Genomic DNA, 234,254 nt, shown 5'->3' with positions numbered 1-234,254 from the left:
ACAGGACCTGTCAGTATCTGCCCAGGTGTAGGAGACATCCGACCTCTGATCCCTGGGATAAGACGGGCAAAGAAGCCGTTCAAGGGACTTCCCTGGTGTCACAGAGGTTAAGAATCTGCCTGCCAATGCAGGGGACAGGTGTTCAAGCCCTGGTCCGGGAAGATCCCACATGCCGCGGAGCAACTATGCCAGTGCGCCACAACTACTGAGCCCACATGCCACAACTACTGAGCCCGCTCGCCTAGAGCCCGTGCCCGCAACAAGAGAAGCCACCGCAATGAGAAGCCCGCACACTGCAACGAAGGGTAGCGCCCGCTCGCAGCAACTAAAGAAAGCCCATGTGCAGCAACAAAGACCCAACACAGCCAAAACTTAATTAATTAATTAATAATAATTTTTAAAAAGAAGCTGTTCAGTATTTTGCAACTTTGTAAGTACAGTAATCAACTAGGGGGGATAATGGAGCTCGTAAGATTACACCTCCGGTCTTCTGATGCCAAAGCCACACACTACATATCTCATGGAAACTGGATTTGCTCCAAAAATTGCCTTTTAAAACTATGATAAACAGTAGCTGAAGTCAAAGTTTTAAATTACACAACCCTATAGTTTGCAGTATGCACATTTCATATAATGATTTATAACCATCACCCAGGATTTATCTAGATCAGGGGTCACTTTTTCTGTAAAGGGCCAGAGTGTAAATAAATAGCTGAAGTTTTGTGGGCCATACCTTCTTTGTCTTAAATACTCAGCTCTGCTGTTGTAGCATGCAAAAGCTAAAGAAATGGGGTGGCTGTGTTCCAATAAAATTTTACTTATGGGCCCTGAAATTTGAATTTTATATAATTGTGGCATGTCACAAAATTGCACTGTTTTTTAAATTTTTCTCACAGGCCATACAGAAACAGGCAGCAGGCCAGATCTGGACCACGAGCTGTAGTTTGCCATCCCTGCTCTACCCTGTCATAAAACATCCTTACTTTTCCAATGAAGTCACCCTGAGGACAGAGGAACACGAACAGGTATGTTCTGGGGGGCTGCAGGATATCCTTGAAGCAGTCACTGCAAGCTAGACATTTTATGAAGGTCTGTTTATCACAATGTCAACTAATTTTAATAAGATTATTTTAATACATATTTATGTCAGCATTAATGAAAATATTCAATTACTACTTAAATTACATAACCTTTCTGACTCAAATTTTTGAATAAACTAACACTGCTTGTTGTATCCCAAGCACAACACAGGGTAATGCTCAATGCTCCCAGTGACACAAACCTGTTTGAGAAAGGGAAATGATGATCCATTATAGTATGAGGCAGGACTGAAATCAGCAGTCTTCCTATAGCAGGTACTATCTTCTTTTGGTTCTGTGACACAGAAGATGGCTTGATCGCAGTAAAACCTATTACCTATCCAACTTCCTAGCAATTGCTTCTTTCTCTCTGGAGTCCAGTAATTCTCCCTTAATGATGCCCAAGCCTCCAGCATGAACTGTTTGCATGTTTTTCTGTTTATGGCACATCACAGTGGAGTCCCAAGTCACAGTCAACAGCCAAGGTGAGACCGCCTAGTGCTGGGCTCATTGACTCAGCCTTTAATTTTCATGTTCTGCTCTGACTCAAATGACACAAACCCATGTAAGCATAAAACCCATGGCATCATTCCACCGTATTAGTTTCAGTCTTGATGCCTCCAGTAATTTAATACTCAGTCAAAAAGAACCTGTTGCATTTTGCTTCCCATTCTATTTTATTCCAGTACTTTAGTTTTAGAACCTCATTTGGGTTTTTTAAAAGCAAAGCTTCCTACAAGTCTAGTAAATGCACAAGCACAGGTTTCATTACTTCTGTTTTGCCAAATGTAGCATTCAATGGATTCTCTCCAATTTTGTATCAAATGATGAAACACAGCTAAACTGGACCCAGTCCTTGCTAGCATGTTAACAGATTTTGTTCAAAAGTCCGCCATGTCCTTCCTGTTGCAGAAATGACAACCAATTCCTGGGACCACTGCATGTTCCAAGGCTCTCAAACGGTACTAAATTTATTACTTCCAGTGGAATGTGTAAATTGGCCTGGCCTTTCCACCCATACCCCACGCGCCCCCCGTAGCAGTCTGTCTCTTACACCCTTTGTAAACATTTCTTCCCGTAAGTATGGAAGAACTTTTGCACCCCCCCTGCCCGCCAACAAACGTCATGCTATGTTCATACTCAGAACAAATCAATGCCAAAAAAAGGAGCAAGATAGCAAATGTTTTAACTTTTTATTAAAATGCTTAGGATACAGATTGACTTTCTTTTGTAAATGACTGTTTTACTTTTCCTGAAATAGGACACATATGCACTCTGATAAAACAGAATGAAAAGTCTCAATTCATGGGAGTTCCAGTACAAAGCTCTGATCCTGTCAGGAGCCAAGTTCCTCACAGCGGCTTCTTTCCTTTATATTATTTCTGTGGGACAAGAAATAGACCATTGCCACTTGATTTTTCAATCCCGACTCTTTCTCCAGTGGCCAAAATAAACCACCTTCACAAAGAGCTGCCCTGTGTAGAATCCACAGTATTCTAGCTTGCTAAAAAGTGATTAGGGACAAATATAAAGAAAAAAAAATCAGAAAACTAACACTGAAGCAATCACCTCTTGTATCTCTGGATAGAGAAGTATGGGTCACCTTTAGCCAAAGAAAATTAAAAGTATGCAAGTTAACTACCTAGTTCATTCACTGTTAGCTAGATTTGTTCACGTAAGGCTTTAACCCCTTTCCAAACCAGCTATGCTTGCTAATAAATGAAAGGCATGCTCTTCCCAGCTTTATACTTCACTGAGCCTCTGAATTTGGTACCTAGCAGTGAAAAAGTATGCTTTCCCAACAGGTGAGAACTGAACACTAACAATGGGAAATCCAACTAAAGAACGATACTCTCTCACCCCAGGAATACATTATCCACACCTTCCCCACCCTCACATTAGAAGCAACAATCCACTGAATTTAGTTCAGGCCTCTGCAAATACGCCACGGCATTGCAATTTTTAGTTTTGAGGAAAATACCTCTTATCTTTCATTAAAGGAGAAATGAATGAAGATATCCTCCCACATGAAGACCATCTCCTATCCCTTCATCCTTTACTACAAGGGTAAAATATTGGTTAAGATCATGAAAATCCAATTTCACATGTGCCATTAGGAAAATGGAATGCTATAAAAATAATCCTCATCACACTACTGGGGATGCTGAGGCTTTTATACCAGGTGCTTACAAGTGATGCTGGCCCAAAAGAACAGCTCAACACAAACTTCTTGGCTTAGAGTTTCCCCAGATTATTTCTGGACTGGAGAAAGGCAATTTCCTAACACCCCCCACTCCACCCCAAAAACTCTGGAAAAGCTACAGATGTTATAATCTTTAACACCAAAAATAAGTTGGTAACCAATAAAAAAAAAAGAGCTCATGAAGAGTCCAATAAAGAAACCAGATTCTGCAAGTGGAAATTTTAAAGCCCAATGAGTGAATCTTTCCTAGATTCAAACAAATGCTACAATACCAGATTTTTAAGTTCTCAACTCACAGAATTAAGAGCCCTTAAGCTGTTAACTTCATCCTGTGTGACTCTCCTATTCAGAAAAATTTCCCCTAGAATCTAGACACACCTGCAATGTGTGACAACAAGGGATGTGTTCTCAAGTCTTTCATGAGGCAAAAGTCACCTTTTTACAACTGAAAATGAAAAAGGTGCTATGGAGGGAAATGAAATTTCACGACTACATAAAAGACTGGCTGAAATTTGTAACTTTATGAGTAAAAATAATAACAATAACCCACTCTACAATTAACTCCTCCGCAGTGAACAATCTGCTATGCATGCTGGGATGAGGAATGATGGTAGCCCGAGACTGTGGGAACTGGCCTCAGCTGCAAGGTCGGGGTTCTGCCCTTTCCTAGTGCTCTGTGCACAAGGTGGTGCCACCTACTACAAGGCAGTTAGTGAGATGGGAGCCTCGCTCACCAGCCTGCTGTTCATTTGACTGAGCTCTGGCCTCCAACGTGTATCTGTGCATAATTTTATGAAGTATCTAAATGCCATTCACTAGTTAAAAAAAAAAAAAGCAAACTCTGGACCAAGTAAATTGTGAACTCAAAAAGTTATTAGGAGGGTCACCAATTACACTAATAACACTTTCTTTAAAAAATAGAATCACTTTCTTTTGAAATCAACCACAGTGGTGAGACGTGTTTTTCTTTCCAGGTGCTCCATGATGGCACACAGCTCTACCCGGCAAATCCTGCCACTTCCAAGTCCCGGGGTGCTGATCTGCACCAGCACGTGGGGCAGCGTTACCTCCCAACAGTGTGGAGAAGAGCACATGTCACCACTGGGCGATGAGAGAGCTGACAGAGACTCTTGGCTTCTCAACGCCAGACATGGTCGGAGAGCTTTCCTTGTTCTATTAGAAAAGTTCATGAGGAAGCTGTGAATAGGATCAGTCCAGAGAAGTAAAACTCTTTTATTTTCACTGTCCAAACATCAGTCAATATACTGGGAGAGCCAACGGAAGCCCTCGCCATAGCCTTGCCTCTTGAGCACACTGCACATGAACACTTCCATGGGGCGGGCATTCAGCTCCTTCAGGGTCACATTCCCCTAGGGGAGGCAAAATCAAGAAAGGTCCATTAGCGTCTCCATGTGGAAAAGCTTGAAAGGGTGACAACAAAAATCACTTCCTCTGTCCCTCAAAAGCAAATCTGAGTAGGGATTAATTACAGAAATGTGGTCAAGGGCATTTGGGTTTGTGCTTTCAGGACAGATAAGCAGCCCAGTCCTATTACCAGATTCTCCCTTTCATTGTGAAGAGGCTTTGCTTTGAACACACCAACATGCATCTGGAAAGCTATGGAAGCAAACCAAGAAAAAGGCCACTGGGACCCACAGAACCAGCAGGCTCTTTCATGGACAAAAGAAGTCCAGGACTTCTTAGAAATAAGGACGTCCTCATTAACACAAGCATTCAGAAATATACACTAATGACAGGTTATATTAAGAAAATTAAAAATTCATGTGCGTGTAAGAGGGAAAACTTAACTAATTAAAGGAAGCATTTCTAGAAAGAACTAGATAACCAAGAAGAGGCAAGACTAAGGAGCCATGCAAAAACGTCAGGAAGTTAAAGATCCCAGAAAAGGACATTTAAAAAAATTAAATATGCCAAAACCTAAAGCTCAAAAAACCAGGATTCCTGTAATTATGGCTGATCTAGATTTTTCTCTCCCAAGCACACTTTTCTGCAACAGGGTTCTCCTTCCTACTGGAAACAGCAAAACCTACTGACCTGGAAGACTTGGGTTCTATTCCTGATTTCATCACTGACTTGCTGTGTAGACCTGAGCCAATAACTCTCAGAGTCTCCTCATCTTCAAAATAGGAGTACCAGTCCTACCTCTTTCAGCAAGGAGCACTGAGGATAACCCAGTGCTCTGATTTCAATGCTTGGAAAGTGATATAAATGATCACTCTTCATAACCTGAAATTTCCAGTGGAAAAAAGTTTCTGGCTAAGGAGGCTTTCAAAATTGATTTCTCAGAACTGGATTTGAAAGACAGTCAGAAAATTCTTAAAATGACAAGTTTGCTTTTTCTACCATTTCCTTCATCCTTATATACCCGAGGAATCTCTCATTAGAAAACAGTTAAAAAAAGAAGACATGGGCTTCCCTGGTGGCGCAGTGGTTGAGAATCCGCCTGCCGATGCAGGGGACACGGGTTCGTGCCCCGGTCTGGGAAGATCCCACATGCCGCGGAGCGGCTGGGCCCGTGAGCCATGGCCGCTGAGCCTGCGCGTCCGGAGCCTGTGCTCCGCAACGGGAGAGGCCACAACAGTGAGGCCCGCATACCACAAAAAAAAAAAAAAAAGAAGACACTCCTGCCTTCAGAGAGTCTACAAATCACCTCTAGTTAAACAAATACTAAGCCCAGTTACTTTTGAAAGACAAGTAAAATCTAGATAGCACAACATGAATGTTTCACAAGCTGTGAATTTCCTTTATAATATGTCCCCTGAAGATTTTTCTCTTGCCTTTCCTGTGGTCTGTCCATAAAGCCCAAATATCTCACGGAGTTTTTCTTCACTGATTGCATCTGTTCTGTCAATTTTGTTACCCAAGATAAGGATTGGCACGTTGGATATTGTTTCATCAGTCATTAAAGCCTAAAGACAAGATAAAAAATGAGTTGAGTGAGGAATCTATAAAAGCCCACCAAATAATGAAAACAACTTTGACTTTCACTTGTCTATAAGGTATCAAATGTAAAGTGAAAATCTGACCATATTTATACCTGAGTGATTAACTAAAAGTTAATCTTGACATTATAGCCCCTAAAAATTACCTTGACGTTAGTTAGAAATCCCCTAACAGCTTCAAAACAATTATAATATAAAGCGGTGTCTATTTGCAAGGCAGCAAAACTGCCCAACCTTAACTCTGACGTAAATCACTCAGCCACAGGCCATCCTCAGCTCTCCCCTGAGCACTGTCCTAGAAGAACAAAGCTCTGGCTACTGAGCCTCAAAGATGACTACCGGAGTTCCCAGATATCCACTAGATGCCCCATGTGTGCAAAGCACTACAAAGCACTATCTCCGACACTGAGAGGAAGACAAAAGAAAAGACATATCCCTGGCTCAAGAAATCCTCAGTCTATATTCATCTGTCAGCAAAGCAAGGCAAGTGGATGATTAAGTGTCGCAATGAATAGGAAGAGAATGTAAATACTAAAAGACGTTCAGGAAAATAAAATGGCAATGTGGGCTTGAGGAAAGTGTTAGCAAAGATGTGGAAACTAAACTGGACTCTGAAGGAAGGGCAGGGTGTGGATAGGCAGAATCCAAAGAAGGAAGAATACAAGCAATGGCTTTACGGCAGGAAAAGAATTCAGGAAGCCACATGGAGTATCACCTGGCTGGATTAAAGCATTTATGGTGACATGTGTTGACAGAGTAAATGGGTTGGGAAGGAATGACAAGCATTAAAGCATTTATGGTGACATGTGTTGACAGAGTAAATGGGTTGGGAAGGGATGACAAGCATTATGGTGCCAGTCTGAGAAGTCAGCTACAATAAATCCCAAAGACCCTAAATCCAGAAATTATTAGATAGAATCTACACTTTTAGTACAATGAATCTGCAAATAGTATCTACCTGTGGTGCTCAGGTAAGGGATGATGATCTAGCCTAAGCTAGCAGCATGTAATGAATACTGCAGCAAGCATTCTGGAGAAAGAAGTGAAGAGACTGATATCTAAATGATAAGACAGACAACATAGGAGTCGAAGCTGGCAGAAATTTCAAGCCTGGGAATCTATTGCACTGACAGGAAAAGCTAGGAAAGAAGAGCAGAGTTGAAGAGAAACCTACTTTGAACATCTCAAGTTCCAGGAAATGTTATACAAAATCAGAGTAAGTGTCATTCATTCATTAAATACTAAAAAAGTGCGTATTATGTGCCCTAGGCTTTACTAGATACAGGGGTTTCACAAAGAAATAAGACAACGTCCCTACCATCTAAGTTCACAATCCGATGGAAGAGACCTAAAAGAAAATCAGCAAAGACAACAGACACTGATAAGACGGAGAGTTTAACAGTCTGAGAGGTCAGAGAAGGCTTCCCAGAAGCAGTCATACCTAAACTGTGAAATCTCTTAAAAGGATATTTAGCAATTTACCAGCAAAAGGGGGTAAGGGTCAGGTGAGAAAACCAGGCAGAGACAGTTACTTCTGCATACACAAGGGAGAACAAGTTGTCATCTATGTTTGGAATGTAGTTCCAGGTAGGCAATAGAGAGAAAAGCTGAAGAAATAAACAAGGAAAGATCTTATGTGCTAAGCAAAAGACCTGTGGATTTTATCCCCAAAGTGGTAAGAGATCTATTCAAGAATATTAAGTAGGGCAAAGACAGTCTGAGTAAGTTCCTTCCAGCATTATAGTATATGGCAGGGTGGTGGTGGAATCTACAGTAATTCACTGCATGTCCACATAGATGAGGGAAAATGAACAGTTCCATTCTGGGAAAACAGAAATGGTAAGTAGGGCTTCCCTGGTGGCGCAGTGGTTGAGAGTCCACCTGCTGATGCAGGGGACGTGGGTTCGTGCCCCGGTCCGGGAGGATCCCACATGCTGCAGAGCAGCTGGGCCCGTGAGCCATGGCCGCTAAGCCTGCGCGTCCGGAGCCCGTGCTCCGCAACAGGAGAGGCCACGACAGTGAGAGGCCCGTGTACCACACACACACACACACAAAAAAAGAAATGGTAGGTAGAGTTTCTAATAAGTACCATTATGTATGAGGCTGGAACACAGGAGAGGTTTAAACAAGAGAAATCCATCTGGGGGTCACTGGCATGTGGGTTGCAGATGAAGGAATGGGAGAAGCCTGGACCAGCCTGGGAAAGCACCAAGATTTAAGGGCTAAGCAGGGGAACGGGTGCTTGTGAAAGAGTGTGAGAAGTATCAGCCAGAGAGAAAGCACCAAAACTCTAAGGGGAGTTTAGAGGGAGAATGACCAGTGCCTAGGGGTCAAGTAAGGGAAGGACTGCCCTGTAGGTGATTCTCCATGAGACTAGAGCTTCAGATTCAACAAACATACTTAAACCTGGGAGGTTCAAATTGTCAGGAACAAAAATGCAGAGAGACAGCTATAAATCAAAGAGAAAGAAGAGGCACAGGGTAACACAGTAGGCATTACAAAGGCAACATTACAGAAATTATCAAGCCAAGAAAATGCAATGGTGAGAAAGGAAATAACTTGAGGTGAGTGCTAGTTAGTATCAAACACTGCATGTGACTGAAACTGAAGACAGAACAGACTATTAAGGTCTGACAAGTCACTCAGTGCAAGAGTGGGCAGGCACAACCTGAGAACACAGATTCAAAAACACAAAGAACACTAATATCTCCTTTAAGGTTTCACTATGCCAACACTTCATAAACAGTGAACATATGTGATATGTGAAAGGGAAAGACATTAATTATGCTGGGAAAACAGGCATTAACTGAGGAGTGTCCTGAGCAAACTGCACGAAGAGTCACCCTATGATAGATATAAGCAAAGTTAATTACTCATGTTCGAGCATAGTTTCCTCAGAACATTGAAGAGCAATGTCTTAGATTTTAAAACACTTTCTGCCTGTAACTAGGACTTTTACCAAATGTTAACTGGAATGATCTAAGTATTAGCACTACTGAGCTGTATTTCTTAAACAGAGGCCAAGAAAGGAAAGAAAAAATAAACATACATTAAGCTCAACTTTGGATTCCATGAGTCGAGGATGATCTGCACAGTCCACCAGAAAGACAATCCCATTAATTGCGGGGAGATAATTTTTCCAAACTCGACGGGCTAAAAGACAAAGTTTGCAGTTGCATCAATTTAAAAACATATATACTGAAAATGAATAACCTAATGGTCTATAAAGTAGACAAATCCTGGCCAGGTTTCAATAGCATTAGACTCTGTATAGATTCTCCAAGTCCTAGCCAGTATTAAGTCAGAACAGAGGATATAAACTGATGGTCCATGAACTGAATCTGATGTTTTAAAATCTGAAAATCAGGGTTTTCTGCCTGACTTTCTGAAAAAGTGCAACATCTGGCAATCCCATGTCTATCTATCCACATGCTGGATGGATAATAATCAGCTGGAACTGAGTGGTGGCTAACCCTTTAGATGAGGTCTCAGTTCTTCAGTCTGAAAAAGTTACCACCACTCCCTACTTACTCCCAATTTCACTCACTTAAATGACCTACCTCACCCCTGGAGCCATTTTAGTTTGCAACCTCTGAGTTAAAATGTCAGGATGCAAATTACTTTTCAATATAACTTTCGTCCCAAGTAACCAACGTGTTCCTAAGTAACCAATGCGTAAGTGTACTGACACATTCCTCCACACAGCCCATAGGGAGACTAGGCTTGACAGGTGGTTGAAGTTCCCAGGCCAATTACCTCAGTTTCCTTATTTAACCCAGTGTGCCCTATAAATTTTATTTTTTTTTTATGACATGAAGTGATAATGGTCTGGGAAGTAATGCTTTAATTGTATTATAATTTCTAAGCCATTCGTTTCTGGTCCTTTCAATGGGATGATTAAAGAAGCATCTCTAGGTGTCTAAAATCATCAAACATTTTAACAATGGTTACCTCTGAAGAGTGGGACTAAGAAAGGGAGGTCGGGGAATTTCACTTTTACCTCCCATATTTGAATACTGATTGTATACTGAATTTGTGACATTGAGCCTGGACTACTTGCATAAGTTAAAATTTTTAAGTTATACCAAAAAAAAAAAAAAAAAAAAAAAAAAAAGGAAACCTCCAAATGTATAGCACTTTAGTAATTTGTGTAAAATGGCAGCTAGGTTATCATGAAAGTGTTTCTGTTAAGTAAATTTTCCTCAAACAAAACAAAACTATGTACAGATTTTTCTTGACTAACAATGAGGTTATGTCCCGATAAATCAATAGTAAATTGAAAATCTCATAAGTCGAAAATGCATTTAATACACCTACCAAACAGAGCTTAGCCTAGCCTACCTTAAAAGTGCTCAGAACACTTACATCAGCCTACAGTTGGGCAAAATCATCTAACACAAAACCTATTTTATAATGTGTTGAATCTCTCATGTAATTTATTGAACATTGTACTGAAAGTGGAAAAGAGAATGGTTGCAATGGTGCAGAATGGTTGTAAGTATATCAGTTGTTTACCCTTGGGATCACATGGCTGACTGGGAGCTGCCCAGCATGATGAGAGACTATGGTACAATACCATACGTGGCTAGCCTGGGAAAAGATCAAAATTCAAAATCTGAAGTACAGTTTCTATTGAATATGTATCACTTTTGCATCACCATAAAGTCAAAAAATCTTAAGTCGAACCATCATTAAGTTGGGGACCATCTGTACATAAACGCATTTCCCTTCTCTATCAAAACCTGAGAGCTAAATTTATCACACCAAATAATACACAATTCCCAGTTCAGGTGTCTAAAAACACCTACTCCTTCTGCATTCTCCAGATGGTCTCAGTTCAGCTTATAACCACGTTATCTCTGAATTTAAATTTGTAAGCAGTTACAAATACTTTTGAAAGAAGCAGAAAAGAGACCATACATCCATCCCTACCCAAATGGAAATAATACAAGCTCATTACAGAAAAAAAGGAAACAAGATAATGTATAATTCTCCATCAATACATGGCCACTGCTAATGTTTCAGTATATTTTCTTTCAATCTTTCTTCTGTATAGGTATTTTATGTGATGGTGATCATACTACATAAATGATTTTGTAGGATGTAAATAATAAATGAATAAAATAAATGTAATTATATGTTAATGAAATCACTGACTATAAAATTATTTGGATCTCTTCTCAGCCTTCTAGCTAAAATTATCTGACTTTACATTTACAATTACCAATATTCTATTTTTTTAAACTATACTTTTAAAAAAACTGTATTAGATTCAACCTAATAACATAATGCTCCAAAAGGAGACATCTCAACTCAATTTAATAACAAATGAGTAAACCTGACAGAATCTCAGTAGGTTCTTTCTTCTACCTTCCCAGAATATTTATTCCCACATCTTAAATGTTTTACTCCTAAGCCTACAGTCTTGCCAAATGTAAAGTGGGCATTGATTGGATAAAGATGCCCCATTCTGCATATCTCCAAAACACCTTACAAGAACTGGGAACCAAATGGAGTGCAAGAAGGCAGAAGAAAATGTTCTACCAACTGCCCCAAATGGGGAGAGTATACAAAAAAATCAATTCAGATCACGGTGGTCACAAATAGTCACTGTATTATTTCTGCAACTTTTGACAAATTTAAAATTACTTACAAATAACTTAATTTCCTACATACTTTAACTCCATTGAATAACGGATACAAGAAAGACATGATTAAATTCAATGTGATATTGTAATGGATCTTGCATAAGAGGAAAAATGCTATAAAGGAGATTATTAGAACAAATGACAAAAAAAGGGAATATACACTATAGAGTAGACAAATAAAGCTTCCTGGGTCTGATAATTATTATGATTATATAAGGGAATATTCTAGTTATTAGGAAACATGCATTAAAGTATTTAAGGAGTAAAAGAACATGATGAACTCACAAAAGGGTCAAGAAAAATAAATATTAATGTGTATTACACAGAGAGGGAGACTAATAAATTTGGGCAAAAGTTATAAAGGAGGGGAGTTCTCTGTATTATTTATGCAACTTTTGGCAAGTTTGAAATTACTTAAAAATAATAAGTGAATAAAACAACTTCATTAAGTTAGATCTCAAGCAATTTAAAAGGTAAACAGAAATGACACACTGCTTTAAAAAAGAAGGGGAACAAAATGAACCAGAAGTCAACCACCCTTCCACTGAATCATCTCTTACCTTGCTCATGCCCACCAAGATCAAAAGTTGTAAAAGTCATTCCAGCAATTGTCAGCTCTTCTGATGCTGAAAAATAAAGGAAGGAAATAAACTTCTCTATTCAACAAGGCCCAACTACCAGTATTCTAATCCAATACAAATGCAAAACCTAATGAAGCTTTCACTATGTAAAGAAAAGGATACAAGGGTGAAAACACTCTTAAATAATTCTAAAAAGCCAAGTCTCTTTTCCTCCAAGGTGTTTGCTGCTCCTTAGAAGTAGATATGGGAGATGTGTCCCATTGCAGGACTAGTGAGAACAGATAGTGACAAAGTTCCAGAGGTTTAGATTTATGGGTGTTTGACCTGAGCGTGTCCTATAAGGAATTTTTTTCAAGTAAGTTGTCTTTTGGGGCTTCAGTTAACAGAACTGAATCAACTTGGGATTCATCCTACAGCCCTGACACTGACCCTCAAATATCAAAAGGTCACCGGTATTTTCAAACCTACTCGGATGTAATGTTGGAACATGTTGGCCCAATCTGTCATCTTTGAGCATGTGTAGAAGAGTGGTTTTGCCTGCATTGTCCAAACCCAAGAATACAAGTTTTCCAGATTTCTTGTAGAGTCCTAAAAAAGAAAAAAAAAAAGTTAACATAATTTGTTCTCTACACACCAAAGCCTACTTGTATCAACATTTAAATGGTTACAGGAAATACATATAGTTTGAAACCTATGATATATTTCAAGGAAATGGCTTTACCTAGGAACTGGAGCACACTGCTGAAGCCATTGTAGAGCCACTCAAAGATGAAAGACATTATTAATGCTTACTACCTGTATAAAATAGGAAAGCAGCAGACATTAGCTTTCTGAATGCTAGTATATTTCTGGAGAAGTTAACTCATTCGCTGGCCCTGATGCATGTTTACAGCCCCATGTTTTGGGGCATAAGAAAACAAAGGATTGTGCACTCTGGAAGGAAGTCTCTGGGGTCCTCAGATCTGCACAAACTTCTGGTTTTCTAAGTTTTCAATCTATGATACTCAGAGAAGACTAGGAGTTAAAGATATACTTTCCTCTTTTACTGTGTGATTCACTCCTCCAGGCAGCTGCTCATTCGCATTCCCTAGATACACCACTTCTGTCTACCAGTTAGCAAAACTTCTAGGAAATCAGCCCCATCAATAATCTGGATCAAAATGTCACACTGATGCACTAAGTAGAAAATAAGAATAAAGGCATATTAACCTGAATGAAAAGCATATTAACCCATACTTGCAAACAACTCTAAAAAACAAGGTCACCAAAATCCTACTGGCTGGCACAATTTGCACTGCTCCATTTACCAACGCTACCTCTTCTTACTTAGTATTTGTTTAACCCCTCTTATAATATGTATCTCAACTTTAAAAAAGATGATATCACTATAATGGAGAGCCATGAAGAGATAAGAGAATCCAATCATAATGTGAATAATCAAGATCTACTAACCCATTTTACAAATATGGACTTTCTTAAAATAAGAATACTCATTCAGGGCATAGAGGTAGGTTCCTAGCCAAGTACATACCTCAATACTGATATTAACACCACTTTTTCTACTGTTTCCCATAAGCCTAGACAAAACAGAAGATGACCCGAAGCTCCTAAAAGGTCTACATACACTGGGGAATAAGCAAGAGGACCTCTGAATGTTAAGAAGGTAGGATCTAGAGCCAATGGTGGGTGTTAAGGTTTCTCAGAGTCAGCATGTCCTGATTACACTGAACTTCTGCCTCAATATCTCAAATTTGGTGCAGAAAAAAGAATGATCCCTCATTTTCACTCCTCTCCATCAGCAAGAATGCCTGAACACAAGGTGGCCAACTGCTATCAAACAAATTTGCTGAAGTTTTGTTTTTTTCAAAAAAGTAAACAGAAGTTTACTATAAAAGGGTTAGCCACAAAAACCCACCTATATTCTTCATTCAAAGAATGCTAGATGAAGAAGAAATTGAAAAATGAAGACAGTATGTGTTAATTTTCTTTTTCACCCAATTACTGCGTTTTTTAAAAACAGGCCTGTGGCCTGACATGTAAACCTTAGGGACTGCTTTAGTGCTTATCTTCTATGGCTCTTACCATAGAAGGGCCAAATGAAGCTTTGGAGTTTGGGTGGGGTGGAGACTAAGAAAAAGCTTTTATAGAAAAATCCTAGGACTTCCCTGGTGGTCCAGTGGTTAAGACTCCGTACTTCCACTGCAGGGGCACGGGTTCAATCCCTGTTCAGGGAAATTCTGCATGCCACGCAGTGCGGCCAAAAAAAAAGGATACTAAATAAGGTTTTTTTCCCTTCTTCAGTAACATCAAAATATATTCTGGCAGAAAAACCAAATTTAGTATGTTAAATAATAGTTTTGTCCGGAAACTTTGTCTCTACTTTAAGAAGTGCAATGAATTAAATATACTTACAAAGTTCCTGTGCTTAAGTTTCCACTGTAGGTTAAGTAAAAGAACAATGTGCCTCTCCTCTGCAATCCCACCAAACCAGTCATCCTTCCCTATTTTCTCCATCTACCATTTGGAGAAACAGGGCTCACCTTTAGAGAGCACCTCTCATTAAGGTCACTCCCAATGATTACGACTTTTTTTTTTTTTTTTTTTTTTTTTTTTTTTTTTTTTTGTGGTACGCGGGCCTCTCACTGTTGTGGCCTCTCCCGTTGCGGAGCACAGGCTCCGGACGCGCAGGCTCAGTGACCATGGCTCACGGGCCCAGCCGCTCCGCGGCATGTGGGATCTTCCCGGACCGGGGCACGAACCCGTGTCCCCTGCATCGGCAGGCAGATTCTCAACCACTGCGCCACCAGGGAAGCCCATGATTACGACTTTAAAACCCAACACGTATATATTCATTTATACCACACTGGTTTGCAGTCATTACTTTCTAGACAGTTTGTAGTTTTACTACATCATTTTATAAGTATTCCCAACTAGATAAATTCTCCCAAGGTGACAAGGGGAAAAGCACATTTTAGGGAATTTTTCACGGCTAACTGAACTACTCTGACTTCCCAATTTATTTTCGCTTGACATCCCTGCTTTAAAAGTCCCATAATTCTTCCCTCCAAAATGATCTATGGAAAGTACTTGAAGAAACTCTTCAGGTGATGTTAAAAAATAATAAAACCCCTGATTGGACCCAAAGAGTTGCACAGTATTGTTACCCAAAGTTAAGGAAATGTCTCTGATGGCTCCTCCATCCTTGAGATCTTAGGCTTTGTACCCCCTCATGAGTAGTTTTTCAGTTTATACAGTGCCTGCACATATATCTCATTTCAGCCTCACGCCAACCCTATGAGGTAGGAATCCTTAGCCTCATTTAACAAGATGAGGATGCTGATGGTCCTAGATTAGCTAGCTTAACCAAGACTGCTCAGCTGAAAAAGTAACAATGCCAGGACTTAAACCCTCCTCTTTTAATGCCAAAGCCAAAGCTCTTCCTGTTAATATCACATAAAATTCCAACGCAAATCACAAAACTGCTTTAAAAAAACAAAGCTTCCTTAAACCACCAACTACACAGATGATAACCTGCTGTTTTCTTCCTTACACTGTCATCACAACTTCTGAACGATATATTAATAACTAGCATTTTATTCCTTTTCTATCCTTGATCCACTTTACCACCTTATGGCACCTTATGGCAAATTAGACTACAATCTAAGGGCTCTAACTACCAACAAAAGCACTGCCAACATACCTAAAACTAACACTTGCAAATTTCAGGACTGACTGATTCAAATAAATAAAAAGGAGGAGCACCAGACTGACAATTAACCAACAAAAAAAATCTATGCATCACTTCTTATACATACTCATTACTTCTTATTCATGCTCAGGGCAACTTGAAGACACCATTTCAGACAGATCTGGGAGTAGCAAGCCGCTGGTATTTAGCTAAAAAACTTTGCTTGGCTGCAGGGTAAACGTCAAAGGTCAGCCCCATTGCAAAACTGTGTAAAGCCCCCTGTCAAAACCTAAGCAGATGCACCGCGGTAAAGGAGAAAAGACGAGAACAAGGGAGAATACTAACAGATTTTTTTCCATGCACTGAAGAGAGGGGAAAAAGGGGGAAGTGGAGGAAGAAAACACGGGGTTTGACCCAGGACAGCAGCAGATGATAACACACAGCTGAAGTGGGGGTGGGGAGAGCCCTGGACTAGGAGCCAGGAGATCTGGTTCGAACGCTCACACTTGCTATCTGCGGGGCCTTGGGCAATTCACTGTGCCTCAACGAGCCTTAGTCCCCGAATCTGTAAAAAAAAAAAAAAAAGGATAATCATCAAGGACTTCAATCCACCCCACCGAGGGCTGAAGCTCATCCGAGACGGAGGATGTGAAACCGATTCGTAAACCGGAGCGCACGGTACCGACAGGAAAACTGTTATCCTGTCCAGCAGATGCAAGACCCCCGAGCGGAATGCTGATGGACCCGATACCCGAGAGGCCGGCAGGGGACCGAGCAGACCCGGCCAAGCCGGCCCGTCCCCGCCCAGAACGAGTCCCGCCGCCCCACAGAACCGCCTGCGTGTCACTTCCCCCCCACAATCCCGCCTGCGCCGGCCTCCGCCCCGACCCTCTCCGCCGGACACCCCAGCGCCTCCGGCCCCGGCTCCCTCCTTCGCCGCGGCCCCCGACTCACGGCCTAAGGGGCTCCTCCGGCGGCAGCAGACGGCTTGGACCCTCCCTCAGAGCACAGAGCCCATAAGCACCCGGGACCGCCACCTACACGCCGGATATACGTAACACCGCCTCCCCCGGGACTTCCGGGCGCGTGCTCGCCCCCGCCCCTTCGTAGCGTCACGGCGCTCTGACACCTGGCGCCGCCCTACCAGCGACTGGGACCGCGGAGGGGCGGGCCTCAGGAGGGACGAAGGCTCTCGGGGGCGGGCCCGACTTGGCCTCGCCTCCTCCCGTAGAGAGTGCGGGATCCGCGAGACGTGGCAGCGCCACGGCCCGGCGGGTGGGGGCATTATCCTGGAGTCTCGCGGGCGACCTAGACGGCTTCACATCCGACCCAGTCGCTGGGGGAAAATCAGAAGTGGCGACCACCAGGTGGGTAGGTTGTCGGAAGGAAGAGTTGACCTCAGAGCGCTCGACCTAAGATGGATCCCAGCGAGCTTCTGCGTTAAATCGCAGTTCCCTGGGATAGCCTGTTTTCTAGAAGAACAGCTAATATTCATTGAGTACTTATGTTCCAGTGCATTGAGTACTTTGCAGGCCTCATTTCATTTGACCCTTTAATTACGGCCCTGTGAAGCAGATACTATTGTCATCCCCAGTTTACAAATGAGAGAACCGAAGTTCAGAATCCTGTGGTAACCAATCCCGAGTTCATACCCTACGAAGTGGCAAATCACTTCCACCAAATCATTGGTTCCTTCACCTGCAATTTCTCCTTTAATTCAGAGGACAGCCCTATGAGATTGGTATTATTACTCCGATTTTACAGATAAGGAAACAGTCAAATGGAAAGATAAATGATGCTTTTGGATGGGAAGACTCAGTATCATAAAGATCTCAATTTTCTGTAAGTAAAATTACAAATTTAACATGATTCCTATAAAAGAACTAATAGGATTAATTATTATGTGTGTGTTTTTATTACAATTTGTTTCCTCTGACAGGTTATGAGACAAACACCCTGTTTACTTGAGTTTTAAAAGGCTATTTCCTTTGCCCCACTTGAATGACCAATAAAGATATAAGTCCAGTTGGCAAAGTGAAAGGGGAGTGTTATGTGTGTTTTTTTAAACTACCCTGTTTGTTCCTAAAATTCAAATGGAAAAATAAACAAGAATAGTCAGAAAACAGGCTCTGAAGGAGAAGAACGAGAGGGATCTAGCACTATCAGATATTAAAACATTATAGATCCTCAGTAATTAAAACAGTTTGGTACTAGTGCACAAAAAGGCACACAAACCAGTGGAACGAAGTACAGATATAAACTCAAATACATGCAGAAATAAAATTAAAGTGGCACCTGGGTAGGGGGAGGGATAAACTGGGAGATTAGTATTGACATATACACACTACTATATATAAAATAGATAACTAATATGGACCTACTGTATAGCACAGGGAACTCTACTCAGTACTCTGTAATGGCCTATATGGGAATAGAATCTAAAAAAGAGAGGATACATGTGTATATATATATATATAACTGATTCACTTTGCTGTACAGCATAAACTAACACAGCATTGTAAATCAACTATATTCCAATAAAAGTTAATTTTATTTATTTTTTGCCCACGCTGCGTGGCACGTGGGATCTTAGTTCCCCAGCCAGGGATCGAAGCTGAGACCCCTGCATCAGAAGCAAGGAGTCTTAACCACTGGACCACCAGGGAAGTCCCCAAAAGTTAATTTTAAACAATAAAATTTTAAAAAGATAAAATGGCACCTGGCAACTCCAACAATACTCAGAGGGGGCTGGATAGGCAAGCTCACCACCTTCCCCCTCCTTTCATCCTGTGGGTCTTCTGCATTGAGTGTGAATCCCGCCCAGACACATTTGAAAGGGGTTGGGCTATGTTCTGAGGCCTCTGACCATCTTTGACTAAACCAGGAGAACTATGTCCAGAGGGCTTGGAACCCCAGTGTGCACACCTGGAGGCACAAGTTGGCCCTGGTGCAAGTTAATGGTGCAAGTTAAGGCATTGGACTACCGGGCCTTGTTAGAAGCCTGGCTGTAAGGTTAGAGGCTTACAAACCACAAGGATGACTTGGGGGACTCAGGAGGAAGGAGGGAGCACACAGGCAGATTCTCAGGAGAGCTGCAAAGTTCACTTACCAGCTGGGCAGCCTTGGTCAAGTTGACAAATGCCCCAAACCACAGTGTACACACCTCTAAAATGGGTGAAGGAAGCATTGTGCACGTAAGCAATTTTTTCAGAGTACGTTTTCAAGAAGTGTTTCAATATATGTGCTTAAAATAAATAATAAAAGGGTTGGGACAGTTGGGTTGTCAAGAAAACCTAAAAGTTGAATTTATAAGTCACATGCCACATCAAGTAAGTTCCAAATGATTCAAAGATATATATGTTTAAAAATGACACCATAGGGCTTCCCTGGTGGCGCAGTGGTTGAGAGTCCGCCTGCCGACGCAGGTGACACGGGTTCATGCCCCGGTCCAGGAAGATCCCACATGCTGCGGAGCGGCTGGGCCCGTGAGCCATGGCCGCTGAGCCTGCGTGTCCGGAGCCTGTGCTCCGCAATGGGAGAGGCCACAACACTGAGAGGCCCGTGTACAGCCAAAAAAAAAAAAAAAAAGACACCATAAAAGTACTAGAAAAATAGAAAAAAAGCATGGATGAATTCCTTATAATCCTGGAATAGAGAAGGCCTTTCTGGCTATGATTGAAAATCCAGAAGCCAGAAGCCATAAAAGAAAAGATTGATAAATTTAACCACAGAAAAATAAAAGTATTTTATATGGCAAAACAGCAATAGTGATGACACCGTAAACTCAAGACAGATGATGAGAAAAAATATGTGTAATCACATCATAGGCAAGTGAAAAATTAATATGAAAAAGACTTGTTGGGCTTCCCTGGTGGCGCAGTGGTTGAGAATCCGCCTGCCGATGCAGGGGACACGGGTTCGTGCCCCGGTCCGGGAAGATCCCACGTGCCGCGGAGCGGCTGGGCCCGTGAGCCATGGCCGCTGAGCCTGCGTGTCCAGAGCCTGTGCTCCGCAACGGGAGAGGCCACGACAGTGAGAGGCCCGCGTATCACAAAAAAAAAAAAAAAAAAAAAAAAAAAAAAAGACTTGTTAAAAAAATAGACAAGGAATCAGACGACTATCAGGAGAGGAAATACACATGGCTCTTAATCATAACAAACTCAGAAATATAATAGATACAGAAAATAACAAAAGTTAATAAATTTAAAACTCACTGAGATACCATTTTCACCCATCAGGTTGTCAAAAGTCGACCTGTTTATTGGTGGCGAGGCTGTTGTAGAAAGTAGTCAAGGAAGGCCCCACCAAGGTGCCATTTGGACAGGACCTGAAGGACACCTGGGGGTAAAATGTTCCAGGCTGACAGCACAGCATGTGCAGAGGCCTCAAGGAGGAGTGTTCATGGCAGGTTCCAGGAGCAGCTGGGAGGCCAGCATAGCCAGGGAGGGTGAAAAGGGAAGTAGTAGCAGGAGGTGAGGTGAGAAAGGTGTGGGGTAGGTGGTTAAGAATAGGGAAGGTTCTGAGACTTTACCTAATGAGTTAGCCAGGCACACTTCCAAGGATACTGGCAAACACGAGACTCCTGGGGCAGAGACAAATGATTTTATTACCTCAAGCAAAGCATGAGCTTCATGTTTGTGTATTTTGCACTTGCCCCCCAACAAGTCCTCTGGGGGTGATGCAGAGCAGCCCCGGTGGATGCTGCCCATAGAGTGGATTTGCATCACAGCTGAAGAACCCAGAGCTTAGGGAACCCCAGTCTTTCATAATGGACTGCAGGCAAACCTGGCTGACTTTTGACCCAGATGGAGACAGTATTACACTGGACAGCGGACAAAACTATCCCCTGCCTCAGATGGAGAGTCTCTTCCAAGGCTGTTCTTTATATAAACGTCCTTGAAAAGATAGTTGAAATAAAGGCCTCCAGTACCTCTGCTCCAAGAAGTGCAGAAATATAAGCGATTCATAGAGAATTGTCTCCCAACGGGAGCAAATCTTCAGTGCCTTGTAGGCCACTGTGAGGACTTTAGACTTTATTGTGAGTGATCTGGAGATGGAGGGTTTGAGCAGAGGAGTTTTATGTAATTCTTCTCCCCACTCTATTCTTATTCCCCTATGCATGCTCAACATTAGGTCGACAGGCACTCAGAAACTGAAATGGAGACTGAAAAGCAACTGTGTTAGGGTTCTCCAGAGAAAGAAAACCAATAGGATACATAGATTTGTATAAGAGGAGATACATTAACGAATTGGCTCACTCAGTGATGGAGGCCGAGAAGTCTGACGAGCTTCCATCTGCAAGCTAAGGAGCCAAAAAAGTCGGTGGAATAGTTCAGTCTGACTCTGAAGGCCTGAGAATCAGGGGGCTGGTGGTGTAAGTTTTGGAGTCTGAAGCTCCTAGAGCAAGGAATTCTGATGTCCAAAGGCAGGAAGGTGGATATCCCAGCTCAAGAAGAGAGAATTTGCCCTTCCTTTGCGTTTTTTTTGTTCCATTTGGGCCTTCAATGGATTGGATGATGCCCGTCGACGTTGGTGAGGGCACATCTCTTTACTCAGTGTACTGAAGCAAATGCTAACCTCTTCCAGAAACACAAGACACACCCAGAAATAATGTTTCACCAGCTATCTGGGTGTTTTTTATTCCAGTCAAGTTGACCCATAAAATTAACCACCTATTGAAATTGTCAACATGGGGGCCCTGGGGACCCCCATGCAGTTTCAGGGGAGTAATGGGGATGGATGCTGGACTGGAGTGACCTAAGGAGAGACCGTGAGAGGAGGAAAGGGGGCAGTGACCCTGGCCACTGTCATTAGAAATGTGGCTGTGAAGGAGAGGAGAGACCAGGGAGCCGAAAGTGCATGGATGCTGAAAATTAATGATCCCTTGCTGCATTGAGCATGGTAAAAACTGGAATACCATCTGTGTTAATATATAAAAATTCATTCAATTCTTGAGAAGAATGTAAATGTTTAGCCTTTTATCAGCTAGAGGATTTCATAAAATGTTGATTAGAAAAATCATTCTGAAAAGCAATCCATCTAAAATTTGAAGAGGTAAAAGTCTTAAGATTTCTAAATGTTTTCCCTTTGACATAATCTAGAGTGCAATTAGGAAAAAAACCTTAATTCTTCTTAAACTAATTGTATGTTTCCTAGTTTGTGCACTGTTGGTGGGAATGTAAAATGGTACAGCCCCTATGGAAATCAATACGGGGGTTGCTCAAAAATAGGAAATAGAATTATCATATGATCCAGCAATTCTACTTCTGGGTATATAACCCACAGAATTGAAAACAGGTTCTCAAAGAGATACTTGTATACTGATGTTCACAGCAGCGATGTTCACAGCAGCCAAGAGGTGGAAGCAACCCATGTGTCCATCAATGGATAAATGGATAAACAAAATGTGATATATACATACAATGGATATTATCCAGCCTTAAAAAGGAAGGAAATTCTGATGCATGCTACAACATGAATGAGCTTGGGGGACATGCTAAGTGAAATAAGCCAGTCACAAAAAGACAAATACTATATGATTCCACTTATACTAGGTACCTAGAGTTCTCAACTTCCTAGAGACAGAAAGTAGAATTGTGCTTGCCATGGCCTGGGAGGGGGCAGAAATGGGGAATTGTTTAACGGTTATAAAGTTTCAGTTCTGCAAGATGAAAAGAATTTTGGAGATCTGTTGCACAACATTGTGAATGTACTTAACACTACTAAACTATACAGTACACTTAAAAATGGTTAAGATGGTATTTATGTTATGTGTATTTTACGACAATTAAAAAAAACGGGGGACTTCCCTGGCGGTCCAGTGGTTAAGAATCCGCCTTCCAATGCAGGAGACACGGGTTCCATCCCTGGTCAGGGAACTAAGATCCCACGTGCCGCAGGGCAACTAAGCCCACGTGCCGCAACTACTGAGCCTGCACACCACAACAGAAGAGCCCGTGTGCCGCAACAAAGATCCCAAGTGTCACAACTAAGACCCGATGCAGCCAAATAAATAAAAATAAATATTAAAAAAAATTAAAAAAAAAAACAAACAGTTTTTGGTTTCACTTGGCACCTCCAGCACCTTCATCTTTCTGTGCCTGGTGTGTTTGGCATTTCCATTTTCTGCAGGGTTATTCCCATCCTTGCCAACATCGACTTTTCCTCTTTTTTCTCTCTCTTTTTTAAAAAAGTATTTATTTATTTATTTATTTATTTATTTATTTATTAGGGTGCGCCAGGTCTTAGTTGCAGCACGCAGGATCTTCATTGCCACGTGTGGGATCTTCGTTGCGGCATGCGGGATCTTCAGTTGAGGCATGCATGTGGGATCTAGTTTCCTGACCAGGGATCGAACATGGGCCCCCTGCATTGGGAGCGTGGAGTCTTAGCCACTCTGCCACCAGGGAAGTCCCTCCACTTTTCTCTTTGGGTTCCTGCTCTCCCTTCTTTACAGGGGTCTTTTCAGGCTTGGGCTCTGGCTTTGGAGGCACAGGTTTAGCAGCTACTCTTGTATCTGTTCATATTACAGGGTTAACCCAGCACCCACAACATACTCCCTTAATATTAGTAGAATAATTAATAATAGTTCTTAATTTAAAAACATTGGTCGAGGTCCCCAAGAAGCATTAAGGATGCAACAAAATATTCTTTCCTTACATTGCAGAAATTCCAGCCCCCTCCATATGTGCAAAAAAGGAAAAGAAAAGAAAAAAGCCTGAGTGTGGAAGCTTTACAAAATTTTTGACTATTTTGAATATTGAATTAGAGTTCTCAGGGAAGTCCAAAAATATACATTTTAGTTTGTGAATACCCAATTATAGTCATATTTTGCTACATATTTATTTCCCTTTAGGAAGCAATGAAAGAATTTGTATTTTTTAGATTAATTAATTCAATATTTATGAAGTACATGCTATATGTGAGGACATACGCTAGGTGCTGAGAATACAGAGGGGAACAGAAGAGATAGGGTCCCTGCCCTCATGAGTCTTGCAGTCTAGTGGTACTTGGAAATCATCTCCAAGATTTTTAATGGCCCCACTGGAGGGCGCTCTAGCACCTCCAGAGAGCCCTGGACCCTGCTTTGGAAGCCACTACACCACTTTGTACTCCCCTCCACTGCCTCCTATAGGGCTACCCAGCAAATGCTTGTGGAACATGTTCAAATGGCATATCACACCATGACCATTCCAGTATTTATAGAGGAGTCATGCATTCAATAAATATGCTTGGATATTTCCTAATGAGAAGGGTATGGCAGGGAGGGGGATATATTATCAAACAGCATTGCACATCACCAGGATTCCTTGAATACTTCTGTACCCATTACGGAAATAAGATAGTAGTTCTTTCCAGTTTTAAAAACTGTTGGTGCCTCTCGAGGGCCTCCTAAAGTCCAGGGTCTCCTTAGCAAGGCTTTTCATTATCTGATCCTTGCCTACCTTTCTTGCCTGGCCCCGTTCTATTCTCCAACTTGTAATCAGCATCCCAGCTACCTACAACACATTAGATTTCAGGAACATGTCTCATGGAGTGGATTAAGAATATGTGTTCAACAATACATCTGTATTATCTTTACACCAGTTTAAAAGAATTAGGTAGCATCTATAAAAACATGAAATTTCAAAATGTATATAACTATGATCCCATACATACTTTAAAAATACTAAATTGTATATTTATATTCAGATATATGTGTGTAAAAGCATAGAGAAAAATCAAGAAAGATTCATACCGAACTGATAGTGGTTAATCTCTAAGAAGGGAGTAGGATTGACAGCAAGCAAGGAGGACTTTATCTGTAATTTTTGAATTTTTAACATATTAAAATTTGTGTATCTTCTTTGGAGAAATGTCTATTTAAGTCTTCCACCCATTTTTTGATTGGGTTATTTGTGGTTTTTTTATATTGAGCTGCTTGCATATTTTGGAGATTAATCCTTTGTCAGTTGCTTCGTGTGCAAATATTTTCTCCTCATGCACTGTTGGTGGGAATGTAAATTGATACAGCCACTGTGGAAAACAGTATAGAGGTTCCTTAAAAAACTAAAAACAGAACTACCATATGACCCAGCAATCCCACTAGTGGGCATATACCCAGAGAAAATCATAATTCAAAAAGACACATGCACCCCAATGTTCATAGCAGCATTACTTACAATAACCAGGACATGGAAGCAACCTAAATGTCCACCAACAGAGGAATCAATAAAGATGTGGTACATATAACAATGGAATATTAGTCAGCCATAAAAAGGAACGAAATTGGGTCATGTGTAGAGACATGGATGGACCTAGAGAGTGTCATACAGAGTGAAGTAAGTCAGAAAGAGAAAAACAAATATCGTATATTAATGCATATATGTGGAATCTAGAAAAATGGTATAGATGATCTTATTTGCAAAGCAGAAATACAGAGATGTAGAGAACAAATGTATGGATACCAAGGCGGAAGAGGGAATGGAAGGAATTGGGAGATTAGGATTGACACATATACACTATTGATACTATGTATAAAATAGATAACTAATGAGACCATACTGTATAGCACAGGGAACTCTACTTAATGCACTGTGGTGACCTAAAGGGAAGGAAATCCAAGAAAGAGGGGATATATATATATATATATATGTATAGCTGATTCATTTTGCTGTATGGTAGAAAGTAACACATTGTAAAGTAATTATACTCCATAAAATTAATTTTTAAAATTTTGTGTAATTTTAAAAATAAATAAAATACATTAAATCAACAATACATTAAAAGGATCATACACCATGATCAAGTGGGATTTATCCCTGGGAAGCAAGATGGTTCAGCATCCACAAATCAGTCAGTGTGATGTACCACATTAACAAATTACAGAATGAAAATCATATGATCGTCTCAATAGATGCAGAAAAAGCTTTTGACAAAATTCAACATCCTTTTTTTTTTTTTTTTTTTTTTTTTTTTTTTTTGTGGTACGTGGGCCTCTCACTGTTGTGGCCTCTCCCGTTGCGGAGCACAGGCTCCGGACGCACAGGTTCAGCGGCCATGGCGCACGGGCCTAGCTGCTCCACAGCATGTGGGATCCTCCCAGACTGGGGCACGAACCCGTGTCCCCTGCATCGGCAGGCGGACTCTCAACCATTGCGCCACTAGGGAAGCCCTCAACATCCATTTTTGATAAAAATTCTCAACAAAGTCGGTATACAGTGAACATAATAAAAGCCATATATGGTAATAAAGGCCATGATAAAGGCCATATATGATAAACCTATGGCCAACATCTGTAGGTTTACCTGAACATAATAAAGGCCATATATGATAAACCTACAACCAACATTAAACTCAATGGTGAAAATCTCAAAGCATTTCCTCTAAGGTGAGGAACAGGACAAGGATACCCACGAGATGAAGCACATAGAGCCTATAGCATAGGGCCTGACACTTAGGAAGTGTTCACAAATGGGAGCTATTATCATTTGCTGCTGTTGCTGTGATAGATGTTTTCTGGATTATCTCATGCAGATCATAACTACAACCCCATGAGAAATTTTTCCTGATCTCTGAAATTTATGACTAGAGCAGTCAAACATAGGGGTATGTTAGAATCACCTGGGGAGCTGGTTAAAAATTAAATTCCAGGGCTCAGTCCTTCCCAGTCCTTATTCTGTATGTCTAAAGTATATATATTATATATATATATATACGTATATATAATATATATACACATGTGTATATCCATATATAAGTATATATATTATATATATCATATATGTTACATATAATATATATCATATATGTAACATGATATATAATATATTACATATATACACATATGTATACATAGAGAGAGAGAGAGAAAGAGAAGCCCCTTGCCACTAGCTGTGCTGAGCACTGTTCACTGGTGTCCTTCTCCTACTTCATTGGATTTTCTTAAAAAAATTTTAAAATTTTATACATGCTTTTAGAAAAACAATTCAAAGAGCATAGAAGCTTACGGGCTTCCCTGGTGGCGCAGTGGTTAAGAATCCGCCTGCCTGTGCAGGGGACATGGGTTTGAGCCCTGGTCCGGGAAGATCCCACATGCTGTGGAGCAACTAAGCCCATGCGCCACAACTACTGAGCCTGTGCTCTACAGCCTGCGAGCCACAACCACTGAGCCCGTGTGCCACAACTACTGAGCCCGCGCGCCTAGAGCCCATGCTCCACAACAAGAGAAGCCACCGCAATGAGAAGCCTGGGCACTGCAGCGAAGAGTAGCCCCCGCTCGCCTCAACTAGAGAAAGCCCGCACACAGCAACGAAGGCTCAACACAGCCAAAAAGAAAAAAAAAAAAAGAAAAAGAAAGAAGAGCATAGGAGCTTACAAAGTGGAAGGAAACTCCATGGGCCTGACTTCTGCATGTAACTCATTCCCACTCCCTGAGATAACCATTGTTGGCTGTGGTTTATTTTTGTTTGTTTGTCCCCAGAAATTGTCTATACCCATACAAGCATATCCATTAATGTGTCTCTTTCCCCACAGTGCTCCCTTTGTAAAAACACAAATAGGATCATAGGAAAGAGCAGGGATTGGCAAATGGTTTTGGTAAAGGGTCAAATAGTAAATATTTTTGACTTTGCAGGTCATGTGGTCTCTATCCCAACTACTAAATTCTCTCTTCATTGTAGCTGGAAGGCAGTCACAGCAATTCATAAATGAAAGGGTGTGACTGTGTTCCAATAAAGTGTTTTTACCAAACCTCTGGCAGGCTGGATTTGGCCCACAGGCCATAGCTGGCAGCTATAGAGTACTACAACTTTTTCTCTTTTCACTTAGGTATTTTGAACATCTTTTCCATATCCGCCCATGCAGTGACTTCATTGACTGCTACATGTACGAATATTTAGCTATTCCTCAACTGGACTGCTAGATATTTTTCCAGGTTTTGCTATACTTAACAAAGCTGCCATAGGCTGTGTGCCCGGTTGACTATTCTTAGTCAACTAGAATGAATTTTTTTTTTTTTTTTTTTTTTTTTTGCAGCACGCGGGCCGCTCACCGCCGTGGCCCCTCCCGTTGCGGAGCACAGGCTCCGGACGCGCAGGCTCCGCGGCGTGTGGGATCTTCCCGAACCCGCGTCCCCTGCATCGGCAGGTGGACTCTCAACCACTGCGCCACCAGGGAAGCCCTAGAATGAATTCTTAGAGCAGAATTGCTGACCCAAAAGTATAAAGACAAATTTAAAATTTTCATAGAGATTGCCAGATTGCTCTCAGGCTTTTTTTAAAATTCAGATTGCCACATACCCTTGTGGTGTTCATTGCTTAATCTTATTTCTGGCGAATATTTTCTGTTAAAGGTTTTGTAATAACTAAGGGAAAGATCCCAAAGAGAGACTGAGGGAGCAATAAACTCTGTGGCAATCGACTCGAGTTAATAACTCTTCAACACATACTTGCCATCATGAAGCAATTCACACAGCATTCTTGTCAGTGTAAAGGCAAATTCCCTTTGGCCTAGACTCCCAGAAAGCAGTAAGGGCAGCTGTTCTAAATGTAAAGAACATTCTGTGCAAAAGCACAATATAAGCTCTTGCGTAGCCAATACACTGATTAGATAGGACATAATTGCCATTACAGCTGCAGCACATGCAGGCCTGGGCTCAGGGATGGTGAAAATGAATTTTGAATTTCTAATCAGAGTTCTCATTCGGACCCTTTATACAACTGGGCCAATGCTTCAGATTCCCTTACCTGAAAAACTGCATTGATCATGCAGTGTTGCTGAGATTACATTAAAAAAATTTTTTTAATTTAATTTTTATTTTATTTTGGAGTGTAGTTGATTTACAATGTTGTTAGTTTCAGGTTACAGCAAAGTGATTCAGTTGTACATATACATATATCCATTCTTTTTCAGATTTTCCCATATAGGTTATTACAGAATACTGAGTGGTTTCCTGTGCTGTACAGTAGGTTGTTGTTGATTATGTTTTATATACAATAGTGTGTTTATGTTAATCCCAAACCCCTAATTTATCCCTTCCCTTTACCTTTCCCCTTTGGTAACCGTAAGTTTGTTTTCCAAGTCTGTGAGTCTGTTTCTGTTTTGTAAATAAGTTCATTTGTATCATGTTTTTAGATTCCACCTATAAGTGATAACGTATGATGTTTGTCTTTCTCTGTCTGACTTACTTCACTTAGTATGATAATCTCTAGGTCCATCCATGTTGTTGCAAATGTCATTATTTCATTGTTTTTTTAATGGCTGAGTAATATTCCATTGTATAAATGTACCACATCTTCTTTATCCATTCCTCTGTCAATGGACATTGCTTCCATATGTTGGCTATTGTAAATAGTGTTGCAGTGAACACTGGGGTGCATGTATCTTTTTTTTTAATAGGAAGAACCATTGTGTCGTATACTTTATTTTTTTATTTTTCAATTTATTTTATTTTTAAAAATTTTTGGCTGCGTTGGGTCTTCATTGCTGAGCACGGGCTTTCTCTAGCTGTGGTGAGCAGGGGCTACTCTTTGTTGCAGTGAGCAGGCTTCTTGTTGCGGAGCACAGGCTCTAGGCACATGGGCTTCAGTAGTTGCAGCACACGCACTCAGTAGTTGTGGCTTGCGGGCTCTAGAGCGCAGGCTCAGTAGTTGTGGTGCATGGGCTCAGTTGCTCCGTGGCATGTGGGATCTCCCCGGACCAGGGCTCGAACCCATGTCCCCTGCATTTGCAGGCGGATCCTTAACCACTGCACTACCAGGGAAGCCCTGACTGATGTTCGTATTTTTTTCTTTTTGGCCGTGCCACACAGCCTGTGGTTCCCAGACTAGGGATTGAATCTGGGCCCATGGCAGTGAAAGCACAGTCCTAACCACTAGACCCCAGGGAATTCTTTCCCCTGATGTCCTTATAAGGGGAAATTTGGAAACAAGCACACAGGAAGAACACCTTGTATACATTAGGGTTATGCTGCCACAAGCCAGGAACTATCAAAAGCAGGGAGAGGCCTGGAATAGATCCTTCCCAATAGCCTTCAGAGGGAGCATGGGCCTGCTGATACCTGGACCTCGGACTTCTAGCTTCCAGAACAGTGAGGCAATACATTTCTCTTGTTTAGCCCATCCAGTTTGTGGTACTTGGTTATGGTAGCCTAGCAAGTGAATACAAGAGTATTTTACATTCCTTACCTGAACAGAGGAGCGGAAGCTTACTACAGAAGATCTCATACAGGAAACTATTGCTGACATTTCTTCTGACTAGTGTTCTATCCCCTTTCCTTTCCATAAATTTGGGCAGATGATTCTTATTTATTGGACCAATACTTGTGAAGTCCCCCACTTTGTACAGTCTTTCATTAGAAAACATTTCTTATCCTAACACATCACTTCAGAAATCACATATTACAATGACTGAGGCAGCATTTAAAACAGAACTTATAAAAGGAATGAGAAATATTACTAAAATCTGAATGTTGATGTTTCTGGTCCAGGACCAGACAAGAAGGCATAGACGTTTTTCTCTACTTCTCCTGCTAAGCACAGCTATAAACTCTGGAGATGACAAGACACAACCAAGAACTCTGAAAGGTGCTAAGAAGGTGAGCTGGTTTGGGCCCCCAGGACCAGAGAACAGTAGTGACAGGGCACATGCATCCTACCACCACCAGGAGGAGGAGAAGAGTCCTTCCCAACCCCTCACCTAGCAACAGAAGGCAGTCCAGATGGGCTCATTCCTCCACCTCCCTCGTAGGGAGGTCATGCCCTCTGGTGGGCATGACACTACCTGGCAAGGGGGCTCATTGGGAGCCCAGGCAGAAATAAACAACCAGGGAGGCACTCTCCTTCCCCACAAGGCCTGAGACTCCCCTTTTCCACCAAGTGTTACCTAGGTAGGTGAGTGAGCTGAGCCTGAGGGAGAAATCCAGCTATAATGGGTAGACCAGCTCAGGAAGCTTCTTTATCCCTGTAGCCTAAGACTCTCCTCCTCCACCAAGAGATACTCAGCCCCCTCAGGCAGCACCAGCAGGAGCCAACAGAAGCCCCAGTGGCACCAGATAAACCAAGCTGACCAAAATAACACTGCAAAGTTGCTGAAAATTAAACTGCCATTGAAACCAGAGTCCACAAAAGCAGGCCAAGACCCATGTGCTAACCCTAAATAGGGTGATGCCTGCTAAAAGATTTAGATGGATTCTAGTGTCTCCTAACATAACAGACAAAATGTCTAGGATATTATTAACAATCACCCATCATACCAACAACCAAGAAAAATCACAACTTGATTGAGAAAACACAGTCAGTGGATGCCAACACTGACCTGAGATTATAGAGCTAAATAAGTAGACAGGCTAGGATTAAAAACTCAGGTCTGCACAGCTCCAAAGCCACGAATTTAATCACAAAACTATCTTGGCTGATGGCTCACAATGAGATGATAGGAATTAGGTAAGAGTATAGTATAAATACTGCTGTAAATATAAGGGATTTCATTTTCAGGTGCCTACAAATAAAGTCAGTTTTAGTCTAATAAATAAAAGTGAATTATAAGATCATTCACAGAAAACAAATACCAAACAGCACCCAAGACTGCTTGGTAGTGTTAGGCTTCAGATTAAAATAAAAATATCATAAACTAAGTTTCAATAAAATAATTTTATTTCCTAACACATGGCAAACATATACATCCAATACATACTTATCTTGGACATTTATTCACAGATGATTTCCAAACTACAACTGTCTTGATATTTAAGCAGGAACTAAAAGTTATCTTAGTTGATATGAAAGATGCTTTTAGATGGATAACAGTTTGGATATATTGGATTGGTCACAGCAGAATTTGATTGATTAGTTCTATAAACTTAAAGCTTGGAAAAGTTACTACTTTTGCATCTAATGCTTTCAGACGAAAAGGATGCAGCAGTATCAGCTTGTATTCCAGAGAAATTTCCTTAGTTTTTCTGGTGATGGAACCACTTATCCACTGTAGTCAGGGAAAAGAAAAAATTAGAATCCCTGTTAGGAATCAAAATTACACCCAACATATAACAATGAATAATATATTTGCTTTAATGTATCCTCCTATGGATTACATTAAAACAAACCTACACACATGCAAAGCTTCACTACAGCAAAAACAGGGAATTTACCAGTGTTTTCTTTTGGGCTTCTTTACTATTGATGCTGATACTATGGACATGCAATTCTCACCAGAAGAACCTTACAGAGAATTCTAACATCTAAAGGTGGAAAGAACTGTTTCCTGGGTGAAGCAGCCTGGGGCCAAATGGGGACGAAGAGCCCAGCCTGCTCCAACCTCCACAAGGCATCTACCAGGAACTCCGAGAACAGTGGGTCATGGTCATGCTGTCACAGGGGTGGCACTAAAGGTGGTATGTACAGCCATCTTTCTTCCCACATATGCTACAGAACTCTAAAAATGCTTCTTCTCCCCGTCCTTCTCTTTCTCTGTATGTATGTGGTATGTAAGATGTATCTATAGATATAGATGTAATTTTCCCACACATATGCATAATGTTTAATGTAATTTTACTAGATGTAGATCTTACCATCTGTTGGTATTGTGCAGGCAGATTCACATGGTGGTGGTAACTAAAATAAAATGTTAAAATGTATTAGTCTAATCCCAGAAAAAGAATAAGCTAAAAAAGTATACTGATACAAAAATTAAAAGGAATCTAAACAGAAGACAACTATCCCAATTTTTAGGTCCTAAAAATAATTTACAATAGATAGTAACAATGCAGAGCTTGCTCTACTGGCTAAGAAATGCTAACAAATTCAAACCTCTTAGCTTTTAATGACATACAGGAGAATAAATAATAAAAATAAATTTGTTACAGCAGAAACTAACACAACATTGTAAAGCAACTATACTCCAATAAAAAAAAAAACTGCTGGTCTTCCCTGGTGGCACAGTGGTTGAGAGTCCGCCTGCCGATGCAGGGGATACAGGTTCAAGCCCCGGTCTGGGAAGATCCCACATGCCGCAGAGCGGCTGGGCCCATGAGCCATGGTCACTGAGCCTGCACGTCCAGAGCCTGTGCTCCGCAACGGGAGAGGTCACAACAGTGAGAGGCCCGTGTAACACAAAAAAACCCCAAAACAAAACAAAAACTGCTTTTTGAAATAAAAAATTAAAAAACCAACATATGTATATATAAAGGATTTATATATATACACATATATATAAAATGTAGGCAGAATGTTCTCATTGAAAAGTTATGATTGCTAACCAATGGCTTTCCCCTTCCAATTTATCTTATTCATCTCAACTTTGTCAAAATTCATATATAAATAAAAATAAATCTAAATGTATTGGCTTCATCATTAAATTGTCCTTTTCCCTTGTATTACCCTGTTTACAAGGCTGTAAAGTCAGACCTCATTTTCATTTGTTTTCCTTATTTAATATTGTAAATGAGAATAATTTTAGACAATCTTCAGTCTTTAGGTTAATACAAATCAGATCATTAAAAATAACACAAAAACAAAATTATTTCTTTGATAGACAGTTTACTTCCTCACATGAAATTCTCCTCTAGGACTATGAACCACTCCTGCAATGGTACCTGAAATTTGGTAACTTTCTCATTCCTTGCTATGACCAAGTCAAATAAGTTCCCCTTGGTACTTCTGTGAAAAATGGCTTATGATAAGTACCCAGGCACTTGGGTTACTTAGAACATTCTGGAGTCATTTTGATTTTTACAAATTGTCCTACTTTGTTATCTGCCCAATATAGTGTTGGCTAGGACCCTCCTCAGGTTTTCCCTCAGTCAAATGTCTACGTGTATTTATGGTTTGTAATTTCAAGATCTCACATTGTAATGTGTGTACAGGACATTCTCAAATATTTATTGAAGGTACTTTCCCTCCCCATTCAACACCATATTTTTTGGCCACCAGGCGTGTTCTTTTTCAAGGAAACCTTTACTTACAGCATCCACAATGGCTTTGGCAGCATCAGGATCACACTGGAAGGGGCTCTCAAATACTGTGGTATTCATGCTGTTGAACAAAGGAAAGTTGTCATGAGTCACAGTAACAAAAACTTCTCTCTTATTAAAACTCTCTCTTGTTAAAAATAACAAGTTGAAGGTGGTAGGCCAGATGAGATTCAAGTCTGGCTTAGTTGAAAGCTTTCTCACCTATATTAAATATTCTAATTATTTAATATATGGCTATTCTTGTGGTCAATTTTACTCAAATCCCTTAACAAGTTCAGATTTTAAAGTATGTGACTGAATGCAGTGTAATTCTCAATGAAAGAGCTAAGATGCAAATGAAAATTACAAACATTTTTCCTAATTAGATAAAATGAAGAAAACAAAAAACAAAAAAATCTGGTTTCTATCAGTGTTGACATCTGAGATAGACACTCCTGGAAGGAGTAACACCTGGTTCAATATTCCTGAAAAATAATCTGGTAAAATGTGTCCACAACAAAATAATAGAAGAAAAAGTATGAGAAAAAATTTTTTTAAAAAAAACAAAAAAGGTGTCTAAAACCTTTTAAAAAGCACATAATCTTTTTTTTTTTTTTCAGTATGCAGGCCTCTCACTGTTGTGGTCTCTCCCGTTGCGGAGCACAGGCTTCAGAGGTGCAGGCTCAGCAGCCATGGCTCACGGGCCCAGCCGCTCTGCGGCATGTGGGATCTTCTTGGACTGGGGCACGAACCCGTGTCCCCTGCATCGGCAGGTGGACTCTCAACCACTGTGCCACCAGGGAAGCCCAAAAAGCACATAATCTTTGATAGATAAATTCCACATCTCAGAACTCAGAGATTTAAACTATGATGTACAAAGATGTTCAACATACATGATTTCACTATTGGTAAGAGTGAAAACTTGGAAGTAACCAAAATGTCCAACAACAGGGATGACTAAAAATGATTTATCCATGAGATGGAATATTATACAGATGGAATGTTATATAGTATAAAAGTATTATATTCTTAATGACATGAGAAATGCTTATAGTGTTAACTTTTTTAACCATAAAACAAATTGTATATATAATATGATCCTAATTATTTTTGAAAATATTATACACAAAGGACTGTAAAAAGAAAAAACTCTAAATGTTAATAAGAGTATCTATGGAAAATCTGTGATTAAAATAATTTTTTAAAAACTTTTTTTGGTTAACTATAGTTCAAAATTTCCTATCTATTAAATTATTGTATATTATTATAACATGGGTATGATCAGAAATATTATATTAAAATGAAAAAGAAATACCTTCAGTTACCTGCCACTTAACATGCATTAAGCCCATTTCCATAGAAATAATAGGACACCACAAAACAGAGAAGTTATTAAAAGCAAAGTCTCATGATTGTACGTTTTCACACAAATGTGTGTAAGTGTGCTCAGTTTTTCTTATGTTTGTGGAGAGACAATGTTTGCATTTTACAGGACATTATCCTGACTTACAGAAGATTCCTGAGAATTATTTTTACATTAGGATTTTCTCATAATCAGAAAAAAATCTTACTACCCAGATAAACTGACATTTATTTTAAAAAGTATTACACATATATAGTTAGAAAATTCAGAAAGTCACAAATTGAAAGCCTCTCTCCCTCCCATCTCCAAATGGTTGTCTCCAAAGGCAATCATTATCTATAGCTCTTGTTTCCCTCCAGAAAAAAAAATTTAAATATAAACAGATGCTGCTGGGGTGTGTGTGTGTGTGTGTGTGTGTGTGTGTGTGTGTGTGTGTGTGTGTGTGTGTGTGTGTGTGTGTGTGTGTGTGTGTGTGTGTATCTCACACCTTGCATAAATGGGATCATACTAAATATACTACTATGGACTTTGCTTTTCTCACTTAATATATTTTGGTTGTCTTTCCTTATCAACATAGAGATAACTTTTTTTTTTTACTGTGACATATACTGTTCTATTATATGGATGTGCTTAACCATTACATTTTGGTTGTTTCTAACTTTTTGCTAGTATAAATGACACTGCAATGAACATCCTTATACATAAATCTTTAGGGACTATATCTATAGGATACATTCCTAGTAGTGGTTCTACAAAGAAATACATGCATTTAAAATTTTGGGCTGAATATTGTCAAATTGCCCTTCACAAAGGTTGTACCCATTTAAACTCTCACCAACCATATAGATAGATAGATAGATAGATATAGATATAGATATTCTTGCCATCCCGGCTATCATTTAATTTTTAAAAATTTTGCAAATCTACTGGGGAATAACACTATCTTTCTGAGCTGCATTTTAAATTATAAAATGAGGACTTCCCTGGTGGGACAATGGTTAAGAATCCGCCTGCCAATGCAGCAGACACAGGTTCAATCTCTGGTCTGGGAAGCTCCCACAAGCTGCAGGGCAACTAAGCACATGTGCCACAACTACTGAGCCTACACTCTAGAGCCCACGTGCTGCACCTATTGAGCCCGCGTGCTGCAACTACTGAAGCCCGCATGCCTAGAGCCCATGCTCTGCAACAAGAGAAGCCACCGCAATGAGAAATCTGCACACCGCAATGAACAGTAGCCCCTGCTCACCACAACTAGAGAAAGCCCACGCACAGCAACAAAGACCCAACGCGGCAAAAAAAAAAAAAAAAAAAAAAAGAAGAAACTAATTCCACTACTAATGAAATAAATCCTGAAAGAATTTATTAAAAAAAATTATAAAATGAGACTGTACATCTTCTTATATGTAAATTTTCTTTTTTTATCTGTTTCTCTCCTATTGAATTATTCTTTTTCTTATCAATTTGAATAAGCTATTTATAAAGTAAGGAATTTAGCCCTCTGTCATGTATTGTTTAAGCAGAAACTGGGAAAAATTGTCTCCTGATACATAAAAAAAAAAATACCACAAGTAAATCTTTCTTTTATGGATTTTGAGTTTGTCTTCTGTTTGGAAAGGTCTTCCCTACTACAAGTTAATGAATAAATTCACCTATGCTTTTTCTAGAATTTTCTCACATTACAGTTTATCTGTCTGGAATTAAATACTGATGTAAGACTAGGGTTACAAACCCTAGTTTGCAGCCAGCACCCAGTTAACATGTGGATATAAAGTAGCTGGAGGTAAGAACACTGGTGCTGGGTTGCGTGCACAGGGCACTCGTGGAGCACCTGCCTGGTTACAGCACCTTTCCAAACTGAAACGGCCACAGCCATGAGGGTGGTTGCCAGTGTGTATATCTGGCGTAAGGAATGCAAGGAGCAAGATAGAGATCTAGTCTTATTTCCTAAACAGACAGTTGGTCCAAACCACTCATTTAAAATACCTTCTTTATTATAAAGTGAATTCCCATACATCTTTAGATCTACTTTAGGTCCATCAAACTCTAACAGAACTGAATAATTTGACTTTCTTCTTCAGTACCAAATTCTTAGTAAAACAATATTACTATACAGTACCAAAATAATTAACACTCTTCCTCACCACCACTACCCTTACTTCTTTCAGAATTTCCCTCGTTATTCTGAGATGCAGATTTTTTCTAGATGAAACTGAATGTTATTCATGAATATATATTATACCTTTCTATTTAACATCTTTTATATTTCTCAGGAGTCAAACTTTTCTTCTTCTGGGTCCTTCAGGTTTCTTATTTATACTGTGTTTTGTTTTTAAATACTATTCTACATGAGATCTTTTCCTCCATTATAGTTTCTGTTACACTTCATATAGAAAGCTAGCAATGTACATATATACTCATTTTGTAATCATTCACCTTGCTGAGTTCTTTTTTCTAGGGTTTTCTGGGTACACAATCATATCATCCGCAACAAATTGCTCCCGCCTTTCCAATATTCCTGCATCTTCTTTCTCTTATTTACTTCATCAACTAGTATTTCCAGAACAACACTAGTTAAGTGGTAATGGTGGGCATTCTCTTATAATCTTTAAAAGAGGAAGTACTGTACTAAAAATGATCTGGGGCCAGACAGACTTGGATGCGAGTCCTAACTCCAAAACACTTAACTGTGGTATGACTTTGGTTAAGTTTAATCTCCCTGCATCTGTGTTGCAGGCTTGGCAAATATTAACTGCTCAATTATATTAGCTATTATTAGTAGTAGTAGTTAATTCAGTGTGCATAGTAGATCCTGGTTTCGTTGTAATGAACCTTACATATTCACATCAGAGAATACCAACCCTTGAACTCAACCTGATTATACCCATCCCATTCTGAGCACCCTGATGCTAGGTAGGTTTTCCCGATTAGCCTTACAAAGCTCTGATCTCACTGTGCCCTTTATAGTTTTAGTTTGTACTTATTCAGAGAGTATCTTGTGGCATTTTTCAGTTGTTTATATAGTTATCTTCTGTAAAGAAAAAAAATATTGCCTGCCATTCCAGTTCTACAAGGATCAAGCCATTAGCAACTACAGTCACCCACGACGGTGAGCCCTGAGGGGAATTCAGGATGGAGAAAACCAGGAGACATTTTGGGTATATTTGCCCCTAGATAGTTAACATGCATTTCTAAGAAAAAGTTTCACATGACCCCAGATTCTTGCCTCTTCCCATATATAGAAAAACACTAAAATCATTAACTTGAGAGGTCTCTTCTTTATGTATAGCAGTAATCTTTTTATGCTTGACTGCATGCTTTCCCGGCAAAAAAGTTCATATATATCCTGGCTCCTCCCTTATCTCTCCGGCGCAGTTCTTCAGAGCTATCTGAGAGGCTGTCTTCCGGGCTGCAGTCCTCGAATAAAACTTAACTCACGGGCTTCCCTGGTGGCGCAGTGGTTGAGAATCCACCTGCCGATGCAGGGGACACGGGTTCGTGCCCCGGTCCGGGAAGATCCCACATGCCGCAGAGCGTTAGGCCCGTGAGCCATGGCCGCTGAGCCTGCGCTTCCGGAGCCTGTGCTCCGCAATGGGAGAGGCCACAACAGTGAGAGGCCCGCGTACCGCAGGAAAAAAAAAGAAAAAAAGAAAAAACTTAACTCACAACCTTTCCGTTGTGTGGTTGTTCTTTCAGTCTACACTTCCTACTGACTTAAGCACTGACAAAACCAGTCTCTTTCCCTAAGTGAATGTAACGGTGGAGTAGGTTAAGGTAATTAAAACCTCTGGAGTGAGCTAGTCTGCTTTGTGTGTTAAACATGCAGAAAAGAGTTAATGCTTACCAACTGATTCCTTTTCCATCAGTTTTCTTAGTCACTAATGCTCTCCAATAGTCATGAGTGCTTTTAATAATATCAATTGCAAAGTCCTATAATTTGAAGAGATATGCATTAGAATAATAGAAACGTGTTCTTTTCTTATTCTCAATATTTTCCCAAAGCCTGATAACTTTGTCTCTTTTGAATCACTTCTTTGTATCAAAAATGGAAGAAAACATTTAAATGAATAAATCAACATCAAGCCTGTCCTGTGTCTTTAGACATCTGTTTTAGGATCATATTGTCTTTAGATGGTAACAATATGGTTAAATTATAAGTCTCAATACAAATAGGCCTAAAGCTACAGTTCTGAGTGACACATTACCTTATCTTTAAATTCTGCATTGAAAGCAAACTGGTTCTCAGGTTTTCCATCAGGAACCTTGTACCTTCTAAACCAGTCCACAGTAGCTTCCAGGTAGCCAGGTTTCAGCCGCTTGACATCATTAATATCTAAGAAGAGAATAAGATTCTCTTCTCAGATTGCAAGATATGTATGTAATTATTTATGCATTCAATAAAAATATCAAGTGCTTACTTTGAAAGAGCTACGGGATGGATTATCAAAAACTTTCAAGACAATGTTAGAGCTAACACCTTGTTGAGAAGAGAACACATACACACATTAAAAGGAAATCATCGGGGCTTCCCTGATGGCGCAGTGGTTAAGAATCCACCTGTCAATGCAGAGGACACACGTTTGAGCCCTGATCTGGGAAGATCCCACATGCCGCAGAGCAACTAAGCCCATGTGCCACAACTACTGAGCCTGCGCCCTAGAGCCCTTGGCTACAACTACTGAGCCCTTGCACCACAACTACTGAAGCCTGCGCGCCTAGAGCCCATGCTCCACAACAAGAGAAGCCACCACAGTGAGCAGCCTGCGCACTGCAGTGAAGAGTAGCCCCCGCTCGCCTCAACTAGAGAAAGCCCGCAAAGCAACTAAGACCCAACGCAGCCAAAAATAAATTAAATAAATAAATAAAAGGAAATCATCTAGTATCTTAAAATAGCTCTGACATTAAGTATACTAAGAGAACAATCAGTATCAGTACCACAGTGACTCCTATTAGATAAGAGAAGGGAGAAATAACTGGCAGTTACATAATGAGAATAGTTTGGCAGGTGTATAGGCTTTTCTCACTCTACAGTATAGGCATTCAGTATCACAATACTTTAGTTCTCACCAACAAAAAAAAGTGTCCTGTGTAAAAAACTTTTTAAAGTTTCTGTATAGCCATTAACAGTGCCTAGCCTCAATGTCATCAAACTCAAGTTTAAATGACTGAACTGCTTCTCCATGCAAATATTAGATACATGTGCAAAAAAAAAAAAAAATCCATCAGGAAAATTGTAATTGGAAGGAGGAATACATCCAACAACAGCTTATTTATATTTCTATAAAATAACTTTGCTTAAGCCCAGTTTATAATCTACATAGTTAAAGAATACCATGCATTTTATTATCGGGGTACCACTAAAAGTATGGAAAGGTTACAAAGTGAACTGGGAAATGTTTAAACACAGATAAATTTCAAGGAACTTAGAATTCATATAAAACATCACCTGATACAGAAATAGTTTGAAAATCCAGAAATCCAAAATACAAGTGTAGGGTATCTTCCAACAAATTTCCCATCCAGTTCTATTCCTTAGGAATACCAACTGGGTGTCCGACAATTCAATTCAATAATGACACTATCTAACTGGAGTTACATCAGGTCCCACAGTCAGAGGGTTCAGTCCCACAAGACTGATTCCACTTCAGACGCTGGTCTCAAGTCCCAGGTCACCCATACTTCTGACCAACAGCTATAAATCAGAGTTCCCTACAACTTTCTCCTCAGGTTTGATAATTTGCTAGAAAGACTCACAAAAACTCAAGAAAACACTGTGCTATGTTTACTGGTTTAGTATAAAGGATACAACTCAGGAACAGTCCAATGGAGGAGATGCATAGGGCACGGTATGCGGGGTGCATAGTTTCCATGCCCTCTGGTGGGGAGGCGTGCCACCCTCGCAGCAATTCAGTGTGTTCACCAACTTACAAGTGCTCTACATCTCGTGACTCCAGACTTTTTATGGAGCCTCCCCTCCGGATCCCAGAGGTCAGTGGTTGGGGCTGGAGGTTCCCACCCTCTAATCATTCAGTTTTTCTGTTGGCTGAACTGGTCTGAGGCTAGCTAGGGGCCCCACCATAAGTCACCTTATTAGCATAAACTCAGGGGTGATGAAAGGGGCTCATTAGGAATAAAAAAGACACTCGTCACTCAGGAAAGTCCAAGTGTTTTAGGAGTTCCTTGCCAGGAACTGGAGACAAAGATCAAACATATTTTTGTATTACATTGCAGCAAGGAAAAATATAACAGTTGATTAACTCACTGACTGTGAACCAGGTATTGAAAGGTATGCTGGATCCTGACTAGGGAACCATGAACACCAGACCCAGAGGAAAAAAGTAGGAAAAAAGAACTCAGTCAATTTTTGTTCCTCCAGTTGTACATTATACACGTACAGACAAAGCCAGCGGTCTGCAGAGCTCCCTGAACTGCCTCCTGATGCCACATCAAGATGCTACCAAAGACAAGGACTTCCCTGGCAGTCCAGTGGTTAGGACTCCGTGCTTTCATTGCCAAGGGCCCAGGTTCACCTCCTGGTCAGGGAACTAAGATCCCACAAACCACATGGCAAAAAAAAAAAAAAAAAAAACCCTAGGATTAAAATATAAAAATAGCCCATCCAGGGCTTCCCTGGTGGCGCAGTGGTTGAGAATCCGCCTGCCAATGCAGGGGACACGGGTTCGTGCCCCGGCCCGGGAAGATCCCACATGCTGCGGAGCGGCTGGGCCCGTGAGCCATGGCCGCTGAGCCGGTGCGTCCGGAGCCTGTGCTCCGCAACGGGAGAGGCCACAACAGTGAGAGGCCCGCCTAGCACACACACACACACACAAAATAGCCCATCCAAAAGTCACTGAATTTCAGAATAAAATAAATTTAAAAAAAAAAAAAAGATCCTACCAAAGACAGCACCAATTCTGTGTTGTTCCCTGGGTTCAGCCTCCAACCAGCCCGCAACCATGAGCATAAAATGCTCAATTTCCTGATGCCCACAACTGAGGCAGAAGGGTTACTGGCCGTCGTGGGCCCACAATAACAAAGGGGATCAACATGGCCAACTTGGTTGCTTTACTGGGTGGGCCATTCTCTTCCATGGCTCTGTGTGTATCCCTCCCAAAGTTGTGGCTTGTCAAGAGTTCTACTCTTAGTTAGTTCTACCTAATACTCTTCCAGTTATAACTGATGATGGACATTGCCTTAGGTTGACATTTAAGGAAAGCTGCATAGTGCTTGCATCATGGGGCCAGCCCCCCAGAGAAAATTTTAGGGTCCTAATAACCTCTACTGCAGGGAAATGACACCCAGAAAATTGTGCTGATGTAATGATGGCGTGGCTTCATTAACTGTAGCCAAAGCACGCTATTTAGCATGTGCACTCGTGTAATTAGCACATCTGAAAATGGACACACATTCCTACATTTAGAATCAGAGCTAAATGTAGGAATGCATTCTCATTGTACAAAATTTAGTCAATACAGAAGTATCTGAAACAAAAAGTCAGACTCTTTTCATCTTTCTTCCCATTGTACTATTAAAGGTTGGTGTTGAGTCCTTTTTAAATGAGTTTACATATAAATTTGCATATATTTAAATATATATGAGATCATACTCTGTAAAACAGCAGAAAGAAATAAGAGCTATATTTATAAAATTCTTAGAAGGAAACATAACTAAATCTTTGTGACCCTGGATTAGGCAATGGTTTCTTAATGATACCAAAAGCACAAGCAATAAAAAAATAGACTGCATCAAAACGAAAAACTTGAGTGCTTCAAAGGATTCCATTAAGAAAATGAAAGGACAAATCCACAAAATGGAAGAAAATACAGACAAATCATATATGTGATAAAGGTTTAGTATCCAAAACATATAAGTACTCTTATATCTCAAAAATAAAAAGACACACCCCACTAGAAGGGTTATAATTTAAAAAGATAAATAACAACTAGTGCTGGCAAAGAAGTAGAAAAATCAGAACCTTATGCACTGCTGGCAGGACTGTAAGATGGTGAAGCCGCTTTGGAAGAAAGTTTGGCAGTTCCTCAAGAGGCTAAACATAAGAGTTACCGTATGACTCAGGAACTCCACTCCTAGGTATATACACCTAAGAGGATTAAAAACACACGTCCACACAAAAACTTGTACCAGAATGTTCATAGCAGCTGCATTATTCCTAATAGCCAAAAACAACCCAAATGTCCATCAACAGATGAATGGATAAACAAAATGTGATATATATCTATATAATAGACTATAACTTAGCCATTAAAAAAATGAGTACAAATACATGCTACAACATGGATGAACCTAGAAAACCTTATGCTAAGTAAAAGAAACCTGACACAAAAAGGCCACATATTTTACAATCTCAGGTATATGAAATATCCAGAATAGGCAAATTCATAGACACAGAAAGCAGATTAGTGGTTGTGGGGTCCTGGGAGGAGGAGGGAACAGGGAATGACTACTTAAAGGTACAGAGTTTCTCTTTGGGGTGATGTAAATGTTCTAGAATGAGATAAGTGGTGAGTTGCACAACACTGTGAATGTACTAAATGCCACTGAATTTGTACACTTTAAAATAGTTCAAATGGTGAATTTTATGTTATCTTAATTTTACCACCAAAAATAAGGGAATGAAGTACTGATACACGTTACAATGTGGATGAACCTTGAAACCAGTATGCTAACTGAAAGAAGCCGGATATCATGTGACCCCATTTATGTGAAATTTTCAGAATAGGCAAATCCATAAAGACAGACAATAGACTGGTAGTTGTCAGGGACTGAGCGATGCAGGGATAGGGGGTGACTGCTAATGGATATGGGGCTTCCTGTCAGAGTGGTGAAAATGTTCTGGAATTAGATAGTGGTGATGGTTAACAGACTAGTGTATATATCAAAAACCATAGAACTGCACACTTTAAAATGGTGACTTTTATGGCATATGGATTATATCTCAGTTTTCAAATTTTTAAAAATAAATAAATAGAGCAACTAAGTGTTAGCATGTGGAGAAGGAAAGAAGAAAACAGGAAATACAAACTACCAGAAATTTTCTTTCCTGGAATGAAGGAGAAAGTTTACTTAGTTAACCACAGAAGTTCAGTAGTAGAAATAACAATGCTTTGTCAAATGTTTTGCTCCTCCATTCTTTAACAGTTTGAAGGCATGGGCTTAACAACTGTCATTACAGGTTAAGTTTGGTGCTGGGTAAGATTTAGGTATAAAGACTTCAGACCCTACAAATATTTCTTACCATTATAATTGGCTGCATCAGGATCATCCACATTAATGGCAATGACTTTCCAGTCGGTTTCCCCTTCATCGATCATAGCCAGTATGCCCAGAACTTTCACCCTGATTATTTCCCCTCTTGTACATACCTGAAAGTCAAAATCCACAGCCAGGTCAATACTACAGAATGAAACTTTGGAAGAAAAGTTTTACTTGGTGGATAATAGGAAATGAGGAAGATGCCAAATTTCTGCAAACTTAAGATTGTTCCTTTAAGCAATTTTTAAAAAGCTAGGAGGGACCTTCAAGATGGAGGAGGAGTAAGATGTGGAGATCCACCTTCCACTCCACAAATACATCAAAAATACATCTACATGTGGAACAACTCCTACAGAACACCGACTGAATGCTGGCAGAAGACCTCAGACTTCCCAAAAGGGTCTTGGTGCTCCAGCCAGGTGTCAGGCCTGAGCCTCTGAGGTGGGAGAGCCGAGTTCAGGACATTGGACCACCAGAGACCTCCTGGCCCCACGTAATATCAATCAACGAGAGCTCTCCCAGAGATCTCTGTCTGAAAGCTAAGACCCAGCTCCACTCAATGACCACAAGCTCCAGTGCTGAACACACCATGACAAACAACCAGCAAGACAGGAACACAACCCCACCCATTAGCAGAGAGGCTGTCTAAAATCATACTAAGTTCACAGACATCCCAAAACACACCACCAGATGCATTCCTGCCCACCAGAAAGACAAGATCCAGCCTCATCCACCAGAACACAGGCACCAGTCCCCCCAACCAGGAAGCCTACACAAGCCACTGAACCAACCTTACCCACTGGGCACAGACACCAAAAATAATGGGAACTATGAACCTGCAGCCTGTGAAAAGGAGACCCCAAACACCATAAGTTAAGCAAAATGAGAAGACAGAGAAATATGCAGCAGATGAAGGAGCAAGGTAAAAACCCACCAGACCAACAAATAAAGAGGAAATAGGCAGTCTACCTTAAAAAGAATTCAGAGTAATGATAGTAAAGATGATCCAAAATCTTGGAAATAGAATGGAGAAAATACAAGAAATGTTTAACAAGAACCTAGAAGAACTAAAGAGCAAACAAACAATAACAAACAACACAATAAATGAAATTTAAAATTCTCTAGAAGGAGTCAATAGCAGAATAACGGAGGCAGAAGAACGAATAAGTGAAGTGGAAGATAAAATAGTGGAAATAACTACCACAGAGCAGAATAAAGAAAAAAAGAATGAAAATAATTGAGGACAGTTTCAGAGACCTCTGGGACAACATTAAATGCACCAACATTTGAATTATAGGGGTCCCAGAAGAAGAAGAGAAAAAGAAAGGGACTGAGAAGAGATTATAGTTGAAAATTTCCCTAGTATGGGAAAGGAGATAGTCAATAAAGTCCAGGAAGCACAGAGAGTCCCATACAGGATAAATCCAAGGAGAAACACACCAAGACACATATTAATCAAACTATCAAAAATTAAAAACAAAGAAAAAATATTAAAAGCAGCAAGGGAGGGCTTCTCTGGTGGTGTAGTGGTTAAGAATCCACCTGCCAATGCAGGAGACACAGGTTCGAGCCCTGGTCTGGGAGGATCTCACATGCTGCAGAGCAACTAAGCCCATGCACCAGAACTACTGAGCCTGTGCTCTACAGCCTTCGAGCCAAGCTACTGAAGTCCGCGCGCCTACAGCCCACGCTCCACAACAACAGAAGCCACCACAATGAGAAGCCCGCGCACCGCAACAGAGTAGCCCCCGCTCACAGCAACTAGAGAAAGCCCGCACACAGCAACAAAGGCCCAACGCAGCCCAAAATAAATAAATTTATTTTTTAAAAAGCAGCAAGGGAAAAGCAACAAATAACATACAAAGAAATTCCCATAAGGTTAACAGCTGATCTTTCAGCAGAAACTCTGCAAGCCAGAAGGGAGTGGCAGGACACATTTAAAGTGATGAAAGGGAAAAACCTACAATCAAGATTACTCTAACCATCAAGGATCTCAACCAGATTCGACGGAGAAATTAAAACCTTTACAGACAAGCAAAAGCTAAGAGAATTCAGCACTACCAAACCAGCTTTAGAACAAATGCTAAAGGAACTTCTCAAGGCAGGAAACACAAGAGATGGAAAAGACCTACAATAACAAACCCAAAAGAATTAAGAAAATGGAAATAGGAACATACATATGGATAATTACCTTAAATGTAAATGGATTAAATGCTCCAACCAAAAGACATAGACTGGCTGAATGGATACAAAAACAAGACCTGTATATATGCTGTCTGCAAGAGACCCATTTCAGACCTAGGGACACACACAGACTGAAAGTGAGGGGATGGAAAAAGATATTCCATGCAAATGGAAATCAGAAGAAAGCTGGAGTAGCAATTCTCATATCAGACAAAACAGACTTTAAAATAAAGACTATTACAAGACACGAAGAAGGATACTACATAATGATCAAGGGATCACACCAAGAATATATAACAATTGTAAATATTTATGCACCCAACATAGAAGCACCTCAATACATAAGGCAAATGCTAACAGCCATAAAAGGGGAAATCGACAGTAACACAATAATAGTAGGGGACTTTAACACCCCACTTTCACCAATGGACAGATCAACCAAAATGAAAATAAATAAGGAAACACAAACTTTTAATGATACATTAAACAAGATGGACTTAACTGATATTTATAGGACATTCCATCCAAAAACAACAGAATACACTTTCTTCTCAAGTGTTCATGGAAGATTCTCCAGGACAGATCATATCTTGTGTTACAAATGAAGCCTTTAAATTTAAGAAAATTGAAAATGTATCAAGTACCTTTTCCGACCACAATGCTATGAGACTAGATATCAGTTACAGGAAAAAAACTGTAAAAAATACAAACACATGGAGGGTAAACAATATGCTACTAAATAACCAAGAAATCACTGAAGAAATCAAAGAGGAAATAAAAAAACACCTAGAAACAAATGACAATGAAAACATGATGACCCAAAACCTATGTGATGCAGCAAAAGCAGTTCTAAGAGGAAAGTTTAGAGCAATACAATCCTACCTCAAGAAACAAGAAAAATCTCAAATAAACAACCTAACCTTACACCTAAAGCAATTAGAGAAAGAAGAACAAAAAAAAACCCAAAGTTAGTAGAAGGAAAGAAATCCTAAAGATCAGATCAGAAATAAATGAAAAAGAAATGAAGGAAATGATAGCAAAGATCAATAAAACTAAAAGCTAGTTCTTTGAGAAGATAAACAAAATTGAAAAACCATTAGCCAGACTCATCAAGAAAAAAAGGGAGAAGACTCAAATCAACAGAATTAGAAATGAAAAAGGAGAAGTAACAACTGACACTGCAGAAATACAAAGGATCATGAGAGATTACTATAAGCAACTATATACCAATAAAATGGACAACCTGGAAGAAATGGACACATTCTTAGAAAAGCACAACCTTCCAAGACTGAACTAGGAAGAAAAAGAAAATACTAACAGACCAATCACAAGCACTGAAATTGAAACTGTGATTAAAAATCTTTCAACAAACAAAAGCCCAGGACCAGATGGCTTCACAGGCGAATTCTATCAAACATCTAGAGAAGAGCTAACACCTATACTTCTCAAACTCTTCCAAAATACAGCAGAGGATGGAATACTCCCAAACTCATTCTATGAGGCCACCATCACTCTGATACCAAAACCAGACAAAGATGTTACAAAAATAGAAAACTACAGGCCAGTATCACTGATGAATATAGATGCAAAAATCCTCAACAAAATACTAGCAAAAAGAATCCAGCAGCACATTAAAAGGATCATACACCATGATCAAGTAGGGTTTATCCCAGGAATGCAAGGATGCTTCAATATACGCAAATCAGTCAACGTGATACACCATATTAACAAACTGAAGGATAAAAACCATATGATAATCTCAATAGATGCAGAAAAACCTTTTGACAAAATTCAACACCCATTTATGATAAAAACCCTCCAGAAAGTAGGCATAGAGGGAACTTACCTCAACATAATAAAGGCCATATATGACAAACCCACAGCCAACATCGTTCTCAATGGTGAAAAACTGAAACCATTTCCACTAAGATCAGGAAGATCAAGGATGTCCATTCTCACCACTATTATTCAACATAGTTTTGGAAGTTTTAGCCACAGCAATCAGAGAAGAAAAAGAAATAAAAGGAATCCAAATCAGAAAAGAAGAAGTAAAGCTGTCACTGCTTGCAGATGACATGATACTATACATAGAGAATCCTAAAGATGCTACCAGAAAACTACTAGAGCTAATCAATGTATTTGGTAAAATAGCAGGATACAAAATTAATGCACAGAAATCTCTGGCATTCCTGTACACTAATGATGAAAAATCTGAGAGTGAAATTAAGGAAACACTCCCATTTACCATTGCAACAAAAAGGATAAAATACCTAGGAATAAACCTACCTAAGGAGACAAACGACCTGTATGCAGAAAACTATAAGACACTGATGAAAGAAATGAAAGATGATACAAACAGATGGAGAGATAGACCATGTTCTTGGATTGGAAGAATCAACATTGTGAAAATGACTATACTACCCAAAGCAATCTACAGATTCAATGCAATCCCTATCAAACTACCACTGGCATTTTTCACAGAACTAGAACAAAAAATTTCACAATTCATATGGAAACACAAAAGACCCTGAATAGCCAAAGCAATCTTGAGAACGAAAAATGGAGCTGGGGGAATCAGGCTCCCTGACTTCAGACTATACTACAAGGCTACAGTAATCAAGACAGTATGGTACTGGCACAAAAACAGAAATATAGATCAATGGAACAGGAGAGAAAGCCCTGAGAAAAACCCATGCACATATGGTCACCTTATCTTTGATAAAGGAGGCAAGAATACACAATAGAGAAAAGACAGCCTCTTCAATAAGTGGTGCTGGGAAAACTGGGCAGCTACATGTAAAAGAATGAAATTAGAACATGCCCTAACACCATACACAAAAATAAACTCAAAATGGATTAAAGACCTAAATGTAAGGCCAGATACTATAAAACTCTTAGACAAAAACACAGGCAGAACACTCTATGACATAAATCACAGCAAGATCCTTTTTGACCCACCTCCTAGAGAAATGGAAATAAAAACAAAAATAAATGGGACCTAATGAAACTTAAAAGCTTTTGCACAGCAAAGGAAACCATAAACAAGATGAAAAGACAACCCTCAGAGTGGGAGAAAGTATTTGCAAATGAAGCAGCTGACAAAGGATTAACCTCCAAAATATACAAGCATCTCATGCAGCTCAATATCAAAAAAACAAACAACCCAATCCAAAAATGGGCAGAAGACCTAAATAGACATTTCTCCAAAGACATGCAGATTGCCAACAAACACATGAAAGGATGCTCAACGTCACTAATCATTAGAGAAATGCAAATCAAAACTAAGATGAGGTATCATGCCACACTGCTCAGAATGGCCACCATAAAAAACTCTACAAACAATAAATGCTGGAAACGGTGTGGAGAAAAGGGAACCCTCTTGCACTGTTGCTGGGAAGGTAAATTGATACAGCCACTACAGAGAACAGTATGTAGGTTCCTTAAAAAACTAAAAATAGAACTACCATATGACCCAGCAATCCCACTACTGGGCATATATCCTGAGAAGATCATAATTCAAAAAGAGTCATGTACCACAATGTTCACTGCAGCACTATTTACAATAGCCAGGACATGGAACCAACGTAAGTGTCCATTGACAGATGAATGGATAAAGAAGATGTGGCACATATATACAATGGAATATTACTCAGCCATAAAACGAAACAAAATTGAGTTATTTGTAGTGAGGTGGATGGACCTAGAGATTGTCATACAGAGTGAAGTAAGTTAGAAAGAGAAAAACAAATACCGTATGCTAACACATATATATGGAATCTAAAAAAAAAACAAATGGTTATGAAGAACCTAGGGGCAGGACAGGAATAAAGATGCAGACGTAGAGAATGGACTTGAGGACACGGGGAAGGGTAAGGGTAAGCTGGGACAAAGTGAGAGAGTGGCATTGACATATATACACTACCGAATGTAAAACAGATAGCTAGTGGGAACCAGCTGCATAGAACAGGGAGATCAGCTTGGTGCTTTGTGACCACCTAGAGGGGTGGGATAGGGAGGGAGGGAGGGAGGGGATATGGGGATATAAGTATACATATAGCTGATTCACTTTGTTATACAGCAGAAACTAACACAACAATGTAAAGCAATTATACTCCAATAAAGATGTGAAAAAAAAAGCTAAACAAGTGTCCATTAGTCCCATCAGAGTTGAGGGTAATTAATGTTTTTAAACTGTCATCGATTGTGCTGAAGAATAAGTCCTCCATAATTTATTTCAAATACCTATTTTAATGTACTTTCTTTACCTTTTATTTTATAGAAGTCACTGAGTTAGGCAAGTCATACAATATGCCTGAACTTGATGAGTTAAGCAACTGAATGACAACTTTCTTTTCAGTCACTTAATATTTTCTTGAGCCTGGGAAAGATCATAAAGAAAACAACTATAGTCAGAATCTTAGAGCAACCCTACTTGAGAGAGGAATCCCTACCTTAAATCTCCAACTCATGAGGTTACCTGGTTTGGGCCAATTCACTGGTCACTCCAAATCCTTAGGCAAGGTTTGCATTGTTGCCTTCTGGTAGCCTTTATCTATTGACTACTCATCTGCCTTCTAAAGCAATGCAGAACATGTCCAGTTCTTCTACACACATGCATACAATACACATTTTTTTCTAGGCTAGGTTTAAATGTACAAATTATAATGTAGAAATGCTTAGAATAGAATGGAAGCTTTTGTCACCCAAAGAGACCCATCATAACTTCACTAATATTCATATATTTTATTTACAGTATTTTAAAAAGTATGAAGTTTGTATATTTCATTGATATCGTCTCAACTCTACAGAAAAATATTTCAGATTCCGTTACCTTGCTTCCAATTTCACACACATCAATTGGGTCATTGTCACCACAGCAGCCGGTGTGTTCATCATTGTGTCTTGGGTCTTCCCAAGTCTAAAAAAAAAAAATAAATAAGATACAGTATATCATTCCTGTATATGCTAATGACAAAGTGGATCATGTTGGCATTAAAAGATAACATCCCGGGCTTCCCTGGTGGCGCAGTGGTTGAGAATCCGCCTGCCGATGCAGGGGTCACGGGTTCGTGCCCTGGTCCGGGAAGATCCCACATGCCGCGGAGCAACTAAGCCCGTGAGCCATGGCCGCTAGGCCTGCGCGTCCGGAGCCTGTGCTCCGCAACGGGAGAGGCCACAGCAGTGAGAGGCCCGCATACCACAAAAAAAAATAATAATAAATAACATCCCACTATCTTTCTGCAAAAATATGAATCTTCAGCTATTTATTCTCATTTAAAAGAATTTTTTTTAATTCACGTCTAAGAATCTTTTTTTTTTTTTGGCGGTACGCGGGCCTCTCACTGTTGTGGTCTCTCCCGTTGCGGAGCACAGGCTCCAGACGCGCAGGCCCAGCGGCCATGGCTCACGGGTCTAGCAGCTCCGCGGCATGTGGGATCCTCCCGGACCAGGGCATGAACCCGCGTCCCCTGCATCGGCAAGTGGACTCTCAACCACTGCACCACCAGGGAAGCCCCACGTCTAAGAATCTTAACTACACACAATAATCTTAACTAAACGCTGGGCTGGGCTCCTTTAGCTCCTGCGGAACTAAATTTAATCTTTTTTAAAAAATTATTTTATTTATTTTATTTATTTATTTTTGGCTGCGTTGGGTCTTCGTTGCTGCGCATGGGCTTTCTCTAGTTGCGGCAAGCGAGGGCTACTCTTTGTTGCAGTGCACGGGCTTCTCATTGCTGTGGCTTCTCTTGTTGCAGAGCACGGGCTCTAGGTGCACGGACTTCGGCAGTTGTGGCACGCAGGCTCAGTAGTTGTGGCTCACGGGCTCTAGAGTGCAGGCTCAGTAGTTGTGGCGCAGGAGCCAGTTGCTCCGCGGTATGTGGGATCTTCCTGGACCAGGGCTTGAACCCGTGTCCCCCGCACCGGCAGGCGGATTCTTAACCACTGTGCCACCAAGGAAGCCCAAATTTAATCTTTAAAATGGATAATGATGCTATTTTAAACAAACAAAACCCAACTATCTAATAGCTGAGACAATATGCAAACACAAATGTAGACCCAGATGTTCACTTAAAAAATATAGTAAAAGAATACTACTTTGATGAACTTTTAGTACTTACTACCTTCTACTAACCAGATTTTCTTTAAAATAAATCTCCAAGCAGAGATGGGTAGGTGGTAATATTAAGATGGAAATGATGTGTGCTAGTGGCAAAAATGTCTTCGCTGACCAGGAGCCAAGAATAAAAAGTTTAATCAGGATTTGCTGAAGCTTTAAATTGCTGGGTTTCTTCCCTGCTAAACTGGGAGACAGAGTCCTTGCAGAGCAGCTCACAGAAGAAGTGATGGCCTGTGCCTGCCAGGAAGTTCAGTTTAAAGTGTAGCTGTTGTTTTGGTTCTTTTCCCTCCCATTCCAGAACATATTTCTTGGATTTGTTTGCTTACTCAGCTGGAGCAAAGGCAGAGAGATAAAAGTAAAGGGGGAAAAGGAAGACTGGACCCAACAAAGCCAAATCCAACCTACAGAAGAGTAAGTATTTCAGCAATGTGCTCCCAGAGGGATGATATTTCAAGGCTAAATGGTGAATCAATTGAAGCACAAGTGCTATAACGAAAGCAAACGACTTTGTGACTACCTAGCAAGCTAGATGGGTTTGACCTATGTTTTAGTAACTTACAGATTGTTTCACAGTAGATTCCACTTAATAGACTTAATGGTTAATAAAAACAAACCATTTATCAACAGGAAGAAAATAAATAGAATATTTCATTTAAAGATCCTAAGTGCCACAGCATTAGCTTAACCAAACCAGAATTAAATATATGTTATTTACTCATAGTAGGCATGATTCTAGTGATTCTTCATTCAAATATTAAATAAGAGTCTACTACACACTGGTATTGTGCTGGGGATAAATTGGTAAACAATGCAGACATCCCCTCTCCTCAAAGCTTTGACTGTTTAGGAAACAGAATCCCATTATTACTTTACCACAAAGAGCTTGGCACAAAGAAAGTAATCAGGATTATAGAGATACAAGTCAGCAGCTGTGAGAACTTACATGTGCCAGGTACTAAGTGCTTTATTCCTCAAATAGCCACACAAGTTATGTACTAGGAATATCCCAGGAGAAAATATTAACATCTCAGGGAGGAAGAAGCAGAGGCAAGTTAGATAAGCTTTCGTAGACAGTGTAGATTTATTTCCAGTTTTAGTGAGGTCCACTGGTAGGTTTAAAGCAGGGACGTGATAATGAATCTGATTTAAGCTTTAGAAGTTTGCAACTGGGACTTCCCTGGCAGTCCAGTGGTTAAGACTTTGCCTCCCAAAGTAGGGGGTACGGGTTCAATGGGGGAGTTAAGATCCCACATGCCTCCCGGCCAAAAAACCAAAACATAAAACAGAAGAAATATTGTAACAAATTCAATAAAGACTTTTAAAATGGTCCACATCAAAAAAAATCTAAAAAAAAAAAAAAGAAAATGGCAGACTTGGGATTTGCACCCTCATCTGTGTGGTGCCATATCAGTGCTTTTAAGCACTAGTCTACACGGCCTCGCTCAATAGATACGCCACTCGTTCTGTAAAGAAAGAATGTGTGTAGTTTATAACCAGCCCATATAAAAAAAAATTTCAGAAAAGAACAAACTTTCAAATGTGAATTCAAACATTGTAAATATTTACCTTTTAGTTCATCTTGAAAATAAGTTATTTAAGGAAGTATTAAAATGAGTTAATTACCCCTTATGTTTTTATAATCTACTATAGCAAAAACTTTTTGACAGTGTTTAAAACTTTTTTACTAACAGTAGTAAGTTAAATTTTTGTAAGTTAAAAGTACATTTCTAGCAATTGCACAGAGACATACCTGAGGGATGGCACCATAGTTCCAGATATATCCTTTATAAGGGAACAAATTTGCAACATAACGGAGTTTTCCTTTTTTCACATCTTGTTTAATTGGGTTTAAAGGATCCTTTGTAGCAATCTGAAATAAAAAATTTCAAATCATTGTATATTTGTATGTGAAATACTATTCAAATAGGGATTTAAGGAAATGAATTATGAAATGCACTAGTTCCACTTTAATGATATATTTTTACCCCTAACACTTTTATAATTTGAAGTAAGTTTCTCCATAATCAGTCTTTAAGTGGAAAACATTTGTGGTATACAGGAACTATCAAGAAGGGAAAAAGAACATTTACTAATTCCAGAAAGCAAAAATTAGCTGGAATAAATCCTAACATTTGAGAAAATATCTAACTTCAGCTTTCCTTTAAAACATTTTAAATTATTCAAATATTTGACTATTACATGTGAAGTGTTGTTACTGTCAGAAAGCATTATTAAGTGACAGAAAATGTTACAAATATCCATAACGAAAAGTCAAATCTAGTAGGTATCATCAGAAAATAATTAAAAGGGACTTCCCTGGTGGCGCAGTGGTTAAGAATCCGCCTGCCAATGCAGGGGACACGGGTTTGAGACCTGGTCCGAGAAGATCCCACATGCCACAGAGCAAATAAGCCTGTGCTCCACAGCTACTGAGCCCTCGTGCCACAACTACTGAAGCCCACGCGCCTAGAGCCTGTGCTCTGGAACAGGAGAGGCCACTGCAATGAGAAGCCTGTACACTGCAACGAAGACCCAACGCAGCCAAAAATAAATAAATAAATAAAATTTTTTTAAAAGAAATAAATTAACAAAATGTGACAAAAATTCCAATAAAATCATTTATGGCTGGAGTGACTGAAGCAAGCCTGTTGACTACATGGAGGAGTCAACGATGGAATTAAAGAGAAGAAGACAGACGAGAAAAAGGTAATTCTAGGCTTTGGGAATGGCGGAAGGAAAGTCTGTAGCATATTTGTAAATAGTAAATGGTTGAGTTTAGTTGGAGCACAGAGGGAAGACTGGCAGGCAGTGGGAGATACAGCTGGAAAATAGATTGGGACTAGAAAGAGGACAGCCTTGGACATTAGTTGTATAACCCTTGAGCAAATCGGTGCAACTAGATCAAAACTAATATCCTACATCTGACTAGCAAAGGTGAAACATACCTCCATTTTTGCATTCGACCAGCGTGGTACTTCAACCACCATGTGGAACACATCCTGAAAAACACAGAGAAGGTGAGATGGTCACAGGAGTTCATTTATTCTATTACTTCAATGAGTATGCCCCAGTCCTTCCAGAGTTAAACTGTTCATTGTATCAAATCTTTGAAGTCACGGACTTTCAACAAAATGCATAAAAAAATAAGGCAGACTGATGGGTGAAGAGGTAAAGCAAATACAGCAAAATAATTGTAGAATCAAAGTAGTGGGTGTATGATTGTTCACTGTATTTTTCTTTAAAGTTTTTGTTTGTTTTAATAAACATAGTAAATTTTTCATGATAAAATGTTGAGAGGGTGGGGTGGAAAGAATTTTCCTATAAAGAATGGAAACAGTTTTAAACATAGCAGAACTTGCATCTCTGAGGAGGGCCATCTTCAAAGCAACTGTCTCCAAAGGCTATGCATATCCTCCAGTGATAGTGCAATTAATTACTCAAAATGTTTTTGGAACTTCTATTTCAGAGGTGGTTTGTAAGACAAACCCCAAATCAGAAAATTTATTTGTCATACTTTAGTTTTAGTCTCAAACAAAATCGATCAGCTTGATTACCCACATTATTCTCCCAATTAGGCTGTTTTTAAAAATCAGGTACTCCTCAAAAAGATAAGAAGTTTGATACTGAAGATAAAATATTATGTTCCAAAAATATTTTAACCAATGGCAGTTCTATTGTAATTAGTTTACAGCCTTAAATTGACTACTTGAAACTGGATGACATATTAAAAAAATTCTCAGATGCTTAAAAACCCAATTAATGAAAAATCACACGTTGTCATCTCCTTTGCACACCAGAGTCAAATACCAAGTTGAAATACATTTTGTAATTAAAACTGAGCTTTAAATAGTCAGAAAATTATTTTTGCCAAGGAATAAAACTAAGTTCAGTTTTTCAATTTAAAACCTCTACAAAGGGCACACATGAAGCCAACTCTGCCATTACTTTTATAAAATGCATATTTTAAACAGTTGATTTAAAATGAAAATCACTTAGTTACACACTTGTTAGAATTACTTCTTTGCTACTTTGCATCAAAAAACAGGGACTGATAAGCTATTGAATACAAGGGAATAAGTCAAAGATTTCCAGACAATAATTAGCTTGTTGCTATTTTAGCCAAGCAGAAAGCTCCACAGATTTGCATTCAAGAGGCTAAAACTTCTGTCACTTACTGAGGGAGACTAAAGTATTCCATAGTTTCTGCTCCAAGCCTCCTGACATCTGCCTACTCCATACAACATAAAAACCACAATGAATGGAGACATTGTTTAAATACAGGACTGAATAAACTGCTCTATCCCTGTAAAGTCATAACTGGGTGGTTTTAGAAAAAGTAACACATTGTTCATGGGTAGGAAACCTCAGACCCAATCTTCGATTACATTTCATTCTGCTCATTGTAAGGGAGACCTGTGTCTATCTAGCACCACCCCCTACGCCTCAGGTGTTAAAATGAAAGATCTGCACCTCCACCACCAAGTCAAACTTAAACGTGTACAGCAGTCATACCCTAAAGGTCCACAAGATAGAGCTGTTACTACATGAAAGATCACCTGAGAAGGGAAAACCAAGGAAACTGGCTAGTTTTTTAAAAGAAAATACTACCAAATGAATAAATTGCCTCAAGAAAAAAAGTAGCAAATAAAGCTAAAATCACTGATTCAAAGTTTGGAAAGTATACTGAACATTTAATGGAATTAAATAGAGATCTTCAAAAACCACATTACCTAATATTACAAACCTACATAACTAATAGGAAAGCAGGAGAAAAGAAAAGAAAGAGAAGGAGAAAGAACCAACATTACAGGAAATAAAACATCTTTCAGGAAAAGACTACTGCAAACAGAAGAACTCCGAAAGCCTGAGGGTTTGGTACTTTTTAGAAATTAGCTGGGCCAAAAATAGCAAGGAGTATCCTGCAAGAAGCCTCAGAGACAATTCATTCATTTTTGCCAACATATATTTATTGAGTACCACTGTTTTGTGCCAGATACTAGCAGTGAACAGAATTAAAGCTCTTTTAACGCCCTAAGAGTTGGATCGCCAAACCAGGTCATTTCAGCTTGCAGGCCTCAGGCTGTAGCCTGGGGTCCACAAATCTAGGTGAGGGACTAGTCTGTAAAATGAATGTTTAGCATATTTTCAAGTGTATGTAGATACCGTAGTGATTACTGGATCTTTAAAAAAAATAATTAATTATTTTTGGCTGGTTGGGTCTTCGTTGCTGCGTGCGGGCTTTCTCTAGGTGTGGCGAGTGGGGGCTACTCTTCATTGTGGTGCGCGGGCTTCTCATGGAGGTGGCTTATCTTGTTGTGGAGCACGGGCTCTAGAGCGCAGGCTCATTAGTTGTGGCGCGCGGGCTTAGTTGCTCTGCAGCATGTGGGATCTTCCCAGACCAGGGATGGAACCCATGTCCCCTGCATTGGCAGGCAGATTCTTAACCACTGTGCACCGGGGAAATCCCTGTATCTTTTTTTTTAAAGCAATGAATGTGTAGTAATTTTGTCACTACTTTCTCCATCAATCATTATCAAAACAGAGGGTTTTTTAAAAATTATTTTGATATTAAAAAGGGAAGACATTCTTATTCTTTAGAAGGAACTACTAGTAAAGAACAGTTTATTTCTCCTAGACACCATGGCTACAATTCAGGGAGTTGCCACTAGGTACACAATGATACTTAGGATTTTCAGGGCAACTGACATGAGAATTTCAATCACTCCACTGCTACTAGAAAAAAACACTTTTACTGTTAAAACATTATGCATTCTATTTGGAACTCTTGTGCACTGTTGGTAGGAATGTAAAATGGTATAGCCACTGTGGAAAACAGTACGGTGGTTCCTCAAAAAATTAAAAATAGTATTACCATATGACCCAGCAATTCCACTTCTGGGTATATACCCCCCAAAATTGAAAGCAGGGTCTTGAAGAGATATCTGTACACCCATGTTCATGGCAGCATTATTCAAAACAGCTAAAATGCAGAAGAAACCCAAGTGTCCATCAAAGGATGAATGGATAAGCAAAATGTGGTATGTACATACAATGGAATATTATTCAGCCTTAAAAAGGAAATTCTGACAGGATGTATCACAGTAGTACAGTGATCATAGGTCTCATCTCCAAACTGGTTAGTTTTGTTGTGGATCAAGTCAGTAGTCTGACAAGTCATTTACTAATGAATAGGCTATGGCTACTTGGTAGGCTATTATTTCTAATATCATTAAGTATATATACAGGGAACATACTCTTAATTACATCCCATCTCTGAATCTTAGTAGTAAAGTTAAATGTGTCTTTATTGGGAGACTTATGAACACCTCATGACTTACGATCTTTTCCCAACAGTGGATCTGAAGCCTAGTGAACATGACCTACTGTATTGCAAAACTGCATAAGTGACTTAAATTAGCATTTAAGTTGACTCTTCATGTGTTTCTCTAGATAACTTCAGAAACCAAGTACAAAAATACCAGACTTACGAAGAAATACAAAATTATCCTGATTTCACCATCCTTTCTTTTATTTTTCCATTCTGCAATAAAATTTGGAGAAAAACAATGGTGGTAGAGAGGATCTTCTTCCAAATTTATGTAGAGATTAGATATAAAGCAAGAGGCTAATAGAAAACAAGAGCAGCTTGCCTTTTTTTGTTTATCTCTAGAGTATTTTTGGAGAATAAAATTCCTATCAGAAGAGCTCATGTAGTTAGTAAGGAAATGCTCTACTCCCGTAAAGGTGCTTTTGTAAAAGGTTAGCAGATTTCATCATTTCCAAGAGTATTTTTATCCTATTAAGTTCTCACCAAGTAACACTTGGTTTTAAGTTTTGGCTTCAAAGCCAGTTCTGTGATTACAGGATATATTCTAAGTTGTTAAAAGTAAATGGGTTCCTCCTGTGCAGTGTCAATGGGATTGTAAATTGGTGCACCATTATGGAAAACAGCATGGCAGTTCCTCAAAACACAAAATAAGAACTACCATATGATCCAGCAATCCTACTTCTGGGTATTTATCCAAAAGAAATTAAATCAGAATCTCAAAGAAATATATGCACTGCCATGTGCACTGCAGCATTATTCACAATAGCCAAGATACAGAAACAACCTAAGTGTCCATCAATGGATGAGTGGATAAAGAAGATGTGATACATACATACACACACACACACGCACGCACACACACACTGGAATATTCAGCCTTTTTTTTTTTTTTAAAAAAGGAAACCCTGCCATTTGTGACAACACGGATGAATGTGGAAGATATTATGCTAAGTGAAATAAGTCAGACAGAGAAAGACAAATACTACATAATCTCACTTGTATGTGGAATCTAAAACAGTTGAACGTATAGAAACAGAAAGTAGAAAAATGGTTGCCAAAGGCTGGACGGCTGGGAGAAATGAGGGGATGTTGATCAAAGGGTACAAACTTTCAGTTATAAGTGATAAGTTCTGGAAACCTAATGTACAGTATGGCTCTATGAAAGTTGCTAAGAGAGTAGATCTTAAGTGTTCTCACCATACACAACCAAAATAAATATGTGAGGTGATAGAGGTTAACTAACGTGATTAGTGGGATCATTTCACAATGTATACATATATCAAAGCATCACACTGAACACCTTAAATACAATGACTATTTGTCAATCATACCTTAATAAAGCTGAAAAATAAATTTTTTAAAAAATTTTAAAGAAAAAGTAAATGGGCTCCCAACTTCTTTCAGTGACAAGTGACAAATGTCTACTGGAGAAGCTGACACAGAAGAAATATGATGACCGAAGTTCACACTGTGTGCTTATTCATTTAGAATTATAACTTCACAAAGGAAAACATGATTTATACCAACCCCCCCAAAAATTACTCAACAAATTGTTGAGCAGGGGAGATAGTTAAAAAACAAACACCTTTCAGTAATGCTCATTTGTTTTCCAATCACACAGATGTTCTACTCATAGCAGTTTCAACAAACTATTGTATTTGGTAATGCATACTGCCATATGCCACATACACAGAAAGTAATAAAACTTAATTGACACGTCATAACTAAGAATAAGCTCCTCTTTTTTCCCCTCATATGAGCTTTAAGATGACTCAATTTTGAAAACAGATATTCTAACCATAATCTGTTTACTTTCTTATCTTTATAAAATCAAGCAAGAGTCTGCATTTCCAGCTGTCAACATCGTCTATGATCTGCAATGACTAAGAATTTTCACCATAGAACCTTTTCCAAGAAAAATGCACATTTACACCAAATTGCAATTTCAGACAGAACTCGGAACCTCAGAAACCCATCGATGAGTATTCCAGGGTCTCGGGGCCACCAAGAATTCCTGGACTAGAGGACTTTATAGCTTTCCTGAATGAAGGAAGTTCTTACTCATTTCCCTTGAATTCTAAGCATAAAAAAAAAAAAAAAAAATTAAGCAAGCCTTTTTTTTCTGCTTTTTTTCTTTGTAAATATCACAGAGATAGTTACTGTAGAAAATTTGGAAAATACCAAAAAGCGCAAAGTAAAATCCACCACCCTTTATCACTCAAGGCAGTGTGGCTCAGTGGCTAACACCACAGGTTCTGAACAAGAATGCCTGGGTCTGGGCTTCCCTGGTGGTGCAGTGGTTGAGAGTCCGCCTGCCGATGCAGGGGACACGGGTTCGTGCCCCGGTCTGGGAAGATCCCACATGCCGCGGAGTGGCTGGGCCCGTGAGCCATGGCCGCTGACGCTGCGCGTCCGGAGCCTGTGCTCCGCAACGGGAGAGACCACAACAGTGAGAGGCCCGCATACCGCAAAAAAAAAAAAAAAAAAAAAGCCTGGGTCTGAATCCTGCCACTACCGCTTATGAATTCTAGCTGGTAATCCGGGACAATTAAGTTACTGAAAGAACCCAGCTCACAGACTGGAATGATGGCTAAAGGAGAAAATCCACATAAGGGCTTTAGCATAATGCTAAATGTAATTAATCTAAAACACCCACTAAGACCAATAGTGCTCAGAGGTAAAGCAACTTGCTCAATATGGCAAAGCCAGTTAGTGGTAAAACCAGGACTAAAACCAAGGTTTCTTACTCCCGGTTCAGTGATCTTTACTCTATACAATAGAGCTCTGAAAGGCTTCAGACATAACCAGTCATTGTGGTTAACACCATCATCCTATTGTAGGGTTTGGGGTTTTTTTTGGTTTTTGTATATTGAGACTTTATAAGCCAGGCACTGTGACTGCACATTACATGCATATTTAATCAACACAACTTTTTTTTTAGTCAAAATTATCCAAAAAACTTTTGTCTTTTTACTTATTTTTTGATTGAAGTATAATTGACTTAAAATATTATACAAGTTTCAGCTGTACCACATGGTGATTTGATATTTCTATACATTACAGAATCATCACTACAGTAAGTCTAGTTACCATCTGTCACCATACAAAGTTACTACAATATTGACTATATTCCCCACGCTGTACATTACATCCTCATGACTTATTTTATAACTGGAAGATTTACCTCTTAATCTCCCACACCTATTTCCCTCATCCCCACCTCTGGCAACCACCAGTTTGTTCTCTTTACATATGAGTCTGTTTCTGTTTTGTTAAGTTTGTTTTACAACTTTATCTTTTTGACAAAATTGTTAAACCACAGATATTATGGTTAGAATATCTGTTTTCAAAATTTAGTCACCTTAAAGCTCATCTGAGGGGAAAACATAGGAGTTTATTCTTAGTTATGATATGCCAATTAACTTTGTTATCAGTTTTCATCTATGCTGCCAGTTCTAACTTCGGTTTGGAAAACATAAAACAAAAACCCAACCATTCTATATACATATAAAGTTGGAGAAGACCAACAGTATTTAAATATTAATTTGGTGACATTTTTTTAAGTTCCATTTATAGAACTGTCTGCAAAAAGAAGTAGAAAATTCAAAACAAAGCAAACCCTATAGGGAAGTGAGTACCGCTGACCCTTGAACAACACAGGTATGAACTGTGTGGGTCCACATATACGTGGATTTTTTTCAATACTAAATACTACAGAACTACATGATCTGTCGGTTGAATCTCCAGATACGGAGGAATCTCAGATACAGGAGGCCAACTATAAATTATACGCTAGTCATGGGCCCTAACCCCTGCATTGTTCAAGGTTCAACTATAATTTAAAAAGCATCCACTTGGGTGGCATATCTCTTCTAAAAGTTTCAGGTACAGTAAAATAGTATCTTTAAAATTTTAAGAATGATACACAACTGCAAAAGATATCCTATTCAGTTTCTGAAGCACCCACCTATTTGACTAGTAGCTTGATTTTTCTTTAGAGGAGAAAAGTTCCATATTTATATATTCTCCCAACAGTCAGCTGAAAAACATTATAGAAGCCTATATTGTTAGAACTAGTATTTAACATGGAAGTTTAAGATACAGAATAGAAAATACCAAACTTCTAAAATTAGAACATCAAGTCATGATACTTGAGTACTCTAAGATTTAGATAAAGCTTTTAATCTACCCAGTGTTTCACACTGTTTAGGCTGATTATGTTCTGGATTCTTAAATTTTCTGTTATCTCAGGAGTTTTATGTCAGAAGACACTTTGAGCTACAGGTGTTTTTATATTTGATTCCAAAATAGACCCAAAGCAAAGAACAGCACTACAGTATATATACATCCAGTGAGTCCTTGCCTTTGCCTTCTTTCACCCAGTGGATTTGGAAATAACCCAAGTAGGGTATCTGAGTCACAAGGATTTCCAGAACTGGCTGGATGGATTACCTAATGACACATATACTAAATCAAATGCTGTCCACATTGAAAGGTCCTGATGTGGAGTAGAATATAAGCCTTTGGGCATTTTTTCCTTATAGAGCTGAGTTGTGTTAAAGGCAATTCCCTCATCATCACCCCTCAAATGACTGACCATATTAGGGATAAAGTCGATGGCTACCCACACAAAAATGTATTTAAACTTAATCACATTGAAATTTTTTTTTTCAAAAATCATACTCTTCTGTAACCAACGAAATTAATCAGATCTTTTATTTAGGCTAGAATCCAAAACAGATTATGTGTACCACACCCTTATTTGTGCTTTGAATAAACTAAACTTCCTTAAAAACAAAACAAAAAGAACTCTTTCCTGCCTCTGATGCAGGAATCTGTAGTGCTGAAGTTCACTGAGGTCTGGACTACTGGTGAAATCCAGAGTCATTGCAAGAGCTTATACTTTTGAGCCAGCCCAATGTGGTACAAAAGGCAGATTCTTCATTTGAGTAATCCCAGATTACAGATACAACCAGTCCTGTAAAAGACTTGAAGGAGTTGCAGAGTAACCTGAGTGAAGACGTTTTACACGACACCAAAATGTAGTCTCAGCTTCCTATTTTGAGGTAACTTGCAACAGCAACAAGATTAGGCACCATAACTGCTATGATTCTTCTGGTCCTTGGCTAGAATATTGTCCAATAACTTAAGGCTATGGTCTGAATGTTTGTGTCCCTCCAAAACTCATATGTTGGAATCCTAACCCTCAAAGGTGATGGTATAGTAGGTGGGACTTTTAGGAAATGCTTAAGACATGAGGGTGGAACCCTCATAAATGGGATGAGTGCCTTATAAAGAGGCTCCAGGGAGATCGCTAGCCCCTTCCACCACATAAGGAAACAGCTAGAAGTCTGTGACCAGAAGACGGCCCTTACCCAACCATGCTGGCACCCTAATCTCAGAGTTCCAGCCTCCAGAACTGTAAGCAGTAAATTTCTGCTGTTTATAAGCTACCCAGTCTATAGTATTTTGTTATAGCAGCCCAAACAGGCTAAGACACTTATGAATGCAAAGAAACCCAGCTACAGGTCAAGAAAATGTTTCCCTTCCTTAGTACATCTGTATGCCAAGGTACCATCAGTAAACTTAGGGTCATCATTTTATACCTCTTCATTATTCAAAATGGTCTGAGATGTTACTGCAAAGTTCTTTGATATACATACTAATTATACAACAGCTAATTTAAGCCAACCAAATGATGCCATTTCAAGAGGAAGGAAGGATTCTGCAGTTCTTGTCAACTCCCAGGGAATCAGATGTAACAAATTAAAAGTTTCTGAATAAATACAGCTTTGGGAATCCCACAGGAGAACACATGCCAATTAGAGGTCCCTCCTGTAACTGTGGCACATAACTGCCCTCAGGCTGTTTGCTCCACTGTCTCCAGCGAGAGCCCAGCTCAGGCAGGCTGCTCAGAAGCAACACTCAGGTTAGATTTTCTGCCAGTGTCCAAGTGTCAGCACAAAACTGTAGCAATCTTTCTGGTAGAAATACATGAATTTACCTATTTCTGATAGTCAAGCACAGAAAGAAAGTAAGACTCAGCACACACAAGGATAAGATTTCATCTTTATTATTCTAGACATGCACTGGAATGTGATACTCATATGTATTATGTATTGACATCTAGCTAAGGAAGATCAATAACCTATGAAGCTTTTATGACTCAAAAAGATTTGTACTCAGTGTGGATCCTTCCTGGTTGAATAAAAAAAATTTTAAGGTATAAAAAAAAGCCAGACATTTGTCCTTGTGTCATTTCCTAAATATAGCACAAAATTCTCTTATTGGGAGGGAGGCTAAAACAAGCAATGGCTTTAAAAAAAAAATAACTATTTGGGCTTCCCTGGTGGCACAGTGGTTGAGAGTCTGCCTGCCAATGCAGGGGACACGGGTTCGTGCCCCAGTCCGGGAAGATTCCACATGCTGCGGAGCGGCTGGGCCCATGAGCCATGGCCGCTGGGCCTGCACATCTGGACAAGAGGCCACAATAGTGAGAGGCCCGCGCGCGTACCACAAAAAAAAAAAAAAAAAAAAAAAAAAAAAAAAAAAAAAAAAAAAAAAAAAACTATTTAAATTTGCACAAACAATGCATGCTCTTTGTAAAAAAAAAAAAAAAAAAAAAGGAAATATAAAAAGGCAAAAATGAAAATAAAAACAAAAAGAGTTTCCAGCAATTCTGGTAATTTTTTTTTTAACCAAGGTAGTTTTAAAACATTTGTTTCTGTTACTCTACTCCTTCTCCAAATTATAGTTGCTTCTTCTAACCAAATAATCTGGATTTAAGACTGTCTCCTTATTTAGTCAATGCACCTTTAACTCACAGCACAATGAGGCATTTTAAGCACTTGTTAAGACATATAAGAAAATCCATATGTGGAACTAACTTATCTGAGCAATGAGACTATGGTCAGAGAAGGATGTCTTACCTTATCTGCATAAATTGGAATATCATGAAATGGAGATATATATTGTCCTTTTTCATTTTCTGCAAAATTAATTAGAAAAAGTTATTGCTTTTATTGGTTAATTATATTTCCAGATGCATGAAGTACACATTTTTTAAGACTTTTTTTTAAAGAGAATTTTTAGGCTTACAGTAAAATTGAGAAGAAGGTACCAAGATTTTCCACATACCCTCTCTCCTCCCATTATCAACACCACTCACCAGATTTTATTCTCACCCCAGAAGAACTGGCTATATACTTCACCTTCCTGACTGCTCCAAGATCAGGTTAGGTTTTCATCCTACATGTTCCTTAGGGGTCTAAAAGGTACTAACCTCTATGGTGAGGGTGAGGACTGCTTTACAAGCCTTTGGATCACAGAGCCTAGCAGTGCCTGGTATACAAAAGGCAATCAAATTGTTTGATTTTATACCGGTTAACAGTTAACAGAGCTAAAGAAATACTTGGGCTCTGGGAGAAGGCCAGGGACCAATTTGCCAAATTATAAACCGTGTTGCTTTAAGTGGTGTTCCAGGGAGACAGAGCCATATTAGATTAGGATTTTTCTTAAGGATAATCTAGCTGTAACAGCACTTTCACAGGTAATTTCTGTATTCTAGAGACCTAACTACCATATCCAAAAGGTAATTTTAAAACTTCCTTACTATTCTTTAGGAAACCTTAAGGGTCAGTCCACATTGCAACCCTTCATGATTAAAAATCAAAGTGGAGGGAATTCCCTGGCAGTCCAGTGGTTAGGACTCTGTGCTCTCACTGTGAAGGGGCCGAGTTCGATTCCTGGTTGGGGAACTAAGATCCTGCACGTCGCATGGCTTGGCAAAAAAAAAAAAAAAAGGACAAAAAAACTCAGAGTGCGGGGCTTCCATGGTGGCACAGTGGTTGAGAATCCGCCTGTCGATGCAGGGGATGCGGGTTCGTGCCCCGGTCTGAGAAGATCCCACATGCCGTGGAGCGGCTAGGCCCATGAGCCACGGCCGCTGAGCCTGCGCGTCCGGAGCCTGTGCTCCGCAACGGGAGAGGCCACAACAGTGAGAGGCCCGCGTACCGCAGAAAAACAAAAACAAAAAAACTCAAAGTGGAATAGGCAAAATTGATCTGTGACCATCCCCAATGGCATACTGGTCCCTTCAGGGTCAATAGTGACTTGCGATCCAACCCACTATCAGTTTTAAAGAGACTGACAAATGTAACATTATAGAGGTAAAAATCTTCTCCTATTAAGGAAGGATATTAAGAAATCTGATTTTTTAAATTAAAATTATATAGTACTCACTACCAATACATAATCTAAGTAAAAACGGTATTTGTTCTGCAAATATAGCTTGAAAACAATTACCCTAATCATCCCCCCCACCTACAAACTAGAGAGTCACCTCTCTAAATCCCTCCTACAGAGAAATTCTGGAGCCAACACCAACCCCAGAAAAACAGTTCAGGGAACTATTTGTCAAAAGTTCCTGCACTGCCCTTGTTGCTAAATTCTGAAATTAAATAAAATGGGTGGAGGAGGTCCCACACGTCACTGGATTTTAAATGGCAATGTAAACTTTAGTTGTGTAACTTTATAGTTCACTTTCCTTTTCCTCTCACACCAGGCTATTTTTTGCTAGGAGCTTTGTCCTTTCAGTATTACCGTTCACCCCCTCCTCCTCTCTCTTTACTGCCCTTCATACACCGGAACTCAGAATTCAAGGCACCTGACTATTTCCTTGGGAACAAAACTGTAAAGAAGTTAAAATAGAAACGCCTCCGTTATCTCTAATTATCTTCAGGGGGCGGGTTATCTCTAATTATCTTCAGGGGGCGGGGGGCGGGGGGTGGGGAGGCGGTAAGAGGATAAAGATAAACCCAAGGTAGCTTTCCCCCATCTACAAGGCTAAAGGTGGTGCACCAAGGAAAGCGGAGCCTGCGGCCTCCTCAGCTCTAAACGCAGACGTAGGGGAGGTACCCCTTAGACGCGATCTGCTGCACAGAGGCCAAAATTTGGCACTTTCTTACTCATGCTTCCCAGATTGACGTCACCTGTTTGACTGGAGGGGGAACAGATTTCTGTTTCACAAGGCGTTTTCCCAGCATCAGTGCTACTGGAAAGCACGCGTCAGGGAGGCAGGAGAGCTACTGGGGCCCCAGAGGGATGGGTCCAGTCCTCCACTGATCGCTCCAGATCTGGGCCTCAGTTTCCCCGTCTGTCGGACGAGGGCCTGTACTTGACCCCGCTACGTGCCCACAGTCTGAGCTATAGTGGAAGAATTAAGGTCTTAGGGAGTCACCACCATCACCTCCTCCCCCTCGCCACTCCGTTCCTCCAAACTGAATAATCCTCTTACGGGGATTAGTTTACACCCAGACACCTTTTCTAGGGTGACTCAGTGGTTTCCTTTTCCCATCAGACACTGCCCGAGCCGGACACCTGCAAAACTAGCCTCTCCCAGGTTCAGGTCCAATCAAGCACGTGAAAGAGGAACGCCGACCCACGCCGTCCTGGCCGCGAGCGGGACGTGTGAAATGAGAGGGCCAGGCCCGCCCAGGCCCCCGGGACCGGCCCGAGGAGCCCAGCTCGAGGGGCCCGGCCGGCGCCCGGGACAAGGTGCCGAGCGCGGGCCGCAGCCGCCGGGGCAGGAGGGGAGGCGAGCCCTAGGAATGAATGGGCGGGCGGGCAGGGAGGGGCCGCGGGCCTCCGACACTCACTGAGGAAGACTCGGTACTCGAGGGTGAAGGGCGCGGCGCGCTCCTCGCTGCTGAAGCCGCTCATGATGCCGGAGACCAGCCGCCGCTGCCGCCGCTGCTACAAAGCCACTAGCCAGCACGCGACGCCGACTGACAAGGAGTAAGCTCTACGCCTGCGCACTGCGATGACTGGACCGGCCCGCAGGGCGGGGAGCAGCCTTTAACGCTGCTGGCGCTCGCGAGCCCACGCCGCGCGCAGGCGCACTCCGTAGAGCCCGCGAGTCCCAGCGCCCCCGCCCCGCCCCCTCGGGCCGCGCCTCCGCGGACCTCCCCTCAGCTCCCAGGCTGGGCCACGTGGCTAGCGGCCGGCTCTGGCTGAGTGATCCGTCTGGGCTGACGGGCTTTGGGTCTCTGACGGAGGTGGGTAACACGTTCATAGCTTCCACCGGCTAAGAATTGACCGTCGACCTTTCGCCTCTCACGCACACTGGGAATTCACCTTTGACTCACACACCCTTCTCCGCAGAGTAATTCCTTATGTCAAAAGACGTTTAGGAGTCAGCTGCTTTACCTGGCAATCCCTGCCAAGCAGTCTTAAAGGTGAGCGGTTTTCTGATCCGTTTAAGCAAAGTTAAGACATATTACTGACACCTGTAATGGCTACCAGCTAGGTAGCAGCTCCACCACTTTCTAGTGTATGACATCGAGCAAATTGCTGTTAACCTCTGTGACTCAGTTTCTCACCTGAGAAATGAGATGTTAATAGTAACAGTTTCGGGCTTCTCTGTGGCACAGTGGTTGAGAGTCCGCCTGCCGATGCAGGGGACACGGGTTGTGCCCCCTGTCCGGGAAGATCCCACACGCCGCGGAGCGGCTGGGCCTGTGAGCCATGGCCGCTGAGCTTGTGCGTCCGGAGCCTGTGCTCCACAAAGGGAGAGGCCACAGCAGTAAGAGGCCTGCGTACCGCAAAAAAAAAATTTTTTTTTAAATAGTAAGGATTTCAAGAGTTGCTGGGATGAAGAACTGAGTTGATACACGTCAAGAGCTGGAGGAAGAACCTGGCTTGTTGTAAGCGCTAGGGAAGTGTAAATTGTTATTCCCACTCTCCCCAGTGGAGGATTCAGTCTGCTCCCCCGGCTTGCCCAACCCTCCCCACATCCCCTAGGACTTAAGATGGAAGCATTGGGAAAGTCTAGGCATGAGCTCAGAGTCCCCTGAGGACATTTCCTCAGGTGCAAGCTCCTTGTATACCACTGTTTCATGGTGTCAGGCCAGACCCCAAAAGCTAAAGTCAGTTGAGGTTGTGGGCAGATATTTGCATCACTTACTTCCCCAGTTGTATGTGGTGGGTTTTTTTTACTGTATATTTCAGAATCCTCAAATTAGGCAATTATTATTCACTAATTTGGTTACAAAATTATTTTGAAGAATGCCTAGTTTCATTTAAAATTTTTGATGGGCTGGTCTTCTTTAAATGATCTTGATTTTCTAGAGCATTAAAGATAATGTGCCTCTATGACATTTTGACTTAAACTCTTTTTTAAAAAAAAATCAATATGTATTATATAAAATGAGGTGCTCCCTGTAGTAAATGAAAACGTAGTAAGATAATTTTCCAGTTAGTGTTCCTCCCTTATCTCCAACCAGACTCCCATTAATCTTCAGAAGGTCATGACTCACTGACCTTTTGAACACTACACCACACATCTTTACTGTAGTTAGAACACGAGGGCAGGAAAAAAAAAAAAAAATAGTAGGGCTTCCCTGGTGGCTCAGTGGTTGAGAGTCCACCTGCCAATGCGGGGGACACAGGTTCATGCCCCGGTCCGGGAAGATCCCACATGCCGCGGAGTGGCTGGGCCCGTGAGCCATGGCCACTGAGCCTGCGCGTCCGGAGCCTGTGCTCCACAACAGTAGAGGCCACAACAGTGAGAGGCCCGCGTACTGAAAAAAAAAATAGTAGAGCAGTAGTTTAGTCAGTAATGCAATGCATTACTGAACACTAAGGGAATCTCTGCAGAGTGAACACTAAGTAGGCTCACGTTCAGAGAGTTTCTTAAAAGGATTCTCTTCCGACTGAACTGTGCCGTCAGTTTTCTGCCTTTAAGCAGATGGAGCTAGTTTTCTTGGAAAACTCCAGAATCTCATCTGTGACTGACTAGTGAACAGACAGAAATGATGCAATCGTGTGCCACACGCACTTTCCCTTTTGCTTCCTGCCAGCTCAGAGCAAGCAAATAAAGTCTTGCTGAACTCTGGACTTGCATGCTAGCTCCTGTATTGAATGTATTCAGAGAGCCAATCAGTACCAACTCCAGTAAAAAACCAAGCCCTGCCTTAAGCTGGGGTAGAAGTCAGTGCTTTGTAACTTTCCCTTGCAGACAAGGTTGGTGAACCCCACAGGCCCTTTGGACCTTGTTCTCTTTCTCATGTCTCCCTGGGGCCTAGCACAGTACCTGGCCTAGAGTAGGTGTTTAATGACTCTTTGCTGGACTAATAGATAGAGGAATTAATGAAAAAGAGGGCAAAAATACCTTCTTAAGTATAACAGTTTGACAGAGGATGAACCCAACTGTTCTCAAATGTTGTCTTTCTTGCTCTGTAACCAAACCAGTGGCCCTTTTCAGTCCACATCCTTTTTACTGTGGTTGACCCTGTTAGGCACTTCCAATTTCCTGACGCACTCTCTCTTCCTTGGCTTGTGACTACATGTCCTCCTGACATCCCTCCTACTTCTCCAGCCACTTATTTCTCATTTTCCCCTTTAGCCTCCTCTGCATCCCTTCATCTTTTTTTTTCTTCTTTTTTTTTGGCCACACCACACTGGTATGTGGGATCTAAGTTCCCCGACCAGGGATCAAACCCGCACCCCCTGCAGTGGAAGCTTGGAGTCCTAACCACTGGACCGCCAAGGAAGTCCCATTCATCACTTCAACTTGATCATCACTGTCTTTCTGGTGTTTGTTTGTTTGTTTGTTTTTGTGGTACGTGGGCCTCTCACTGTTGTGGCCTCTCCCGTTGCGGAGCACAGGCTCCAGACGCGCAGGCTCAGTGACCATGGCTCACGGGCCCAGCCACTCCGCGGCATGTGGGATCTTCCCGGACCGGGGCACGAACCCGCATCCCTTGCATCGACAGGAGGATTCTCAACCACTGCGCCACCAGGGAAGCCCCATCACTGTCTTTCTAACGTCTCATGTTCTCTCTCTCTAGAGATACCCTCTCCCTAGGTTACCTTATGTATATATTTGGTGTCAACTACCACCTCTAGGTCCTATAACAGGAAAACTTTCAAATGTGTAACTGTGTTTTATTTAACACTTGTGACTATTGTCTGTGCTAGGTGGTAGGGATGTAGTACTTCGAAAGACATGGTTTGGGCCCTCACAGAACTTATAGTTTGAAGGAAAGACAGTCTTCAGCAAATACGTCCAAAAAGTTTGGATAAGTAGAGGGAGTTCCCTCAAATACGTCCAAAAAGTTTGGATAAGTAGAGGGAGTTCCCTGGTGGCCTAGTGGTTGGGATTCCAGGCTTTCACTGCCATGGCCTGGGTTCAATCCCTGGTCGAGGAACTGAGATCCCACAAGCTGTGGGGTGCTGCCCCCAAAATGGTTTGGATACGTAGAGTGATAAAGGAAGTACAAGGCATTGCCTTGTGGGAACAGAGAACCTCTCCAAGGAAGTGACCCTTAATCTGTGACTTGAAAGATGACAAGGGGTTAATAAAGCAAAAGGGACAAGGTAGAAGCCAGAAAGAGATTATGAAGAGATGTGGTTAGAGTTAAATGGTGGAGGGCCTTGGAAGGCATGACATGGGGGTTGAACTTTTTCCAAAAGAGAAATGAAAAACCTAGAAGGGGTTTTTAGCAGGAAAGTGACATGTCAGAATTGCTTTTACAAGTGGCTCTGTTAGCAGCTTGAAGCCTGGATTGAATTTTAGCAAGAACAGAGGCAGGGAGAACAATGAGAAGGCTGCTGCAGTGGCCCAGGTAAAAGATGATGGTGGTGCCCTGGACTTGGGTGGCAAAAGAGATGAGTGATTACAGAGCTATGTTCAAGGTAGAATCAATGGAATTGATCATTGGTTGGACAGAGTGGAAGATGAGGAAGATGGATTTGAGGATGACTTCTAGGTTTCTGGCTACGACAACTGGTTGAATGGTGTGTCATTTACTGAGATAGTTTGGTTAGGATGGAGGGTAAGCAAAATGATGGCTTTAGTTTTGAATATTATAGCAAACACTGCTAGTTGCCTGCCCAGTAACCATATTACCTCCTCCTTTCTAAGAGAATCCTAAATTTGTTCAGGAATCTACTCCTCTATACATACCTTTGCTTCAGGGCAGCCAGCCCCTCCACTGTCTTCAAGGAATGCATTTCATTTTATTATTCTTTTTATTGAAATATAGTTGATTTACAATGTTGTATTAGTTTCAGGTGTACAGCAAAGTGATTCGGTTATACATATATATCTGTCTATTCTTTTTCAGCTTCTTTCGCCTTATAGATTATTACAAAATATTGAGTATAGTTCCTCGTGCTATACAGTAAGTCCTTGCTGGTTATCTATTTTATATATAGTAGTGTGTATATGTTAATCCCAAACTCCTAATTTATCCCTCCACCCTCCCCCTGCAAAGGAATGCATTTTAAATAAGCTAAAACAATCATGGTTGTCAGTATTTGTTTCAGGCATGCAAATGTGATACAATTCTGTCCAGTGGGATGAAGGGAAGGCTGCCCAGTGTTTCCAGAAAAGGTTTTATCTTAAAAGGAGAGTATACTCCTGAATGCTTGTTGTTTGAAGCCACAGAAATTTTAGAGGTTGTTATAGCAGCATAATCTAGCCAAAGCTCGGCTAACACAAATAAGTGAAACTGCTGCAGCCCGCTTATGAGGCACTAACCACCAAGAGAGTTTGCCTGAGAGAGAACCAAGCTGACATGCAGAGATTAGCAAAGCAAATGATGGAAAGAACTTGAATTCTTAAGATATCTTTGAGCTATTGGCTTAACCGAGCCTGGAGTTACTTTTCCTCTGAATCTCTTATTGCATTAGATAACAAATTTCATAGAGTTTAAAGCAGTTAAATTGGGTATTTCTGTTACTTGAAGTCAAAATATCTTGGCTAAAATAGACTAATAGCCTGAAAAAGGAATGAAATCCTAACACATGCTACAGCAGAGAGGAAGACAGAGGGCAGTGGGGAGTGATTATTCCTCAAACAGAGAGTGATTTAACACCCCCACTGGCTATGTGACAGATAAGCTAATTTGCCCAAATCACCAAGCTTGGGTTTTTCCACCCACATTCATTTGGTTGCTTACACATGACAACAGCAGCATTTGTTGGTTATGGGATTCAAAGGCCTGGGCATTGCAGTTACTAAGAGAACACAAACAACTCAAGGTGGGACCTGACAGCCAGTTCAGCAGCTTTCACCTCATCAGTGACCACAAGGCAGAGGAGTCCAAAGGATGATTTCTTTCAGCCCATGGCTGCCATGAAGGCTTGATGTGGTATTGGATCAGACTAAATGCACATCGTTTACTTAAACTGCTGGTATTCCTTCCATCTCAGATCTGTGGAAGCCACTGAATGTGATGGAACTGTGGTCTTATGGCTAAAACAGCAGTCTGGAGCCTGTGGCTGGCTGGTTTTATTTTTAGGATTAAAGGGGATCCCCATCAAGCCTCTTTCTTTTATTCTGAACCTCAGTTTCCCAAATATAGGAAGGAGAATTCACAGCACCTTGAGGGAGTGGCAAAAATCTGGGCTTCCTGGTCAGACACGCCAAGATTTGAGTCAGCTTCAGCACCATCTAGTTATATGACCTTCGGTAAGTTACTTAACTCTTTGAGACTTGGTTTTTCCATCTATAATATGGGAATAATAAGAAATACCTGTTTATGTAATTACTTCATTCATTCAACAGACATTTATTGGGTGTCTCCTACGTATGAGGCAGTGCCCTAGATCTGAGTCCACAAAAGTGAGTGAAATAGACATAGCTCCTGTTCTCATGGAGCTTATGCTCTGTTGTGAGAAATAAATAACAGACACAAAGCACTTAGTACTGTTCCTGGCTTTTTTTTTGTTTGTTTGTTTTGTTTTTTTTTTTTTTGCGGTATGCGGGCCTCTCACTGTTGTGGCCTCTCCCGTTGCGGAGCACAGGCTCCGGACGCACAGGCTCAGCGGCCATGGCTCACGGGCTTAGTTGCTCCACAGCATGTGGGATCTTCCCGGACCAGGGCACGAACCCGTGTCTCCTGCATCGGCAGGCGGATTCTCAACCACTGCGCCACCAGGGAAGCCCCTGTGCCTGGCTTTTAACAAGCACTCAGTAAATGTTTTGAGTTGACCAGAAATGTGATTATTGAAATTCAGTACCATTTTGATGTGCATGACCTCCTTTCTCATGCTCCCTCTCCTATCTCAGGGCCTTTGCACATGATATTCTCTGTCTGGGTTGTTCTTTCCTCAGCTATTCACATGCTCCCTCTCTCACTTCATTCATACCTATATTCAAATCTCGCCTCCTCAGAGAGGCCATTCCTAATCACTTATTAAAATAGCCCTCCACCCCTACCACATTCTATCCACAGGATCCTTTGAAAGGATCTATCTTGCTTTAAACCCATTCTTGATGGATTTAAAAATCCTCTGTTCGTGATAAATTCCTCTTAGATTCAGGGCAAATTTTTGTACTGAAGTCTCTACAATGTAATCATATCATATAATTACATTTCAATATAATCATATTTCAAAAGATAGGTTACAAAACACTTTAAATAAAATGAGAATGACCAATAAGCATATGAAAAGATGCCTGGCATCCCTAGTCATCAGGAAAGTTTTTTATTTTTTTAAATTTTTATTTATTTTTGGCTGCATTGGGTCTTCATTGCTACGCGCGGGCTTTTCTCTAGTTGCAGCGAGCAGGGGCTACTCTTCATTGCGGTTGCTCGGGCTTCTCATTGTAGTGGCTTCTCTTGTTGCGGAGCAGAGGCTCTAGGCATGGGCTTCAGTAGTTGTGGCGCATGGGCTCAGTAGTTGTGGCTCGTGGGTTCTAGAGTACAGGCTCAGTAGCTGTGGCTCACGGGCTTAGCTGCTCTGCGGCATGTGGGATCTTCCTGGACCAGGGCTCAAACCCATGTCCCCTGCATTGGCAGGTGGATTCTTAACCACTGCACCACCAGGGAAGTCCCAGGAAAGTTTTTCAAACACTGATTCTATTAAGTGTTGGCAAGAACAGCTAGAATTCTCATACACTGCTGATGGGAATGCAAAATGGCACAGCAACTTTGGAAAACAGTTCGGCAGTTTCTTGCATAGTTAAACTATACACTTATAACCCAGCCAACCCACTCCTAGGTATTTACTCAAGAGAACTGAAAACATATATACATATAAAGACATATATGAATGTTCATAGCAGCATTATTCATAATTCATAAATTCATAAAAACTGGTAACAACCTAAATGTCTATCAACTGATGAATGGACAAATAAAATATCATATAGCCATACAATGGAATACTACTCAGCAATAAAAAGGAACAAACTACTGATTCATGCTGCAACATGGATGAAACTCAAAAGCATTATTCTGAGTGAAAGAAGCCAGACTCAAAAAGCTACACACCATATTGTTCCAAGTATATGACCTTCCAAAATTAGATGAGTAGTTATCTGGGGCAGGGAGGAGGGGAGAGGGTTGACTACAAATTGGCACAAGGGAATTTTGCGGGGGATGCTGGAAGTATCTTGATTGTAGTGGTGATTACACAACTGTATACAATAGCTAAAACTCATCAAAACGTACAAATAAGATGGGTGAATTTTATTGTATGCAAATTATGCCTTAATAAAGCTGTTATAAAATTTTAAAACATATATATGCATAGAAAATGATTCCGTACTTATCTCTTGTGGTGGGATTTGGGTGCTTTTTATTTTCTTCTCTTTCCTTATCTAAATTTTGTAAAATTTCCACAATGGAGTATTTGTGTAGAGAGAGAAAAACACCAACAATAAAATGCCAGAAACATAAATAATTGGCTTGTTCAACAAGAAGTCTGTTGCTGATTCCACATTGTTTGCTTGCAGTGAAGCCCATTTGGGTCACCTCCTTCTCATCTATTTTTCCTCAGTGGCACTTCTGAGGGGTGAGCTGAGGAAACGGATGCAAAAAGGTACAGAGCTTAATAGCAATGCTTTGTCCATCCAGCTCTCAGTTTGGCTGTCACCTGGAGTTTTGGACGAATACACAGTAGACTAATGATAGGGGGGCTCTCATCCTAGTTGCCAACTCTGCCCTCCATTCCAACCTAAGTCAACTCATGTGTCCTCCAGGCCCCAAGAGAAAGTCCTCGGCAGAGGGCTGGGCAGATTGCGGTTTTCGGGGTCCAGGCCGGGCATCTGCCTCCAGCTCATGTTGGTCTGTTGAGTGCTGCATGGTGTTGGTCAAGTCAAGAGGCCATTCCTCAGTGGAGACCCGTGATTAGAATGATCGCTCATGCTGCAAATGGCAGGACAGGACACGGAGTCCCTTCAAGAGCTTCGCTGGGTTGGGGATGCTCAGGGTCATCAGGCCTCTGGCCATTTTCCCCTATCACACATCCAATTCATTTCCAAACTTGCTGCCTATGAAAGGGCAGTCAGTCACCTTAGACAACCCAACCAGCTTGTAGGCAAAGGATGGCACATGGGGTGAAGTCCATATTGCTTGCCCTTGTGTGCCTTGGGGTAACTGGACAAGGCCCCTGACAGGGCCCTGGTGTTTGTTGGGTCACAGGATTCCAGCCAGGATAATAAACCTACACTTATAAAAATACCTTCATAAAATATGACCTCATGGAGGGAACATACAATTTTCTAGCTACTCTAGTCAAGAAGTAAAGCCCAACAGAAGCTCAGAGCAGATGGGGTGGGCACAGGGGAATGAGACAAATCATAGCTTTCCTTGAGCCTCTGCTTCATCACCCATAAATGCCAAGATGGGAAAGATCCTGGGTCCCAACCTGTGGCATCTGTCCTCAGGGCTCACACACACCCTATTTTCAGGAGCTACTTCCAATATCTTAAAACTCCACACATTATTCAAAATAGTCAAAATGAGGAAGCAACCCAAATGTCCATCGATGGATGAGTGGATAAGGACTGGCATATACATATAATGGAATATTACCCAGCCTTTGAAATGAAGGAAATTAGGTACCTACTACAATATGGATGAACCTTGAAGACATTACGCTAAGTGAAATAAGCCGATCACAAAAGAACAAATCCTGTATGATTTCACCTGCATGAGGTACCTAGAGTAATCAAATTCACTGAGACAGAAAGTAGAATGGTGGTTACCAGGGGCAGGGAGGAATGGGGAGTTATTGTTTAATGGGTACAGAATTGTAGTTTGGGATGTTAAAAAAATTCTGGAAACGGATAGTGATGATGGTTACACAGCAATGCAAAGGCACTTAATGCCACTGAACTGTACACTTAAAAATGGTTACATGGTAACTTTTATGCTGTATATATTTTGCCACATACACAAAACACCAGACATTCCACAGGTACCCACAAGGCCTCACCCCTCCTGAAAGCATCAAGTCATGCGTGATTCAAATCAAATCTGAACCAGCAGGCATAGCCTTTGACAGATTTTTTTAAAGAAATAAAAATAACAGCAAATATATGAATTATGGCCTAGTGCAGGGGTTTTTTTGTTTTTTGTTTTGGCAGGCCTAATCTTTCAAAGCATGGCATCTTTGTGGGGAAGTAAAACAAAGGGGCCTTAATAGAAGTTTGGCTTGGGTGAGTGCCCTGGTCTCCCCGCAGCTGTAAAGGCTGTGATTTTGTGGTTGGGGAGACCATGCTAAGGGAGAAACACACACCAGAGGAGAGACCAGACAGTGTCTCCCAACAGATTCCCCCCTGCCACAGGGACAAGCACTTGGGTTTAAGAGGGCCCTTTCTCTGGTCTATTTTTAGAGGCTGGAGTCAGAGTTCTTTACAGCAAGCAGCCAGGAATCCTCTGGCCCATGTGACACAGAACACTGATACAGCACCAGAAATGGGGCCCACACATACACTACCTAATGAGGGACAGGATGGCACACCCTTTCCTCATCTATCACTCCCAGACACCTTAACCAGGGTGGGGTCATGATGGATCTTGGCAGCCTGCTCAATACTTAGATCATAGATAGCATACACAGAACAGGTCAGGCCAGATATTACAAGAGTAAATACAATAGACTCTCATTTCCCAGACCAAGAGCTTGAGGGTGGGGATTCTGGTTCTGTGAGCATTCTGGTTCACCATCAGGCAAAAAGTCTTTGTGGGAATTTCCAGCTCTCCTCCCCAATCTACCTTCCTTGGAAGGAAGGAAGGGGCCTGGGAAGAAACCAGAAGACAAATTCTAACCCAAACCCTGCCGCTCTGTGGCTCGTGACCTTGGTCCCTTTGAGCCTCAGTTACTTTGTAAAACAGCAACATCTCCTTCAGCCTCATTTGTATGGATCAAATGAGACAGTGTCTGGCGACATGCTTGGAGAACACACTGTACAGTGGCTTAGGAATTTTCTTCTGCCCCTACATCTAGTACTTAGAATGGAGTAAACAGGGTTAAGTCTTAAGTCATCGTGTGTCGATTAAGGAGACTCCTGGAGCCTCAGAGTCACATTCTCTGCCCTGGAAATGTTTCTTTTTTATTCACTAAAATTCTGGGGGCAGTGTGTTTTCTATAGAGACGAGGGGGAAATATCCAGTTAACTGCAGATTACTGAAGCCGTGCAAGGATCACAAGGTGATCCCAATTCCTCCCACCTCCTGGAGAGAAGCCTCTCTCTTCAAGGTGATGCAGATATGCTGGGTGAGAGCCAGAGTAAACAAGGGATGGTCCCCATCCCTTTTTAGGGCACACAAGTTATCCATGCCAGGGAGAGGTTTAGTGTTTGTCATCCCAGAGGCCCCAGAGGACACCATAGCTTTGGTTGGCCAACTTCTTCCCTGCAATCCCCTGGAGGGAGCAGGGGAAAAGGCCTTGGGGAAGGCTTATACTTGCAGCTCCAGTGAGCAGATGTGTTTCAGAAGGCTGAAAGTGGGTGCTATGCCCTCCTTTCCTCCTGTCCATGAATAAATAAACTGATGCCTCTTGTGGCGTTGCAGCTGCCTGTCACACTGTGAGCTCTCACCTGGGCCGCTGTGATGGTGGTGGGCCCTATGAGGAGAGGAGGGAGGACAGAGACCCACCCTTCTCTGGGCTCAGACCCAGAGTGCCTGAAACTGATGCAGGCTCCCCAGGGCTAGTTCCACAGCTGCTCAGGCATGACGTCCTTGTAAATGGTACTTTGGGGAGAAGAGAATGGCCCTGGACACTTCCTGGAACAAACAAGACAAACCTACACAGAACACACTATGTTCTCCTGGGAAGGGATCAGGGGAGTGGCTTCAATCATGCATACAGGACACGGGGAAGTGGACACCAAGCATCCGATGGACAGGCCAGCCTTGCTTTTCGCTTCTTCCCAGCTGCCTAATTAGGATTTACACTTTTCACTGTGTTCACCTTTCCGGGGCTCCTTCTGGAGACAGCTGGAGATGGTCAAAACCATCAGTCACTGGAGGCACACAGACTCCTTTAGGGTTTCCAGCTGAGACTGGGATAGCCTCATCTCTTCTAGCCTCAGTTTCACGTCTTTAGAAGGGATTAAAAATCCCTATTCTGAAAGCGTTTTGAGAATTCAGTGAGATGATGTCGGTGGCTTCTACCATACAGAAGGGTTTTGGGGGAACAAGGCTCCTCTCCCCTTACCCTCCTTTGCCTCTGTCTAAGGGGGGAAGTGGCAGAGAAGATTCCACTAGCAACTAACTGCTCACTGCCTTGTATTTGAGAGGGAGGCACATGGCACCCTCTCCTAACACCACACCAGGCCGCTAGCATGCCTGGGTGTCCAGCCGGAGCCCTTGGGCTCAGGGGCCGGCCCTCCATGTCCCACTCAAACGTCCCAGGCTGGTATGGTGAGGGGCGTATGGGAAAAGCTGGGACCCTCAGCGGCCAAGCCAGGGGGGGCCACAAAGCCACTGTGCAGTGGGAGGAGGCCGGGCCTGGGGGACCCGCTGCTCGGGCCCGACTCGGAGGCTAGGCCCGAGTCGCTGGGCTGCACCTCCACGAAGACCCGTGTGCACAGGAGCCCTCCGGGACGCCTCCCGGTTGTGTTGCTCCACTGTGCCATATAAACCTGCAGCTGTAAACCCTCACTGTGCATTAGAATCTCCTGAAGCATTTTAAAAAATACCTGTGCCCAGTTCTCCTGGTCGAAGATGCCAATCTAATTAGTCTAAGAAAGTCATGGGGCAGTTTAGGAGCTGAACCTAGACTAGAACACAGGCCTAGAGCTGACTCCCAGCCATGTTTTGCTCTTTCTACTTCAGCAAACTGTGTCCTGCTCTCCCGACTCCCCACCCTTTCCCCGGCCTGACAACACTTTCTACTTTTCCCACAGCCAGTCTCAAGCCTTGTTTTCTCAACCTACCTGACTCTGGCCTACTGGTCTCATAGAAGCACATACTTAAGGAATTGCCAGAGAACAAGTAATTCTTAAAGCACATAGTACTGGCTGTAAGTGCAATAACACTTAATGGATGGAGGGGAATCCTGGGGCAGACCAGGAAGGCTTCCTGGAGGAGACAGGAACTTGAAGAATACTCCAAACGCTACTGGGAGACACTGCACACTCACCCATTGTTAACGATGACAACAAAATGAAGCTCGGTGAAGGAGGACTTCCCCTACCATCAGTGGCCTTGCAGACAGGAACCCAGTTCTATCTCCCCAGCTGCCTACTTCACTGGGTCACAAAAGACTGGGTTTGATGAGGGCCAACGTGGAGAGAGGATGAAGACACTAGATTCTAGAAAGGATGGAGCCAGTAGGTGCCCATGTTGGGAAGAGGACAAGGAGGAGGGTGTGGGTGTAAGGAAGAAATAGAATAATATTAACAGCTGACATTTGGTCTCTATGCCAGGTGGTGTGTATCAGCTTTACAAACAGAAGTTCACTGAAGCCCCCCAGCCACCCTGTAGGATAGTTACCATTTTACAGATGAGAAAACTGAGACTCAGAGCAGTTAAGTGACTTAACCAAGGTCATGCAGCTAGGCAGCCCTCCAGCTTACCTGCCTGCCTCCCTTGCCCTGGGGAAAGTGCCTGGAGTGAACCCTTATTGAAAGAGCTCACTGAGAGGGAAGATGGAGAGGAGGACCTACTGCAGTTGGGTCAGATGTGTTGCCTGCAAAGAAAGCCTCCTTGGTCCCTGGCTCCATTCCATTAGCAGACCCATGCTTATCAGAGAATCTGATGGAATCTGATGTGGAAAGACCAGAAGTAGCTGGACACGGTGGAGATGGGGAATCAGGGACCAGCAAGGAGGCCTGCTGCTCAGGAAACAAGGACTTCCCCCAAGCTCCTCTTAGGGCCCAGGAATCCCTCTTAAACCTCCTCAGGAGCTGCCTCCGGGCCTTCCAGAAGGAGGTGGCAGTGTCCTCTGCAGTCCCCCAAGTCTAGAAGGCAGCCAGCCCCACAGCCATTCCCTCTGTGGCTCAGGATTCAGCCCCACCGACCACAGAGCAGCCCCGGCCTCCTGGCAGGCCCAGCAGTGGAGATAGCAGCTTGTCCTAGTGCCAGGCCCAGGATAACCAGACAGGAACCTTCTCACCTTTCCACGGCAATGGCCACCAGTGTGAAAACAGAAGCTGACACGGACATGCCCTGCACCAAGCCGCTCATCTTGCATGTGGCGTTGTCGAAGGGCCACCCTGCAATGACAGAAGCCACCAGAGTGAGAGATGCCTCATTCGCAGAGAGCCAGAGACCTCCAGCCATCGGGGCCGGTCCCCTCTGGCTTGCATCTTTCCTCCATGTCCTGCCAGGTCGTCATCCTGCCTCTGCTTACACACTTCCAGGAGAGAGGAACTGAGCAGCCAGTACCACCGTGGACAGTCCTATTAAAGACAGTCTATACTGACCAGTGATTTCTCTCCATGAACTTTAGATCCATCCAGCCCTGCCTGGCTCTCTGCTCCCATAGCCCTGTTCCAGGTTCTAAGCCAGTGGTCCTCAACACTGGCTGCTCACTAGAATCAACGGAGAACTTGGAAAAGGACCAGTGCCCAGGCTCACACCAGACAACCATATTTTCCAAATCTACCCAGGAGATTTGAGTGGCAGCCAAAGTTGAGAACTACTGGGACAGATCAATCCTGACTGTCAGGTAGGGGGAGGTATAAGCAGCTCTAGCCCCTCCTACCTGATGTCCTCACTCTGATCCCCAAGCTTCTGCTTTCTCATGAGACCTGGGTCCCACCTGCTCTCAGGACTAGTAGCCAGGTCCACATCTTGGCTACCTGAGGCCGTGTGTTGGTAACTGCCTAGTGTTTCTGCCCCTCTAGGTCTGGGGGCAGTGCGGGGGGCCCCACCTTGTTCTTGTCTGTTGTGCCTGCAGACAGGAGTCATCTTCCAAGGCTGGGGTCTTCTTCCACCAACGGCCTCCCCCATGTTGATTTTCTGCCTGCGCACTTACTGGATGCCAGGCACTGGCTCACTCAATCCTCACAGCAGGCCCATTATTCTCTCCTTTTTACAGATGTGAAACTGAGGGGGAGACTAATTGATTTACAGTCTCTTTGTCCCTAAATCACTATGGATTAGTGGTGAGAGTTTGGTCTGGGTGCCAGGGAGTTTAAATGTCGTGGAAAGTCAATATCGCTGTAGAGAGCAGACTGATAATACATATGAAAAAAATGTTCAAACCTCATTCATAATTTTTAAAATGCAAATGGTATTTGCTGTGGAGAAATAGGAGCTCTCAGACATCAGTGGTGGGAATGAAAACCAATACAGTCCTTCTGGAGGGGAACTAGGCGATGCCTAACCTCTGCACTTATCTTTTGATCTGAGAATCTCACTCTATCCTGAATATACACCTCTGATGACACAAAATACATACGCACAGAGTTATTCATTGTAGCATTGTTGTAATTGCAAAATATCGGAAACAATCTAAATGCCCATATAAAGAAGTTGTTGAATAAACTATGGTACATCTACACAGAAGAGTATTATACAGCTGTAAAAAAGAATAAGGAAGACATCTATGAACTGATATGAAGAGGTTTTCAAAATATACTGCTAAATGCAAAAAGCACAGTGCAAAGAGTATCTATAGTATATTACCCTTCATGTAAGAAAGAAGGGGATATAGGAAAATATACACTTATCTGCTTATTTGTACAAAGGAAGTATAGGAAGGTAAATCAGAAAATAATGAGATTGGCTACCTATACAGGGAGGCGGTAAGAATAAGGAAGAATGGGGTAGTAGAGATGACAGAGGAGTGACCCTTCTCTGAGTATATCTTTTTGTACGTATCTGACTCTTTAGAATTATGGCAATGTTTCACATCTTCAAAAAATAAGTTAACATCAGGATGTGGGGGAAACCCAAAGTGGGACACAAACAATAACAAATGAACCTAAATGCATTACAAATGAATAAAATAACCACACTGAAGGGGAATGGGGAAGCAAGAAACTAACCTCAGTAACTTTGGAAAACAGTATTTTGACCGTATACTATAAGATTACAAAAAGAACTATACACATACACTATACTCTCATTAATAAATGTGTTTCTCATAAGGGTATGGGTTAGCAATACTGAATCTACCTTATGTGTATACCAAGATTGAACAAATAAGTAAATATATTGTGGATAAATAGAGTTAGATTTCTCACTGTTAGAGAAAGAAGTTACAGATGAGGAAAAGAGGAAAGTTAAAATGATCCTGTAATATTAGATTGGAATCAGAGGCATAATAGTTTTCAATACACATACAGATGGATAGACATAGAAATAAAGATGCACATGTTAAGTATGTGTGTGTTAGCACCATATATTTCCTAGCTCTGTCCCTCGAGAGGGCCTAGAAGCAATGAAACCCCAGTGCCAACGATCACATCTAGTGCCAAGGTCTTGGTTTCTAAATGCCATTCTCCAATATAAGGAACCAGACCTTTTTAGAGAAATTGTTGATTGATTCCAGGGCTGGAGCAGGGAATATACAAGGTGAGCCTGGAACACTTTATGGTGCCAGAAAGTAAGGAGATACTAAAAAAAATCCATGGTGGCATGTTGAAAGGACACGGGAGCCAAATTGAAAGAGCTCCCAACAGTCAAAACTGGGGGTAATTTAAGCAACAAAATAATGGTAAAACTGGGTTATAACCCATAGAGTAAAATAAATGTAGGAGGAATGATGTTAAGTAGAAGATCAACACTGAGGAAATATAACAGTATAATAACTGTTGCAGGCAGGAACCATCCAATGGATGCTTTTAGTGAGTAAAAGTATTGTGAGAAGCAAGGCATTTGCATAGTCTCAAAGTATCTCCCTATGAGATACTTATTCATTATAAAGGGGAAAATGGTAGCTTTATAATGGAAAAATCTGGCAGACACCCCATTAACCAAGTGCTCAACATTAACACCACCATTAATACATATTGATAGTGTGTGGCTTATCAATATGTCTTCTGTAGTAGTCTCATCAAATATGCATAAAGTAAATCTAATTGTAAGAAAACATAAGGCAGACCTAAGTTTCTGGGGTTTCCGTGGAATAACTGATCAGTATTCTTCAAACATGTCAAGGTCAGGAAAGTCCAGAACCAAGGAACAGTCACAGGTTGGAGAAAACAAACAAAAAAAGATACAGTGTATGGCCCTCGGTTGGATCCTGGACTAGAAAAGGACTCCAGGGGACTCCTTTGCGGGGAAAGGAGTGAAATTCAAATAAAGTATGCAGATTAGTTAATAGTATTATATCAATGCTAATTTCCAGGTTTCAATCATTATACTATGGTTATTTAGGATATTAACATTAAGGGCAGTTAGAATGGGCATCATCAGAAAATCTAACAAACAACAAATGCTGGAGAGGGTTTGGAGAAAAGGGAAGCCTCTTGCACTATTGGTGGGAATGTAAATTGATACAGCCACTATGGAGAACAGTATGGTGGTTCCTTAAAAAACTAAAAATAGAACTACCATATGACCCAGCAATCCCACTACTGGGCATATACCCAGAGAAAGCCATAATTCAAAATGACACATGCACCCCAGGGCTTCCCTTGTGGAGCAGTAGTTAAGAATCCACCTGCTAATGCAGGGGACACGGGTTTGAGCCCTGGTTCGGGAGATCCCACATGTCGCGGAGTAACTAAGCCCGTGCTCCACAACTACTGAGCCTGTCCTCTAGAGCCTGCGAGCCACAACTACTGAGCCTGCCCTCTAGAGCCCACGAGCCACAACTACTGAAGTCTTCGTGCCTAGAGCCCATGCTCCTCAACAAGAGAAGCCACTGCAATGAGAAGCCCGCGCACCACAATGAAGAGTAGCCCCTGCTCGCCACAACTAGAGAAAGCCGGGGCGAAGCAACGAAGACCCAACACAGCCAAAAATTAATTAATTAATTAATTATTTTTAAAAATACACATGCACCCCAATGTTCATTGCAGCACTATTTACAATAGCCAGGTCCTGGAAGCAACCTAAGTGTCCATCAACAGAGGAATGGATAAAGAAGATGTAGTACATTTATACAATGGAATATTACTCAGCCATAAAAAGGAATGAAACTGAGTCATTTGTACAAATGTGGATGGACCTAGAGACTGTTATACAGAGTGAAGTAAGTCAGAAAGAGAAAAAAAATATCGTATATTAGTGCATATATGTGGAATCTAGAAAAATGGTACAGATGAACCGGTTTGCAGGGCAGAAATAGAGACAGAGATGTAGAGAACAAATGTATGGATACCAAGGCAGAAGAGGGAATGGAAGGAATTGGGAGATTAGGACTGACACATATACACTATTGATACTATGAGGCCTGTGTTTCTGTAGGTTCCAGGACCCAGAAAGTGGAGCCAGGGCTGCCAGCTTCCCCTCGGCTGTACTGGCTGTGCCTGGTGGGATCTTTAATCACAGCTGAATCCCAGGTTCTTTCAGGCTGCTGAACAGAAACGGCATCCTTCTTCTCAAAACACATAGGCAAACATATGCATGCATGCACACACGTGCAGAGGTGCACACACATACAGGCACACGCACGCATGCACACACCAGTTAACAGTGATATGTTGAGGTCACTAGTGGGTTAAGGTGGTGTCTGCCGGTCCTTTTCACGTGTAAATTTTAAAAATTGTTTAAATTGACAACACATTCACATAGTTCAATGGTCAAATGGGACCATTATGCCTGGGATCCCTATCCCTTACAGTCCTGGAGGTCAGGTCCATAGTTCCCTCTCCTTTCTCCCAGGGAGGGAAATTCTGCATTGAGGAGATCTTGTGTAGAATTCCACCTCTGTGACTTTGCCTGCTGGAAGGGATGGCAATTACTCTAAAGCTAATAGGTAAGCTGTCCTCAGCTGGTTTCAAAGGATGCCCTGCCCAGGCAGGAGGGAGCATCCTATTGCACACAGGGACAGAGGCTTCCAGGTCTCTTCCCCCCTCCCTCTCTCTCTGTTTCTCACACATACATATTCATTCACACACACTACAGAGCACTCTAGGTCTTTCTCTCTCTCCCTCTCTCAGTGTGTGTCTGTGTGTCACACACACACATACACACAGTGTCACAGTGTCGGACTCTGGACAGCCCCTGATCAGACCCCCAGTCCCTTTCCTCTCTCTCGGCTCACTGCTCCTTAGTCGGTACCCACCCACCCGCAGCCCCAGCCCCAGCCCCGGGGTCACTCACCCTCCACGCTGCCCACTCCGGCCCGCTCTGGGACAGGCACCGACGGAGGGAGGCAGCGGGCCCGGCCCCTGTGAGCCGTCAGGGGACCGCGGGTCTCCGGCGCTGGGCTGCTGGCGCGCGCCCCAGCCTCTGCGCTTGGCGGTTCTGGTCTAGGGCCCGGCGGAAGCGGGTGGAGGGGCGTGCGCTCGCGGGCCCAGCCCTGCGCGGGGTCTCACTCCCCTTGCCGCCCGGAGGCGGCCGGGCAGCGGCCGGGGCTGAAGGCTCCCGAGCGGCGCAGCTACCCTCCCGGCTCTGCTGCCCGCTGCCGGCGGGCCTCGCGCCGCGCCGTCGCCATGGCGCCCGGCACACATTGGCCTGCGCAGCGCCCCCTGCCCGCAGCATCCGTCCGAGCCTGGGCGCCCCGGGTCGCCTCCCAGATGTGACTCCCTCCGCAGACACGGAGCACCCCCTCAAAGTAGAGGACAGCCCAACTGACCACTGCAGGGCTGGCCGCGACATCCGATAACTCTGTGTCCCTCTCCTCGTGACTCCCAAACCCAGCGCCACTCCTCGTCCTCGTCTCACCCCAACCTGACCCCCGGCCACCCAGCCCGGTGTCCAGGACCCTGAGGCCCTCCTGAGAAGGGCATGGAGGCAGCTGTGATACACAGGAGGGCAAGGAGAGCAGGGACAATGTGTCAGTAGATGACCACTGACTCTGGAATTAACTGGCCAGGTGCTCACCAGATGTCTACCCTTGGGCAAGTGTCTTACCTGCACCTGAGCCTCAGTTTCTGCATTTGTGAAATGGCTTCGAGGGAAGTAAATGAGATGACGTCAAAGTTTCTGCCCAGCATGTAGTAGATGCCCAACAAATGGTCCGTTGAGCTGGGTAGGAGGCCATCTCCCTCTCACCATTCCAGCCCCTGTCAGACACCACCATAGACTTTTGTCATATGAATGATGATCCGAGGTTCCAGGCAGATGGAAGAGAGTGAATGTCCCATTCTTCCCGTTATTGGGGATTAAGGGTTTATTCTGGGGGGACTCTGGGGAAACGGTTCCCACCAGGCTTCTTCCTAGTCTCCCTTCTCCCTCTAGTCTGTCCTCTGCCCCAAATGGCTGGCAGAGTCTCAGGACTGGAAGGGCCTTAGAGGTCACTGAGTGTAACCCTGACCTGGGCAGGTGTCCCCATCCTAATGCCCAGCAGTGGGTTCTTCTGCCTTCAGGTCACTCTCTTTTCCCCAGGACAGCCCTTCAGAGAGCTGGAGGTAGGGAGGGCACCCTCTCAAGCCTGCCCTTCTGCAGGTGAAACACCTGAGTTTCTTTGGGCTTTTTGCTTCCTGTGCTTTGCCTCAGTTTCATCTGTAAAATGGAGATAATGCCTATCCCCGAGAGTTATTGTGAAGATGCAAGGAGTTCCTCTGTGTAAAGCTCTTGGAATAGTGCCTGGCTCAGAGTAAGAGCTCAATAAAAGTTAGTTATCATATTATTGCTATCTTGAGTCCACCCTCCTGTGGAAGTGCTCACAGGAAGTGCTCACTGATAGGACCCAGAACTGCGACAAGTCATATCAAGCCTCCTTGACCGATGCAGAGTACAGTGAAGAAGGAGGAAGTAGTGAAGACCAGAGAAGTAATGGAGGGAAGGCCATGCCAGGCCTTAAAGTCCATTGTAAGGACTTGGCTTTTCCACTGAAGTGCCATGGAGAGCCCCTGTGGGACATGGGCAGACAGTGACTTAGGATTTAAAAGGATCCTCTGGGGAATTCCCTGGCGGTCCAGTGGTTAGGACTCCGCACTTTTGCTGCCCAGGGCCTGGGTTCAATCCCTGGTTGGGGAACTAAGATCCCACAAGCCACACAGCATAGCCAAAATAAATAAATAAAAATAAAAGGATACTCTGGGTGCTGTGTGAGGGAGAAACAGAGACTCATTAAGGTGCAGAGGTGTGGGCCCTGCTTTGAGTCTGGTTTACCAGGGCTCAGGTGGGCCTGGAATCTGCATCTAAAAAGATCCTAGTGACTGAATCTCTTATATAGTCCAGACATCCCTTGTACAACTCCCAGAGCCCATGCATGTTATTTTCTAGGTAAGTGGCATCGATAAGCTAGAATGCATTTTTTTTTGTGTGTGTGTGTGTGTTACGCGGGCCTCTCACTGTTGTGGCCTCTCCCGTTGCGGGGCACAGGCTCCGGACGCGCAGGCTCAGCGGCCATGGCTCACGGGCCTAGCCGCTCCGCGGCATGTGGGATCTTCCCGTACCGGGGCACGAACCCGTATCCCCTGCATCGGCAGGCGGATTCTCAACCACTGCGCCACCAGGGAAGCCCTAGAATGCATTTTGACTGGCACCACTGGAGTTGTGTGGTATGGCGGTCCTGCAGGGTCCACCTCTGAAGACACCCTAATTTAAGTGCTTCCCATCTACAGGAGAGAGGGTGCCAGGGTGCTCTTGGCTGGTTAAGAATCTGGATGTACACAGAGTAGCATGAACCCCAGCTGGCTCCTGGCCAAGGCCTTGAATGCCTCATTGTCCTGAGTTATTAGTTGTCCTTGGCAGCCCGAGGCAGAACTTCATACCTCCCTGAACTGTGAAGATGGGGGGAGCGGTGGGCTGTCAGTCTTCTCATTCCCTGTGGGAATCAGCATCCAGATGTGCCCCAGGGATGTGTGACAAACAGCTCTGTGCTCGCCTGAGAGAGGCAAGGCTCTTGTCAGGGCACTAAAGCTGTCCACACAAGGGCAGGTGTAAGCAGATGGGTGAGGAAGCTCTCGGGTGTGTGAAATGGGCATAATGCTGATCACCAAGGGCTACTTACCTACACCACCTGTGTGGTATTATAGGAGGCAGTCTTTGCACCCATTTTACAGATGAGGAAAGCAAGGCTCAGAGGCTCTTCACAGGAATGTGATGGGAGAAGGAACATGTGAGTTGGAAAAAGCAATCGCTTCTCCCACCCGAGCCAGCCTCCCAGTTCAAACCCTAGCTCTGCTGCTCCTTCCGAGCCACACACCAACCCCCAAGCCCTATGCCTATCCTCATCTGCAGAGTGAGCACAAAGAGGCTGTTGCTGATAGTAAACGAGAAAACATACAAGTGCTGGCCCAGTGCTGATAAACAGTAGATGCTCAGTGAGTGCTCCTGCTCGGACCTAAAGTATCTGGGCTTGTGTGCCTTTTCTGAGGGATGGGTCCAGCCCACCTGGCCCTGAGGCACATGTCCACAGCATGATCCAGCTGCCCCTGGGCCCGACCCAGCCCATGACCTGACCAGCGATCCAGTGACGTGGTCTCTCAGGCCTGCCCTCCCTGGCTTTGGCAACTCTCCCAGCACTCTGGCCAGGCCTTCTGGGCCCCTGCTAAGGCTCACCCTTCCAGGAACTGGTCCCCGCTCAGGGCCAGCTTTCTGAGAAGGGACAGGCATGTTTCATGTACATGGCAGCTCCAAAGTAAGGCCCTTTCGTCCAACATTGAATTTGGGAAAGCCTGAGGACCAAAACCCTTTATGTGTGGTGATGGATGTTGACTAGACTTATTGTGATGGTCACTTTGCAGTATATACACATACTGAATCATTGTTATACCTGAAGCTAATATAATGTCAGCTGTATTCTCAGACAAAACAAAACGACCCTCTAGTCCCATACAGCTTACTGTCGACATTAATAAGTCTTTGTATCCCATCCTCCTCAACATAACAATACTATTCCAGGAAACTCTTTCCCAGGAAGTAAAAGTTGTAAATCATTGTATTGTTCATTCTAGGAAATTCCAGAAAGAATCATTTAAATGAACATCAAACTGCCGACTCTTCCTTAAATAGCATCAAAAGAGAGCTTAAGACTTAAGCTTAAGACTCTTTGAACTCCTCGCCTTAAAACGTTTCTTTGTTGTGTCCACCGATCCTAAATTATATCACAATCTTTATGCAATCCTAGTCAAGGCGTCCTCCCCAGCACTGAAAGCCCCACCTGAAACCAGACTCCGAAATCTCACTACCGTGACTTTGCCCTCCCCATGCTGACACGCTGGGAAGAAGTGGTAAAGCTGTCCCTTATTGGGAGAAGAGTCGGCTCAGCTTTGTCTGACCAACAGGTCAATTTGTGATATTTCTGGTGAGCCAGCATTCAGCAAGAAGAAACGGAGCCAGGGGGAGTCTTCTGCTTGACTTTTGGGCTGGGGATGGGCAGCAGCCTGAGTCCAGGCTAGTCCACTGAAGACAGCTATAGCAGAGCCCCCAGAATCAGAGAGACAGTGACCAGGTGAGTTCTGGAAAGGCGCTCAGGGATCTCCTAGTACAGCCCCTTCCCTTTACAGACAGCAATCGGGGTCCAGAGAGGGGAAAAGGATTTGTCCAACTCACAGAGCTCACTGTGGTTTTTCGATGGATTAAATGAGTTAATATCTGTAACGTGCTTGGACACTGCCAGGTATGCACTAAGCTCTATACGTGTTTGTTAAATTAAAATGATGGAGAGTCTAGCCTAAAACTCAAGGCAAACTCAGGCTGACCTCCCAGATTTAGAAAACAAAAACTGACTTAGACCTTGAACCCAGAAGCAGTTTCTAACTTGCATCAGAACACGTGGAGGGCTTGTTAAAGCCAAGTGCTGGGCCCCACCTCCAGAGCATCTGATTCTGTAGATATGGTGGTGGGGGGGGAGCTATCTAACCCGCCCCCTGGATGCTGCTGCTGGTCCAGAGACACTTCCTTCAGAGCTTTGGACCCTGAGAAATCAATCGCTAAAGGTAGAATTTCTGGCATCAGTCAGGGAGAAATGGGGGCACAGCAGGTCCCTTCATACTTCCGCAGGTCCCTTCACGCTTCCGCAGGTCCCGGGTCTCCCCCAGCTGATATTTAGCGCTCTGCAGCAGCACAGCGTCAGGGCAGGCGTCAACTCTGCCTGGCCGTGCCTCCACCCACTGTGAATGTTCCAAGCCTCACCCCAGCCGAGCTGCTTTACCTCATGCTTCCAGCAAGAGGGGCAGCCCCTCCTCTTCGCTGGTGGTGGGATCAACACTCTGGCCATGAGAGATGTGTGCCGTGAGAACAAATCAAACACCAAGAGGCAGATGAAACCAACGTGTTCTTTATTGCAGACTGAAACTAAGGGCTCACTCACACAGTGGGCTTTGATTTGGAGCCGTCTCTGACGCCCAAGCTTTCCCAGCAGGCAAGGGCAAACTCTCCAAGCAGAGTAGAAAACAGCTTCCAGAAGCATCCCCTTCAAAGGGCTTGAGGTGAGGACCTGGGGAAGCAGCAGCTTAGCATGCAGAGGTTACCCAGAAAGGCAGGGTTCCAGAGGGCCAGGCAAACCCAGCCCTCCTCTCCTGGTGGCTTTGGGTCAGTCCCTTCACTGGGAGTGCCACACAGACTCTGAAAAGATCTAAGAGGCCCAAGGTCTCTGGGGACTGCTTTAAGGAGGGGATGAGCACAGACTCGGACCCCTGACAGGGCAGGGGGAGAGCTGAGAACCTTCACCCTCCACTCTGAGGACATCCCGAGGGTCACCCCAGGCCCCTGCTTTTCAAACAGTAAAGTGCTCGTAGGAATCACCTGGGGATCTTTTGAAATGCAGGTTCTGATTCCGGAGGTCTGGAGTGAGGCCTGGGATTCTGCGTTTCTAACGAGCTCCCGTGGACACCCATGCTGCTGGCCCACGGACCATACTTGAGTTGCAAAGCTCTGGCCATACAACGCCTTGTGCATGTCGGAAAAGTACCCCCCTTCTTTGACAAGGAGAAACCCCACTCCAAGACACAGGCTGGGGGATAGGGGGGACCAGGACAGCCTAGGCTGGACTGCAAACTCACTTGTCCCCAGCGTCCATGGCTGAACTCGGAAGCCCTAGAAGATCCCGTTTCAGCCTCCTCACCCTGAAAACCCTTTTTTCCAGAGCTTCACCAACCAGGCCTTGGGAGATGAGCAGAGAGAACATGAACACCGAGCGCTCAGCAACGGGCCAACAACGGCCCAACCTGTCAGCCTCTTGCCGAGAGCCAGAAGTCCTGAGCAGGGGCAGGCCCCGGAGCTGGAGACGGGAACGGGACTGGGAACATTCTGATAAAGGGTTAGTGCTCTGAGCGGTGGTCTGAGCTCTGAACAGCCTAACCTTGGGAGTGGAAGACTGGCCCCTGGTCCACAAATGTAGGATCCGGGTAGCCTGGCTTGCTCCGAGTCCTGGGGCCTCAGGTGTCTCCCACAGACCAGGCAAGGTGGGCTCTGAGTCTGCTTGCTCCACAGATGAGAAGGTGGGAGGTAGATACCTGGGGATCAAGGGGTCAGAGGTTCTCCAAACCACAGGTGTTGTCAGGAAGCAAGAGCCCCACGCTCTCTCCTGGTAGAGGGACCAGTTGCCCCTGTTTGCCGGGTGTCATCCCAGGGTTAGCACTGAAAGTCCCACGTCCCAGGAAACCCCTCAGTCCCGGGCAAACAGAGATGGTTGGTCATGCAATAACCTGGCCACACTCTAGACTCCAGGTTGAAGGCCTAGAGATGACTAGGTCATCGGGGCTGTGGGTGGGAGCTCGCTGGCCACGAGTCCAATGGTCCACAGTGCCTCTGCCCCTGTGTGGACCAGTGGCAAGGCAGCCAGACTCCTGCCAGAGGGAGACTGTTGAGGGTGGCACAGATGTAAATGGCTTTGCTTCCCTCTGGGCCACGTCTCCTGCAGCAGAAGGGCTGATGCCAGGCACCCCCGCTCACACCCAGGGGAGGGATGGGGCACTCCTGACCTCCTACCCCACCGACTTCTTAGTCATGAGGAAGGACAGAGCCTACTTGATTTGCTCTCCACTTGCCAGCCTGCTGGTTCTTGGGCTCCTATACAAATGTTCTCAACCCTGCTACAGTGTCGGGCCACACTGTCTCCACAGCTTTCCCATGACTCCTGGTTCAGGTTCCTGCCAATCCAGGGACCCACAGGGCTGAGGACGGGGCACTGTGGAAGGCCTCATCCTGGTCGGTTCTCAGGAATCAATAAATAGATGGAGATTGTCTTCTGTCCCTCTTATGGCAGCCACTAGCTTTCAGCACTAGAAACAAGGCCTCGAACCCACAAGGGCCTGGAAAATGCTCAGCGATGCTCATCCGTGGCCCCAGAAGGTACCAATGATTTGAAGGTAACTTGGAGGCATGTGTTCCCCCAAAAGCCTTTAGGGAGCCCAAAGGAGGCAAAAGCCCCTGCCATTGCCCCTTTCCTCAAATTGTAAGGCTCAGAGGATCTGCCCAGCTTTGCACAGAAGCTGTGAGTGCCCAGAGTCTGGGCTCCAGCCCCCTCCTCGCCTCCTCCCTCCGGGCATTCCAGGGCCCACTACTGCTCTACGCTATCTATCCTCGACTGCCACACCCCTCCCGCCACACGCTATTCAGCCCGCCCGCCCCCAGCCCCCCAAACTTGGCCTCCCATGGGCTCGTGGGACTCCCTCCCCTCAGGGCACCAGGCCAGGTGGCCTCTGTCCCTTGCTGGGTGGGCATGAGGAGGGAGGCCTAGGGTGGGGAGGCCCGCGCGTCCTCCGGAGACATGAGCATGTCGAACTTGATGAGCGGCGGGGCGATGACGCGCACCTCGGCATTCAGCGGGTTGAAGCGCAGGTTGATGCTGCGCAAGGCGGGCATGGCAGCCAGCTTCTCCACGGGCACGTCTGTCAGGGAGAGAGGGACAGATTAGGCGGCTGGAGCCAAGTGGGCAGAGAAGAAGCAGGATGCGTCGTCACCCAATGCACATGGGCTCAGTGCCCAGCATCCGGCCCTGTGTGAGGGGCCATTGGGGCCCACCAGGGCACTACAGCCACATGCAGAAAAGCATCCTAAACAATAGTTACTGTGCTCCGCAACAAGAGAAGCCACCGCAATGAGTAGCCCACGCACTGCAAAGAAGAGTAGCCCCCGCTCACCGCAACTAGAGAAAGCCCGCGCGCGGCAACGAAGACCCAATGCAGACAAAAAAAAAAAAAAAAAGTTAAACACAGATTACCACGTATCCCAGCCATGCCACTCTTGAGTGGGACTCGCAGAACTGCAAACAGGTATTCAAATACGTGCACACATGTTTACAGCAGCACTATTCACAAGAGCCAATGTCCACCAACGAATGGATAAACAAAAAGTGGTATAGCCAAACAATGGAATATTAGTCAGCCTGACACATGCTACAACATAGATGAACCTGGAAAACGTTATGCTGAATGAAAGAAGTCAGACACAAAAGGTCACAGAGTATATGATTCTATTCATATGAAGTGTCCAGAATAGGCAAAGCCATAGGGACAGAAAGTAGATTAGTGGCTGCCAGAGGCTGGGGTGAGGGGATTGGAGAGTGACTGCTTAACGGGTGCAGGGTCTCCTTTGGGGTGATGAAAGTATTTGGAACTAGAGTTGACAGGTGCAGAACCTTGTGAATGCACTAAATGCCACTGAATTGTACACTTTTAAATGGTTAGTTTTGTCTCAATTAAAAAAAAAAAAAAAGGACCAGAACAAGGCAGCAGCTATACTAATACTTGATAACATTTACAGTTCCTCACACCTAATCTTTAGGATCACTCAGTCTCTGGTTCAAGTCCCAGGTCAGCCACATAACAACTGTGTACCTGAAGCAAATTATTAAACTTCATATCATATATCTGGAAAAGATGAAAACTCTAATTTGAAAAGACACATGCACCATAATGTTCATAGCAGCACTATTTACAACAGCCAAGACATGGAAGCAACCTAAGCGTCCATCAACAGATGAATGGATAAAGAAGATGTGGTACATATGTACAATGGAATATTACTCAGCCATAAAAAAGAGTGAAATAATGCCATTTGCAGCAACATGGATGGACCTAGAGATTATCATACTGAGTGAAGTCAGACAGAGAAAGACAAATACCATATGATATCAATTCTAAGTGGAATCTAAAATATGATACAAATGAACTTATTTACAAAACAGAAACAGGCTCACAGACATAGAAAACAAACTCATGGTTACCAAACGGGAAAGGTGGGGTCGGGGAGGGACAAATTAGGAGTATGGGATTAACAGATACACACCACTATATATAAAATAGATAACAAGGATTTACTGTAAAGCACAGGGAACTATATTCAACCTATATAGGAAAGAATGTAATAGCCTATATGGCAAAGAATCTGAAAAATATATATATGTATAGCTGAATCACTTTGCTATATACCTACAACTAACACAATATTGTAAATCAACTATCCTTCAATTAAAAAAATAATAAGATAAACTTCATATCAGGGTAACAATAGTATATACCTCACAGGGTTGTTTAAGGATGAACGAGAGAATATCTGTGCAGTGATTCCTCGGAGATATTGAGGGTTTGGTTCCAGACCACAGCAATAAAGTGAATATCACAACAAAGCGAGTCACATGACTTTTTTTGGTTTCCCAGTGCATGTAAAAGTTATGTTACCCTACATTGTAGTTTATTAAGTATGCAATAGCACTACGTTTTAAAAAACAACGTACATACCTTAATTTTAAAATACTTTATTGCTAAAAAAGTGTTCACCATCATGTGAGCCTTCAGCAAGTCAGTCTTTTTGCAATAGTAACATCAAAGATCACTGATCACAGATCACGGGAGTTTGCCCTCCCTTAGCACCTTGGGGTGAGTGGCTCTGAGCTCCCTGGGGGCTGGCTCTGTTCGATAGACCAAGGGTCCAGTGCTGGAGGCAGGGGCAACTCTTAACCTCCTGAGAGCAGAGTCTTTCTTTGTCCTTGAATCCCCAGGGCCAAACACTATACCTGGCACATAGACATGGTGGGCACAAAAACACGTTCTGGGCAGCCGGCAGGGAGTTACTAGGGTGGGTCGTGGTTGGGAGCTGGGTCCCAAGTGAGACTGGCTATAGTGCGGCGAGTGGGGCTCTTGTTTGACAGGCAGGAACCTGCATGATGGATGAGAGGACAGGAGCCTTGAAGGAGGCGATGGGGAGGGACCCAGAGCCAGAGCCCAAGGCAAATGTGGAGGCTCAGGTAGGGAAAGAAGCAGAGATAAGGCGTTTCTGGAATGCAAGGTTATGACCAGATGCTACTCCTGGTAGGGGAGGAAAAGCAAGATCAACTGCTCTCAGTTCCTGCTCACCTTCTGCTTCCTCTGGAGCTCATCCGCATGCTAATGTCACATTACACAGCTGCCAGCAGCCTGCTCCTCTATGCCCCTTACTGGGTGGGGCGGCTGCTGGAGTGGGGGCTGAAGGAAGGGGTTGCCTGTGGCATTTCTTGTCTTTATTCATGGAAAGTGGGCCCCCAATTTCCCTACTAGTTAGTCGCTGGGCAGAGAAGAGCTAATGACTTGGAAGCTTCCCCTTCTCCACATTAGCACATTAGCTTTGTAATGGCCAACAGCACAGCCAGCAGCTGGGCAGGCGGGACAGACACACCATCCCCTCTGCCCCTGATCCGCCCAGATAAGAAAATCCTCTTGCCTTGGGCTCTTAAGAAGTCAGGTCATTTCACAGGGTATTATACCCCCATGTGGCACAGAAGGAAATCAAAGCCCAGGGAGGTTAACACCTTGTTAAAATGGGCCCAAGGGACTTCCCTGGCAGTCCAGTTGTTAAGACTCCATATTTCCGATGCAGGGGACGCAGGTTCTATCCCTGGTCGGGGAACTAACATCCCACATCCGTGGGGCACAGCCAATTAAAAAAAAAAAAAAGGGCCCAAAAAAGGAGGCTGCTTCTAGGAACTGATATTTGAGGCCCTGTGCCAGGTGGTTCTTCATAATGACCCATTTGGCAGATAAGGAAACTGGGCCTCGGATTCTCCATGCTGACAATGATCCTCTAACTCTGCTCCAGCTCCCCTGGATTTTTCAACTAGGCCTGACTTTTGTGCTTCAGTGTTCATCTCTCATTGTCCAATTTTAGCAAGAATTCTGCTAAGTTGGTTTAGCCAGAATCCTCCACCCTCAATACCTAATCAGGTTCCTCACCGTCCACTATCTGCTAGGTGACGTCAGTTCACCCTGGCCTGCCTTCTAGCAAGAACTCGGGGTTGCTAAGGACTTCCTCTCTCTGGACACCGTGACTCCTCCACCCCTCAGCTAGGGAGGCCTGTGGGCTGCAGAGTGGCCGGTGCTCCTGAGATGGGGAGGAGGGTCTCCCTGTGATGCCCCTGTTGAGGTCTGCTGGACGTGGCACGAAGACCAGCTGCAGCCCAGGCTTGGAGCAAATCCCCGTGACTCCAGGCCTAGAGACAGCAGCGCTGCCTGAGTTCTCAGCCTGTCTCTTCCAAGTACCACTCACTGAGCTGGCCTCTTCACGGTCTGCAGCATTCCCCAAACCACTCTGCCGAAGGACAGTGATGGCGGGGATTAAGTGTATCTCTTTCCCCTGATTTAACTGCTAAAGGTGCTTGAGCTGCTTAGAGGAAGGAGCAATGGGGCCACCAGACTGTGTCAAAGCTGGCAGAATCAACAAACTGGAGCAGCCAAGCTAGCAAGCAACAAGCCCAAGAGGCCAATCGGGAGTTTCTGGATAAAGCTTAAAAGAGAACATTTACGCTCAGAGCATCCTGACAAGAGCGGGAGATGGCTGGAGGGTAGAGAGGAGGCTATGAAATGATCTGCGTTTTGTGGGTGGGGAAACTGAAGCTTGAAGAGGTTACATAAGCTTCCTAGGGCTACAAGACACATTGGCGTCATGGTGGTAATGGAAGCCAGGTCCCTGAACTTTGGCACACCTGGAGAGGAAGAGGAGCCCAGCTCTGCCCTCTCCCCTGGGCCACGCCTTCACCCCCATTCGCCCATGTCCTGTGGATCCTCAAAGGCCCCCTCCTCTGTCACTCCCTCCGGTCCACATCCAAAGTCCCATAACCCTTTATACAAGGCTCATATCACGCATCACACTCTGGGACTATGTTCACCCTATAAGTGCCATAACTGGCACAGGTGCTTACTAGCCATTTGTTGGATGAATGAGTGAACGAACAAATGAAAGGATATTTTACCTCCTGAACTAGATCGTAAGTTCCTTCAGGCTCAGGACCATGCTGGGCTGGGCACACAGTGGACCCACAACCAACACCACTTGATTAAGCGACTCTGACCTCAGTACATTCAAGAGTTGGGGCCCTTCCCCTGACCTGACCCATTCTGGGCACTTTTGCCAGTCAGGGCCAGGCCTCTGTGGGCCAAGGCTGTGATAGGTTACTGGCCCTTTAGGGCAATAATCCAATTTAGAAAATGAGAAAATATTGATGAGCAGAAATAAAATCACCCGTGTCTCACCACGCAGAACCAATCACTGTTAATGTGAGGTACATGGCCTTACAAACTTGTAAACATGCGTGCGTATGTGTGTGTGCATACACAACTATGTTTCAGAAATGGCCTCCTAGATACTATGCCATAACATGCTTTTCTTGATGACACACTGTGAACATCTTTTCAGGTTACAAGTCTGTGACATTATTATGGCCACGTGGTAGTCCATGGAATGGAGGGATCACACTTTGGCTCATGTTTCTACTGTTAGACATTCAGTTTGTTTCTAGTTTTCACTATTACAGACAATGAGAGATGGATCCAACCCTCTTCCCACCTCAAACAGCCCCTCCAGACTCCTGCCTATGTCTGTGGAAGCTTAAAATAATCAATAAAAGCAGAATCAGAGTGGGCAGTATTTAGAGAAAATTACTTCTCCAAGGTCAGCTTGATCTCCCTTCACTAATCATTGGCACTATTGACTGGCAAACTTGTTTCATGCCAGTGGGACCAGCTAGAGGCAAGATGATAAAAATGATTGCTTCAAGTATGATTCATCATATGTGTGGTACACATGGTCTGAGAGGAGGCTGAGAGGAGGAGGGGTCTGCGCCCAGGGAAGTGGTGAGGGGTACTGAGTGAGCTTCCCGGCACAGAGGTAACCCAGCAGAGACCAGTGACTTCTGATTCCCGCTTTGGGTGGAGCTGAGTCCCACATCTAAGGTCCCATCTGGAATTGGGATGAGAGGCTCCCCAACCTGGTGGCCTAGGGCCCCAGTTCCCCGGCTTCCTTGGCATCTTAGAAACAAATCATGGCGCCCTGTTGGCCGCCCAGGCTGGAACAACACTGGACAGTTTACACATGGCTGGCTGTTTCACTTCTGATCTAGGTGATCTCCTTCCAGCCAGAATGCCTGATTTTTCAGGATTTTTCAGCTTCTCTGCCTCCAATCCCCAAAGGATCCCAACCAGTGAGCGTGGAGCCTGAGGCCTCCTTACAATGGGACCTGGGGCGCTGGGTAAAGATGCAGAGGCAGCGCCCCAGCCCTTGTGCCTCAGGCCTGTGGGCAGCACGTGGGAGGCTGCCTTAGCCTCCCCAGGGGGCTGTGGGCACATTCGTGCTCGAGAATTCAGGCTGGCCTGACATCAGCCTCGACACAGCTTTTGGTGCCTGGTGCCTCAACAACAAAGATCAAGGATGCTGAGCTGAGCTGAGCTTCACGCCCCACTCGAAATGCCACAAGACACAAGCAGGCAAACTATGGTAACCTGGCGGGACAGAGAATTGTGCCTGTAACAAGGAGGCTCCCGGGCCACACTCACGGCTGGGTCTGTCCCTTCAGAAGCCTGGGGAGGGCAGTGACCGAGCTCCCCCACAGCACAGAGCCCTGGCCCAAGTCCTGGTTGTCGGGGGGGATGTGTGCGGGAAGAAAGCAGCAGCAGCCCTTGCGCTCAGGAAGCACAGCCCTTGACAGGCCTGCAGGCTGAGTCCCTCAAGGAAGTCTGCTTGGCTTGGGGAGTTCTAAGTCCTCTGGTGAAAGAGAGGCCAGCTGGGGGAGTGGATGGGGCAGAGACCCAGGCCCTGACCTCGGATCTGCCATTTGGAGTCGTGCAACCTCAGGCAGGCCCCTCAACCTCCCATCTTTGAATGGTCCTCTGCTTCATGGGGCCACAGGGGCTGGCAGAAGGGACCATGCGGCACTCCCCAAGGATGTGTAGAGAGTGTGGCAGGCGACCGGCAAGAGGATGGGGAGCACAGAGTGTTTTAGGGAATGCATTAATGAACCTTAAGTGCAGGCTGTGGGGAAAGAAAAACAAAGGGGGGGAAAAGCCCCCACTGTGATTTCCTCCTCCTCCGCATCTCAGACTAGCCAGCAAGGTGGGCCCACGGGCTCCCAGTGCGGCCACCTGCCAGCACCACCCCCTCCTGCACACTGCCCCGCCCGGATCCGACGTGCAGTCAAAGCCGGGTCAGAACACGGTCCCCTTACTGGCTGCTCTGGAGACAGCCAAGTAAGTAACTCGGACTGCCTGGCCCAAGCCTGGCATTTGTCTTCCCCGTCAGATTTCCCATGTTGCTCCCCTGTGCCCACCGCCCCTCCCCCCTGAAGTCCCCCCACCCCTCTGCTCTGTTCCTCCAGCTGCTTCAGTTAGATACTCTGGGAGGGGCTCGGGAAAGAATGGTAGTCTTGCCACGGCCTCCCAATAAGTGTCTGCTGGTCCCTCCCTCACAGCTGGAGGTATGTGTGTCTATAACACTCACGCAGAGGACTAGAGCCGCCTCAGCTGCTGTGTGTACACCAAGAGTCTGGAAGTGAGGGGTGAAGGACGCATGGGATGGAAAAGTAATCGCCTCCCCTACAGGCTCTTCTCCTGGGTGGGGAGGACATGTGAATAGTTCCTTTGTAAATCTTCTCCGCGCTTGGAACCTAAGGTCGCTGCCACCAAGTTTACAACTCTTTCCACTCGGGCTTAAGATCATTGTCAGAGAAATAAGACCTCCGTTATAATTGGAAAAATAAGAAGAAAAGCTCCTAGGATAAGCACCAGATGGGAGTGAATTAGGTAGGGCCTCACCAGGGAAACCAGCTTCTGAGAAACAAAATGAGTGCAAGGTGGTGGTGGAGGGGAAGTGGGTGGAGTGGCCAGGACACCAGCAAGGAAGTGGTGTGCTGGCTAATGTTTAATAATCCACTTCCTGGAGGGAAATATCCCTGATGTGTGGCATTTGCCGATTTTTTGTGGTGTAAACATTCCTCCCATGGCCGATTTCAAGCTACCAAGGTGAGGTCACTGAACTTGAGCAAGCACCTCCAGTAATGGTGAGCCAGGTCAAGTAGCCTATCCAGGTAGGACCACAGGCTCCTGAGCACAAGGTGTCAGAGCTCAGGCCAACTCCTGTCCACCTACACTAGGATTCTTTGGAATAAACTTGAACTTTGGGAACTGGCCCACTGTTTTGCTGCCTGCATGTTCTCAGTTGCCTCTGGCTCACTGATAAAGTTCCTTCTGAAAATGCCAGGTGAGCGGGCCGTGTTACAGGGAAATCACAAGTGGGGGTTTGTGGGCACTGCGGCAGCAGAGTCATCGTGCCCAGGGTCCAGGGGACAGTAGGGTCCGTGGGAAAGAGGAACCCTGAGCAAAGAGGCAAGTCCACAGAGCTCACCTCTGCCACCCTCCCAGCAGACCGTCAGCTCTCCCGGCTGGGCTGACTGCTCTTCTCATCCTGATGTAGCTACAAACACACGCAACAGACACTGAGAGAAGGAAGAAAGAGGCTATAGCTTCTTCAGGGATGGAATGTGCCTGTTGATGGAAGGTTCTGGTTTAGCTCCATGGTTCTATCTTGCCTGCACATTGGAATCATCTGGGGAGCTTTAAAAAATCGTCAAGCCCCAAACCCACCATCAGAGATTCTGACTTAATTGGCATGGGGTATGGCCTGGACACAGGTGTTTTTAAAATCTCCCGGATGATTTGAATGCACAGCTACTTTGAGTACCACTGGTCCTCCCAGTGAGGCTTAATGAGAAAATCTGGTGAAAACACTCATATAGCACTTCCATCCTAGGATGTTGCCCACCTGCTTCACTGTGTGGGGCAGAGCTGTCAAGAGCTAGGCTGATTGCCTGCATTTGTGGCATAGGGAATCCTGCCTCATCACCTTACACTGTTCTCTCCACCCCAAGGAAGCTTCCCTCCAACCAAAGTTACGTGCTCTAGCCATAACTTTCCTGTGGCTTTCAATCTCCCTCCAGCTATATGCAAAAATTATCTCTCCTTATGCAAAGCACTGTCCTCAACAGCTGGGTTTCTGGAGCAAGACTGCCTGGGTTGGAACCCTGGTTTTGTCCAGGAAGCCTGACCTTGGCCAAGTTACTTAACTTCCCTGAGCCTCAGTTTCCTCACCTGGGGAGAATAATAGTGCCTGCCTCAGAAGGTTGTTGTGAGCGTTAAATAAGAGCACACTTGAAAATGGTTAGAGAAGATCCAGATATGAAATAAATGGCCACTAAGTATCAGCTAGTATAACTGACCATGACATGAGCCCCATGAGAACAGGGAACGGGCTTTGTCCATCTCCATCTCCAGCACAGCGCCCAGCACACAGCAAGCTGCTCAATCAAAAAACGACAACTGGGCTTCCCTGGTGGCTCAGTGGTTGAGAATCCGTCTGCCGATGCAGGGGACACGGGTTCGTGCCCCGGTCCGGGAAGATCCCACATGCCGTGGAGCGGCTGGGCCCGTGAGCCGTGGCCACGGAGCCTGTGCTCCGCAATGGGAGAGGCCACAACAGTGAGAGGCCCGCGTACCAGAAAAAAAAACAAAAAACAAAAAACAAAAAAAAAAAAACGACAACTGTCAAATGAACATTTCCCAAATGCCTAAATCCATGTTCGTGACCCTGCAAGCCTCTTACTCCCTGAATAAAGCCCTTGCAAGGCTGAGCTTTGAGAGTCAGAGTATCTGGGCTGCTCTCCAGCACTCTGGACAGAGAGAGAGAGACAGACAGTCCCTTAGACTGGCTTGTCTAAGGGAGCAAGAAAGTACTTTGTTTTAAGCAAATGCCAAAGAACTTTTCTTGCTGTTCACCTCTGTGCTACCAGCAGAGTGCTACCAGCACCCTGGAGAACTGGAGGTTCTGTGGGTAATCAAAGTTTTACCACTCAGTGGCTGGCACAGAGAATGCCACTTGGACAGAGACTAAGTGTGTGAAATGTCTTCTGCCCAGAGATCCGGCTTGCTAGTTCCCTTCAGGCAGACACATGTGGGCAGGAGCTGCAACAGGAGCTTCCCACCCCTCCATGTCTGGGGACCATGTCTAATTTGTACTAATTGCTGTTGAAGACTGTTTGCTTACTCCTAACCTCTCCCTCAAGCGGCTCCACAGCCAGCAAGCGGCTCCACAGCCGGCAAGCAGCTCCACAGCCAGCAGGCGCTCCTACACTGTGCCTAGTGACGGCTTCATGATAGATGCCTGTACTGACTGCTCACTGCCCGTGGGTACAGGGCAGTACTCTGCTGGTGCTGGACAAGGGCGTTCTGGGCACACGGCATGAGTCCGCTGTGCCAAGCAGGCAGCTGCCACCTTGAAGGGTGAATCATCTTCCCCTGGGCACTGTGACACTCAGCGCTTGGAGGGCAGGGCAAGGCTCAGACTGTCGCCAGCTGACTGTGCTCGGGATGGGGGGTGGGGGGGGTAATTCAAACCCAGTGTCCAGGGATCTATCCATTTCCCCCTAGATGGGCTTGGAGCCCAAGATCCAGGGGCAGGAGGAATGTGTCAGGGGTTTGACACAGTCTTCCCAGACCTCCTCTGCTTTGACCTGTCTTAGGGGCTAACAGCCTTCTCTGGCAGGCAGGGAGCTACAGGAAGTGTGCTTGCCAATCAGCCCCTTGTAAATACCAGCTAAAAGGCCGCTCACAGGGAGAGCTCCTCTCTCTGCAACCACAGGTCACCTGCCAGGGCTGAGCGAGGCCAGTATAAGAAAACTCTGCCCTTGTGACCTGGCCAATAGCTTACCGGTGCTACCGGACGTGTGGCACCCGACCTGCTACCCCAGGCACCATCCACACCCTCCTCTCCCATCACATGAAGACGTGGCAGGCTCCGGAACACCAAAGACACGTAGGCCCAGGCGCGCCAAAGACCTGGGTTCAAATCCTACCTCCACCAGGCCCCTGTGCAGTCTGCTTAATCTCTCTGAGCCTCTCTCTTAGCCGTCAAGTGGAGGTAACGCCCCCTATCCAGAAGAGAGGCCTGAGCAGATTAAATGAGACGATTACAGAGGAGCAGTGTCAAGCAGCCATAGCTGTTAGGTTTTGAAGTCGGTGCGATTTTATCGTTTCAGATCAAATAGAGCATTATTTCCACTTCTGCTTTTCTAGGGTTTCCTCTGTTTAAAAACTATTTTCTGGGGCTTCCCTGGTGGCGCAGTGGTTGGGGGTCTGCCTGCCGATGCAGGGGACACAGGTTCGTGCCCTGGCCCAGGAGGATCCCACATGCCGCGGAGCGGCTGGGCCCGTGGGCCGTGGCCGCTGGGCCTGCGCGTCCGGAGCCTCTCCTCCGCAACGGGAGAGGCCACAGCAGTGAGAGGCCCGCGTACCACAAAACAAAAACAAAAACAAAAACAACCAAAAAAACTATTTTCTGGGCTCCAGTGAAAGAACTCCCCTCCTGTCCCCCCAGAGGCACAGAGGGGGTATGATGCGGAACAATAGGACCAGGTTCCCACTCACTCCCACTCCCCGGGAAGCCCTCCCCAGCCCAGCTTCCTCGTGTACCACTCACTCAGCACTTGGTACTCAGTGCTTGTGGCTCATGCCCCAAGCCACGGGAGAGTTCCAAGAGCAAGGAGAGCCTGCAGAACCTCTCACTAAGGGGCAGCTTGGTAGAGCCCCAAAGTGAAATAAAGCCACATCTCTCTGCCCCTGTGATGCTGATCAATTTAGTCCGTGAAACAGGGTGGAACAGTGATGTCAGTGTCAGGTAAGGGCGATCCTGAGGTCCTAGTGGGCATTTGTGCCCCACACTAAGGGAGGATATCCTGGAGAATCTCTTCTATTGATGGAGACCAGAGTGAAGCTGCGGCTCCCTGGAGGGATCTGCCCCTCCCCCACCTGCCCAGAGAAGGAAAAAGTTGCTGTGATACAGGGTCTGGGCTCCCAGTGATACACTGGGCTGTGGCAGGGGTGCAGGTGCCCCCTTGGGCCAGGTGTACTCCCTGTAAGTCTCCACAGTGCCCCCAAACCATCCTTGTAGCCCAAGGGACAAGGGTCCTGTACTTTGTGGAAACCTTGGGTACCCTGAGGAATTTGTGAGGCTTAAGGAGCAGTTGTGCTTGGGAGGACGGTGCGGCCATTAGCACAGTCAGCTGCCCGGAGGTGGCACCTGGTGCTTTAGGAAAAGGCCCTGCGCTTCTCAGGCCCTGCTGTGCATAGAAAGCACTTGGGGGTCTTGCTCGGTATACATTCTGATTTTCAGGAGGTTGGACGTGGAGCCTGAGGTTCTGAATTTCTAGCAGGTTCCCAGGTGATGCCCACACTATTGCTGGTCTGTGGATGACACTTTGAGAAGCCAGAGCCTCGACAGGGATTCTCAAACTTCAGCATGCATCCACATCACCTGGGGGGGAACTTATTAAAACAAACTGCTAGGGAATTCCCTGGTGGCCCAGTGGTTAGGTCTCAGCGCTTTCACTGCCGTGGCCCGGGTTCAGTCCCTGATCCAGAACTGAGATCCCATAAGCCAAGTGGCACGGCCAAAAAAAAAAAAAAGATGCACAAATTGCTGTCTGTCCCCACTCCCCCAGTTTCTGATTGAGAAGGTCTGGGGAGGAGCCTAAGAATATGTATTTCTAGCAAGTTCTCAGATGATGATGCTGGCCCTGGGACCCCCCCCCCACTCTGAGAACTATTGGCCTTGACGATAAGAAGTGAAACTGTGTGAACACAGAAATAAGTAAATGCAGCCCAAAGCATCCCTACATGATATAGGTATAGATGTACCCCGCTATCTCAAAGTAGAGCATTCCTATAAAAGCTTTCGTAGGCAGAAATGGCATAAAGTGAAGAAGCAACTACCTTAGGACACATCTTATTAACGGACACACAGAATAAACTGAGATAAAGCACATGGTGGCTTGATGCTGAGATGTGGTTCTGGGGAAGGAGCTTGGCAGGGCCACTCTCTCTGCTCAGGGCACAAACTTCCTCTGTTAACACTTGCTGCAAAATAAACACTGAACGCGACTTGCGCTTTTCCTATTTTTTCATAAAAGTGTAAATCCTCTTCGGATTTCCTTGATTAGAGAAAACAGGTACCAGTGTAGGTCTTTTCGTAAAAGTGAAGTGGTGTAAAGCAAACTTTCGAAAAGCAGGGGATATCTGTACTTTTCCTTTTAAAAGTGCTATTGCTCTATTTGTTAAATTCTTAACAAGCTTTTGTTTCCTTATGATCTCTCGCTCTTTCTGGAACAGTGGATGCATAGGGTAAAAAACCCAGCAAATTGAGGGTGATGGAAAGCTAAATTCTAGCTTAACCAAAATAGTCTCCTGCTTAAGCAAAATGAAGTCTCCGAAATATCAGTACTTGGTCTCCCCTTCATGCCACATGTTCCAGGAATGTGTTGAATTGCTCTGCAGCATCAAGTAATTATGAGTTCTTAGGAGTGAACGCTGCTCCCGCACCCACCTTCAAGGCCTGTGTGATGGCTGCTGGGGTAAAGAACTGACTCCCTGGTTTTAACAGGATGGGTGACCCATCTTCTGCCCACGTCATCACTCACGGACTAAATGCTTCTACCTCCTCCAAAGCCTTTCCAGGGCTCTCTGGGGAACCCCACCTCACAAGGACACGTGGACAGCCCCCTCTGCCTGGGAGCCTCCCCCTGGCACCTCAGCACTTCTGACCATGTTTTATCTTGTAGTTTACTCTCCGCTCCCACTCAGACTTTCCCTACAGCCTGTAAGCAGCTTAAGGTCAGGACCTGCATCTCATTCATCTCTGTCGCCCCTATTTCTGCAGAGACTCTCTCTCCCCAAGCAGTCTTCTTTATACACACTCAGAAGCTTCCATATACCAGAGGCTCCTTCTGGTTTGGAAAATATTAGGACCATCCCATATCCCAGAAACTTGTAGGTCACTGTTGTCAGAATAAACACTCTAAGCTACAAACCCTTTTCTCCCTCTCAGAAGTGCCTGGCAGGCTTGTCCCCAAGGACCCAGGAAGCCTCCCATCTGGATGGGGGCACTTGCTATGTGTGTGTGCCAGGGCCCAGCTTGGGGGGGTGGAGGAGAGGCCTGTGACCTGCACCACTTCCTGTTCATCTGTACCAGGCCCAGACCTACAGACTCAAGGGGTTAGGACAAAGGCAGAGAAAATGGTAAGACATGAGGCAGGACTTCTGGACTGAGAGCTTGGCCGTGCAGGGTGGCTGAGATGGAATGGGGTGGAAATAAAGAGTCAGATGGCATTGAACCTGTTATCTACCTGGCTCCACACTCGGGTGAGAGGAGAGCTTATCCCCTTAGCCGAGGCATCACTGCCCATCCTCACGACACCCGCACCATCCAGTCACCCTGAGGATGCAGTGCTGGCGACCATGATGGACAGAGACGCGGGTGGAGATGAGAGGAGGGAAGCATGTAGCATAGTTGAGGGGTGAGAGCTGAAGGACAGGGAGCTGGCTGGCTGAGCACAGACCCCAAATCTCTGTGGGACAACTCATGGAAGCGGCTTTCAATATTTTTTCATCATGACTCACTGTAAGAAATTCATTTTAGGAATTCCCTGGCGGTCCAGTGATTAGGACTCCGCACTTCCACTGCCGAGGGTGTGGGTTTGATCCCTGATCAGGGAACTAAGATCCCACAAGCTGCGTGGCGAGGCCAAAAAAAAAAAAAAAGAAAAAAATATACATTTTACAGCATGACCCAGTACCTATATCTGTGCGGGTACATAGCAAAACTAAAATAAAAAGTCACAGGGCTTCCCTGGTGGCGCAGTGGTTGAGAATCTGCCTGCAGATGCAGGGGACACGGGTTCGTGCCCCGGTCCGGGAAGATCCCATGTGCCGCGGAGCAGCTGGGCCCGTGAGCCATGGCCGCTGAGCCTGCGCGTCCGGAGCCTGTGCTCCGCAACGGGAGAGGCCACAGCAGTGAGAGGCTCACGTACCGAAAAAAAAAAAAAAAAAGTCACAAAGCAGTATGTACCATGTACTCCAGCACATGCTGGTTTCACAACTTATTAGTGGGTCATAGCTGGCAACTCGAAACAATCTGCTCTATTATGTGTCAGTCATTTCGGAGAGCCTTGGAGCCTTTGGAATTCCTGCTCTGTACTGTGCTCCCAACCAACTGCGCGCCCGCTGTATGCGGACACCACGCATACATACATGTTGGGTGGGGGTAGGGAGCAGGGTGGCTCCAGAGATGAGAGCACAGGGAGGCCACATCACACACATGGACTGGAGGACTGTCCGTACAAGGCGGCAGCAACGAGGCCACCACATGCTAACCCAGATCCTCGACCTAAGGGCATTCAGCTACTGGTGAGCACCAAGGATGGGCACCCTCCCCGCCCTGCCCACCGGCTGTTGGACCAGATAACAGAGGGCAGTGTCCCTGCATCTCTCCCAGCCTGCATACCCTGATAAGGTCCTGTGCCTTCTCTGGTCCATGGACCCGAGCCCTCTCTCCTCTCCCTGCATCATGGTCCAGAGAGTAAAGGAAGACTGGGCAGCGGCACTGTTAAGAAACAAGATGCTGCTGCTGCCCTAGGCAACTTCCAGGCCTTCCTGAGGCCTTGCTGAAGACATCTTTTTTTTTTTTTTTTTTTTTTTGCGTTACGCGGGCCTCTCACTGTTGTGGCCTCTCCCGCTGCGGAGCACAGGCTCTGGAATCACAGGCTCAGTGGCCATGGCTCACGGGCCCAGCCGCTCTGCGGCATGTGGGATCTTCCTGGACAGGGGCACGAACCCGCATCCCCTGCATCGGCAGGCGGACTCTCAACCACTGCGCCACCAGGGAAGCCCCTGGAGGCATCTTTTGAGGAAGTCCCTTCAGAGGCTCCTTCGGATGCACATGGGGGCTTGCTTCACAGCTGCTTGTTCTCTACTTACTGAACTAAAGCTTTAAGGCAACTCATGCATCTCCAATTTATTTCTTTAAAAACGATTTATTTTTAAATTTTCCAATCCTCTCTGAGGGCTTTAAAGGGGAAAAATAAGCCATTCTTAAGGCATCCTGAGCTCCAGCTACAATTATCCCAATGAGCTCCTGCAGGAGATCGGCTACAACTGGTGAAGAGTGCAAAGCTATTTCCATAATGTAGGACTTTTCAGCCCTCACCTTCTTCACTGTGATTACGGCTCTCTTCCCTCCAATTGGGCTGTGAAGGCTGTGGCCTGGCCTTCCACTGGTTTGGGAGTTAGAAAGCCATCCAAGTAACTAGGATGGATTGGAGACAGGTAGAAAATAAAAGTGAGGACCCTCCTGCAAGGGAACCATAGCTGCCGCCATGTGCCCCTCTTTCCACCTGGTTGGGGGAGAACACCCAGGCATCCTGCAATGGAGCAGGCCCTGGGATCAGCCAAGCACCTCGAGGAGCCGCTGGACACTTGGGGAAAACTAGAAGGAAGGGGCAGTACCCGACATCTCCATGTCCCCCAGGCCTGACCCAGGCTGGGCAGCAGGGGGCTCTGTCACAGACTGAACTGACTGGGACACACAGCCGAGGGGCTGATATCTCTTTTACCTGGCCAGGTGTGCAACAGACACTTGACCATAAAGGCTGGGGGAATGTCTTAGTGCCTCAATCTCTACATCTGTCAAATGGGATGGTCACCCTGTTGCCTTGGGCCTGCACACAAGCACACTTGGTAAAGCTGTAAGATGCTTCCATGTGTAGAGTTATTACTGTCACTCTGCAGAAAGTTAGAGATACATGTACAAAAGAAGTCAAAACAGCCGATCTTTGCTCTGGGAGCTGTTGCTGCTAAGGAATGTTGTCAGCCTTGTGGGAGGGGAAAGATTAGGGAATCCGTGCCATCCTGTACGTCCCACTTTTTCTTGTACTGCAGCCAGCACAGACCACTCACCCAGTTCTCCGGCTGGGGGCGTGGGGAAGCCACCTTCTGGGGTGGGGGGGTGGGGAGGGTGGGGAGAAACTCCATTTGAAAGCTGAGAAGAGCTGAAGCTCAGAGAGGAGATGTGAGTCTTTCAAAGCTGTAGTTAGGAAGTAGGGAAGCCAATGGCCAATACTTGTCCTGACCTGCCTGCCTGCAGCTACCCACCCAGCTCTGGTCTTGGTATCAGCCTGGAGTAGCCCCTGCTTGGTTGCTGCCCCATTTAGGTAAGCAGCAGGAGGAGGTGGAGGCATCAGGAATGGCCTCAAAGAACAAGAGGAGGAGGAGGAAGGGCCCGGCAAGGAGAGCCTGGCTGAGAATGAAGAGCTCAGGGCAAGACCCCGCGTGGTCAGGACAGCACAGGAGGAAGAACTGTGCAGTGAAAAGGCACTTCTGGGCATGCTCCTTCCACTTAAAGACAGAACAAGGGCCCAAGTGACCAGGGGGCCCAACGCACGGGCCAGCCATTCAGTGATCCTGGTCTTGGGAGGCAAGACTGACCCAGAGCCCACCCCCAGGGTCTTCCCAGAGGCCAGGCAAGGGAACCCCACTCCAGGCACAGGGCTGAGTTTAAGAATCATGTATTCTTATCCTGGCACTTCTGTGGTCTCACTGTGCCACCCGATGCTCTCTCATAACCTCTCTGAGCCTCAGTTTACTCATCTCTCAAAGGATGGACCCAGAAGTTCAGAGCTTAACTGGTCCCACCTCCCACTCAGCCAGGGCCAGGGCCCTGCAGGCAGCATCCCTGAGAGAAGGGGCACTCACCAGCGCACAAGGCAGGCTGCTCTTCATTGAGCAGCTCCAAACCACTAGAGACCCCTTCCTTTTAATCAATGGCATAATGGCTGTGAAAGAGCTTACGAAAATAAAAGCATAACTGAAGGGGGTTACTATTACCCATCAGCATTAGAGGCAACATGAGAGAGGATGAAATGGGGCTGGAGGTGGGCTTCCAGAGCCCACCGAGGCAGCTGCAGGAGGGGCCAAGGAGGAGGAGAGCAAAAGGACCCTGTGAGTGCGGGGCTTTCTCTGGGGAGGTTAGACAGCAGCTGGAGAGGTGCTCAGGTCCTGATGAGACCGGAAGGTATGTAACTGCTACAAAAGGAAGAGAGGGACCCCTCCTCCACCTCAGAGGAACCCAGCTCGCTGGGATCTGCTGTTTGCAGGAGGTACATCTCCAACCCAGACGGGAAGACCCTCTGGTTCCCTGAGGGGAGCATATCTGTACTGGAAGGCAAAGAGACCCTGTTCTGAACACCTCTGCCTAGTGGCTCCTGCTTAATAATGGCAAAGAGCTCACTGTGATGCCAGGGAGGGCGAGCCGGGGACTGTGTCAGGAGTCAATGCATAGAGGGTCCCAGCTGAAGGGTCGCAGAGGCACCTGAGGCCAGCAGATGGAGACGCGAGAGGGAGCGACTGTGGCCAAAGGTGGCCCAGCCAGTTCAGGGATCGCTGTGGGGGAAAGCCAAGACCTTCTACCTGCCAGGTGAAAGCAAGTGTCTGACCTGGCCCCTGGCAGGTGGCAGGGCCTCCTAATGGTTACCCTCCTAGGCTCAGTGCCCTGTACTCGGGAATCTCAGACCAGAAAGCCCAACCTTGTGCTCTTGTCTATGAAACTCTGAGTCCAGAGGCCCATGCCTTGCGCCCTGTGAGGCCCTGTGAACCTCACTCGGGGAAGGGAGCTCAGGGGAGGCTCTGCAGACAGAGGGAGGTGAGGGGCCTGGTGGGCTGGGTCCACTCACCCACGATCTCGTTCTCCTCCAGATTGATGGTCTCCAGCGCAGGCAGGGTGGTGAGCTGCTCAGGGAAGTCATGGAACTGGTTCCGGGACAGGTCGATGGCCTTGAGGTGCTGCAGGGTGCTGACCTCGTTGGGGAGGCCGTGCAGGAAGTTCCCTTCCAGGTGGAGCTCTGCCAGGTGGGGAAGAAGAGTGAGGAGGTGGGGGAAGGGGAGCAACCCAGAGACCACAGTGACTGCTGGCCTCCTGGGCCAGCAAGGCGGCAAGGAAGGAAGCCCCCCAAGGGACGAACTCCATATTAATGCCACCCTGCTCAGGGTGGCACATCTGGGGTCATTCCTAAGGCTGGTTTAGGGACCATCACATCCTTGAACTGAGGCATCCAGAATGACCAGAGGGGCTTTCCTTACTGCAGCTCAATCAGGTTTGCCCCTCAATTTTGTTCCCCCCAAACACATCCTTAGGACAGGAGCAGTCTCTCTGACCTGGACCACTCTGGCAGCCTCCTCCCTGGCTTCCTGCCTCCAGTCCCTCTCCAATCAACGCTGCACAGTGGGACCTATTTAACCTCATGAGCGCAGCCCTGAGCTCACAAACCTTCAGTGGCTCCCCAAGGCCTCCTCCCTAGGCAATCAAGGCCCTTTGTGATCAGGCCCCTGCAGCTCTCTGCTCCTGCAGGTCCAGCACTCACACCTGGGTCTGTGCCCTGGCAGCCCTGGAACGTCCTCTGGGATGATCTCGAGCAAAGAGACACATCGCAGGAGAAGTCATAAAACATCATCTTGCTGGACTCCTGCACGGTTCTGCATCCCATAAAGAAGTAGTAACAAGAGCTCTCTTTTTCTTTTTTGTGGGGGGCCTACTCTGAGTCCCACACACTGCCAGGAGCTGATGCTAAGTGTCTCATCTGATCCTCAGAACAGCTCTGCAAGATTTATCATATTCTGCTCCATTTGACAGAACCAGAAATGGTGGCTCAGAGAGGTTAAGCAATTTGCCCAAGATCACACCACCAGGTGGCAGGGAAGCCAGGATTGGATGACCTGGATGACTCGATACTGGTCACAAAACATGGGACGTAGGGGCTGGTGACAGAGGCAACAGGAGAGGCAGGTGTGAATATTTAACGAGTGATGCTATGTCCCAGGCAATGTATTCGTCGTTCATGAAATCTCATATAATCCTCCCAACAAATTTCTCTCCCAATTTATGGATGAGAGCGCTGAGGCTCACAGAGGTCAAGTAACCTGCCCCAGGGCACACGCACCTAGCAGTTCCCCATGCTCCCTGAGATTCACAGATAAGGGGGGGAAGTGGGGAATGGAATGACAGTCCCATTTCCTCAGGAAAGTGGGGGTGGGGAGGGGTCCATCCAGACACCGACATCAGGGCAGGGCTGGGTGGAACCTTCAGGAAGCAGAGTCTCTGGGGGAGGCTGAAAACACTTCCATGTGAAGCCCAGTCTGCACATCCTGCTGGGGAGATATGCCTGGAATTAGCCGGGGGGCATCTCCACAGTTGGGAAACTGAAAAGCTTTTCATCCAACTGCTATCATTTTAATGAAAGCTCAGTGTGGCCTCCCAGATCTCTTTCCCTGCTGTTCAATAGCCTTCCTATATGTCTCTGTCTTGCTGCATTCATGACTCAAAGGCTCTGCAAATCTCCTGCCCTTGTGTGCGGCCACAATGAACATTATCCCGAGGCTTTTGTATGATCACATCCACTCCTCTCAGGGCTGAGGGAGAAGCAGGAGGGCAGGGACCCTTTCTGCCCAGGCTCAGAGCCTGACGGACCCATGGGAGACTTACTCTTCCAAGCTTTACAAACCGGCGTCAACTCACTACCTTCTGACACCCCAGGTGTCAGAAAGCCAAGACTGCTCCCTCGCCCAGTGAGGTTAATTAAAAGTCCAAGCCAAACAAGGCATTCCTGCTCCAGAAGTATTTGCTCAAGAACCACTCTGAACAGCAGACTCTTCTCCCGGAGCTCTTTTGCCCCTCATGACTTACCAGCTTGATTCCATCTGGTTGGACCCCATTCTAGAAAACAGCAACTTTCACTCGTATCAAATTACAGACTATTTGCTCACTAGGTGGTCCATCCCAAAAGTACAACGGATCCTCCTGACAAGCTCTGTCTGGATTCCTCCGGTCAGTGTTCTTGGGAGGAGCAGGCAGGGTCTGGACACGACTACACGGAGGTCCTGCTACAGTGTGACAGAGAGAGCGAACCGTCTTGAGCACTCACCACACGCTAGTACCCTCTTTTCAGTGTTTACCATGTTTTACCTCAACTTAATCCTTATGATGACCCACTGAAGTTGCGTAGAATGGATCCCATTTTACAGATCAGGACATTAGGAATGGCAGAGCCAGGTTCTGACCTCAGGCCAGTGTGGCTCCCGGGTCCGCAATTTTATCCATGCCACTTACTGATTCTCCATACCCTGACACACACAAGGCTGCTCATCTAGCTACCATGGACCATGTTTGCAGCTGGTTTGTCTTGGAGAAGCTTCAGAAAGATGTGCTGCTTAAAATTAGATGCTCTTGCTGAAATTTGTTATCACCAAGGGAGATTTTTGTTTTCACTGATTTAATATTTTCCCCACTCTGTGCAAAGCCCTCCTGGGCCTTGTTTGTGCTGAGTTGTCTTCTTGAGAAAATTCAGGTCCAGTCCTCCATCACCACTGAAGGCAGCAGGTCGTCTAGCCCTCCGGCACATGAACAGTGCCAATAACCATAACAGAAACCCAACACCATCCCAACTGTAAATACAAGATTTTGTTGTTTGAAGCCACTGAGATTTGAAATTATTTGTTCCTGATGTAAAACTGGCCTATCCTGACTGATGCAGTTTGTTTCACTTTAAATGCGTTTTCTACTTATAAAAGCAATGCATGCTCACTGTAAAAACAGAGACATCACAAAAAGGAAAATGAAAATCCTGCGTGTTTCCCCCTCCAGAACCATTGTTGTTTGGTATTCATTCTTCTATATTTTTCTATGTACATGCTGATGGATGGATATTGTTTTTAAAAAACAAATGGAATCATAGACTATATACTCTTTTGAGAACTGCTTTTTTCACTCAGTAAAGCTGAGGCAGCTTTCCAAGTCATTGCTTTGTGTATCCTTCTCTGGAGATCACTACTCTCAAGCTTGAGACTCGTGGACACAAAATCATGCCCCTGCCCAGCATCTCGTGCCCCAGGGAAGACTGCTCTCTAAAGCCCAGCCCTTCTTCAGCACAGGCTCTAAGGAGATGCTCGGCTGCAAGGAGGAGGAGCTGAATCTGCCTGAAAGGCGGCCTCTCTCCCAGCTCAGAAGCACTTCTGAAAAGCAAAAGGCGCAGAGGGAGTCATGGCTGGGCAGGCAGGGCTTGCACCCTTGGTGTTCAGCTCCTTGACTGCATTAGGGTCATCAGAGGGGCTGTGCTGAAATTGGGAAGGAAGGGAGAGTTTTCCATTACGGAGCTTCAAAAGGAGCCCAGATCTGCTCTGGAAAGGCAGTGTCAACCCACTGCAGTTAGTCAGGCTCCTGCTGCATTAAGAAAGTATTGATGTGTGCTTCCCTGGTGGCGCAGTGGTTGAGAGTCCGCTTGCCAATGTAGGGGACACGGGTTCGTGCCCCGGTCTGGGAGGATCCCACATGCCACGGAGCGGCTGGGCCCGTGAGCCATGGCCACTGAGCCTGCACTCCGCGACGGGAGAGGCCACAACAGTGAGAGGACCGCATACCGCAAAAAAAAAAAAAAAAAAAAAGTCTTGCAGTGCTGGGATTGGGTAGGGGAGGGTTTCCAGGAAAGAGCTCTTGTGCCGGATACCCAGCTGTGCTGGGCCTGGGGCTTAGACCAAAACCGAATAATAATGGCTAACATCCAATGAACAGCACTATCCTGCAGGTACTTGTTCTCTGGAGTTTACACACAATCATCATTTTAATTTTACTATAACCCATTACCTCCAATTTACAGAGAGATGAAATAACTTGCCTAAGGTCACACAAACCCCAACCTCTCCCCCAGTTAATCTGACCTTCCTCTCCCAACCCCCAAACCAGGATGTGAACCCCAGCCAACCTCCCCAAGAGAAGTGGGCCATTCCGGCCACCTGCTTTTTCCGGTTTTGCACCTCTAATCCCTGCAGCACCTGTCCTCAGAGTAGATACTCAGCAAATCCCTGCTTATTTAGTGGCGAATGAATGATGGGGGAAAAACCAGGAGGACCTGGTTCTGATCTAACTCATCATGTGTCCTTGGGCCCATCCTCTCCCTGGACAGCCTGCATGAGAAGGTCCTCCCTGCCCATTTACACAGGGCTGTGAGAATGAGTTGAGAGTGTTGTGAAAAGCAGGACGTGCTGCACAATACAGATATTTATTAAGCACCTACTACACGCTCAGCCCTATGCTTGAACATGAAAAGGATAATCCTTGAAAAGTAAGAGCACTGTTTCTGTTAGAGGGGTACGAGATCCATGAGACTTAATTACTGGATTATGGAGCTTTTTGTGGAAAAAAACCCTGAAAGCTATCATTAAAGGCAGGAATCAAAAGATAAAATAAGAGAAGGTAGATGCAGCTGGGACACATGGCTTGCAGGAAAGTCAATCAGACTTTCACAATTAGGCCCAGGGTCTCGCTGCCCTCTTGTCGCAGGGCGGAGGGGTGTATGTGTGGCTGTATTAGGGGAGCTCCAGATGTTTCTTCCTGCTCTCTTACACCAAGGTTCAGAGTCAAACAACCTAGGCTCCCAGGATGCACAGGGGCTCTGGGAGAAGATCTTACTCCATCCCACTCCCAAGACTGTCCCCAGCCTGAAAGCAGCCAGGCATGACATCCCCTTATTTATTATCCCTTCTGAACTGTGGTTTCTGGAGGCTGCTAAATGGATCTCTCCTTCCCCAAGTTCCCCTTATTACTTCCTCATCATCCTTATCTTGGACAATTGTCAGGGCTGACTCAGAGGCCTCAGACTGACCCCAGTGGAGAGACAAGGCCAGCTGATTACATTAAGGGACAGATGAGGCTGGCCTGCAGTAAGTATGCAGCCTGGTGGTAAATGAATGTGCCAACTCCAAAAATACCTACCCACTGAGGGTCAATCAGCACCTTGGCTGTGACACTGCATCAATGAGCAATTACTTTCCCACCTGCAAGGGCCCTCCTGCAGGGCAGAGTCAGTGGGTCAGGTGGAACAATAATTGTCCTTCAAGTGGCCCATACTCAGCACCGCAGACTCTTCACACAGAGACAGTTGCTGCCCGCAGGGAACAGAGGGGAAAGAAGTGAAGTTTCCGAAAGCCACACCCACTCCTTGGGTGGACAAAGGGAAGGGGTGAGAAAACTCTTCTAACCGAGGAGTCTGGGACAGACTACAATGAATTGCTAGCCATTCTGCCCCCATGAAAAGGGTAGGCGGCTCTCACTCTACCAACGTGAACCAGTTCCTAAAATATATTGCTAAGTAAAAGGGGCAAGTTGCAAAACTGTGCATACACTTTACTCCCACTAGTAGTTTATAAAGGAGCTCTGGATCCGGACCCACAGTCCTGACCCTATTCTCTCTCACTGTGTGACCTCAGGCAAGTTACTTCAGCTCTCTGTGCCGCAGTTTCCTCATGTAAAACAAAGATAATAAGAGGACTTGACCTCACAGAGTCACCAGACTTTGAGTAAATGTGCCCTCACATTATAAAGTGGTTGCCTGCTCCTACACCTGCCTCCCTGAGAGACTGTGGGCTCCTCAAGGACCAGGTCTAGGTCTAGGTCTTGGTTTCCTTATCCTTCCCAAACGTCAGTGCTATGAGGATTAGATGAGATGACGTGTGTAAAACCCTCAGTGTGGAGCTGGCGGGGGCTAAGTGCCCAGCGAATTTGGGCTTTCACGTTATTTCCTGTTCATGCTCACACCGGCCCTAAACAGATGCTCAGGAGGAACTAATGAATTGAGTTGAAAGGCAGGCGGTGAGAGACTGAATATACACACAGACAATGGCCAGACCAAGTACAAAAATAGAACTGGGACTCATAACCTGAAGCATCCTGTCCAAGAAACCAAACCATTAGTAAAGCAGCCAGCCCAGGAAGCTAGTCTTCTGTAAGTCAGGCTTGTAGGAAGTCAGACTACTATCTCTGTCGACAATCCAGGAAGCCAAAGAATACCCCCGTGTTACAGCTGGCCCCAAATGGCTGGGACTTGATTACTGACAGTTTTTTGTCCCAACATCCCACGCAGGACCAACCAGAGACGGCCAGATGTGCATCCTAACCAATCCCATAGGACGCCCTGCTGCTGGCTGGCCCGCCCGCCTCCAGTTTCCCCAGGCCAATAGCCTGCCATCAGGCCCACCTGAAGCCTTCTCCCGTTCATCCACTAAGAAGCTCTCCCATTCCTCTGCCTGCCTTTGAGTCTCTGCCAAATGCAAGTGACAGCGGCTGACTCCCTGGCTGGAGCAAACTCTGAATGAACAGCCTCCGCTAGTTCTCAGTTGGGTGGGCTTTGTCTATTTCTGCAGGTGTGTCTTACACACCTCTGGCCTGGCAGGCCCAGGACACACTCAATAAAAACAGCTGAATGACTTGCATCTGGAGGAAGTGGGGAGATGGGAACACAGGAGGAGAGGGGCCAGAGGAGCCACAGCCAGACCTCAGGATCCACTCTCCGCAGAACCAATGTGTCCTTTGGACAGATTCCATTTCTCCCACCATAAGACGCTTGAAGGATATCAGGGGGATGTAATCACTTAAAGACCACCCAACTGTGAGGCGGCCGTGACCCCAGCAGCAGGAAGTCCCCAGGATACCCACAGAAGACAACTTGGCAGGCAGGGAGCAAGCAGGTGGCTCTCTCCCCAGAACCAAGGCAGCACACCCGCTCTGTCAAGAATCCAGGAGACAAAAAAAAAAAAAAAAAAAAAAAAAGAATCCAGGAGACAGACCTACTAGAGCATGGACTTGAGGAGGGGAAGGGTAAGCTGTGACGAAGTGAGAGAGTGGCATGGACATATACACACTACCAAAAGTAAATTAGACAGCTAGTGGGAAGCTGCCGCATAGCACAGGGAGATCACCTCCGTGCTTTGTGACCACATAGAGGGGTGGGATAGGGAGGGTGGGAGGGAGGGTGATGCAAGAGGGAAGAGATATGGAAACATATGTATATGTATAACTGATTCACTTTGTTGTAAAGCAGAAACTAACACACTATTGTAAAACAGTTATACTCCAATAAAGATGTTAAAAAAAAAAAAAAGAATCCAGGAAAGGACGCTAGCAGGCAGTATGGAGCCCAGCACAGCCTATTCAAGTCTCCTCTTCACACATAAAAGGAGAGGGTTTTTTTACTTGAAAGAGATACCACAACAAAGGCTGGGGTCCAGAGCCAGGTGGGTCTCTCAGCTCCAGCCCCTCCCTGCCTGGTTACCAACCCTCCTCCAGGGCTGTCTCTTTGAAATCCATTTACTGGGCACAAGGCAGCCTTGCCTTTGTAATCGGAAGTGGCGTGGGGGGAGCCAGGAGCCACCAGAGCACAGGAGGGGGTTCAAACGGCATTCTTCAACAGACTTCTGATGGAAGGGTATCATGCTGAGTCACGAATCCAGGGGCCCTAAGTGTGTTTCTCCCACACTCACTGCTGTGTCCCTGGAGACAGCCTACTTGCTTATCCCACAAGGCACTGCCATGTCAAGTCCTCTCCAGGCCCTTGAGCTCACGCAGGTGGCCTGGAAAGGTAGCCCTGGCTGCAGGGTGGGTGACCTGGGTGTACGGCTCTGACAGCCTGGACGAGTGCCTTCTTGCCCTGACCCTCCTTCTCCACCCGTGAGGTGAGATGGCAGTGACAGCTCTAATACTTTATGGGAGATTCTCCTAACTGGTGGCCCACAGGCTAAGTCTAGCTTGCAAAATGTGTTCTATTGGCTTCCAGATTAAAATAAAAATTAGGTAAAAATGGATAAAATTCACATAACTATCCACCTTTCCAGCTTCAATTGAATAAAACTATCAGAACAATCCTGTGGCATGTCTGGCAGAAGCTGAGTAGGGCATGTACCAGGTGGCCACAGTCCCCACTACTCCCTCTTGTCCCACGCCCAATCTGAGTCACTCATTACCTACATGCTAGTCTCTTAGGCGTTGGTGTTTATAACCCCTTAACTATGGTCTCAGTCTTGGCTGCCGGCACTTTAGAATGACTTATATTGATGTTAACAGATGCCTAGGCCCAGGCCCACACACAGACATTCTGATTCAACTGGTCTTGAGGTAGAGCCAAGGCAATGATGTTTGTAGAAAAACTCCTCAGTTAATTCTCATTTCAGCCAGGCTGAGAGCTGCTGGTCCAAGGGCCCCGGCAGCTGGGAGGACCCGTCTCACCTGTGTAAAGACGCAGCCACCAGAAAAAGAAGGACGGGAAAAGTGGGCCTGGTCAAAAGCACCCACAGGTGCCCCTGGGGAAACACGTCTTGCCCTGGGATCCCTTCCACCCCCAACATAAGCACTTTAGCTTTTTAGGCACAAACTCAATGAGCTTTGTGAGTTTCGGTCAGAAACGACAACACAGACCAATCCCTCCTGCTTGCCCTTGTGTTTGCGCCCAGTCTAGGTCCTGCCTGTAGCTCCCTCCCGAGCCACTGTCCAAGCCACTTCCTGTCCCCGCACTGGCTTTGCCAATTCACACCTCCCCCCTCCCCTCCTGACTCCGCCCAGGGCTCGCACCTCCTGTAGAAAGCTGCATGAAATATGCTCCTCTCAAGTCCCTCAGGTTCCACCAGCATTTTACGTTATTGGTTTCTCTAAACAGGTTCTTAGACTCCTTTCATGCCCCTATCAGAGAGAGAATCCCAGAAGGCAGGAATCACTTCTCCTGTGCCCCCTGTGCCCTCCCCAGTTCTCCCACCCCACCAGTTCACGAACACACACCAAGCGCCCAGGCTGCCACTCCATCCCACGGGTCACTGAGTGACAGTAGACTCTTCCAGAAGGATGCAGGGGCTACCTGGAGAGTGGAGAGCGGGCACTGCCGCCTGCTTGTCCACCTGGAGGAGCCATTTCAGATGAATCTACAATGCCCACCTGCCAGCCTCCTGCCCACCTCCCTGCCGAGCACCCGTGTCTGCTTGCTGTACGTGTGCACAGCACAGAAAACAACAGCCCTGGCCTCTGTCACTCCTGAACTGAGAAAGCAACATGGGAGAACAATGCTAGATTGCAGGGGGGTTGGGGCACGGCGGTCAGAAGGGGGCTCGTTCAAGTCTACCAAAAAATAACTACTCCTGAGCTGCAGGACCCCAAATACCCTACTGGTCTGTTCAAAACAAGAGAATCACTCCGGGATCCACAACCTTGACCATGAGTCAATCTGATTCACAGCCAGCTAGAGGCAGGAGTGGCACTTAGAGATTTCCAGAGGACACAGGTCCACCCTTAGAGCCTCCCCTTGGGAATGATTTCCTGAGACTAGCTGACTGGGGACATTCCCCAGACAGGGTCGGAGCCTAAAGGATGAGGGTCAGCATGCCCTCCTGGCCTCAGCTGACCAGGGCCTACCTTGGAGCTCACAGAACGTGGTCATGAACTTGCTGGTGAGGGACTGGAGCTCGTTGTTGGCCAGCGTGATGAGGTGGATCTGGTCGGTGACATTCCGCAGGACCTTGTAGATGCCGATGGGGAAGGAAACCAGCTTGCACTCGGCCAGGTCTGCAGCCAAAGGACAAAGACCAGAGTTAGCAGCCACAGCTGCCCATGGACTTGCCCCAAACCGCACAGACCCGACCCTGTCTCTCCTCCCGGACTCCTTTGTCTCCTACCTGTCTCCCCTGTGCCAGGCTCAAGACCCTCCTGTCCCTCCTCCAAAAGCCTTCATCACCATTCATCACACTTGTCCCAGTCTCACACACTGAACCTAATAGCTTATTCTAGCACCTTCTCTAACAGCACAGCCTGCTAGCTGGAATGCAGAAGACAGAGCTCTGGTGACCAGCACTCACAGCCGTGTGCTTGAGGCCCTGAAGGATCCACAAGTCCCTCCAGGATCATCAGAGTCAACGGCGAAGCCAGGTACTTAAGAGTACTTTATAATAGTCTACTTCTTTGAAAACAGGCAATTCACACAGACTTTATGGTTTGACCTTCTTCCCCATCCTGTCACTCTGAAGACAGGTCTTTCTAAGAGGTATCAGGGAAGCCTCTGTGGAGAAGAGTCTGGCAGTTCCTAGAATGGTTAAACCTAGTTACTGTATGACCCAGCAATTCCACTTCTGAGTACATACCTGGGAAAAATGAAACCATGTGTCCACACAAAACAGTACACATGAATGTTCACAGCAGCATTATTCATAATAGCCAAAAAGTGGAAACAACCCATGTGTCCACCCATAGACGAATGGATAAGCATAATGTGTATATCCATAAAAAGGAATATTGCTTGGCAATAAAAAGAAATGAAGTATCAATATATACTACAACATAGACAGGCCTTGAAAACATTATGGTAAATGAAAGAAGCCAGTTACCAAGAACAATACATTGTATGAGGCCATTTATATGAAATGTCCAGAACAGGCAAATGTACAGAGACAGGAAGTAGATTAGTGGTTACCTAGGGCTGGGGGTATTGAGGGATGGCAACTAAGGAGTGAGGGGCTTCTTTGTTGGAGTAATACAAATGTTCTAAAATTGGATGTGGTAATAGTTGCACAGCTCTGTGAATATACTCAAACCACTGAACTGTACACCCTAAACTGTATGGTATGTGAATTATATCTCAATAAACCTGTTTCATATATATGGCAGCAGAGAGACACTGAAAGCATGGAGGCTCAGAAATTAGGCTGTCCAGCTCATCTAAGTCACTTAAGCTTCCTGAGCCTCAGTTTTCTCATCTGTAAAATGGAGGTATCGTTGTCTACCTAGCAAGGCTGCCAGGAAAAGTAAATATAATAAAAAGTACTCAACGTGCTAACCAAGTGCCTGGCAGATAAGTAGTGGGAATGCTAAATACAAATGCTGTTTCCCTACTCACCTTCCACTTTTCTCTCCCCTTCCCACCCTACCCAAATCGTCTCCATGCTTCAAGCCCAGTTCCCATCCCACCTCTTCTGGAAATCTTCCTGGATCACCCCCATTACTGGTGAGTCTCTCCCCCAACCCCATTCAGGAGCACTCACCAACTCAGACAGCACTGCCCCACCTCTCAACAAACTCTTGTCTTTTCTCCAAAGAGGCCGGGCTTCCCCAGGCACCTCTAAGCCTTTGAAGATTGTTCCAATATTAACATACAAAATTCAATAATATTCCTATATGCCAGCAATAAAATAGTTTTTAAAGATCCTATTCTGAACAGCAACAATAATGCAAAGTCTATAGAAATAATCAAAATTGAAGCCCTTCTCCCTTATTTGCCTCACAGAATTTCTACTCTGGCTCTAATACTAGCTCAAATGTCATTTCCTCCACGAAGCCTTCCCTGATGGCCCTAAGCTCCAGCCTCTGAGTCTCATATCGTGTAAATGAGACCTCTTCACGCTGTATTGTATTAACCTCCTTTTGTGTCTGCTTTCCCACTGGACTGGGAAGACGCCCAGAGCACAGTGCCAGCAGAGGTCCACCAGGCTTGGAGGGCAGGGAAGGGTTACTGGTGACCTCATTAAGCTGGTTTAAGGAAAGAAAGGGGACAGGTGGGGGTAAGGGCAAAAGTCCAAAAGACTGAAGAACCATAGGGGTAGGACATCCTGTTAAGAAGTGTCTTTAGGGAATTCCCTGTTGGCCCAATGGTTAGGACACCGAGCTTCCACTGCAGGGGGCCTGAGTTCGACCCCTGGTCGGGGAACTAAGATCCCACAAGCCACGTGAAGTGGCAGAAAAAAAAAAGAAAAGAAGTGTCTTTACTGTTTGCTCTGGTCCAGGGCTATGTTAGGTGACCCCAGACCTGCGTACCAGTCCAATGTCAGGTACCTGCTCTTATATCAGCAAGTGGGGTTTGCAGAAGAGAGTGCAAGGTCCTGCCGGGAAGAACGAATGCCCAGAGGTCAGACTTTCAGTAAAAAAGAGATGAAGGGCTGGAACTAGACCAGCTCTGTAGGCTCGAAGTTTGGGGCAAGCTGAGGATTCTTGAAAGAGCAAACACTTCCAAACAATGAGCCCCCTAGTGCCTTGTGCCAGATGCGCAAAGGTCTAGAAAGGAGTCTTGTTGTGGCTGTGAATCACAACAGCCCCTTTGGCTAAAAGCAACAGATCTCAGACCTGCTAGGAGCAACATCAAGGAAAATGTCAGAAGCTTTCCCTTTAAAACAAAGAGCAAAATAAGGATGCCTTCCATCATCAGTATCCCTGAATATGGTCTTAGAAGTTCTGGCCAAAGAAATAGAAAGCATAAACATTAGAAACAGATAAAATGATTATTATGTGCATGTGAGATGACTGCATAACCTCAACAAAGCAGTCATCTGACAAAGTACACAAATTAAAAAGATCTCAGCAAAGTGGCTAATTAAAAGTGCAAAATTCAATAATATTGAATTGCCTATATGCCAGCAATAAATATAGTTTCTAGGACACTATTCCAAACAGTAATATAATATAAAATATAGATAATCATAATAGAAAATATATCTGACCAATATTTTAAAAAGTAGTTCTAGGGCTTCCCTGGTGGCGCAGTGGTTGAGAATCCGCCTGCTGATGCAGGGGATACGGGTTCGTGCCCTGGTCCGGGAAGATCCCACATGCCGCGGAGCGGCTGGGCCCGTGAGCCATGGCCGCTGATCCTGTGCGTCCAGAGCCTGTGCTCCGCAACGGGAGAGGCCACAGCAGTGAGAGGCCCGCGTACCACAAAAAAAAAAAAAAAAAAAGTAGTTCTATTTTTAGTTTTTTAAGGAACCTCCATACTGTTCTCCATAGTGGTAGTGTCAATTTACATTCCCACCAACAATGTAGGAGGGTTCCCTTTTCTCCACACCCTCTCCAGCAATTACTGTTTCTAGTTTTTTTGATAATGGCCATTCTGACTGGTGTGAGGTGATACTTCATTGTAGTTTTGATTTGCATTTCTCTAATAGGTAGTGAGGTGGATGGACCTACAGTCTGTCATACAGAGTGAAGTAAGTCAGAAAGAGAAAAACAAATACCGTATGCTAACGCATATATATGGAATCTAAAAAAAAAAAAAAAAAAAACGGTACTGATGAACCTAGTTGCAGGGCAGGAATAAAGAGGTAGACATAGAGAATGGACTTGATGACATGGGGTGGGAGGGCGAAGCTGAGGCGAAGTGAGAGTAGCATTGACATACATACACTACCGAATGTAAAATAGTTGGCTGGTGGGAAGCAGCAGCATAGCACAGGGAGATCGGCCTGGTGCTTTGCAATGACCTAAGGGGTGGGATAGGGAGAATGGGAGGGAGGCTCAAGAGGGAGGGGATATGGGGACATGTGTATGCATATGTCTGATTCACTTTGTTGTGCAATGAAAACTAACATGGTATTGTGAATCAATTATACTCCAATAAAGATCTATTTTTTAAAAAGATTAAAAAAAAAAAAAGTAGAAAGGTTCACAAAGATATTTTTATAAATAGGAGGACTTCCCTGGTGGCTCAGTGGTTGAGACTCCGCCTGCCAATGCAGGGGACACAGATTTGATCCCTGGTCTGGGAAGATCCCACATGCCACGGAGCAACTAAGCCCGTTGTGCCACAACTACTCAGCCTGTGCTCTAGAGGCTGCGAGCCACAACTACTGAGCCCACATGCTGCAACTACGGGAGCCTGTGCACCGCAACAAAGAGTAGCTCCCACTCACCGCAACTAGAGAAAGCCTGCGCGCAGCAACAAAGACACAATGCAGCCAAAAAAATAAGTAATAAATAAATAAATAATAAACAAATAAAAATGGGTTTGTACATGGAAATATACAGCATTCATTGACAACAAGTTAAAATATAGAAATAACGGTGATTTTATAAAGAAGTTAATTTACAGATTGTTTAATGCAATTCTTACTCAAAGCCCAAAAAGTCTTTTTTTTTAACTTGATGATATGGTTTTAAATTTCAACTAGGGAATAAGCAAGCAAGACTCTCTAAAAGAGAAGAGGTGGAGTGATAACCAATTTTATAAGGCTGCAGTAATTAAAGCAGAGGGTAATAGGAAAAACAGATCATAAAAAGAAAATACAGTAACTACACAGAAAGAAAATACAGATCTATAGTCCAGAAAATACAGACCATAAATAATGTCATAGTTTAATAAACACTAAAATGGAGGCCTCACAAATAAATTAGGGAAGGGAAGGATTAATAACTGATGTCAGAATAACCAATTAACAATTTTGGGAAAATAAGAGAAAGAGACTCTCCAATTAACCTAAGAATCAAAAAAAAAACTCTAGATAAAATTACACTTTAAATATTTTTTGAAATCAAACCAAAAAATCAGAAGTAAACAGACTTATACAACCTCTTAAGTGAGGAAGACTTTCTCAACCTAGGAGCTGTGAAGAATCACAAAGGAACAGATCAACAAACCTAACTGCAAAAAAATATGAAACACCTGGATGCTTAGAAGAAAATATGGCAAGCAACAGATTGTGAAAAAGGATCTATAAATAGGATACATAAGTTGTTATCCTGATTATTTTAAATGCTCAATATAACTCAGTTTTAAAAAGGCCACCAGATGATAGATATTCACCAGGGAGAAAATATAATTAGTAAATAAATATACAGCCACTGATATGTGTTGCCAAACTGCTTTCCAGGATATTTATACCAATTTATATATATTCTAGCCAACAAGTAAGAGGATCATTAAAAAAATCCTTGCTAATATGATCAGGGGAAATGGTATCCCCCGCTTTCATGAGACTGATTATCTTTTATGGTTAATTAACCATTTTTATTTCCCTGGTGGAAAATCTTGTTCAGGTCTCTTGCTATTTTTGTATTTGGAGTCCTGGCATTCCACCCACTCTATCACCCACCTGGGTGTTGGTAGAGTTCCCTAAATAATATTATCAACCTATGTCTGTAAACTGTTTTTCTTGTTTAATAGTTCAAGTTATAGCATTTAGGTGTGTTTTTTTAAGCAGAATATAAAAATTATATGCACACAGTAATTCCAACTATGTACAAAAGTATACATGCCTGGGAAAGAAGACCAAAAGGAAAAGAACCAGAATGTTAAATGGTTATTACAAAGGATTTGAGCAATTTATTACTATTTATAGCCCTGCTGTTTATTTTGTACAAAATAAGTACCACTATTTATCTGCATAAAAATATTTTAAGTATATATGGTGATACTTTACTTTTAAAATAGAAAAATAAACATATCATAAAAATAGCTTTTCTTGGAAAAAATAACCTGGCATATTCAAGGATAAACTGAAGCCAGCCACCTCCTCATCAATCTGAGAAACAGAGAAGGCAGACCCATGAAAGAAAGACAGTAGCTCTCTGAACTGGACTGACGTAGAAGTTATGAGTTGGCACTTTCAGCGCTCAGGCACTACTGAAGAATCACATAATGAATCCTGCTCCCCAAAGTGGGGACAGAAAGTGCTCACGATGGAGGCCGAAGAGACATAACGCCATTCAGGTTATTTCCAAGGATCCTCAAAGCAGCTGTCTTCCAGAGGAGATCAGCTCAGAAACGCCCAGCCCACAGCCTTGTTCCTCCCACCTGGGCTGCCCTCTTGCCATCCCAACTGTACACCACCCCACTCTCCCAGTCCCCAGTGCAAGCAACACATGGCCTCTGCAGCCTCACTTGCCCACTGACACAGTCACAGAAGCATATGGCCCGGCATCTGGCAGGGGGTAGGGGCTGAGGGCCTGAAATGCATCCACACTTGCTGCTTTCATTTATCTTCCATAAATAACTACTGTGTGCCAGGCACCGTTCCGCATTGCGCCCTGTGGCTTCCCTATGATATTTTTGTTCTTGGGGACTCTGTGTCTGTTCCCTCCAACCTTTGGTGTTCGGGTAGGAGCTCCTGCTCAGAACAGTCTGGCTGCCTCTGATGGCAAAGGCCCCCAAGGATTCCTACAAAGTGCCCTGCTGGGATGTGATACAAACACCCCCATCCAGGCCACGTCACCAGCCACTAACACTGCCTGTGAACTCCCACCCCAACTGGGAGGACAGGCCCGTGATCTCCGGCAGAGCTCTCCATGATCCCTGGGTCAAGAATATGGAGATCCAGGTACCCAGACCTTGCCCAGTCACCTTCCCATCTGTACAGATGGAGCAAAACACTTCATGTCCATTCCCTGGGTGGGGTGGGGATAATAATAACCATAAATAGCACCACTCACTATTTCATGTGAGCTAGGCTGTCAGAACTATCCTCTCTGTACACATGAGGAAATTGCAAGTAAGTGACTTGCCCAAGGTCATTCAGCTAAATGTAGGGGAGTAAGATTTGGATACAGGTTAGTCTGATCAGGCAGCCAAGGGTACTAACCATTTTGCTATCCTGCCCCAAGAGTCAAGAACGTGCCCAGTTGTCTCTAGGCCAGAGAAAGTAGAGCCTCTGCTGAGCAGCTCAATGGGACACCAGGGCCTTGGCTACAAACTCCTGTAGGCCTTTCCAGTTCAGCACCTGCGATCTGGGGACAGAGGCCCCGCAGCCTTCTTCAGTCCTCAGGAACTTCTTCTCCAGGTCTAATTCAAAGGATGGGCACCTTCTATACCCACTATGCCTGTGTGTAGTAGAGAAAAGCCCCCGGGGTTGAGCTAAGTCCAATGCTCACGAGGGCAGACAGCACGACTTCCAGAAGACACAGCCAGGATGTAGCTGGGGGCCAGGTCTCACTAAGGGAGAGGGGGACCCTACCCAGGGAAGAGAAGACCCAGGCTGGAGACAGGCAAGTCATCCTCCAGGAGCCATGGGATGTCACCGAGAGTCCCATTCTCTATGGGTCCTCAGAGCTGACAGGACGGGGGCTAGTTCAGCAGTCATAAGGAAAAGGTTCCATGTGAGGAAGTAAGTGCAGCATCATGGGGTGATCAGGCAGGGTCACCACTGAGAGGATTCCTGAACCAGATGGAGGCTGGGTGATCTCAAAGTTCTCATTCAACTCAAAAAAAAACAGGCATAGCTAGCATCACGAGTACAGACTATGTGCCAGACACAGTAGCAGGTGCTGTTTATGTATTAACAACCATGAGTTACCCTCACAGGTGGAAAATGAGGCCCGTGTTGATAGGCAAATTGTCCAAGGTCATTTGGGGGAGATGATGGAGTGCAAAGAATCGGAATGCAAATATTCCAGTAGGGTGACCAACTTGTTTTGGTTTGCCTGGGACATTCCCAATTTTAGTACCAAAAGCCCTGCATCCTGGGGGACCCCTCCTGAGCCCCAGACAACTCAGGGAAGTTGGTCACCTAGGTTCAGGCTGCACACTGATGGATGAGAGGTTACTAGAATCAGAGAGGAGAGAGGGACGGCAACTCAGGCATGGGCCATGGCATGAGCAAAAGCCCAGAGAACCTTCATTTCCTCTGGGGCTCCACCTTTGAGACTTGGCTCCTCCTGCAATTTTCTGGAGCCTCTCCAGAGAGGAAGGAATCATTTCATGCTACTTGGTGGTACATGCACGCCCACAGACCCCATCAGAGCCTGGGGTTACTAACACAGGGTCCTCTGTCTACATCTGGATGGCAGCTGGATTCAAGTGTGCCTTTCCTCAGTGCCCCCCGCACCGACACTTGAGCTATAATAGAGAACAGAGACCCTTGGGGGGAAGGCACTGTAATAAACACAAGGCATAATTATCCTCATAATCATAATTATTATCACAAGAAGGCCAAACTGCATGTCCCCAAACCTCTAATTAGAATAGTACTTCATGTTAATAAAGAAGCTCTTTAATTCAAAATGCATGGGTCCTTCATTAAAGGTTGTCTCGTAAATTCTAACGAATGCCTAATGAAAAGTAACTGGTGGGCAAAACCAGGGCAGAAAAAGCAAAATCCAAGCAGTAAACAGAACGTTCTGCGGGAAGTCAGGAGGGCTGAGTCAAGCTTGTGTTGTTCCTTAGAAACAGAACTCTGACCCCTGCTCAGTTCCTGCTGAGAGGTGGGCCTGGTGACAGGGCCCTGTGCAGGGAGCACAGAGGATCATGGAGCCCCTGGTAACCAAGCCACAGGACCCGAGGAGAAAGTGTCGGGGACTCAGGCTGGTGGGTACGTGGGCTCTGTGGCCTGACCAAGATGCAAGACTCCCCAGGCTGCAGGAGGAAATCTGCCACCAGTGTGACCCGGTCCCACCCAGAATGTCTTGTTCTCACAAAATATCTCTTTTCACAAACGTCTTTTCTCGTGGACTCTTTTTTTCAAGATTAGAAGGAGGCTGAAGGCCATTTAGCCCATGTTTTCCAAATTTCCCAGGAAGAAGCATCTGGAGAGGTGGGTCCTAGGCCCCTACTCCTGAGATTCTGCCTCAGGGGGTCTGGAATGGCGCCAGGGAATTTGTGTTTTTTAACAAGTATTCCCAGGTGATTCTTACCCATAAGCAAACTTGGGAAATACTGAGTAATGCAGCCTCCAATCTCAGACCTGAAATTCTCTCAATGTCTCCACTGGAGGGCACAGAGTTCTTCTTGAACACCTCTGATGATGGGGAGCTCCCCTCCCCTCCACAGAATGGTTTGAACTGTTAGAGAGTTCTTTCATGAACCGTATGATAACTGCTACCCTGCCACTACCTAGTGGTCTTTCTGCCCTCTTGGATCACACATAGATATCTGCTCCCAAGTGACAATGCTTTACATATATGAGGTTGAAGGACATGACAAGCTTTACTCCAGGCCAAACATCTCAGAAACCTCAATCCCCATGGTTTTAGATGCTCCCTTCAGAGGGTCTGGAACAGCCCAGCTCAGACCCTGCCCCAGACAGAACTTACTACTGTAAGTTTTTCTGTCTGTGACATATGACCGCAGTCTCCATTCACTGACACCAGCTGCGGGTCCAAAACTGCTCAGGGCCTCAGACCTACAATCTCATCTGCTCCTCAAAACCACTCTGTAAGGTCAGTTATACACTTACCCCCATTTAACAAAGGAGGAAACTGAATCACAGAGAAGTTAAAAGATTGGATTGCCCAAGGTCATATGATTTATTCAAGGTCACTCAGTTAATGAAATAATAATCAAAATTTATAGAGTGCTTCCTATGTGCAAGTCAGTGATCTCAGCATTGTCATATTAACTTTAAATTTTTTTAAATTTATTTTTAATTTTTTAAATTGAAGTATAGCTGATATACAATATTTTAAGTTTCAAGTGTACAACACAGTGATTCACAATTTTTAAAGGTTATAATTCCATTTGTGGTTATAACATATTGGCTATATTCCCTGTGCTTGTGTATTTTATACATAGTAGTTTGTACCTCTTAATTTCCTACTCCTATCTTGCCCCTCCCCCCTCCCCTCTCCCCACTGGTAACCATTAGTTTGTTTTCTATATCTGTGAGTCTATTTTTCTGTTGTTGTTATATACATTAGTTTGTTTTATTTTTCAGATTAAGCGATATCGTAAGTATTTGTCTTTCTCTGACTTATTTCACAAAGCATAATACCCCCCCAAGACCATCCATGTTGTTGCAGATGGCAAATTTTTTCATCCTTTTTTATGGCTCAGTAGAATCATATTAACTCTTTTTTTTTTTTTTTTTTTTTTGTGGTACGCGGGCCTCTCACTGTTGTGGTCTCTCCCGTTGCAGAGCGCAGGCTCCGGACGTGCAGACTCAGTGGCCATGGCTCACGGGCCCAGCCGCTCCACGGCATGTGGGATCTTCCTGGACCGGGGCACGAACCCGTGTCCCCTGCATCGGCAGGCGGACTCTCAACCATTGCGCCACCAGAGAAGCCCCATATTAACTCTTAATCCTCACAACAGCCTCATGAGATAGGAACTATTATCACCATCTTTGCTTTCAGAGGAAGAATCTGAGACACAGACCTGCGGGCTTGTTAGTAAAAGGCATAGCTGGCCCTGAGCTCGTGCTCCTAACCACTATGTACACAGCCTCCCTACAATATGTAACCGTCACTTGGGATGGTCAGCTGCTCTGAAACAAGAGATCTTGAGTTCCAATCAGCAGACAGCCCTCCCAAGACTTAAAATGAATTCCTGTGGACACTGGTATATTGCAGTTTCCATGGAGCTATATTAAAGAAGTTTAGAGTTGAAAGAGCTGGTGAAAGAATTATCCAGCGCCTGGATGTGTCACTTAATTGGCTGTGGGACCTCAGGCAGGACCTTTTGGCTCTTAAGCCCTTGGTGTGCATCTCTGGTAAATGCCAAGGTTGGAACTGATCATCTCTGAGACCCCTCCTGGCTGCCACTCTGAATTCTAGCTGGTGGTTCTCGGACTTGGCAACACACTGGGCCAGTCACCTGGGGAGCTTTACAGACTCTTGATACCTGAGTCTCATTCGCAGAGATTCTGACTTAATTAGCATGAGCTGGGGCTTGGGAATCAGGGGTTCCCCAGCTCCGCTGGTGATCCTAACATGCAGCCAGGGTAGAGAACTCTGCACTACGCCATCACCTCTCAAACTATAATGTGCCAACAGATTATCTGGGGATCCTGCTAAGATGAGGCTTCTGATGCTACAGGTTTTGAGCGGGACCTGAGATCCTGCATTTCTACCAGGCAGGTCCAAGGACCACTCTCAGTGGCAAGGGGGGTCTGGGACATCAGCATCTCCCCAGAACCTGTTGGAAATGCACATTCTCAGGCTCCACCCCAGACCTACAGAATCAGAAGCTCTGGGGGCGGGGCCCAGCCATCTGTGTTTTAACAAGCCCTCCAACTTGAGTTTGAGTATTACTGGCTTAGAGAGACTGGGCCTCCACCAGCTGTGGTTTCTTGGCCCTGACTGATGGTGATGATGGTGACAATAATGACAGAAACTCGCATTAACTAAGTGCTGGCTGGTCCATGCCTGTGCAGGGGCTTTAAGTTTGCTCACTCGTGGAAAGTTATTTTGCCCTGGGTGCCCGCCGATTCCCCTCAGACTGGGCTATTTCAAGACAGAGCCACCGTCTCTTCATTCTTCTCTCTTGCTTGTTCATGTTTCCAGCTCTGAAAGAGGCACAGGTGACCGTCGGTGTGGAAGCAGCTGGGCTGGGCTCAGGAAGCCCATGTTCTCGTCCCGGTCCCTCTGCTATTAGCTGTGGGGTCTCAGGGAAACAACTTGTCCGGGGGCCTTGACTCCTCTTCTGTAAATGAGGGTTTAGACCATGGTATTTGGGGGTGTCTCAACCAGGCTGGACACTCTGTGACTCCGTGATTCTACTGAGCCAAGAGCTCTGGCCAGTGCTCCTGTCAAAGAGGAGAGGCTGCAAGCTGCAGCCATGGGTTCTAGAATTGTCTGTGCCTTAGAACATGCTGGAACATGCAGTATAATGGGGGGATCTGAGGCTCAGGGAAGTTGGTCACCCAGGTCCAGGAGTAGAGAGCTGGGATTTGACCAACTCCGATGCCCATGGTCTTTCTACAACCCTACATCAGTCTACACCACACTACCCTCCCTCCTCCCCCTACTGTCAGAAGATAGTCCTAAAAAATGGTGATATAATAATAGCTAACCCTTGTATGTGCCCTTCCTATGTGCCTGAGACTTTCTTAAATATTTGACACACTTTATCTAATTTAATCTTCACAACAACCCCATGAAGTAGGTAGTATTACATTCATTCCCATCTTATCATTGTAGAAGCACAGGCTTAGTAGGTTAATAGAAGAACTGTGATTTGAACTCAGGCGGTCTACCCTGAGAGAGCTCAGTTTAGCAAAACAACATGTAGGATGGTGCAAGGGCCTCAGATCAGAGGCCCTGGGTGGGGTGAGACTCATTCAGGAGCCTGGTATAGAGAAAATAGATTCTTCTGGAACACGAACATGAAAACTTAGGCGTGGGCCTGCTGGGAAGAGCCAGCACCCCTTCCAGAAGATCAAACTCCCAGCACCTCCATGTATATTCAAGGGCTAGGGGTTGGGAACTGGCATCCTGGCGTAAGAAGCCAAAGGGCTGCCGTTCTCTGAAATGCTGTTTGATCTCGAAAGCTGGGACATGCGGGGTGCAGAGAGCAAGCGAAACAATTCATCAAGGACTGGTGTCAACGCACCAGCGCACACAATTAGGCTGGATTCTGTTATCTGTGCACAGTGTTTATAGAGCTAACTAGTTCTAAAAGGTTTAAGAGGAAAAAGAGCCCTGGCCCACCTCCCAGGAAATCCCCTTCCCCAGAGACAACTGCTTTCGGGATTTTGCTGGTGTTTAACTCCCAGTTTGTAGAGCAGCCTTTGCCTGGCCTTTCCCCATCTGTCTCATGCCACCTGGAGAGGAAAGGTCACAGGAGGAGCTCACCGAGCACTGCAGAAGTCCAGAAAGTTCCACCACAACAGCAGTTATACTGGGCCCTGGCGGGGAGTTAGAGAAGGGCAGAAACGTGCCCAGGAAAGGGGAAATGTGCATGGCATCTTCTGGGAACGTGGCGAGACCACTAAACATGGCCACGGTTTTGGGGGTGTTATTTCTTCTACTACCTACTTTATAGATCTCTGTATTGTATGATGTTTTTACAACAAGCACTTACTACTTTTTACAAATATCCTCAGTTTATTTTATTTTATTTTTTCTTTTGTGGTATGCGGGCCTCTCACTGCTGTGGCCTCTCCCGTTGCGGAGCACAGGCTCCGGATGCGCAGGCTCAGCGGCCATGGCTCACGGGCCCAGCCACTCCGCGACATGTGGGATCTTCCCAGACCGGGGCACAAACCCGTGTCCCCTGCATTGGCAGGCGGGCCCCCAACCACTGCGCCACCAGGGAAGCCCTATCCTCAGTTTAAAGAAAGTAACATCCCTAACATCCAGCTATCCATGGGGAACAGGCTAAGGAGGCTGGGTCAGTGGAGATCCATCCTGATGGTTACATGGGGAATGGGGTAAAATCCCACCAGGGCCAAGCTCAGAGGGGCTACTGCAGAGCACAGCCGACAGCCCAACAACAAATGCTGCACACGTGAGACTCTGGAACTCAGAGGTGCTTTCTCCGTGACCTACTGCAGCAGTCCCAGCCCCTCTGGGAAATGATGGAACTGCAGAGTGTCTGCCTCCTCAAACAAAGCTGAGCTTCTGGCCCCTGGCCAATGGCCATCACACCCAACAGTCAGGATGTGCTCTAACCACACAAGAACAGCCAGAGACCTAAAAAAGGAAGAGGCACCTACAGTGTGGGCCTGAGAGCACTCTCTTCCTCCAGATCCAAACTGAGGCTTTCTTGCTATGGGATCTCAGGGAAGTCACTTAACTCCAGCCTCAGTTTCCCCCTCCATAAAAAGAGAACAAGAATTCACACAAAGTCCTCTACATGCATGTTCATAGCAGCATCATTTGCAATAGCCGAAAGTAGAAATAGCTCAAATGTGTATCAACTGAGGAATGGAAAAGCAAAATGTGGTAGCTCCATACACTGGAATATCACTTGGCCATAAAAAGGAATGAAGTACTGCTACAACATGGATGAACCTCAAAAACATTATGCTAAGTGAAAGAAGCCAACCACAAGAGGCCACATACTGGATGATTCTCTTTATATAAAATGTCTAGAATAAGCAAATCCATAGAGACAAAAGGAGAATGGTGGTTGCCAGGGGCTGGGGGAGATTTGAGAAATCTGGAGTAATTGCTTAGTGGTACAGGGTTCCTTTTTGGGGTGATGAAAATGTTCTAAAATTGATCGTGGTGATGGTTACACAATCTTGTAAATATACAAAAAGCCACAGAGTGTTACACTTTAAAATGGTGAATTTTATGGTATGTGAATTATTCCTCAACTTAAAAAAAAATGAGGACAAGATGATCTAACTAACAGGGCTGTTCTAAGCATGAAATAAAAGGTCTACAAGGGGCCAAGCACAGCATGGCAGACAGTGTGTAACTGACAGTGTGTAACTCAGTAACTAAGAGATGCTGTTATGAGGATGAAAAGACATTGTTTTGATGCGAGAATTCACTACAAGGATGTGCTTCAGCTCCGTTTCTCCTTGAAGGACGTAGAAGACCCCGGCAGTCACTTATTCCAACAACATCACAAGGAGACAACCATATGTGTGTGTTATCGTGGGATGTGGGACTTGCCAAAACAATCCCTGCTTCTTCCCGGCAAGCCAGCCAATCACTTAAAAAAAAAATCCTGTATTTAATTAAAACCAAAATTTAATCCCACACAGAATACAACCAAGTGATGCAGTCACTGATTTGAGATAGTAAATACTTCATTCAATCAATGACTCATCACCAACACATAGAACAAAAGGGAACAGAAATGGCAGCCACACTGATGCCGAAAGCATGGCCACCAACAGCCCTGAGGCGATCACAGACGGTCTGAGCAGAGGCCACATGCTGAGCCAGGTCTTGGAGAGGCCCAGGCAGGCTCTGAGGTCTTCTACAAGGACAACAGCAGTCAACACTGCCTGAGCATCATCTCATTTAATCCTGACAACAACCTCTGAGGAAGGGCAGTAGTGTCAGTCCCCTTTTGCAGATAAGGAAACTAAGGCCCGAGAGGTTAAGAATGTGCTCAAGGTCACACAGTGAGTAAAGATGGGAAGCAGCTTGGCTTGGCTTCCCATCCTCTCAAGGATGTTGCCCTGCAGAGCCAGTCTGGAGACCTGCATTCTGATCTGCTGCTGCTCTTAACTCATCAAGTGACCTTGGGTAGGTCACTCTTGGACTTTAATCTCCTCATGCATAAAACACAGAGACTGAACTGAGCCCATCTCTCACCAAGTGTGGAACTCACAAATCTGGTGATAAAAGACCAGATTTCTCAAATTGTAATGTGCCCATGAATTACATGGAGATTTTGTTAGGATGCAGGTTTTTTTTTTTTTTTTTTGCGGTACGCGGTCCTCTCACTGTTGTGGCATCTCCCGTTGCGGAGCACAGGCTCCAGATAAGCAGGCTCAGCGGCCATGGCTCACGGGCTTAGCCGCTCCGCGGCATGTGGGATCTTCCCGGACTGGGGCACGAACCCATGTTCCCTGCATCGGCAGGCGGACTCTCAACCACTGAGCCACCAGGGAAGCCCTTTTTTGTTGTTTTTTTAAAAAATTTGTTTATTTATTTTGGCTATACCAGGTCTTACTTTTGGCAGGGGGGATCTTTGTTGTGGCATGTGGGATCTTTAGTTGTGGCATGCGGACTTCTTAGTTGCAGCATGTGGACTCAGTTGCAGCATGCATGCGGGATCTAGTTCCTGGACCAGGGATCAAACCCGGACCCCCTGCATTGGGAGCGCAGAGTCTTAACCACTGGACCACCAAGGAAGTCCCAGGATGCAGGTTCTGATTCAGCAGATCTGGGATGGGGCCTAAGGATCTGCATTTCTAACAAGCCCCCCAGGGATGCTGATGCTGCTGGTCCTCCGACCACACTTTGAGAAGGACTTAGATGGTGATCACTGTACAAATAACAATCAGCCACACGGTGAGAAAGTCCCATTTCAAATTCTCAGTCCTCTAGTCCTTGCTTTACCCCCTCTTTAATGGGGAGGCAGATTCAAGCCTAACCTAAGATTTCATAACGGTGTTCTGTTTTCATCTTTGTTTTTAGGGTTATCAACTATTAATGAAAAATTATGTTGATTTTCCATTTACAGTAATGATATAAAGTTCTTTTTAGATTGTATCTATGCTAAATTTATTTAAAGAAAAATGTTAAGTAATAATAATCATAGTTAATACTCATAGCACTGAGCATATGCTGGCCACCATTCTAAACGTTTATGGGCATTACCCAATTTTCATCTTCACAACTCTAGAAAGTAAGGACCTTTTAGACATGAGAAAACGGAGATTTAACTCAGATCAGACTTAACTTGATCAGAGAGATCAAGTAACTTGCCCAAGGTCACTCAGCTAATGAGTGGCTGAGCCAGGCTTCAAACCAGGGTAGCCTGACTTGAGAGTCAATCACGTTACTCCACCTGTGACTGGGAGAACATCTGGCCCTCTGACATGGCCCAAACAGTGAACTTCACATGCACATGGTTAAAGGGAGGCAAACACTTGTTCCTTGCAGGCAGGGACAGTGTCCTTTCACCTCTCATCCTCCCCAACACCCCCAGCGCCCGGCACAATGCCTGGCCCACAGGAGGAGCCAATGCATGTCCCAGAATATATTTCCCTGGTCTAACTTGCTAGGCAGAGGAGACCTGACAGTACTCTTGCCATAGCAGAAGCCCACATGTGCATGTGGGCTTCTCCAGGGTGACGAGATGTCAGACGACTCAGTTAGCCTGGAGCCGGCTTCTGAGCAGGGCAGAGGGCAAGTGGGCTGCAGCTGACAGCTGGGGAGACTGTACTTAGCGAACAGAGGCAGCGCCCGGGCACGAAAGAGCTGCAGTTACTGACTGGATTTTTACAATGCCTCTTCTCCTCCTCAATCACTCAGGCTTGAAATAATAAGGAATCCTGTCCTGTAAGGCATGCTTTCTCAGAGGAGTAAGTGGGCTTCCTGAGGTCACAGCTGAACAACTGAATGGATCCAGGAAGTGGCAGCAAACGCCTCCAAGCAGCACCGTGGGCCCAGCATCTGACCCAGCCAAACAGCAGGGCCTGGCCGCCAGCTGCACACCTCACCGCAGCCACCCACCTGCCAGTCCTCGAGCTCACTCATCACCCAGACTTGGCTCATGCCATTCCCACAGTCTAGAATGCCCTTCCCTCTCCGCTCTGCCCCTAGAGCTCCTCCTGCCAGCCCAGCCCACCTCCCCCAGGAAGGGTGTCCCAACCACCTCACCTTCAACCTCAGGACACCTGCCTTCGTGCTTGTGCTGGACCATCTTCCCCCAACTGGTAAATATCCGCAGACTTGCCTACAGGATCCGTGAGCAATGAACCTGACTGGAGGAGCATGTGCCCTCCTGCTGGCTACCCCTCAGGCCCAGCACAGAGCTGGGCAAACACTTCTGAACGTAACCATACCCCTCACCCCTGGGAAGCTTTGTTTTGGGATCCCCCTCTATAAAATGGGGGTTCAAATGCCCTTTGGGGGAATGAAGAAAAGAATGAGCTAATATCTCTTTAGGGTTTGAACTCATGGCAAGAACCCTGCTGTCTGTGGCAAAGATGTGATTACTCTAATATGGTTTTACTGTTACCTAAAAGACACCAGCTTAACAAGCCTGAAATCCACCTTGACAATGACCATGGCCGCTTCTTCACTGAGGAATCCCTCCATACCCTGCCCCACCCTTCCATACCCATCACCTGAATATCTCTCTCCATTTAAGAATGGACTCCCCTGGGCTTCCCTGGTGGCGCAGTGGTTGAGAGTCCGCCTGCCAATGCAGGGGACACAGGTTCGTGCCCCAGTCTGGGAAGATCCCACATGCCGCGGAGCGGCTGGGCCCGTGAGCCATGGCCGCTGAGCCTGTACATCCGGAGCCTGTGCCGGAGCCTGTGCTCCGCAACGGGAGAGGCCACAACAGTGAGAGGCCCGCGTACCGCAAAAAAAAACAAAAACAAAAACCAGAAGAATGGACTCCCCATGCCACACAGAACGAATCCACTCTCTGCAGCCCAGCAATCCCGCCAAGGGATCCAGATCCGACCTCCCTTTTTAGGTATCTTGCTTGCAACTCTGCTCCCACCTTCTGGCCGAGCCAGACTACTCATTGTTCCCTGCAAATTCCCTTTATTTTCCCACCTCTGTATTTTTGCTGGTGCTGTTCCCAAACATCCTCTCCCAGCAACACCATGTAACAAGGTCTTGTCTAAAGGCCACCTCTCCAAGAAGCCTTTGCTCAAGTCCTCAACTGATGGAACTGCTCCCGCCCTTAAGCTCCCGGTGTGTGTTTGCCACCCTGTCAGGGCGCCTCGCCTGTTTGTCTTCCATAAGAATGACTAATGCGTTTGTCCCACTCTTCCTGGCAGGGCAGAGAGCTCCTTGAGGGCAAGGATTAGGTCCCAATGAGGCAGGTGGCCTGTTGCAGAGGGTGAGGGAGGCCAAGAGACTCGAGTTTAAATTCCAGCACAAGATTTGCTGGCTGTGAGAATCCGGATAAACCACTACAGCTCTCGGAGCCTCGGTTTCCCCTTCTGTAAGCGACATAAAAACACCACCCGTCCAGAGCAGCTGAGAGAATCAGATGCAATCATTCATATGACAAAGATTTCCTGAGTATCCAGTACATGGTAGCACAGTCCAAGGGTACAGTGATGAGCAAGACACAGTCTCTGGCCTCTAGGAGCTTACACACCAGCCTGGGGAGAAGAGTGATAAATACAGAGGCTCAAGGCCCTCTGAGACCTGGGCCAGCCCCTACCTCCCCTCCTGCCTCAGCTCTCTTTGCTCTCCCATGTTGCTATTCCCATCACAAGCACCTGCCTGCATGCTGCCCCACCTTTGTTCAGACACCCTCACCTAGAACTCCTTCCCCTCACTACTGTCCCACACCTACACCCCGATACCTGCTCCGTCCTTTAAGGTTCAGCTGAAATGCTGCCTCTTCTGTGCAACCCCCTTAACACGGATGCTAAACCAACACCCGGTGTGTACACAACTCAAGACAGTAGAAGGGGAACTCATCCTCACTTAGTTCACTTTAGGTTCTGCAAGCATTCCACATGCCATGCAATCAGCTGGCCGCCTGGCAGCCCGTCTCCAGGGCTTGCGGCATTTCCACAAGTCACCGCGCCATCTAGGGCCCAGTCTCCCTGCTGTGATGAGACCTCCACCTCCCACTGGGCTTCCCTGGAGGCCCCTCAGGGCTGGACCGGCTCTCATGGCTGGAGTGATTTCTGCAGACCGAACAATGAACAGGAGAGAAGACTGAGCGATTTGTACCTGTGGGATGAGGGAATTCCTCCATCCATCCAACACATGACTTCTGAGCACCAACGCTGTGTCGGGGCAGCATCACAGCAAACAGGGACCCAAGGAACAGGTGTGCTGTGCTTGAGAATGCGCACCACAGACCCCCACTCTTATCCTCCCTCCTTCCAGAAGACTGAGGCCCACAGTGGGGCTGGGATGGAGATGGGTGGGGCTCGTGGCCACTGGAGCTTCCAAAGCTCTAGAAGGGGACTCAGGGACTCCCCGCTCACCAACAGAGAGACCTGAGCCACAACCAAAGGGCTTTGGGGTTCTGTCCCATCACTGCTACAGAAACAACTACAGGACACAGCTCACCATCCTCATCCTTTAGCAACTCTAGAGTTAGCCAGCGTAACCTCACAACTGTTCCTCTAGTTCCACAAGACACTGTGCCAGGGGGAAGGGACCAGTGGACCAGAAGACAGGGTGGGAGGAAGCCTGGCCTCTCTGTTTACCCTTTGGGCCTTGTGCTTTGTGCACTAGGCACAGGTAATACATACTGGGGTTTTTTAATATAAATTTATTTATTTATTTTTATTTATTTATTTTTGGCTACACTGGGCCTTTGTTGCTGCGCGCGGGCTTTCTCTAGTTGTGGCGAGTGGAGGCTACTCTTCATTACGGTGGCGGGCTTCTCATTGCGGTGGCTTCTCTTGTTGCGGAGCACAGGCTCTAGGCACGCGGGCTGCAGTAGTTGTAGCACGCAGCCTCAGTAGTTGTGGCACATGGGCTTAGCTGCTCCGTGGCATATGGGATCTTCCCAGACCAGGGCTCAAACCCAAGTCCCCTGCATTGGCAAGTGGATTCTTAACCACTGCGCCACCAGGGAAGCCCTGTTTTTTAAGTTAAACATATATAGTTTTAAAAGTATTCCGCAGAGTGCAAATGCCCAGGCTGGAGCCACAGAACAAATTTTCTCTCTCTCCATCCCAAGAGCTGCCTTCCAATACTGAGCTGTTCTCTTTCCCTCCACGGCCCCTTCTATACCTGAGGCTGGGGTTCCATACAGGACCCCAACGAGCTCATACTGACCTGGGCACAAAGAGGCATGCCAGACCACAGCATGGTGTAAAAGGATTTCCAGGGACTTCCCTGGCGGTCCGGTGGTTAAGACTCCATGCTTCCTATGCAGGGGGTGCGGGTTTGATCTCTGGTCAGGGAACTAAGAAGATCCCACAAGCCGTGCAGTGCAGCCAAAAAAAAACAGAGAGAGAGAGAGAAAGGAAAGGATTTCCAGAAATCCCCACCCGGGCCCCTCCTCACCTGCCTGAAAAATGGGCTCAGTGCTACCTGCCTGGACACGGCCATATGTGTCCACCTCTCTGGGGCCAGTTCAGAAGCAGCCAGGACTCCACAGGCACCCTGGGCTGGGCTGACACCAATCACTCGCCTCTGAAATGAGAAGGGCACGCCAGGTGCAGGCCCTGCATTTCTGCACCACAGGCTACTGCACTGTGCCAACTCAGTACCAGTGAAACCCTTGGGTTTCACTGGCTAAATCAACCAGCTAAATCAACCAGCTCTACAGCTCTACTCTAAGGCTAAATCAACCAGCTCTACTGGTTTCCCTTTGTATACTGGTTATTTGCCTCTGAATGATACCCTCAGACACTAGCCCCTGCCAGGGTCTCACCTCCACCCCTTTCTCTGCACTGGCACATCCTGCCAAGCAAGACCTCCTGATGCCCTACCACCAGTGCCCACAGTCTGCTCTCTCCAATACCCAAGGGCCAGGAAAATGAAAGGAAAGCAAGATCAAACTAAAGAAAGGAAGGAAGAGCTCATCACACCAGTTGGGATGGTGGCTACCTCTGGGGGTGGGAGTGGCTTCTGGAGATTCTGGCAATATTCCATGTCTAGACCTGGATGGTAGTTACATGAGTATTCGTTTTACAAATATCTGCTGAACTAGATATATATGATTTTATGGACTTTGCTACCTGTGTATACCTTTTCATAGCTTCTTTAAAAAAAAAAAAAGTGACTGGGTGAAGACCACTTAGAAAGGAAAGTCAGGGAGGTCTCTCTATAGATGAAACATTTAGGCTGAACCCCAACATATGAGAAGGGCCCATCCATGAAGAACAAGGAAGAGCATCCCAAAGGGAACAGCATATGAAAAGGCCCTGAGGCTGGAAAGGGTTTAACAATTCAAGGAACTAAAATGTGCCCGATTGGCATATTTGAGGCTTCCAGCCCTCGCGATAAAGAGTCGGGTGGCCCCAGCCAGGCTGAGGGCTGCCCTGTGACAGACAGCCTGGTCCCTCCTCCATGCCTTCAGAGCTGACCTGTACCTGGCTGATCCTCAGGACTCCACAGGTCAGGAGACATGGCAGCAAAACACACATCCCTCCCCTACTATTAGCACCAGCCTCCTGGGCTCTGGGCCAGGAACTGTAGACCCACAAGCCCCTCCTGGGGCCAAAAAAGACTGCTCTCACCACAAACCCTGGCTTGCCCCCCTCCCTTGGGATGTGTGTGTGAGTATGTGTGTGTGTCTGTCTCCTCCTCCAGACTGGGCACTTCTGGGACACTTGGGTCCCCCAGGGAAGGTACACACAGTAGTTCAATGTGTGTTTGTTGACAAAGGAGCCGGTGGCAGTATCTGACCCAAGGGAAGATGTTATTCTGGTCCAGTGAGTACGTATGGAGTGCTTCCTGATGCTGCACTTACCAAGCACCCTTGCTCAAGAAAGGGGCTGCAAAATCAAATCACTGTGGAGTCAGCTAGGAACGTAGACACAGGATGTGAGCCGGCCAGGGCGTGGAAGCCCTTTTCGGACTGGCCCTCACACCCTAGCCAAGTTCCTGACTCAGCTGCCTGTCACCAGGTTGGCTGTGATGGGGTGCCATCTGCTGGTGAGACGGGAGAAAAGTGGCCAAAGCATGAGTGAGCCTGAGAGGAGGGAGGAAGGGCAGGAGGGGGAAGGGGGAAAGGAGGGGAAGGGGGAAAGGAGGGAACAACATATCCCTTCTCTCACTAGCCTTGGTCTCCTCACTTGGTTATCTCACAGCGCCCAGCCTAGCCGCTCAGTTCCCTGAGGATGGATCAAGTCCATGTTCATATTCATTCCCTCTCTCTCTCTCTCTCTCTCTCTCTGTCACATACACACACACACACACACACACAAACACAGAAATCCAGAGGGTTGCCCAGACAACACCACCCCACCCCTGCCACCCAGCCCTCCAGAACCCACCAGGAGAAGGAAGTTCCAGATTGTAAATAGTAAGCCAGTGGCTCCCAAAATTCGAGGCAGGGAAGTCACACAGGGTTCCCATTAACATGCAGGTCACCATGCCAAACGTCTGAGATTCCACTGTGAAAGCTCTAGAGTGGGGTCCATGATCTGCACGTAAGCAGAAGCAGCCCATGGGGGCTGCCCCCTTCTCCTTACCACCTGAGGCATACTTTTTTTTAATATTTATTTTTATTTATTATCATTTTTATTTTTGGCTGCATTGGGTCTTCATTGCTGTACGTGGGCTTTCTCTAGTTGCAGCGAGCGGGGGCTACTCTTCATTGCAGTGCGCGGGCTCCTTGTTGCGGTGGCTTCTCTTGTTGCAGAGCACAGGCTCTGGGTGCACGGGCCCACCCGAGGCATGTTAAATGCCCAGTATGGCAGCCCGATGCACAGCAGGCCCCAGGTAAATGCTAGCTCCTTTCCTTCCCAGCTCACCTTGTTTCTTCCTTTTTCCCATCTTTGCCAGTGCCTCAATCTCAGCCCACCGAGCCCTCCCTTCCCACACTCTCCCAAGCCTTTCCAAATCCTACTCTTCTGCAGTAATGATCAATTTTTAAAGTCATCCCCCCAAACCTGGGAGCCTCCCCCTGGAAAGGAGTGGGTGCAGAGTAGCCTGGCCTGATGGTCCACTGGCTGGACGTGCTGCCATCTGATGCCAGGGAGGGAAGGGTGAGGTCAGAAGCCCCTCAGGGGTGCAAGGACCCAGGGAAGTCCAGGTGGGCATGAGGCCTTTAAAAAGAAGAAAAACTAACTTGGGGAGACAAGGAGGGCAGATAGAGAGGAGTGTCTGGTTCAGGGGAGGGGAGTCTGTGTACAGTGCAGAGTTCCCAACTCTTTGCAAGCTCATTCGGAAAGTCTAGAAGATGATGCTGAGGAGGGGTGAGGGGCTGGAAGAAAGTGGCTTCATCTCAAACCTAGGGGCAGACCAGGGGCCAGGTGGAAAGAAGCCCACTTCTTGGGGGTCAAGAGGCCTGGGGTGAGGCAACAAGGGCTGTGAACCAAAGCTCAGGTTACAGGAGGAGCAAGCCTGGCTCTGGAGTGCACCCGTGAGTGGCCGGGGCAGCGTGAGTGATGCTTCCCACGGTTACCTACCTGAGTAAGGTGAGAGCTTGTAACCAAGCTCTCCCCAGCCCAGCCTCTGCAGGGATCTCCCACTCTGCAGCACTGGAGTAGACATCCCACCGGGCCTGCGCCCCCAGCCTGTGCACAGGGAGGCAAGCTGGGGAACCCAGCAGAAGGGGAGAAGCCAAGGAAGCTCATTCCACACCCAGGGGCAGGGGCTTAGAGCAGGAGCTACTCCCTTAACTCCTGTACCTCTTGTCTGCTGTTGGGGAAGTGGGTTTTACTTTCACTTTCTAGAGTGGCAGGTGGTCCTTTCCCTAAAATCTATTCTTCTCTGCTTGTGAGAGTAATATGTTCAACATAGCACATTCAGAAAATGAAGAATGGTATTTTCTAACATCCATTTGTATCTTCTTTCCAATTTTTATCTATATATATATACACACGTTTAACATAATTGGCATCTTACTGTCTATACAGTTTGGGATCCTTGTTCTTTTCCAATTCACATTATACATGAGAATTTATTTGCCAGTCCTCATTCAAGCACGTAATGAAATTTTACACACCATGGTTAATAGCTACGTAAATTGCATCATATAGCTGTAACAAAAGTTCTTTAAGCAATTTTCCAGTACTGGCTTTTTAGTTGCTTCAGATTGTTTGCTCTTTTACATGAGAACCATATTGGGTTACTTCACCTATCTTTCAAGACCCACATCAATTCCCACCTCCTCCAGAAAGCCTTCCCAGACTCCTTCAACACCCAGCAATATCTCCCACCTCTGAATTACCACCACCTATAGTCCATCTGACACGGCTCAGCACGGAGTCCGTGCGTCAGTCACTGCTGTCCCAGTGGCGGGCCAGTCTCAGGTCCAGAACTCCACTGCACATATCCCTGGAAGCTCCCCAGCACTGTGCACACAGCAGGTGCTCAATACGTGCTGACTGTTGACCCCTCAGATTGCATGAGCCTGATGAGCTCCACCTGCCAAAGGGTCAGGATTTGCAGGCGCCCACAGTGGCCTGCTCTGACATTCTGCTTCTTCGTCGGGCACTGAAGAAGTAAAAAGGCCCCCTCTCATTCAGCCCTGAGTTTAAAGACCCAGCCACCTCCACGTGAAAGTCTCGAGCTTCAGCCAAGACCACCAAGGCTCAAGCATTTAACTCCTCTCCCAAGCTGACCAGCAATCAGCAACCATCTGCCTCCCACCCCAGAACAGAGAGGGCCCAGGTGCTGGTGCCAGCCAGTTAGGGTTCCAATCCCAGGCACTGCAGTGGCCAGGCAGGTCTGCCAGAGGCCTGGCTTGAGTTTTTCAGTGGGCATGACCCAGGCAGAGAGAGAAGCTGGCTGCAGAGCTCCCTACCCTAGACGCCCTGCCTTGCACACTTCACTCCAGGCAGGGCGTCCACTCTGTTCACAGAAATCCCCGCCTGGCCTGCGGAGGCAACTGAATTTGCCATCTCTGGTCCTCAGACATTGAAGTCTAGACTCAACACAGGCTTGCAGGCTCTCCGCCTGCCAGTGGCATCCCTCATCTCCCCCATCCCCAGCAGCAAATATGCAGCGGCCTCGCCTCCAACTCAGGCGCAGCCCTCCCAGTGCCTGGGACACCAGCCTCCTCACTGCTGCCTCCTGAAATCCTCCCTCAAACAGCACGTCCCCCAGGAGGTCAGAATTCCACTCTCCCCGCTCTGCTGCTCGTCCACCCTGCCCCCTTCACACATCTGGACGAGAATGAGCCACATATGTGTCCCACTCCCGTGCACCATTTTATGGTGGGGGTAGGTTACTCACCATAGAGATCTGTCGATTTGCATTGAACTCCCCATCCCAAGGCAAGTGGGGACACCCAGCCAGGTGACTGGCTGACACCTGGAGGAGGTGCGTTTGTGGTGGGGGAGGGGAGGGACTTAGGCCCCACCTCCAGCCCTTGGAGATGAGAAAAATTAAAAATAATAGCTGCCATTTATTGAGCTACTCATGCCAAGCACCTTAAGACATTACAGTTGCTCCCTTGATGAGGGAGGCACAATTACCATCCCATTTCATAGATGAAGAAATCAAGGCTCCAAGAGGTAAAGCAATCTGCTAAGGAAGCAGGCTAGTAGGTGGCAGAGTGGTGATTCAAATCCTGGCCATATCAGTGGTGGAGAGTCTTGAGCACTCAGGTAAGGGCAACCATATGAGTGACCAGCACAGGATTCCAGAATTCCTTTCCTGAGGGCCCACAGCCCTCAGTTCACCAGCCTAAGGCTCCCCCCAGCACCACCCACTGCCAGACTTCCCTCCAAAACTAACAGCAATCTTCAAGTCTCTTTGCTGACAGAGGAGATGTTTCTCTCACTATCGCTCAGTTCAGTAAACACCGCTACGTGCTTTACAAAGTGCCAGACACTGCTCTGGCTCTTGGCAGGTGGGGGACAAAAGACCACAGGATCCCTCCCTTCCAGGGACACTGGATGAGTCCTACAGAGGAGAAAGGGAGCAAGGGGTGGATGGGGCAGGGCCAAGGGCTTCCTGGAAGAGGTGGTGACCAAGTGCATCTTGAAGGCTGAGTGTCCCTCCACTTTCTGGGCCACTACCCCCTGCCCCAGGATCCTCAGACACACCTGACCAACGGCTGCTCACAGAAATGCTCCACCTTTCCAGTCTCTGGGCCATTACCAGGCAGTAACCTCCATGCAAATGCTCCTTCATGAAACAGACAGACAGACACAGACACACACATCCCTAACCTGCTGGTGAAATTCCTCTGTGTGCCAAAGACCCAACTCAAATTCCACCCCGTCAATCATCCCCCAGGCAGGCCTGCGTTCACCTCCTCTGTGTTTCTGCAACACACCTGTGCCTCTAAGATGGCACTTACATTCCAGCGGGACACACACACACACAAGATCCCCTGCTAACTCTTGCACGTGGTGGATAGTCAACAAATACCTGCTGAATTCAATTAAATGGGATAGTTTGCTTAAGTGCTTACAGCCTTAGGGTAGCTGCATGGGCTAAAACACGATAACCAATTCAACAATATATGACACAATTCAATTAAAACAGTGGAATGAAAAGGGGCTGCCTGACTGTGTGACCTGAAAAAAGCCCACTCTGCCTTTGACCCTCCATCTCCTCATCTGAAATCCGAGGCTAGTCATGCCTGGTGGATATCATCCATCACAGGGAAGTTGGGAAGATTCAATAAGGCAACTCTTGGGAGGCACCTGCACAGGGCCTGGTACATGGGACTACCCAGCAGTGCCAGCTACTGCCACCTGGTCCAAGGGCACATACACACTTGGAGTCATCAGCAGTCCGAGGGCAGGCAGACATGCTCCTGGCAGATGGAAGCCCTACTCAGTGCTCTTCAAACCTCTTTGAACTATGACCCATAGTAAGAAATACACCTTACGCTGGGACCTCGTATACACAAACTAAACACAACTGCAATAAAAAGTCCATGGAGGGACTTCCCTGGTGGTGCAGTGGTTAACAATCCACCTGCCAATGCAGGGGACACGGGTTCAATCCCTGGTTTGGGAAGATCCCACATGCCGCGGAGCAACTAAGCCCAGGCACCACAACTACTGAACCTGTGCTCTGGAGCCTGCATGCCACAACTACTGAGCCCACATGCCACAACTACGCAAGCCCGTGCACCTGAAGCCCGTGCTCTGCAACAAGAGAAGCCACCACAATAAGAAGCCTGAGCACCACAACGAAGTGTAGCCCCCGCTCACCACAACTAGAGAAAGCCTGTGCACAGCAACGAAGACCCAATACAGCCAAAAATAAATTTAAAAAAACCAAAAGTCCATGGAACACAGCTCCTCATGCCGAGGGGTGCATGCTGATACTGTGTCTTTCACCTTCTCTTTCTATCTCATTTCCAAACTGATTCAATAAACCACGTACAGGGTGCCCTACAGCTGGAAAAGCCGTGCCCTCACTTACCCAGGGTGTCGGAGCCACTCTCCACTGTCTCGTTGACCTTCCTCGCAACTCTGGCCACGGCCTCACCCATCTTCCTCAGCATGCAGACTCAGGTGTCCTGCTGCCAGCCACCAGGCTGGTCTGCTGCTCATAAAGGGACCTGCGCTTGAGGAAGACACAGGGCCATGAAGCGCCTGCCCACCACCAGCCAGGGACGCACCCCTGACCCACCCTCCCCGGGGATCCAGGCTGCAGGAAGCATGCAGGGAGGGGCCCAGGCCACTCACCTCCTCCTGAGGGGCCCAGAGCCCAGGCCACATCCGGCTCAGCCTTCAGAGTGGCTGATCTGCCCATCAGCCCGGCCCTACCAGTTTCCTGGGAGGATTGACACATATGACCTTGCCAGGGCTTGAACCAGTGGCCAGGAGGGTGTGAGGATTTAGGTATGTGCTGCTGGCCTGTGACTCACTTAACAGGCAGAGCAGTGGGGAGAAGGTGGGGTACAGCCAAGTGCAAGGAGAGACACCTGTCCCTCCATCCCACAGGCTCGGAGCCCAGTCCACAGGGCAACTGCTCCAGCTCCCAGTTCTCCTCAGCCACCTCTGCCAGGTCCCTCCCGCAGGTGGGAAGTGGGGACACAGAGGCAAATGAAACACAGCCCTGCCCGGTCAGAGCTCACTGTCTGGCTGGTGGGTGGTTTCTAAGAATTCCCTTTCCATGCAGCAATTCGGAGGGAAAGTTACAGTTTTAGCCACAGATCTGATTGTTAGCCTGATGTTGAGTTTATTGGAAAGACCCCAAGGAAAAAGGAAGGGGGGCAGGATCACTGGGGAGAAAAGGCTTAAAGAAGGGTGAGGACACAATCAAAACGATCAGGTGTAGAAGACATAAGGGACTCGGGAAATGTCTCCAACTCCTTTTTATTAGAGAAGGAAACTGAGGCACAGAGAGGGACTCAATGACCTGGCCAAGGTCAAATGGCACTAACCTGGCCCAACTCTACATCCAGTGCTCACTTCTTTACAAAAGTCACCCACATCACCAGCGGCAGCACCCCATGCAGATAATGAATTTGAGGCCAACATCAGTGCCCTTTTTTGCTCCTGGATCCCAATCCCAGATCCACAGACAGCTCAAGGAGCTCTAATGAACACATCTGAGGGTCAAAGGCAGAAGAATGTGAAGTGCAGAGAGAAGGGGGCAAGGGTACAAACAGATACCAAGAAAAAGTCCACATATGCTCAACTGGACAAGGAGGCCCAGTCAAGCACACTCAGATGCTTAGGGAGAGTTAGTGTTGAGTTCAGTATGTGCCTGCATCTCTCCAAGGAAGAAGACAGGCCTAATGCCCAACTCTGACATTTATTAGTTGAGAAGTCTTGGGAAAGATTCCTAACTACTCTGAGCCCCAGTTTCTTCATCTGAGTAGATCTAGTAATACCTGCTGCAGTGGGTTCATATGAGGACTGAACAAAAAATACATACCTTTCTAGACCAGGGCTCAGGACACATAAGTTACTTAATAAATGCTAGCTGAAATGATGAAACAGTACACGTGCAGATATGATGCCAGCACTTAATCCCAGTTACATACCCATATGACTCAAACAAACAAGTCAGTGGAACTCATCTTCAAGGAATGAGTAGAACGTCCATCTCTCCACCTCCAGGAAGTCTTCCCAGATTGCCCCAGCCCTCAGTGTTCTCTCCTCCCTAAGTTTCAGTAGCACGCAATGCCTTAGCTCAAGCCACGTGGGTTATTTATGAGCTTTTAAAAATATACATACTTATCCCCCACAGCTGGCCTGCAGACAGCTTAAGGCAGGGAGCAGATATATACTATGCTTTCCTGCACTTTATACCACATACTGAAACAGATGTTCAGTTAGTTTCCCCCAATGGTGATGATGATCAACAGCCATCATTTGGGTTTCAAATATAAATACAAGTCAACTGACTCTTACAACAAAGATACCATCTAAATGAGAAGGGTCATAAGTCCTAATAATGCCAGGTGGATAACTTGCAGAAGGTGGTCCAGGGTAGAACAGCAGGGAATAGTGAGGACTATGGAAAACTGGACCCAACACCTACATCATGCTACCTTGAAGACCAACCCCCTAAGCCTGAGTCACAGCAATGTTGCTGGAATCTTGGTGACTCAGTCTAATGCCTTTATGAATGAGAACATTGAGGACCCAAGAAAGGAGGTAAATCAGCCAAATAGAAACAAAAAACCTAGGTCTCCTAACTCCCAGCCCAGGATTCTTCCAACATACCATGCTCCCTCCTTTTCCTATCTCCAGTATTCATTATCAATAACCACAAACATGTATTGAGCATCTACTAGGAACAGGGCATAAGAATGAAGAGGGAGGAAGGAAATATAGGAAATAGCTCTGACCTATGAGCTTCTGATGAGGAAGACCTTTCTAAGGAACATCACTGAGGCAATCCTGGCCTCACAACAGAGAGGAAAGGGAAGGTAAATCTCCAAGCTGCCCAGGGTCTGTGCTAACCCTGGTGAGACTGCATAGGCTACTTTCAGTCAGGCACTATGCCTGCAATTCTACTAGCTGCCACCAGGTGGGAGCAGTGGTGCCTTATGCTAAAGACCCCATTGAAGAAAACTAGTCAAATTAAAAACCTTACCCCTAGTGGTAAGCTCAGACACCCTATAGTGTGGGTCAGAGATTGGACATTGAAGCAGGAACAGCCTGTAAAGTCTAGGTGTCAGAGTAAGTCACTAGGAGGACAGGCCCCTTACATTCCAAAGGATGCTCTGGATACAGCACAGATGTGCCCTAGGCCCCCAAGAGGTTCCGGCTACCTAAAATCACCAACCCCACTAACTGGCTAGGAAACCACACTCCCTTCACCTAAAACTACCCATTCCCCAAGGGAGAATTTCTTATAAATTCCAGCTGACAGTCCCTCTCCCAGGTCAGGTGACCAAGGCCTGTCACTTTTTGGCATGGGCAGGGCTGAAATGGGAGGGTGGCAGGGCCATATGTGGTATAAGGCCCAAGATGGGGTAGGAGGGCCCCAGAAATGAGGGGAGAACAAACTTGAGATGATGAGAGTCTGTAGTGGGTCCCCAAAAGAGGTCCTACAAGGTTGTCCAACTTTGCTGACTGCTCCTTCCAGCCCCAACCCAACACTGGACCTCTCCGACCAAAAAGTAGCAAGAATTTATTGAGCATGTAACAGGAGCCCTCAGAGACAGCAGGCGGGGGGAAAATAAGGCAAGCTGCTCTTCCTTTCTTTGGTTTTAAACTGTTTTTAAGAAAAATAGAGAATTGTCTGAGTCATATATGAGTGGTAGAGAGAACTATGGACCCACTCCTCACTGAGTGAGAAGCCTCCTAGGCAGGGCCACCCTAGGACATGAGGGGCCCCTATCTATGCAAACAATTTGAGTCAACCAAAATCAGCGTGTCAGCACCATTCTGGCTGCCCAGTCTCATGCAGTTCCATGAAAGAAAGACCTTGCCGGCCAGTGGGAACAATCGGCACACAAGGCAGCCCTCCTGGAACCAGACGACAACCACGGGGCCCCAAGACAACCCAACCCTACAGGCAGGCTCCTTGAGGCATCTGGTCAACCCCACAGGCAAGGGTAGTAGTAGCAGAAAATCAGAGAGTGTCCCAAAGGGGGGAAACAGAAACCACCAGCCCATATGGGTTTGTTCTGGGTTTGGGGTCCCAGTCATCAGAGGTCAGCCTTAGAAAACTGCTCCAAAGTGCTCCAAATCCTGGAGACCGTCAACACAGGGCCCAAACTCATACTCACACTGCTGCTGTCTCAGCAATACATCCCTCTCCAACTCCTCTTTCTTCAGAGCGTGCATCATAGCCCTAGGAAATGTTTAAATCCAACAAACGTGTGCTGGGCCCTTCTATAAGGCCCTCACTGGAAGAGTAAAGGTACAGAGACAGGGCTTGGGCCGGAATAAGCTTCCCATCAGGTAAGAGAGACTCAGTGACAAAAGCAGATGAGCCAGATGCTGGAGGACACAACGCCAGGCCCAAGGACCATGTGTGCCTTCTGCCAAGAAGGCACATGGCATGGCTGAGAAGAGGGAACAGAGGCAGGGGCTGAGGAGACGTACCCAGAGGATGAGAGAAAGAGGGAGACAGGAAGCCAGTCTGTCCCCAGATTACTGGGGGAGGGGCTGGAGGCCACCCTATAAGTCTGTCCTCTGTTTCTCTTCAGGGAACTATGAAAGGTTTTTTGAGCAGAGCAGCCTAATCCAACCAGAGTTTTGGAAAATTATCACTGTTGTGAGCAGTCCCATTGTCAGATGGAAATACCACCCTCCTCACTGGGTTGTTTTGAGAAGTAAATGACATATAACTTTTGAGAAATCTTTGCAAACTGTTAAGCATTTCCCACACCAAGGCATCACTGATATGTGATTAAGCCGCTACAGATGGTAAGTTAGGATATAACAAATGGAATGTCAGAAAAGAAGTTGTCCTGCTTTGAGAGAGCTGGCAATAGAGTCCTCCTGTATCTATAACCTGGTTTCACCTGGATACAGGTTTGGGGGGGATGATTTTTGCTTAAACACTGACCCTAACCCTCTGCCAGGGCTCCAGCCCTCATCGGTGAGAACTCTACCTTATCTGAAGCCCCGAGATCTGTGCAAAGGAGCTGCTGTGACACCCCGTCCGCAGCAGCTGCTCCTATATTTAGTTACTGGTGTGGGCACTTGGGAACTTTAGAGCCTGGCAGCCGCTCCAAAGGGCAACTCGAGCCTCTTGCTCCATGTGTGCGAGCTCCCCCCACTCCCACCCCCACTGGCTGCAGTGGGTCCTCTGGACCGCCCAAGCTAAGGAGCCACTGGGGAAGTGCGAAGCAGTCGGCTGGCTCAGACCCAAGAAGCCCCGAAGGCCCACTCGAGCCCAGACAGAGATGACCCACTTTTCCACCCAAGGGAAAGAAGCCCGCTGGGGCGAGAGCGGGACGGACTGGCGCCTTGTTTTTGAGCCATGAGGTTCCCAGAGCCGCGTGCATGCTTCCGTATGGGCATCTAAGCATCCCCGGGCAGCGCCTCCCAGGACTGAGCGCGGTGGCCAGGCCAGGGTCCCCACGCCTCGCGCTAGGGGACCGCCTCACCGTCTTCCCCACCCCCCGGCGCCCGCAGCCAATGGCTCCTCGTCGCCGGCCCTCCGCTCGCCAGGCAGGCGGGGACTGGGGAGAATACAGCAGGCAGAGAAGAGAACGCTGGTGATCGCTGAGGGCCAGGGATTCCCGCGCTACCCGGAGGCCGAGAAGAACGCTCTGGGACAGGCGTCTGCAGCTCCCCAGAGGGGAAGCAAACCCCGAAAAGTGTGGCTTCAGGGACGAAATTTACAACAGCCTCTCCCAGCAGGGGCGCCTCCCGCGGGGAACGGACGCACCCTCGGGACGGCTTCCCCAGGCTCCCTATTCCCTGGTACCTCGGCGCCCGCTCCCCCGAGCCAGCCGGGGTCCAGCCGCAGTCTGCAAGCCAGAGCCGGCGCGGCGCCGGGCCCCTTGGCACTGCAGAAGCCGCAGCTGGTGCACCGCTGCTCCTTCCACGGGGTGACTTGGGGGAGGGGAGGGTACACTACGGAAACGGGGACATTTCTCTCCCTCTCTCCCCCAGCCCCTCCAGCGCTTAGCCTCAGACTACGTTTACTTTGCGGGGCACGAAGGTGGGGCCCCGTTCCAGGCCGCTCTCTGCTCCACTTACGGCGACAATGCCTCCTAGCGCCCTGCGCAGCGCAGTCACGCTCCCTCGGCCGCCGGCGGCGCCCCATGCAGCAGCGGCGAGCTGGAACTGGCCGGGAGGGGGCAGAGGGGCTGCGGTTTCTGAGCGCACGGTCGCCCGGCCAATCGCCGCGTCAGGAGCCGCCCCGGGGCGGGAGTAGGCAGCCGCGCGCAACCAATTAGTGCGCTGGTCCTCACGCGGCGCCCCCGGAAAAGCGGCCTGTGCGCTCTCATCCGCAGGGTGGATCCGCTTTGTGTTCGGCTTCTGGAGGAAAAACGCTTTGGACGGCGGGAGTGTAGACCGGAACGTGCAACAGATCCCAGGATTAATAGGACTGAGTCTCCAGATTTGTTTTTCTCGAGGGAGCAGGGTTGAATTAGCCAGATCAGGGGTACTTTGAGAAAGGTGAAGAGAGGGACTTGGAAGCTTTTCCCGTGGTGCCTTCAAGGCGCCCATTCAGGGTTTTAGAGGCAATAATTCTGGCTACGCTACGTTACTTAACCTCTCTAAATCCTAGTGTACTTCTCTATCAAATAAGAATTAAAATTTATAAATACCTACTTCACAGGGTCATTGTGAGGATTAATACCTGAAAAGTTTAGTGCAGTGCCCGGCATGATGGCTCAGGGAAGGCTAGCTGCTTCGCAGGCCTACGTTTACAGAGGATTCCCCATAGACTCTTTACTAGGCACTGTGGGGAGGACCAAAGAGATGAGGCCCCTAACTCAACCAGCAATGGTGGTCAATGAGTCAAATGCTCTAATAAACAGAAACATGTGTTAAATATGTGGGAGTCGTGAAGAAAGAACATTTCATTCTGCCCCTGGGGATTGGGGTAGTTAGATAAGGAACACACATTCACTTGGGTCTTGATGGATATTATGGGTTAAATTGTGTCTCCCCCCCAAAAAAAGATATATTGAAGTCTTAACCCCCAGTACCTCAGAATGTGGCCTTATTTGGAAATATGGTCATTGCAGATATAATTAGTTAAGATGAGGTCATACTGGCATAGGCTGTGACTGGTGTTCTTATAAGAAGAGAAGAGACACATCGACAAAAAGGGAGAAGGCCATGTGAAAATGGAGGCGGAGTAGAGTGATGTGTCTACAAGCCAAGGAATCCCAAGGACTGTGGGCAAGGATCAGAAATTATGAAGAGGCAAGGAACGGATTCTCCCTCAGAGCCTCGAAAAGGAACCAATTCCGCTGACACCTTGATTTCAGACGTCTAGCCTCCAGAACTGTGAGAATAAGTTTCTCTTGTTTTCAGCTACCTAGTTTGTGGCAATTTGTTACAGCAGCCCTGGGAAACTGCTACAATAGGTGAGTAGGAATAAAGGGAAGGGGACGAGAAACACCTCCAAGAAAGTCTTTCAAAACTGAATGCCTGGGCTGCGCCGGCCTGGCCTGGCCTGGTTGAGGGGAGGTGGCGGGAGGGTGCTATGGTGGAGGCTGGGCCACAGGCGCCGCCGCCCCCGGGCACCCCAAGCCGGCACGAGAAGAGTTTGGAACTTCTCACTACCAAGTTCATGTTGCTTCTGCAGGAGGCAAAGGACTGCCTGCTTGACCTCAAACTGTCAGCTGACACCCTAGCTGTTTGCCGGAAGTGGCAGATTTATGACACTACTAATGTGCTGGAAGGTATCGGGCTGATGGAGAAAAACTCCAAGAATAGCATCCAGTAGAAGGGCGAGGGGCCTGGCTGCAATACCTGAGAGATTGAGGACAAGTTGATTGAGCTCAAGGCAGAGATGGAGGAGCTGCAGCAGCGAGAGCAAGAACTAGACCAGCACAAGGTGTGGGTGCAGCAGAGCATCTGGAACATCACAGAGGATGTGCAGAACAGCTGCTTGGCCTACGTGACTCATGAGGACATCTGCAGATGCTTTGCTGGAGATGCCATTCAGGCTCCATCGGGCACCAGCCTGGAGGTGCCCATCCCAGAGGGCCTCAATGGGCGGAAGAAGTACCAGATTCACCTGAAGAGTGTAAGTGGCCCCATCGAGGTACTGCTGGTGAACAAGGAGGCATGGAGCTCACCACTTGTGGTGGTGCCTATGCCGCCACCCGAAGATCTGCTCCAGAGCCCACCTGCTGTCTCTCCCCCTCCGCCTCTGCCCAAGCCTGCTCTGGCCCAGTCCCAGGATGCCTCATGCCCAAGCAGTCCCCAGGTGACCACCCCGAACCCTGTTCCTGGCAGCACCGAAGCCCAGGGGGTGGCCGGTCCAGCAGCTGAGATCACGGTGAGTGGTGGCCCTGGAACCGATAGCAAGGACAGTGGTGAGCTCAGCTCCCTCCCGCTGGACCTGACAGCACTGGACACCCGGCCGCTGCAGTCCTCTGCCCCGTTGGACAGCAGCAGCAGCAGCAATAGCAGTTCAACCGGACCCAACCCGTCTACCTCCTTTGAGCCCATCAAGGCAGACCCCACAGGTGTTCTGGAGCTCCCCAAAGAGCTGTCAGAAATCTTTGATCCCACTCGAGAGTGCATGAGCTCAGAGCTCCTGGAGGAGCTGATATCCTCAGAAGTGTTTGCACCCCTCCTCCACCTTTCTCCATCCCCCGGAGACCACGATTACATCTACAACCTGGATGAGAATGAAGGTGTCTGTGACCTCTTTGATGTGCCTGTTCCCAACCTCTGACTGACAGGGACATGCCCTTTGTGGCTGGGACACAGACTGTCTAACCTGGGGGCTGCCTGGGGACCTCCCCCCACCCCACGCCTACACAGCTTAAGAGCCGCAGACTCCTGGCTTCCCCAGCCTTTCCTCACTGCACAGTTCTGGCCACAAGTCCCACTCCTGCACCAACACCTGTTCTGTGCTGGGAGAGCAGGGGAAAGGGGCTTAGCCCACTCTACCGTGGAGCCAAAGTGTTTGCCACTCCTTTTTGGGGGACTTCCCCTATCTGGTAGCCTCCCCTCGCCCTCCCAGAGTTCAGTTTCAGCTGCCACCCAGTGGCACAAACACAAGGATCCTCCATCACCCTCCTAGGGCAGCTCATCCAGCCCCATTGCCCTGTACCTGCCTGCCCCTCCCCCTCCAGGAGGAAGCATGGGGTGGGGCTGGGCACTTGCCAGCACCTAATCTAGCTTCCTTCACTTCTCCCCATGCGGATCACACAGATCCTCTGTACGGCTCATGTGCCCCTTTCTGCTGGACCCTTGGCCCTGAGAACCTGCTGGGGGCGGGGGGAGGAGCAGGTTGCTAATAGGAGGAATGGAGATCTCTAGCTAGGAATCTGGGTGGGAGAGTCCCTGAGGATTGGCCCAGCCTCCATCTGACCTGCAGCTCCCCTTTTGTTTCTTGGGTTTTTTAAAAAATTTTTTGAATTTTATTTTATTTATTTTTTTATACAGCAGGTTCTTATTAGTTATCCATTTTAGACATGTTAGTGTATATATGTCAATCCCAATCTCCCAATTCATCACACCACCACCATCCCCCTCTGCCACTTTCCCTGCTTGGTGTCCATACATTTATTTGTTTTCTACATCTGTGTCTCAATTTCTGCCCTGCAAACTGGTTCATCTGTACCATTTTTCTAGATTCCACATATATGCGTTAATAGACGATATTTGTTTTTCTCTTTCTGACTTACTTCACTCTGTATGACAGTCTCCAGATTCATCTACATCTCTACAAATGACCCAATTTCGTTCCTTTTTATACCTGAGTAATATTCCATTGTATATATGTACCACATCTTCTTTATCCATTCATCTGTCGATGGGCATTTAGGTTGCTTCCATGGCCTGGCTATTGTAAATATTGCTGCAGTGAACATTGGGATGCATGTATCTTTGTGAATTATGGTTTTCTCTGGGTATATGCCCAGTAGTGGGATTGCTGGGTCGTATGGTAATTCTATTTTTAGTTTTTTAAGGAACCTCCACACTGTTCTCCATAGTGGCTGTATCAATTTACATTCCCAGCAAAAGTGCAAGAGGGTTCCCTTTTGTCCATACCCTCTCCAGCATTTGTTGTTTGAAGATTTTCTGATGATACCCATTCTAACTGGTGTGAGGTGATACCTCGTAGTTTTGATTTGTATTTCTCTAATAATTAGTGATGTTGAGCATCTTTTCGTGTGCTTCTTGGCCATCTGTATGTCTTCTTTGGAGAAATGTCTGTTTAGGTCTTCTGCCCATTTTTAGATTGGGTTGCTTGTTTTTTTAATATTGAGTTGTGTGAGCTGTTTATATATTTTGGAGATTAATCCTTTGTCCGTTGATTCGTTTGCAAATATTTTTTCCCATTCTGAGGGTTATCTTTTCGTCTTGTTTGTAGTTTCCGTTGCTTGAAAAAGCTTTTAAGTTTCATTAGGTCCCATTTGTTTATTTTTGTTTTTATTTCCATTACTCTATGAGGTGGATCAAAAAAGATCTTGCTGTGATTTATGTCAAAGAGTGTTCTTCCTGTGTTTTCCTCTAAGAGTTTTATAGTGTCCAGTCTTACATTTAGGTCTCTAATCCATTTTGAGTTTATTTTTGTGTATGGTGTTAGAGAGTGTTCTAATTTCATTCTTTTACATATAGCTTTCCAGTTTTCCCAGCACCACTTATTGAAGAGACTGTCTTTTCTCCATTGTATATCCTTGCCTCCTTTGTCATAGATTAGTTGACCATAGGTGTGTGGGTTTACCTTTGGGATTTCTATCCTGTTCCATTGATCTATATTTCTGTTTTTGTGCCAGTACCATATTGTCTTGATTACTGTAGCTTTGTAATATAGTCTGAAGTCAGGGAGTCTGATTCTTCCAGCTCCGTTTTTTTCCCTCAAGACTGCTTTGGCTATTTGGGGTCTTTTGTGTCTCCATGCAAATTTTAAGTTTTTTGTTCTAGTTCTGTTAAAAATGCTATTGGTAGGGCTTCCCTGATGGCGCAGTGGTTGAGAGTCCTCCTGCCGATGCAGGGAAAACGAGTTCGTGCCCCAGTCCAGGAAGATCCCACATACCGTGGAGCGGTTAGGCCCGTGAGCCATGGCCGCTGAGCCTGCGTGTCCAGAGCCTGTGCTCTGCAATGGGAGAGGCCACAACAGTGAGAGGCCCGCGCACCTCAAAAAAAAAAAAAAAAAAAAAGCTATTTGTAATTTGATAAGGATTGCATTTAATCTGTAGATTGCTTTGGGTAGTATAGTCATTTTCACAATACTGATTCTTCCAATCCAAGAACATGGTATAACTCTCCAACTGTTTGTATCATCTTTATTCTCTTTCATCAGTGTCTTATAGTTTTCTGCATACAGGTCTTTTGTCTCCCTAGGTAGGTTTATTCCTAGGTATTTTATTCTTTCTGTTGCAATGGTAAATGGGAGTGTTTCCTTAATTTCTCTCTCAGATTTTTCATCATTAGTGTATAGGAATGCAAGAGATTTCTCTGCATTAATTTTGTATCCTGAAACTTTTCTAAATTCATTGATTAGCTCTAGTAGTTTTCTGGTGGCATCTTTAGGATTCTCTATGTATAGTATCATGTCATCTGCAAACAGTGACAATTTTACTTCTTCTTTTCCAATTTGTATTCCTTTTATTTCTTTATCTTCTCTGATTGCCGTGGCTAGGACTTCCAAAACTATGTTGAATAATAGTGGTGAGAGTGGACATCCTTGTCTTGTTCCTGATCTTAGGGGAAATGCTTTCAGTTTTTCACCTTTGAGAATGATGTTTGCTGTGGGTTTGTCATATATGGCCTTTATTATGCTGAGGTATGTTATGCCCACTTTCTGGAGAGTTTTTATCATAAATTAGTGTTGAATTTTGTCAAAAGCTTTTTCTGCATCTATTGAGATGATCATATGGTTTTTATTCTTCAATTTGTTAATATGGTGTATCACATTGATTGATTTGCATATATTGAAGAATCCTTGCAATCCTGGGATAAATCCCACTTGATCATGGTGTGTGATCCTTTTAATGTGTTGTTGGATTCTTTTTGCTAGTATCTTGTTGAGGAGTTTTGCATCTATATTCATCAGTGATATTGGTCTGTAATTTTGTTTTTTTGTAGTATCTTTGGTTTTGGTATCAGGGTGATGGTGGCCTCATAGAATGGGTTTGGGAGTGTTCCTTCCTCTGCAATTTTTTGGAAGAGTTTGTGAAGGATGGGTGTTAGCTCTTCTCTAAATGTTTGATAGAATTCACCTGTGAAGCCATCTGGTCCTGGACTTTGGTTTGTTGGAAGATTTTTAATCACATTTTTAATTTCATTACTTGTGATTGGTCTGTTCCTATTTTCTATTTCTTCCTGGTTCAGTCTCAGAAGGTTATACCTCTCTAAGAATTTGTCCATTTCTTCCAGATTGTCCATTCTATTGGCATAGAGTTGCTTGTAGTAGTCTCTTAGGATGCTTTGTATTTCTGCGGTGTCTGTTGTAACTTCTCCTTTTTCATTTCTAATTTTATTGATTTGAGTCCTCTCCCTCTTTTTCTTGATGAGTATGGCTAATGGTTTATCAATTTTGTTTATCTTCTCAAAGAACCAGCTTTTAGTTTTATTGATCTTTGCTATTGTTTTCTTTGTTTCTATTTCATTTATTTCTGCTCTGATCTTTATGATTTCTTTCCTTCTACTAACTTTGGGTTTTGTTTGTTCTTCTTTCTCTAGTTCCTTTAGGTGTAAGGTTAGATTATTTATTTGAGATTTTTCTTGTTTCTTGCGGTAAGCTTGTATAGCTATAAACTTCCCTCTTAGAACTGCTTTTGCTGCATCCCATAGGTTTTGGACCATCGTGTTTTCATTGTCATTTGTCTCTAGGTATTTTTTTATTTCCTCTTTGATTTCTTCAGTGATCTCTTGGTTATTTAGTAACGTATTGTTTAGCCTCCATGTGTTTGTGTTTTTTACGTTTTTTTCCCATAATTGATTTCTAATCTCATAGCTTGTGGTCAGAAAAGATGCTTGATATGATTTCAAGTTGCTTAAATTTTCTGAGGCTTAATTTGTGACCCAAGATGTGATCTGTCCTGGAGAATGTTCCGTGTGCCCTTGAGAAGAAAGTGTAATCTGCTGTTTTTGGATGGAATGTCCTATAAATATCAATTAAATCTATATGGTCTATTCTGTGATTTAAAGCTTGTGTTTCCTTATTAATTTTGTTTGGATGATCTGTCCATTGGTGTAAGTGAGGTGTTAAAGTCTCCCACTATTATTGTGTTACTGTTGATTTCCTCTTTTATAGTTGTTAACAGTTGCCTTATGTATTGAGGTGCTCCTATGTTGGGTTCATATATATTTATAATTGTTATATATTCTTCTTGGATTGATCCCTTGATCATTATGTAGTGTCCTTTATTGTCTCTTGTAACATTCTTTATTTTAAAGTTTATTTTATCTTATATGAGTATTGCTACTCCAGCTTTCTTTTGATTACCATTTGCATGGAATATCTTTTTCCATCCCCTCACTTTTAGTCTGTATGTGTCCCTAGGTCTGAAGTGGGTTTCTTATAGACAGCATATATATGGGTCTTGTTTTTGTATCTGTTCAGTGAGCCTGTGTTTTTTGGTTGGAGCATTGAATCCATTCATGTTTAAGGTAATTATCAATATGTATGTTCCTATTACCATTTTCTTAATTGTTTTGGGGTTTTTTTAAAACATCTTTATTGGAGTATCACTGTTTTACAATGTTGTGTTAGTTTCTGCTTTACAACAAAGTGAATCAGTTATACATACTGCTCTTTGGCAGGGCTAATGGTGGACTCTGGGAGGGCTCACGCCAAGGAGTACTTCCAAGAACTTCTGCTGCCAGTGTCCTTGTCCTCACAATGAGACACAGCCAACCCCGCCTCTGCAGGAGACCCTCCAACACTAGCAGGTAGGTCTGGTTCAGTCTCCTATGGGGTCACTGCTCCTTACCCTGGGTCCTGATGCACACACTACTTTGTGTGTGCCCTCCAAGCGTGGAGTCTCTGTTTCCCCCAGTCCTGTCAAAGTCCTGCAATCAAATCCCACTAGCCTTCAAAGTCTGATTCTCTAAGAATTCCTCCTCCTGTTGCCGGACCCCCAGGTTGGGAAGCCTGATGTAGGGCTCAGAACCTTCCCTCCAGTGGTTGGACTTCTGTGGTATAGGTGTTCTCTAGTTTGTGAGTCACCCATCTAGCAGTTATGGGATTTGATTTTTTTGTGATTGCGCCCCTCCTACCATCTCCTTGCGGATTCTCCTTTGTCTTTGGATGTGGGGTATCTTTTTTGTTGAGTTCCAGTGTCTTCCTGTTGATGATTGTTCAGCAGTTGGTTGTGATTCCGGTGCTCTCGCAAGAGGGAGTGAGAGCACGTCCTTCTACTCCGCCATCTTGAACCAATCTCCACCACCCCTCTTGTTTATTCATTTATCCTCATTTACAGCCATTTGCAGAGATTTAGAAAGATTTGCAGTAACGAATGGATTCCTATATAAAGATTATTTTTATACTTTTTGCAACAAAAGGAAATTGTAATATTTGTACAGTGTCCAAGTGAATAAAGACCATGCCTAAGGCAAAAAACAAACAAACAAACAAAACCCCTGAATGCCTAGTGTATGCAAGGCCCTGTGTCATGGCGTGTACCAAAGTGAATAGGACACAGACTCTGCCCTCAAGAGATTACCACTCATGGCGGGCGGTGGGGTGGAGGGATGTGGGCGGCAAGCAGCCATGTTTTCTGACTCCTTGTGCCTTCCCGGGAAGATTACGAAGGCCTCTCCCCAACCTCATCATCACCCCATCCCTGCCACACACATACCAGGTACCAGATATAAATAACAAATCAATCAAGTCGCATTCTGCCCAAGCCAATATCCTCACTGCTCTGGACAAAGCAGACTCTGCTACTTCTGTTTCATTTAAAACCAACCTGACATTTCTAGCCAACTTCTACACATTGTTGCCAAAAACTCGGCCTCTGTTCACCAGTGCCCAATGGAAATGCAGAGACAGAGCTTTGGAGGAGTAGAAAAGAGTAGTTTTATTACTTTGCCAGGCAAAAGGGGCCACAGCAGGCTAACACCCTCAAGGCTGTGCCCATGTTCCTGGGAAATAGGAAGGCGTCTTGTAGTTTCAGAGTGGAAGACAGGGCTGTAGATAAGGATTGGGACTGATGTAGTCTTGCATTCTTCTTTCCTCCTGGAGACACTGAGATCATCAGGGCTGGCGTCAGGTGGTTCCAGAGCAGTTTCTGGTGGTCATTGAGGTTATCGTTATGTGACCTTCTTTCTGGAATGAAGAATGCTCACAGAGGAAAGGAGTGTTAGGCAGTGTTGTCTTAGAGAAGTAAACATCAGGTACATAGTACAACTTTAGCTAGAGGGCAATCATTTTCAGAGTGCAATTAAGAAAGAAAGAGAAGGGGGACAAAATATCTATAGGAGACCTGTTGAACGGGCAGAAAGAACAAGGGCTGAATAAGGGCTAACATAATGGGTGTGCCTCAACTAGTTTCTGCTACAGCAATATGGATGTCTTCTCTCCCCTGCTAGGCCTTATGCAGACCTGGGATAGCGTGTGTAGTGCTTCCATGCACAAGGTAAGCACTTAATAAATACCACTGATGGCCCCAGCCTGGGATTTCCCATGTTCATGCCTCACCTCACTCAGTCTCCTCTCTCAGGAATTTCATCCTGGGCCTGCCTACTCCACATGGACATGACTTCTCCCCAGCTCAAATGCCACCTCTTCTATTCCTGCTGTGTTTGCTCTCCAGAGCACTTTCTGCATCACACCCATTAATATGGCACATCTGCACAGGTCTTTGCTCCTAAGACTCTGCCTGATTTCAAATAGACCAGAGCCAGAGCTTGGCTTGTGGTAAGTGCTTGTATCAGTCAGTACTTTTTTTTTTCTGCATAATAGAATACCCAAAACTTAGAAATGGCTTTAAAAAATACTTATTTAGTTCATGATTTTGTGGGTCACGATTTTAGGTTTGGCTCAGCTGGGCAGTTCTTCTGGTCTCAGCTGGACCCTCTCATGCTTCTGGGGTAGTTGCTAGGCAGCCAGAGGCTCTACTTCTTGGGGATGGCTGTCAACTGAGGTAACTGGGCCACATGTTACTCATGCACCAGCAGTCTAGCCCAGGCTGGTTCACATGGAGCTGCAGGTTTCCAAGAGCAAGACTGGAATGATGCAGGTTTCTCAAGGCCTAGGCTCAAAACTTGCACTGTGTCACTTCCACAGTTGTATTGACTAAACCATGTCACAACAACACCCAGATTCAAGGGTGGGGAAATAGACTCCATCTCCTGATGGCAGGAGCAGCAAAGTCACATTGAAAGGAACACGGATACAGGGATGGATAGAGAATTGGGGCTAGTTTTGCAATCTACTGCAGTACTCAAAAATATTCCCCCACATTATCTACCACATAGTGGGTACTCAGTAAGTATTTATTGACAGGGCTAAGATTTTCAATCACAATGTTTACAGACTTCATGCAATGCAACTAATTGGCAAAATTTTAGCCCTCACTCATAAGCGATCCGTTACTACCTTCAGTTTCAGAATGGCAAATGAGGAGGTCAGGAATACAGGCCTGTGCGAGGGGAAACCCCACTGAGGCTTCCCTGGGAAGAAGTTCAGCTGGCCCCAAATAGCCTCCTCGGAAGGGATCCAGAGCATCTTTAGAGAACTGGGTCCCCTAGGGACCTGGTCCAAACATGGTCACATGGTTGGAAGCCATACATAGTTACCTGTGAACAGAGAGAGACTTAGATGTTAGTCAGGGCTCAAACACAGCCCCCATTAAGCCTGATTGCCTTGCAAGCTGCCTGCCAGATAGGAAGCAATTTTGTGTGATGACAAAATTGTTATCTGGCTGTTTCCTGGAGGGTTTATCCCTCCACTGAGCAGGATAAATTCTCAGGGCACCTGTGGAAGGGACATATCTTGTGGACAGAGCCCGCAGCTCAGTTCCTATGACTGAGAGCCCTGATGAGGAACGCTTCCCATCAGAGAATTACTAGAATCAATCTCCAGGCCTGCTGTGGTTTGAATTGTGTCCTCCCAAAAAGATATGTTGGTATCTTAACCCCAGTCTCTCAGATTGCGACCTTATAGAGATAATCAAATTAAAATGAGGTCAACAGGGTAGACCCTAATCCAATATGACTGATATCCTTGTAAAAGGGGTAAATTGGGTCACAGACAGACACACATAAAGGGAGGACAATGTGAAGGGGCACAGGGAGAAGAGGGCCATCTATAAGCCAAGTGTTGAGAGCTGGGACAGATCCTTCCCTCACGGCTCTCACCTTGATTTGTCAACCCTGCTAACACCTGGTTTCAGACTTCAAGTCTCCAGAACTGTGCTAACTGTACTGTTGCTAAGCCACCCAGTTTGTGGTACTCTGTTACAAAACAAATACAAGGCCTTCAATCTCTCCTTTTCCATTCTCTTCTCCTCGTATTTACCCTTATCATACACCCCTTGAGGGGAAAGTACATTTAGGTAGAAATAAAACATGGAGTCTCAGGGACATGGATGAGCCAGACCCCACATATCATTCTTTGCCTCCCTGAGTCCTCCACCTGGGGCCACACCTCTGCCTGGAGCTAAGTTACCAACAGCCAGGAGCTCAAGGTCACTCCAAGTTACTGCCATCCTAAACAGAAGAGCAGTTCACCCCAGTCCCTCTTCCAGAAAGTTCAGCCTGGAGACCCCCTCTAGATACTGCAGGGTTTGCAAAGATGATCAAGAAGCAGTCACTTCCCTCAAGATGCTTGCAGTTTGCCATGGGGAATAAGATTCATATAAAAAGTAACTATAATAAAGTGTTTCTCAAGCTTCAGCCATTGCCATACCACTTTCTGGATATTCGCTATATCTGAGCCCTACCCAGCAGTGAGCTTGAGTCACTTATATGGACTCAGAGTGTCCATATAAGTCCTGCACATCTTTTTCCAACCCTGCATTTACTGGCATCCTGTAGGTTATTGGAAAAGGCATGGTGAGAGAATTTACAGCATGGAAACCAGCACACACTACAAATCAGGACTTTTTTTGGGGGGGGGATACAGCTTACTTCCTTTTTCCTTTAAATTGACTCATTTTTTAACTTAAAAATGTTTATTTTATAGCCATGACATGGAAGCAACCTAAATGTCCATTGACAGATGAACGGATAAAGAAGATATGGTATATACATATGGAATACTACTCAGCCATAAAAAGAATGAAATACTGCCATTTGCAGCAACATGGATGGACCTAGAGATTACCATACTAAGTAAAGTAAGTCAGACAGAGAAAGACAAATATCATATGATATCATTTATATGTGGAATCTAAAAGACTGATACAAATTAACTTATTTACAAAATGGAAATAGACTGCCAGACTTAGAAAACAAATTATGGTTACCAAAGGGGAAGAGGGGGGAGGAAGGGATAAATTAGGAGTTTAGGATTAACAGATACACACTATTATATATAAAATAGATAGAGCTACCATATGATCCAGCAATCCCAATGCTGGGCATACTCCCAGAGAAAACCATAATTTGAAAGGATGCATGCACCCCAATGTTCATTGCAGCACTATTTACAAAAGCCAGGACATGGAAGCAACCTAAATGTCCATCAACAGAGGAATGGATAAAGAAGATGTGGTAAAAAAACAAAACAAAAAAAACCCCCCAAAAAACGAAGATGTGATACATATATACAATGGAATATTACTCAGCCATAAAAAGGAATGAAATAATGCCATTTGCAGCAACATGGATGGACCTAGAGATTGTCATACAGAGTGAAGTAAGTCAGAAAGAGAAAGACAAATACCATATAATATCGCTTATATATGGAATCTAGAAAAATGGTACAGATTAACTTATTTGCAAAGCAGAAATAGAGTCGCAGATGTGGAAAACAAACTTATGGTTACCAAGAGGGGAAAGTGGGGGGTGGGATGAATTAGGAGATTGGGATTGACATATACATACTACTATATATAAAATAGATAACGAATAAGGACCTACTGTTTAGCACAGGGAACTCTACTGAATGCTCTGTGGTGACCTAAATGAGAAGAGAATCTAAGAAAGAGTATATATATGTATATGTATAACTGATTCACTTTGCTGTACAGCAGAAACTAACACAATATTGTAAAGCAACTATACTCCAATAAAAATTAATGAAAATAAAATAGATAAACAAGGACCTACTGTATAGCACAGGAACTATGTTCAATATCTTATAATAACCTATAATGGAAAAGAATGTATATATGAATCACTTTGCTGTACACCTGAACCTAGCACAACATTGTAAATCAACTCTACTTCAATTTTTTTAAATGTTTATTTTAAAAGGAAACTTTGTATCATTACTGCAAATGGAAACCAGTATCATTTGCCATAGATAGAAAGTAACCTTAAAAATAAACCGTAAGTCAATTATATCTCAATAAAAGTAGAAAACATTAGGGCCTCCCTGGTGGCACAGTGGTTGAGAGTCTGCCTGCCGACGCAGGGGAAGCGGGTTCGTGTCCCAATCTGGGAGGATCCCACGTGCCGCAGAGCGGCTGGGCCTGTGAGCCATGGCCACTGAGCCTGCGCTCCGCAAAAGGAGGGGCCACAACAGTGAGAGGCCTGCGTACTGCAAAAAAAAAAAAAAAAAAAAAAAAGTGGAAAACATTAAAAAATATAATTAAAATGAATCAATGTTATTAAATTATAGCAAATTATTGTTGCCTGCTAAAGGCCTACTTCTGGGGCTGTTCTCTTTGTTATAAAAGGAGTCTAGCAAGTGTTAGGGCGACTGTAAAGCATACCAGCACCTTGGTTAATTCAAAATGATTGAACAAGATTTGAAAAGGCAATAACTCTCACGTCAGTGCTCCTGGAGCTCCAAGAATCAGCTCCTTGGGAAAGACTGTTGTATCGAAACAAAGAGAAATTTGAGTTCAGCAGTACCAAGTAAAGAGTTTCAAGGACAAGCTGCTCCCAGTGTGCCCACCAACTGCAGGTAAAAAAAAAGGTACTTGAATAAATCTTAAAGGATGGGCTGCATTTCAATAGGCAGAGAGGAGCAAGAAGGGGGTGAGAGTGGAAAATGAGTAGAGAAGAGAAGACAGTTCCCGGAGGAGGGCTCAGCTTGAACAAAGGCTTAGAAGTCAGGGAGCACAGAGAGCATTCCTGAGGCTTGGGGTGGGGGGTAAGGAAGCAGTGGCAATAGTAGGAAAGGGTGCACTGAGCTGTCCGTGAGAGCCTTCGCTGCCAGAATGATGAGGGGGTACTTGATTTCGATTTACTGGGTGTTTCAGTTAGCTCCTGCTTTGCAACAAACCTCCCTGAGAGTTAGTGGCTTACAACCACAAATGTGTATTATTTCTCTCAATTCTGTAGGTCAGCTGGGCAGTTCCATCTGAACTGGCTTGGCTGGTCTCTGCAGTCAGCTGGCACCTGGCTGAGGCTGGCTGTTCTAGGATAGCTTCACTCCTGTGTCTGGCAGTAGGCAGGCTGTGGGTTGAGGGGCCTCTGCTCCACATGGTCTCTTATCTCCCAGGGGGCCAGCCCAGGCTAAAAAGCAAACACACAGCGAAAGCACTTTTTAAGCCTCTGCTAGTGACACAGATTTTCTATTATCTGATTAACCAAAACATGGCCAAGCCTGGAGTCAATACAGACACCAAAGGGCACCAAGGGTGTGGATACAGGGAAGAGTAAACATATTGGGACCATAACTGCATCAGTCTCCCACAGTAGATAATGGAGGAGCTTTGAAAGCCTTTGGGCAAGAGAGTGGTGTGATTATGGAAGTATTATGGGAGGAAGGAACAGAGCATGGGATGATTTGAAATAATAACGATAACAATAACAATGATGGTTTATACCTAAAATGTCACTTTTTCCACCAAGCACCCTATTTTATCTACTCAGTCTTTACATACATACATACCTACTTACATACACACACACACACACACACACACACACACACACACACACACACACACCTGTTAGTAGCCCCATTTTAAAGATGAGTAAACCAAGCCATGGAGAAGTTAAAGAGCTTGTCAAAGGTCATGCAGCTACTAAGTGGTAGAATTAGGATTCAATTTCAGGTAGCCTAACTCCATATCTGGCATGTATAAACACTGAACTATCGACTGAAAAAAATGCAGTACCTAAAATTTGAGAGTTATGTTTTATTCGGTGGACATTCTTAGGACTTCAAACCGAGGAGACAGCATCTCAAATAATGCCGAGAGACTGCTCTGAAGAGGAAGCGGGGATGCCAGAACATGTGGAAGTTTTTGCAATAAAACCAGGTAGTCAGAACATTAAAGATTACTGTTAATAAAAGAAAACCAGATATCTCAAGTTAAGGAATTTAGCACTTTCCTATGTATGGAAAGATGCAAGAGCCTGGGCTCACTGAAATCATTCCTTTGATATGCACTACAGCTATCTGGGGCCGGTAGCCTGTGTTTTCTCATCCTGAGTCTCCTTCTGTGCGTGGCTGCAGCAGAGGACTGCTTGTTGGTCTTGGCAGTGGGCAGCCCCTTTGTCTCCATCCTGAGTTCCCTCAGGGCGGCTGTATTGTAATGGCTTGATGGCTGCAACATCCTTTGCTTACTGATATGGCTGGCAATATTTTCGTTCCCCAAACCATGGAAGGACCCATGAGAAAGCCCTTTTGGTGGTCTGTGTGAGGAAGACAGGGCCAAATTTAGGGTAGTTTTAAAGGGAACAAAAAAAGGACAGATTCAAGAGATGCTTCTGAGAGAGACTCTGCAGCACTTGGAAAGTGATGTAGAGATGAAGGAATAAAGTGTATGGGAGAGGTGTCAGGTGTGGGGGACTAGGCTGTGCCCTGCACAGGATTAAAGTACCAGGAGGGGGACTTACCTGGCGGGTCCAGTGGTTAGGACTCCACACTTCCACTTCAGGGGGCACAGGTTCGATCCCTGTTTGGGGAACTAAGTGCCTGCATGCCCCGTAGCACAGCCAAAAAAAAAAAAAAGAAAAAGGTACCAGGAGGACTTGCTGGTCTAGGGTGAATAAAGAGAAGGACGATTTAGGGGATGTTGAGAAGGATGTTAAGGGGATGTCCATTTGGAGCCATCCAACAAAGTCTTGGAAGTAGAGGTCAGGAGATCCAGAGGGCTGGAGGTCAAGGCTGCAGTTTCATAGGTCAGAGGCCCTGGTTGAAAGCATGTAAGAGAAGGATCCTCAGAGAGCAGGGAGGGGAGGGCACAGTGAGAGGTGGCAGGGTCTGAGATGAAGACTAGAGAAACATCTGAAGGTGGACGCTGAGGGTGAGAGAAGAGAAGTCAGCCGGCCAGAGAGGGCAGAGTGGGCTCCCCAAATGTGTGGGTCTGGAGAGCTTCCATGGAGACTTGGGCAGCAGAGCCATGTGCTGCAGGGAGGTGAGGAGGGGAAGAACTGAGGAAGACCATTGGCTCTGATCATTTGAAAGTTGTTGATGAACACTGCTAGGGCAGGACCAGACAACTATAACAAAACAACAGGAATAACAACACATAGCAGTTAGTATGCATCAGGCACCACCCTAAGCATTTTACGCACATTTACTCATTTACTCCTTACAATAGCCCTTGTCATCCTCCCCGCTCCCCTACTCCCAGCCTCCTGAGTTAATCCTCAGACTCTAACCACAGTGGAAATAAGATATGGCTGCTTTGATCCTTCCCCTGAGCAGAGTTCTTTGTGGGCACATCCTCTCTCTTCCAAGCCTTTCTGGGTACAGAAATCCCTTTGGATCCTCCTGTGAAGGCAGTGTTTTCCCCTATAAGGACCCCCCCAACCAGGATATCTCTGTGCTCATCACAATGGACTATCTCAGCCTGGATGAACCTCTCATTTACTTCTACTGTCCTTGAACTCTGCCCCAGAAATAGATGCATCCTATTAAATTTTCAGATCCTCAAAAAACACTAACAGCTCTTTACAGGCAATGACTGGGACTTATTCCTCCTCGAATCTCTCTTTGATGCCCAGCACAGTACTTGCATCTAGAACTAAATCAGTGTTTTCAAATTTATAGGTCAATACTCATCAGCAGATTGAGAAGCCAATTTAGTAACTTTATTAGTTATCTATTGATGCATAACAAATTACCCAAAATTTAGTGGCTAAAACAACATTTATCGTACCGTGGTTGCTATGGGTCAAGAATCTGGGCGTGGCTTAGCTCGGTCCCTTGGCTCTGATTCTCTCACTGTCTCTCACTGTCTCTGGAGGCTTGACTGGGAAGAATCCTCTTTTTTAAAAAATTAATTAATTAATTAGTTAATTTTCGCTGTGCTGGGTCTTAGTTGCGGTATGCAGGATATTTGTTGCGGCATGCAGGATCTAGTTCCCCGACCAGGGATTGAACCCGGCTTCCCTGCATTGGGAGCACAGAGTCTTACCCACTAGACCGCCAGGGAAGTCCCAGAATCCTCTTAATCCTGTTGGACTAAGACCTCAAATCCTCAGAAGTTGTTGGCAAGAACCTCCCTCCGTTCTTTGCTATGTGGCCTTTCCATAGCACATCCCTCAACATAGCAGCTTGCTTTATCTAAGCAAGCCAGTAAGAGGGCAAGAGGGAGTGTCAGCAAGAGAGAGTGCTAGCAAGACAGAAGTCGCAGTCTTTCTTAACCTAATCCTGGAAGTGACATCTCATCATGTTTGCTGTTTTCTGTTCATTAGATGCAGGTCAGTTGGTCCAGCCCACACTCAAAGGGAGGGGATTACATAGGGTGTGAATATCAGGAGGTTGGAAACATTGTGAGCCATTTCAGAAACTGCCAACCACAGTGGGTAATACCACCATTTCTTATGAATAGAATAGAATAGAGTACAACAGGGAGATTCACATGTGGTAAGGGTATTATTTAACAAAACTTTTGTTTCAGTTTTATACGTATGTATGAACGTACTGAGTCATGATATAAGTGTGGGATTTTTAAACTGTAAATCAATGTCAAAAATGCTTATGAGCCACTGTACTAGTTGATGGCTCAGTTCTTTCAGCATTTTTAAAAATTGAAGTATGGAAATAGAATTACAGATATAGAAAACAAACTTACGGTTACTAGGGAGTGAGGGGGTGTGGGTAGGGATAAATTGGAAGATTGGGATTGACATATACACACTGCTATATATAAAATACTATGCCCCAATAAAATTTTTAAAAATAAATAAATGAATAAATAAATTGAAACAGTTGATTTACAATGTTGTGTTAGTTTCAGGTATACAGTAAACTGATTCAGTTATACATATATATATTCTTTTTCAGATCCTTTTCCATTATAGGTAATATATATATGTGTGTTACAGATATCGAATGTAGTTCCCTGTGCTATAAAGTAGGTTCTTGTTGTTTATCTATTTTATATATAGTAGGGTGTATCTGTTAATCCTAAACTCCAAATTTATCCCTTCCCTCCTTCAGCATTTTTTAAATTTCAGCTTTATAGAATTATATATGATATATAAAATTGTAAGATATTTAAAGCATACATCGTAGTGACTTGGTATAGATATACATTGTGAAAGGTTTCCCCCATCTAGTTTATTAACACATCCATTACCTCACATATTTATCCTCTTCTTTTTTATGTGTGAGAACAGTTAAGTTCAATTCTCTTAATAAGTTTTAATTTTACAATACAGTATTATCAACTAAAATTACCATGTTTTACATTAGATCCCCACCTTTCAATGTTTTGAGTCAATGTGCATAAATGTTCAGTGAACATTAAATGAAATGATGGATGGACAGTTGGGCAAGTGGGTAGATGGATGAGTGAATAAATGGATTGATGGGTGGATTGCTATATGGGTAGATGGATAGATAGATGGATGTTTACTGCTCTTCCAAGGTGATTTATCAGGTCAAACTAGCCCAGAATAAATTCTCACTGATCCAAATTCCTATACCATTTACTGCAAGTTTGTTTATTTTAATGTTCCTAAGGGGGCTATATTTTTTAAATGATTTTAAAATATTTTAATATTTATTTAGTTATTTGGCTGCTCAAGGTCTTAGTTGCGGCATGGGCATACGGGATCTTCGTTGCAGCATGCAGGCTCTTTTTAGTTGTGGCATGTGGGTTCTTAGTTGTAGCATGCAGGATCTAGTTCCCTGACCAGGGATTGAACCCAGGCCACCTGCACTGGGAGCACGGAGTCTTAATCACTGGACCACCAGGGAAGTCCCTACTGCAAGTTTATATAGCACATATACTAACATTCAGAGATGTTTTATTCTGATATTTAACTAATTCTTCTAACAGATATTGTATTTCATGTACACTTTGCCCTAAGTACTGTACTAGGTGTTGTGGATACAGTATTTAGCAAAAGAAACATGGTCCTTGTTTTCCTGGAGTGTTTAATTTGGTATTAGAGACAGACACTAAAAGAACATACACAGACTTCCCTGGTGGCGCAGTGGTTAAGAATCCACCTGCCAATGCAGGGGACACAGGTTTGAGCCCTGGTCTGGGAAGATCCCATATGCCATGGAGCAACTAAGCCCGTGCACCACAACTACTGAGCCTGTGCTCTAGAGCCCACGAGCCACAACTACTGAGCCTGGGAGCCACAACTACTGAAGCCCACATGCCTAGAGCCTGTGCTCCGCAACAAAGAGAAGCCACCGCGATGAGAAGCTCGCGCACCGCAACAAAGAGTAGCCCCGCTCTCGCAACCAGAGAAAGCCCGCGTGCAGCAACAAAGACCCAATGCGGCCAAAAATAAATAAATTTATATATTAATTTAAAAAAACAAATATATTTTGATCAGGATAGTTTGTGAAAAGGGCCTTGAAGGAAAGTACAGGAAAGAGAGTAGCAGGAGGGCCTGATTTAGACTGGGTGTTAGGAGGAGCCTCTTTGGGGAAACTACATTTAGGCTGGGGCTTGAAAAAGAGTGTGGGCAGGGCTTCCCTGGTAGCACAGTGGTTGAGAGTCTGCCTGCCGATGCAGGGGACACGGGTTCGTGCCCCAGTCCGGGAGGATCCCACGTGCTGCGGAGCGGCTGGACCTGTGAGCCATGGCCGCTGAGCCTGCGCGTCTGGAGCCTGTGTTCCGCAACGGGAGAGGCCACAACAGTGAGAGGCCCACGTACCGCAAAAAAAAAAAAAAGAGTGTGGGTGAGCAGAGCCGAGACAAGGAGGGGAGAAGTGTGTCCCGGGCAGAGGACACAGCACATGCCAAGCCACTGAAGGTGCAAAGAGCTGGTGATTTCTGGAACCAAGAGAAGATCTGTGAGGCTGGCATGCAGTGGGAGAGTGGGCAAAGGATGAGAGTGGTAGAGTGAGCAGGGGCAGACCAGGCCCGGCTTGGTAACCTTATACGGTCTAAATGCAACTGGAAGTCATAAAGGGTTTTGAACAGGGGAGTGACAGGACCTGATTTGTATTTTAAGATTCCTCTGTCTGCAATGTGGAGAAGGGGGCCAAGAGTGCGCATGGGAAGAATAATCAGGAGGCTCACTCAGTCTTCCAGGGGAGAGATGATGGTGACGGGAGAGAGAAGGATGTAAGATAGTTAGAAGATAGAACCACCAGCACTTGGAGATGGATTGAATTTGGAGACTGAAAGAGAGGTATTAAGGATGACACCCTGACTTCTGGCTTGAGCCTTTACTGGATGGTGCCATGACCTGAAGAGGAACGGGTTGGGGGGAGGGGGACAATCAAGAGTTCAGCATGTCCAATGCTGTGTTTGAGACGTGGGAGACACATGCACCAGGGTGTCAATAACAATGTCAACACCTGCCTCTGTTGGGTCACCTCGTGCCAGACTGCGAGCCACACTTCACATGCATCTTCTTACTGGCTCCAGAAAAGACCACTGTGCAGTAACTTCCAGTGTTATCTCCATTTTAAGGATGTGAAAGTTGAGCACAGAGATGAAATGACTTGTCCAGAGTCACATGGCTTGTACTTGGCAGAGTCAGGGATTCAAACCCTGTCCGCCAGACTCCATCCGCAAGGGTGTCAATTCCCCGAGCTACCCCTGGGGATGAGTTGGGGGAGGAGGTAGAAGTTGGGGAGGGGTCTTTAAGGCCTACACCCCTACTTTATTCTCATATCCCCTCCCACGGTGCCCTCAGAGAAGACAGCACCCCCGGCAGGCTTGTCCCAACCTGTCTGTGGATTCAGATATGTCTGGGCCTGTCTGTCTGAAAGCTTTGTGGGCTGAGACTCTGTGGGGCTATTGGCATAAGGGATCAGAGAGCCTCATGGGAAAGTGCTGCCCAGAAGGGCAGCAACATGATTAGCCCAAGAACGATGGGTCACTCAGAAAAGAGGGACAGTTTAAAAACATTTTAAATAATGTTTTTCTCCCCTACCTACAAAAATACTACTTGCCGAGTGCAGAAAATTTGCAAAACACACACACACACACACACACACACACACACACACACACACACACAAAATACAATGGAAAAAAATCACCTATAACCCTATCTCTCAAAGAGAAATAACCTGTTATCATTTGCATGTATGTCCTTCCAGTCTTATATTTACGTATATGATCATTTTGTACACATGGTTTAGAGCCCTGCTCGTTTATTTCCATAGGAAGAATTCCTAGCAGTGAATTCCTAGCAATTAGGACAAAGAACAAGCATATATTTAAGTTTTTTAATGAAAATGCTATGACTCCTGGTAGGGCTGAGACTAGGCAAAGGTACGAAAGGTTCCCAAGATACAAAATTTAAGGAGGGCTCATGTGCCCACAGCCGCAGAAAGCCAAACTCTGACAGCAGGTATTTGCAGCAAAGTAAGGGTTTATTTGCAGGATGCCCAGCAAGGGAGTGGGAGACAAGTCTCAGATCCACTCCAGCTCGGTCTTTGAGTGAGGGATGTTTTAAGGGGGAAAAACAAAGAAGCTAGGATTAATCATCGTCTTGTGACGTTTCTTAATCATGGTTTCGGGAGTCAGGATGTCTCTGGTTTACAGTTCTTGGCCAGGTGGTCCATGGCTCAGGAATCTATGAGCTCATCTTGCCTTGGAGAAACAGCCTGAGTTAACACGTCAATGATTTCTACAACAGCAATTTTAGTACATTCATGATGTTATCAGCAGCAGCAATCTTAGTCATCTGACTCTGGTTAATGGGTGTTCAGTTAGCACAGGATTGAGGTTAGAGGGGACAAGAAAGGGATTGAGTTCAGAGGAGACAAGCAAGAGAATCATGTATTGGATAGAGAGACTCATCATAAACTCAGGAAGGGGACTCAGTTTTAGGGGGACTCAGTTTCACACTCTCTGCTGCCAATCCTACACAGGCACAGCCTGAAAGTGCCTCTTTAGGTCTTGCCCCACCGGAGCCCCACCCCTAGCTCTGGGTCCCACTGAGAAACTGAAAACCAGAGACAGGATTGACTTGGAAGCGAAGCATATGTAGGCTACATCAGAGTGGAGAGTATTCCCCCTAACAGTGTTGAAGGACAAGTATATCTGAAAATACTCATGGGACACCCCTACTTTATTCTAAAGGAGTATATCAGTTAGGGTACATCCAGGCTGCTGTAAAAAAGACCTCAAATACTTCAGCTTAGATAAAATAGTTTGTCTCTCTCCTATGAAACAGGTGATCTAGGGAAGCTCTGCTCCAAAAGGTCATCTAGAAATCAAGATGGCCAGTTACTCTGTCATCTTCAAAACGTTCCTTCCCTCTCTGGGTCCAAGGCTACTATTGCAGTTATACTATTTCTGAACTTGCAGGAAGAGGAAAAGAAAGTATCTAGAGCAAACCACTTTGCATTTAAGGACATGACCCAGATGTTACATGTATCACTCTCTTTTGCATCCTGTGGCCAGGACTTGGTCCTGGTCACACCTAACTACAAGGGAGGCTGGAAAATGTAGTCCATGTCTGAGTGTTCATGTGCCCAGCTAAAGCTTGTGAATTTTATTGCTAAAAAGCAGGGGAAAATGACACTGGGGAACGATTAGTAGTGATCTCTGCCCAAGGGAGGGATTTGGGGTAGGGGTTCCTAGATTTTAACAGGTGGAGACTAAGCTGAAGAAATAAATCTTGTTTTTCATGCTCAAACTACTGGGGTCCAGGAAAATATGATTTAAAGATTTTGTGTCCAGAGTCTAATTATGAAGGGTTGAGACTGACTGTGGAAGTATCCTCTACATGGCATAGGGCTGCAGACCCTACCTGCTTAGGAAGTGTTTATTGATCAATCATTCACTTATCAGCAGGCCAGGAAATCATTAATTCATCCATTCTCTTCATACTTTCTTGTAGATCAGCTTGTCTTGCCTCTGACTCTATCAGAGTTGTTTGATGCTATCGGTTGCTATTCCAACATCCACCCCCTTCTTTTTTCTCATCAATAGAATCCACTTTTGTTTGGGGCAGCAATATGCCAACTACACACTCGCTTTCTGTGCCTCTCTTGAAACTAGGGGAAGCCTTGTGTCATGGTCTGGTCAACTGTATCAGTTTCCTAGAGCTGCCATAACAAGGTACCATGGACTGGGTGGCTTAAACAATGGAAGTTTATTGTCTCACAGTTCTGGAGACTACAAGTCTGAAATCAAGTTGTCCTATTTCCAGAAGGAAATCTGGTTCCTTCTGAGTGCCGGGAGGGAAGGATCTACTTCAGTCTCTCTTCTTGGCCTGTAGATGGCCATCTTCTCCCAGTGTATCTTACATCACCTTCCCTTTGTGCCTTTGCTTTGTGTCCAAGTTTTCCCTTTTTACAAGGACACTCTATTAGATTAGAACCCACCCTCATGACCTCATTTTAACTTGCTTGCCTCTTTTTTTAAAAAATAAATTTATTTATTAATTTATTTATTTTTGGCTGCATTGGGTCTTCCTTGCTGCATGTGGGCTTTCTCTAGTTGTGGCGAGAGGGGGCTACCCTTCCTTGCATGCGCGTGCTTCTCACTGTGGTGGCTTTTCTTGTTGCGGAGCAGGGGCTCTAGGTGCGTGGGCTTCAGTAGTTGTGGCACGTAGGCTCAGTAGCCATGGCTCGTGGGCTCTAGAGCACAGGCTCAGCAGTTGTGGATCTTCCCGGACCAGGGCTCGAACCCATGTCCCCTGCATTGGCAGGAGGATTCTTAACCACTGAGGCACCAGGGAAGTCCCTGCTTGCCTCTTTAAAGATACAATCTTCAGGGAATTCCCTGGCAGTCCAGTGGTTAGGACTCTGTGCTTTCACTGCTGAGGGCTCGGGTTCAATCCCTGGTCCGTGAACGAAGATCCCACATACCAGTGCAGTGTGGCCAAAAAAAAAAAAGATACAATCTTCAAATGAGGTCACATACTGAGGTACTGGGAGTTAGGACTCCAACATATCTTTTCTTGGGAGGACACAATTCCACTCATAACACTAATGAAATAAAAACAGAAGTCAGCTAGGGGTATTTGGGCAAGTGTTTACTTTCCTGATAAAATGAGTCAACTTTCTTCCTGCCTTGAATGTAAATGTAATAGCAGCAGCCTTGGGTGCCATCTTCTGACCATGACAGAGGGACCCTGAATCAACTCCAGCAACCTCAGAGCTCTGGGCATCTTATTATGTGGCTTTTATTCAGGCTTTTGAGGAGAGTTTTTATTACCTGCAGCTGAATGCATTCTTTACTGGTCCACCATCTCCCTGGACTGTCTTTAGCTCATCTGCACTTGTTAGGGGACCTTCAGAATCTTATATAAGAACATCCCACTCATCTGTTTTCTAAATGTCTTATTCTAAAGTTCATGTAACTTCCAGAGCAACGGCAAGACACAGGCACACATAGTCTTTACTGAAATGCCTGAGAAGGCTGGGCTTTGAAGAGACACGCTGTTGGAATGCAGTGGGCCTCATAGCGGAAAGGCTGAGCCGGAGGAGTATTAGAAACAGGATGGTGATTGGGGTGAATGAGAAAGGGAAGTGAGAAAAGAGGCAAAAAGCAGATGGGTTTAGGAATGCTTCCTACTGAGGAGACTAGGAAGGTAGATTTACTAAGATTGGTCAGAGGGGAGAACCTAGAGGAAGTCCCAAGGGAATTTCCTCCACTGCCTAAATACAATAATGTAAAATCACAGGCTGCATGAAAACTTGAGAATATCTAGCTTAGGTATAGCAAACGCAGATGCTTCTGGGGTCCAGGCAGTAGCATGAGTGAGTGAAGTAAGCAGGTGAAGACTGGAAGGTGGTCCACCAGATGGGGCAGTGGTAAATCAGCATCCAGTCTTGATGCTCTGCTCTGGGCCAAGAATTATTAAATCTGATTTTTCAAGAAAAGCTAGAAATCTACTTTTTATGTTGAAATCTCTAGGTTTTTAATGTGGAAAACTCATTAGGTGGTTTTGAACCATATGTGAGCCAGTTAAAATACATCTGTGAACTAGATGTGGTCAACCAGAGCATCACCTCTGGTCCAGCCCTACCTCATACTGAAAGCAGTATACCCCACTACAGTATCCTGCACAAGGGCTCCCCAAACCTCACCCTGAATGCCTCCAGTGATACAAGAGTTCATTAAAAATCCACCAAATCCGGGCTTCCCTGGTGGCACAGTGGTTGAGAGTCCACCTGCCGATGCAGGGGACACGGGTTCGTGCCCCAGTCCGGGAGGATCCCACGTGCTGCAGAGCGGCTAGGCCCGTGAGCCATGGCTGCTGAGCCTGCACGTCCGGCGCCTGTGCTCCGCAACGGGAGAGGCCACAACAGTGAGAGGCCCACGTACAGCAAAAAAAAAAAAAAAAAAAAAAAAAAAATCCTACAATTCCAGACATCAACCCACATCTCTACTGCAGAGTAAAAAAAGCATAAGACCGCTTCCTCCATGCATCCAATACCCTTTTCTCTTTGCCTGGTTAAAAAAAAAAAAAAAGTGCCATACAGAGACAACAGATACATCAGAATCTTTCAGGCTCTCCATATGGGACTAAGGCAGAAAAGATAGAAACAGGTGGATGCACATAAATATTTAAGTCAGAAAATATAGGTCACTGTGACTGATTAGATATGAGTGGTGAGCAAAAGATAAATTGAGGTTAATCTTTAGTCTCTGGCTGGAGTGAGCCGAGGTTGATGGTGCCATGTTCCAAGAAAGGGCATGCAGGAGGCGGGAGAGAATTTGGAGCAGAGGGGGAGCAGCGGTCCCCAACCTTTTGGGCACCAGGGACTGGTTTCGTGGAAGACAAATTTTTCCATGGAAGGGGTGAGGGGGATTGCTCAGGCGGTAATGCGAGCGATGGGGAGCCGCAGATGAAACTTCTTCACTCGCTCGCCCGCCGCTCACCTCCTGCTGTGTGGCCCGGTTCCTAACAGGACTCGGACCGGGGGTTGGGGACCCCTGATCTAGAGGATGTACAATTAGATGTGCTTGAAGGACATCCATGTGGCAGTTAAAATCTGAGATGGGAGCTCAGCAGGGGATTCTGGGCTGAAGCTACAGATTTGGGAGCCATCGGCAGAAGCTGAAGCAGCAGGAGTGGGCGAGCTCACCTTAGGGAGATGTGGAGTAAAAAGGCAAGAGGACCAAGGGTAAAACCCGGGGAACATCAACATTTACATGAAGGGCAGTAGGTGGCAGATAGTAGATGAAGACCAAAATGGTGATGCCAGGAAGGGGCGACAAGAAATCCCCAAAATGCAAGGGAGGAGAAAGAGTTAAGAAAAAGAGAAGAGTCAGATGAGGACCCAAAGTATCCACTGGATGTGGCATGGAAGCAGCTTCTGTGCAATGGCAGGATGGAGGCTCAACTGAAGTGACCAAAGAGTGGATGCCTGGAAATGGAAGTGCAATCGGCAAGTGCAGACAACTTCTAAAAGCTTGGATGGAAGGAAAGGAGGAAAACATGGCCTCAATAAACTAGGAAGGGCTTTAAGGCCTAGGGAGGTAAACTTGAGCATATGTAAACTCTGACGCCAAAAAATCAGGGGAGGCACAGAAAGTCCATTTGGAGAGACAGGAAAACACTGACCTGAACTCTGGAGCCCCTCAACCTTATTTTTATAGCATAAGATAGAGCCTTCTAGATAACCCCATGCCTTAATCGGCTCAGGCAGCCATAACAAAACAACATATGCTGGGTGGCTTAAACAACATGAATTTATTTTCTCACAGTTCTAGAGGCTGGGAAGTTCAAGGTAAGGGGACCAGTCCATTTGGTCTCTGGTGAGGTCTCTCTCCCTGACTGGTAGATGGCTACCTTCTCCCTGTATCCTCACATGGTGGAGACAGAGCTCTGGCATCTCTTCCTCTTTTTTTTTTTTTTTTTTTTTTTTTTTTTTTTTTTTTTTTTTTTTTCGGTATGCGGGCCTCTCACTGTTGTGGCCTCTCCCGTTGCGGAGCACAGGCTCCGGACGCACAGGCTCAGCGGCCATGGCTCACGGGCTTAGTTGCTCCGCGGCATGTGGGATCTTCCCGGACCAGGGCACGAACCCGTGTCTCCTGCATCGGCAGGCGGATTCTCAACCACTGCGCCACCAGGGAAGCCCTCTTCCTCTTTTTATCAAGGTACCAGCCCTATAGGATTAGGACACAACTCTTGTGAGCTCTTTTAACCTTAATTGCCTCCTTACAGGCCCATCTCCACATGTGATCACATGGGGGTTAAGCCTTCAATAAATGAATTTGGAGGGAATATAATTCAGTGCCCAGCATGCCATGTACTCACCTTTCTGTCTATTGCTGGAGCAAGCTATTTGACGTTTCGTGGGCCTCACTGAAACTGCCAAGCTGGAGCTCCCTCCACCTAACCACACCCTCCCCTTCTCCCCCTGTGTCTTCGCTTCTCTGACTCATAGGAAGGACATTGTTAAGAGAATTGCCTGATGGTCAAACTACAAGATGTTCTTCTGGAAGGAGGAAGGAGTCTGGAGCTTCCAAGAGAAACACCCTCATGCCAAGCCACAGGGTGGCTCATGTGACTGTTGTATGGACACAGATCATTCCCACCAAGGATGCCCCCAAATACACCTGTAGCTTCAGTTGTCCAGCTAGGTCACAATAAAAGTGAGTTTTTAGGACTACAATATCCACTTTCCGCCCAAGTCATTTTAGCCTCTAACCATTGAACAATCCAGCCCCTGCCTATCCTTTCACTCCTTTTGACCCTGAATGTCCTGTAAATCATTTATTTATTCAACACATATTTACTGAACACCTACATGTGCCAGGCACTGTGCTAGTCCCTGGGGAAATGAAGAGACCATGACAAGCTGCTTTCATGGCACTTGCAATCTGGGTGGGGAGGGGGGCAGTTATTAATTAAATAATCACACAGTTATAAATGTGTAAGTCATGTGGAGGTGAGGCACACAATGGCACGAGAGCCTGTAACAAGGAGATCAGGCCTTGGCATCTTGGCTGATGAGAAAATTCATCTCAGTGGGATGGGAACGGTAAGGGATGAGTAGGAGTAAACTAGGTAAATGTTAGAGAATAGGTTGGTTTTCTATGTTGCATATAGAAAATAGTAACACATTTACACAGCTTTTTCTTTTTTTGTTGTTTTTTGTTTTTGTTTTTGTTTGTTTGTTTTTTTTGCGGTATGTGGGCCTCTCACTGCTGTGGCCTCTCCTGTTGCGGAGCACAGGCTCTCGACGCACAGGCTCAGCGGCCATGGCTCACGGGCCTAGCCGCTCCGTAGCATGTGGGATCGTCCCGGACCGGGGCATGAACCTGCGTCCCCTGCATCGGCAGGCGGACTCAACCATTGCGCCACCAGGGAAGCCCGCTTTTTCTTTTTTAAACAACAAACTTAGCAACTTAAAAGAATACCTTTGTGGGAATTCCCTGGAGGCCCAATGGTTAGGACTCGGCATTCTCACTGCCGAGGGCCCAGTTTCAATCCCTGGTTGGGGAATTAAGATCCTGCAAGCTGCATGGTGCAGCCAAAAAAAAAAAGAATACCTTTGCTATCTCACAGTTTCTTTGGGTCAGGAGTCCTAGCACGGCTTAGCTGGGTCCTCTGCAAGGCTGCAATCAAGGTATGAGGCAGGGCTGTGTTCTCACATGGAGGCCTGACTAGGGAAGGTTCAGAGGCTCTAGCAAGATGGAGTCTTATACAACATAATCACAAAAGTGACATTCTGTCACCTTTGCCATATTCTATTGCTTACAAGCAAGTCACAGGTCCCACCCTCACTCAAGGGTGTGAACACCAGGAGTTAGGGGTCATGGGGGGTCACCTTAAAGTCTGTACATCACAGAGAACAACCAAAGGGAACAGCATGTGCAAAGGCCCTGTTATGGGAAGGAGCATGGTCCATTTGAGGAACAGGAGCACAGAAAGGGAGAGGGAGATGAAGCCAGACCATGGAGGGCCTTATTCAGGATCCCAAGAGGTGTGGGAAGTCATGGGAAGAAGGTAGTGGTACAGTACAGTATACAATGACAGCCATTGCTACCCCAGGGCTTCTGAGCCTAACTCAGTCTGGAAAGATGAATGACCCCATCTAAGTCCATCCAGAAGACCTGGATGCAAGGAGCTGAAGGCATCCCATGGACGCTCCATGAGGTTTGCCCTTGTTCACCCCTGAACCCAGAGCCATGGCCATACCAGGAGCTCAGCAGATATTTCTGAATGAATTAGTTAATGGAGATATGGAAGCCAGGTAGCTTGTCCAGAGCCTTCATGGAGAATCAGATCCCCTAATCAAGTCAAGTCTTCCACCCTGAACTTGACAGCACCACCCAATCACCACTAAAGGATTCCCATTGAAAACCCTGGGCTTCACCTAAGAGAGGGCAGAAGCTCCCGGGGCAAAAGCGCCTCTTGACTCAACGTGGTGAGCACCCAATCTGGGCTGCCAGGCTCTACGCTGTGTGCCTTGCCTTGGGGCTGTGGCTGGCACAGGGCGTGGCACATCATTCATTGTGGATGACAGTTTTACAAGTGCTCTCATAAAAAAAAAAAAAAGTGCTCTCTCTGGTTGCATCTCAAGCTATCTAAACCAGCACATGCCACTGGATATGGTATGGCATTAAGTGAACTGCCCACTTTCACCCTGCAGGCCAGGAGTGACAGAGGAAGTGTTATACCCATGAAGAATCTTCTACTAAATACTGAGATGGAGAGAGAAAGACAGGAACTGCAGGTGCTGACTTGTAATAAACAGGCAGACAATAAACGGGCTTCAACAGAGGACTTTATGACACCTAAGTAACTTTGAACAAACTGTACCTCATTTTCTGAAGTTGGCAACTACAGACCTTTTTTTTTTTTTTTTTTGCCACACTGCACCGTGCGAGGCTTGCAGGACCTTAGTTCCCTGACCAGGGAACTACCTACCCCCTGCAGTGAAGCATGGAGTCCTAACCACTGGACCCCAGGGAAGTTCCTACAACTACAGACTTTTGTTGGTGTCACCTGACAAGGCCTCTGAAGGAGGATATACCAAGGCTGAAGCATGGCCTCTGCTTCAGTCAGACATGCTGCCCTCTAGCCTCAGGGCCCCTGGCATCTTCTAGGACCCGGATTGGTGCCTAATCATCATTCCCATCTGCCAAACCTTGGCTGGACCTGACGCTTAATCCTCAGAAGAGCACTCTGTGAATAAGGGACTCCTCCTTTTTTTCACAGGAGAGAACACGTTCAGGGTCATGGTCACACAGCAAGCAGGTGGGAGAGCCAGTTTTTGAACCAAAGCACATGTGAGATCATAGCCTGTGTGCAGTGGACGGTTCCCAACCACAGTGAGAAGGTAGAGAATTTCCAGAGACACGTAAGGGGACCTCAGGCAAGTTAGCCTCTCTGAGGCTGCATCCTTATCTGTAATACAGGCATAATAATACCCACCTTGTATGGAAGTTGGGAGCATTTGAGATAAGATCTCTAGAAGGCCTAGAACAGCCCTTGATTCAGCCTCGCTGTCTATAAATGTTATCGATGATGATTATTATCACCTTCTGAACACATTCTGCCTTTTATGTGTCAGGAGCTCAAGAAATGGCTGCTGCTTATCCCTGCATGAGTTCAGCAGATGGGACAATAAAGAATGGGTCCCCAAGGGGCACCTTGCCCTCTTCACAATGCAGGAAGCCAGTGGGCACAGGAGGAAACACATAGGATGGCCAGCCAGAAGCTCAAGAAGTCATAACCTCTTTGAGTCTCAGTTTCTTTATCTGTGAAGTGTAAGAAGAAGAATATTGATAATAATAATGAAAATAATAAGCAGGCTGCCTCCATCACAGGGCTGTGGCTCAGCTTACGTGAGATAATGGTCTGACAGTGCTTGTTAAAGTGGAAAAGTGTTATCTAAAGATAAGGGGCTATTATCCCTATGATGATACAAATGGAGAGTGGGTAGCCTCATTACAGAGGGCAGAAAGAGCCTCCCTCTGGCCCTGGGAAAGACAGAACCAGAGAGAACAGAGGTAGCAGTTACGTACAGGGGAGTTAGAAGGAATGAGTTTGGGGAGGCCCTGCTGGCTAAACACTGGAATAATAAGTTACAGAAGGAGCATCCCTGGGTTGGGGACACCCAGGCCACTTCCTTTTTTTGAAACTCAAGTTATACTAATAAACATTAAAAGTTCCAAGAGGGCTTCCCTGGTGGCGCAGTGGTTGAGAGTTCGCCTGCCGATGCAGGGGACACGGGTTCGTGCCCCGGTCCGGGAAGATCCCACATGCCCCGGAGCAGCTGGGCCCATGAGCCATGGCCGCTGAGCCTGCGCATCCGGAGCCTGTGTTCCGCAACGGGAGAGGCCACAACAGTGAGAGGCCCGCATACCGCAAAAAAACACCCAAACAAACAAACAAAAAAACTTCTGTGCTTCAAAGGATGCGATCAAGAAAGTGAAAAGACAACCCATAGAATGGGATAGGTTATTTGCAAATCATGTATCTGACGAGGCTCCAGTTTTCAGAATGTACAAAGAACATTTACAACTCAATAAAAAGACAAATAACCTAACTAAAAAATGGTCAAATGATTTGAATAGACATTCCTCCAAAGAAAATATACTTTGTAATAGTCAATAGGCACATGAAAAGATGCTCAATGTCATTAGCCATCAGGGAAACGCAGATGAAAGCCACAATGAGATAACACTTCACACCCACTAGGTTGGCTACAATCAAAAAGACAGATTATAACAAGTATTGGCAAGGATGTGGAGAAATTGGAACCCTTATACACTGCTGGCGGGAATGTAAAATGGTGCAGCCACTCCAAAAAACAGACTGGCAGTTCCCCAAATTGTTGAACCCAGAGTTACAGCACAACCCAGCAATTCCATTCCTAGGTATATACCCAAGAGAACTGAAAACACGTTCACACAAGAACTTGTGCACAAATGTTCATAGCAGCATTATTCATAATAGCCAAAAAGCAGAAACACCCTAAATTTCCATCAACTGATGAATGGATAAACAAAATGTGGAATATTATTCAGCCATAAAATGATCCAAGTACTATATACATGCTACATACGGTTGAATCTTTTTTTTCTTTCTTTTTTAAAATTTTACTTATTTTATTTTTGGCTGCGTTGGGTCTTCGTTGCTGCGAGAGGGCTTTCTCTAATTGTGGCAAGGGGGGCTACTCTTTGTTGTGGTGCACAGGCTTTTCATTGCAGTGGCTTCTCTTGTTGCAGAGCATGGGCTCTAGGTCTGCGGGCTTCAGCAGTTGTGGCTCACAGGCTTCAGTAGCCGTGGCTCGCGGGCTCTAGAGCGCAGGCTCAGTAGTTGTGGTGTATGGGCCTAGTTGCTCTGTGACATGTGGGATCTTCCCAGACCAGGGCTTGACCCCGTGTCCCGTGCACTGGCAGGCGGATTCCTAACCACTGAGCCATCAGGGAAGCCCTGGTTGAATCTTGAAAACATAGTAAGTGGAAGAAACCAGTCACAAAAGACCACATGTTATATGATTTAATTTATATGAACTATCCCAAATAGGGAAATCTATACAAACAGAAAGTAGATTAATTGTTGCCTGGGCTGAGGAGTTTGAGAATAAATGGTGGGTGACTGCTAATACATACTGGGTGTCTTTTTTTGGGGTGATAAAATGTTCCGGAATTAGACAGTGGAGATGGTCACACAACTTTGTGAATATACTACTAAAACCCACTGAATAGTATACCTTAACAAGTTGAATTTTATGGTAGATTATTTTAATCTCAATAAAGCTGTTATCCAAAAATGGAGCAAGTTTTTAGAAAGGGCATGAAAAATTAGCTGAGTGAGTTTTTTTAGGGTTTTCTAGACGTGATGAAATCCATACCATGTACATACACAAATCCATGTACATACACAACCAAATGCATTCATGTGCACATGCACGCACACACACATTAATTTCAAAAGACCACAGAAGCAATTTTGTGGTACTTTTGAAAACAAAACAGGTGACTATGACATTTTGGCCTTGCCTCCAGGGTTGCGGGATCCAAGTTCCCAGACCAGGGATCCAACCCAGGCAGTGAAAGCACTGACTCCTAACCACTAGACCACCAGGGAACTCCCTGACACCTTCTAACGGGGAAAGAAAGACACCAGAGGTCCCAAGAAGAAAATCCTAAACCATCATTTTTTTTTTTTGGCCACATGTAGTGCGGGATCTTCATTCCCTGACCAGGGATTGAACCCACGCCCCATGCAGTGGAAGCGTGAGCCATAACTGCTGTACTGCCAGGGAAGTCCCATATCACCATTAATTTCAATATGACTTTTCTAGGAGGCAATTATTTGCCAAACACTTTATACGCTTAACGCACGGGACTACTCAGTGAGGTAGCATCATTATCTCCATATTACAAATGAGGCTCAGAGAGTGTAAGTACCTTGCCTGGGGTTACACAGCACGTTAACAGGAGAGCTTCTTTCTCTACTCCAGGCTACCTATCAAAATGAATTTAAAAAAACAGTTGATACTCCCCATCCCTGAAACTTCAAAACTGTACCCTGGTGTCAACTTTGTTTACTTCTTTTCATTCTATACTCCAACCCAATCTCTATGTCCAGCTTTTCCTACCTCCTTCACACTTTGCTCTGGCCAGAAATATCTCCCTGTTCTCCCTGAATGTCCCAAAATCTGTTACCAAAAGAGAGATCAAGGAGGGGTACATGTTGTAATCAGTGTACTTCGTAAGCTCTACACAGATGTAAACTAGCATTTCACCTTTTCCTTCCTCTAGGAAGTGCCTTCTTCTCTTGACATATGCAAAGCTTTAGGATCTTTCAAGATTGAGCTCAGTCGTCTCCAACTCTGGGAACCTCCAGACTGCAGGTTAGGCAGGGGGCTCTTCCTAGATTCCTGGACATTCACCATAAAATCCCTTCCATCTCATGCCCTGGTCCAACCTGACCACCAGCCACAATATTTGCTTTGCTGTATAATTCTTTTGTCTGTATTTTTGTTAAGAAGTAGTAGCTGTTTTACCTAGGCTGAACACTGGGTATTTCTTAGTCTCAATTTCCTCATTTGTCAAATAGGAATGATGATAGCTATGTTTGTGGTACCCATGATTTTCTTTTCAATTCCATTTTGGGAATGTTGTGGACAGAGGCAATGTTGACTAGAGCATCAGTTCTCAAAGCATGGTCTGGAGATCCCTGGGGGTCCCTGAGACCCTTTCCAGGGACCGGTGAGTTTCCCATTTTTTTCAACTACATACCTGTGTGAATCTGAGTTTTCTTCTTATACTTGAATCAACACAACAGATTGAATGCATTAACAGATGTGAGGGTTTCCCTGGTGGCACAGTGGTTAAGAATCCGCCTGCCAATTCAGGGGACACGGGTTCGAGCCCTGAGCCAGGAAGATTCCACATGCCACAGAGCAACTAAGCCCGTGCACCACAAGAATGTAAATTTTAACATCAAAAAATTTGAGAATCCCTAGAGGAAAGAGTTACAGATTTGAATTTTCCAGGTACCTCGTGGTCTTAACCTTCTCCTGTGCTTCAGTTTCTTTTATCTCTAACACAATACTCACTCATGTGACATGGGCAGCTATTAATTTCTTTATTTTCTTAATGTTTATATGTTGCATTATGTCTGTATATAAGAACTGTCTCTGGAAGAATACACAGTAAACTGGTCCCAGTGGTTCACCCTCCAAAGGGGAATTGGGAAACTGGGAGAGGTGGCATCGTAAACCTTTCTGCTGTGTTTTTTAATAAATGCATGCATTGCTTATTTTTAATATTGAGCAATTAAAAGTAAAATAACACTTTTGTTTAGATGGATAGGAAACATAAGTCGGCTCAAGGAAAGTAGTGTTGACAATTTTTTAAAAAACACGCAAATTTTCCGTACCCACCGACGCGCAGCTCACAAACACTTGGCGTAGGTTCTGCCCGACTCGCGTCCAGCCCTCAGGGCTTAAGCCCCGCCCCGTCAGCAGCCCCGCCTCGTCGTACGGTACCCGCCCCTCGTGACGTCACATCCGGCCGACCAGCTGCCCCGAGCTCCCTCTGGCTCCCGCCTTCGCCCGCTTCCGGTCGTCGTCGTCGTCGTCGTCGTCGCCGCTGCTGCTGCTACTGCTGCTGCTGAGGCTGCTGGCGGAGGCCGGAGGAACGGGCGGCGGCGGCGGCGGCGGCTGAGAGGGCGGCGGCGGGAGCGGAGCGGGACTAGGGAGCGAGAGGAAGCGAGCGAGGAGAGAGCGGAGCGCGCCGAGCCCCGCCCGCCCTTCCGCCCGCCGGAGCAGCCGGAGCAGCCCGGGCCCCCAGCCGCCGCCGCCGCCGCCCGCCCGCCTGCCCACCCGCCGGACAAAGCCCGAGAGCCCGCGCCCAGAGCCATGTCCTCGTCCGCCGGCAGCGGCCACCAGCCCAGCCAGAGCCGCGCCATCCCCACCCGCACCGTGCCCATCAGCGACGCCGCGCAGCTACCTCATGACTATTGCACCACGCCCGGGGGAACGCTCTTCTCCACCACGCCGGGAGGTGAGCGCCGGCCGTCCGCGCGGCCCTCACCCGAGCCTGCAGCCGGCTCCCGAGCGCGTCCGCGCCAGCCTCCGCGGTGTCCCCTCAGTTTCCCGCCACGGTCCTTTAACTCAGGGCGTGTCCACGCTGGCCGCTCCGGTCACCCCGGCTCCGCCACATCCCCTCCGCCGCAGCCCCACCAAAGCCCCTGTGAGACAGCTTTTGGGAACCTTAACTTCGCGTTCTCTCTCGCTTGCAGCTCGATTCAGTGCGTGCCCACTCTGGGAAGTGGCTCTCCTGTAGCGAAAAAAAGCCCTTGTTCCCGCCTCGTGGCAGGTTTACGCACTCTACCCAGTTTTCTGCTCCCTCTCCTCCTGCTCCGGGGCAAATTCGTCTACATTTGGCCTTGCACTCACTCCGCATTACCTCTGCCTCTTACATATTGTGTAGTTGTGCACATTGACGCTTGATTTTGGAGCCGTCTCCCGGGCCTTTGTAGAAAGGAAGTTGGGGAGAGTAAGTCGCTCCTGGGACGCTGCGATGACTTGTTTTGCTGCTTTTAGAACACCAGGAGGAGGCTGGAATGCGGAGTTTGGAAGCCTCGCCCAGTGTTATCCTGGTTTGACAGCATTGTTTACTTTGCTGGACCAGACCCCGGCGGGTTGGGGGAGTCCCCAGGCTGGAGGAGGAGTGATAAAATAATGCTCAAGTAATAGCGTAGGGAAAGGAGGGCTGGCAGCCTTGAGGGTACAGTTTTGGCGGCGCCGCCTTTGGAGGTAGATTGAAGAGGGCGTTGTCAAGCAGGGCACCCTTGCTGGGGGGCTTGCTTGATCCTGAGGAAGGGGCAGTGCAGAGCGGGGTTTCTGAGCACTGCTTTTCAAAGTACGACCAGAAACTGTTTACAAGGAAGAACACTGGGGTAGAGGTGAAGAGCGTTGAATTAATTGGTCACGGGAAAAGGGAGCTCAAAGGTTGTCGTTCCCCTCACTGGGCTTTTCTCCAGAGGGAGGAGACTGGACTGCGATTTGAGGGACATTATGAAGGGAATGGTGCTTCATTTTTAACTTCGTAACTTTGCCTTTTCGTAACGGCCTCTGGCTAGAGGATTGGGACTTTGCTGGCAGCCCCTGCAGTCTGCAAGATTGCTAGCTTCGTTCTTGTGGGCTGGGCTCACCAGTTGTACTACAACCAATCCCCTGCAGTTAGGCCTGGGCGATCCTTTAATCGGTTGCACAATAGCAAGGCGGTAGAGTAAGAAGACCTTGCCAACTGGGGATAAAAATCTAGGAGGGAGCTCTACAGAGGAATCCAGCCAGGCCACTCTAGGGGTGGGGAGGCTGCCTTGGAAGACTTTTAAATAACCCAGGCGGGAGAAGTTCATCAATAAGTGTGGAGAACTGGGCTTAAGGAAGTTATAACTTTGCAGAGCAGTGGAGTTACTAGTGAGGTGGCTTACCTCATTGGAGAAACCTCCCTCCTGACCTGATCTGTTCAAGGCCAGACCCTGAGCATGCTGAAATCTTCTTGCCTTTTAATCGTGAAAGATTTTGGCAGATCAGAATCTGCTCCAGATAGGGTTGTCTTGAACTTGAACTGACAGCTTTTAAGAAATGGATACTGTTTTCCAAGGTCATGGAAAGAGATTTATAACTTCTTCCAGAATTCTTTGCGAATTCCGTAATGCCTGTGCTTCCAGCAGTTCAGAACTTAAGTCATAGTAGCAACTGCACTCAGATATTATTTCTTTGAGGAAGGAACTAAACTTTTAGCTGTATATTAATCATTATTGCCCTGAGGGAAGAGCCACAGGGACACCCTTTTTGGCATATTTCAGACAGCCAAGCTACCATGCTTTTAAAGTAAGCGCATAGTCTTTAGGCGTACTTTAAAGATAGAAGCCTGTCTCATAGTCTGGATTAGTTCCTACAGTGCTTGGAAAGATTCTGCCAGAAATACTGATTCATTTATCCTTCCTCCCTGTGTACATGGCCACAACTTCTTTCTCAAATATCACTGACCCTGTCTCCAGATAGTTTCTACACTTTTTAAAATTAATTAATTAATTTATTTATTGGCTGCATTGGGTCTTTGCTGCTGCGGGCAGGCTTTCTCTAGTTGCGGTGAGCGGGGGCTACTCTTCGTTGTGGCGTGCAGGCTCTAGAACACAGACTCAGTATTTGTGGCGCGCGGGCTCAGTTGCTCCTCAGCATGTGGGATCTTCCTAGACCAGGGCTCGAACCCGTGTCCCCTGCATTGGCAGGCGGATTCTTAACCACTGCGCCACCAGGGAAGTCCCAGTTTCTACACTTTTTAATTTCTGATTTAAATACTTGTCATCTTAGCTCATCTATTATATTGAGCCAATATTTATTGGTAGAGCACATTGTCATCTTTAAATTTTTAACACAAAGACTTACATAATGTGTTTATAAGATATAGCACGGTTGTGATTGGATTTAATCACTATTTTATAGCAATTAACTCAGTGCTGCCTAGATGTTCAGTACTTACTGATTTAGTGTCCCCGTGTCGTTCCCCGCCCCCCGCCCCGCTTTGGAAAATTTCCAATTTTATGATGGTTTGTTCATCTCTTTTGTTACATTACCCTCTCTCCTCTCATGTAATTTTCCTTCCCTGAACCAGGGTTGTTATTTGGTCACCTCTAGGCACCTGAATTAATCTGGTTAGGTACCTTAAGTGAGTTTTGTGGGTCTAGCGAAGTGCCTTGCACAAAAGGGGACTACAGGCAAAAGTAAGAAATGTAGTCTTTGCTCTGAATAGTCTAAAAATCTTGGTGGGGGTTAGGGGTGGAAAAGCTTTTTAGTTCTAAAGCAAAAACTTGTAAAGAGTCAAGTGCTAACTTAATATATTTCAGACTTGAAAACATTTAGAAAAGCGATAGAAGGCTTGTGTTGAAAAATCTGTTTAGTAGGAAGGAAGGGGATTAGAGTTTACTGTCTCAAACTTCTGGAAACTTTCTGGAGTGTCATACACATGTCAGAGCATTCCAGGATAACAGTTGATGTGCTGAATGCCCTAAATGATCAGCCTGGGCAAGGACATTCACAACGCAGTGAACTTACCATCTCTCCCCACAGAGGATACAGCTTACCCTTGAAAAGGTTTCTCAAAATTGCCTTCCTGTGGTTTGGAAAATGAGAGTTGGGTGAAAATGTACTTGCTGTATTTCTCATATTTTTAGAAGTGTACATTTTCTCATTATTAAGGAAGAGTAAAATTTTTGAGTAAATTCAAAATGCCCTTGGATTTTATCTTGTTTTGTTTTATCTGCCTGTGGAGGAATGGGGGTGAATGACGTTCGGTTCTAACTTTGAGAAGCTGCTTCTGGCCTCAATGAAAGGTAAAGTTACTGCAGTCTCCTTCACTTTTGTGACATTAGGAAGGAACCTAATGCTTTCATTCTGTAACTGAGAGAAATTAAGTAACTTGTTAGTGTCATACAGCTAATTAATGTCAGTGGGTAGTTGCAAATTTAGTGTCCTGATACCTAGTCCAGTTTTTTCCTCTTGTCTTAAGATGTGTATTTTCCTAGGAAAGGAAGTTTACAAACATTTAAAAAAAAAACTCTTCTACCTCTGGAATGCTAGCTAATGCGATGCTTTTTGTTATCTTATTTTTTTTAAGTTCTGAACTGTCTCCCTGTGGGAGTGTTGTGCTCTGGGGAATAAGCAGAAACATAGAGACCTCTTTGAGCCTTTCTTTTTGCCTTTCTTTTCCTGCATAACATCCTCATCAGCTGTGGAAAAGTATGCTGTTGCCATAACAAGAGCACCAGAGGGGAACTAACTATGATGGTCTGAAATCTTGTTCATACTCTGTGCTTCCTCTCTGCCAGCTGGAGAGTTGCTGTGATTGATTGGCTCACTGAAGGCCATTGGAAGGGTCTGGGGATAAAGGAGAAGACAGGAAGAAGGGAAAAGAATCCACTTGGAGTGAGCCATAATAAAGTAAGAGTATTTGGGGGGACTCCTGAGTGTTAATCTGATTCCTTTCTTGGGAGAAATGAATAGAGCTCTGTGTAGATATGGGGAAGGAAGGCCATTTCTCACTGTTAAATTTCTAATTCAGTGACCTTGGGCTGAGTTTATTCTAGGCCAAAAACTTCTGAACCAGCAAGTGTACTTACTTGGCTCTCTCGTTTCAGTTATTAACCAAAGGACTTCATGATTACTTGTGAGAAGTGTGTGAAAAACATGTTGAAAGTTGTCCAATTACTTTGCCTTGTGTTTGAGGAAGATGGCATTTACTTATCTCAGAGTAACAAAAATTAACATGTGTTGTCATTCCGGAGCAGATTTGGCTGTAATCTCATATTCATCAGCTGCCAAAGCATGTACTAGAAGATGTAGCTCAGTTTTCTGTTGGGTGCATGTTTGCTGATGAGGGACTGAATTCTGAGCCTGGGAAGGCAGCAGCCCTCAGCCACAAGGCATATAGCAGTGCGATGTGTGAAAGGGGGTGTGCCTCTGCCTGCTCCATGTCAGTCACAGCTTGATGAGCGAAGACAGAGCTCATCCAGGCTGATAGTGCACAACTCCCTTCTGCTCTCTGGAGGCCTGTGTGTGAATTGGGAAGGGTGAAACGTGATGAGTCTGTAAATTGGCACTACTAGGGTTGTTCCACGAAGACCTTGTGAGGATTGGAGTCTTAAAGATGATTTTATGGGAGGGATCTTTCATGGTTTGGAGACAGTGTAAAGATTTGCAGATCAGGTCCTTTCAATTTTTCGATATTGTCTTGAATAATATTCAGGCTTCATGGATTTGTATGGACAAAAAATATTTTGGTGTGTGGACATGTCGTAACTAATGACTAAGGAATGTCAAGTTTTTTATTTTTATGTGGAATCAGCCAAAAATAATTTTTGGAACTCAAACAGCTACAGGAGTAAATAATGTTGTAGGAGATGCTTCACTGCCAATCAGCAGTAAAGTAAAGGCTGTGATGAGAAAAAAAAGATTTGCAGATCAGACAAGGTAAAGTTAATGTGGGAAAGCTAGTTCATCTGTTTGGAGAGGAAGAGAGCCTGAGCAGGACAGTAGTTTGTTGGTGAAGGATAGAACTTTTTCTTGGCTCCCAGTGTTTCGATGAACAAATTAATGTTTAAAAGATTTTTGCGGGATTTCCCAGGTGGCACAGTGGTTAAGAATCCGCCTGCCAATGCAGGGGACATGGGTTCGAGCCCTGGTCCAGGAAGATCCCACATGCCGTGGAGCAACTAAGCCTGGGTACCACAACTACTGAACCTGCGCTCTAGAGCCCACAAGCCACAACTACTGAGTCCACATGCCTAGAGACCGTGCTCCGCAACAAGAGAAGCCACCACAATGAGAAGCCTGCACACTGCAACGAAGAGTGGACCCTGCTCGGTGCAACTAGAGAAAGCCCCTGCACAGCAATGAAGACACAATACAGCCAAAAATAAATAAATAAAATTAAAAAAAAAAAAAAAGATTTTTGCTAATCTATTTATAATAGAACAAAAGTCAGTTGAAACTTGCTGTCATTCAACTTATTAAATAGGTAAGGCCTAGGCTACCATTTTCAAATTTGTTCATCACAGAACTTTGTTTTGCAAAGATCCCTTAAAACCTGTGTTATAACACCCAGAAGCTATCTATCTGATGTGTGGCTCATTTTTAAAGGACCTCTTCACCTGATACTCAGGCCACAGTTTGAAGCCGGAAGCTCAGAAATCTATGAGTGTTTATATCTGAATAAATTATCTTTCAGATTCTTAGGACAAATGCCCCGACAAACTGAAGCTGTTCATTTCATTGAGTAGTTTTTAAAAGTAAAAGCCTTAACAAGCAGGGATCAATTACCTGGAAAATACAATTCAATTCTTATAGATTCCTTGGGATTATCTGTATACAAGTTCACAGTCATCTGTGCATAGAGATAGTTTCACTTCTTTCTTTTCAATCTAGGTGTCCCATTTTGTTTTGTTTTGTTTTTCTTGCCCAATTGCCCTGGCTAGAACTGGAACCTTTAGTAAAGTGTTGAACAAAAATGGCAAGAGAGTGACAACAGATTCCCTTGACTTGTTCTCAATATTAGGGGAAAACCTCCACTCTTTCATCGTTAAGTAAGATGGTGGCTGTGGTTTTTCGTAGATGCTCTTTATCAGGTTCAGGAAGTTCCCTTTTATTCCTCGTCTGTTGATTGTTTTTATTATGAAAGGGTGTTGGGTTTTGTCGTGTGTGTGTGTGTGTGTGTGTGTGTGTGTGTGTGTGTGTGTAGCATCTATTGGGATGATCATGTGATTTTTGTTTTTTATTCTATTGTTATGATGTATTATGTTAATTATTTTTAGATGTTGAACCAGCCTTGCATTTATGGGATAAGTGCCATTTGGTCATGGAATATAATCCTTTTTATATATGTTGCTGAATTCAGTTTGCTAATGGTTGAGAATTTTTGCATCTATATTTATAAGGGATATTAGTCTATATTTATCTTGTGGTATCTTTGTCTGGTTTTAGTATCAGTGTAATACCTCATTCGATTTTAATGAGTTTAGAAATGGCCTGCTGTTTATAGCAGAAGTGAGGACTGGTGAAGATAGACCATTGCTCTTAAGGTTCTAAGAGGTACCTATCAGAAAGTTTGAGAGGCTTGTGGTTCATTTTAAGATGTCATAATTAATTCTTTGTGTTTGAGAAAGGTGCTCATCTCATTACCAGAGAATGTTTATGTTAGAGCTGGGCTGCTTTTACATTGAAATGAAACCGCTCTCTGGTCTCATAAGTTCTTAGAACCATTATGAAGAAGCAGCACTGAAAAATAAGTGACCTAGACCAGTGATCTCCAGTAGGCTTCTTTGCCTCTTATGAACTTTATTGATGAGTTCCTCAATATAAGTAAAAGTAGAAAACATTGATATATGTATGCATTGTTTTTATTTTTATTTTTTTAAGTGCTCAAGAGGAGTGAACTTGGGAGGAAAACAAGAAGTGGGAAAGCCAGGCTTGAATCTGAGTGCTTTCCGCATACCAAAGCAGTGAGCGAGCCTTCATTAATTATTAGCATTACAGAGGCTGAACCACAACATCTGTGAAATCTAATCCAAAGAATTGATCCAGGATACAGTCAACAGTCTGGCAGATCCAACCAGCATTTTCCTGGAATCAGAGCCAGGCATTTCTTGAGAAAATTTATTTCAAGATGAATGTTCAAGCCTGAACTGACGTGGACGTATTTGATGTGCTTCATTTTGATAGACTTAAAATCAGTCGGCATTTATTTGAGATTAGTTTGTGGTTTGTATACCACTTTGGATCTGGTACTAACTAAAAAGGTCATTTGTTTCAGATCACTTTGCAACCAAGACTCAAGAGGGCCAGATTTGCTTAGAGTACCTTGCTTATTTGTGTCGGTCTCCTGGCTCCTGTGTCACTGTGTGATCTTTCTTTGGATGCTAGTTTCTCCATCTGTAAAATGACAGGCTTCCGCCAGATGCTGTCTAAAGCCTCTTCTAGCACTGGAACTTCTCCATAGGAAGATAGTCATTATCAACTTCCCTTTCAGCCTAGGTTTGTGTTCTACTGTGGCAGTGTCCTACGTGATTGAGCAGGGAGCCATCCTTTGGCATTAATATCTTGGAAATCTTTATTGGAGTTAGTCAAAGGACCATAAGGATTGGCTTTTCACAAACCTTGGATGTCTTCCATTTGCCATAATTATTTAGCCATACTAAGTTACAATATCCTCCGGCTCCAATTGTGCCTTTTTTGATGTAAAAATTGTCCCTCTCTTGGTTTTTTTGGGGGGTTTTTTTTTTGTTTTTTTTTTTTTTGTTTTTTTGTGGTACGCGGGCCTCTCACTGCTGTGGCCTCTCCCGTTGCGGAGCACAGGCTCTGGACTCGCAGGCCCAGCGGCCATGGCTCATGGGCCCAGCCACTCCGCGGCATGTGGGATCTTCCTGGACCAGGGCACAAACCGCGTCCCCTGCATCGGCAGGCGGACTCTCAACCACTGCGCCACCAGGGAAGCCCCCTCTCTTGGTTTTATTAGCACTTTAGGGATTTGATGGTTGTACACAGTAAATGTGGTTTGGCCACCATCAATTCCCTGGAGGATACTGGGTTAGGCAGCTTTTAGCCTCCTCTGGGTTATCTGGAATAGAGCTTTTAGGAGTCTGTCCTTTCATCCAGAGCCTCCATGAAGAACAGATGTTTAAAACTGTAGTTCATTGAAGAATGTTCTCTAACACAGTCAATCAAACACAGGCCTTGTTAATCACCCTCTTAAGCTGGAATAATAAAGAAGCAAAGAAAACCACTTTTTGTAAGTCCTTTCTGTATTTTCACTTTTCCCTTCTTATTGAGGGAGACAGGGGCTTGGGAGGAAAGAGGGAAAGCGGCAGACTACCTTTCTGAGTGTATTGGAAACACTTGCTGCTTGTTCATCTTGTATCTGTTTCTGATCTCTTGGTGGGCCCTCACATGAGGCATAGATGGAGAATGTTAAGAATTTCTAATGGAATACTGAGGTTACTTGCCAAGTGCTTTGTTGTTGATGTTGTTTTAATTTCTAGATTTGAGGGAGACCTTCTTCCTCATGGCTTGTCGGTCTGTTATGTATGTATTTATATTTGCAAATACTTTTTGAGTCATTTTTTCCCCTGATTCCTTATAATGGGGTTTGCTTTTTTTTTTTAACCCTTTCTCTTGGTCTTTAAAAAAATTTGGTGGTGAGGGGTTCTTTAAACAACAAATTTATTCTGTTACATTTCTGGAGGCTAGAAGTCTGAAATCATATATATTTCTTATTGTAAAATATACATAACATAAAATTGACCATTTTAACCATTTTTGCTGTACCGTTCCATGATTAAGTACATTCACATTGTTGCGTAACCATCACCACCATCCATCTCTAGGACTTTTTTCATCTTCCCAAACTGAAACTTCATACCCATTAAACAATAACTCCCGGGCTTCCCTGGTGGCGCAGTGGTTGGGAGTCCGCCTGCCGATGCAGGGGACGCGGGTTCGTGCCCCGGTCCGGGAAGATCCCACATGCTGCGGAGCGGCTGGGCTTGTGAGCCATGGCCGCTGAGCCTGCGCATCCGGAGCCTGTGCTCCGCAGCAGGAGAGGCCACAACAGTGAGAGGCCCGCGTACAGCAAAAAAAAAAAAAAAAAAAACAATAACTCCCCATTACCTGCCCACCTCCAGCCACTGGCAACCATCGTTCTACGTTCTGTCTCTATGAATTTGACTAGTCCAGGTACCTCGTATTCGTGGGGTCATAAAATATTTGTCTTTTGTGACTGACTTGTTTGACTTAGCAAAATGCCTTCAGTATTCATGCAATCACCCTTTTATTTTTCTTTTACATTTATTTTTTGTAGCTATGAAAATAAAGTTTAAAAGTCATATAGTATTAGGCTAATAACAAAAAGCAACATTCTCATGCCCCATCTCATCTCCAGGTCTACTACCCAGAGAAACCATTTTAAACTCTTTTCAGCCATTTCTTCTAGCATTTACCTCTGGATTTCTGAATAACATGATTTAATGCTATTTCTCAGTTTTAGATATTAACAATTTCCTACTATGGAAGATGAGGATTTAAATTTAGGTAAATATTAAATACAGACGTGATGTGACTGACTATTGTTTTCCAGCCCAACAGCCGTTCACTCTTTTTCCATGCTACCCTAGATTCCCTCATTTTTTTAAAGTGGTAGTGTGCCAAGCCCCAGAAGATGCACCCTGACTACTCTATGGCTTCCCCAGTGTCTGGGCTGGCGGGCATCTGACTCAGTTGTGGCCTAAGGATTGTAAGTGGGAAGTGCACTAATGCTTTTCTGAGAAAGATTTTCCTCTTTGATGGCTAAAGTCCCCTGCGGTAAGCCCTATTTGACCCTACACTCTCCCTTCTTGCCTAGGATGTTAGGAGGGTGTAGGTTCATCTCAGCCTTCTTGGAGGGTTTTGTCACCAGCTATTCAAGCTATTCAATTTGGGCAAGTTACTTACTGTTTCTTTTTCTGAAGTGTCTGTTTGCATGAGCAGATGCTTAATTCTAATTCTGGAAGCATCCTTAGTAATGGTCAGGACCCTGCAGACGTATAGTAACTACTACCCTGTCAGTTAACCATGTTACAGTGGACTTCGTCTAGGTGGTTTTATTTCAGGTTATATAATTTCTTGGGTGTATATAGCTTAATATATGGATTAATTATCATTTAAACTAAGCTACTTGGTCTTTAAAGAGGCCCTTAGGCTTGAATGACCTTGTTTGTATACTAACCATCGTCACAAGCACAATTTTGGGCCTTATTTGTTCACCCTCTGGTTCCCTGCCATTTGAAAATCACTAGTTTTTAGATCAAAAGATAGAGGCTTTTTTTTCCTCCTCTCTGTTCTCCATCAAAGGGACTCAGTTTTACTCTCATGTTTTCCTAGTAATGTCAGCATTTAGAAAGTGCTGGGTCAGGGTATTAGATTTATCCGGAAAAGAGGTCACCAAGGGATGAAGAACGTTTATAGATATTTAATGTTAACCTAGATCTAAAGATTCCTATTTGTTTTGAAATCCAAACATGAAGACTAAAGTAATGTATGCAAGTTTTAAAAAAAAATAGAAAAAGAAAAATTGAACAGAAGTACATAAAATGCAAAAATGCCAAGAGACTGCTGCTTTTAACAGTTTCTGTTTATAGTGATTTTATTGGTTACACCACTGTTACTGTAAATAATATACGTATACCACAATTTCTTGATTTCTTAACATTGAATGATACTGTTGACTCCCTATTATGAAAATGAGGCATATAGGACACTTTCATTACTTTCTATACCTCTCATTTTCCCTCCTCTCTCCATTTACCAATTTTTGTAGATTGTTTTATCGTTTTGGGTTCTTCTGGGTAGTTACCTTTAAAACTCTAAATACTACAGTTAAACCTCTTGTGTTTCAATCTGATAGTTTTAACTCTACACCATATGAGATTATACTATCTACCTGTCCTGCCTCTACTTCCCTGGTAGGTCTGCCTTTCCATTATTTTTTACAATATCAAGATCTATACTCTTCCTTAACTACGATAATTCACTTTTATTATGGTTTGATTGTAAACATTGAAAATCAATAAATAGCATATATGATACTATGAATTTTGTAACTTTTCAATATAAAACCAAGGAGTATGATGATTTTCATAGAAAAGGAAATAGAACATTCACTGGAAAGAAAAAGTCCACTGTCAATGTCAAGTAGATTCTTTTTTTAACACTCCATCAATTTATTAAAATCACGCTCCATTTTAATATTGTGTTATACACAAGCTATGGATTTTTTTAACCTTCTTTAGGAATTTATGGTTAACTCTTCTCTAGTTAGTTGTGGATGCATTGGTTGATGTTGAATTGAGCTGACATAAATGTGGCCGGCAGTTGAAATTTGAATTATTGGAAGTTCTTGCTTCAGAAAATGTGTCTATGCACATGTATAAGAGACCCTGAATATTAGGTTTTTAATTGTCTTGGAATTCATATAATTTCACAGTAAACACAATATCTAAAAAGAAATATAAAGGGTTTTTTCCCCTGGCATTTTATTCACAGTCAGGTCTTAATGTTTTTCTTTTAATAGTTTTGGTTTTTTGAATGTCAAATGCTTTTCAGTTACACCACAGAATCCTTAGTCACATGTTGATTCCCTTTTTTTGCTATGTATCTGCTACAGTTAATTTTTTCAGCTTGCAGTGATCTAAAATTCAAACACTTAAAATACCATGGTTTTGTACCCATATTTTCCCTGGCCATATTTAAGAACATTAACAGCATCAGTTAAGATCCTAGTTGTTCAGGGTGTCTTCTCTTCTGAATTGTTTACTTTGTGTGCATTTGAAACCAAATGTATCTTAAAAATCCACTAAACTATTAAAACTAATAAGTGAGTTTAGTAAGGCTGAAAGAAACAAGATTGGTATACAAAAACCAATTGTGTTTCTATATACTTTCAATAAACAATCCAAAAATGAAATAAAATAATTCCATTTATAATAGCATAAAAATAACAATACATAGGTATAAATTTAACAAAAAACACAAAACATATACTGTGGAAACTAGATAACATTGTTGAAAGAAAGAAGACCTATATAAATAGACAATCCATGTTCATGGATTGGAAGACAATATTAAGATGACACTACTCCCCAAATTTATCTATATATTCAGCACAATCCCCATCAAAATCCCAGCTGGCTTCTTTGTAGAAGTTGACAGGCTGACGCTAAAATTCATATATGGAACTTTAAGAGACCTAAAATAGCCCAGGCAATCTTGATAAAGAAAAAGAAGACTCACAGTTCCTGATTTCAGAAGTTGTTAGAAATCAGGACAGTGTATTACTGCCGTAAGGGTACACATAGATCAGTGGAAGTCCAGAAATAAACCCTCACAATTACGGCCAATTGATTTTTTTTTAATTAATTAATTTTTGGCTGCATTGGGTCTTCATTGCTGCGTACGGGCTTTCTCTAGTTGCGGCGAGTGGGGGCTACTCTTCGTTGCAGTGCACGGGCTTCTCATTGCGGTGGCTTCTCGTTGTGGAGCACGGGCTCTAGGCGCGTGGCTCAGTAGTTGTGGCGCATGGGCTTAATTGCTCCATGGCATGTGGGGTCTTCCCCAACCAGGGCTTGAACCCGTGTCCCCTGCATTGGCAGGCGGATTCTTAACCGCTGCACCACCAGGGAACTCCCTATGTGAATGTTTATAGCAGCATTATTCAAAGTGGAAACAACCCAGATGTCCATCAACTGGTTAATTGATAAAATGTTATTTATACATACAATGGAATATTGTTTGGCAATACAAAGAAATTAAGTACAGTTGATCCTTGAACAATGTGGGGGTTAATCCAAGTGTAACCTGTAGTTGGCCCCCTGCCTCCATGGATTCAACCAACACTGACCGTATAGTACTGCAGTACTTCCTGTTGAAAAACAGTTCAAACTTGCATTGTTCAAGGGTCAACTGTACTGATAAATGCTAAACATGAATGAATCTTAAAAACCTGCAAGTGAAAGAAGCAGTCATAAACGGACATATATTGCATGATTGTATTTTATGAAATGTCTAGAAATAGGCAAATCTATAGGACAGAAAACAGATCAGTGGTTGCCTAGGCTGGAGAGGTTGGCAGAATGTGGGGAGGGACTGCTAAATGTATATGGGTTATCTTGGGGATGATGACAGTGTTCTAAAATAGTTTGTGGTGGGAATTCCCTGGGGGTCCAGTGGTTAGGACCCAGCGCTTTCACTGCTGTGGCCCAGGTTCAGTTCCTGGTCGGGAAACTAAGATCCTGAAAGCCTCATGGCGCAGCCAAAAAAAAAAAAAAAGATTGTGGTGATGATTGCACAATTCTATGAATATACTAAAAACTATTGAATTACACACTTTGAGTGAATTGTACATGAATTATATCCCAAAGAAGTAAAAAATGTATTTTATTGCCTCTGCAAAGTCATAGGAATTCTTCAAAGTTTCTCTTATATCTGAGACATTTAGGTAGACTTTCTACTACTTATTTTCCTACTTGGTTCAATTATAATTCTTTAATGTTTATGTTGTTGCTAATATATAATTTAGAAATAGAAAGCTTGCTTTTACCCTGTGCTTTTTTTTCACCACCTCATCTCAGTTTCCAAGCTTAGTGTACTACAGAAGTGAGAATAATCTTGTTCCGACTTGCAACGTGAATATTAGTAAGAACATCTCACAGTGAAATCTCACCCTTCTGAAACCTAGCCATGGACAAAAGTGGGGGTGACACAACAAAATCCATCCACTAAAGCTGCTTCCCTTTGTTCATTGGAAAACCATCAGGCTCCTTTCCAGCCTACTTGCTCTTATTTTACATAGTGTTAAAATAAGCAGATCACCAATTTCCAAACCCAACAGATTAGATGTATCAAGTTAGAATGGGTGTAAAGGGTGTACTGTAGACTGAATTGTGCTCCCCCCATTCATATATTGAAGCACTGACCCCCACAATGTGATGATATTTAGAGATAGGGCCTTGGGGGTAATTAGATTTAGATGAAGTCCTGAGGGTGGGGCTCTCACAATAAGATTAGTGTCCCAAAAGAGACACCAGAGAGCTTGCTTCCCTCTCCCCCTTGGGAGGACACAATGAGAAAGAACTGTAAGGAAATACATTTCTGTGTAAGACACCCAAAATGTGGTATTTGTTAGGGCAACCAAACTAAGACATGGAAAATAGATAGTTCATAGCCAAACAGTGAGGCAGGAGACAAGGAAACCATGGTGGGGAGGGCCATAAGCACAACCTGGCTATCTGAATCCTATTCAGTGTAAGGAAAATACAGAGCACCAACTGAATAGGCCCTAAGACTTCCTAGGTCACAACATAGTATAATAAATGAGTTTCATAATAATCAACTGGATTCATCAAGAAAGGGTTGGTTTTCTGTTTAAGGTGGTAAAAAGTTTAAAAATCTGTATTAGAAAAATTTCTATCCAGAATAGTTCAAATTATTCATTTTTCAAAAATTGAACTAAGTTTGCTCTCCAGAATGATTCATTCCTCATAATTTCAGCTACCTTTTTGTTTGTTTTCTTTGGCTGCATTGGGTCTTCTTTGCTGCATGCGGGCTTTTCTCTAGTTGTGGCGAGCAGGGGCTACTCTTCGTTGTGGTGCGTGCACTTCTCATTTTGGTGGCTTCTCTTGTTGCAGAGCACGGGCTCTAGGTGTGCAGGCTTCAGTAGTGGCACGTGGGCTCAGTGGTTGTGGCACACAAGTCCTAGAGTAAGCAGGCTTCAGTAGTTGCAGCGTGTAGGCTCAGTAGTTGTGGCGCACGGGCTTAGTTGCTCCATGGCATGTGGGATCTTCCTGGACCTGGGATCGAACCTGTGTCCCCTGCATTGGCAGGCAGATTCTTAACCAGTGCGCCACCAGGGAAGTCCTGCCTTTTTGAATTATTACTAAGTTCTTATTTTTCAAAGCGAGGAAAGTGAAGGTAAATTTCTACTTTCCTTGTCCTAAAATTATATTTGAAACAGGATACAAAACTTCTGTCTTCTTTAAACCCTGTTTTCCAGGAACTCGAATCATTTATGATCGAAAATTTCTGTTGGATCGTCGCAACTCTCCCATGGCTCAGACCCCGCCCTGCCATCTGCCCAATATCCCAGGAGTCACCAGCCCCGGCACCTTAATTGAAGACTCCAAAATAGAAGTAAACAATTTGAACAACTTGAACAATCATGACAGGAAGCATGCAGTTGGTAAGAGAATTCTGGTATTAGGGACCAAGAGGGTAGCCCTGGGATTCGAATGTCAGTCTGCTCTGGGTTGAAAAAACGTTGATGCTTCACTTATAACTAATATTCAGTCATATGTCTCTAAGGTTCCCACCACTCCCCTCACCAAGGCTTATTGAATTATTGAATTGTTCTGAAAACCCTGAGTTCTAAACCAAAACCAAATCTAATCTAGGTGGGGGTTGGGGGGTGAGGAAGAATCCAAAATCAGGGAATGGTAAATCCCAAAGAGGACTCCTTGAACCTGGGCTTTGTTGGACTAGGGATAACACACACAGAGAGAAACAAAACAATTTAATAGCTCCCATTTCCATCACCCTCAAGAAACAGACATGCTTCTTACAAGAAGAACGTCATTTTTGTGGTGTAGGGCAGCAGTCCCCAACCTTTTTGGCACCAGGGACCAATTTTGTGGGAGACTGGTTTTCCATGCACTGGGGGGATGGGGGATGGTTTGGGGATGATTCAAGTGCATTACATTTATTGTGCACTTTATTTCTATTATTATTACACTGTAATATGTAATGAAATAATTATACAACTCAGTCATAATGCAGAATCAGTGGGAGCCCTGAGCTTGTTTTCATTTGCTACTCACCGATAGGGTTTTGATATGCGTCTGCAAGCAGTTGATTTATTATGGTCTCTGTGCAGTCAGACCTCTCTCCTGATGATAATCTGTATTTGCAGCCGCTCTCCAGTGCTAGCATCACTGCCTCAGCTCTACCTCAGATCATCAGGCATTAGATTCTCATAGGGAGCTCGCAACCTAGATCCCTCATGTGCACAGTTCACAGTAGGTTTCACACTCCTGTGAGAATCTAATGCTGCAGCTGATCTGACAGGAGGTGGAGCTCAGGCGGTAATGCGAGTGATGGGGAGCGGCTGTAAATAGAGATGAAGCTTCTCTCACTCGCCCACAGTACCAGTCCGTGGCCTGGGGGTTGGGGACCCCTGGTGTAGGGAAAAGCAGTATGGTTTTCCACCCCGTTTTCCAGGACTGCCTATAATATTTCAGTAAATATTCCCCCATACTCACACACACACGTTTATTAATGAGTCCTCTCTGTGTCTGTGGAACTGGCCAGCTCCTGAAGTACACCTTGGATTGCACTCCATGACCCTTTTACACGAGCCAGCATTCTGCCTCCTCAAATTCCAAATGAGTTTTTAATGGACAAAGTGTCGATTCAGAGCAGGGCCAAAGTTCAGAGCCTCCAGAAGAATGTGCTGACTTGATAGATGGCCAGGTGCTCCCCAGGAGCTCCCGTTTGGTCAACCTCTGGACAAAGGAACACTCAGAAAGTTTTCACTTGTATCCTTTCCCCCAGTTGCTCCTCCCTGTGGGTGATTTGACTGCCATTCTTGTTTTTCCCCCAGATTAAAAAGACTAGCCAAAGCAAAGCAGAATAGTTGTTTCAAGGCTGCAGAGAATGAGGCAGTTTGAATTCCTTTTTGACGTTTGTGCAAAGGGAATGATAGTTAAAAACTGTTTTGCTTTACCTCTTCATGCTCAACTTTTCCTGTTCTTCATTCTAACCAGGAGATGATGCTCAGTTTGAGATGGACATCTGACTGTCCTGCGAGGATCAGAAGAAAAGCAGCAACACTGATACATGTGTGTACCTGATTTGGCCAATAGGATCAACAATGCAAAGACGGAAGAGGCAGTACCATCGATCCCTGTTGCAGTCTCCTATTCCTGCTCCCCTGCTCCTTCTCCGGGTGCCAAAGGATGCAAAGATGAGCTGCATCTGACCATTTCTTCTCCCTATTTCCTGTTCCCCTTCCCAGTTAGACAGCTAGATTGAAGGCCCTTGACATATTTCTGTAGAACTAAGCAGCCCACAGAGGAAAACAGTTAACCTCTGGTTCCCCCTTCCCCCCATATTTTTTAAAATCCCAAATCAAATATCAACCTACCAATAATTGGCTAGCTGGAAAATCTGGGGAAGTGATATGGAGGTTTGATAGGTTCAGCATCATTCCTGTTCTTACCCTCTGTCTCTCCTCCCTGTCTTGCTCATGTTTCAGTGCTTCAAAAGTCTGGGTTTGGGGTCTTGAAAACCATTGGAGGGAAATGGTATACAGGAGGAGAGCTGCTTTCTCTTTTACCTTGAGGTGTTTGTCCTTGGGGACAGAACGCTGTTTGTACATCTCTGGTAGCATTACCCTGGGGCACTGTTTTGAGGTCCACTTCCCCTCCTTCCTCTGGGAGGAATATCTTTAGTGATATAGTTCATCTTCCCAGTCGTTTTCTTATCACAATTGTGCAAACATTTCTTAACTCTACATCAGAAGGGGGTCTTCGGTCACCAGTTGTTTTTTTTCCTCCCCTTCTCCCATCCCTCCCTGCTTGCATCTTGTTGCTTGCAGTCCTTTTGTACTCTGAGCTATCCACGTGATTTCTCCTGCTCTCGGAGCAGGTCCCTACGACAGGACAGAGGCTCTTTGGATAAGGCCCAATGTATTGGGTTGACCAAAAAGTTCATTCTGGTTTTTCCGTAAGATGTTACAGAAAAACCAGAATGAACTTTTTGGCCAACCCAATAGTCCTCTGCAGGATGATACCCAGGAATGACCTCGGAAGACATTGAACTGTTTGAGTACCCAGGCTCAGTAGTCATTGTTTTTCAGTCCAGTGAGCATTGTGATATTTGTTGTCTGTGATTTTTGAGTTTGAAGTTGACTTTCAGAATGCTCTTAGAAAAGAACTAAACTTTTTTCCTTTGTGGACCTGCTTTGTTTGGCTGCTGAGATAGATAAGCATGGGCTTAAAAATGTGTTCCTTCCACTTTACCTTTCCCATGGTACTCTGAATTTCCCTATCTTTCCCTCCCTCCCTCCCTCCCTCCCTCCTTCCTTCCTTCCCTCCCTTATCTCTGCCAGGCCATTTTTCAAATGTACATCCAGGATACCTCAAATGTCGGTATCTGATAATATCTGTCACTCCTCTTAACTGAGGAGTGACCTTTTATTTTTAAGATGAGTACAGACCTATTTTTAGATATGTTTTCAGTACAATTTTGAACAGCAACTTTTTAATTACACATCTTCCGGTGTTAGGAAGGTGAGAATTGTCCGTAGGCGAGTCTGCTGTTCCATGTCACCATCCCTTGTCTTCCCTAGTCCCTTACAAGCTCTTTCCTTCTCGCTCTAGTTTGGGGTGTGCATGTTTGGAGTTTGTAGTGGGTGGATTGTGAAACTGGACCATTCTGCCTTTCCTGGGTTGTTCATGGAAACCTCATTCTTTTCCCTTACCCTTTGCTGCTTCATTCCGCATCCCGTGGTCCTGACTGTTGACTGGCACAGTAATCCTGGGAGAGTGACTCCCCTCATAGAAAGACAAGTAAAATAGCCACTGGTGTCCTGGGAATTTCTGGTTGGATTTGGTGCCCTGAACCCTCTTATTAAGAGATCAGATCCCAGGGTGAGAGTAACAGGCCAGTTGGCTAAGGTAGAAAGCTGTTTTTCTTTTGAACTATGAAGAGACCTTGTTTGTGGATACATTTTAGACAGAAAGAAGGAAGGATGTCTGAGGAACTTTGTTCTGTTTTCTGCTACAAAATGTGAAGAGTTCAAAAAGTGAAACCTTTTGTGATGGTTGATGTCTCTCAGGAATAAGCTGGATCTCCAAATTTTGGAGATGCTTTCGGTCTCAAAAATTGATGAATGGAAAAGTATTTTTTGTTTGCTTTTTAATGTATCTCTGTTCTGATTTTAATTAAACTCCAGATTTCACTTTACATACTCTTGGAACAACTTAAGATGCATTGGTAATTTGCATGAGAAGCTTGCTCAGGACCTCATTGTCCCTTGGGAGCTTGATTCTTTGAGAGTGACACTTTCACCCTCCTCAGGGCCCAGCCTGGGCATCCTCTGGAATCTGACTCCACTATAGCGAGTAGTTGAGTAGTCGGGCTGTCAGCAGAAGCACGTGCCCTCGTTTGCTCTTTACTGCTGCACGTGAAAACTCGGCTTCCTCACTGAGAGACGGGGAATGAATTTAAAACATGCCAGCTTGAGTAGTCTTAAGATGCCATGTTCCCCTTTTTTGCTATCTTGAGGAATTGCTGCATGTGGCCCCCTAATCAGAGGCCATATTTCTAGTATTTCTTGGGGGTGTCAGTTGTATATATAGCAGCTGCCCAATCCTTTAGCCATCTCTATAACAACCTCCATACTGCTTGGTGCAATTCCTTCCTGGAGGCCACTGCTACTAGAGATACTTTGGCCTCCATAAATCGGCATTTCAAAGATAATTTCACAAGGCAATAGATGAACTTCCAACAGATGACACCTTTGTGCCATGCCTCATAGAATCATTTTCAGGGCAAGCCAGAATCCAGTAGGTGGTGTACTCCTGTATGTTTGGAAGGAATCTCACAGTTGAAGCCCTAAATGAATAATCTCTCTGGGCTTTTTCCTGGAAAGGGAACCCCCTTAGGGTAGCATTTGAGTTAGGCAGTTCTTAAAATCTTATTGATTATTTGTACTTTTCTTCTTAGGAGAAAACCATGTTTCTGTACTTCTGGGGACAATCCATGTCGGTGAGAAATGACCTTGTCCAAATTCCAGCAGGAGATATGCATTGTCATGATTCTACCTCCTTTGTAGTGTGGTGCATTGAGTTCACCACTTCCTCATGTTCTATTGAAATAGCTATTGTGTTCTCAAGACCACAGTGTAGAGAAGCTGGCTTCTAGCTATTAGGCTTCCAAGCCAAGAGCTTTGTCCCTCCATCTGTGTTAGTTATCTATTGCTGTTTAATACATTACCCCCAAACTTAACACCTTAAAAGAGCAAACATTATCTGTCAGTTTCTGTAGTTAGGACCTGGGAAGCAGCTTCACTTGATGGGTCTGGCACAGGGTCATAGGAAGTTGCAGTCAAGATGTCAGCGGGGTCTGCAGTCACCTGGGGCTTGAGAATCCACTTCTGAGCTTTCTTTGTGGCTGTCGGCAAAATGCCTCAGTGTCTTCCTGTGTGGATCTCTTTTTAGGGCAGCATGAGTGTCCTCACAGCATGGCAGCTGGCTCTCCCTGAGCAAGTGATCCCAGAGAAAGAGGGCAAGGAGGAATCTGCAGTGCCTTTTATGACAGTCTCCGAAAGCACACGTCATCACGCCTTCCTATTGCGTTCCTTAGAAGCAAGCCACTAAGCCAGCCTACACTCAAGGGGAGGGGAGGTACACCCCACCTACTGCATGGAGCGGTATCAAAGAATTTTGGGTATACTTTAAAACCACCTCACCCCCAATAGAGGATGAAACCAGGTCACCAAGAGGGGGTAGGTTTAAAGTAGATGATATACTGAGAGAGGTGTTGTTACTGAAAACAGTTCTCTTAAGATGTGCATCGACAAACAGATGAAAAACGGGTTCTCTCCCCATGGCTAGTGCCAGTTTTAAGAGGGGAGGCAAGAAATGGCAATTCCCAGGAGAATGTATCTGTACATTTGCCTGGTGTATACTACCAGCAGCCCAAGGTTGCTTCTTTGTAAGTCCTTGGCTTGGTATCTAAGACTCAATACTGCTTGCTCGCTATCTCCTTTAGCCAGGAATTGACAAAGGGAATTGGATTCTCCTAGTTGAGCCACTGAGACGGACTTAATTGGGTTCAGGGTTGTTAAGCAAAGGGAGCAAACTTGAATTACATTTTGGGTTACTGGGCTGAGGAAAGCTAACCGTTCCGATTCAGGGTGACATAGCTGAGAGCGTCCAGAAGCCAGGTCCCCACCAGAGTCGATGCTTGGCACCTGCTCTCACAAACTACACCAGCTGAAGCAGGCTTGGGCCAGGTCTCTCACTCAAGAAGCCACTTCTCAATAAGTAGGGAACATCTGGGAATTAGAAATGTCTGTGCTTTATTCTTTAAATCCACTGCAGGTTAACTGCATGCCCACCTCATCCTGGGCTTCCTGGTGGAAACGGGTTCTCAAAGAGAACCAATGCTGTCTTCACCCTGAAGAAAAACTTAGATGAAGCTTGTCAGTTCAACATGTGTTTAGTGAATGTGTTTCAGACATCTTAAGGATGCAAATTCTTGTTTGGATTTATGCTCCAGCTCTTCCCAGCATTTTCTTATAGCCCTGCTTGCTTTAGAGTATGCTTGAATAAAAAAGCATTGCTGCTGAGGCAGCTATTAAAAAAAAAAAAAAGGTACTTCTTCCAGAATTAAGGAACTCATCTTTAAAGTACCTTCAAATGAATTTTTTTCTGTCTGATTTTGAGGTGGAGTCAAAATAGGTGGTCTTTTATTTTTGCTATTTGGGTTACCAGCTCTTTGGGTCTGTCAGACCTTAGGGGTATCACATATCTTGGCTGTTTGAAGCCTGAGCCCTCAGCCCTTTACATTCCCCTCCAGACGCAAGGCCCGGTACTTTTCTCTCTGGGTCAAAACTTCCCTTTATGTTTCTGGACTACATGATAAGGGGAGCTATTTATTAATCTGCGAAACCCAATCTCTTACCTGCCCATGACATCTAGGAGGGGGTAATAAGTGTTGTTTCCTTGGGAGGGCAATTTCTGTCTGTACTTTGAAGGAGGCATAGTTATCACACATTACTATCCCCCCCACCACCACATTCTTTACCTCTCTCCCAGCTTTTAATAAAAGATGACATCAGATCTTGAGGCAGTTGGGCCACAATTCTTTAGAATGCTTATACCCCAGGGGCATTTCCTGTTCTAGTCATGTTTTTCCAGTTGAGTATTGGCGTTTCCCTGAGGCTTGCTCACAGACATTTCTGATTGAAGACTAAGGATGGTTGATACAATCATTCATGTCACCTTTCCCATCCTCTGGAATTTACATTTCTTTCTCTGGGCTGGTCCTGGAAGTTGACACTTTTTGGCAAAGCTTAGATTTAGGAGAAGTCTTTCAAGTCCCTGTTCAGATGATCTGTGGTTTCTCTGCTTCCTCTCCCTCTGCAGCCCTGGCAGATCCTACCGTCTGGATCCCGAATGGAAAATAGTACTGAGATGAAACACATTCCTGGGGTATTTAAACTCTCACTCTGCCACCTTTCTAAGAGTGGGAGGCTGGCAGAGAGATGCTGCAGTGCTTGATAATCATTTGGCCACATTGAAATTTCCAAAGGGAACTCTTGCTGGTGCTTAAACCCAAAATTCCTGAACACCTGAGAATGCACGAATATAGCACAGAATATCCATTCTTGCCCCAGTGTACCCCCTTCCCCTCCATCTTAATCTTTAAAACAAAACAAAACAAAAAACCCAAGCCCAGGCCCAGGGTCATTTTTACTTGAAACCAGGAGAGTGGGGGAGTAACACGAGAGACGAGGGGCAAGCTGTGTGGTGAGGCATCCTGCTCCTGGTGTCTGTTCCAATCACTGAGGACTGTGAGCCAGTGCCTTTCCTTCGCCTGGAGATGGAGCACATCTCTCCACCTGGGTGAGGAGACCCTCTGCTACCCAGGGGTGAACCTTAAAGAGGGTGTCTTGGAGAGCCCAGAAGACACATTTTTCGGGTGTCCATTTTAAGCATCTTTAAAATGTTTTATATATTAAAAAAAAATAATGTTCTTCCCTGTCTTTGTGCCACCAGTGGCCCAGTTCCATCCATTCTGAATGGAAAAACAGAGACTGCCAGTACTTTCCTTGGTCTTCCCTTCGTTTCCCTTAATGTGGGTATCCCCTTACCCGGCCTGTCCATTTCACTGTCGTGGATGGAGAACAGAGAGGGCACCACGCAGTCCTGAGGCAGTCCTGTGTGACTCCGTGATCAGGTTTTTGTTTCTTGTTTTTCTAACTGTCCTTCCAAACCAGCAAGTGTTTGGAAGTTAGGGGAAAAGTTAAATTCTCACCAACGGTTGCTGTTAACACTTGAATCAATAAAGATCTTGAGTATCAACTTGGTGCTTTAATTTTTTTTTTTTTTTAAATTTCAGGTGAAATCCTGTTGACATTTTGGGCATCTTGCCTGGTGAGGAAGATGGGCAGAGGCAGTTGGCCACTTCATGTGTCAGTTCCTCTCAACATTTACGGAGCACTTTGTCCATCTGGCCCTGTATGTGCCAGGAGGTAATGTGTCCCTTCCCAAAGGAGCTTGGAGGTGAACACATACATGCTGGGGCTGGATGCACCCAGGAAGGCCCTTCTTTAGGTACCAGCCTGGAGGAAGCCCAGATAACAGCTTTCCTGACAAGGGCTGCCTCTGCCCCTCAGGAGCACTTGTTAGAAATCCATCATATCTGATGTCTGAAAATAAACTAGACTCTGCTGCGTGAGCATCACATTCCTTGCTATTATTAATCCAGTGACGCTCACATATTAGTATTGAGAGCAAAAATCCTGTCCTTTCAAGAATCCTGTGGACCATGTAAACAGGTCCACAGAACAAAACAGCGTAGAGGTTTAGAGCACAGGCTTTGGAGTAAGACAGGCTTGAATTCCTGCTGTACCACTTAGTAGCAGCCACATTCTCTCAACAGGATTCCCAGTCTCTAAGCTTTGGTGTCCTTCTCTAAAATAGGGTTAAGTTAAGAAGTAGGTCTTAACCTGGGTGGCTGTGGGCTCAGGTGGGATCATGGAAAGCACTTAGCCCAGTGGCTGGTATGTCAAGAGCTCAGTTACAGCTCAGTTGGTGTGACATGTAGAGGTGGGTCAGCTGGGTCTGCTTTTCCCCAGAATGTGCAAGTTTGGGAGTGGAGCAGGCTTGTGTGACCCATAGAAGGACAAAATAATCTCTTCAAGGGAAGATAATCTTGAAAGCCATTTCATATATCCTTTACTTTGCCCCAAAGGCAAATAGGGTATCAACTTCAAAGGCAATTTAGGATAGAGGGATAAGGCTTTTACTGCTGGTAAAAGGGGAGACTACATGATGGAGATTAACCCGACTGTTGCTGTGTGAGAGTCACAGCCACCGCTTCCCGGTTTCTGCTTTTTATCTTTTCTCCACTCCTCCCTGTACCAGGCCCGCCCACTTCCCCAGCCAAGGGAGTAATGCATCTGGTTTCCCCCAATCAGCTTGGCACTGCTACAGGAACAGCGGAAGGAGACCTTTGCCTTGAGAGCAAGTTAAAATACCTCTGACTTCTCTGAAAGCCCCTTCCTGGCCCTCAGGGTACAGCAGGACTCAGTTCCCATAGGCAGCATTTCCTCAGACTTAACAAAGCCTGCACTAGCAGGTAGGGTCCAGAGCACGGAGCTGTGTTGTATGCTTAGCCCCAAATACCTCTGGCCTGGCAGCAGAAGGCCCCTGCCACTGACACACTGCACAGTGAGCTTTTAGCAGGGGTCAGCAAAACGTCCTTTCACTCCTTTGTGCCTGCGTCTTCTGCTTGATATGAGGCAGTGTCCTGTGGTCAGTGGGGTTTGTTCTGTGAGTTGGTAGAGCTGCTAACTTTAAACACTCCCACAAGCTATAGCCACAAATAGCTTGACCTTTCGCTTTCCTGGCCCCAGCCATAGAAGAACAGTTGGGCACCCATTTAGTACAGAGGATGCTCTAAAGCCCTGGGATAGGATTTTTACTTCCAAGAACTTAAATTTGATAGTGGAAGTGGGGTTTCAAATGTCTGGTTCCAAAGGCTAAGGCCTTGACTCAAAGCTAAGAGAGCAAAGACCCCTAGATGGTATGAAGGACAGTGCCCCTGGGGATCCAGAGACCAGAGCTCAGCTCTTGGCCCTGCCACTCTTAGCTGTGTAGCATCAGGCCACTAGGCCTCACTGGGGTCTCATTTAGGAAAGAAGATGGTACAAAAATTGACCTCTAAAGGCCTCCCCAGCTTTACTGTCTTCTAAGTAGAGTCAAATGCAGGATCCTCTTGTGATTCTGAATTGTGGGGAGGGCAGGATATTTCCACTCCAGGGAATGAGCAACTGGATCAGTTTTGTTGCTGAATCAGGGCATTGAGGTTTCTCAGGCCCAGGCCTGGCTCCAGCCTAGCCAGTGCCTTCCTGGGCCAGGATTACTACCTTGACTCAACCTAGTCAAGTTTGAGTCCCCTCTAAACTCAACAAGTATTCCCACAAGATTGGAATCATTTTTCCTAAGGTTGGAGCATTAGTCTATGGGCTTCTTAGGAAAGCAGGGTAAGTTTACTGTGGACTGACATTCCCAATAAAATGGTTCCCTTGCCCTGCCAAACAAAATACAGCCCCTGTTTTGGCAGTGCTCAATGAGGCCAGCTGGCGAGAGAAAAGTAGAATCACAGAAATGTGCTAGGATCCGCCTGCTTTAATTTCACAAGATGAGGCTGAGCAGTGAATTACTCACCTGAGGTCACACAGCTTCTCAGTGGCTGAGCTGCGACCATAACCCAAGTCTGCCACTCAGGGCAGTGTCTTCACCGCGATGGATAGGAAGCCCAGGGGCCTCATTAATAGCGCGCATTGACAGACTGAGGTGAACTGTCACGAGCTTTAATAGACTTGGATGGATTGTGCCCTCCAAAGCAGACTGACTTGGGGATGCCCCAGGGCTCCAGCTTCTGTAGTCCAAGGTGGCCAGTTCTCTTGGACGAGTTCCTGCCTCACCCTTCAAAGGCACCAGCTGGCTTAGGAGAACTATACAATGGCTTTATTGTATGTACAACTCATTAGCAGAGATCCACTCTGTGGGGGCTCCCTGACCCAGCCTGAGGCAACCAAAGCCAATGGACTATTTTTAATTTTACATAGTGATACTTAATCTTCAGGCGTCAAGGGTGTGGGTGAGTGGGTGTATGTCAAAGGCCACTTTTGGAAATACACAAAAGTTAAATACAACCTTGTCCCACCTCAAAAATAAATGCACATATGCTCCAGCTCTTGCATACAATTTCCGGGGGATCATGGGTTGAAAAAGTCAGCTAAAGGACTCTTGCACTAGTGCTTTCACGTGCTACTGTCTGTTCAGCAAAGAGAAAACCCAGCAAGCCTGCTTCACAGGCTTCCTTCTCCCTCTCCTCTGTGCTCAACCAGACCCCACAGAGCCTTCAAGGACTGGGTGGCAGCCCTTCCTCCTTAGGTCTGGTGGACAGAGGGACTTTTCCCCCTCTTTGTTTCTCTTCATTGGATTAGATGGTTATCTTGTCTTCTAGGAGCTTCCCAGTCTTCCAGGGTACAGGCAAATCCAACACACCTGCAGGAGCTCCTCAAAGGCACCCACATTCTTCCACAATCATGTCTCTATGATGGTCTAGAAGGACTCGGCCATTGTCCACGTACAGCATACTCAAGGGCTTGGTCTTCACTGGGGCACAGCAGGTGGAAGGGACTCGGTGGGGTTGGTACCGTTTCAGCAGACTCTGTGAAAGGGAGGACAAGGGGGGGGGTCAATGCACATCCCAGTGGTGAGGTCAGAATGGTGTCATTTCTGGGTAAAGGGTGAAAAAGTTACAGAGGGTTAAAATCAGTTTCTGGGGGCAAAAATAGAAAATTCTGGGCTTCCCTGGTGGCGCAGTGGTTGAGAGTCCGCCTGCCGATTCAGGGGACGCGGGTTCGTGCCCTGGTCTGGGAGGATCCCACATGCCACAGAGCGGCTGGGCCCATGAGCCATGGCTGCTGAGCCTGTGCGTCCGGAGCCTGTGCTCCACAACAGGAGAGGCCACAGCAGTGAGAGGGCCCGCATACCGCAAAAAAAAAAAAAAAGGAAAAGAAAATTCTTTTCATAAAGGAATCAGAATGCCAATACATCATCAACTCTAATATCTAAAATAACTCTTTTTTTTAAACAGCCTTTAAACAGAAGATTCTAAAAGCTGTATCTGGGTAGAGCAGTAGGTAACATGTTCTGTTGTTCTAGTCTAGAGTGAATACCAACTTTAAAAATATTCCAAGAAACTCCTGGTTTAGTTCCAGAAATACGAAGCAGAAGAGAGTCATGCGGAAATTCTTGTGGAATTTGCTTTGTTGCCCAGAGAAGGGCAAACAGAGTCAACAGGAGAAAAGGTAACAAGCCCTTGGCATTCTGGAACTGGGCCCTGTCCTTGTGGTCCAGTGGTGGCTTTTCAGATCAGTGTTAGATTTGGTGACTGGGACTGTCTGGGTCTCTGGTTCCCTCTGATTGTGCTGCAGGTAGGCTGGTGGACAAAAGTGGGGCCTGGGAGAGACTCAGGAGGGCCTGTGCCCAGGACAGGTCCTCTAGGGTACCAGCCCCCACCACTGCCTCCCTCTCACGAGCTCAGCTCACATTCTCCCCAGAGCCTCTGGACCCTGCCTGAGGCTTGGCATGGAGAATGTACTACAGGTCCAAGAGGTTCTCAGTCTAGGCTTCATAGAGTGAAAGTAACACTTTGATCCCGTGTGACCTTTGAGAGCAGGTCAGGACCACCATATATAAGCTCTGTTCTCTACTTTCTCCACCTCATTTTCCTTCCATTCCTCTCCCTCCACCACCTTCTAGACCATGGGCTGATTACTGGCACCTGGTGGTAGCCTCTGGCTTTATTACTCCTGCAAAATTGGTGTCCAACTCCTGTTTTTAGGCAGCAAAAGTACAGTGGCTGGAACAGTAATATCTCTACCTTGGCCTCATAAACGCGGCCCCCATTGCATCAATGAGTTACAGACTTCTAGTAATGGTATGACAACATTATACCTGTTACCTGCTAACTATTGATACTACACATGTGGTATGCATATCATCTCATGTAACCCTAGAAGTATGGCATTGCTATCCCCATTTTACAGGTGAGACTGAGGCTCAGAGAGAGTAAGCAACTTGATCAATATCACATAGCTAATGAGTAGGATTAAAACCCAGGCCTGTCTATATTCCCAAACTCCAAATTCTGAACTTCCTTTCCTAGAATGTCAGGGTAGTGGGAGGAGCTGAGACCCTCCAGTCTACATGCCCCACCCGTAATTTTATGACAGAAGGAAAAAGTTCCAGGAAAGCAGTGTGTTCAAGGTCACCGGACAAGGCATGACTCCATGAAGGCTCTCTGAGGATGTTATCATTGGTCGTCTCTATATCCTTAAAACCTTGCACACTGTAGATGCTCGAATAACTGCATGAATGAACACAGTAACCGAACAGCAAAGCCAGGGTCCTGATCTGGTAGTAAGGACAGTTCTCCCCCACAGCTTACTGCCTACCCTCCCGAAGCCTTGGCATCACACCTGGATGTATGCGTGGTTGGTTGGATGGAACTCTTCCCCCACGGGGTTAGGACACTCGCCCTCACAGCGATAGGCGTTGTACTGCTTGGGGTAGATGATCCAGGAGCCCCATCCGATCAGGTTGAAATCCACCTGGAACTTGACCTTCCGACACAGTTGGTTTCTGTCCTGCAAGTGATATCGACGGTGCCTCCTGGCCCTCTCCCGGGAGAGCTGTCCCTCCTGGACCCGCCAGGAGCTCTCAGCTTCCCACAATAGGGTGGAGCCACCCAGCCGCCTCCGCTCCGGGGAGAGGTTGGAATAGAGCATGAGGAGCACATTGGTGACAGGTGTTGTGGGAGGCCGCCGCCAACACTCTCCAGCCAAACTAGACATCTGCTCTCTCAGCTCCCCAGGGTGCTTCAGCCACTTGGAGAGTGGCCTGGTCACCTCTAGGACCATGCTGCCCGAGGAAAAGGTAACCTGGGACAGAGTGACAGTGAACAGGTCCATTTGAAGACGTTCTAGGCAGTTGGGTGGGTCCTTATCCTCATTCAGCTTTGGCTGGTGGAAAATCTCAATTGAGAGTGGGACATCAGGAGGAAGGGCCACAGGGCTGGACAGCTGCAGCCGGAGCTCGGCCCATGCCAGATCCTCTTCTTGGCCCAGGAAGGAGAAGTCAAAAGCAAAGGTCCAGTTCTGTCCATCCACCTCCACATCTGGGTGAGAAAAAAACAGAAGGAAGCAGGTGAGTGGGGGCCTCCTGCAGCCTCAGTTGGTGTAACAACCACCATTAGTCATGACTGAGCCCTTACCTTATATGACTTGTCACCGTAAACCTGTGAGCTGGGCATGTTATTGAACCCATTTTAGAGATGAGGAAAATTGAGGCTCAGGTTAAATTACCTGCGTGAGGTGTCATTCTTGGAGGGTGGCAAAGCCAAGAATAAGCCCAACTGCAAAGCCCAACCTCCAAATCACTGTTCTGCTCCCCCTCAAGACACTCCAGAGAACAACTGGTAAAAATTGGATGAGTTCATCTCCTTCTCCCTTCTCCCCTCACACATGCAATCTAAGGACAAGCCCTGAGCTTTCTGACAGAAATCCTGGGCTTCCACCCACCCTGTGGCCCGCTTGCCAGGCTTTGTCTTCTCATTGGAAAGGGTGGCCTGTTCTATAGCACAATGAGGTCGATTCACAGATCATAAGGGTTGGAGCTCCCAGGGAGGCATAGGCAACTGAAGCCAAAGACTGGTCACCCTTTCCGCCACCAATTCCTAAAGACAGAGGCAAACACTTCAAGAGTTCTTGGCAACCTTACAAATGGGTTTCTAAAGACATTCTAAGCTTGACTGTGCACTGACCTTGCACTTTTCCACCCAGCGGTCTCTCCTACCTACCTGCAGGGCGCTCACCCTTTCCCACTCCAGATCATCCACACACCAGGTCAGACACAGCAAGCACACACCCAAGATAATTAAACCCATACTGAATGAAAAGGAATGGGGAAGCACATTCCATTCATTTTAGTCCTGGACTAATTTGGTTTGATGTCTGGGAATAGCACATATTGGTGGATTTTTCAGGTCAGCTAAAAGTGATCTTGTAACTTTTTTCAAGCCCAGTTTCATCTTTGCAGTGGGAATAGTAATGCCTTACCCTTCCCTGCATTGTCATGAGGACCCAGGAAAATGAAGATGTTTGAAGGTCTATTGCTAAATAAAAGGCAGAGGTTATTCATTAGAAATAAAAACAGTAACCCTTTGGTGAATCAATCCCGAAGGTAGTGATCTCTGACTTAGGTCCACTCTGGGCAGACTACATAAGAGTTTTGTTATTTTGGTTCTTTGTCTCATAGAACATCTTTGGTCAGATAGTAAGTGGATTTCTCTGGGAAGTCCAGCCTGTATTAGAAGGGGGTAATTCCCAGCTTCAGCATCCTGAAGCTTCTCCCAGCCCATCCCTAGATGTTCTTTTTCACTTAATTTCCACTTCCCTTCTCATTAGCACCTGCAGGAGGCAATAACCGGCCCCTGACTAGCAACTTCCCAGAGGTGTGGGGAGGAGGCTGACACCACCCACTGACCTTCGCAGCATCACCCCGTGACACGTAGCAACTCCTCTACAGCTCCGCCTACACCAGGAATTAAAACACACTATCTCAAGTATCCACAAATGGCTTTTTAGAGGAAGGCATTCCAGCTCAGTGTTTAAGAGAAGGGGCCCGGTGTCTCCAGTGATGGATCAAGTTCTGCCACTTGCTGCTACACTGGGCAGCCAGCTTTCTCTGGGCCTCAGTTTCCCTCTGGGTAAAAGGGAGATGGTAATAGTATCCTCCTCATAGTGGTGTTGAGATTTACTGAGATAATGTGTGTAAAGTGCTTTGCCCAGCACAACCACCAAAGTGCAGTAAGTGGCCATCATCAACTGCCTCCTTATTATTACCCAAGTCCAAGTTAGAAATGAAGATGTCCAGGCAGTGAGGGACCTGGACAGGGGAACAGAGTCATCTGCTGCTGGGATGGCAGTGTGGATGCAGGGGCAGGGAGGAAGATACTCCTTCCTGCTGGAGGAGTCTGAGACCCCACTACCCTACCTGCAGCCAAGGGCTCCCCAGGACACAGTGCTAACAGGTTCTCTTAGATCTGGCTCTGGTTCATCTTAGAATAATGGGGGGAATCTAATCTTTGAGGGTCACCAATGCCTGATAAAAGCCAAGAATGCTCTCCCCAGAAAAACTGCATTTCCTATTAACACAATAAATGTGATTTGTAGGTGGTTATAACAAAGGGGTTCATGGACACCATGAAACCCATCTACAGACTGAATGCAGACTTGGCCACACGGGCCCCAGCGAGATCTCGACCCACTTCCAGTTCTAAGGATGTGGTTGGGCTCATGATCTTGGGTTCCTTTCCCCTCAAACAGGGTGTTGAGTTAAGAGTCAGGGACTCTGTAGAAAAAGAGGGTGAGTATGACACCAGGTTCCCACCCTACATTATTATAAATTATGAGGGTGATTACCATTAACTGCTTCCCTCATGCCAAGTGTTTTGTTTTGTTTTTTCGGTACGCGGGCCTCTCACTGTTGTGGCCTCTCCCGTTGCGGAGCACAGGCTCCGGACGCGCATGCTCAGCGGCCATGGCTCACGGGCCCAGCCGCTCCGTGGCATGTGGGATCTTCCCGGACCGGGGCACGAGCCCGTGTCCCCTGCATCGGCAGGTGGACCCTCAACCAGTGCGCCACCAGGGAAGCCCCCAGTGTTTTATAAGCCTTGTCTCCTTAAATCCTCCCCACCTTTATCACTGTTTTGCAGATGAAGAGTCTAAGGTCCAATGTGAAGACGGTTAAACAGTGAAAGACACAAGACACGGATGCACACCTGATTTGGTTAGATTCCAACACCCATTTCCCCTTATCCTGTGCAGCTGACAAATAAACCCGAGATGGAAAGGTACCACACTCAAACAAATGAGGCAGAAAGAAAGCCGCGCACTTTATTTTTACAAAAGGGTAGACTAGAAAAGTCAGCTGATGTGCCAGGGATACATGGGGAATTGGGAAGCAGGGTTTGAGGGACCAAACCCAGTTTCCCAGACTCCCAGACTGTCAAATCACCACAAAACTTCTGGAACTCTCTGGAAGGAGGGAGTGAATTGGAAAAGTGCGCCTCCCACTCTTTGCTCATCCACCTACCCCCCAGCCCCAGCTTTCTGGCAGGGCAGAGCACTCCGGTAATTTTCAAATTGCTCCGCCCCCCGGGTGTCCATAGTCTGGCTAGTCCCCAGATGACCCTTCCGGTGAGGGTCACTGGCCGTCTGACCCCAGACGCGGCTGGCCAGGGAGCTAGGAGCCCCCACCCCCAGATCACAAGGGGCCGGCGGGTGGCCGTCAAATCAGATTATCGGATGTGGATTTCGCCCGAACTCCGGGGAGGGCCGTCTGGCCCCGGCAGGCAGAGAGAGGTGCAGGCAGGCAGAGGCCACCCCGGGCGCTGGGATGTGGATTGCCCGGAGTAGAGGAGCCCCGCGGGAAGGGCTCCCTCTTCTCAACATCTACCTGCGCCCAGTGCCCAGAACGCACGCTGCCCCATCCTCGCGGTGATACTCCCAAGGTCACCATGGGAGTGAACTCACCCGCTCCAAATCTAGGCCCCGAACCCGGTGTCGTCCGGGACACTGACACCTACCTACCCCGCCAGGGCTGGGTGACCCAAGCCTGCCGCAGTTCTTGACTACGGGGCATTTCATCTCTAATCCATAATTTCTGAAACCTAATCCCTGATGTTACATGCTTGATACCCTATTTCGAACCTCAGTCTCAGCCTGAGACACTCCCAACGCCAAACCCCGGGGCGCATTCACCCTCACTCACGAAAAGAAAAAAAAAAAATTGACAAGACAAAATAATTGTAGCAATAATAACGACCGTATATTACTATGCCTGGTTTTGTGCTAAGCGTTCTATGTGCGTTGTCCGTAGCCCTCTCCAGTCCAATAAGGGAGGCACTATTATCCCTATGCTACAGATGTGCAAACCGAGGCGCCCGGAGATTACAGTAGTTTAAGACGGCACAGATAAGCAGTGGCACAATCAGTCTTCCACCCTATAGTCCCGCGCTTTACCCACCCTAAACAAGATCGGAACGCAGAGGTCTCAGTCCGGGACACACCCCGGGTGCCACCAACCCTGTCTCCCGAGCCTAGGCAGACGCGGAGACACCGTCAGCCCCAGCCCCTGAACGTGCCCTTCAAGCGTGCGGATACGTTTTCAATGGCACGTCCCCGGCACAGTGCCGCAGCCCCTGCAGCTCCAGTCCTCTCTCGGAGTCCCGCGCGGGAGCGCCCAAGGCGCCCCGGGGTTCCGGGCGGGGCGGGGCGGGGCAGCCTACCTTGCGCCTGCAGGCTACGTATGATGTCCGCCCGGAGCAGCGGTTCGTGGTACAGGCTCAGCATATAAGCAAGAGGGGATGGCGACGAGGGCTGCCCCCACGTTCGAAGGGGTACCGGGGCTACCATCGTGGCGCCCGCCTGGAGGAGAGCCCACCAGACGTGCAGGAGGAACAACGGCAGGCTGTGGGCGTGCATGGTGGGGTGGCGGGGCCCGAGGCCAGCCTCCGTCCCTTATATCCTGAGCCTTCGCGGGCGCCCCGCCCCTGCCCTTCCTCCCTAGGGGAAGCTTTCAGGTCGGATAACACCCACTAGCCCAGCCCCCGTCACCGGGGGTGGCCCCCAGAGGGACCACCTGCTGGGGACGAGTGAGACCTGAGCCTGGTGGGGAGGAGACCTGAAAAACTAGAGGAAATGTTGGGTCCAGGGACCGTCTAGTTTGCCCAGTCTGGACACCCTGGCACTCTGCTACTCCAGGCTTTTTTTCCAAGACACAGCTGGCTTGTCTCAGGCAAACTCCCAGGTCAGAAGGATGGCTTCCTTACTCTACCCCACCTGGGATCCCTGCCCTTTCCTCTTCCTCCAGCTTCCAAATAGATGTCTGGCTCAACCAGAAGCATATAGAGAATGAAAGCTGTGTCTCCTGGAGGCTCTCGGGCAGGGTGCAGCCCCACACTGGCCTTGTAGGCTTCAGCCCAGCCTGGCACCGTACAGCCTTCCAGGACACTGTACAGATGACCTCTGGGAGCACCCCCTGCCTTATATGGCAGGGCCTGTCTGGAGTGCTAGCCTCTGAAAAAATACCGGGTACTGGGAATTGCTGGAACAAAAAAGATGAGTGCCAGACGAAGGTCCATGGGGACCTGCTTCAAATATTGAAGCTCTCTCCTGGAGAAAACAGAGGACAGGAGTGACCAGAATGAAGGACAGACTTCTCCACTGGAAAGGAAGTGCTCAGAACCCGAGCCGAGGGCATAGCTAAAGGGGTGAGTGGAGTGCCTGCGGTGGTATCAGGGTCTTCCTTCACAGGTTCACATCACCCCCAAGGGTTTCAGGAAAAAGGTGTTGCCTGTGTCATCCATGTCCTGCAGTCCCTGCCTCCCCTGGCAGTTACCCTGGAGACCTGGGTTTCAGCTCAGGACCTCTCACTTTCCTCTCTCTGGGCCCTGCTTTCCTCACCTACACAAGAGCGGTCCTTGTCTGGGCTCTCTTCAGGTGCAAAGTCAGGTTGAAGCTGAAATTACCTTTAAAGAAATGTAAATCTCTGCCCCTTGTTCAGGCCCCAGCTATTTTCTGCAACACTGGAGGGCTCTTTATGCCCCTGCCCTTGCCCCCTGGTCCTTTCCTAGCCCTGACATTCACATTAGCAGCTGGCCAGCATTTACTGAAACACTGCGTTCCAGGCACACCTAGGCTTCTTTCACAGGCTGCCTCCAGCTCCAAAGAACCACACGCTCAGCCCTGAGCAGGTGTTAGTGGAAGGAGGCCCAGCAGGCTCAGCTAGGAGCTCCAAACCCGTGTCCAGGTGGAAGTCGGCCCAGCCAGCAGGAAGGGGCCTTGCCTGGGAGAGATGTGGGTTGTAGACCTGTGCTGACCACGGGACCGGGACAATATGCTCAGCCAGATGACTGTTAGTTCCTTCTAAAGCTGGGGACTGTCTTGTTCATCGTGCTCTCCCTCTAGTACATATCATGGTTGGGACCCAAAGTATCTTAGCTGAGTAAATTAATCAATGAATGGCACTGTGTCTGGACTTGCCTGAAGGTAAGTATCACCTGGGGTGTATGTTAAACTACTTATTCCTGAGTCCCAATCCAGGCCTTTAGCATTCGAATTTGGGAGAGACCTTGGTAATCTACATATTTAACCAGTACCCCTGTGATTCTTATCAGACAACTTTGAGAACCTGGGTGAGCTAGGGTCTAGTTGCAATTTGGAACCCACCTCTCTGCATTCAGTTTCCTCATCTGTAAACCGTGACTGGAGATACTTCCTTCCGTGAAGATTAAATAAAACAAATGCTAAAATGCTTTGCAAGCGCTTAAAACCTGGTGTTTTTGTAAAGCCTTAAGCATACAGATTATTATGGGTGCTCCGTGGTTGTCATTCAACTTCCCTAGCCTGGGGGCTTACAGCCTGGGGCTTGTCAGTCCCGACCCTCTGCATCAGACCCCTCCCCAGAGGCAGAAGGTGCCCTCACCCAGGTTATGAATATATAAATAAAAAACAATGAGAGGGGCTTCCCTGGTGGCGCAGTGGTTGAGAGTCCGCCTGCCGATGATGCAGGGGACACAGGTTCATGCCCTGGTCCGGAAGGATCCCACGTGCCGCGGAGCGGCTGGGCCCGTGCGCCATGGCCACTGAGCCTGTGCGTCTGGAGCCTGTGCTCCGCGACGGGAGAGGCCACAACAGTGAGAGGCCCGCATATCGCAAAAAAAAAAAAAAAAAAAAAAAAAAAAAAAAAAAAAAAAACAATGAGATATTGTGGTTAGACAGAGGTATAGGGGTCAGCCTTCTCCCAAACCTACATGTCCTAGAATCCAGGGGGTCCCTGTTTAAACAGGGGCATTCAGAACGTAGTAGTCTTATCCACCAGGATTGGGGAAGGAACAAAACAGATGATCTCCTTCCCGTACTGGACCAGAAGCTCCTTGAAATTAAGCTTTATTCACTCTGTGTCCCTCATACTATGTGGCATATAGTAGGAGCTCAGTAAATATTTCAGTTAAAATGAATAATAACATAATAACAATAGCTAGTGCTTATTGAGCACCTAATGCAGTAGGCATTCTGGTAATCACTGCATTGATTTTATTATCATCCCCACTTCAGGGATGAGAAAACAGAAGCTCAGAGGGAACCAGGTAACTTGCTCAAGGCCACACATTTACAAGTGAAAACAGCCAGTATGTGAAGGATACTGCTTGTTACCCAAACCCATGCTTATAGCCTTCTGACTTCCCCATAGATGAGAGGATGGACATGGGCCTTGTCCTAAGACTTAAAAAAAAAAAAAAAAAAACCAACTCTCAAATAAAGTCTTGCTTTTCCCAGAGTCCGGGAGCAGCGGACACAACTTATTTCTGATGTGTATTGGCCCAAAGCCCCGTGAGGACCTGCTCTCTGACCAGCAAGAGGTACTCTGTCAAAGCCCATTCATCACTGAACTTTCTCCAGCTGGGGCACTCTTCAGGATGGAGGCTAACAGTCATTCTTCTCATTTTTAAAAGGTACTTGTTCATCCAGGATCTGTTTCCTGCAAGAAGGACCAAAAGTGCCTTCTTCCCAGGAGGGGAATGACACCTTCTCGCTTCCCCTGCCCCAGACAGACTGACCCGACAGATTACCTGACCTGGGAGATAACCTTTCAGGGCCAACCCAGCTGGCTGGAGAGTGGGGAGCAAAGTCCCTCGAAGTTCTCGAATGCTTTCCATTGGGCCGTTCTGGACCCTTCCTCCACGTGAGCAACAATATGCAGGGTTAAGTGCTGGGGCTCTGAGGTCAGGCTGCCAGAAGGCAGACTCTGGATCCTTCTCTGTCACTACCTGGGCATATTAGATCACTTACCATCTTGAAGCATTTGCTCCCTCAGCTGTAAAATGGAGATAAAGAATAGTATCTACTTGACAAGAATGCTGTAAATGCAGTAAATTGTGTAAAGTAGTGCTTGGTCATTTGTTTATTCATTCATCGAACAAACCTGCTTATCTAGGAGTCTAAGGCAGGTTACTGGCAAGTGCTAGATTCTCAGGAAGTCAGGGCAGGAAGGCATTTCAGTTCCGCACATTTTTTTTTTTGTGATACGCGGGCCTCTCACTGTTGTGGCCTCTCCCGTTGCAGAGCACAGGCTCCAGACGCGCAGGCTCAGCGGCCATGGCTCACGGGCCCAGCTGCTCTGCAGCATGTGGGATCTTCTGGGACCGGGGCACGAACCCGTGTCCCCTGCATCGGCAGGCGGATTTTCAACCACTGCGCCACCAGGGAAGCCCCTGCACATATTTAATGAGCATTTCCTATATGCCAGTGTGACACTGGCTGTCTTCGCATATAGGTTAGCCTATGAAGCCTATGTAATCCTGTTCACCCCTTCCTGAAGCTCTGTAAGGTATGAAAGGCATTTTAGAGATGGGGAAACTGAGGTACAGAGGAATTAAATAGCATCATTATTTTGAAGGTGGAGGGCGTCTGCTTCATCACGCTCCTCCCATGCCTGGCACAGCTCCTGTCACACAGGAACTCAGTAAGAATTTGTCAGGTGATTGAATGAGGTCCATATTCCTGAACAGGTTCCCAGCACACCTCTGCCTTTCACATGCTCCTTCTCCATGCAGCCTCCTGCTGTTTCCACTTAATCTCCCTGGTAAACTCCTTCTCACCTATCAAGACACAGCTTAAACACTGCTGCTTCCTCTACAGACCTGCCACTAGCTCCCTAGCAATTTGGCAGAGTCCTCTTCTAAGCAGAACACCGAGGAGCAGTTGTCCCAGCCCTCGTGAGTAACTGCCATCAGACTGTGAGCTCCCTGGAAGTGCGGACGACTCCTGTCTCTGAAGCCCCAGCCCCTGCTTCCTAGCTGACCATTGCTTGCTGTGATCCTCAGCTTGATGCAGTCCCGCAAATGGCAGAGGCGGGACTAGGCACAGGCTTCTGGCTTCCACCTCCAGTACTTGGTGCCCTTCCTGTACCCCTCACTGCTGGTCTTGGAGGGCCCATCTAGGTGCCTCTACTGGGCACACGTGGCTCTCTCTGTGATCTGGAGATAGAGACCTCAGCCTTCCACTACAATCCCCTTGTACCCCAAATGCACTCTGCCCCATGGAAACACCCACCCTTCCCCAAAGTTCAGAGCTGTTCTTGCTCTGCCCAGAATGATTTTTACCTCCTCTTCATTCACACAAAATACACCTATTTATCCCACAGAATCCAGCTCAAGGGTCTCCTCTTCCAGTGGTCTCCTTCCTCCTTCAGGCTCTGGTCCCTGTAGCCCCCTAGGAGTTTTCCACCAGGAGCCTGCTGCTGGCTGGCTCTGTATTCTGCAGTGTTCAGCAAAGGACCTGGCCTTGGTAGGTAGAGCTTGCAAATCTGCCTGCAGCCCACCTTCGCTGATCCACCGTGTTTTGTCTGCTCCCAACAGTGTTCTGAAAGGTTTTTATTTAAATCACCAATACTGAAAGTTCATAAGATTTTGCAGGAAATACTTTGTTTTCATCATTTAAGAAATGGAAAGGGCTAGGCCCTCATTTTAACAAAGCAAGCATTCCCTTAAACTGAATAGGATCTGCTTCCTTTAGGCAGTGTCTGTTCTCTAAGGAGCAGCACAGTCCCCACCACTCCTTAACTTACTGCACCCATGTGCCTGGCCCTAAAGACAAATGAGTTTGAGACACTTGCTGTATATTGGATGAGGGTAAGACACTCTGGAATCAGTTTGGAAGTGCAGGCTCGGGATTAGCCCACCCCATTGTCCTTCTCCAACTAACCCATGGATTGTGGGTACCTGGTCCAGGCTGGATGAAATAGAAATAATCTATTATTTAATAAGAACTTACCATGGGATTTACCTGGTGATCCAGTGGGTAAGACTGCGCTCCCGATGCAGGGGGCCCGGGATTGATCCCTGGTCAGGGAACTAGATCCCGCATGCATGTCATAGCTAAGAGTCCTCATGCCACAACTAAAAAGAAGATCCCATGTGCTGCAACTAAGACCCAGCACAGCCTAAATAAATAAATATCTTAAGTCACTTATTGGGCTTCCCTGGTGACACAGTGGTTAAGAATCTGCCTGCCAATTCAGGGGACACGAGTTCCAGCCCTGGTCCGGGAAGATCCCACATGCCGTGGAGCAACTAAGCCCGTGCTCCACAACTACTGAGCCTGCGCTCTAGAGCCCACGAGCCACAACTACTGAGCCCACGTGACACAACTACTGAAGTCCGTGTGCCTAGAGGCCATACAGAGAAGCCACCACAGTGAGAAGCCCATGCACCACAACGAAGAGTAGCCCCCACTAGCCTCAACTAAAGAAAGCCTGCGCGCAGACCCAACGCAGTCAAAAATAAATAAATAAAAATAAAATTTAAAAAGTCAGTTATTAATAAGTACTTACCATAATGTGCTTGAATTATGTAATTTACCCTTCCTACCACTCCCATGAAGCAGACTGGATATTTACTTCCATTTTACAGGTGTGAAAACTGAGGCTCTGTGGAGTTAAGCCCCTTGCCCAGGATGGAATGCTTGCAAATGGTAAGGCTGTGATGGATACCCAGTCATTCTGACTCTGGAAGCCAGACTGGATATTGCCATGTCCTCACATGGTCGTTTATTACCTCCCTTACACGAGGGGCCTTTCCCCTGTCTAAATGGACCTCCTGCCCTCCATCACAGTCACCCTGTTCACTTCCTCCACAGCACTTCCATGGTTGGGAATTAAGTTGTTTACTTTGGTACTGTTTGTTTATTTTTTGTCTGTTGCCCTTCCCCAGCACTGGGCTGTCAGCCAGACTCCTGTCTGTTCAGTTCACCACTGAACCCTCAGTGCTTAGCACAGTTCTCGATTCTAGGACTCAGTACGTATATGTTGAAGGAATACATTTAACCCAGTCCCTGGACTGGGAGGGACACAGAGGTAAGAAGGCGGGGATAGGGGAGTCCCTTCTCCTTCAGTGGCCACCAAAAGGGTATGAGCCAGGAAGGGTACGTCACCAGCTTCCTCTGATTTCAAGTTCTTCACTCTCCTGAGCACATGTGGGGTACATAGTAGGTGCTCAGTAAGTGCTCAGTACACCTGCTTTGGCTTGCAGATGTCTTGACACCAACAAGAGAATGCCTTCCTGGTGCTTGTGGCTCCTCGTGAACATGATTCACGTTATTGCACCTTCTGCGTGCATCGCTCATGCCGCCCTCTCGCCTCCATCCTCTCCTCTGATCCTTGCAGGAGCTGAGGGACCTGAGCAGGGTCCCTCCCAGAGAGTGACTGGCCCTAGATGGTAGAACTGGTAAGGGCCAGGCCTGTCTGATTCTAAATCTCTTGCTCCCTCCAGCTCCCATGGCCAGACTCTCGTCCCAGCCCCTCCTGGGTGGAGCCGAGGATCGACTTGCGCTTCCCACAGGGTCAGGAGGTGAAAGCTCAGCCTGCCCTGGGAAACAAACAGAGAGACCACCAGGAGGGTCCCTCTCTTCCCACCCCAGAAGCTTCTCAGAGATTCCCACAGCGCAGCCTGCCACCCCTGCCTTCGCCTTCCCACCCCCCGATTTCCCTTCCACAGAGAGTCACTGGTCCTGGAGTTGAGGGGGAGTTTGATGACCCAGCTGAGCCTGGGGCTGGGAGAAAACTCTGTGCCTGTGTACATGCGTGCACGTGTGTGTGCTGTGTGCTGTGTGTGTGTGTGTGTGTGTGTGTGTGTGTGTGTGGAGGGCAAGGAAAAGAATCACTACTAAGAACAAACCCTTAGGGGAGTGCTTCCTGTGGGGGTGAGGAGTGCTTGGGGAGCGCTTACAGAGGACCAGGCACTGACTATACTAAGAGGTTTATGTCCACTATTAGCTCAGTGTCTCACAAAACTGCTTGACCATAATAATCCCCTGGGGCACTTATTAAAAGTAAAGGGAGTCCCCAAAGTCACAGTGTACTATTTTTAGTGCTCTTTTAAGCTTTAATAGCCTCAAAAATATAAATGATAGAAACTTACAAAAACCATCCTTTGATAGTTTAATTTTTAAAATTCCTTTTACACCTATTTAGTTTTGTGCATTTTAAATAATTAATTAATTAACTAATTTTTGGCCGCGTTGGGACTTCATTGCTGTGCACTGTCTTTCTCTAGTTGCGGCCAGCAGGGGCTACTCTTCATTGCGGTGCTCAATCTTCTCACTGCGGTGGCTTCTTTTGTTGCGGAGCATGGGTTCCAGGCACATAGGCTTCAGTAGTTGTGGCTCATGGGCTCTAGAGAGCAGGCTCAGTAGTTGTGACACACGGGCTTAGTTGCTCCGCGGCATGTGGGATCTTTCCGGACAAGGGCTCGAACCTGTGTCCCCTGCATTGGCAGGCAGATTCTTAACCACTGTGCCACCAGGGAGGTCCCTAGTTTTGTGAATTTTTAATAATACATTTTTAATTAAAATTTTTTGTTTTAGTAAACATTTGCTATTTTTAAAGAACATTAAAATTTCATTATGCAAAATTCAAAACAGTGGATGATTGGATAAACAAATAATGGCATATATCTGTACATTGGAGTACTACCTGACAAAAAGGAATGCACTATTGATAAATACAACAAGGATGAATCTTAAATAATGATGCTGTGTTAAACAAGCAGACAAAAGACAGTATATACTCTATGATCCCAATCATATAAAATTCTAGAAAATGCAAACTAATGTTTGCAGACAAGCAGATCAGTTGCAGAATGTGGATCAGTGGTTGTCTGGGAGGAGAGGGGAGAGGGACGATTCAGCATGAGAATTTTTGGGGTGATAAATATGTTCATTATCTTGATTGTAGTGGCAGCTGTATACGTGTGTCAAAGCTTACCAAAATGCACACTTTATTTGCAGTTGTTGTGTGTCAGTTATACTTCACTAAAGCTGTAAAAATGAACATAAATACAATAAACTTTTAAAATATAAGAATTACTATTAAAAATTCATATAACTAAATAAACAAAAGAAATTTATTTATTATTTATATTTATTATTTCTTTTATTTTCCCAAATTTCTTACCGTTTAACAAAAGAAATTTAGATAAACTTTGTGTTCTTTGTAAGTTTGTAGCATTTATACTTCTGAAATAGAACTATACTTAATAGAATATTAAGTATATTCGACTAAATATTAAGTATATTCTAATAAATTGTATATTCTTCTGTACTTCTACTACAGCTTAAGAATGCACTAAACCTTAAGAACACCAA

The 234,254-nt window shown here is 45.5% G+C and overlaps 5 protein-coding genes, 3 long non-coding RNA genes, 1 other non-coding gene and 1 pseudogene across 14 annotated transcripts; 3 read left to right on the top strand and 7 right to left on the bottom strand.

Moving 5' to 3' along the window:
* Nucleotides 1–2,255: 2,255 nt before the first annotated feature.
* Nucleotides 2,256–17,330, bottom strand: SAR1A (secretion associated Ras related GTPase 1A). 4 transcript variants are annotated; one of them, XM_059053276.2, is made up of 8 exons: nt 17,117–17,330; nt 16,667–16,727; nt 13,196–13,269; nt 12,943–13,062; nt 12,454–12,519; nt 9,295–9,398; nt 6,081–6,212; nt 2,256–4,652 (listed from the first exon to the last, which is right to left on the bottom strand). In XM_059053276.2, the coding sequence occupies exons 3-8, from the start codon at nt 13,251–13,253 to the stop codon at nt 4,536–4,538; spliced, it is 597 nt and encodes a 198-aa protein (XP_058909259.1). In that variant the 5' UTR covers nt 13,254–13,269; nt 16,667–16,727; nt 17,117–17,330; the 3' UTR covers nt 2,256–4,535. The 4 variants fall into 4 exon arrangements, with proteins under 4 accessions (XP_058909259.1, XP_066881562.1, XP_066881563.1 ...); XM_067025461.1 differs by having other exon boundaries at nt 16,508–16,727; nt 17,117–17,250; XM_067025462.1 differs by having other exon boundaries at nt 13,196–13,265; nt 17,117–17,218.
* A 753-nt stretch (nt 17,331–18,083) lies between these two features.
* LOC131751720 (small nucleolar RNA SNORA27) lies at nt 18,084–18,210 on the bottom strand. The gene has a single exon (XR_009334283.1). It is a non-coding gene; the product is annotated as a small nucleolar RNA SNORA27 (small nucleolar RNA).
* Nucleotides 18,211–31,776: 13,566 nt separating this feature from the next.
* Nucleotides 31,777–69,289, bottom strand: PPA1 (inorganic pyrophosphatase 1). Its single transcript, XM_059053273.2, has 11 exons — nt 69,011–69,289; nt 66,284–66,342; nt 55,972–56,025; nt 54,777–54,896; nt 51,740–51,826; nt 44,708–44,834; nt 39,657–39,784; nt 39,296–39,381; nt 34,101–34,170; nt 32,709–32,751; nt 31,777–32,122 (listed from the first exon to the last, which is right to left on the bottom strand). The coding sequence occupies exons 1-11, from the start codon at nt 69,072–69,074 to the stop codon at nt 32,091–32,093; spliced, it is 870 nt and encodes a 289-aa protein (XP_058909256.1). The 5' UTR covers nt 69,075–69,289; the 3' UTR covers nt 31,777–32,090.
* Nucleotides 69,290–75,832: 6,543 nt separating this feature from the next.
* On the bottom strand, nt 75,833–88,137 carry LOC136793552 (uncharacterized). Its single transcript, XR_010838949.1, has 3 exons — nt 87,818–88,137; nt 82,713–82,812; nt 75,833–77,164 (listed from the first exon to the last, which is right to left on the bottom strand). It is a non-coding gene; the product is annotated as an uncharacterized lncRNA (long non-coding RNA).
* A 4,735-nt stretch (nt 88,138–92,872) lies between these two features.
* LRRC20 (leucine rich repeat containing 20) lies at nt 92,873–156,419 on the bottom strand. 2 transcript variants are annotated; one of them, XM_067025459.1, is made up of 5 exons: nt 156,268–156,419; nt 150,569–150,707; nt 122,951–123,100; nt 113,406–113,573; nt 92,873–95,442 (listed from the first exon to the last, which is right to left on the bottom strand). In XM_067025459.1, the coding sequence occupies exons 2-5, from the start codon at nt 150,648–150,650 to the stop codon at nt 95,288–95,290; spliced, it is 555 nt and encodes a 184-aa protein (XP_066881560.1). In that variant the 5' UTR covers nt 150,651–150,707; nt 156,268–156,419; the 3' UTR covers nt 92,873–95,287. The 2 variants fall into 2 exon arrangements, with proteins under 2 accessions (XP_066881560.1, XP_066881561.1); XM_067025460.1 differs by having other exon boundaries at nt 150,569–150,712; nt 156,268–156,359.
* Nucleotides 142,935–143,701, bottom strand: LOC136793551 (uncharacterized). The gene is made up of 3 exons (XR_010838948.1): nt 143,600–143,701; nt 143,342–143,471; nt 142,935–143,096 (listed from the first exon to the last, which is right to left on the bottom strand). It is a non-coding gene; the product is annotated as an uncharacterized lncRNA (long non-coding RNA).
* A 97-nt stretch (nt 156,420–156,516) lies between the features above and the next one.
* Nucleotides 156,517–184,236, top strand: LOC131750605 (uncharacterized). Its single transcript, XR_010838947.1, has 6 exons — nt 156,517–157,610; nt 163,978–164,106; nt 165,748–165,794; nt 165,879–166,075; nt 168,344–168,497; nt 184,007–184,236. It is a non-coding gene; the product is annotated as an uncharacterized lncRNA (long non-coding RNA).
* Nucleotides 157,605–161,190, top strand: LOC131750593 (transcription factor E2F4 pseudogene; annotated as a pseudogene).
* Nucleotides 184,237–191,622: 7,386 nt separating the features above from the next.
* On the top strand, nt 191,623–215,644 carry EIF4EBP2 (eukaryotic translation initiation factor 4E binding protein 2). 2 transcript variants are annotated; one of them, XR_010838945.1, is made up of 4 exons: nt 191,842–192,092; nt 207,174–207,359; nt 208,939–214,809; nt 215,306–215,644. XR_010838945.1 is itself a non-coding variant. In XM_059053283.2 (3 exons), exons 1-3 carry the CDS (start codon nt 191,948–191,950, stop codon nt 208,968–208,970), a joined length of 363 nt encoding a protein of 120 aa, XP_058909266.1. In that variant the 5' UTR covers nt 191,623–191,947; the 3' UTR covers nt 208,971–215,268. The 2 variants fall into 2 exon arrangements, 1 of the variants encoding a protein (XP_058909266.1); XM_059053283.2 differs by lacking the exon at nt 215,306–215,644 and having other exon boundaries at nt 191,623–192,092; nt 208,939–215,268.
* Nucleotides 215,645–217,769: 2,125 nt separating this feature from the next.
* On the bottom strand, nt 217,770–225,538 carry NODAL (nodal growth differentiation factor). The gene is made up of 3 exons (XM_059053287.2): nt 225,338–225,538; nt 220,467–221,164; nt 217,770–218,650 (listed from the first exon to the last, which is right to left on the bottom strand). Exons 1-3 carry the CDS (start codon nt 225,531–225,533, stop codon nt 218,498–218,500), a joined length of 1,047 nt encoding a protein of 348 aa, XP_058909270.1. The 5' UTR covers nt 225,534–225,538; the 3' UTR covers nt 217,770–218,497.
* Nucleotides 225,539–234,254: the final 8,716 nt, after the last annotated feature.

This window comes from Kogia breviceps, chromosome 2, assembly GCF_026419965.1.
Source record: "Kogia breviceps isolate mKogBre1 chromosome 2, mKogBre1 haplotype 1, whole genome shotgun sequence".
NCBI lineage: Eukaryota > Metazoa > Chordata > Mammalia > Artiodactyla > Physeteridae > Kogia > Kogia breviceps.
The sequence above is the reverse complement of the archived record's forward strand: the minus strand, read 5'-3'. Positions and strand labels throughout refer to the sequence as shown.

Bases quoted from the DNA above. Each gene is read 5' to 3' on its own strand.
- LRRC20 (XM_067025459.1), bottom strand. From the start codon at position 150,650: ATGCTGAGGAAGATGGGTGAGGCCGTGGCCAGAGTTGCGAGGAAGGTC. The intron at 113,574-122,950 runs GTAGGCCCTGGT...CCCACCTGGCAG, and splicing joins CACGTTCTGTGAGCTCCAAG to AGCTCCACCTGGAAGGGAAC. The intron at 95,443-113,405 runs GTGAGTGGACCC...TCTCCCTGACAG, and splicing joins GGAGGAGAACGAGATCGTGG to ACGTGCCCGTGGAGAAGCTG.
- NODAL (XM_059053287.2), bottom strand. From the start codon at position 225,533: ATGCACGCCCACAGCCTGCCGTTGTTCCTCCTGCACGTCTGGTGGGCT. The intron at 221,165-225,337 runs GTAGGCTGCCCC...TTTCTCACCCAG, and splicing joins ACGTAGCCTGCAGGCGCAAG to ATGTGGAGGTGGATGGACAG. The intron at 218,651-220,466 runs GTGTGATGCCAA...TCCCTTTCACAG, and splicing joins CCAACCACGCATACATCCAG to AGTCTGCTGAAACGGTACCA.
- PPA1 (XM_059053273.2), bottom strand. From the start codon at position 69,074: ATGAGCGGCTTCAGCAGCGAGGAGCGCGCCGCGCCCTTCACCCTCGAG. The intron at 32,752-34,100 runs GTAAGTAAAGGT...ATTTTATTTTAG, and splicing joins CCAAAGCCATTGTGGATGCT to TTACCACCACCATGTGAATC. The intron at 32,123-32,708 runs GTAAGATCTACA...CCCTGACTACAG, and splicing joins CTGCACAATACCAACAGATG to TGGATAAGTGGTTCCATCAC.
- SAR1A (XM_059053276.2), bottom strand. From the start codon at position 13,253: ATGTCTTTCATCTTTGAGTGGCTCTACAATGGCTTCAGCAGTGTGCTC. The intron at 13,063-13,195 runs GTAAAGCCATTT...TTTCTTTTTTAG, and splicing joins CAGTGTGCTCCAGTTCCTAG to GACTCTACAAGAAATCTGGA. The intron at 9,399-12,453 runs GTAAGAGATGAT...TTTGTCTTTTAG, and splicing joins TCTTGGTGGGCATGAGCAAG to CCCGTCGAGTTTGGAAAAAT.
- EIF4EBP2 (XM_059053283.2), top strand. From the start codon at position 191,948: ATGTCCTCGTCCGCCGGCAGCGGCCACCAGCCCAGCCAGAGCCGCGCC. The intron at 192,093-207,173 runs GTGAGCGCCGGC...CCTGTTTTCCAG, and splicing joins CTTCTCCACCACGCCGGGAG to GAACTCGAATCATTTATGAT. The intron at 207,360-208,938 runs GTAAGAGAATTC...CATTCTAACCAG, and splicing joins TGACAGGAAGCATGCAGTTG to GAGATGATGCTCAGTTTGAG.